This window comes from Delphinapterus leucas, chromosome 18 (assembly GCF_059928025.1).
Source record: "Delphinapterus leucas isolate spDelLeu-1000000601 "Yukka" chromosome 18, BTC_Dleu_Yukka2, whole genome shotgun sequence".
Lineage (NCBI taxonomy): Eukaryota > Metazoa > Chordata > Mammalia > Artiodactyla > Monodontidae > Delphinapterus > Delphinapterus leucas.
In genome coordinates, this window is record NC_143146.1 from 15,482,724 (window position 1) to 15,771,081 (window position 288,358).

Here is a 288,358-nt window from a genome sequence, read left to right on the forward strand (position 1 = left end):
TCGGTGTTTCCAAGAAGAAAAAGGAAAAATGGCTGATATAAAAGGTAGTGAAAGTAACCTTACTGAACAAATAAACTGGCAAGTGTATTTAATAATTGCCTGGGTTCAGCATTTTTCTGCAATAAATGAGTAAACTTTAAATGTATCTCTGAGATGCACCATCACAGGCATTGCCATGGGCAAGTTTTATCCAATGATGAAACAGCAAGGCCTAGTGAGATAAAGATGATAGAAGGGTGCTATCAGGTGGCAGCTGGGTAATTACAACTCTCTATTTGGGCTCTGCAGTGATGCTGCATGTGATAAGTGGAGAATAATGAAGAAAAGGGAGTAGTGATAATGCAGGAGCTAAATGGTAGAAAATAGTCTATCAGAGCCCACAGCCCTCTGAGTGCCTATGGGGACTTTGAACTGTCTTCTTCAGTTTCCATCCACAGAAAAAATACTCTCTTTCTTCTTCCTTTGCTAAATTTATGTCTGGTGGGACAAAAGACAAAACTGAAAGGAAATCAAGGGTATGTGAAGAGAATATGACCTTTGCAAATAACTCTGGAGGTCACTATGTAATTATTCTAAAATAAAAGTATCCTGTAATCTTGCCTGTACTCACAAAAGACGCAAGAGCATTTTAAAAATGTGATTCGGCACAATTTCGTTGGGGATGGTGGCTTATAAAAGGTCAAGTAAATTATTTCTAATTATAGCCTGTCAAGTGGAGCCTCAGAACACTTGAGCCATTTGTTACTATTGAGTTGAACTTTGATTACAGCCAAAGACAGGCTGAGGACAATCCATTATGTGTAAGGGGAAAGGCTGCTTCTGGCTGATACCTTAGGTCCAGAGTTTAAGACAAAATAGCCTGTGTAAAAGTTGAGGTGTTTTAACCTTGGTTCTTTTGTCATCTAAAGCAGGGCGAGTCTGGCCTTCCATACGGCCTGAACTGGGATTAATTTGTTTTTGTTTCACTAGGAATCATCCTAAACCTCGCAATGATGACGAATGAAATCAAGGGGGGGAAAGTGTGCGTGTGTGTGTACATGTGTATGTACGTACATTTGTGTGTGTTTGTGTGGATGGACACATGCATGTGTAGCTAAGGCCTTTTTAAAAGTTTTAAAAAATGTGACAGGGACTTCCCTGGTGGGGCAGTGGTTAACAATCCACCTGCCAATGCAGGGGACGTGGGTTCGATCCCTGGTCCCGGAAGATCCCACATGCTGTGGAGCAACTAAGCCCCCGTGCCATAACTACTGAGCCTGCACTCTAGAGCCCACGAGCCACAACTACTGAAGCCCGCATGCCTTAGAGCCTGCATGCTGCAACTACTGAGCCCACCTGCTGTAACTACTGAAGCCCGCGTGCTTAGAGCCCGTGCTCCGCAACAAGAGAAGCCACCGCAATGAGAAGCCCGTGCACTGCAACGAAGATCCAACACAGCCAAAAATAAAAAATTTTTACAAAATACTCATAACAAAATTTGTCATCTTAAGTGTACAGAAATGTTAAGTACATTCACACTGCCGTGTAGCTAATCTCCAGAACTCTTTTCATCTTGCAGAACTGAAACCCTATATTCATTAAACAGCAATTCCCCCTTCCCTCCTTCTCCCTTGCCCCTGGTAACTACCATTCTACTTTCAATTTTTATGAATTCGACTACTCTTGGTATCGTGTATAAGTGGACTCATACGTATCTGCACTTCTGTGACTGGCTCATTTCACTCAGCATAACGTCCTCAAGGTTCGTCCATGTTGTAGCATGTGTCAGAATTTCCTTCCTTTTTCTGGCTGAATAATATTCCATTGTGTTCATACACCATATTTTGTGTATCCATTCATCTGTCAGTGGGCACTTGGGATGCTCCTATCTTTTTACTATTATAAATAACACTGCTATGAACAGGATTGTACAAATATGTCTTCGAGACCCTGCTTTCAGTTCTTTTGGGTATATCCCCCAAAGTAGTATTGCTGGATCAAATGGTAATTCTATTTTCAATTCTTCTGAGCAACCACCATACCATTTTCCACAGCAGCTACAGCGCTTTCCATTCTCACTAGGAAGGTATATGAGCTCCTCCTTCTACACTCGCTTTCCAACACTGGTTATTCTGCTTTTTTTAAATAGCCATCCTAGTGGGTGTGAAGCAATATCTCACTGTAGTTTGATTTCCTTAATGAATAATGATGTTAACCATTTTTCATGTGTTTATTGGCCATTCTTCTTTGGAGAAATATCTATTCAAATCTTTTGCCTATTTCTTAATTGGGTTGTCTTTTTATTGTTGTGCTGTATGAGTTCTTTATGTATTCTGGATACTAGACACTTAGATATAAGATTTGCAAATATTTTCTTCCATTCTGTGGGCTGTTGTTTCACTTTCTTGATAGCATCCTTTGATGCACAAAAGTTTTCAATTTTGATGAAGTGCAATTTATATATATATATATTTTGGTTGCTCGTGCTTTAGGTGTTATATCTAATCCAAGGTCACAAAGATTTACACCTAAGTTTTCTTCTAGGAGTTTTTTTTTTTGTGGTACGCGGGCCTCTCACTGCTGTGGCCTCTCCCGTTGCGGAGCACAGGCTCCGGACGCGCAGGCTCAGTGGCCATGGCTCACGGGCCCAGCCACTCCACGGCATGTGGGATCTTCCCAGACCGGGGCACGAGCCCGTGTCCCCTGCATCGGCAGGCGGACTCTCAACCACTGCGCCACCAGGGAAGCCCCACTTCTAGGAGTTTTATAGTTTTTAAAATTCATTTTTTAAAGAATGCAATTAAAAATTTTTTGAACTGGCCCCCAAATAACTATATCTAAAACTTGGACTGCACATTGAAATCCACATAGACAGCAATTCCCGTAGCTAAACAGACACAAGTAGTAAGTTGCGCTGCCATAGCAGCAGGTATGACTGGGCTCTTGGGGTACAGAGGGAACTACGACAAATAAAGTCTCATTATTCTCCAGACACACCAAATTTCTTTAAATGCATCATAAAATTTATCTTCCATCAAATTTATCTTTCCCTAGCTAACTCTTGCACATCTTTCATTACTTGGTCCACCTGTCCTGGGAACCCCTTTCTCTCCCCTTTTCCCTTCCCACTATCTTCTTGCACCAGGTGCTCAGCTCCACGGTCTGGGTGCTTCTCCTCTGAGTTCCATTAGTGTGCTGTGTGTATTTCTCTCACAGTACTTATGATAAGGTATTTTCATTGTTGACTTATCTGTCTTCTCTCCAACTAGGCTGGGAATTACTGAGGATAGAAACAACATGTACATAAACTATTTGTCACTCTGTAGACTGGCTGATAGATAACCTAGAAATATAGAAACATGGAAAATGGATATTTCCATCCAAAAAATCTCATTGAATTGGATATACATATATTTAGAGAGCCTAGAATCAAAACCTATAAACTGTCAACAGAGTAGATTTTTGCCAAATTATCCTTCTTATAAGGTGGTTGGTTTCCATAGAATGAAAATGTTCTGTCTCAGCGTAGTGATAGGAGAGGCACAAATAAAGAGAGCTTTTCACTTCTTTTTGGAGCATTATCTTCCACCTTGTTCCAAAAGCTGATATAATTTACCCTCTAACTCGGCTAGAGCTATTTTCACCAAGCTCCAATAATTCAATTGGCTTAAATCCTTAACAGTTTAAATAAAGCTATAGATCAACTAGTACTGACAAAGGAGCTAAGAATCCTGTTCTTAAGAAACTTCAAGATCATCAGCACAACCATTGTTCCTCACAGGTTCCAATAAAGCTATAATAATAGCCAGCCATCATAATAATAACAATAATCAAGAGTAATAATCATAATACTCTGTATTTGTCTCATGTCTTTCATCAATGGATCTGAAAGCCCCCTTTATAATCATTCCTTTGAGTTGAGTATTCAGTGTCCAGAATATGGACTGAATCACTGTAGACAATGACAATCATTCCAACAGGTTTAAGATAGAATGGCACGAAAGGGTAAATGACAAACTCTAGCTCTCCTGACAAATTCTCACTATGAACTCTGTTTTCCACTACATCAAATGTCCTGTGATGTCCAGGATACTAAAATTGACAGAAACAAGGGCTGGCAGTTCTACGGGATTCAGGAATTGTGTTAGGTGTGATTGCTGAAGAAATTCTGATTATATGAGTTTCCCATAAAAAAAAGGTCTGCTGGGGAAATGAAACTTTGTCTTTATTGACCCAAATTCAACTTGTACGTACCCTGAACTTTTAAAACCGTAAAAATTTGGCCCTGAAAAATAATTTGTGATGCTGGTTTGACTTAAACGAAAAATTGAATTGGGTGTGTTTGTTTGTTTTCAGTTTGCACTTGGGATGAACAGAACACTTCTATTTTCAGAATGAAGTCTTAGGAATCTTTAATGAAAGAGTTTTGTGTGGTTCATCAAATGCTTAACTGAATGGATGGGTTAGAAACTGTCAGGGAAGGAGCAGAAAAGTACGTGGGTGATCAATTTCATATGATGCTACTTCCAAATATAAAACACGTAAAAAAACAAAACCCAACAAAATCAAAATGAAAACAAACCAGAAATGAGAGCAGAATGGAGAATATTGGTGTAATCAAAAGGGAAATATTTATTCACCCAATCAATCTTTTTTGAGCATCTACCAAAGCAAAGGCATTTTGAAAGTTCTATATGTGTGTGTTTGTGCATAGAAGATTATAAAAGTTATCCCATTTCATTTTACTAAATGCGTTCATCTTGTTCCATTCTCACTATTTTTAAACAGAGATTTTTGTTTAGGTCAGATGCTTTGGTACAAAATATTAATGCATTAATCTGTTTCCTTAAGAATGATATTTTTACTCGTATGTCAGTTTCTTCTAATGTAGGACATCAAAAGGATATGATACACCCTTTGGATCTGCATGTACAACAATGAATGGAATATCATCAAGTTAACTGATAGAATTAATTTGATGTATATGCTGAGGCTTTCATGAAACCTCATCTTAAATCCTTAATTCTGCTTAGAATGAAGTACATATTCACCCATACACTTTGGTCTGACTCCTACCCCTATCACTGTGCATCCTGTAGCAACTTTATCATTCTCGGTCTCTTCATTTGCCTGGAAGGGCTATTTTGGCATATGCAGGTATTTTATACATCATTGCTCAGTAATTTCATGGAACAGAAGAGAAAACTAGAATTGTGGAGACGGGAGTTTTACTGAAGGCCGCAGACTCGCTGATGAGAATTTGGACTAGAAATCAGAACTTCAGGTCACCGTCCTCTGCTCTTTCTGCTCTACTGAATGAAAATCATAGCTGACTACCCAGCCCTCAGTCTGGAAATTAGGTTCTTTTTAGCCAAATTTTGACAACCACCCTTTCCATGGTTGAAGTGTAAAGAACTGGATGAACCAATTAATAAAAAGCAACACAGCCAAAAAGCCCCCATAGCCAATCTGTGTTACTTTGACAAATTATACTTGTCTTCAATTAATCCCTATTGTCCAAGAGAGAAAAAGTCCAGGTTACCTTCAATTTCCAGGCTCATTAACCAGGAAACTAGTCTTGGTAAATATGTACTAATCAAGATTTTAAGTTCAGAGATGATTTTACACTTTCTTGTTTTTCAACATATTTCTTGAGTATTTCATTTTCAGCTCATTCTCCCCCTTTATTGAATGAACTGTTATGAACACTAGAAATTCTCACTTCCCTGAGCATCAAATCTATGTTTCTAGCTTATCCTTTTAATCCCATTACTTACAGAAATATGTCATTTTATTCCTTTATTTTCTTTTCCACTTACATCAACATTTCTTGACAAGCATCATAGCCATGTAGCTAATGGATGTACATGTGAAGTGAATTTTCTTTTCACAGAGTTTCAATTTTTCATTAATTTAACCATCTGGAAAGTTCTGTGTAAAACATCTTTTCATTCAATTGTAACTTTATGAAATTAACAGTCGATTGGAAGATTCCACATAAACTTCTGTAAGAAGGTTTATGCATGGATTTCCAAGAGCTCCTGTAATAAACTGCCACAAATTGGATGAGTTAAAATGATCGAAATCTATTGGCTCACAGCTCTGGAGGATGGAAGTCTGAAATCAAGGTTTTGGCAGGACTCTGTCTCCCCTGTAGGTTCTAGAGAAGAATCTTTCTTTGCCTCCTCCTAACTTCTGGTGGTTACTGGCAACCCTTGGTGTAACTTGTCTTATAGCTACATCACTCAAATCCCTGCCTCTGTCATCACATGGCCATCTTTTGTCTGTATCTGAATCTCCTTCTTCTTTCTCTTGTAAAGACACCAGTCATAGGGCCCAATTTAAACCAGTATGCCCTCATCTTAACCGATTATATCTGCAAAGATCCTATTGCCAATTAAAGGTTACATTCTGAGGTACCGGGTGGACATGAATTGGGGGAGGGAGCACTGTTCAACCCAGTACAGTTTGCTTCTTCCATTCCATTTCTTTTTTTCATTCCATTTTATAATTCTCCTGAGGCCTTTCAGATGCACTGTGTCCAACACGGCCATTCCAATCTTCTCAGGAAAAGAGCCAGTCAGCTTGGGAGGTGAAGCACCACAGAACGTAAAGGGTTCACAAGGCTAGGATTGGATCGCACCTCCACCTCTTCCTGGCTTTGCCCAGTCATCTAATTTCACTGGGCCTCACGTGCCTCATATTCTAATTGCAGTAACATCTATATCATAACGGCCACAGTGAGGATCAAATGGGACTGTAAAACCAAAGATCTTACAATACTTTTAGCATATAGTGGTGCTCAGTGACTTTTAACACACTATGTTCTTTCAAGAATTGGTGAGCAGGTAATATAATGGAGAAAGCAGCAACAAGAGCCCTTTCAGGTACCCCACCTAGGAGCGAGGCATGTTCTGGAAAGAGGAGGCGTACACACAGCACGCCTGAGAAAATGGATGTTCGCCATTTTTTTTTTTTAAGGTGACTAGAGGGCTTCCCTGGTGGCGCAGTGGTTGAGAGTCCGCCTGCCGATGCAGGGGACGCGGGTTCGTGCCCCGGTCCGGGAGGATCCCACATGCCGCGGAGCGGCTGGGCCCGTGAGCCATGGCCGCTGAGCCTGCGCGTCCGGGGCCTGTGCTCCGCAGCGGGAGAGGCCACGACAGCGAGAGGCCCGCGTACCACAAAAAAAAAAAAAAAAAAAAAAAACAGAATAGCAAGAGGAGATGTGGGTATCTGTATCATGCATGTGGTTGTCAATGAATATGTGGCCTAATGAAGATTTAGGAAGGAAAAGTATAAAACTGAACATGACAGGTGCAGCCAGAGCTGGGCTGACCAGGGACTCACAGCCGCTGGGGATGTATTGGGGGCCGTGAGGAGGCCCCACTGCTTCCCCTCATCCAAAGTCTAAGAGAGCCCAACGGACTTGATCCAGGGGACCAAGAACAAGTCACCACCACTTGCTCAGAGTTCAAGGTTCCTCTGAGCCACCAATAGAAAGAGCAGAAGATTTTCCATGCCAGGTGTTGATCAAAGAGATTGTGACTGGATTTGGGGAAAACTTACATGAGGATGAAAGTCAGAGAACAAAGTAAGAAGCCTAAGGACATTGAGCTGGTCATGGTGATTTCTCCAATTTCTTATCACATGTGTCACATATAAGGGTTCATTCTAGAGTCACCATCCTCCACAAAGACATCAAGACATCTATATACAGAGCCCACAGGTAGACTTTGAGATTACTGTATATAAAAACTTGTGAGCCTGACCAGAATTTCAGTGGCTCATCCACTTACCACATTCTTTCCTGACTTTATGTGCCAAGGAGATATTCTTCTCCCTCCTTTCCCCCACCCCCGGCCCCAAAAGACTTAAGATCTGCCGGACGACAGGAAGAGAAGGGGGAGGTGGGGGGAGAGTTTTAGCCAAGTGGAGCTGGGTTATCACTTGACAGTAAATGAATAAGGTATGGACCCGGAAATGAAGATGATGTTCATGTGTTCTTGGAGGTAAGGTTGTTAATCTATCATATGGACCCGGAAATGAAGATGATGTTCATGTGTTCTTGGAGGTAAGGTTGTTAATCTATCATATGGACCCGGAAATGAAGATGATGTTCATGTGTTCTTGGAGGTAAGGTTGTTAATCTATCAGTGTCCACATTTGGAAAATCAACATTGGCATGAGGGATTATCAGGTAAACTGTCTAGGTGCTAGTCTGCACAGCCTTAGATGGAATTCTCTCGAGGAAAATCTTCTGAGGAAGTGAGAAATGAGAAAGCTCATGTTCATATCGTGTTTGAAACACACTAAAATCAGAGAGTGTTGGGTAGATCAAAACATCCTAGACCAGTGGTTGCCAAAGTGGTCCCAGGATGGGCATCACCTCGGAACTTGTTAGAAATACAAACTCAGTCCCATCCCAGACCTACTGAGTCAGAAACTCTGGGGATGGGGCCTAGAATATATGTCTTATTGAGCTCTTCAGTGACTCTAATGCACATGACTGTTTGAGAACCCCTTTGAGATCTTCTCTTCCAATAAATTCCCTAATTTTAGATGAGGATATCAAGGCCAAAAGTAAAAAAATGGCTTTCCCACTATCACCCAGCTGAATGTGAGAGCTAGAACAAAAGATGAAAATTTGGAAGTGTTACATCTTTCCCAAAGATTAAAAGAGAATTGGTGCTTCCAGTTCGAAACCTGCTTTTTGATTCATCAAATGTGACTTTAATACGACCAATTCTGAGTAAAATCCCATCAGAATCCCCACGTTCACTACTGACGTGTCCTCAGCACCTATAACAGGTCTGGCAAATAATAGACACTCAATAAATATTAGTTATAATATGAATCAGTTCACACAGAGACCTTTATCCATTTCTCTACGATTACTGGGCCTCTGTCCAACTTGTAGAAACTCGCCCAAGGTGTAGAGATACCCAAACATCATATTCTTGCAGGGAATAATTTTGACAAGCAGCTCACTTTCTCCCCATCTCCACCCAAATGCTTCCAAAAGTAGGCTGAAGAGGAGAAATCTATTGTGTAACTGAAGAGCTAAAGAAGTCTCTGAAATGCTGTCCATGTAAAAATTTCCCCTAACATTTAATTGAAAATGCAGACTTAGCATCTGTGAAAGCTTTTCTTTTTATAGAAGGGAGAAAAGATTGAAGCTAGGGTGAAAGAATATTGTAGGGTGAGAGAATTTAAGAAACAAAACAAATTTTTAAAAAAAGAACTCAAAAATTAAAAACACCTATATAACATGAATGACATCAAAATTAAACAATTATAAATAATATATTTGTCTATCTTTTTTTTCTCTATAGCAAGTTCTTGACTTCTTCACTTGCAATGTTTTAATTCATAACTGTTTCTTATTTTTTCTCTGAATTATTTGTCCTATAGTAAGAATATTATTTAAGTAAGTTTTATTTTAAAATTTTTTCTTAAAATCATTTTTCCTTAAAAAAAAGTAACATCTGTACTAGGAGACATTAGGGGCATGTGTTATAGGTCCAGTAATAGTTATATTTGATGGTTAAAGCCTTTGGCATCACCACATACTCAAGGCTTACATTAATAATTTATATCAAGCTCTTTATATGGTACATTGAATTTACTGACTAATTCTGGACCACATAAACATTTTAGGAGACCAAGAAAAAAAACTGTGTCTGTTGTTCATACTATATCTGTACCTCAATTAACAGAATAAGCCTTTTGGGATAGGGACACTCAGAAGGAAAAGTGTGTATCTAGGAAACCAGCTAGGCTGAAAGGTAAATTTTCTCAGGGGTCAATTTTTTCTACCAAGGAATTCTATCTTTGTTGAGAGCAGGGATTCTTCCAACCTTAAAGGGACAATGATTTCTCTAATGTGCCAATCAAAACAGACAGTTCACTTTTTGGAAAAAAGAAAAAAATTATCAACACTCTCTCATCAACAATGCAGCAAATTCTCCAGCCAGGCCACAGAGATACAGGTTGCCCAATCCTCGTTGCCCCTGGCATTCAGGGATCTAGAGCTACTGCTATTTGCAAAGCTCAATTAATGAAACAACGTTCTCTGAGCTTTCATAGTAAAAAACAAAGGTGGTCCAGAGACACCACAAAAGTCGTAAATAAATCAGGGAGAATGGTCTTAAGTAGAGAAAGCCCAACCTCGTGAGTGGCAGCTCTAAAACTAGTCTTACCACTGACCTTGTCATTCTTTAAGAGACTTCCTGATTTCCACCTTCATGAAATGGGGCTAATTAAACATCCCTGTAATCAACTCAATTCTTCTCTGACCTGCATATTTTCATAGTACGTTTTTGAGCCTTGGGCAAAACTCTTGTAGCCATCTTTGAATGCTGTGGTCTTGAGAGAAGCATGAAATCCCACGTACTATAAAAAAATGTGAAGAGTGTTTTCGTGGAGTTGCAAATGTACTTATATTACTTAGATATGAAAGAAACTCATCTCTTCTTTCTCCCCCCGCTATAATTCATCTGCTCTTCGTTATTGGCAGTACAATTAAACTCAGCCTGACCCACTAACTTAAGCATATGTTTAGGGTAAGTTAATCTCTTTTGGATAAATGTTCACTTTTTCAGATTTCCTGGCCCTCCCTATGCTCCTGTCCCAGATGGCAGCTTGGTGTGGTCATCAAGGTGACAGGGAAAAGTGGGGACTTGGGTCTATCAGTGCAGGTCTTTCCTGAGTCAGTGTCTGTTGTTGGCATGGGGGCTTGGGTGGCTCAGCATGGGCCAGCACTCCTGCCTGCCTGTACCTTTTTCCCCCAGCCAACATCCCCTGCCCACATTCTCCTCCTGCCCTTGGCAATACCTACCTTTTTCTCCCCTTTGGAGCTATAATGGTGAAACTTGACCTACACGGAATTGAATATATTGAATGAATATCTTTAAAATCCTGATGACAATATGAATTTCCCATACTAAGGATCCTAAATATCTCTGGAAGTGTACCTTCCTTCCCTCCCCACTGCTTCCAAACTTATATCCTTCCCATCCATCCCCAAGGCCAGTGGTTTCCATCTGATTATCAGCATCAACAAGGAGAGTTATAAAAATACAGGCTCCTACATATATACAGTGGAATATTACTCAGCCATTAAAAAGAATGAAATAATGCCATTTGCAGCAACGTGGATGGGTCTGGAGATTATCATACTAAGTGAGTTAAGTCAGACAGAGAAAGACAGATATCATATGATATCGCTTATATGCAGAATTTTTAAAAATGATACAAATGAACTCATTTACAAAACAGAAACAGACTCACATGCTTAGAGAATGAACTTATGGTTACCAGAGGGGAAGGATGGGAGGGAGGGATAGATTGGGAGTCTGCGATTGACATGTACACACTGCTGTAATTTAAATAAAATGCCTTTCCATGAAAATAAAAATTAAAAATAAATAAATAAGTAAATAAATAAACAAATAAATAAAATACAGATTCCTGAGCTTACCCCTTCCAAATGAGATTTAAAAACAAGCAAAAAACAAACCAAGATAAGCAAGGTGAGGAATAGTGACTATCAGTTTCTGCCTTTGGGCTAAAAAAAGGAAGGAAATAAGAATTCATATTCATTTTTGCTTGTATTTGTTTAAATACTGGAGAGAAACATAAAGGTAAGTGGAAATAACCTTTTTTATTAAAGTATAATTGACATACTGTATTATATTAGTTTCAAGTGTACAACACACTGATTCCAAGTCTATATACATTTGGAGATAACCTTTTTATGTTAGTGAGGGTGTGAAGGAGAAAGGAGATAATTTATCTTTTCATAAGCTTTTGATTTTAGTGTTTTAACATTTAACTTTTTGAAAAGAAGTAAAATAAGTGTGTTTTGCTTTTGTTTTGTGTTTTTTAGTCGTTCTGATGAATCAGATCTGGGCGGTCTTGAGCAGAATTATCTGAGAGACCATTCTAGCCTTAAATCTGACTACATCACAGCACTGAAACCCTCCAGTGACGTCCGGTCATCTTTAGGATAAAATCTAACCTAGTTAGCATGAACCATGAGCCCAGTTTTGATCGAAGCTCTGCCTTTCTCCCCCGCCTCTGCCCACCCTCACCAGGCGCTCCAGCCACCCCTCCGTTTCTTTGCACCCTCCTCCTTCCTTCCCACTCCCCACAACTTCACACTACTTGCTCTGCATGGGGCAGTCTGACATCGCCATTTCTACACCTGCCCTCCCCAGAATCCACCGGAATAAATAAGAGTCTCTTCCGATGTCACACTACACAACAATTTTTTTGTAGGTATCTTTCTCCCCTCTCGTCTCCAGGCCAGAACAATGGCGTTCTCAGTGGTGTGGTGTTTGTTGAATGAATGAATAAATGATTTTCAGTGTTAATGAAAAGGTTTACAAAATAATAAAATACACACAGAAGAAAACTGACTCGATCACTTAAATCTGTGATTTTTTAAAAGGTGTGTGTGTGTATTTTAGTAAGCAAACATAACAAAATTATGATCAGGATAATGGGCCCTAAGTGCAAGAGGACTGCTAAGTCTGTTAATAGGTAGATAAGAATCATTTGTAATTGGCATATGCTTTGTATGCCAACAATGCCACTAACTGGTTTCTCAGGCCCTAGACAAGGTTAGGCCTCACTCTTGAGTAAAGAAAGTGTTTCCCTTGTTTACACAATGAATTTGCTTAAGAAGCTCTGTTTTCATGGGCAAAACAATGGTGGTTCTAATTCTCTTCACACCCAAATTAGCACAAGTTAGAAATGAATCTAAATGAAGTCATACAGTGTTCATAAACATGATATGAATTCATCTCATGGTGAAATGTTACTTTGTGATCTACACGATAGGAAAATAGTTTACCACTTCCTATATGAAAAAAAAACCTCGGTAAAAATTTGTCACTTCTTTATCTGTCTTGCCTTTCAGATAAATGGAAAGCACACAATTCTGCAATGATTGAAGAACAGTGGCTCTTGTGGAACTTTTATTTTGTATTTTTAAAAAGAAATTTTCAGCTATGAAAATATGAATGGGTCATCTAGCTTTTTTTTTCTTTTTTTTGGCCGTGCCGCGCAGCATGTGGGATCTCAGTTCCCCGACCGGGGATCTAACCTGTGTCCCCTGCAGTGGAAGCACAGAGTCTTAACCACTGGACCGCCAGGGAAGTCCTCATCTAACTTTTAGGTAAGATCATCATGTTAACAACTTAGGTAGCTTTTTTTTTTTGCAGTACGCGGGCCTCTCACTGTCGCGGCCCCTCCCGTTGCGGAGCACAGGCTCGGGACGCACAGGCTCAGCGGCCATGGCTCACGGGCCCAGCTGCTCCGCGGCATGTGGGATCTTCCCGGACCGGGGCACGAACCTGTGTCCCCTGCATCGGCAGACAGACTCTCAACCACTGCGCCACCAGGGAGGCCCTCAGGTAGCTTTTGAAATATACTTATCTAGCTAATTTCCTGCTTCCTGAAGAAGAAATAAACTGTTACTTTTGAACCAGGAAAATGCTAAGCCTGATGGGAGATCAAAAAACAAACAAACTAAAGAACATACATTATTCACCATCTAGCCATCACCTATAAGACATATGCCCCATCTTTGCAGTCTGTTAATTCTCATATACTAGGTGTGATGTTGATCCACCAAAGTGTGGGAAAAAAAAAGTACCAAGAATTGATTTAGCTTGTTGCCATGGATTAAATATGGCTCTAATGAGAGAATTAATTTTGTTTTTTTGCAAGTTACAAACCCCTTGAAATTGGAATCTAGACAATTATAGTATGCGGGAGACACTTTCTTTCCTAATTAAGTGGCAAGCATTGTCTTCTCTCCCCAGCTAGTTTCTTAGAATCTGAAGTTGGCCTTCCATATAAATATGAGTTCATTTCATGGGAAGTAAACTCTCCCACACCACATGCCTAAGCTTCTTTAGGTGTAAATGGCCTGGTCACGAAGGCCTGACTTCCCAATTGGAATGTGAAACCAGCCTTTCCAAATGGCTTAGTATTTAACTATTAACTATGAAGACCAACAACTGCCGAAAGTAAAAGTCCTTGGCATAATAACCATTTTCACAGAGCTAATTCCCCCACATAGGCATGTCCTAATGGACCAGTAAAACCTGCCTTGTCATGTCTGAATGCAGCATTACCGCCATTTAGAGTTGGCTAGAATTGGTAATCGCTGCTCAGTGAGAGTGGGAGGTAGGGAGGCTTTTATTATAATACTGGGCTTCCACAGGGCCTTTCCTCTGAAGACCTCAAAGCACCTGACAAACACTAAGTAATACTCATGACACCCCAGTGAGAGGTAAGTATCCTTATCCCCATTTTACAGAGGAGGAAACAGTGAGGTTAAGTCGGGTAACCTGGTGAGTCAGGGGCAGAATGAAGAGTTCCTAATTCTTAGTCTTGTGCTCACACAAGCATTCCAAGGGGCTGCCATTGGAAAGATAAAAGGAAAAGCACCTCATTTTCAAATACCCCAAGGTGAAAGCTTCAATTATAAATGGGATCACAAGTAAGTCATTTGATTTTAACAACGGGAATACCATCTTGTAATCTTCAAACTTTATTTCAAAATATCAATATATTATTGCAAGTAGTTTCTTAGACTCTGAAGTAGAGAATAAAGATGATTCTATCATAGGAGAAACAATTGTAGAAATTGATGTTAAGTAATTTGATGAAGTGGACCAAAAGCATGTTTTATGTTTTAGGATAGTGGGCCAGATTCTTGCAACAGCTCTTTTAAAGTTTATCCCTGGGGGGCAGAGATCCATCTTTTTAGCTTTTGTATCCTCATAAGGAGTACTACTGGGCCCATTGTTCAATAAAACTTAGTTAAACCAATGAAACCCACTAAGTGACAAGGGCTAGGGGACTTGTGAAGCTGAATAGGTTGGAATCTCACCCTCGAAGGGGCTGGAGATTAAATGTGAGACATAGAATACAGTAGGTAATTAAGAAATAAGGGGTAGGGACTTCCCTGGCGGTCCAGTGGTTAAGACTTCGCCTTCTAATGCAGGGGTTGCTGGTTCGATCTCTGGTCAGGGAGTTAAGATCCCACATGCCTCGCGGCCAAAGAGCCAAAAGATAAAACAGAAGCAATGTTGTAACAAATTCGATAAAGACCTTAAAAATGGTCCACATCAAAAAAAAAAAAGAGGGGAGAGAAGATGGAATGGGCCAAGTGTTCCATATGAAAACACCAAGCTTTAAATTCAAATTGGAATATTAAGGTTTTGATGAATTCCCAGATAATAAGGCCATCATTTCTGGAATCTGCATTACAGCTTACAAACCACTATGGCAGCTTTCTTCAGTTAAAGCCAGTTGGTTTTTAAACGGCCCATTGGTTTTCTTATCTCATTATTTAGAATGCTGCCTATTATAATAAATACTGTCTGGTCCAAGAAATTGCTTTTGAGATGAGCAGAGAGCCAGCCATACTGGCCTTCTTTCGGTTTCTCCAAAGTCTCTCTGCCTCAGGGCCTTTGCAGGTGATACTTGGTCTACCTGGAATGCCTTTCCCACCTTCCATCCCTACCTCCTACCCCTAGCTAACTCCCACTTAGCCTTAGAATTTCTGCTCCAACATCATTTTCTGACTCTTTGGACTAGATTAGCACTGTGGTTACACCTTCTGAAAACTCTTTGCACTCTTCCTTCATAATAGCTATCACAGCTTGTAATTAAACATCTGGGTTTTTTCAATTAAATTTTTAAATGAATGTAAATTCCTGTTTCCCTCTCTCTTCTACCCACTGTGGATCTAATTTTCAAGATTCCATGTCTGCTTTGACCGCTATCATACCCCAGCATGTAAGAGATCCTCAATAAACCTTAGTTGAATAAATAAACATACACATGTTGCTAATTACTGAGAAACAGTGAAGGAGTAGCATTTTGGGAGAGCTCAGGCTAAGAAAGAGAATAGCAGTCCCGTTGGGGAGCAAGCCTGGTGCTGTCAGGTAGGCCTTCGTGTTGCTATAAGCCGGCCTGGCTGTGAGGCTGCGGCCTTCTCTTGCTGAACGTGATTTCACAGGACACCAATGTCATTCAAGGCCACCCTGTGACCATGAGAGGTTAAGACTAAGATGAGCCCACTCCATGGTCATGACTGGTCTCAGTCAAACAAGAATATCGACCAGGGCTTCCCTGGTGGCGCAGTGGTTGAGAGTCCGCCTGCCGATGCAGGGGACGCGGGTCCGTGCCCCGGTCAGGGAAGATCCCACATGCCGCGGAGCGGCTGGTCCCGTGAGCCATGGCCGCTGAGCCTGCGCGTCCGGAGCCTGTGCTCCGCAACGGGAGAGGCCACAACAGTGAGAGGCCCGCGTACCGCAAAAAAAAAAAAAAATTTCTGATTCCATCAACTCCCGGATGCTGTTATGCTTCCCAGGAGTCCTGCACAACGACTTTAGATCCTAGCGTCCTGGGTACCTTCCAGTTGGTACATCACAAATCCCCCTTCCCTTATACCTGGTATTATCCACCTCTTTAGAATAGTGCTTTTGGTCAAACTTGGTGTCACACCTAAATTAACTGCCCATTGTTTCAATTCCATTAAATAATCTGTATTTCCTGTTGCCCTGTAGATCTAAGAAGAACCTTTGCCAGAACATCCTGGAAACATCCCTCCCATGGGTCTCCCAGGCTTCTCTCCAGCTCTGGTCTAACATCTCAGTTCTTTCACCCCCATACTCAATTCTCTTGCCCATCTTGCTACCTCCTTTCTTTATTCATTTATATACTGCATCTCAAGCTCAGCTTGTTTGAAATCAGACTCATCACCTGTCCTCTCCTACCTCCAAACTAATTCCTCATACCCTGCCTCCTTAAATGCAGGTCTTTTTGCTTATTTCCTTCCCATATTTCCCTTGTCCCTAGCATCAAAGCAATTTTCAAACCCCATCCATGTTTCTTTCACAGTCTCTCCTGTTTCCATTCCTTCCTTTCTGTTCCTTTGGACCACTCCCAGCGTTCATGTTCATGTTCAGAGAGGTGCTTATGTAAACCAGTGCGACAGCCTCCAAGCCTCTCTGCTGTCCCTCTTCTCTCTGTTCCACCTGCCAGATTACCACCAAATTAATCTTCACCAAATCTTATTTCGATCATGTCATGCCCCTGTTAAAAATTTTTTTTAAATAAAGAGACACCTACCAAATTTAGTTCAGACTCTTTCTTTTGGAGTCCAGGGGGGCTATGAGCTGAGCCTTGACTAGAAAGGAGGAAGTGCCTCACTCCCAACCCCCAGGGAGTAAAAGAAATGACAGTTTTTTAGAGAAAGAAACAAGATTCCAAAGCAAATTTTTCTGACTCCACATCTTCTACGCTTAACCACAAGGCTAAGGTATCTCCTTGCTAAATTTCTTCCAATATGTTTACTTCATCTGTAAAATTGGACACCCCACCCTCCTGCCATGCTGGAACGGCTACGCAATGAATGTGCTAATAAACAGCCCACATGAAAAAGGACCACTTCTTGATATCCTCTGTCAGTGCTCTCCTTCTCCAGTTTTGCTGACAATGCAAAAACCTGACAAGAAAAGGACAGATATGAAATCACAAACTATCCCAGCACCGTGTCGGGCTGCCCGTCAATAATGGCACCCGTCATGGGCACGGATGAAGTTCAGGAACTGTGTGTTAGATGAATGCATCTTCTGAGCTCCTCTTCACAAACCCTCCAGAATGGTTGCCATGGCGTCCCCTGCTACTGTGGCAAAACAGCATCTTAGCTTGGCTGCCAGAACCATCAGTTAAGTACATCCTGAAATCCTCATCCTACGTGTGCCCTGTGTGTAAAGACCGAAAGAGTGAAGGCTACGGTCCTTCTGTTAATTTAGGGGTGACTTTTAAAATTCATTAGAAAGAACGGGCTTTTCTGTTAACATTTCTTTTTTTTTTTTTTTTTTTTTTGCGGTACGCGGGCCTCTCACTGTTGTGGCCTCTCCCATTGTGGAGCACAGGCTCCGGACGCACAGGCTCAGCGGCCATGGCTCACGGGCCCAGCTGCTCCGCGGGACGTGGGATCTTCCCGGACCGGGGCACGAACCCGTGTCCCCTGCATCGGCAGGCGGACTCTCAACCAGTGCGCCACCAGGGAAGCCCTGTTAACATTTCTTAAGAACAAATACAAACATGATTATTTTGAAGAGTTTAAAATGACACATGAAAATGCTCATAAAATTATCTAAGTGTTAAATGCAAAATACAAGATTGTTTCACAGTGTGATCTCAACTTTGTAAGTATATACACAGATATTTATGGAGAACTGCATGGAAAAAGATGGGAAGGAAATATGCCAGAATGTTTACAGTGATTGTCTCTAGAGAGGGAATTATGAAGGATTGTTTTTACATTTCTGTCTTTTTGTTTACTCTTACAGTGTTCTATAATGAGTAGGCGTTACTCTTAGAATTATAAAAAGTAATATAGAAATTTTACTTGTTGCCTTTTGTTTAAAAAAGTAGTACATTCATATGGTTTAGAAGTTAAAATACTTTAACGGGTACATGTTCCCTCTATTTCTGTCCTGATCTTCCCACTCTATGAAAACTACTCATAGCCTCCTTTCTGAGTTTCTTTATGAAGATGTAAGCATACATGATGTATGCTGTTATTTTCTCCCCTTTCTTACACAAAATGTAACATTACATTTACTGCTTTGCCCTTTGCTTTTTTTCCACTTAATTTATCTCGGTGCTATTTCCACAAGAGTACATAAACACCCATTTGTTTTCATAGTTGCATAGTACTCCATTGCATGATGTTTCATCTTTTATTCAACCAGTTCCCTGTGGATGGATATTTGGATTGTTTCCTGATTTTTACTATTATAAAAAGGAATACTGAACAATAAGGTATTACTGTATAGCACAGAGAACTATATTCAATATCCTATAATAAACCATAATGGAAAAGAATATGTAAAAAAATGTCAATATATGTATAGCTGAATCACTTTGCTATACAGCAGCAATTAACACAACGTCGTAAACCAACTATACTTCAAAAAAAAAAGAAATACATATGTCACATCAAGTATAATCTAAACTATGAAATAAAAATTCACATTGTGGGGCTTCCCTGGTGGCACAGTAGTTAAGAATCCACCTGCGACACAGCTTCAAGCCCTGGTCTGGGAAGATCCCACATGCTGTGGAGCATCTAAGCCCGTGCACCACAACTACTGAGCCTGCCCTCCAGAGCCCGCGAGCCACAACTACTGAAACACGAGCGCCTAGAGCCTCTGCTCTGCAACAAGAGAAGCTGCCGCAATGAGAAGCGTGCGCACTGCAACGAAGAGTAGCCCCTGCTCGCCGCAAGAAAGCACGTGCACGGCAACGCAGACCCAACGCAGCCAAAAATAAATAAATTAATTAATTTTAAAAAAATTCACATTGTGAGGCAAAAAAAGGAATGCTGCAATGAATAATCTTGTACGTGCCTCATTTTTTAAGTTTGCAGATGTCTCTGTAGGGTAAATACACAGAAATGGGATTTCTAGGTCAAAGGCTAAGTGATGCATTTGTCTTTTCTTTTAGCAAGTTTTTGAAAATTGAGGTATAATTAACATATAACATTATATTAGTTTCAGGTGTACAACATAACGATTCAATATTTATATACACTGAGAAAGGATCACCACAATAGCTCTAGTTAATGTCCACCATCATACATAGTTACAAAATTTCTTTTTCTTGTGAAGAGAACTTCACCCATTTCTCCCTTCACCCATTTCTCCTCTGACCCCTCCCTCTGGCAACCACCAATCTGTTCTCTGTATCTATGAGCTTGGTTTTTTGGGGTTTTTTGTTGTTTGTTTTTGATTTCACATATGAGTGAGACTATACGGTATTTGTCTTTCTCTGTCTGACTTGCATTTGTTGTTTTGATAGATTTTGTCAAATTAACCCCAGTAGTAGTTGTACTATTTTGAACTTCCACCAGTAATGTTTGTGAGATTCTGTTTCTCTCCTTGGCCAACATGTATATTGTCCAACTTTTGTATTTAATTTAATCTAATAAATTAAAAATGGTATTTAAGCATAGCTTTAATCTATATTTTTCTTATTATGGGGGTGGATGGTATCTCTTCACATATTTAAGGACCATTTGTATTTATCTGTTTGGCCCCTTTGTTCATTTTTCTAATGGATCACTGGGTTTTCTCTTTTCTTTAAAGTAGGGGGATTAGCCCTTTGTTTTTCACTTTTTTTCATATAATCTTTTTTTTTTTTTCGGTACGCGGGCCTCTCACTGTTGTGGCCTCTCCCGTTGCGGAGCACAGGCTCCAGACGCGCAGGCTCAGCAGCCATGGCTCACGGGCCCAGCCACTCCACAGCATGTGGGATCTTCCCGGACCGGGGCACGAACCCGCGTCCCCTGCATCAGCAGGCGGACTCTCAACCACTGCGCCACCAGGGAAGCCCCATGCTTCTCTTTGAAAGTATATATGAATTTTAGAAAATTGACATCTTTATTGGAGTATAATTGCTTTACAATGTTGTGTTAGTTTCTGCTATATAACAAAGTGAACCCGCTATATGTATACATATATACCCATATCTCTTCCTTCTTGCTTGACTTCCGGTTTTGAAGATTTTTTTTTAAGTGCAAAACCATTCAGAAGCACACAGCTTTTTTTAAAGCCCAGATTTCTGCTTTGCTATATCTGAGAATAAGCTGAAAACATGAATTTCTCTTAGGAAACCAAGCCCCTAAATGCTATGACCAAGCAACTGGACAAATGGTTTGGGAACCAGCCTGAGCATTTTGCAATACTGTTAAGTGCATAATTTCAAAATGTAAGAATATACAGGAGAACTATTTGTGCAGCTCTGTAAAGAATATGCCTTTCTAGAATGTAAGATTGAGTCCAGATGATAACCCTGCCACTAAGGCGGTGTAAACAGCCATTTAACAGCCATTCATCAACTTCCTTTTTATCAGAAACAGAGGGAAGATGGCTCCATTTTCCTCCTTTAACCTGGAAGGCACCAGCTAAGTGTGCTCTTGGGGCAATAGGGAATTTTAATGCCAAGACCACTCCTGGCATGGTTAGGAAGAGGGAACTACTATCTTGGTGACCCTGCTGTTAAAGGAAGAAAATCTCTACTCCCCAGGGAATAGCAGGGTAGCCATGGTTCACCAGAATGGCCAGATGCCATCTCCTCCCTTCCATGGAGAAATCCTAGACCACATCTCCTTTCATAATGGTAAAGAAAAGCGTTCTTTAGCAGAGTAAGGCAGATACTTTTCTCTGTTGACGAAGTAGACCATAGGTTTAGGAAACCGTGCAATGGATTCACTCTTTGTGATCATTTGTGGAGTGTACAAGATGGTAAGTTACTATACGGCACCTTCATCACCTGAAAAGGCTGAAGCATTTCTTCATCCTTCAAACCAAGACAGCTTTGTGACACTAAAAAATTAATTCTCAACTAATTAGTACACAATAAGATCTTAGTAACAATCTTAATAATAAGAATAGCTCTAATTTTTTATGCACTTTCAAGTGTATCAGGCCTACACAAAATGTTTTTACTCATGTTATCCCACTTATCGATATCCATTTTATGGATAAAAAGCTAATAATCTGAGAGGTTGAAACCTTCTCCAATTGTCTTATTCCAAAACTTTTTGCTCTGGTCTACCACAGTGCACTTCCTCCAGTTTGAATTGCTGTACCACAGTGCACTTCCTCCAGCTTGAATTTATGGTTTCTGGGATAATTGTATCAACTATTGCTTGAAGGGTGCAATTGGCTGGGACTTGCTTTTTCAATTCAGATTTTCTGGTATGACCTTTGTTGCAATGATATTGATGCCCCATTTCAACTCATTGCCTTGGACCCAGCCCTCTACACAGTCAACATATGCACATTTTCAGGGAACATGTAAATTGGGCCCAATATTGGTTATATATTTTATCCTCTACATGGAAGGTTATGAAATAATTCTAAAATTTAAATGACTATAAAATACTTTGCAAATATAAAAATTAATTTGTAGCACACACTGAAAGCAAAAAGTGTTCTATAAATGCTAAATAATAATATTGTAAAGCACCTGTACTTTGTGATAATGGGCACTGTATAAATGCTAAGTAGAATAAAACAGAAAATGTAGTGTTTTGCATTGGCTCCTGAATGTTATCAGGCTTCTTGTGTCCCATACACACAAAAAAATTATAACTAGGCCTTGCAGCAAAAATGCAAAAGCAAATACTTATCTTTTTAAAAAAAATTTATAGCTGTGCTAGTCATTATAATACTGCAATTCTCTAAATCATGGTGTATCTAGGAAGAAGGGACCTTTTCCAGTTACCTATTATTGGGTAACAAATCATCCCAAACCTTGGTGGCTTAAATCACCAAGCATTTAATTACTCTCATGATTCTATGGGTTGCCTGGGCTCAGTTAGGCAATTCTTCTGGTGCACGTGGTTCAAATAGGACTGTAGTCATTTGGAGGCTCAGCAGGGCTGGAATACCCAAGATGGCCCACCCGCACATCTGCTGGTTTGTGTAAGCTGTTGACTGGTTACTCAGCTAAGGGTCAACTGAAGTGCCTCAGTTCTCCTTCACTGGCCTCTCTATGGGGCTGGGCTTCTTAGACCATGGTGACTGGGAGTACTCCAAGCAGACAAGCCCCAATGTACAAGCAGCTTACTGAACCTCTGCGCACACTATGCTTGCTAAAGTCCCATTGGCCGATGCAAGTCGTCAGGCCAAGCCTAGAGTCAATGTGGGAAAGGTGTACGCATGGCATGAATACCTAATAGAGTGGTTAAGTGGGAGCTGCCATTGTAATAGTCCACCACAGAGCTATAACCAGCTTTGCAAATATTCTCATATCCCAGAATGGCACACAAACAGATGACACCCTTGCTACTACCACCGACGCCATCATGGCAAAGAACTAGAATAGAAACTTGCAGAGTTTAAAACAACAATTAGCCAGGTACAAGGGATCTCAGTGACGGCCTGTGTTAAATGACAATATAGGACTAGATGAGGTGTCAGTGGCTGAAGAATGATAGGACCCTTGCAACCGTAGCACTCTACAACCCTCCTATATTACTTAGGAATACATTCAGCTGCAAGAAGCATAAAAGACAATTTCAGGGACTTAAAAAATAGGCATTTCTTTTTCTTACATAATAGGAAGTCCAAAAATTGATGATTACTCAAATTGATTCTACAATTCAATAATGCAATTTGGGATCTTTCCTGCATGGTCACAAGATTGCTGCCCCTGCTCCAGGCATTACATCTAAGATCAAAGCAGAAAGGAGAGGGGCTTCCCTGGTGGCGCAGTGGTTGAGAGTCCGCCTGCCGATGCAGGGTACACGGGTTCGTGCCCCGGCCTGGGAGGATCCCATGTGCCGCGGAGCGGCTGGGCACGTGAGCCATGGCCGCTGGGCCTGCGCGTCCGGAGCCTGTGCTCCGCAACGGGCGAGGCCACGACAGTGAGAGGCCCACGTACCACAAAAAAAAAAAAAAAAAAAAAAGCACAAAGGAGAGAGAGAAGAGCCAGCAGCTGGCTTTCTTTTACGTCTCATTGACCAGAATTGGTTACTCTAGCTGCAAAGGAGGCAGAGAAGGGGCGTAGTTAGCTGGGCACTTTGCTGCCCAGTATACCAGCATTTTGTTAACAAGGAAGTTGGGGGAGTTATACTGGTTGAAAAACAGTGTCTCTCACAACCTTGGTTTTTAAAAATGACCCCAGAAAAGAGGGGAACCCTGAAGTGTCTGAGATGAAGCATTACAATCGTAACAGAACAGGGTCTTGAAATCTAAATTAAGTTATTCTAAAGAAAAACAAAGTTACATGCAGCTACTATGATTAAATAATGCCTTTAAAGGGTTAGTCCCTGGCACATAGCAAGTAAATATTAGCTGTTGTGGTAAAGATGGTGTATTAGTGGCAGAGATGAAGATATTAATTATTATTACAACTGGCATGAGATAAATTAAGGTTTACCCATTCATCCAACAAAAACTTATTGAGCTTTTCCTTTAAACAAGAACTTTTCCAATTCAAATTCCAGGAAACAAAGAGTTTAATGGGTGATTCATATGGTCAGGGAAAAACACAAGCATTTATTTTGGATACGGCATTGAGAAAAAAGGATAAGTACTTTGGAAAGACAGCCCTAATAATTCAGAACGCAATTTATTCTCTTCAGGAATAAAACTATGGGCATGGAAAACATCATGACCTCAATAGAAAGACATTTTTGCTGCATTAATAATTTCAGTAAAAATAATGGTAACCTTTTGATTGGAGCAGGGAAATACAGATGCAAAATAGAATTGAGGCAAGTGAGACTATTACTGTTTAAAAACTTGTCAGTTTTGAGTTGTTTTGTGGTTTTGTTTGATTTGGTTTGGCTTTTAGAGTCAGCAAAAGATTAAAGTTGATACAGAAAACCACACACACACAAATTCCTTTGCCAGAATGTCTTCGCTGTGGGACTGTGTCTGCTGTTTGTAATAAAAAAGGACACAGGTTTGCTGTTAAGCTCAGGCAGTTCTGCTGGGCCAACTCTAAGGGCCCGGAATGAAAATGAAAACCAAAACAGGTAACGGAAGCCCAAAGAAGTGCGTGGAAATTCCCTGGGTGTAAGAGAAGGAAACAGGTTGAAGAGAATGGGGCTGGAGGGTGGGGAAGGTTAATATATTTTATATTTGATTTCTCGAAGGGACATGGGAGAAAATGAAACACAAATGATCGTATGGAAACTAGTCAGGGAAACAACAGATAGAAGGTACCTAAGTGTTACTGAGAACAAGATACAAACTACTTCCTTAGATGGGAGAGCTTTGTCTGAAGTCTCCCAAAAGAGAAACGGAAGGAAGGAAAAGGAAGAGAAGCAAAGGTGGGGGAGGGGGTAGGGGGAGGGTAGAGGAAGCCATCAATAAAGGGAAAGCCTGCAGACCATGAGAAGCAAGTCTAACAGTCTGAGTCCCAGAAGGAGGAGAAATACAGGAAATAGCACACTGCTAGGCGGGGAGAAGAGATGTGATGCCCAAGCTAATTTTAAGAAGAGGAAGGCAAAAAGAAATTTGGAGAGCTCTCTGAAATCACAAACCACGGTAAAAGAATGTTTTAATAATAAGTAAAGATGCAGCCCATCTTAATGTTAATATTTTGTAAATATTCTGTCTAAAAGTCTGCCATCCTAGAAGAGAAACAATGTAAGCTTTGGTACAGGGAATGAAGGGAATGCAGTTGTTCAAATGTAGTTGCTCAAAATACATAAAATGAGGTAAAGAGGATATAGGATCATTAATAAGAACTGGGGAAGATGAAAGAATCCGATTTCAAATTCAACAACTTTCACTGAAGCACCTGCTATAACTCAGGTCTGTACAAGGACAAACATACACACGGAAAGGAATTGCAGGTATGTCTGGGAAAATGATAACAGAGTTGGAAGTAACCTAAAAGTAACCTGTGGAGCATGAAATATTTAGAGTCAATCTGAAAGAGAATGGAATTAGATACATATATTAATAGTCCAGAACACAAGTATAGAAAAGTGGGCCTGCAGAAGTAGTAAAATGTGTTGACAAATAGTAATTAAGGTTGAAAAAATGGGACTTACACTACTTTTTCTAATTATATCATTCATTGATTGTTTATTCATTCTTCTAGTTGTTCAAGCATCAAATAGGTATTTAAGGTTGACTCTGTACCAAGCCCTGGGCCGGGTGCTGGAGTTTCAAAGTCAGGTAACAAAGAGTCTCTGCCAATGAGACTATGGTCTCATGGGGAGAAATAGATGCATCTTAACATAGGAAAGGTAGGAAGGAAACTCACATTTTGGGTATGTCTGCTATGTGACAAGGACTGTGCAGTGTGTTAAGTACTGGCACATATGACTTCATACATCATAACAGCTAAAGCCAGTTTCTTAAAAAGTGGAAAATTTGTCAGGGGCCCAGAAAATTGTTCACTCTCAATATAATAACTAGACAAAAAATTTAAAATTTAACATTGTTGAAAAATTGTCAAAACTTTATTTCTAATGACAAAGCTAACTTTCAAGGTATCCAGTCTCACCATGCAGAAGGAAAAGGAGAGGAAAGGGGAAAAAGGGCTGGTGGACTTGAGAGAAAAAAGTGTCGCATAAGATGATGTCTGAAGTGAACCGGGCACATTCAACTTTACCAATAATTAAAGATAGCATTTTGGGGCTTCCCTGGTGGCGCTAGTGGTTAAGAATCCACCTGCCAATGCAGGGGATATGGGTTCAAGCCCTGGTCTGGGAAGATCCCACATGCCGCGGAGCAACTAGGCCCGTGCGCCACAACTACTGAGCCTGCGCTCTAGAGCCCGCGTGCCACAACTACTGAAGTCCACGCCCCTAGAGCCCGTGCTCTGCAACAAGAGAAGCCACCGCAATGAGAAGCCCGCGCACCTCAACGAAGAGTAGCTACCACTCGCCACAACTAGAGAAAGCCCACGCACAGCAACAAAGACCCAACGCAGCCAAAAATAAATAAATTTTTTAAAAAAGATAGCATTTTGCCTATGAAATTAGTTTAAAATGTTTACAGTTATAACGTCAGTGTTGTCAAGGAAATAGGAAAAAGAGCATTCCTGTCAAAGTCAGTAGAATCGGCATGATATTTTGGAGGTAATATAGCAATATATATAGATATGCTGAAAGATAACAAAAAATATTCTTTGACTTGCTAATCCTCTTAGCAATCTGTTCTAAGAATTCAATTACAAGTGCTTCCAAATTTTTATATAAAAGGTCATTCAACATATTTTTAACGTAGCATTATTTTTAATAGAAAAAAATGGAAATTAAATGAATCACGGTCTGGAAATTACGGCCCACTCCTATGCAGATATGAAGAGTTGTGGTTTTTGAAGAATATTTTAAGATATAGGGAGATACACTTGCCCTAATGTTTATTGTGGGGAAGAAGGAACCCTATAATCAATGTGATCCTAATTTTTAAATTGCCAAACTTCAAGAGATTGGTTGTTATCTACCACTGATTTCCCCCTTGCACATTAAAGACATTCAATAATCTTTACTGAATTTCAAGAATATATGTGCAAGAAAAGGGAGTAAAATTAAACACAGAATACCAACATTAGTTTATTTTAGGTGACAGGATTACAGGTGATTCTTATTTTCTTCTGTATAATTTATTTTCAAGTTCTCTACAGAGAAGTTTTATAACTATTATGAGTGAAGAAAGTAATTTTATTGACTTGAGTTACAAAAGATGTTCACAGAATATTTTAAAGGAGCCAAGAGAGAATTTTTGGTGGTTGTATGAATTTTTAAGAGGCAACTTTGTTAGACAAATCAGAATATTGTCTTTAAGATCATACAAGAAGATGACTCTCTGGGATGATGTGTTATAATGTGTCCTCGTGTCGGCAGCAACTTTACATTTGGTGAGTGGATGGGCAACAAAAATGGGGACAGGGAAGCAAGGTGAGTCTGTCCGTTGTATTAAAGGCAACTTGAAACTGACCTATGAATCCATCCTGGGTCTTTATTTTCTCTTGACCCTTGACTAAGAAATAAAGAGAAATTGAGTGTAAAAACTGAGCATGCGGTTGAAGGTAAAGATGAGAGCCTTGTGTAGCCTGATCCCAGTTCTGGGTTATGCAGGCCATGTCACCCTGGCAATGACGTAATAGGGGCCATTATTTGGTATTTGTAAATAGTACACCAGAGAAAACGGAGACAGAATCAAGAGGAACATGTGTTGCGCATGCTGTGTACAGTATGCGTTTATCAAGCCTGATTGTCCTACAATATTATGACCTCCCCGGGGGCAGAAAGGTTTTCTTCCTTTTTATCTTCATCTACTTTATCACAGGGAATAGCATGTAGTGAAGGAAGCCAGGTGCAAAAAGCCACATATTGCATGACTCCATTTATGTGAAGTGTCCAGGACAGGCAAATCCAGACACAGAACGAGGATTTGTGGTGGCCAGGGCTGGGAGTTGAAGGAAATGGAGAGTGACCATTAACAGGTAAGGGTTTCTTTCTGGCGTGAAGAAAGTGTTCTGCAATTAGATAGTGATGATGGCTGCGCAGCTCTGTGAATATACAAAACTCACTGAATTGCAGGCTTGAAAGTGGTGAATTTGATGGTACGTGAATTATACCTAGATTATTTTTTTAAATCATCTTTGAATGGAGTATGAGATCAGAAAGACCTATATGGAAGAGGTTTCACCGGGCAAAGGGGAGAAGCGATCTGGCAGGATCTACCCAGTCTAACCATTCTTTAGTGACAAAACCTGGAGGAGTATTTTAACCTTGAAATTATGGAAACAACAGAAGGAATCATCCACAGCAAATGACTCAAACTACAATGTATGTTGTAAGGACAAAGGATATTTTATTACATATATAATATTGTCATATCTATATGTGTACTTAGTATATAAAAATATATCTTAGTATCTAAAACTTACAGAACTGGTTCTGATGTTCTCCTTCAGTTTCTCTTCACTGAAAGGCTGATGGGGAGATTGAGGAGGGCTGCTTAGAGAGAAGTTTCTGTTATAAAACACTCTGGATTTGTCTTCTCTCTATTCTTGTCCATCCTCTCCTATGTGTCACACTGTTTGTGTCTGCATGACATCTGCTCTGCAATCATTATGTCTACATCCTACCCATTATTTTCTACATTTTAATGAGCGTGTTACACAAATCAAAGACATCTTTGCACCACTATTGATTGCCAACATTTGATCACAAACATTTATCTCTTCCTAAAGAACTAAATACCAGAATGAACTTAAAATGGATATGCTCATCAAAGCAAATGATTAAAAATATTGTGTCATTACAAGCACTTTTAGACACAATTTAATGGACTACAAAAGCAAAACAATAAAATTTTTCAGGTTTTTTTCGGATGCAAATAAATATTAAGGCAACTATAATTCATACTTCACTAAAGAATAATGAACAGCAGGAAGTTCACCAAACTGTGACATGGTTATTGAACCATGTCAAAACCCATATCTTTTTTTTCTCCTCTTGTGATTTTTATTTCTTCTGCATGTTAGTAGCAAGGAAGTGAGGGGAAAGAAATAAGTTACTTTAAAGAAATGAAAATTATATAACAATTTTTCACTCCAGTGCTTATTAAAGCTTTTAAACTGGTTAAAAATTCCATATGTGGAAACTGCAAGTTAAATGTTTCTGTTAACTATGAGTGAAGTTTAAAATTCAGAACCAAGCAACAAGGATATATTGTACAGCACAGAGAAATATAGCCATTATTTTGTAATAACTTTAAATGGAGTATAATTGATAAAAATATTGAATCACTGTGTTGTACATCTGAAACTAATATAATATTGCAAATCAACTATACTTCAATACAAAATAAATAAATAAAAATGAAATTCAGAACCAGTAGGCAAAAAAAAGAATCAAGGTCACATAGATGTGATTTTTTTTAAAGCATCAATGAAATAAATTGTATATAAAAATAAAATTTAAATAAAAATATAAATAAATGAAACAGATCACTTGCAAGACTGTAGTAATTGGCAATTGGTCCTATTAAATTCTAGTTTGTTCTGGAATGTACGCATGCATATATCTTTTCCCCGCCTCAGGAACAAGGCATTTATAAAAAGTCTTGACATAGACATCTTTTAATGGTGACTGAAGGTTTAAGCATGAAGTCAATTCTAGAGATGCCTGCCAACCATGGTGGGGGGATAAATCCTGCAAATAGTGCTTGGTACTCCCTAGCACCCAGTTTTCATGGGCTGTTATATTCTGAAGTCCTTACTACTTGGTGATGTATGTAGTCTAGTGTAACACCATTCCAGACTTGGTTCCTCTGCTTATGTAACTGATCGGTGGGCTGAAGTCCGCTAGTCCTCTATTCAGTTTGGTAAACAAGGGCTTGCCTGTCACCCTTCATTGTGCTTCTTTAAAGAACGGTTGCCACTTTATCTGGTAACAGCTTTCTTTATGAGTGCTATTCAGGTGAAATACACCAAGGCCGCTATTTCCTTAGCACAAGAAGAGACATTTATCTTGCCACTAATGGATAATTAATTTTAAAAATGTATATTATGACACAATTAGAAAAAAAGAAAAAAAGGCAAGCTGGACAATGGGACTAAATGTCCCTTCTTCAAATTGACTCCTATTTAGCTCTTCCAATGTCATCCCAAACACAGATAAGTTTTCTTTCATGAATTGTTCTCCTGAATGATTTATATGTGTCGTGTTATCTGAGGCTCTCTCCAGTCCCCCAGTGGATTTAGCCAGCCATCAGCTGCATAATTGTTAATTTTAACACTATAAAAGGTTCTGATGCAGAAGAGATAAGGTGTTGGTGGAAGAATTAATTGAAATGTATCTCCCAATCACACTAGTCTCCCACTACTGGTTTCCCACACACAAAAATTATACTTTAGATTTAAGGTTAAAATAAATTTACATCTTTGTTACTCATAAAGCTTGGGGTCTAGTTGTAAATGGAAATGTTAATTGTTTCTAACACTCATGAAGGTTTTTCACCCTGAGAACAGTTCCAGGGACTATACAGGCCACGGTCCAATGCACATTTTCATAGGTAGGGAAGCTCCTGCAGGCAAAAGCAGACAAGAGATAGGGTGGGAAGGGAGGGTTATGGGACAGGAAATGAGGGAGAGAGGAGAAATGAGGAAGACTGAGAAGAAATCAAATAATATGGGTGATTTATGACTAAATGTGCAAACCTCTTTTTTATACCTCTCAATACTCATTATAATTTTCCAGACTTTCGATGCAGCCAAGGAAAGCAGTATAAGCTAATTATACAGGAAACATTTTGATCCCTACACTTCCTTTCTAAGAATGTAAGTGTACCTAAGGGATGATCTAAAAGGCCTTTGCAACAATTATACTTGGATATTTGAAGTCATAGAAAAAAAAAGCATGTTAAATGTAAGTTATTAGTCACTTTTAGTTTCCAGTCTACAAATCTGAATGCTTGTGGATGCTTCTCTCAAGTCAATCAAGCAACAAACCTCTGAGTATTTGTGATGTGCTAGGCACAGTGAAGGGTTTGGTCCATGGAGCTCATAGACTGGAGTCTAAGAATATTTCAAGAGAAGCTCGTTATATTCATTCCTTCACTCAACAAACATTTCATGAACACCTACTAAGTGCCAGGCACTGAGCCAACCACTGTGACTGGGCTACTTATATAAACTGGATCCTTGCCCCGAAGGAGCTCATAGAATAACTGGGCAGAGGGACAGTAAGGAAACTATCACAGGGAGTAAGAAGCCCTGGCTACTATGGGAAGCCCAGGCGAGGGACACCAGGAATATTTTAAACTCTTACTCTCGTTGTTTTCAAATAAAAATGACACTGGATTTTGTAAATCAGGCCAATCTCTAGGCATATTTTCCTACATACCCAAACTTTCACCAGTGCCCACTTCTGCCCAGCTTGCAGTTCTAAACTGGCATATTCGGGTATGCCAATTTAGAACCCCAAAACTGTAAGGAAGCGCTTTCAAAGCCCCCTTACAGGAAGCGCTTTCAAAGCCCCCTTACCTTTAGCTGGACTTAACCAGTCCCTCTAGTCTGTTTTTCTTAAACATGCAAGCCAGAAACTGTTCAGTGGTGAAGGGTATTATCACTTGAATGACATTTTATTGCTTAGTAAAATATTAACAGTTTGCTTTCTTATTGCATATTGAGTCTTCAGCAAACAAAAAGGGCATGCTCAACTTTTTGTTTTTTTTTGGCCACACAGCAGATTCATGGATTATGTGCCTATAATTTTAGGACACAAAGGCTCAGCTTCTTGAAGCCCAAAGAAATGCCAACTGATCTGTGAACATACTTTTATATATTATGTGTTGTGTTAAGACATAAGCGTATCATCCTAGTCTTTCTATAACGAGGCTCAAAGATGGCCTATCTGGGGTCAGGAATGGGGAAACTTTACTCATTACTGTTGGTAGAATATAATTCTTCCTTCACGGCAATCTGTGTCTTTAATTGCATTTTCTTTTTAAAGCTCAATGTAGGTAGGTAGATCTATAGACAGAATTACAATACAGCAATTGAGAACCAATGATTTTCTAAGCCAGAGATATTAGGTATTTAATTTTGCTTTTTAAATCCACGCTATGATGGGCTCTTATGAATACAATAGAGAAGGAGTTATGCCCTAATCAGTTTATAAGATGGTATGGAGAAAATGGACGATAGACCAACCAGATGTATAAATACAATAACACAAAGAAACCTAATCTACTGCAAACCTATAATTTAATCCTTCTATAACACAAGAGTATTGAAAACTGGCTTATGAATAGCTCAAGAATGCATAAACTGAACTTTATGGCCTTGGCTATGTTAAAAATGTTCAATTCTAACTTACAGTTTATACAAATAATTAGTTAATTTTTACGTAAAGAAGAAATCATGGATTATACCTAAAGAAGAGATTATTTATAAATAGTAACCTAAATATTTAAAAATAGTGCAAGGCCAAGTTCTTAATGTCAGCAAGGTTGAAAATGATTTGCCCATGCATCAGGATCTGTGTGCATATGTATGTTTGTCTAACAAAAGGTAAAAATGAATGAATATAATGTGAAATAGCAAAACGTCACCTTTTAATATGTTGCTTTATTACTTGATGTGAATAACAATAGTAAAAGATAGGCAGGTTACCTTTATAAAATAATATCTGCAAAAGAAGGTAACCTTGTAACCAATGCAAATACTACTTGACTTTTTTCTTTTTAAGAATAATGAAAAGCTGAGCTAGTGAACACAATGCGACTTTAAAATATGATAATAAAATAAAGAGAAGTCTGTTTACGATTTAGAAAAGATTATCTTCTAATCAAACCCAATATTTGCGATTTATGCAAACTTTTGTTAGTGAGCTTTTGAGTTCCTCTTTCTAAAGTTCGGCTCCACACTAACAGTATTTTCCTCGTGTTTCTTGTCTCCATTGGTTTTCTCATTATTTACCCACAGTCTCTTGACCCTCCTCTTCTTTTTAGCCTTCCATTATTCTCTTTCATCCTTTAACGCCCCTGCCACCCCATAACTGAATGAAGTTGTAACAAATGTCATCTCATCAGCTTTCAGCAGCACTGCCCTTCCTAGTGTACAGGTTAAATCTCTTTGTCCTAACATACTGGAAACACAAGAAGAGTAGATAAGGAGGAGAGTGCAGAAGAGAAAGATGCTTCTGAATTGCACCTCCTGGCTTTTCCACGATCTCTTTCTCAACTCCCTATAAATAAGGAAGTTCAGATATATTTTAAGTGTATATTGCCAGTAGCATATATATAGTATATACATTATAGTTATTTGATCAATAATGATATACCTAATGGAAGCCAATCGGGTGAAAGTAAAACATCTCAGCTGTTGTGTTGGCTTCCTTACTTTACTGGATAATATAACAGAAGGAAAAGTTCAGGGTCCGAAAACTTCTCAAATGGAATAAAAACATAGGTGCTAACTGCATCAGAGATAGATCCTGGCTATAAAAGTGGGAGTAAACACATACAGTACACATTGGAAGGAAACGGTCACGTGTTTGTGATGGTGATGAAGGAAGCACTAAATAAGGGTTTTGGTCTCTACAGATCATGGTCATGTTTTGTGTTCAGTATATAAGTGACTCCTGACAATTTTTTAATCTCTCCATATCAAATCCAAATGTATCATCAGTTTAGCAGGAGTTCCATTTGAAATCTCTACACATGTATGTGTTTCAGAGACCATCTGCCTTGCAGTCTTATTTGCTTATAATATTTTTCTGAACAATCTGAAGAGGGACTTCAATGTCATCAAATTAAGAAAATATAACACAGTGACCACTGATATACTAAAATGGTTTGGTGGAATTTGGATCAATAAAGGATAGCATGGTTAAACACTATTATTTGTGGGGGGTTTTTGTTAAATCCGAATACCCTCAGGGGAATTGAACAAAAGTGGGGTTATAAAGATGTGGCAATGTACCTAAATCACTTTACCAAAACTTTTTTGCAGAACGTAAAAAGTACCTTTCAAGCAGCTGTAACTGGGTCTCAAAAATAATACAACAATACTAACTGAAGTCTAATTCAAGTGGCTATCTGATGGCAAAGTGCATAATATTTGGGATGTGAATAGGCAAAATAAATTTTTTAACAGACATTTAAAGATTTAAAATTAAAAATGGAAAAAGAACGTGCTTATTTCAGCAGGTTGTTCGGCTCTCATTTCCAGTCCCACTTCCTCTCCAAACAAACTAACCAAGAAATAAGCAGCGTGAAAAAATAAATAAACAAGTAACACGAAAACAAGAGGGAAGGAAACTAGATTGAAAGATACTAAAGAGAAGCAATCACATGTAACACGCGAGGCTTGTTGGGATTCTGATTTGAGTAAATCCGCAACTAAAAAAAAATTTTTTTAGAGAAAATGGGTATAGACTGAGTATTAGATTACACTGAACAATTATTGCAAATTTTGTTGAATGTGCTAAGATATTGTGGTTCTGCTGAGAAAAAATAAAAGTATGTATCTTTTGGAGACACATCCTGAAGTATTATTACTTGAGAGATTACATGATCTCTTGGATTTGCTTTAAAATACTATAGAAAAAAAATGTGGGATAACTAGATTAAAAAGATGGCAGAATGTTGATAACTTTTTTTTTTTTTTTTTTTTGCGGTACGCGGGCCTCTCACTTTTGTGGCCTCTCCCGTTGCGGAGCACAGGCTCCGGACGCGCAGGCTCAGCGGCCATGGCTCACGGGCCCAGCCGCTCCGCGGCATGTGGGATCTTCCCAGACCGGGGCACGAACCCGTATCCCCTGCATCGGCAGGCGGACTCGCAACCACTGCGCCACCAGGGAAGCCCGATGTTGATAATTATTGAAGCTGATGATAGGCTTGTCGTACTATTTTCTCTGCTTTTGTTTCTGTTTGACGATTTTTGTAACACAAGAATGAAAAATAAACAGTGGCTAAAACTCTTGACAATCTTCCAGGCCAGCACTAGAATCCCCACGGTGCTGGCAGGAAAGGTAGGACGGTGATGATTTCCAGGTCAATTGTTAGGGGACAGAAGCACAAGGGTCACGTGGCTGCCATTCCTCAAGCCAGTTCTCAGCTTCTTCCTTTACTGGTACCATCACGGGGCACATTTCTAGCACTGCATCAGTTTCAGGACCGTGCAACTTAGCTTCCAAGCAACCAAAACTTTCCCCAGACATCTTGTTGGTAATGGATTAAACACACACTAGCTGTGGGGTTAAAGGTTAACACCTTCAATAGGTGTTCACGCCTGCAGCTCTCTCACATGCATGCGTGCACACCTAGGGACTGTTAGACCATCCTGAATCCTTGTGGATAGAACGTGAAATTATCTGTTCTATGGCTACTAGTCCTCACTCCAGGCTTCCATTCCCTTCCTTACAACAGTTTAACCTCTAAGTCCATACGTATGGTGTTTCTGTCTTTAAAAGTGTCTCAGCATTCAGTGTGTATCATTGCTCTTCAAAGACAGGTCTGACTGCCAGTCTTCCCAGGGTGGAAGCTGTGGGTTGTACTGAAGAACGCTGTGATGTTCACCACATGATGCTGAATACAAACGCCCCTACCTTTCCTCCCTGAGATCCTGTACGCACTCACTGTGAAGTGTCATGGTTTTCCTGTCAAATGCCTGGATTCACTTTCCCTGCAACGCCTCTGTACTGAGGAAGGAAAGTTTCCCCACTGACCATCTGGTTTGTGCCCCGACAGTTTGTTTGCCTGTCTGGCCACACCCTGGTCAATAGTTCTGTCAAAGGAGTCAGCAAAGAATAATGACTGTAGCTCATTATCTAATTGTCAAGGCTTTAGTAGATGGGTGACCTTAGAGCTAACCTATGTAAACAGTATGAGCTGTGCTTTTCCTCTTGTCTTTTAGAATTTTTACCTAAATTCTCAGAGTCTGGGTCTCCTTATCTGCAAAATGAAAAAAAAAAAAAAAGTACAAAGAAGTACATACTTCCTAAAGTAGTTACGAGTATTAAATGAGCTCATTTGAGTACAACTTTTAGCACAGATTTCAACATGTATTTCTCAATAATATAGAAGAAAGAGGAGGAGAAGAAGCATGATACATGCCCTAAAATAAGTAGAAATAAATGATAACATCTGGTTGGCCATTAATAAGTGAAATTATCTTCTTCTTGCAAAAATATACTCATTATCTGAGTCAAAATAGCAGCCCTGGTACCAGGGAAAATGTTGAGTTTCGATCCACGAGAAAAATTCTTAAGAATCACAAAAATCTGTAGATATCCATTGCCAGAAATCTGACAGTGGGATGGTCATAAGAAGTTATCTTGGGGAACTAAACTTTAGGAAGCCTATCTGAGTATCTTTTAAATTCTTCTCTCTCCTCACCCTTATCTGTCTTCAATGCAATAAAAAGAAAGCCCTTTGCGTTCATGACTTTAATTGAATCTTTGATGAATTCCCCTTGCTGATTGGTATATGGTAGTGTATTTCTACATATGGTTGTTATAAGAGAATACCTAGACTGGATGGCTTAAACAAAAGACATTTACTTTTGGGACTTCCCTGGCAGTCCAGTGGTTAAGCTTCTGCTTCCACTGTTCAACCTAATTACCTACCAGAAGCCCCACCTCCAGATACTACCACACTGGGGATTAAGACTCCAACGCAGGGATTTGGGGAGGACATAAACACTTAGTCCATAGCAGGTAGCTATTATTATTGTTGTTGTTGTAAAGACTGCTGAGAACTGGAAGTGAGAGAAGAACCAAAAACAAAAAAAAGAAAGAATGAAGTGGCTTTTAACGTTTGCCTAGGAGTAGAATTCATTCTAGACTCTGGAACTGACCTGAACCTACCGGTAGGGGGTTAAGTGGCCTAAGCTTCAAGTTAAAGGAATGGAAGGAGAGGAAGCCAGGTGGGCCCTTATGGGTGCTAGCACCAGTCATTCATGTTTTTGAGTAGAGAGGCATCTGGACGTTTGTCCAAACTTTTAGTATTTAACATTCTAAGAAGCAGAAAACTGTCTAGAAAATACAAGAAAGACAATTGGTTCAGACATCACAATTATCATAACAAAACTTAAGATATATGGCAACAGGATTTTTTACTGTAATTTTCAGAGAAGTGAAAAGCTTTCAAGCCACTCGCATCAGTAGCCAGCTGTGCCGTCACATTCTAATCAAGCACAAGACCAAGCTCTTTCTGCGCAGGGAACAGTGTGAATGCTCTCCACACCAGATACCCTTTCCTGTACCCAGTCACCATGGAAATACTGTTGCACATCCGTGCCAGTCACGTGACACAATGCTTTCCTATAAGCCACATGAGTGTAACAGAATGAACTTTAAAAAAAATGCTCCCCAATAGCCAAACACTCCCCAAATCACACATTGATTATGGATAGTTCATTATGGATATGGATTATATATGGATTATGGATAGATCATTCTCTTTTTCTGATTTTCTCTATGTTGTATTACATGTACAATTTTAGACGGCATGATGATACAGATGATTAGGACAAAGCCCAAGTTTTACTATTTTTCTCTGAGCCAACTCAGACCCTTTTAGCTGAGCAGAGCTTACCTAAAGAACATTTCTCTGTTCCTGGCTTAGCCCTGAACTATTTGCCGTACCTACTCCACGCTCTACGCCCCTCAACCTGCTCTGTCCTTCTTTGCAATCATCCACAGTAAATGTTATTATCCATTAGAACCAGAGCCTGAATCATTAACATCCGAAAGACTAGTTCTTCTTTCTAGGACAGATCTCCCAGGAGGTGAGGGTAAATGTTTGCATTCTATCCTCCTTACACAAAGAAGAAAAATAAAAACAAAGATGTTGCCCTCTATAATAAAGCAGAGCAGACAACGAGGGCCACAGTCACAATTCTCACTGTGCTGGCCATGTTAGCAATTGCCCTCACTGACGCCCAAAGCTTATTTCCAGGAACCTGTGGATATGTTACCTTACATGGCAAAAGGGCCTTTGCAGACGTGATTACGTTTATGTCTTTGAGATACGAGGGTTATTCTGGATTACCTGGGTGGGCCCAACGTAATCGCAACAGTCCTTCTAAGACGGAAGCGGGAGAGTCAGCGTCAGAGAAGGAGATGTGACCATGGACGCAGAAGTTGGAGGGATGCAGCGACAAGTGTCAAGAAGTGCAGGTGGCCTCTAGAAACTGGAAAAAGCAAGGAAACAGACACTTTCCTAGGGATTTAAGAGACTTTGAAAAGCCAGTGGCAGAAAGGAGTCACCTCAGGTTGGGAGAGAGGACGGGCTGCATGTAAGAGAAGAACCCATGAGTCCTGGAGCAGCAAGGCTGCTAGGTCCCCTAGTAAGCCTGTTATTTACCTAATGATCTCAGCTCTGAATCACCCTTATAGTTTTCTACCTATGATACAGGAACTGGGATTCTGCAAATTTCATTTCCCAGACTCCTTTGTCATCTGGCATCCTTGCTACGTTCTGCCATAGGAGGCTCTGAGGGCAGATTGAAAGATCGAAGGAGGGGGGGATAATCTCCCCCGTCTTGTTTTGATCTTGTCAACATGACCCCAGCAACAGCAGTTGGCCTCAGCTTTCATCTTCTTTTGATGCTACCAACACCACCTTCATCATTCCATGTGGTACCTCCCACTCAGAAGTCTGTGAATAGACTCTGCTGGACCCCTTCCAGGCTCCTAGATCCTGGCACCCCCATTTCCCTTTTATTTTTCTAGTGCTAGGGGTAGTAGTGGCTTCCTATAGTAAGTATGTCTGTTTTCTCAGTGATCCCTGTTTGCTCTTTCAGTCTTTCATCACTTGTGAAACAAATTCCATATCAAGTCTCTTCTATTTGAACAACCTAGTGTGGCTTCTGCTTTCCTGATGAGACCTGACTGATATCCAAGTCCCATACTTGACTCAGACCCCTGAGTCCCAGACACAGCATGGAAGTCACAGAGGGATCTGAGGAGTTGAATGGCACTGCATACAATCCAAGAATTTGATGAGACCCCCAGAACAACCGATGTTCACATTCTGCCACCCTGGCTGTCCTCAAAGCCGAGATCAAATTCATTCATGGAAAATAAAGAGAAGCAGCAGTTCCTTCACACCTGAGCATGCACACTGAGGTGAAAAACAGCTATACTATTATTAAAAACCATCTCCTCAGGCAAATACATTTTCTTGCCTCTCAGTTCTTGAGATAAGCATAAATATGCCCAAATTTCCCACATTTGGTATTCATTTTTTTAAAAAAAATAGAAGTTTAGGGCTTTTATTTCAAGAACTAATCTTCCAGGCTGGCACACTTTGTATTCTTATTTTTCCTTGTCCTCATTTTAGAAACCATGTAAACATATATTGTCTGGCTAAGTCGTAAGCATCTTTATAAGGTGTGTTAAATGATTTTAGGCATGAAGTAAAGTTTTAATTTATTAGTTATTAATTAGCTTCCCCATTCATTCTATTAGCAAATATTATCCACTTAATTTTCTGTATATCTTTCAAATCATTCACTTCATTCCATCCTCACACACACCCAGTGCAGACCATCTAGATACTCCATAGACTTCCAGTTTACCCTCTGCTCCACAGACAGTGTCATCGTTTTAAAGACAAATTCAATTCAGCTTAGATAGCCTGCTATTGTCTGTAGGTGAAGTAACCATCTCTTTAAGCAGCTGACGTAAGGCTCTCTGTGGTCTCCCTCCCTCCCGTCCAACCTCATTTCTATTCACTTTTGGCCTTGAATTCTGGCCATGTTGGACTTTCATAAGTTCCTCAAACCCCTTAGGCTATCTCTTGTCCCTGGGCTTCCAACAAGTTTTTACCACTTTCTAGAACTTTCTTCCCGTACCACCCCCTTTTAAACTGTCTCTTTTCAGTTAACTCCTACTCATCCTTCAAGCTGTAGCATTGAGTTCACTTCCTCAGGAAAATCTTCTTTGAAAGATCCCCTATTCCACCAGGGTTGATTAGAAAATTCTGATTTATATCCCTACAGCAGTCTATGCTTTCTCTTTCATGAAAGCCATCACTCTTTTTATTATTTGTTTAAATGTATGATACTTTCATGAAGGCAGGAATTATGTCTACCAGGTTCACTGTTTCTAAAACAATGCTTCACACCTAGTAGATAATCAAGAAATATTTGCTGAATTAATGAAGAAATGATCACTTCAACTATGTCATTTAAAATCTTGGGATTTTAGGGCAGGAAAAATATCCTTAGAGATGACCAAATCCAATCCTTTCATTTTATGAATAAGAAGTTAAATAGTATGTCTAAGAAAAGTCATATAGTTCCTTATAGTTACAAAGTGTTTTAAGTATAATGAAAAAAAAATTGAGTGAAGAAATAATGGCAGAGGCAGATCTAGAATTTACCTCTAAATTTGAAATATTATTCTTGGAGATTCCATATAATTCCATGGACATTGATAAATTACACCAGCACTAAGAAAATTATTGCATCTACTAATAATTTGAGTTCTTGTAGTTTTTTATAAACTGTATGTCAGCTTTTCACAGACGAATACTCCTTCTTAAGTTAATTCTCAATGCATTCAATCATAATATTTTTAACCTTTAAGCAGAATTTCCTGTCTCATATAATAACATCTGTATTTCCTCTCTGCATTCTTTCATGCCAGAGGAATAGTGCTCTCTCTTATTTATTATTTATCTAATAATGTCTCCCTTTGTGTTGATAAAAATGCCTGAATAATTCACATAATAGTGGTGATAGATTTATACATATACCCTCTCTTAGCCCCATCCCAATAGGCAATTAATTTAAGGAATTAAAATGCTAAACTAGAAATATTCACATAGTGCAAAAGAAAGTAGTTAAGAAAGAATAGAGGAACAAAAGGGCATGAGACATATAGAAAATAAAAAGTAATTTGACAGACATAAATTCAAGTATATCAATAATAACATTAAGTTCTAATTGGTTAAATGATCTAATCAAAAGGCAGAGATTGTCAGACTGGATTAAAAAAAAAAGACCCAAGTATATGATGTATTTAGGCAATACATGTCAGATCCAAAGATTCGAACAGGTAAAAAGTTAAAAGGATTGAAAAAGATACATTCTGCAAATAGCAACCATAAGAAAACTAGAGTGGATATATTAATATCAGACAAAATATACTTTAAAAAATTTTGATAGAAATATAAATAGAGTTATTATATAATGATAAAAGAGTCAATAAATCAGGAAGATATAGCAATTATAAATATGTATGTACCTAACAACAAAGCCCAAAAACATAAAGCAAAAACTGACAGAATTGAAGGTAAAGATAAACAATTCAACAATGATACTTGGAGACTTTAATACCCCACTTTCCATAATAGATAGAACAACTAAAAGATTAAGAAATATAAAACTTGAACAACACTATAAACTAACTAGACCAGATAGACATCTATAGAACACCCCACTCAGTAACAGCAGAGTATACATTCTTCTCAAGTGCAAATGGAATATTCTCCAGGATACCATATGATAGGTCATGAAACAATCCAAAATAAATTTTAAAGTTTTGAAATTATACAAAGTATGCAAATCAAATCAAAATTACAATGACAAACTATTTCACACTAACTAGGATCACTGTAATCAAAAACACAGATAATAAGTTGACCAGAATGTGGAAAACTTGGAACCCTCATACACTGCTAATAGGAATTTACAATGATGCAATTGCTTTGGAAAATAGACAGCTAAGACAGTTATTATTATTTTCACTTTGTGGATGAGGAGTTCATCGAAAGGTTAAACACAGAGTTACCATATGACCAGCAAGTTCACTCCTAGGCATATATACAAGAAAAATTAAAATGTATGTCCATGCAAAAACTTCTACATAAATGTTCATAGCAACACTCTTCATAATAGCCAAATTATAGAAACAACCTAAATGTCTATCAAGTGACTAACTGATAAATAAAATATGGTATACTTATACAATGGAATATATTTAACAATAAAACTGAATAAACCGTTGCTACATGCTACAACATGCTGCAACCATGAAAACACTGTGCTAAGTGAAAGAAGCCTCTCACAAAACCCCACTTATTAAGTTACTATATTTATATGATATGTCCAGAATAGGCAAATCTATAGTGACAGAAAAGAGATTAGTGGTTGCCTAGGGCTGAGTGGAGGTGAGGCAGCTAGGGAATAATGGGAGTGATTCCTAATAAATATATGTTTTCTTTTTGTAGTGATAAAAATGTTCTAAAATTGATTGTTGTAATGATTGCACAACTCTGTGACTATGCTAAAACCCATTGACGTGTACACCTCAACTGGGTGAATTTAGGCTTGTAGATTATATCTTAATAAAGAAGTTATTATATCAAAATGGATTAAAGACCGAAATGGAAGACTGGATACTGTAAAACTGCTAGAGGAAAACGTAGGCAGAACACTCTTTGACATGAATCGCAGCAATATTTTTTTGGATCCATCTCCTAACGTAAAGGAAATAACTGCAAAAATAAACAAATGGGACCTAATTAAAGGATACAGCAAAGGCAACCATGGACAAAACAAAAAGACAACCTACCGAACAGGGGAAGATATTTGCAAATGATTGACTGATAAGAGATTAATATCCAACATATATAAACAGCTTATACAAGTCAACATCAAAAACAAACAACCCAATTAAAAAATGGGCAGAAGACTTAAATAGATATTTCTCCAAAGAAGACATACAGGTGGCCAATAGGCACATGAAAAGATGCTCAACATCACTAATTATTAGAGAAATGCAAATCAAAACCACAATGCAAATCAAAACCTCATACCAGTCAGAATGGCCATCATTAAAAAGTTTACAAATGACAAATGCTGTAGAGAGTGTGGAGAAAAGGGAACCCTCCTACATACACTCTCAGTGGGAATGTAAATTGGTGCAGCCGCTATGGAAAACAGTATGGAGGTTCCTCAAAAAACTAAAAATAGAGTTGCCATACAATGCAGCAATCCCACTCCTTGGCATATATCCACAGAAAACTCTAATTCGAAAAGGTACATGCAACCCTATGTTCACAGCAGTGTTATTTACAATAGCCAAGACATGGAAACAGCCTAAATGTCCAAAGACAGATGAATGAGTAAAGAAGATGTGGTATATATACGCAATGGAATACTACTCAGCCATAAAAAAAGAATGAAACAACGTCATTTGCAGCAACATGGACGGACATAAAGATTATCATACTGAGCGAAGTAAGTCAGGAGGAGAACAACAAATACCATATGATAGGGGCTTTCCTGGTGGCACAATGGTTAGGAATCTGCCTGCCAATGCAGGGGATGGGTTTGAGCCCTGGTCCGGGAGGATCCCACATGCTGTGGAGCAACTAGGCCATGTGCCACAACTACTGAGCCTGCACTCTAGAGCCCGCGAGCCACAACTACTGAAGCCCGTGCACCTAGAGACCATGCTCTGCAATAAGAGAAGCCACTGCAATGAGAAGCCCGGGCACTGCAACAAAGAGTAGCCCCCGCTCACCACAACTAGAGAAAGCCCGCGTGCAGCAATGAAGGCCCAACACAGCCAAAAATAAATAAATAAAATTTAAAAAAATACCATATGATATCACTTATAGGTGGAATCTAAAATATGACACAAATGAACTTATTTATGAAACAGAAACAGACTCACAGACATAGAAAACAAACTTATGGTTACCAATTTTTCCAAAGAGGAAATGCAGATGGCCAACGGGCACATTGAAAAGATTCTCAACATTGCTAATCATCAGGGAAATGCAAATCAAAACCACAATGAGATGACACCTCACACCTCTCTGTCATCAAAAAGAACACAAATAACAAATGTTGGTGAGGATGTGAAGAAAAGGGAACACCCATACACTGTTAGTGGGAATGTAAATTGGTGCAATCACTGTGGGAAACGTTATGGAGGTTTCTCAAAAAACTAAGAATAGAACTACCATATGACCCAGCAATTCCACTCCAAGCTATATATTAGAAAAAAACACTAATTCAAAAAGATACATGCATTCAGTGTTCACAGCAGCATTATTTACAATTGTCAAGATGTGGGAGCAACCTAAGTGTCTATCAACAAATGAATGGATACAGAAGCTGTGAGATATATATACACACACACACATATATGTATACATATATATCTATCATTAAATATATATACACAATAGGATACTACTCAACCATAGAAAAACAAAATTTTGTCATTTGCAGCAACATGTATGGATTTGGAGGGCATTATGCTAAGTGAAATAAGTCAGAGAAAGACAAATACTGCATGATATCACTTATATGTGAAATTTTAAAAATGCAGCAAACTAGTGAATATAACAGAAAAGAAGCAGACTCACAGATACAGAGAACAAACTAGTGGTTACCAGTGGGGAGAGGGAAGGGTGAAGGAAAATAGAGGGGTAGGGAAGTAAAAGGTATAAACTATGAGCTATAAAATAAGCTACAAAGATATATTGTACAACATGGGAAATATAGCCAATACTTTATAATAACTATAAATGGAGTTTAACCTTTAAAAATTGTGAATAACTATATTATACACCTGTCACATATAATATTGTACAGCAACCGTACTTCAATTTTTTAAAGTTATTATAAAAAAAACCATCCTCCTCATATGACATGATAATTCACTTTGATAGATGACTGAGTTCTGGAGCTAGGGAAAGAGAAGGGTGTTGAGAATCAGTGATTGTGGAGGAGATAGAGTAAACAAGCCTTATAATGTGCCTTAAAGTAAAAACAAACATCCTGTGGGAAAAAGTAGCACGAACAGTTCTAGCCAACTCAACCTCAAGAGATTTCTCCTTATCAAGCTTCTTCCTTTACTCTCCCAGTTCAGGCAGATACACCTCTGATTCTACTCTTGGTTTGGCTAGGTAAGAGATATTTTACCTGAAAAAAATAACACTTTACTATTTATTTGCATTGCCTCATTTCATTCTAATCTTCACAACAACCTTATGAGTTAGCTAAGGCAGGTATTACTATTTTCATTTTACAGACGAAGAGACGGAGGCTCCAAATGTTAAGCTAGCAATGAGTACAAAGCCAATGTGGAACTCAAACAGGAACGCTGGATTCCCAGTTCAGTGTTCCTTATATTGTGCTGCTCCTACCTGCCTTTTAAACACATATTGTTTATCCTGTATGATAGTGTCCTATTCAGAGTGTTTATAATTAAAAACTCATTAACTGCAGTATGTATTTTAATTGATGGACTCCACTGATGTCAGAAACCACAAAACCACTGATTCATCAGATTGAGTAGGAGTTCAGTCAGCTATGGAATTTATTAAACCATCTCTGCAGACATTACTAATATTTTCCTTAAGCAACATATCCTCGAAAAGAGATGAAAGCAAAAGATCATGGCTAAAGCAAAGGGAGTGGAACCCCACCAAAGAAATATCATTGAAATGTATTGTTACATGTTAATTTTTTGGTAAAGCTTTTGTGTCCTCTAGCGATGTTTCCTGCTTCTATTTAAAAATATGTATATATAGGGGCTTCCCTGGTGGTGCAGTGGTTGAGAGTCCGCCTGCCGATGCAGCGGATACGGGTTCATGCCCCGGTCCGGGAAGATCCCACATGCCGCGGAGCGGCTGGTCCCGTGAGCCATGGCCGCTGAGCCTGCACGTCCAGAGCCTGTGCTCCGCAACGGGAGAGGCCACAACAGTGAGAGGCCCGCGTACAGCAAAAAAAAAAAAAAAAGTATATATCATTGTTAGATGTGTAATTGGCTCTCATGAAATATTATTTTCTCAGTCCAATGAAGAGAATTTATTCACATATATTTCAAAATAATAAAATTAGAAATTAAGAGCTTGAAAAGAAGAAGAAATGTAATCCTGAATATAACCTCTAAAACTGGAGCTATGTTTAGAGACTCTAGAATCTTCCTGACACTAGAATAATATTACCAAGGAATATACAATATTTGAAGTCTGTGTGTTCATCTTTTTAATTTAGATATTCTAATACTCTAGATTTGGAGCATTGATTTTTTTAAAGGATTTCCTGTCAACTATAATCATACAGGTGAAAAGTGACATGTGGGTCATAGAAAGTTGGTCTCTCTCCTTGTGGGAAGCAAAGGGTTTATGCCTGACTGGCTAATCCCAGAAAATCTGGAAGAGAATACTTAATTTGATCTAGGCAGTGACTGACAAAAGGCTAATTTATTTTATTTTCAGGATTAAAAATTAAGGTCCATTATTGGGAACCAGAAGAGATTACAACAGAGAGACCCCAGCTATGCATAGAGGATCCTAGGTTCTCCCTCTTCCTCCCCCCAAAACTGCCTTTAATTTCATCAGGGTGGGGGCATGGGCTGCCAACTACAGAATTTCTCCAGCTGTTGAGCCATTTCCCTTGCACCAAGAAAAAGTCTTCTCCTGCAGGCTTCCTCCTTTGATTGTTATTGATTTATTAAATCTGGCTTCTCTGGGTTAAAGGGAACTAAGAAATATTCAGCAGAATCAACTTGTAAAGTAGCAAATTGGTTTGTTTTGTTAATTATGTTCCTCTGGACTTTGATGTCCAGGTGAAGGTTGTCCCAGTTATCCACTGCTGCATACAAGCTATCCCAAAACTTAGTGGCTTAATATAAGCATTTTATTATAAATCATGATATTGTACAATAGGTCAGATATTTGGGCAGGGCTCAGCTGGGTGATTCTTCTGTCCCACATGGTATGGCATAGGTTGTTTGGTGGTATTCCGCTGGTGGATGAGCTGCTCTGGAGGATCCAAGAGTGTCCAGAAGGTTTGAATTGACAGGTACTGACTATCACAGAATATCTCTAAACAGGTGGTCTCAGACCAATGGGAATTTTCGCATGGCAGCTCAGGGCTCCCAGAGACCAAGCGACCCAGGTGGAAGCTGCAAGGCTTCTTACAACCAAGACTCAGAAGTCCCAGAATGACACTTTTGCTGTTTCCTATTGACCAAGCAAGTTGCTAAGGTAAGCCTAGGTTCATAGGGTAAGTTATCAGACTTCACTTCTTAATGAAGGAGTAACAAAGAATTTGCCTCAATTTTTAATCTATCATAAAGTCTGTAGCCATTGAGCAAAGGTTGCTGGAAGCAGTCAATTAAGTTTCTATGGTAACACAAAAATAAAGATTCACACACTTACGCCTAAGTCTGTCATCTCAACTCCATGTAGACTTAATTGCAATAATTCTTGAAAAGTAGTGCAGTGTGAATGAATGCTCATAGTAGCTTTCTTCACCCACCCCCATACAAACAAATTTTGCCTCTCTGATCATTACCTTAAGCATTGCAGAGTCACCCAAACACAGTCCTGCCTCAAGGACTCTACCTGTACTCCTAGATAGAGCCCCTCAGTCCCAGCTCAGAATCCCAGAACTCTACTTATCTAAGAAAAAAGATCAGAAACATGACCAGGGTCTTCCCTGGTGGCGCAATGTTTAAGAATCCACCTGCCAATGCAGGCGACATGGGTTTGAGCCCTGGTCCGGGAAGATCCCACATGCCATGGAGCAACTAAGCCCGTGCGCCACAACTACTGAGCCTGCACTCTAGAGCCTGCAAGCCACAACTATTGAGTCCACGTGCCACAACTACTGAAGCCCACGCGCCATGCTCCGCAATGAGAGGCCACCACAATGAGAAGCCCGTGCACCACAACAAAGAGTAGCCCCTGCTCACGCAACTAAAGAAAGCCTGGGCAGAGCAATGAAGACCCAACGCAGCCAAAAATAAATAAATTTATTAAAAAAAACAAACAAACATGACTAATTCTCAGTTTATATCACTAAACTATTCTGTACTTATCAATGGAACCAGCATAATTTGAGGATAATGAAGGACATTTTCTACCCCAGAATGAAAACATTAATTTCTGGGGTGGGGAGAAGTTGTCAGTGGGTGGGAGTTTCATTTATTTTGTGTGTGTGTGACAAAAATAATACAAAAATAAATTTTTGATGTAAAATATCAAACACTACAGAAGCATATATATAGAACCTAAGTTGGCTCAGGTTGCCATAACAAAATACCTCAGACTGGGTGGCTTAAACAACAGAATTTTTTTTTTTCTACAGTTCTGGAGGCTGGGAAATCTAAGATCAAAGTTCCATCAGGCAAAAAAAAAAAAAAGTTCCATCAGGGTTCTCTCCTCCTGGCCTGCAGACAGCCACTTTGTCCTCACATGGCCTTTCTTCGTTCAAAGTTCACTCAGAGAGAGTAAGGAAGCTCTCTGGTGTCTCTTCGTACAAGGACACTAATCCTATGGGCTCAGGGCCCCACCTTTATGAGCATATTTAATTTTAATTACTTCCTTAGAGGCCCCATCTCCAAATACAGCCATTCTGGGGGTTCGGGCTTCAACATATGAATTTTAGGAGGATATGGCTCAATTCAGTCCATAGCAGAAGTTCAGAGCAAAATCTTTGTCACCCTTCACCTGCCCTCTTCCCAAGCCCCTGTTTTGTGACTCAAATGTGGTGTTGGAAAGGGGCTGCTCTTGGCACACCTGAGAGTCTGACATACTTAAGAGCTCCTTGAGGATTCATTGCCCCAGATCCAAATGCATTAAAAAAAATTTCTTTTAGCAAATCCAGTGTATTACATCAAATGCAAATCACCAGTCCTTTAAGTATTCCATTCATTTTATAAAAATACAAGAGTGTATGTTGATTTAATTCAACTGTAAATTTTCATTTTTATAGTCAAGGAACTTTAAAAACCAGAGGTGAAACAACTTCTACAGTCAAAATTTAAAAGCTGTTGCCTTTGTTACAGACATGTCCTCAATAGCAATTTAAGATTAAGGACTTAAATAATGACCAAATTATTTGTGGGTGGGACAGAGTAGATTATACTTGAAATATCCTGATGATAGAGGGTAAGTATGTGGGAGTTTCACGAGGGGTATCAAAAACATTACTTAAGTCCTCTCACTTCCAGCACTACTCTAGTCTTCATTAAGATTAATTAATTAATTAATTAAGATTAGCTAATAATCCTGTACCTGAATCATGCAGTTAAATCCTCAACCTCTCCTTGGCTGTGCACACACAGACTTAGAGCATGTGGCTGATTCATTCATTCAACAATTTACTGAGCACCTATTCAATACCAGGAGCCTCTCTATGTACTAAGGTATCAAGATCAAATAAGATATGGTCTTTGCCCTTAGTATGTTTAAATTTAGGTGAGATAACACATAATGAGTTAATAGTTGCAACCAAGAAGTACTGACACTAGAATAATAGTTGGTTCAGGGTATGGAGAAGCGTAAAGCTGGGTGTAGTCAATCAGCTTCTTGGAGGCACATTTATAGAAAAATCAACTTCAAATTATTATTAATGAATCAATCAGATAATATTTTCTTGTCAGGCTCTTGCCAGCCTCTTAACTCACTCCCATATGCCCCAATAATAGAGGCAGAGTTTTATTAAAAAGCAAGCCCTGTGACACAGTGAAAGCCCCCTTTGCCTCAAGTAAATAAACAAAGACAAATTTTTATCAAACACAGAGCTTTGTTTGACAGCAATGGATTTATTTGCTAGCAGACAATGTACAGGCATAAACGTCAAATACTGTTTTCAAAGTGCATTGAAAAGCGGCGCTGCAGGCATGCCTGTGACCGTAGGGCCTGGCCACTCCTGGCTACGGCCTGGAATGTGAAATTGGAGGCTGATAGTGAACAAAAGGACACGTCAACTAGGAAGTTAGTGCATAGAAACACTTTAGTGCACAAACAAAGCATTAAAATACAATTCGGCTCTACAAATACCAGAGGGGGCGATAAGTCCACTGAGGTCATGAGTCAACTTTTCAGGCAGCTGGAATGATTGGATGCCGATTGCTATCAGACAAACCACCATCCTTTAACGTTTCTGATTCCTACCTTGTGCCCTCTTACCACATTCAAGTCTCACAAATTAGAAGGCATTATCGCATTTGCTTGCCTCTGGGATATTTTACCCTGTCTCTAGGGAAAGGGAACATTATGCTGCTGAGTAAAGCAAACGTCCCCGTTTAGGAACGGACTATGTGGAGGGATGGGGGGGCGTGGCCTCTCCTAGACACACTGAGAGCTAAGGCTGGACCAGGCAGTCACCCTCCCCGTAGGTGGCACAAAAATCTAGGGGACATTGGTCCCACAACCCAGCGCCTAGTGGTGCAGGTACAGAGGCTGCAGTTTTCCTAATGCAAGGAATGCAAAATAGCACAGTGGCATAAAAACAAGTTGAGGCAAGTAGTCTAGCACGGCAATCCGGCAGGTGGTAAGCAACTATACTTGGCAAAAACCTCTGCTTGTCTGATAAAGGAATAGAGGGTGGAGAAGTTTATACCAATGGAGTTATTCCTCTAGTATGCAGGGTTCATGGACCCAAGCACATGGAGATCTTGTTCTAGAGAAAGACTGGATGGTTTGATTGGTCAAGTAACTGTCCAAACTAAGAAAAGCATAACCAAGTAGAATTCCAGGAAAATGTGTAGATGTGTGTGATTGGGTGGCAGTGTGACTAGCACTGAACTAGATCATTAAAAGACCCAAGCTCTGGGACTTCCCTGGTGGCACAGTGGTTAAGACTCCGTGCTCCCATTGCAGTGGGCCCGGGTTCAATCCCTGGTCAGGGAACTAGATCCCACATGCATGTCACAACTAAGGAGCCTGCCAGCCACAACTAAGGAGCACATGTGCTGCAACTAAAGGAGCCAGCGAGCTGCAACTAAAGAGCCCGCCTGCTGCAACTAAGACCTGGCTCAACCAAATAAACTTAAAAACTAAATAATATAAGATAAATATTTAAAAAAAAAATCAAATTCTTAAAAAAGAAGCCCCAAACTCTCTGAAAAGAGTTTGGAGACCCTCCCTCCCACTATGCCATACATTTGTCAGGAAAAAGATAAGAACACCTACTAGTATAACTTATCGTTCAACAATGAACCGAAGAGTCTAGACAGTGCAGAAAGGTAAGAAAAAGAAATAGTATGTATAAGAATTGGAAAGGAAGAAAGAAAACTCTCAATATTCACAGATGATATGATTTTGTATGTATAAAATCCAAAGTAAACTACAAATAAGTTACTTGAATTAAAAATGGCTTCACAAGGTTGCCACTTGCAAAGTCAATACACAAAAATCAATTGTATTCTGTACACCAGCAACAAACAGAAAATAAAATTATTTTTTAAAAAGAAAATTATTTAAAAGATATTATCTTCTTATAACCTTAAAAACACACTATCTATATAGTATCAGAAGATAATTTTTAAAACCTAGGAATAATAGATGAGTAAAAATTCTACCAGAAAATTGTAAGATGTTACTCAGAGAAATTAAAGAATAACAAAATTAACTGAAGGATACTAGGCTCATCGGTTAGAAGTGCTAAATTTGTAAAGATGTCAGTTCTCCCTAAATCAACCTAGAGATTCGTAACAATCTTAATTAAAAGGCTTTTAAAAAATATTTGGCTTTTAGGGGCTTCCCTGGTGGCGCAGTGGTTGAGAGTCCGCCTGCCGATGCAGGGGACGCGGGTTTGTGCCCTGGTCCGGGAAGATCCCACATGCCGCAGAGCGGCTGGGCCCGTGAGCCATGGCCGCTGAGCCTGCGCGTCCGGAGCCTGTGCTCCGCAACGGGAGAGGCCGCAACAGTGAGAGGCCCGCGTACCACAAAACAAACAAACAAACAAAAAATATTTGGCTTTTAGTAAATCTTAAAAGTTCTCATCACAAGAACAAACATTTTAGAACTATATTCTGTGACGAATGTTAACTTGACTTATTATAGTGATCGTTCCACAATATATACAAGTATCAAATCATTATGTTTTCATCTGAAAAGAGTTTGGAGACCCTCCCTCCCATTATAATACAATGTTATATGTCAATTATACCTCAATTTAAATTTTTCAATAAAAAATTAAAAATATTTGGGTTTTTAAAGAATATTTAGAACCTGACAATCTTTTCTACAGTTTATATGGAAATGCAAAGGCCAAGAATAGCCACGATGCTTTTGAATTAGAAGAAAATGAAAGTACTTGCTCTGCCAGAATTAGGATAGTGCAAAAATTGAAAAATATGAAGCAAAGTAGAGAGCTCAGAAACCCAACTCACATCATATGGCAAAGGGAGCACTAGTGAGCAGTATAAAAAAGCAGTCTTTACAATGAATGGTTCTAGAAAATTGAGTGTCCATATGGAAAGAAATCAACTTTTATACTACACACAGAAATCAATTTCAGATGGATTCTGGAAATGGAGAAACAGCTCCTATATGACCAATCTTCCCTTAGATAAGAACCATAAACTTTGGACAAATATTTCTTTAAGAAACCTCTCTGAATGCCTGCAGAAAAACCAAAAGCAAACAGAAACACAAGGGAACACACTTGGGAAAAGGGTACAGTACTAAGTGAGTTTCCCATTTTTATAGTTTTTTGCTTGTAAAATATCTTGCCTGTATACAACAGTAGACATGAACAAGAATGCCTATGGCAGCAAGTACACATCGTTAAAAACTGGAAACAACCCACATGCTCATCAGCAGGAGCGTATAAGCAAATACACTGTGGCATATTTGCAACAATTAAATATTACACAGCAGGTGAATAAACTCAGTGACATGCAGTAACACTGAATCCAAACAACATAATTAAACGAAAAAAGTTAATCAACAAAGATTACATACAAAAGTTTAACTTACAATAACATTTAAAGTTAAAACAAAATGAAAAACATACATTTAAAGGATACACATAGATGAGAAAAGTTATATAGCTAAATTTAAAGATCAAGGGAATGAAAATTGTTACATTGGGTTAGGGAAGGCAAGTGTAGAGTTTTCTGGGGAGAGGATTTGATTTAATATAGGTTTACCAGCAGATTTTATTTTGGATGGTAGATTCATAGGTATTTATTACATGATGAAAGAAAGAAAGAGAGGGAGGGAGGGAGGAAGGAAGGAAGGAAGTCACTGATGGAGCAGTTATGAGAGTGTATCATGCACCAGGAATTGTGATTAAAACAATTCTGTGTACTTGGATCTTACAAAAGAAAGGTAGAAAGAGAGGGATGAGGGAGGGAAGGAAAGAGGGAAGGAGAGAGGGTGGGTTGGACAACCAGGGTTAGGGGAACATACAGACTGAGATTAGATATCATTGTCATAAGGTTCCCTTTTAGCAGCCCTTGGCTATCAGAAAAAAGGTAGAGATTGGGTTCTGCTTGGCACCGGCAATTGTTCAGTGTTTGCAGTGGGAAGCCGGGGAGTGAGGGATAGTGAGTTACAGCTGAGACCAAACCTGTGCTGACAACCACAGGGGCCAGGGGGAGCCTGGCTGCCAGACACCAGAACTGGACGTAGGGGTGCTGTTGTTACGGGCTTGGAATGCATTAGTGAAGAGATGACCATTGCGCACTCCTCGCAGAGGCAGCGCAGCACTGAGTGAGTCACAGAAGGCTTGAGGAAGTAGGTGGAACTGAGAATCTGAGCCAGGAAGGAGCTGAGCCTTCAACTGGGACTCAGAGTGGTGGTGGTGAAGAGCATCAGCTTAGTTCAGACCCATTTCTTCCACTTATGGTTGTGTGACTTTGGGTGAGTTGCTTATTCACCAGCTCTAAGGCTCTCTTCCCCAATTGCAAACTGAGGTAACTCTTACCTCCTAGGATTTTCCTAAAAATTAAATAAGATAGTATATGTAAAAGGCATAGTAACTCAGGAACTCAATAAATGATAGTTATCAAACTGCTCAACCAAGCAGACTCATCCTTAGATAGGAAACTGAATCTGGGAGGGAGTAGCACACAGGCCAGAGCAATCTGGAAGCTGGAAAGGACAGCCAGACCTCCTCATTCATTTCTGGTTTTGTTCACGGATAGCTCTCTCCCACTTACAAAAAGCACTTATCCTAGAGAAAAGTCAATCCCTCCATTGCTTTCATAGGATTCTCAGGATCTGAAATCAGTACTTTGTGAAGCTGTCTGTCTTGGATTATTTGTATTGTCTTTTTTCCCTTAGGTGTTTAATTTGGGGGTGGGGGTGAGGTGGGGAGGGAAGGATGGGGTGAAAGGGAGCTGTTTTTTATTTTGTATTTCTTGCTCTGTCATCTAGGTAAAGCTCTTTTAGAAAATGCCAGCCTGAGTGAGTACTGCTAAGGAGGAATGAAGAAAGGCATTCTCATAATTACTCTGTATAGACCCAGCTTCCCAGTATGGCAGGAGCAGTGAGAATAAAGGGACAGGAATCTCACAAGGATGAAAATTTAGCAGTAACCAGTCAAGGGCCACTCTTGCAGCCATTCACTCTAACCAGAACTGCCTGACCTAATTCCTCATCTCTCGGGCTTTATGTGGACCACGTGTTTGGGATCTTTTCCCCTTATGGAGGCTGATGGAGGTGGGGCTGATAGGAGTACAACTAGGGAACTAGTTGTAGGAACTAATCCTACTAGGAGTAGGATTAGTAGGAACTGTGACAAAAGCCTGAGACTGGCTTTTGTCAGTTTGCTCATTTCCTCCTTAACAGGACAAACAGGCTGTATTACTTTTCTAGGCAGGTTTGAAAGCTTACAAATTCTTTCGTGCACTCGCTTAAGACCAGGAGCCCGAAGCTCTCTAACTGCAGCTGTCTGTTCCCAGTGCTTCAGGTGCCACGACTTGGCCCCTGCACTTTGAAGGCATCACCTCTCCCACCCTGTCACTTCCACTTGGTCACTTCTCAGTACCCCACTGGTTTCCTTTCTTTGCTGTGGTTTCACCTCCATGGTTCTAGAAACATGTGACAATGAGCCATCTGGGTGAAGATCCAGCGAGAAAACGGAGATGGAATGGATGGAGCAAAATGATTTAGTTCACTCTGATCCCTTGTCTTCTGTTGGGATCCAAATATTCTCCCCTCTTTTATGGAAGAGAAAGAGAAAGAAGAAGAAAGCCGGTCAGTCTGGTGTTGCCAAGGTATTTTTTTAAATTCCCCCAACAGCCTCATTGCTGCCTCCTAGTGAAAGTTTTAGAATTGAAAAAAGACCATTTACAGGGAGGGCCTAAGGGGAAAAGAAGAAACTGACTTTACACAGACCCCCAAACTTTTTCTGAGCGAGTGTCTGCCTCTCTGTTTCTGATTAGATGTATTTGTGATCACGGGTATTCCTTGGCCACAAGGCAAATACAGAGCCCGCACAGACTCCACCGATCGAGGTCCACTGTTCTTTGGGTACTCACAATTGAGTTGGGAATATAAAGCCCATAGAACTTCTAATTCTCTTTCAATTTATTTTTCCTTCACTCTTCACTCACACAGACTACTCTCTCTCCTAAATCTTGGTATTTTTTCACTTTTAGATCAAAATGTACAAGAACAAATAGATAACATTCTATCAATTCAAACATAAGGTCTGTGGACACTAAAATTGAACTGTCATTTCAGTATATAAGAAAGAGAACGGCGAGGAAACTTACTTGGTGAAAGGCTCAACCAGATTTGGGCAAGAGGTGCGAAGGTTGGTTAATAACAGCCATGCTTTGCTGCCTTCCCTTCACGCAGGGCTCAGTGTGAAGGTCTCTCCCTGGACGGGAAGGCTGTAGGCCAAGAATACGGATCCCCCAAAAACCAAAATTAAAAACCAAATCTCTTCTATTTTGAAGTTCCTTTGGTGAAGAACCAACAAGCACGCAAACAGCCGTTTTCTTCATAGGTATGGGAACACATTTTCCCCCCCACAGTTCAACATTCATGGACTTATGACCTTTCAGATTTGGTTCATTTAATAACACTAAACAGGCGATACTGCACAATTTATGAAACTATAACCCAGGAAGCTTACGCACTTTATTTTTATAAGATATTGCACATGCAAGCATACATTTCAATCACATATGCAAACATTTCTTTTCATGGTAATAATTTATTGCAACTGATTTTTAAACTTAAATTTGAAAAGAATGCGTAATAATTTAACTCACCAATATAAAAGTTTTTCTCAATCCTTATCCTTTTGTATATATCAAAATAATTTTGGGGATTAGACTCAACTTTATTCACAATGTTTTTAATGAATAACAGTTTTCATAACTTGCATCCTTATACACACGTTCTTTGTATGACAGTGTGTAATATTTTTGTGTCAAACCCATCATACAAGTTAGTAGGTTAAAAGCTCAGGGATGATACTTTTCTAGTTTATCATCACAAAACAGTATATTTAATATTCTAGTCTACGTGATTGCACCTGCTAGGGTTTTAACGTTGCTCCACCCAGAGTCTGTGAGCAGCAGAGTGTTTTTACAGAGCCTGTAAAGGAATATGGTTCTAAAGAAATCAGTCCAATTGTTTTAGCAATACAAGCGCTGATACAAAGTAAACATTTGCAGTGTGGTATCTTAAGAAAGATAGGCACTCCCATACATTTCACTGCTGATTTGCATTTCTATATGTCCTCACAGCAGCTAAAAAAAAAACCAGCAACAATCACTATTCTTTTATTAAAATGAGCAATAAAACGAACCTAACTTTAAAATTGATGGCCTAAAAACTTTTTATTTAAGTTCAATCAGTACTTTGTGTCTGCATATGTGTCTGTGTATGAATTGAACATGAATTGCTGGGAAGACTTAAAGAGTTAACTGATTATAGAACTTCCTACTTGTACACACCACATGGCTAGGTCAAATCCAAACTGCCAAAGAAAGAAGGCAAGCAAGTTCTCCCTGAAGGGCAGGCCAACTGGTGAATGAAATCTCCAGACTGATCATGTTATAAGTGAGCTGCAGCATACCAAGAAGTCCGGAAAATATGCAAACAAAATCATGCTGCTTGATTTTTGCATTATGTCAAATATAAAGTTAAAAAGCTGCTCTTACTAAAGAAAATTGTGCTTAACAGCATAAAAATATTCCAATGTAGAGTGATTAGTATGTTTCCCTTTTGTCTTTCAGAGAAACGTTTTATACTTCTTACTGATTTTGAACACCTCACCTTATCCGTGCATTTAAGTGAGATACTGTGAGTTAACTGTACCTTAAAGAGATCAGCATATGGATGACTGACGACTAGAATAGAAACAAAACAAACCCCCAGAATTTTAAAAGATCGGAATAGTCGGCCAAGGATGCCTGGGCTAGGTCCTTTTCGAAAGGGTTGCCAAGAGCACGCTCGGTCCCTCCTCAGTTATTTTTCACTCCACTACCTCTGACTGGATGCATCACCAGTGCAAGAAAATTCGGGAAGCATCTGCGGCAAGCAACCTCTGGACCTCCAAGGGAAAGGAGCCCTTTCTTGCTAGGGAAAGTCTCCAGCGTTTTTTAGGGTGGGTCCCCTCTTCCTCCGAAGCTCGTGAGGCTCCCCTCCCTGTGCGCGCCTCCTTCCTCCTGGCAGAGGCTCCCACAGCTGCTCCGGCCGGCCAGGGTAGCCGGAATGACGCTAGGGGGTTGCCAACGCCAAACAGTGCGCAAACTCGGCGGCGCGCTCCGGACTCTCCACTCGCCTAAACCTGCTCTCAAGCGAAAAGGGGTGGGAGGAGGAGTGTGAGAGGGGCGGAGGGGATCCTGTTTAATTCGCGGTCCTGGGGGTGTGGGAGCGGAAGGAGGCTCCGCGGGGCCCTCCTCCCTCCTAGAGTCCTGGGCTCCACCTCCTCCTCGTGGCCCCAGATATACACACACTCAGCCGGGGCTGGACATGCACACCCAGCGCCGGCTCCGGGCGCGTGCACACGCAGGTAGCGACACTCACCTAAGCCCGTACACAGGGCTCCTGTCGCCTCGGGAGCGGCGGACTGGCGGCCTGGGCCGCGGAGGGGCCCCCTGTGCTGCGGGACTGCGGGAATCGGGAGCAGCCCCAGCGCGGACCTGCGAACTGAGGTGATGGCGCGTCTTCCTTAAATCCCTCCCCCACCCCGCACCTCCGCCCTCTAGGCTCTCGCCGGGGAAGCCAGGAGAGAGGGGCCCCGGGCGCGGAGCACGCGCGGGCGCACGCTCCGAGGCGAGCGCGCCGAGAGGGGCGCCGCGGCGCCGGCGCAGGAAACTTGAGCGAAGTTAGTTGCAAGTCCCGGGTGGAGGCCCAGAAGACCGAGGAGGGGACGCGGCCGGTGCTGGGCCCGCCGCGCTGCCCGGAAGCCGGGCCGCGCTCCACGCCCGGTGCGCTCCGGGAGCCCGAGTCGGCCGGAGAGCCAGGAGGGGCTTGGAGCGAGCGGAGCCGGCATGGCTCGAGGGACAGCGAGACGCGGCGCTTCGGCGAGCCACGAGGATTTCCTTTGAGGCCCGGAGATCCTAGGCTCGCTCAAGCCTCATCCAACCTCCTTCCCCGACCGGCAGCCGGAGAGGAAGACCCACGAGGCAGGTCCCCCCGCAAAACCCCAGCTCATTAGGGGTGTTCCCGTCAGCGCGCCCTGCCTGCCCCGAGTGAGGAAGACCGGCTGGTGCTGCAGTATTTGTATTTATATCCATTGCTGCGCTCTGCGTTCCCTTGGTGCGCCCGGACCCTCCTCCGTCTCCCCCCTCCTCTTCCTCCTCCGGGGCCACCTCCCCTCCTCCCCCCACCCCCATCTGCTACTGTCAAATGAGAAAGTCACCGAGGAGAACCCAAACACTCCTGCCGCCGAGAGCCCCCTTTGGCACTTGGCAGCGCGCGGCGGCTGACTCCTCTGCTCAACCTGGTGGAGCCTCCGCGACGCAAGTTTCCCGGCTGCTGTGCCTTTAACAGAGAAAAGACCGAGGACGGGGAGAGCGCTGCCCGGTGGCGGCTACCTGAGGGGAGTTCGCGAGCGAACGCAACTGGAGAGGAAGGACAAAAAGAAAGCGAAGGGCAGACTGCCCCCGTGGGGTGAGGACACCGCCGAGAAGTTATCGCGCCCCGGAGAGGATTTTCCCGAGCGCCTGGCCGGAGAGAGCAGGGCGGCCAGGGGAGCGGCGCGGCCCGGGGCTGGTCCCCCGGCCCCCTCCTCCCGGGCGGGAGCGACGCCGGGGTGCGAAGTGGGGCGCGGCGAGCGCGGCGGGCCGATAGGGTCCCCGCGGACGGCCAACATTGATTTCCTCCGGGCCGACAGCGACGGCGCGGGCGGCGGCGGCGGCGGCGGGCTGCAGCCGCGGCACGGCGAGAGCATGTCCAAGCCGGTGGACCACGTCAAGCGGCCCATGAATGCCTTCATGGTCTGGTCGCGGGCTCAGCGGCGCAAGATGGCCCAGGAGAACCCCAAGATGCACAACTCGGAGATCAGCAAGCGCCTGGGCGCCGAGTGGAAGCTGCTCACCGAATCGGAGAAGCGGCCGTTCATCGACGAGGCGAAGCGCCTGCGCGCCATGCACATGAAGGAGCACCCAGACTACAAGTACCGGCCGAGGCGCAAGCCCAAGACGCTGCTCAAGAAGGACAAGTTCGCCTTCCCTGTGCCCTACGGCCTGGGCGGCGTGACCGACGCCGAGCACCCGGCACTCAAGGCGGGCGCCGGGCTGCACGCAGGCGCGGGTGGCGGCCTGGTGCCCGAGTCGCTGCTCGCCAACCCCGAGAAGGCGGCCGCCGCCGCTGCCGCGGCTGCCGCCCGCGTCTTCTTCCCGCAGTCGGCCGCCGCCGCCGCCGCAGCCGCCGCCGCCGCAGCCGCCGGCAGCCCCTACTCGCTGCTCGACCTGGGCTCCAAGATGGCAGAGATCTCGTCCTCCTCGTCCGGCCTCCCGTACGCGTCGTCGCTGGGCTACCCGACCGCGGGCGCGGGCGCCTTCCACGGCGCGGCGGCGGCGGCTGCAGCAGCGGCCGCGGCCGCCGGGGGGCACACGCACTCGCACCCCAGCCCGGGCAACCCGGGCTATATGATCCCGTGCAACTGCAGCGCGTGGCCCAGCCCCGGGTTGCAGCCGCCGCTCGCCTACATCCTACTGCCCGGCATGGGCAAGCCTCAACTGGACCCCTACCCCGCGGCCTACGCCGCCGCGCTATGACCCCGCGGGGCCGCCTCGCGAGGACCGGTGTGCACACGTGTACATATGTATAGGTACGAGCTCTGCGGCCTCCCCGAGCGGCCTCCCCGAGCGCCCTCCCGCGACGGGGGCCCCGGTTTGTATGTACATAAGATGTATAGGTGCCAGGCGGAGGCAGAGGCGCCAGTCGGGGCGCGAGTGGCCGAGCGCGCGAGTGCGCGGGCGAGTGTGCGTGTGAATTCACAGGGTCATTTCAGACCTGCACCCCGGCAGACAACTTTAAAGAGGGCAGTTGTATCTCGCAGCAGTTGATGTTTGCTTTGCACTTCGGAACCTGTTGCGTTATGGCCCACAGAGGTGGAGGAGTAACTTTTTGATATGTTGGGCTTTCCAGCTTTCTTTGTTGGAAGTTTATTGTCGGTTTTGTTTTTGTTTCCCATTATCTTTCTTTTATTGTTATTCTTTTCTCCTGGTCGCTGTTGCATGCACTCTGTTCAAATGTTGGGTCTGAAATGGTTGGCACAAGGGAAAAGCTGATCTGTGTCATTAGTTTCTCGGAGCGGGATGGCTCTGAACAGCCTTGCTCCCTATTTGTACCATTTGAACTTTGCAAAATCTCTGTTCTCTCAAGCAGAACCCCCAGGCCGGATCCATTCTTGACCAGTGACCGGCTCGAATCTGGCCTTTTGTGTGTGAGATGATCACGGTTTCTTTTGTTTATCATAGCATATGCAAATCAGAGCAAGAGCTCTTTCTCAAGAGCAAGGACGGCAAACAAGAAATATGTGTGAGATGAAAAGTTGTCAATTGGATTTTCTCCCTTAAAAAACAAACAAACAAAAAACCGCTAGAAGTCTCCCTGAGTCCACTTGCTTGGATTTTTGACACAGTTTACACAGAAAGAGAAAAGGCATTATTCCTATTTTCCCCTTATGACTTGAGTTTCACTTTAAGATTGTAAATGTGTATATGTCCTTGAAAACATTAAGTCTGAAAATGTGTTATTTGCGTTGCCCTAAATCTGAGTCGGTTTTAGACTCTAAAACATTTTGAACAAATGTCAAAGTTAACTTTTAAAAATTGCGGGACTATTTCAGAACCGCAATTTTATCTAAGATTAAATCAGACTTTTTTTGTCTGAGTGGTAATTATATATTTATTATTTAGCAAAACAAAACAAAAACCAGAATTGTTTTGACAGATGCCTCTCTGTTTCAGCTAGCATTTCTCCAACTCAAACCGTTTAAATGTGTTTTGGAGTTCCCTCCCTAACTAGCTTATTTTTTAGATCACCTGCAATTCATTTGCAAATTATGATAAAACACATTTTAGAGAAAAGAACCTCAATTGTAGCTTTTTTTCTTTTTAAATGTATATATTTTGACTAATGTTTGTGAATGAAGTTGGCTAACATGTATTTAGTTTCATTTTGGCTTTATGTAATATAAAGTTTTAAAAAGTTTAAGTATTGGTTTTAACCTTTATGTGTAAATGGTTTTCTTGTGTGATCTTCTAATTTAATATTAGACGTCTAAGCTATATCTGTAAATTAGAATCCGACTATCACTCTGTTCATTTTTTTTGAACAAAGAGTTTAAATAAAGCCTGAACCAGGGAAAAGAGAAAATCCTTTATTTCTTGTTGAGTTCCTAACAAGATTTTTATCTGAATTGCCCTTACGTGCCTGGTCCAGGTGAAGTGTAAGGTATCCTCCAAAGGCAGCCTTTGTTTCACTTTTGAATAGATTTACTAGGAAATCTAAATCAAGCCATTGTTATTCAGAGCCAAAAACCTGATTTATCACATTTTTAATCGTGAATAGGAAAGAAGATAAAAAAAAAAACAAAACCAAGTAGTTGTATTATCTTGGGGGGGGCGGGGGGCAGGGAAGGCATTCATGAACCAGTAGAACAGAGCCCATTGAAAACATCCAGACCGTTTAAAGCATTTCACTAGTTTCCAGTAACATTTTAAGAGGAGAAAGTTGCCTGACCACTTTATCCTGTTAGTTGGAGAGCTCCACCGCTGAATCAGTGTAATTTGTTCGTGTATCTTTGGCATATTCCTTATTTACACCTTAAGATTTTAGTTGTAAGGATAATCACTGCTAACGACATTTTACAACTTTGGGCCTCTTTAAGGCTTTATTCTGTCATGCTAGTGGCATTAAAATAGAAATATAACAAATTCTAATGGAGAGGGTTGAATTTCCAAGGCTGGACAAGTTTCCACTGGAGAAAGGTTTGAAATCGTAAAGGATTTTAATATTAGAAAAGAAATTATAGGGCACCAGGAAGAATATCAGAGAAAAAAAATTAACTGTAGGGACATCTTTATTTTCGCCCCACCAAGATAGAAATTCTCAAGATACAAGACTCAACTAGTCCTAAACTAGTTTCTCTACCGACAGAGACCGTCTCTGGAGCTCCACGTCTTTATAAGCGATCCAACTCTTTAAAGTCATTGTTTTTCCCCAACGGAATAATATTTTAAGAACCATGAAAAGTTTTGGAAATGTGAAAAATAGGCTCTGCTGGTTTGACCCTGATTCACTAATTAAAACGATCCCTCTCCTGTTATTCCCCGAGCTCTTTGCAATATTATAAGTTAATTCATATGGTTCTGAGCGATTATGCAAAACTAATTTGGACTGTCCAGGGGTAATTATCCCTGACACGGTTAATTAAATCCTTTCAAGGCTTCGTCTTTCCCTTTTGTAGCAGCCCATCACTTCTCAACACGGAACTTCCTGCGGCTCGCTGGAAATCACCCCAGTCCTAAATCTTAGTCACCTCCCAGAGCCTTCCAGCTCGGCCCCGCCGGCCGAAGATTCCCCGCCCCCTCCCGTCCCCTCCCCTTTCCCTAATGATCGGCGTTTTCTGGGAGCAACGCTCCGGAGTGTTGATGAACGAGAACAGGACTAGAAAGACGGGTGAGGGAGGGGGAAGGATGCCGCGGGGGAGCGCACGGGGTCACACAGCCAACAGATTGCGCGGCTGTCTGAGTAGTCCACAGGCCTACCGGGGGGACCGGTTTATCCCCACCCCGACCCCAGTGGTCTTGCTAACAAGTTGCGCCTGGAGAAAGTCTCCCTCCGAGTTAGACTGTGCAGAAGTAAGGGGGTGCGACTCGGGGGCAAGAGAGCGTGGAGAAAGGGCCGGGTGTGTCTGTGAGGGTCAGAAAGTGACCCGTAAATACAGCCCTCGGACTAGGCAAAGAGCTGCTGCGTGCTCAAGATCTGTCTCTCTCTATCCATCTCTCTTTCCCCTCTTCTCTCCTCTCCTTCTTTCCTTCCTTCCCTTCCTTCTTTTTGCTCTTCTACATTTTCGTTCCTCTTTAAGATTTAAAAAAGCTACGACATTCCTTAGGTAGTCTCTCGGTTGCCTAACGGCTTTAAACAACCCTCACACCCGAGGGGCCAGGAGTGTTGTGTTGCCCTCGGGCTTTGAGCAAACAGGTGGAATTGTTCTGTTGCAGCCGTAAGGACCAGAGCTGGGGGACGCTGCCGTGCGAGGGATGGCTTCCAGGGAGCAGTGGGGCTGGCTGCCGTTGTCACTTCATTTGACAATTTCCTCCTCCTCTTCTCCCCCCCACCCCCCGAAGAAAGTAGAACGAAACAGCATGGATCTCTCTCTCCTCCCCGCCTCTGGGTAGCCTAGGCGAGGGGCGCAGAAGATGGAGAGAAGATTCGACCATCTTCCCTGAGCAGAGAGGGACCCGCGCGCCAGCCAATCAGAGCGCGGCTCTGCCGCTCCCCGCCGCCGCCGCACACTCGGGAAGAGTGAAGTTCCCGCAACTGGCCCGCCCGAAGGATCCGTGTCTTTCTTGTGCTCACAGCCCAGCGGAGGCAGAGAGAGCGCCAACCAAACTTTATTAATCTCTCCCCGTTCTTTCTCTCTCAGCCCAGTGCATCTCAAAGGTCAGCCCTCTTCTTTTAAAAGACTGATATCATTAATTCACTGACAATCCCTCCACCACCACCCCCCATTCTTTTTTTTCTCTCTTGCAGGAAAAAGAAACGGGGGGGGGAATAGTGAAAAGAGGTTTTTTTTTATCCTTTTTTTTTTTTTTTTTTTGTCCTTCAGTGGGAGCGTTTAGACAGTCGAGGAGGTTTTGTCCAGGAACAAAACGCAGGGTTGGGAGGTTTTGTGAGAGCGTTGTTTGTTGAAGTGGAGCTAAGAAAAAGCGGCGGCTTTCTCCTCATTGTGAAGAAACCAATCAGTGGTATTTGGAAAACTGTTAGCATTGTGCACTTCTTCTGTGTCCATTGTGAGGCGTTTCTTTTCACAAGGTTTTTTTTTCAGCCGATCCAGCTGGCCGGAATGAATAGCGGTGCAATGTGTACACGCTTTGTCCCTCCGGCCTTCAAGTAGCCCCCATTGAATAGACTAAGTTGACACTGCGTGACAGTGAAACAACATAATAAAAAATACATGAGCCCCTGAATAGGAGCAGGCGCATAAATAAATAAAATGGGTGACCAAAACTGGATAAACTGAATGACAAAACGGTGAAAGGGGAACAAAAAGATATTTAACACGCTACATTAGCATTAGAATGCGATCTACAAGGCAGAACAATTGATGAATAGGTTTACCGGCCAAGAAAGAAATGGACTAAATGCCCTTTGAATAGATATGCTTTTTGCAAGGGCTTTGAATAGATATGCTTTTTTTTTTTTTTTTTTTTTTTTGCAAGGACTGAATGGGAAAAGGTAAAGAAGAAGCTATGCAAATGAGCGGGGGAACTTTTTATATATATTCTTTAAACACACACACACACACTGTGGGAGGAGAGCGCTGCCTCGGGGTGTTTACAGAAGCAATAGTTGCCATTATTAGCATTGTCTGCAACAGATAGAAATTGAACAGGTTGGGATAATATAGGGTAGCAGTAATTATTCTTCTAATTAATGGTCCTTTGCTTCTTTAAAAAAGAAAAAAGGAAAGAAGTAAAAGTTATGCACAAGTTATGTTTCCTGTGTCCCTTCGCCCAGCGTTGGAATCCGTGGAGCGGCAAGTCTGGCCATTCCAAGATGCATTCTGATTTTAGAACATTCCAGGGAGCCAATCCTTAGACTCAGGGTTTGGGGCCTGCTTTCCATTTATACTGCGTTTTTGAGAGTCTCATACAGTGTCTGGTACATGGTAGGTGCTGAATGAATAGTTGCGGAATGAGTGAACGCATTTAAGTTTGATGGAGGAACCCTGGCCTCCTATGGATGTCGGGGAGGAGTAATACCAAGGATGGCTTTCGCATTTCACCGCCCCTAACCTCCACCTTATCTAGGGGAGCGGTCCAAATCCTGAGGGGTTTTGTCTTCAGCCTACCTGGGTCGCTGCACAAGATGTGAAGACCAAACAAGTGACGAGCAACTACTGCCCCCCATTCCTCACTCAGTCCTCACCCCCAAATCTGCCCCAAAGCTTGTGAGGAGTCCCATCTGGCTGCGTAGAACATTGGACACACCCCCTTAAAGAATTAGAATACACTTAAAGCTTAGCTCTCTCTCGCGGGCTTCTCCCCTTGGCTCCTACCCCCCTTTCCCCTCCTGGCTTGTAAGCCTTTGACTGAACCCCACGCAACAGGGAACCTCCTGCCTGAATTGCAGGCGGAGGCAGGGCGCGAACCCGCGGAGATCTGCGCTGTCCTCAGGCTCCCTTCGCTGCCCCGGAGGCGGGCGTCGGTAACCTTGTCAGTTGTTTTATGTTCAATGGTTAACCGCCAAGCCTGCCTGGATGCTGGGCCACCCAGCCGTCGAACTTTCCAGCGGCTTTCAGGGCTGCGCAAACTTAAATGAATAATGCAAATTGTAGACGGCCCAACTGACACGTCCCTGCGAACGCGCGTAGGTTCAGAGGGCGCTCTGAATAGCAGCTCTCCCGACCTCCCCGACGGCCGGCGGGAAGCTGGGTTCTGAGAAGCAGTGACAACTGCTTCTGAGTTGTTGAGACAAAAGGGGGGGGGGTGTCCCGAACTTTAAAAGCAGTGTTCTCCCCCCCCTTCTTCTTTTTAAAGAAGCAGTTGAGCCTTACCAAGTCACGGGGGTCGCGCGGAAGCCTCGCATATTTTAAAGTGTAACCCGAGCCTTCGCGGTTTCGGCTCTACTTAAAACATGCAAGTTCCTAGAAACCGACAAATCTGAAAAACTTGCGAAGGGTTCTATCCGGATAAACCCGTTGGGAGTCACTTTGAGGAGATAAAAAGCACAGAGATTGGGGTGATGGGCAGTTGTGGGAGGCAGTGTCCTGTTGTTCCAGGTTCCAGGTGGCCACTGGGCCTTTGGAAACCGCCTCAGCGCAGAGCAGGGAAGTGGTACCCACTAGGCAACGACTTCAACGCCTCCGTTTTTGTGACCGCCCCCCGCCCCCGCACTCTCCCCAGCCCCTCACTGCACGCTTTGTCAGGTAGACTCCATCACCCTTGCCGCGGCTGCCCCATCATTCACACTTGACTGGAGGAAATAAAATCGGCTTTGGTTTTTAAATTCCTTTTGAAGATTTCTCTACCTGATTTCTACCTCCTTTGGGCTCCTTGCTTGATTGGGGGGGGGTTATTTAGGTACTTTTTGACAAACAGAAGAAGTTTAGGTACTAATTGTAAACACCCCGTTGCTCTCCTTGAATGTATTTATTGTCATATTAGCCGAAGACTTGGAGACACATGGCCTATTACTCATTTCAAGGCTCTAGGCAAAGAATTCTCCTACTGAGATCGACCAGTAAAACCAGATTTCTTAAGGGAAATTACGAGGACGTCTTCAGTCTTTCTGCAAAAAATGACATTAATGGATATTTCATTTGAGCACCCTCCTCTCTACCCACCTCACCCCAGCATTTTATTTTGGGATCACCCCAAGGTAATTAGCCACTCGCAGAAAGCTTGAAATCCTGAAAGGAGAGGCACAGCCGAGGATAACAGAGACCAAGTGAGGCTTTTCAGATCGGTTGCTCCACGGGGGCCATCTTTTCATAAGGTCAGGAGTGGAGAGAAGTATGTTTGCAGAAGACGGAGTACCTTTAAAAGGGCTCTCAGGGGGTGGGGGGTAAGCTTTTTGCTTCCTACAATGTCGCCACGGTGACATCCGCAGGGGACCCAGCCTGTCCTCCATGGAGTCCCCCGCAGGTACTGCCACTGAGCTCAGGGGACTCTTTAGCTCCTTTCCTATTTGCCCTGTGGGTATTTCATGTCCAAAGCTCATGCACGCGCACGTGCTAAGAAAACACACACACACACACACACACACACACACACACCTGGTTTGGAGCGGACCCCGGTTTATGTATCACCAGATGGTAAGCCCCGAGCTTGGGAGTAGTCTCCGAGATTCCGGCAGACATAGAAGGTCTATGCGGACATCAGGAGTCGGAGGAAACTGTGTGGGATTAGAACAGCGCTCAAACACACACGAATTCTTTTTATTATTATTAATATTTTTAAAGTTAACTGTATTTCTAGAACACACGCAAATTCTGCCCAACAATCGTTTGCGCATCCGCTCTCCCTCACTCTCTCCCACTTGGCCGAAGTTTTGGTAATGGTGTTTGTTTTGAACTGGATCATCTAAATGGCCTAGACGGCCTCCCTCTGCCTGCACAGACCGGCTCAGTGACTGGGAGTGCGACAACGCACGTAGAACCTGGGAGGGGACATGGAGAACTACTTCAGGGAAGCATAGGAAAAGCGGGTGCCGGGCGAAACGGAAGGAAGGAAGGAAGGGAGGATAAAAGAACAAATCAGGACGAGAAAAAGAACTGCCTTACTACTGACACTCCCTCTTGCCCTCAGGTTCAACACCTGGGGAAGGTGCTGCCAGGGCTGATGAGCGACGGGACACGCCGAACGGCAGGAGGAGGTGAAGGACCGCGGACCTCAGCCGCCCCCGACACTACCTCCTCCGCCAAGCCCCTGCTGGTTCAGCCCCAACTGGGAAAAGAGACTGCCCCCTCGGGGAGGGAAGGCACCGGGAGGCGATGATCACGCGGGCCCTGGAAGCTTCCGCGTGGCACGGGGGGATTTGGAAGCAGGGGAGGGTCCTGAAAGTGCCCTCACCCAGACTCGGTGACCCCTCCTACAGATGGAGGGAGTCACGTTAGAAAGACGAATCTCTAAAATTGGGGCCAGCCTCTCCCCCACGATATTAACTCCCGCGAGCCCACAGTGGGAAACAGACTCTGTGCAGCCTGAAACTTACTTAAGAAAATTAAATCACAATTACGAGGCGACTTTAGAAGAGGGGTCGGTGCCAGCGAGGGACTGTGAAACTCAAGCTCCTTTTCCTTCCCGGGAAATCTGCCCCCGATAGACCCTCAGGACTACCAAGGAGCTCGTTCCCAGCTCCATCGGTGAGACAAGAGCCAGCGGCAGAAGAGGCCCTTAGCTAATGGGCCCACCGGCTCCTCAGCCACCGCCCCGCCTCCGGCTGCTCGCCGCGGGGGCCGGGGGGGACACAGGCGCCCACAGCTTTGCCCCAGACCGAGGCTTCTTTGCGCTTCTGGATGCCCACTTGCTATTCCTCCTTTTCAGGGGCTCGTTTTTCTCCTGCAAACCTAGCCCTGAGTAAGTAGTTAGAGCGGCTGATAAATATGTATTCAAACGGGCTGTTTAAGGCGGCGTGAATAAACATGAGCCCGCGGCGGCGGCGCCCAGCCGCTCGCGCTTGCCTCTTCGGACGCAGAGAGCTGGAACAGGCGAGGCTCGCGTTCATGATCCGGCAGGGACAGAGGTCGCCCGAGCCAGCCCGTCATTCTGCGTCCCCACGCCCGGGACACGCCCCCCACCTGGGTGCCCGATGCACGGCGGACAGCACAGACCGGCGCGCACCCACTCCTCGGGGGCTTGGGATACCGTTTCCTCTCTTTCTAGAAAGCTGCCTCGACCTCTGTTACAGAGGTGCTTACTTTGAGAACCTGGAGGTGGGGGACGCGAAGGGTGCTCGCCTCACCCCTCAAGTTTTGAGCCAGGGTAACCCAACGCGAGTCTCTGCGCAAAACTGGGGGGGCCCTGAACGTGCCCTCGGGTGCGCAGAACGGAGGTCGTGACCCACTGCGGGAAGGAAGACGTCGAGCTGCGGATTCGAGGGAGGGGAACTCTCGCAGAAGATGGTGGATTTCTGATGTTCGCGAACGGATGCGCGGCCGCGGAGAGTAATCACCCACCCAGTGCACTTCCAAAGCCCCCGCCATCTCCCGCTCGGAAAAGTCGCCCTTGGGCCTCTTTGTTTCCCCGGAGCCGGGGCATCTTGCCCTGGCCAGCTGTGAGAAGTGCCGGAGCTGAGTGCGCAAGTAGGCCTCGCAGCCCACGGCCCCAGGTCCGTCTCCTCGCCTGCACACACTGGGCCGCAGGTCTGGGCCGGGCCTGAATCGGCGCCCGCGGCCCAGAGCAGCCCCGCGGCTCAGGAGGAGGAGGCTGGGCGTGCCTCTGGCCCAGGCCCCGGGGATTTAGCCGGATCCAGGCCTCGGTGGGCCTTAGGCCTTCCTCCAGCCTCAGACTCACGCAGCTGCGGAAACGCCAGCGCCCCACGTTGCACCCAGGCTGCCACCTTCGCCCCGACCCCGAGTGTGAGCAAAGCAAAGTCAACTTCCGCACCCCCCAGGGCCACGCGCTCCGGGCGCTGTCCCTGCGGGGCTCAAAGAAGCGCCGGAGGGTGAGAGGCGCCCTTCGCACGACAAGGACACGCAGGTGGTTTCCGTGGGTGGGGTGCGCTCCCGCCCACAGCGAGCGCGCTCGCTGGTTTTTTTTTTCCCCTAGAGCTTGTCCGAGGTCAAGAGAATGAGGCCCATAAGAGCAGGGTTTGCCTTCCTGCTAAAGCTTGAGGAGATCAAGCCCCAGTCCCTACCCCATCACACGGCCCGCGGCTTTCTCGAAAAGTGTTCCCTGAAAATGACTTGTCCGCTGCTACCGGCTTGGGGCATCTATTTACCACTCGCCCCAGCCTAGGTCCTGGGCCAACTTCACCAGCGAAGTGAATGTAAAGGACACTCTAGTCCGCGACTGGAAGCTCTTTTTCTGCAGGAAGAACAGGGTCTAGCAGCTCTGGGAGGTACAGCAAGACTTGGAGGAGGTCTGGAGGATTCTGGATGGTTCTGTCGGCTAAGGAGCGCTCCCTGCTGGGAAAGCTCTCTTAGGAGAGGGTCTGGAGTGGGTGAGAAGTAGGCACGTGGGGTCCTGGACTAAAAGATGGGGAGCAGAGCCGGACAGAATGCATGTGGGAGAAATTTCGTCTATATAAGAGCGAGGCAGAGAGCCCTAAGTCATCGGGGATGGGAATGAGCCCCCAGTAACAACTGCTGTTCCAGAGCTCCTGTTTTGTGCCAGTGAACCTCTCAGATGTCCAAGGTCAGGAAGCACCATCTTCGTGTGAATGGCGCCCCCTGGAAGCCATTTCCCCTGTTTCTCTCTAAAACCTTCCAGTACTTCCTATTTACAGATGGAAAGCCAGGGGGGCGGGGTGGAGTTTTCCCAAGGTAAATAGTGGAGCTGGGGTTCTAGACCGTATTTGGCGGCCCCAGAGCCTAAACGCTTTTATTCACCTTGCTGCCTCCCAGTATAGAGCTAAGGAAGAAACCTTCCATATTCTTAGCAACAATAAGATTTCCTCCCTTGACAGCCTTGAAAATCAAAACCGAGGCCCTTGATAATTTGCTGTTTCCAGTGTACCCCAGTCTCCAAGTTGAAATCCACTCTTTCATGACTGCCAGCAGATCGGTCTGGGGATGCTGTTAGTGAAGATAAAATGTTTGCCTCACTTTTCTGCTTTAACAAAACAAAACATCAAAAAGCCTTTCCCCTCGAACCACAAATGTTCAATGGCAAAAAGGCTTCTGGCTTAATATGACTTTTGAAAATGGGAGAAACGCATGCCTGAAAACCCAGCTGGGGAGTGGATCGCTCAGATGATGCCTCACCTTTTCTTCTCTCCCCATCTCCTCTGTGTTTCCTTCTCGTGCTCATAGTTCCTTGTGGGTTTTCTGACATTTTTCTGAGTTCAGGTAAGTAAAACTCTTAGCAAATCCTGGTGTGATGCTTTAAATGCTTCGTTGTTAAGGATGTGAGAGGGTAGAGAGCTGTGCTGTGCTGGATTTAGAATCCTTCTGGCTCTGCTGAAGGATAGATACAACAGAGGAACAAAGGAAAATGAGCCCTGATTCCTCATGTTATCTCCTGCCATTTTCCAAGGTGCTCAGTGCTAATGAGCAAATACTTTCGCCTCCACCCTCACAGTTACCTACTTACGAGCTTCTGTGTGCCTTCAAATGCTTCCTTCTCTCCTGTGACAATGGATGAACAATCCTTGCTCCCGGTGAGGGCTGGCTTCTCTACTTGGGCACAAATCTCATCCCCTCTCTGGTAGGCGGCCTTTCAAATGCCCCCAGTGATCCCCACATCCTGGAATTCATGCCTCTGTGTAAACCTCACCCTTTGAGTGTAGCCTAGAGCTAGTGAATGGCTCCTAACAAATAAAATAAGGCAAAGTGATGGGATGGCACTTCCTGGTTAAGTTACAAAACAATGACTTCCCCTTCTTTCTTTCTCTTAGCTCTTGTTCTGAGGGAAGCCAGCTGCCATTGCGTGAGCTGCTCCATGGAGAGGCCCTTGTGTCTCTGGCCAAAGGCCAGCAAGAACCTGAAATCTGTCACCAGTAGACTTGAGTGACATGGAAATGGCTTCTCATTTGATTGAGCCTTGAGATGATAGCAGCCACGGCTGACACCTTGATTGTAGCCTGGGGAGAGACACTGAGCCAGAGGCCCTCAACAGGTGCTCCTGGAACCCTAACCCACAGAAATCATGAGATAATCAACGTGTGTTGTTTTAAGCCATTAGGTTTGGGGATGGTTTGTTATGCAGCATGAGAGAACTAATACACCACGTGACATACTAGATATGGCTCCAGAAAATCTCTCCCCTTTCCTCTTGCAATGTCAAAAATTTCCCTCTACTAAATCATTCTTGTCAGTATATATACCTAAAAAAAAAAAAATTGCTATCCTCTCATTAAAAAACAAACAAAAAACCTCTCATAACCCCATTTTCCCCTCTAGCTACCACTTCTCTGCTCCCCTTTACAGTGAGTTGATTAAAAAACAAAAGATAACTATATTCCCTATCTATAATTCCCTGTTTCCTCTTTTCTCTTAAACTCTCTCTAGTTGGGGTTTGTCCCCCTCCTCCAACACCACTCCACCAAAATCTGCTCTCATCCAGGTCACCAGTGACTTCCTAAATCAAACGGTCAGTTCTCATCTACCTTGATCTACAGCATTTGACAGAGTTGGTCACTCTCTCCTCCTAAAAGCTACTTGGCTGCATGGGCACCACACTCACCTGGTTTTTCTACTTCCTTGCTGGATACTCTGCCATTTTTCCTTCCTGGTTCTACTTCTCTCCAACCTCTTATCAAGTTTTATCAGGAAAGATAGGAACTCTTTCAGTATTCTCTGCTATAGACCGAATGTTTCTTTCCCTCCCAAGTTCATAGGTTAAATCCTGATGCCCAGTGGGGAGTGATTAGCTCATGACGGTGGAGCCCTCATGAATGGGATTAGGGCCAAGAGATCCCAGAGAGCTCCCTTGCCCCTTCTGCTATGTGAGGACACAGCCAGAAGACGGCTCTCTGTGAACCAGAAAGTGGACCCTTACCAGATGCTGAATCCGCTGGCATCTTAATCTTGGACTTCCCAGCCTCCAGATCTGTGAGAAATTTCTGTTATTTATAAGCCGCTCAGTGTATGATATTTTGTTATAGCAGCTGGAACTGATTAAAACATTCTTCAATCTGCCAACAAACTGCAGGTGTATTTTTTTTTGAATTTTATTTATTTTTTTATACAGCAGATTATTATTAGTCATCAGTTTTATACACATCAGTGTATACATGTCAATCCCAATCGCCCAATTCATCACGCCCCCACCCCCACCCCCTCGCCGCTTTCCCCCCTTGGTGTCCATACGTTGTTTTCTCTACATCTGTGTCTCAATTTCTACCCTGAAAACCGGTTTATCTGTACCATTTTTCTACATTTCACATATATGCGTTAATATACGATATTTGTTTTTCTCTTTCTGACTTACTTCACTCTGTATGACAGTCTCTAGATCCATCCACGTCTCAACAAATGACCCAATTTTGCTCCTTTTTATGGCCGAGTAATATTCCATTGTATATATGTACCACAGCTTCTTTATCCATTCATCTGTTGATGGGCATTTAGGTTGCTTCCATGACCTAGCTATTGTAAACAGTGCTGCAATGAACATTGGGGTGCATGTGTCATTTTGAATTATGGTTTTCTCTGGGTATATGCCCAGTAGTGGGATTGCTGGGTCATACGGTAATTCTATTTTTAGTTTTTTAAGGAACCTCCATACTGTTCTCCATAGTGGCTGTATCAATTGACATTCCCACCAACAGTGCAAGAGGGTTGCCTTTTCTCCACACCCTCTCCAGCGTTTGTTGTTTGAAGATTTTCTGATGATGGCCATTCTAACTGGTGTGAGGTGATACCTAATTGTAGTTTTGATTTGCAGTTCTCTAATAATTAGTGATGTTGAGCAGCTTTTCATATGCTTCTTGGCCATCTATATGTCTTCTTTGGAGAAATGTCTATTTAGGTCTTCTGCCCATTTTTGGATTGGATTGTCTGTTTCTTTAGTATTGAGCTGCATGAGCTGTTTATATATTTTGGAGATTAATCCTTTGTCCGTTGATTTGTTTGCAAATATCTTCTCCCATTCTGAGGGTTGTCTTTTCGTTTTGTTTATGGTTTCCTTTGCTATGCAAAAGCTTTTAAGTTTCATTAGGTCCCATTTGTTTATTTTTGTTTTTATTTCCATTACTCTAGGAGGTGGATCAAAAAAGACCTTGCTGTGATTTATGTCAAAGAGTGTTCTTCCTATGTTTTCCTCTAAGAGTTTTATAGTGTCTGGTCTTACATTTAGGTCATGAATCCATTTTGAGTTTATTTTTGTGTATGGTGTTAGGGAGTGTTCTAATTTCATTCTTTTACATGTAGCTGTCCAGTTTTCCCAGCACCACTTATTGAAGAGACTGTCTTCTCCATTGTATATCCTTGCCTCCTTTGTCATAGATTAGTTGACTGTAGGTGTGTGGATTTATCTCTGGGCTTTCTATCTTGTTCCATTGATCTATGTTTCTGCTTTTGTGCCAGTACCATGCTGTCTTGATTACTGTAGCTTTGTAGTATAGTCTGAAGTCAGGGAGTCTTATTCCTCCCGCTCCGTTTTTTTCCCTCAAGACTGCTTTGGCTATTCAGGGTCTTTTGTGTCTCCATACAAATTTTAAGATTATATGTTGTAGTTCCGTAAAAAATGCCGTTGGTAGTTTGATAGGGATTGCACTGAATCTGTAGATTGCTTTGGGTAGTATAGTCATTTTCGCAATGTTGATTCTTCCAATCCAAGAAAATGGTATATCTCTCCATCTGTTGGTATCATCTTTAATTTCTTTCATCAGTGTCTTATAGTTTTCTGCATACAGGTCTTTTGTCTCCCTAGGTAGGTTTATTCCTAGGTATTTTATTCTTTTTGTTGCAGTGGTAAATGGGAGTGTTTCCTTAATCTCTCTTTCAGATTTCTCATCATTAGTGTACAGGAATGCAAGAGATTTCTGTGCATTAATTTTGTATCCTGCAACTGTACCAAATTCATTGATTAGCGCTAGTAGTTTTCTGGTGGCATCTTTAGGATTCTCTGTGTATAGAGAATGCATCATGTCATATGCAAACAGTGACAGTTTTACTTCTTCTTTTCCAACTTGTATTCCTTTTATTTCTTTTTCTTTTCTGATTGCCGTGGTTAGGACTTCCAAAACTATGTTGAATAATAGTGGTGAGAGTGTTCATCCTTGTCTTGTTCCTGATCTTAGAGGAAATGCTTTCAGTTTTTCACCATTGAGAATGATGTTTGCTGTGGGTTTGTCATATATGGCCTTTATTATGTTGAGGTAGTTTCCCTCTATGCCCAATTTCTGGAGAGTTTTTATCATAAATGAGTGTTGAATTTTGGCAAAAGCTTTTTCTGCATCTGTTGAGATGATCATATGGTTTTTATTCTTCAATTGGTATTCTTCAATTGGTATACACCATATTCTTAATATGGTGTATCACATTGATTGATTTGAGTATATTGAAGAATCCTTGCATCCCTGGGATAAATCCCACTTGATCATGGTGTGTGATCCTTTTAATGTGTTGATGGATTCTGTTTGCTACTGTTTTGTTGAGGATTTTTGCATGTGCATTCATCAGTGATATTGGTCTGTAATTTTCTTTTTTTGTAGTATCTTTGTCTGGTTTTGGTATCAGGGTGATGGTGGCCTCATAGAATGAGTTTGGGAGTGTTCCTTCCTCTGCAATTTTTTGGAAGAGTTGGAGAAGGATGGGTGTTAGCTCTTCTCTAAATGTTTGATAGAATTCACCTGTGAAGCCATCTGGTCCTGGACTTTTGTTTGTTGGAAGATTTTTAATCACAATTTCAATTTCATTACTTGTAATTGGTCTGTTTATATTTTCTATTTCTTCCTGGTTCAGTCTTGGAAGGTTATACCTTTCTAAGAGTTTGTCCATCTCTTCCAGGTTGTCCATTTTATTGGCATAGAGTTGCTTGTAGTAGTCTCTTAGGATGCTTTGTATTTCTGTGGTGTCCGTTGTAACTTCTCCTTTTTCGTTTCTAATTTTATTGATTTGAGTCCTCTCCCTCTTTTTCTTGATGAGTCTGCCTAATGGTTTATCAATTTTGTTTATCTTCTCAAAGAAACAGCTTTTATTTTTATTGATCTTTGCTATTGCTTTCTTTGTTTCTATTTCATTTATTTCTGCTCTGATCTTTATGATTTCTTTCCTTCTACTAACGTTGGGTTTTGTTTGCTCTTCTTTCTCTAGTTCCTTTAGGTGTAAAGTTAGATTGTTTATTTGAGATTTTTTGTGTTTCTTGCAGTAGAATTGTATTGCTATAAACTTCCCTCTTAGAACTGCTTTTGCTGCATCCCAGTGGTTTTGGATCGTCGTTTGTTCATTGTCATTTGTCTCTGGGTACTTTTTGATTTCCTGTTTGATTTCTTCAGTGATCTCTTGGTTATTTAGTAACGTATTGTTTAGCTTCCATGTGTTTGTGTTTTTTTCCCTGTAATTGATTTCTAATCTCATAGTGTTGTGGTCGGAAAAGCTGCTTCATATGATTTCAATTTTCGTAAATTTACTGCAGCTTGATTTGTGACCCAAGATGCGATCTATCCTGGAGAATGTTCCGTGTGCACTTGAGAAGAAAGTGTGATCTGCTGTTTTTGGATGGAATGTCCTATAAATATCAGTTAAATCTATCTGGTCTAATGTGTCATTTAAAGCTTGTGTTTCCTTATTAATTTTCTTTCTGGATGATCTGTCCATTGGTGTAAGTGAGGTGTTAAAGTCCCCCATTATTATTGTGTTACTGTTGATTTCCTCTTTTGTAGCTGTTAGCAGTTGCCTTATGTATTGAAGTGCTCCTAAGTTGGGTGCATATATATTTATAATTGTTATATCTTCTTCTTGGATTGATCCCTTTATCATTACGTAGTGTCCTTCCTTGTCTCTTGTAACATTCTTTATTTTAAAGTCTATTTTATCTGATATGAGTATTGCTCCTGCAGCTTTCTTTTGATTTCCATTTGCATGGAATATTGCTTTCCATCCCCTCACTTTCAGTCTGTATGTGTCCCTAGGTCTGAAGTGGGTCTCTTGTAGACAGCATATATATGGGTCTTGTTTTTGTATCCATTCAGTGATCCTGTGTCTTTTGGTTGGAGCATTTAATCCATTCACATTTAAGGTAATTATCGATATGTTTGTTCCTATTACCATTTCTTAATTGTTATGGGTTTGTTTTTGTAGGTCGTTTTCTTCTCCTGTGCTTCCCACTTAGAGAAGTTCCTTTAGCATTTGTTGTAGAGCTGGTTTGATGGTGCTGAATTCTCTTAGCTTTTGCTTGTCTGTAAAGCTTTTGATTTCTCCATCGAATCTGAATGAAATCCTTGCCGGGTAGAGTAATCTTGGTTGTAGGTTCTTCCCTTTCCTCACTTTAAATATATCGTGCCACTCTCTTCTGTCTTTTAGAGTTTCTGCTGAGAAATCAGCTGTTACCCTTATGGGAGTTCCCTTGTATGTTATTTGTCATTTTTCCCTTGTTGCTTTCAATAATTTTTCTTTGTCTTTGATTTTTGTCAGTTTGATTACTATGTGTCTCAGCGTGTTTCTCCTTGGGTTTATCCTGCCTGGGACTCTCTGTGCTTCCTGGACTTGGGTGGCTATTTCCTTTCCCATGTTAGGGAAGTTTTCAACTATAATCTCTTCCAATATTTTCTCGGGTCCTTTCTCTCTCTCTTCTCCTTCTGGGACCTCTATAATGTGAATGTTGGTGCATTTAATGTTTTCCCAGAGGTCTCTTAGGCTGTCTTCATTTCTTTTCATTCTTTTTTCTTTATTCTGTTCCGTAGCAGTGAATTCCACCATTCTGTCTTCCAGGTCACTTATCCGTTCTTCTGCTTCAGTTATTCTGCTACTGATTCCTTCTAGTGTATTTTTCATTTCAGTTATTGTATTGTTCATCTCTGTTTATTTGTTCTTTAATTCTTCTAAGTCTTTGTTAAACATTTCTTGCATCTTCTCTGTCTTTGCCTCCGTTATTTTTCTGAGGTCCTGAATCATCTTCACAGTCATTATTCTGAATTCTTTTTCTGGAAGGTTGCCTATCTCCACTTCATTTCGTTGTTTATCCAGGGTTTTATCTTGTTCCTTCATCTGGTACATAGTCCTCTGCCTTTTCATTTTTTCTATCTTTCTGTGAATGTGGTTTTCCTTCCACAGGCTGCAGAGCTATCGTTCTTCTTGCTTCTGCTGTCTGCCCTCTGGTGGATGAGGCTATCTAAGAGGCTTGTGCAAGCATCCTGATGGGAGGGACTGGTGGTGGGTAGAGCTGGGTCTTGCTCTGGTGGCCAGAGCTCAGTAAAATTTTAATCCGCTTGTCTGCTGATGGGTGGGGCTGGGTTCCCTCCCTGTTGGTTGTTTGGCCTGAGGCGACCCAGCACTGGAGCCTAACCAGCTCTTTGGTGGGGATAATGGCAGACTCTGGGAGGGCTCACACCAAGGAGTACTTCCCAGAACTTCTGCTGCCAGTGTCCTTGTCCCCACGGTGAGCCAGAGACACCCCTCGCCTCTGCAGGAAACCCTTCAACACTAGCAGGTAGGTCTGGTTCAGTCTCCTATGGGGTCCCTGGGTCCCAATGCGCACACTACCTCTTTGTGTGTGCCCTCAAAGAGTGGAGTCTCTGTTTCTCCCAGTCCTGTCGAAGTCCTGCAATCAAATCCCATTAGCCTTCAAAGTCTGATTCTCTAGGAATTCCTCCTCCCGTTGCCGGACCCCCAGCTTGGGAACCTGATGTGTGGCTCAGAACCTTCATTCCAGTGCGTGGACTTCTGTGGTATAAGTGTTTTCCAGTTTGTGAGTCACCCACCCAGCCGTTATGGGATTTGATTTTATTGTGATTGCGCCCCTCCTACCATCTCACTGCGGCTTCTCCTTTGTCTTTGGACGTGGGGTATCTTTTCTGGTGAGTTCCAGTGTCTTCCTGTTGATGATTGTTCAGCAGTTAGTTGTGATCCCAGTGCTCTCGCCTGTAGTAAACTTTTATGAATTTGTCTTGGCAAATAAACAGAACACAAGTGTCCTGCCTCTCAATTCAAGTTAATTTAAAAAAATGTTCAAAAACTATATGGATGGGCTTCCCTGGTGGCACAGTGGTTGAGAGTCCGCCTGCTGATGCAGGGGACACGGGTTCGTGACCCAGTCCAGGAAGATCCCACATGCCGTGGGGTGGCTGGGCCCGTGAGCCATGGCTGCTGAGCCTGTGCGTCCGGAGCATGTGCTCCACAACGGGAGAGGCCACAACAGTGAGAGGCCCGTGTACCGCAAAAAAAAAAAGCAACTATATGGATGAAGACAACATGGTATGAATGGAAGAGAACAAAACTAGAAGCCAGAGATCTGGTTCTACAAATTTCCATTTATGTTACCTTGGGCAAGTCACTTGCCCTCTCAGAGTTTTTGTTTTCTTATCTATAAAATGTTGACCTTTCTTGACCTTGACCTTTCACTGATCCTCAGAATAGACTAGTATTCTCTCCCCTCCCAGAAACACTTTCTTCAATTTGCCTCCAGGACTCTGCTGTCTCTTGGCTTTCCTCCTGTCCACTCCTTTCTGTATCATTTTTTTTTTTCCTGGCTTTTCCTCTTTTTGCTAGCTTTAAACATTACAGTGACCCAGGGCTCAAGTCTTGAGCCTCTCTTGGTCTCTGTCTACACTCACTGCCTTGGTGATTATACTAGTTTTTTTAAATTACAGCATAATAAACTACCACAAACTAAATGGCTTACAAGGACACACATTTCCAGCTCAGAAGTCCAGGTATGGTGTGGCTGTGTCCTCTGCTCAAGTCTCAAAAACTGAAGTCAAGGGGTTGGTTGCTCTGAGTTCTCATCCAGAGGCTCCAGAGAAGAATATGCTTCCAAGCTCAGTCAGGTTGTTGGCAGGATTCAGTTGCATGAGACTGTGGGACTGAGGCCTGGTTCTCCTGCAAGCTGTCAGAGGGGAGCTGCTTTCAGCTCCTAGAGGCTGCTCATATTTCTTGCCACATGGCTCCGTCCTCCAACTTCAAAGCTGGCAATGGAGAATTTCTTATGCATGCAATCCCTCTTACTTCAGATTTCTCTCTTCTTCTGTCTCTGCCCTCTAGAGCCAGATTCAAAGGACTTATGGGATTAGGTCAAGCCCATTTGATTATCTCCCTTGATTTAACTAAAAGTCAACTGATTAGTAACTGTTATTGACTGAATGTTTGTGCCCCACCCCTTCATATGTTGAATCCCTAACCTCTAATGTGATGGTGTTTGAAGATGGGGCTTTTGGGAGGTAATTAGGGTTAGAGGAAGTCATGAGGATGGGGCCCTCATGATGGTATTAGTGCCCTTATAGAAAGAGATGCTAGAGATCTTTCTCTCTCACAACCCCTCCACCTCTGTCACTGCCATGTAAGGACACAGGGGGAAGGTGGCCATCTATAAGCCAGGAAGGAGCTCTTCCCATGTCGGCACTCTGATCTCAGACTTATTTCCTCCAGGGCTTTGATAAAATTGATGAGAAAATAAATTTCTTTTGTTTAAGCCACCCAGTCCATGGTATTTTGTTATGGCAACCCAAGCAGACTAATAAAGTAACATTAATTACATTTACAAGATCTGTTTTGACATACACCATAACATAAGCACAGGAGTGAAGTCTCATTTCACAGCTTCCGTCCACAGTCAAGAGGAGGAGACTTTAAAAGGGCTATAGCATTGGGGTGATGTTAGAATTCCATTTACCACAGTAATCTCATCTAGTCTTATGGCTTTAAAAATCAGCTACATGCTCATGATTCTCAAATTTATTTCTCCAATCTAGACCTGTCCAATACTTAGACTAATCTATCTAACTACCTCCTAGACATTTCCACTTGGATGTTTACAGGCCCCTCAAACTTCACATAGATGCAACCAAACTCTCCATCCTCCCACCCAGACTTGCCCCTCCCACAATCTTTCTCATCTCAGTTAATGGCAACTCCATCCTTCCAGCTGTGCAGGCCCAAACCCTTGGAATCATCCTTGATTCCTCCCTTTCTCTAATGCCCTACGTGTCACCCATCAGGAAATCCTCTGGGATCTAGCTTCAGAAGTCCAAACCATCATCACATCTCATGTAAATTACTGCAACAACTCCTGCCTTAATTTTCTAGTGCTGCCCTAACAAATCACCCCAATGTATCAACTTAAGACAACATGCATTTATTATCTCATAGTTGCATAGGTCAGAGGCCTCAGGGTTTGGCTGGGTTCTCTGCTCAGGGCCCCCCAAGGCTGAAATCAAGATGTCAACTGACTTGGACTCTCATCTTCCAACTCCCTTAAGATTGTTGCAGGATTCAGTTGCTTCTCATGGTTTCCCATCAACAACAGATGATCAAGTCCATCTCATGTGCTGTATCTCCTTGACTTCTCTTTCTGCCACATTTCTCTGACTCCCACTGAAGAAAACTGCTTTTAAGGGCTCATGTGTTTAGATGGGGCCCATCTGGACAGTTCAGGACAATTTCCCTATTTTAAAGTCCATAACCTCGGGACTTCCCTGGTGGTCCAGTGGGTAAGGCTCCGACCTCCCAATGCAGGGTGCCTGGGTTTGATCCCTGGCCAGGGAACTAGATCCCACATGCATGCCACAACTAAAGATCCTGCATGCCTCAACGAAGATCCCATGTATCACAACTAAGATCCAGCACAGCCAAAATAAATAAATACTAAAAAAATAAAAGTTCACAACCTTAATTGCATCTGCCAAGTTCCTTTGGCCATGTAATATATATAACATATTCCCACTTTCCAGGGATTAGGGGGTGAACATGGCGGGATCCTTCTACCTGTCCTGGCTCCTAAACTTCCTGCTCATACCCTTGTTCCCTTACAGCCTGTTCTCCAGACAGTGGACAGACCTGTAATGACGTCCCATCTCACGCAGAGCAAATCCACGTCTTCATAATGCCTCATCTGCCCTACACAGTTTGGCTCCCCATTACCTTTCTGACCTCATCTCCCTCACACCTAGCATGCTCCGCCTTCTGGGCATTTGCCCCGGGCCTTCCTCAACTGCACATTCTCTTTCCCTCAGTATCTGCATGGCTCACCCTTCATCTCCTCAAAGTTAGTGCCAAGATTCAAACTTAGTGAGGTCCTTCCTGACCACCTATTTAAAACGGCAACCTCCAAATTCCCCAGGACTCTCTTATTCCCTTTCCAAGCTTTATTTTTCTTCATAGCACTTTTCACTTTTGAATGTAGTATTTTATCTATATTTGTTTATTGTAAGCACCAAAGCAAGCCCCATAAAATAGAGATTTTTTTGTCCATTTTGTTCACTGCTTTATCTCCAATGCCTAAAACAGTGCCTGACACACAGAAGTCACCCAGTAAAATTTGCCAGTTGATTGAATACAGGAGTATAAAATGAGGATAGTAGCCTGCCCTGCATAGAGGGTTGGGGACTAGGGGAAAGGGGTTGGACCTTACATGTTATGGTGTGCCCTCTGTCAGACAAAACTGTAAGCTCCATGAGGACCATGCTGGTGTCACATCTGAGGACCTGGCGCAAAGCAGATTCTCAGTAAATGTTTGCTGAATAATGTTGATGTCACTATGCTAGATTCTGCAAGTACATTATCTCAAATGACCCGCACTCCTGTGGATTATTATTAATTTCATTTTACCACTTTAACCATCTTCATAGAGTGAGCCAAATGAGACAGTGTGAGAGTATGTTGTGAGGGGTCAAAGTATCTGGGTCATCCAGTCCACCTCTGCATCACAGGCAGGCTTCCCCTCCACAAATGTGCACATTTTTGAAAGCATTAACTGTTGAGAAGACAGCATGGCATGGTAGCAGGACTGTGGAGCCAGCCAGGGAAAGGTCTGACCATTGCCTCAGCCATTGACCACCTGTGTGAACTTTGGGGTGGTTACATAACCTTGCTAGGCCTCCATTTCCACTTCTTTAAGTAGTGCTAATCATTGTACCTTGTAGGGATACTGTGAGGATTAAATGAGGTAACACAGGTGAAATACCCAGCAGAATGCCTGCTATTAAGCAGGTACACAACAACGTGAGTTTTCTTCCTTCCTTTACGAGCCCAAATCCACCTCTCTGTAACGTTTACCCTCTGACGCGAGCGCTGCCCTTGGGAGCAGTGGAGAATGAAACGGCTCTCTTCCAAATGGCTTTTGAAGGCAGTTATCATGTTCTTCCTCCATCTTCTCTTTCTAAAGGTGAAAATACTCAGTTCATTCAACCATTCCTTCTGAAAACTGGTTTTGACTTCTAAATGTGCACTAGTTTGACAACACAGCTTCTAAAATGTCCTAGGAAAGTCTAGGGAAGACTTACGTTAGAATCTAAGTTCCATGGAGGCAGGACTTTTTTTGCCTGTTTAGCTCCTGATGTACCCCCAGCACCGGGAAAAGTGCCTGGCACACAGTAGGCCCTCAATAAATATTCATTTATTTAAATGATGGACCTCCAGAGGTGGTCTCTATGGCCCTGTTCTGGGCGTCATTCTGCTTTTAATGCCAGCTGTGCTTCTCAAGTCTCAGTGGGTTCTAAGTAAGTGGGAATCCACTTCAAACTAGTTTTTTAAAGATAATTTCTTGGACAACACCCTCAAGGTTTATCAGTTAGAAAACGTGAAGTTTGTACCACATGATTCTCAGGGACCCTACTAATTCTAGGTTTTGGTGGTGGCCTCTTTTTTAAAAATTGAAATATAATTCCCATAACATAGGATTCACCATTTAAAGTGTACAATTCAGTGGTATTTAGTATATTCAAGGAGTTGTGCAACCATCACCACTATCTAATTCCAGAACATTTCCATCACCTCAAAAAGAAACCCTGTACCTATGAGCAGTCGGTCTCAGTTACCTCGTCCTTCCAACCCCTGGGCACCACTAATCTATTTTCTGTTTCTCTGGATTTGCTTATTATGTCCATTTTATATAAATGAAATCATGCAATACATGGCCTTTTGTGCCTGGCTTATTTCATCTAGCATAATGCTTTCAAGGTTCATCCCTGTCACATGTTTTCCTTTTTATGGCTCAATAATATTCCATTGTATGTATATATCATATTTTGTTTATCCACTCATCTGTTGATGGACATTTGGGTTGTTTCCACTTTGGGGCTTTATTAATAGTGCTTTTATGAACATTTATGTACAAATTTTTGTGTGGATTTATGCTTTCAATTTTCTTGGGTATCTCGGAATGGCACTGATGAGTGATAAGGTAACTAACTGTATGTTTAACCTTTTGAGGAACTGTCAAACTGTTTTCCACAGTGACTGCACCATTTTGAATTCCCACCAGCAATATATGAAGGTTCCAATTTCTCCACAGCTTTGTCAACACTTGTTATTTTCAGTTTCTTTGATTTTAGCTATCCTAGTGAGTGTGAAATGGTATCTCACTGTGACATTTGATTTGGTTGTCTCTTCTAAGTCAGAAAGTTTAAAGATGCTCCCTCCAGGGGCTTTCCTGGTGGCTCAGTGGTTAAGAATCCGCCTGCCAATGCAGGGAAGACAGGTTCAAACCCTGGTCTGGGAAGATCCCACATGCCTTGGAGCAGCTAAGCCCGTGCGCCACAACTCCTGAGCCGGCACCCTGGAGCCCGCGAGCCACCACTACTGAGCCCGCGTGCCTAGAGCCTGTGCTCCGCAACAAGACAGGCCACCGCAGTGAGAAGCCCACATACCACAATGAAGAGTAGCCCCTGCTCGCCTCAACTGGAGAAGCCCTCGCACAGCAACGAAGACCCAACACAGCCAAAAATTAATTAATTAATTAATTTAAAAAATAGATTCTGATTTCAAACTCCACATGATAAAAAAAAAAAGATGTTCCCTCCAAATGTCCATATTATCCTCTTTGCCTTAATAGTAGTCACACATTTGTTCAGCAATTCTTAAAGTTAATTTATGTCTTCAACCTGCACCACTTCTTAGAGTAACAAGTTTGTTAAATGTATTCTCTGCCTAAAATAATGATTGCTTTTGTCACTAAAAAAAAAAAAGAATTAGTTCAACTTTCACCAGTTATGCCTTAGTCCTAATCATACATTAGTTGAGGGTTTTATACTCAACACCTCCTTACTCGTCAAGGTTCTGGGGATATGATGTGTCCCTCTAGGGTTTGTCTACCAAGAGCTCTGAGTTTTTCAGTGCACTGTGAGCTCTGGCTGCAGGGAGAGGTTCTAGGTCAAAACTGAGATGAGAAGAGGGCAAAGAGGTGCCATTCATCCCTACATAACTTCTTTTTGTTTGTTCGTTTGTTTGTTTTTTTAACATGTTTATTGGGGTATAATTGCTTTACAATGGTGTGTTAGTTTCTGCTTTATAACAAAGTGAATCAGTTATACATATACATATGTTCCCATATTTCTTTCCTCTTGCATCTCCCCCTACATAACTTCTTGTTGAGATAAAAGCCAAGCCTCAGCCAAATAATCCTGGACCACAAATTCACAGCAGGGAAAGAGCAACCAAAGACCACACACAATTAGCGTGACACAGTGGCTTTCAATTGGGACAACTTTGCCCCCCCCCCCCCCCCCCCCGGGGAGCATTTGGCAATGTCTAGAGACATTTTTGGTTGTCTACTGGCATCTAGTGGGTAGAAGACAGGGATGTCGCTAAACATCCTGCAACGCACAAGTCAGCTTCGGACAACCAAGAGCTACCTGGCCCCAAAGGTCAACAGGGTAAGGTTGAGAAACCCTGGTGTAATTAATAGGATATCAAAGAGGACTTCTCCTAGCTTTGATTTTCAGCGTATTTCGCAGGCTTTGGTTGACCTATTTGGTTCAGCCTCTCTAGTTGAGGCCCCAGGTGATAGTGGAAAACAGATTTTTATACTCTTATTAACAAGCAGTACTCAAAATCCTGTCAGTAAAATTAAAAGAAAAGAAGAAAAAGAAATCCCACCAGTGACTGCAGTGAGCTCCGGCCATCTATGAAATACATATTGATAGGCTCTACAGGGTAAGTAGAGAGGTTTACTTGTGTGTGTGTGTGCACACGCTATGTAAAAATCACTATCATGTAAAGAAGTGTATCTAGACAAAAAAAGAAGGAAAAATATTATAGAGGTGCACCTGGCATTTAATTAATAAAAATGTTATTTTTCTGTATTTTGTTGTGCGTGGGATTTGTCAGACTTTTAAATTTATAACTTATTTTATGATTTCTCATTCTAAATAGATATTTACATTCACACCTACTTCGTATTAACTCTGCATGATTTTTCTTGAAAAGAGCCCCCAGTGGTAGAGTCCTCAGGTCCCACAGGGATCTTCACCACCACAACGTTCTGCCTTTCCCCACCCACCAGCCACTGACTTGCTTATCATTAAACGCGATCCTCCCCTGCCTGAGCTCACTGCACACCAGCTGTCCTCCCCACTCCACAGATGCTGCTCCAAGGATTACCAACAACCTCAACCTGGCACCTCCAAGCGATGGTCAGCTGTCCTCGTGCTGCCCAACCCTCTGTGGTATATGGTACACGTTGCCTGCTCCCTCCTTCTCGACCCTCTCCTCTTGGCTTTCAGACACCTCACCCTGCTGGTTTCCTTCCTCCCTCTCCATCAGCCTTGGAGGCTGCGTCTCCTCCCTCACACCTCTACTGCATCCTCTTATCGCCTCCCTCTGCCATCCCTGTCCAGATGGTGTCATCCAGTCCCATGGCTGCAGGAATCCACACAGATTCCTGCAGTCCTCAAGTCACCAGCCCTGACGTGTCCCCAGAACTTAGACTTGTTTATCCAGTGCTCTGCCCGACATTTCTCTCTCTCTGCACAGCTCATAGGTGTCTCAAGCATCATGTCCAAACCGAACCTTTGATCCCCTCTCCCACCTCGACCTGCACTTCCCTCCAGTCTTCCTCATCACAGTAAAAGAAACTACCATCTACAAGTACCTGGCTGCTCAAGCCCCAAATCCTAGGGTTCTCCCTTTCTTTTACTCTCTAGATCCAAATCCCTTAACAACTTCTCCTGACTCTTCTTCCCAAACATATCCAGGATCTACCCACTTTTCTCCGGCTTCTCTCTCCTCTTACCTGGGTCACTGCTGCAGTCTCCGGACTAGTCTCTCTGCTTCCACTCTTCCACGCCCTGCCGCGATCCACTCTCCACACGGCACAGTCAGTGTAAATCAGATCATGGTTTCCATCATACTCAGAGTCCAATGCCCTGATCTGCCAGACACTAGCACCCCCATCTGAGGCCCAGCTTCCGCATCTGCTTGCCCACGTGCTCCAGGCGCATTGGCCCTTCTCTAAGTGCGACACACCAAACTCATTCTGCTGTAGAGTCTGTACTTGCCGTTCCCTGTGCCTGGAAAGCTCCTTCCCATGATCTTCTCATGGCTGACTTCTTCTCACTCTGGTCATCTCTTCAGAGACGCCTTTGCCAAGCAGCCATTTGACACTCTGCCACATAAACCTATTTTAATTCTCTTCAATGCACCTATTACTATCTGATACATCGTTATTTATTTATTTATTTATTTGCCTTTCTCCCTACTATAATGCAAACTCCATGAGAGCAGAGACTTTGTATGTTTTATTCACCCTGTGCCTAGAACATTCAATAAACATTTGAAAAAACCAATGAATGGGACTTCCCTGGCGATGCGGTGGTTAAGAATCCTCCTGCCAATGCAGGGGACAGGGGTTCAAACCCTGGTCTGGGAAGATCCCACATGCCGTGGAGCAACTAAGCCCGTGCGCCACAACTACTGAGTCTGCACTCTGGAGCCTGCGAGCCACAACTACTGAAGCCCGCGTGCCTAGAGCCCGTGCTCCGCAACAAGAGAAGCCACGCAATGAGAAGCCCTCACACTGCAATGAAGAGTAAACCCCACTCTCCGCAACTTGAGAAAGCCTGCGTGCAGCCACGAAGACCCAACACAGCCAAAAATAAATAAATAAAATAAATTTATTAAAAAAAGAAAAGTGAATGAATGAATGAATGAATCCCTGTTTTACAGATGGGAAAACTGAGGCACAGGGTTAAGTCCCAAGGTAATGGTACCACGACTATAGGTGATAGAGCCAGGGTTAGAACCCAGGCAGTCAGTCGTCAGAGTCCATGATCTTAACCACTAGAACATCCTGCTTTTCACCACCCACTAGGCTCAGACCTGGTTATAGAGACCAGGAGGGCAGGAGGACACAGGGTGGGTCTTCTGTCTTGGAACCAAGGGAGACATTTCCTGGAACACAAGGAGATGAAACAACCTAGTGGGGTCTCTTCTTAAATACTAGGAAGTGGAATATGAGTGAATTTACAGAGCCATATGCAATCCACTCCTGTCCTGCTAGAACCGTAAAGCCTGCGGCTGACTTTGACAAACCTGCTCATCAAGGCTTCCCAGGGATTCCAAGCAGACATGAAAGTCACCCTCATCTTCATCAAACTCAAAGCAATATAAAGTCCGCTTCACAGCAGCAGTATAAAGTCGCCTTCGGGAGCCAGCTGGGCCTGCCTAGAGGCTGCCAGTTTGGGATTTATAAGGTCCCCTCCCAAGGTGAGTGTGAGGGAGCTGGGAAGCCAGGGGCCCGTTCCTTGCTACACCGTCTGCGCCATCGTTCCCTGAGAAAGGAATTTCCTTCCCCTTCAAGCAGCACACACTTTCAGAAAGTGGTCTTAGGGTTCCTGAGTCTGAGGTAATTTGTTTTTGCTGTATTTGATGAAATATTGTGGCCTATTCTTCCCAGTGCCTAAGTCACTTCCTGAAGTTAAATTTGCCCACGGAGCAGCTTTCTCATAGAGTTAATGTATAGAGGCACCACTGGGGAATTAACTTTTGTTAATTTAAGTACTTAACAGTATCTTCATCCCACTCCACCTCCAATGTCCCCCCCCCCACCCGCCCCCTGCCTGCCGGTAACTAGTTGGTTGGGGTTTTTTTTTCCTTTTTTTTTGCTGATACCTAGTAAAGTAGAATGCTTTTCATGCGTTGTAGACATTCTCCTTGTGTTTTCTGCTCAGCGTTTGACAATAGTAAGGAAGAATGAAAGGGTTATATAGATCCTTGGAATTGAGTATTTTCAAGCTCACGGCTTGGAGAAATTACTAATCATTTTAGCAAAGGTCATGTATTTGGAATCTTTTGATTTAAAGACATTCCTCCCTTTCAGATGTAATTTCTGTGAAATGATAATAATTCAGCAGTTAGTAGAAAGAGCAGTAAAGCCATATATCAAGATCACATTCCAGCCCTCTATGATTCCTATTTCTGACATACAATAAAGGGCAACATATTAATAAAAGAAATTCAGAATTTATTTTCAACCGAGAACTACTGAAAAAAGGTTATTTTTTGACCTTTGTCTTTTTTTTTTTTTTTCTTTTGCTGAAGGAGAACTAAGACCAAACTATCAACCTTGGTAAACTTGAATGTCTTCTATATGTTGCTTAGGAATGATTATTAGAAAGCTAAAACATATACAGGTGTATGTACTTTAACACTGGAATTTAAAAGTCATTATTTAAATATGGAGAAAGTTAAATCTTAGGCATATCAGAAAATTTGGGATCAACTGAGTTAAATTTAAATTAAATGTGTGTGTGTGCAAGTTTCCCCTATTTTTTGAAGTTTGGAGCATCCAGCATACATTTACTGATAAGGGCTTCCGAAAATCAAGGGCTGAGGTCATTACTGGGAAGGTCAGAGGCAGTGTTTCAGTTGAGTAGAGAGACCCACGGAATAGTGCACAATGTGTAACTATATTCCTCTCAGTCAAAAGACAACATGAGATTTCAGACTTGGAAGGGCCCTTAAAAGTCATCTAATCTCACCACCTTGTATTCAAAAAAAGGCTCTACTGATAATGTGTTATCTTATGAGGGTGGAGGAAGGAGTGCCTCCCGAGCTGATCCAGTCTGGCTGGCTTGTGTGGTAAACTTCTTGATTACTTAATATTATCTGTTATCTGCCAGCGAAAAGGTCTGATCACAAATAAAGCAGAATTCCTAGATGGGATCCTTTGTTAATTGCTTCAATTTAATGCATAGAATTGAGAATTTGAGTGTTTGCTACATTCAGATGCTTCTTGAGTAAGGAGGGGTAGGGGGTGGGCAGATGGTGCGGCCATAGAGATCTCAATGTTCCCTTCCAAGTTTCCCGTGGGTCTTGGGCAGCTGAGCTCAGTTAAAAGCTCACATTGTCACTTCCCTAGTCCAACTAGAAATGACTCAAAATGCTGACAGTCTCCTGGAGCATCTGTGGAGTGTACCTCCGCACGAGGGCAGGTACAAGCTCTGCAGTGGAATCAACAGAAGTGGACAGGAGTTCAAGCTCTTTGTGGCCAGATAATAACCAGATATGGTGGTCATAACTCCCCTGATATACAAGGATCCTGCTCGTGAGATGCCCTCACATTAAAAACACCACGGGGCTCCTAAATTCACAGATGGCAGCAGACACTTCAAATCCCCCCTTGTTAAGTCTCATGCAAGTCTCATGCAAGCCCTACTCAAATAAATGCATTTGTGAATTAAGAGGAATCATTCTTCTGGACTTGGAAGCCAACTGTTTACCAGTTATCAGGTTAAAAAAATGTTTTTCCCTTGATTTTCAGTTAGTGGCTGATTTGATTGACTTGTTCAGTCCCTTGAATTTCATAGCAGAACTCAAACGATGACCATCAACGTCTGAATTGTGTGGGGAGGATTTTGGCAGCTGAGTCCACACACCCAAGAGTGAAGTCCAAAGCTGTTTTATTTCCGCACTGGTCACATTTTTATCCATAACGTCCTACTTTTTAAAGGAAAGGGCCAGTTGGCATTTAGTCTGGTGGAACTCCAGGTGGCCACGTGCCACTGGTTATGTAGCACACATTAAAGGACGTGTGTGTCTCCTCTTTCTGATTCCTTTTGCCAGAAGGATGCACTTTCCTGATAAATGAAATTTGGGGACCTCTCTTCCCTCTAATTTGCATGAGGGAATTAGGCAAAGGGCCTACAAGGATCATGAGGGCTCTTGTGCCATTCACCTGGAGTCACAGAGCAGCTACAGAGCTCCACGCAGATAGCGCAATCGCCACCACGTTCGACACGGAAATTACTCTGTAATTGAACTCTATTAGACACTAAGGCTGAGCCTCCCTGAAGGAAGAAATTTGAACATTTGGGAATATTATCTGGGAAATTTAGCTTTAAAAAATATTCATTTGAAATATTGGAGTGATTTATTTAAAAGTACTTTCCCAGAAGTTTAAAATATTCAAAGGATGACCTGGATTCTTCCTTCCTGTTGATACGTAGGGACACATCTTATAATACACGCATTCTATCCTAATTGCTTAGTCATTGAATTTCAGTTCTCTCTGGAGAAAGAAGTCAGCCTGCATCATAAAAGAGGAAGGTCTAGGTTCCTAGCCTGGCTGCTCTCCAGAGCCTCAGTGTTGCATCTCCACCTGCCTGCTGGACATTTGAACTTGGACGCCCTGTAGATATCGCAAGGCTTGGCTGACTCAGAGCCCCAACCTCCGCTCTGCTCCCAAATGGCTCCCCCTCCCAATTCAGGGCTCACTGCCACCTTCCTTCCTTTTGTCCTGAAGAGCCATGAGCCCCCAAGGCTCACTGGGCATTCCCTTGCACTATCTCTCACACTCCACCCTTCCTTTCAATTCCCATCGCCCGCACAGCCCTGCTGCTTCAAGCCTGGATGATTGTAACAGCCTCCTAACTAATCGCTTACTTGTTTCTGCCCCTCCAATCCACGGCTGCCACAGTAATCTCCCTAAAACACCACTTAATCACGCCAAACCCTTAATTAAAAATCTTCATTATCTCTTCATTACCACCAGGATAAAGTCCAAGCGCCTTAGTTTCCTTCCACTATCTGGCCTCAATCCACATTTCCAGTTTGTTGCCCACTCTTTCCCCACAGTCTTCGTAGACTCAGCTAAAACCTGTCTAGTCACACCATTCATCCACCTGGAATGGTTTCTCCAGCCTGTCGTTGAGATTTGTGTTCATTCTTTGAGGCCCATGTCAAGTTCTCCTGCCTTTTTTGTGAGGTTTCTTCCCTGGGCGACTGTGTCCTCCTAAGAGTTCCTAGAACACTCAATGTCCCAAGTCAGAGCCTACTATGTGTCATTATTTAGTTCTACTTTGACTATATGTGTCTTAAAATCAGGAATAGTTCCAGATACATATTTACATCTCCCTCTCATTAGAATCACCACCACCACTTACTGCCTGCCATCCCCAATAAATACCGATTATGGTGTGATCTGGGTATAAGATATTTGTAGTTTGATGGCCAAAGGAAACAACTGTTGTAGTGTGTCCATTGTGGTCCTTTATATTTGCGACAGCCCATATGGGTGACTGGCATGCCAGATTATAAAAGGAATTTATTTGGTGTGGACGGGGGCTCAGTTAAATTCAACCAATCCCAAAGAGATACAGTAAAGAAGGAAAAACGCTGGGGAAATCATTTTCAGGGAAAGATTGCACTCCTCTCTACCTATAAGGACTAAAGAATACAATGGGGGAGGCCCTCATGCACAGCTGTAGAATGGGAGAGGCTGAAGGGAAAGCAGGCGCTCTGCCTGTCCTTGCATTTGTGCTACAGGCTCACCGGAGGAAGGCACAGTACAGCAGGCACGGAGAAGCATCAGGTGATTCTCCGGGTTCTCTTCTGCATTCTAGTTCTGATTACAATATAGATACCTTGTCCTGAAGAGGCTTTAGTGGCTTTTTAAAGAAACAACCATATCATGTCTTCCCTGCTCTGTGCAGCCAGGAGTGCATTTCATCTCAAGGGCCTTTCCCTCTTATGCTTCACCTCAACTCACTGTACCCCTGCAGGAGTGAAGTGCTCTCCTTGTCTCCGTGGAGTCCTGAGAATGGGCACTCAAAATCTCACATGCCAGCATCACAGGAGTGAAAATTTTCCTTAGAGTCATTTGAATAGAGAATGCCTCCTTCCTGTCTTTCCTCACTTCCCTCCCACTTTTCACAGGGAAGAACCATGGGGAAAAAAACCCCAAAAAAACCAAAATAAAACTTCACAAGGAAAGCAACACCAGATAGTTGAGGATGTTGGATCTTCTTTTTTCTTTTCTTTTTCTATCTCCACCCCCAGCCTTTCTTCTCTTTAAACACATTTCACTGGGGAAAAGGAATCTGGGTGACTTGGGCATTAGCATTGTTTCTGGAAGCCAGAGGCGCAAATGATCACCTCTACAATTGGCATGATCCTGTGGGCACTAGCCAGAAGCTTTCCCATGTCATCTGTGTCCCTATGGACAGCTGTCACTCAAAGGGGCCCCCAAGGATGAGTTGATGCCCTCTGATCCACTTGTCCCATGTTTCCCAAAGGGTCTTAGAACAGGCTTTGTTTCTCCTAATAAAACATCAAAAATGGTATTTCAGTCAATGAGATCTGAGGTCACATTATGTGTGCAAGAGACCCAGAAGACATCATTTTCAAGAGCTTGAAATCATTCCAAGCAAGTGAACTGACACTCTCATGACTTGTCCCCAGGTTAAGGTGACTATAAACACTTTTACAAATTACAAATACAATAAAGTATGTGGCTTATGGAAGTAACCTGTGTTAGAAGGTGTCTTAAAAGAGGTAAGTTTGAGTGAGATTTTGATGTAGATGAGAGAAAGTGGAAGAGAGTGGTGTATGAAAAGATAATGTGGTTGAGTCAGAGTAATTCCTATAAGGATGACGAGAGTTCGATTAAGACGAAATTCTGGATGAAAGTTCACTTTCTCATCAGGCTTGAAACACAGATTTAGTCGAATCTATCTTTACATCCATGGTGACCAGCACAGTGCCAGGCACAATAAATGGGCAGCAAATGTCTGGTAAATTAATGTATGAAAAATTAATTGTTGCAGGATCAAATACATGCAGTAAAAAGTTAACTAGAATATTTCTAACTTTCTTCTTTCTTGGTATAAGTTTTTTTTTCCTTCCCCTATTGCCTGCTGCTGAACTTTTTGACTTTATGACGGGGTTGAGTGGCAAACAGAAATGCCCAGATTACTATTATAAGCACATCCATAATGTTCTACTTGACTCATGGAGGGTGTGTAACCAGAATGCATAATGCACTTCGATCCCTTCATAGTAGAGAGGCTATGTTAATGCTTAAGAGAGATAATAACACCACTAAAGCATGTTTAAAAGCTTTCTGTTATTGGACGGACATTAATGTCCTCAGAGACCTTCCAGGCATCTTCCAGATCATTTATGTTCTATAGGGAACTTCTCCGTAAAAATTCAACTTAGGGACTTCCCTGGTGGCTCAGTGGATAAGAATCCGCCTGCCAATGCAGGGGACACGGGTTCGAGCTCTGGTCCGGGAAGATCCCACATGCCGCAGAACAACTAAGCCCGTGCACCACAACTATTGAGCCTGCGCTCTAGAGCCTATGAGCCACAACTCCTTAAGCCTGTGTGCCTAGAGTCCGTGTTCCGCAACAAGAAAAGCCACGCGGTGAGAATCCCGCACACCGCAACGAAGAGTAGCCCCCACTCGCTGCACTAGAGAAAGCCTGCGCGCAGCAATGAAGACCCAAAGCAGCCGAAAATAAATAAATTTTTAAAAAATTTTAAAAAAAAATTCACCTTACCCAGGGTTTTTTCCCAGGTCAAAGTAACAGTTGTCATGACCCTTTCTTGTCTGGGTACAAACTTTATATAACGTAACCTCCCAGTCTAAAGAGAAAACTACAACAATTTCACTCCACTTGGAAGGTCATGCATAGGGTGCAGAAGAAGTATGAATAGAACAATCATTAATTAGAGGGGAGACAATATGGAGGCCTTTCCCTCTGTGTGACCTTGCAGGTCTCCACAGTAACTGTGTGCTAATTGGCAAACTGCATCTGCAGGTGAGGGGCGGCTGCCCCCTGACCTCCAGGAACACGAGCGCCACCTAGTGAGGAAATCCCACTTCAAAACTTTCAATCCTAACTTTATTCACTTCCCCTTGAAAATGATTACTAAGTTCACACAGACAGGTATATAACTTTAAATATTTTTAACAAAGAATCCTAACTCCGGAGTCAAAAGACTGAGAGTCAGGAAATTTAAAAATCCAACGCAACACTTTGTATCACTATTTAAGATTTCTTTTCACCCATGTATACTTTCAAAAGTGCTGATATGCTGTTTTTCAAATCTAAAGAACACTTTCAAAACTCTGGAAGAAAACAAAAGAGGCATGGATGAGTGGGTGATAATAGGGCGCTGGGTGGCAGAAACGAGGCCTTTTACTATAGACTATGTTGTTTGTTTTCAAACCACATGAATGTATTGCTAATCAACAAATTAGGTTTATAAAGAGCAGTCAGTGTATACTCATGTTACAAGCAGCTGTGTAGTTTCAGCAAAAACAGTATTACTTAGTTACATTAAATTTATTTGCTAATTTGCAAAGAAAAATAATGCCTCCTCCAAAAATAAAATAATAATAATGCCTCCTCATGTGGTTAAAGAATTTTCTCCATGTAAAAGTACTTGCCTGCTATATGTAGGAGGTACTCATAGAAACTTCACCTCAATCACACACACACACACACACACACACACACACACACATACACACACACCTCCTCAGAGTTTCTTACATCTTACATAGGCACACATCTCAGCTACTGATTTTTTAAAAAACACTTGTGTCAATGGTACTCAACTTTCTTGAACAAGCTCTACCAAGTACTTTACCTAACTTGATCCTTGGACATACTAACTAAAAAAGTAAATGGATGTTAAAAGTTATAAAGCAAGGCTTCCCTGGTGGCGCAGTGGTTGAGAGTCCGCCTGCCGATGCAGGGGACACGGGTTCGAGCCCTGGTCTGGGAAGATCCCACATGCCGCAGAGCAACTGGGCCCGTGAGCCACAACTACTGAGCCTGCGCGGCTGGAGCTTGTGCTCCGCAACAAGAGAGGCCGTGACAGTAAGAGGCCCTCGCACCGCGACCAAGAGTGGCCCCCACTCGCCGCAACTAGAGAAAGCCCTCGCACAGAAACGAAGACCCAGCACAGCCAAAAATAAATAAATTAATTAATTAAAAAAAAAAAAAGTTACAAAGCAAAGTTCAAAGGACATGTCCTTCAGGTGGCCACAATGGCTGAAAGAAGACTTCCATTTATCTCCTGCAACTTGGAGAGAAAAGACGCATAGCATCCCGAGCCAAAAGCGGCTTATTGTCATGACAAAGACGGGAACCCAGAAACATCAGGCTGGCCTTGTCAATGTTCCTGTGATACCAGGCCACCATCAGTGTGTTCAGGATGGCAGACCACTGTAATGTCTTCCATCATGCCTCTAAAAGAATGACAGCTTACTCTGAGGTTATTTTATAAAAACCAGAACTGTCTGGTTAAAAAAATGTGAAAAATATCACATAGTCCTGAAGATTTTTTGTGTCTATTTGTGATTTAATTTTTTTTGTCTACAGACCACTTTATGATTAGGTAAAAGACCCTGGAGACTCCACAATTGTTTCCACAAAATTAAAACAAAGCAATATACAAGCAAACTCAACAGCTTCTGCTACGCAACTGGGTGCAATTTTTTCAAGTTCATTTTGGAATTCTGAACCAGATATTTAGCGAATAAAAACCACAGAACCACTATATGTTAGTGTATTTTGCATTTGAGATGAATATTTGGGAAAAATGTATTTCTGTCCTATTTAAAGCATAATAATAGAAAATAAAAATACAGGCTTGGGATTTTGCATATTTTAACTATATGGACCACATATTGTGGCCTAAACATAATCTAATCTTGTTTTCTTAAATTAATTTTTATTGGAGTATAGGTGATTTACAATGTTGTGCTAGTTTCTGCTGTACAGCAAAGTGAATCAGTTCATAATCCAATCTTAATAGCATTTGTTGGTGTACCTAATACCAAGTTTAAGTACTATCTTTATATACATATATATAAACTATAGAAAATATTAATTAGCTTCAGCAATTATTATGTGATATATGTTCACAATTTTTCCTTACTCATATTTCCTTCAGGAGTTACACTGAATAGAGGCTGATAGCTACAAAAAAAAAGTTAAAGTACAGGTGTTTGGAGATTTTAGATACACGCATTTCTGTCTTTTACTGTATAAGGTAGTGATTTTAGCAAAAACTATAAAATGGGTAGAATCGGTGATGAGGCCATTATCTTGTAAAAATGGACTAAAATGAGAGATTTTTTATTTAACTGAAAGTTATGGCATTATTTTAAAAAAGGAAAATATGTACAATGGCAGCTGTTGAATGATATCCAATTTACAGCCCTAGTCACACGGCTACAAAGCTAAAAAGAAGTGAAATTGAACCATCTTCCAATGAATTAAACTCATGCCAATATCCCATGGCAACTGCTGGCCCAGCCATTCTCTTCATTCCATCTGGGTTGATCCAGCCCTAAACCTGTCTGTTCTAAAATTGTTCTTACAGCAAGAACCGCAATCCAATATTCGGTAACGAGTCATTAAGAAGGGAAAAAACCTCACAAAACAGTCAGAACTTTTATTGGATTCTCAATTAGAAAATATTCGTGTTCTACACAGATCTACTAGAGCATGGACCTGAGGACAATGGGGAGGGGGAAGGGTAAGCTGGGACGAAGTGAGAGAGTGGCATGGACATATATACATTACCAAATGTAAAACAGATAGCTAGTGGGAAGCAGCCGCATAGCATAGGGAGATCAGCTTGGTGCTGTGTGACCACCTAGAGGGATGGGATAGGGAGGGTGGGAGGGAGACGCGAGAGGGAGGGGGTATGAGGATATATGTATACGCATAGTTGATTCACTTTGTTATACAGCAGAAACTAACACACCATTGTAAAGCAATTATACTCCAATAAAGATGTAAAAAAAAAAAAAAGAACATATTCGTCTTCTAGAGCTATTGGCAATATGGGAAAATTTATGCTATTTTTGTATATATGTGATTTTGAAGCTATTTCTCTAAAAGTGCAAGCCATTTTGGTTACTTAGCTCTTACAGCTGAGGAGAACCTAACATTCTCCATGAAACATTACACCTAGTTTCTTTTAAAAAATTACTGTATAAGACATATTTTACCACTTAGTAGATGGGTTTACATGTCCAACTGAACGAACCATTTGCAGCTCACTCTCCAATTAATGGATAGGAATGGTGATTGTTTCAATTTGACCATTTTAACAACTGGATTGGAGCTAATAACCTTTCTATTCAGAATTTTGCCTTAAACAAACAGCAGAGCTATTACCAAGATTATCTGAATGAGATAAATCTCTGGTTCATATATAATTCTTTGAACGTCTACTTTCTAACATGTAATTACATACTATGGGATCTGAGATACTTCAACACTACTCTCAACATATTCTGTGAAAATTCCATTAACTTCCTAAAGAATCTCATTTTTCTCTGTAAACTTGTTTAAACGGTGACATTTAAATCAGCTGAAGGATGAACCTGAAGCAGCCAGGTGATGAGTGAGGTGGGATTGGCTTTTAATAAGCAACAGGTAATTTTTTAATATAAGTTTGCAATACTTGGAACACTCTTCAACTAAGAAAGTATTTGTTGTTTCTCTGAAATATGAATTTAACTGGGCATCCTGTATTTTATCTGGCAATGCCAGGTGGGCACCTGAGCACAAAGCGGGTGGGAAGGCTGCCACCACTTAACAGGAAGTGAGGTGGCTGACATGAGGTGATGGAAGGGACAGAGGGTGAGTTGAGATGGGAGAGCCAGGAGCCCAAGTACTCTGTATGACCTATAGGTATCATTCTGTCATGCCTTCTATTCTGCCTAAAGCAAAGTTTTACAGCACACTAACCACAGGCTAATTTCAATTTAATATAACTTTTCAATTAATAGAAAAACCTGAGAAACATTCTCAGGAAATATATGTGCTGTAAACTCCAGAAAGATTTGCTTATTCTCTTGAAAGAAAGGTTAAATGAGGCTTCAGTGGATAAAGCATGTATATGTTCAATCTCGGCTTTCCACTTGGCTATTTCATCCTGAACTGGCCAAGTCTGTCATGGTACGTGCAGGGGGTCCTGAATGATGCTGTCTGGGGAAACCTTTTGTACTGGTGGGCTGAGGTGTCCTGCAGAGGCATAGGATTCAACTCTTGTCTATTAAATGCTGTCCATTTCTGCCCCCTTAGGTATTCTCACATAAACCTCTCTTAGTAGCACATGTAATTTGGCCTTCTCAGATCTCTGAGTCAAGTAAATAAGTTAGCTTCTGTTTTACAATTTCTACCTGGTGTTAGAAATTATATCATTATGTAACCTCCCCTGCCATCTTCCCCCATCCCCTCAAAAGTGTGTACAAGTGTCAAAAAGTTTGTTTATCATATATTCTAAATTCATTAACATTTAGCTGGTAGCTTTTTGTCAATATACAATTAAATAATATAACAAAGTCTTTTGCCCCAACCCTGAAATAGTCTAGAAAATAATAGAAAACTCTGCAAAGAACGAAACTGTCTCTACTCTGCAAAGAACCAAAATACAATGATGTTAGCACTAGCTGCTACAAGGTCTCCTGGCTTGTCATATGTGTGCATGCGCGCCTCTTCCGTAATTCATTCACTCAACACAGATAAAGCTCTCATGTGCTACACAAAGTATTTTCTGGCACTTTCAAAAGGAAGGTCAAATAGAGCCTTATTAAATTTACTAAATAACTCAGGCATTTTTGAGAGTCTATCAAGTTAAAAACTAAGCACAATGACAAATTCTAGGGATACTTATTGAATCACATTTAGAAAGAAAGATGAAATAATACTGGAAATTCAAAGAGTCCCTGAAGAATAGGGTTTAAATAGTTGTAAACTAAGGGTTACAAATCTCATTTCCTCTTAAGATCACCAAGGGTGCCTTTCTCCAAATACATTTAAGACCTGTAACCTCAAAACTGCCTTCAGCAAAAGAAAAAAACAAACACACATGAAGTAACCCACAAAAAGAAATCTGCATTTCATATTCCTTTTGGGAGGTATGTTAGCTTTCTAAGGCTGCTGTAACAGAGTACCACAGACCGGGTGACTCAAACAATAGAAATACATTGTCTCACGGTCTGGAGGCCAGAAGCCTGAGATCAAGGTGCTGGCAGGTTTGGTTCCTTCTGAGGCTGTGAGGGAGAATCTGTTCCAGGCCTCTCTCCTGGCTTCTAGTGGTTTGCTGGCCATCGTTGGCTTTCCTTGGCTTGTAGATGTGTCACTCCAATCCTCTGTCCTAACCTGGCATCCTTCTTGTGTCCTCACATCCTCTTCCTGCCCAAATTTCCCCCTTTTATAAGGACACAGTCATACTGGAATAAGGCCCACACTAATGACCTCATCATAACTTGATTATCTGCAAAGAACCTATTTCCAGATAAGGTCACATTCACAGATACTGGGTATTAGGCCTTCAGCACCTTTGCAGGGAACACAATTCAACTCAGAATAAGGGGTATTGGACAACAATCCAAATACCTCTGGGTTTAAAAAAAGGAAACCATGCTAAGCTAGTATGATTTGCTTAGCCTCAATTTTGATTCATGAACAGTTGATGTTTGGGTTCAAGAGCGTCTTAATCTAGACAGTCACAGGAGGGCAAGTGGCACACCACAAGACACAACACAAGATGCTATTAGATCAGACAGCCATACGGGACATGATTACAACTTATTTTCCTGACCCAGTGACCAAAAATAAATTATCAAAAGCTTCAAAAAGATTGATTTAAAAAGCTACTAGTAAGGTCTGATTTTGACAAGTCAAGATTCCTTATAAAGACATTGCCTAGTTATGTGGTGAAAAGGGACACAGGACAAAGTAAGAGGCAGAGTTCTGCTTTCCAGTCATGGTTTCCTCAGATAGCTGGTAGCTTTAGGCAGATAATTACATTGGCCCTTGTATTCGTGGGTTCCGCATTCTTGGATTCAACCAACCATGAATAGAAAACACTCAGGAAAAAAAATTCCAGAAAGTTCCAAAAAGCAAAACTTGAATTTGCCGCTTACCAGTAACTATTTACATAGTATTTATATTGTATTAGGTATTATAAGTAATCTAGAGATGATTTAAAGTATATGGGAGGATGTGCATAGGTTATATGTAAACACTATACCATTTTCTATAAGGGACTTGGGCATCCACAGATTTTGGTATCTGCGGAGGGTGGGGTATGGGAGGATGGAACCAATCCCCCTTGGATACGGAAGGATGACTGTAGCTTTTATTAGTCTCAGCATCCTCATGAGGGGGTTGGACAAGTGATCCCTAAATTCCTTCACTGACTTTTGTATCCATCACCACTGCACACTGAACGACCTGATGAGATACACCCATGCATCCCTGAGATGGGGCAAGAAGTAGCCCTTTCCAGCGCTCCAAGGTGAGATCCTCAGGCCCTAATCCATGCTGTGTGCACACTGTGTGCTCCACTGATTTAACTTTGACCTGCCAATAAATGCTATTTTCACTCCCACACACAGTGAAAGGATGGGGTGATGGAATTATCAAGGCCTTGATCACATGAAATGAAAAACATAGAGCAACTCTTACTAGGCAGCATGTCCAGGTGTTCCTCTCATCTCATAATAACTAACTTCCTCTCCACTCGCTCACCAGCACTGGGGAGTCACTCTGTGAACAGTCCTACCAGGGAAATGGGAGCTAAGGCCTTTGCCTTTGATAGCTTGGTTGACTTATGTAGAAGGTTCAACCAGCAAAGGCATCCTTGAACTAAAAGGATCATGAACACATTAAAAAGTGTCCACGTAAGTACAGAGGAAGAGCCATTCTACAGAGCGGTGAGGTCCGGGGACACTGGCCACTTTCACCAGGATGATTCAGAGATGCCTGACGGCGAGGTTGAGAGGCTGACTTTTGTCTTTTCAGAACAACAATCCTGCAGAGCAGTTGGTAGCACATGCATGTTTTTGTGACTGTGAACACACTGATGGCGGTCATTAGCCGAATGACTGCTTTAATCGGTTTTCACAAGGATTCCAGTTCCTATCGACTGGAAAGTGTCTTGAAAGCCTCAGAAAACTACCCCAAATCTGGCTTCCCTTTGAATCCTTGAACACCTCCTCAAAACACACAGAATAGAACTGGACCCATGGACACCTATGGATGAAGACTTGGCAAGACCCTCTCCTTTCCAACATCTTGGCGAGGCCAGCTCTAGGATTTTTGTACAATGGTCTGGAAAACTGTGTCTTTTCACTTTTATATTCCTGAACATCATTTGCCAAGGAAGGGTAAATCAGGCTTCTTTTGTCAATTACTCCAGAGAGGTGGAACCAAGTTAGGTTAGGTTTGGTTTGGTGAATTTCTCTGAATTTCCAGAGGGGTGATATAAGAGCCCTCTCATATCAGAAGTAGCATTTGCTGTTGTCCTATCCAGTACCACGTGTGAAGGGGTAAAGAACCTATTTCCAGATAGGAAGCTTCATAACGCTTCCAGCATTCCATGCAGGGAAATGATTCTTCTTTGCCTGGAAGTTTAGACTGACTCCTTGGTTATGAGGATGGAACAGAGATTTTTCTCCGAGAACAAGTTGTTGGTTCCTGCTGGGTGAGAACATTGGAATGGAATGTCACTACTCAAAGCAGTAAGGCTGAGATTGTCAAGTGATTTGTCCCCTGTCACTGAGATAGCACACTGATGCCTCTGTCAGGACTTTTCTGGCATATGGCACATTGGAGAAATCAGAGTGGTGAGCATATGTGTATTTTTACAAAGGCACATACCATACTGTTGATAGAAAGGCACACGTTGTGGGAAAAAAAATCTGCTGGGGGGACTCAGTGCAGTTTCTACTCATTGAAAATCTTGATCAGATGCTGAGCAATCCTGTGTCAGGCGTGATTTTGGATTTACAATGCAGCTCTAGGCTTCATGGGCAGAAAACAGCCACACCAATACACACAGGAGTCCTTTATGAATCTCTGCGAATACAAATCCCTAGTCCTTTACTCCCACCAAGCTGGTGATGTGCTTCCTTCTTCAGTTGTCGTAAATGACTCTCAGCTACACGTGTGTGCAAGTTACCACCTGCACCTCCTCATTCCCTCAGCTTTTACCACAGCAGCGTCAGCCCCTGATTGCAAATGCAACTTAGGGGGTGTTTTGTACCTAGAGAGAGCAGCGCCCCAAATGTTGCTTTAGGGAGAAAGAATTCATGATCACTAATGGCAAGGGTAATAACACTGGGTATAAAGAAAAGCTGGGGTGAGGGAGGAAATAGTCCTTTATTGCCAGCTGATCTGCCCCGTCAGAGATAAGGGGATCCTTTGGGCTGGACAGTTGCATCAGTTGTCATCTTGGTCGCAGCTCACCCCTTGCCTGGTCCCATTTATCTTTCCCCTGATATTGTCCATGACTCAAAGACTCCCATCCACAATAGAGACTTCAGATAGGTGGGGAGGAGAATTAGGGGCTTGTAGACACCTGGTGATAGGCGACTTGGATTTAGGCTTAGACGTTATAGGATCTCCATTTTAAAACATCCAAATGTTCATTTTGTGCAGTTTGAAATGTGACTTTCAAAGATGACCCTAATCTCTGGGGAGTAGATAGTCCGTCCAACCGATGTGAATTTCGCTAGACAGCCCGTTTTTGCTTCCCCGTGAGGAATTAAAGTAGATATGCTAAAAGGTTGTACCTCTTTCAAAGCCGATTCTCCCTGTAAGAAAGTGCTAAACCTCAGAAGGCGATGGAAATGGCCGATAAGGTGTCTGGTCGGTGCCACCGCCTCCGTGGGTGGCTGCTCTTTTGACACATCTGAATTCGGAGCAAGAGGCTGTTGGTAACAAAGTCTTATATACAAAATATCCACTGTCGGAAAGGTTTGCAGTATAATGAACACCCTTATCATCACTCGAATCTTTACAACAGCTTGGATGACTTTCTAATTGTGGTTTAATATAGTTAATTATGGCAACCCTTCCCCATTTTCCAGGATGATGCATTAATATTACAGATCATTAACGTTACTAAATTGGCATAATGATACAGTAGATTTAACGTCCTAGTTACGTTAAGACCTGCTTTATAATTTGGCTCCTTTGTTATTTGCCTTACATAGGAAAAGTATGCAAGCAAGCCTCTTAACAGTAGGCTGCATGTAACTACTTGTGTCATTTTCCCTAATAAATTATTGATATAGAAAACCCCAAATGGAAGACTTCTTCATCTTCAGACTGTATGGGAAGCCAACATTTTCTTTCTAATATCCACTTCATCGGTATAAAAGTTAGAAAGCTGCAGCTCTTGAGCCAGGTTTTGTAATTAGACAAGACTGTATTTTACATCTGCAAAATACTCATGCTTAGTGGGGAAAAAAATGAGAAACGCGATATGTTCCATTCTGTTGCAATGGTTATACCATTTTAATCTCTTAAGTTCAATATATATCCTCTAGCAGGCTAGACTTCTAGGATTTCATTTTTAGATCCTTAAGGCTGCATATATCTGTCAAACCAACATAATGAATTTAAAGTGCTAATGCCTAGAAGACCAGAAAAACATTGAAATATATCCTTGGTTGATTAAATTACCACCTCCAGCTACTTTACATCCTTATGTCCAAATAGATTTTCTTTTTACTTACCAAGTGCTGGATCTGGAAGATGTGGAAGATGTAATTTTATGGTAAAAACATGCACATGTCTTTAGACAAGAGCATTTTATTTAAGCATCTTTTTAAAGTCTGTAGAGTATTTCTGTGATAGGGCTTGCAATTTGATTACGGGGCCTTTCAATTATGCTCAACCTGCAGGTTAACCAGTAACTTTCAAGTGTATTCTTGGAATGGAATTTATGTTAAACATATGAAGTACTAATATTCAAATGTTCATGATAACAATATCTAAAATAATGCGAACTTGTTTTGCAAAAATATACAGCAACCGTGAATACTAATCTTTATGTTAAAAAAGTTGTGTCTTCAGGAACTGCTTCGATTGACAGACTGACAACTCGAGATAGCAAAAATGACTCAGAGACATTCCCTTCTCCTAAACAGGGTGGCTTGGTCGTTTAAGTAGTCTGTCACTTAAAAAGATGAGACCGGGTGCAAAATCTTATTCCTCCTCGTAAAATGGGCCGTCAAAATAACCCTAGAAGTAAAAATGCTGTGGACCTGAGTGGGGAGAAAATATTTGTTTTCCACTCAACTTTTACTGCTGGAATTTAAAGTAGAATCAAATCTGAAAGATTAGTCACGTCTTTCTATACGCCTGTATTCAAAGACTTAACACTACACTGCCTTAACCTGTACACACTTACCACGTGGTCTGGTTCAAACACATATACGAACACACACATACACACCCAGTTACACAATCACAGAACTCAAATATACGCATATTTCAGTAATCGCCCTCACACAAAAGAAAAGTGCAGCAAATGTAGCTGCAGGATGTGGGGCTCACGTTCTAGCGGAAGATGGCTCATTACAAGCATCCACTGTTGGACACCTTGTCCTGGCCACCAGGCTCTGGAAGGACCAATTCTGACCATACGTTCACTGTTCACACCCCTCCAAACCTGACCAAGTGGGTGAGAGAATGGTCCTGCCATTCCAAGGGGAAGTTTCTAGAACCTTGCAGTACTAACACATGGTGTAAAGACAGTGGGTATCATCAGTGGTTAGACGTTGGGGTGCTGTGATGTCGGGGGGTGAAACTAAAGACCGAAATGAATGCAAAATAAAATGACAAGTATCAGAGGAAACAGGGGCAGGGACCAAAGGCAAGAGAGCAGATTTGTAGTGCTTTGAAATGAAACGTTATAATCCCTCCGACAATCCTGTTGACTATGAGCTATAGCACTAGGAGTACAACACAGGGAAAAAGATACATTGTGGGATAAACAGCTTCTTATAAGGTAAAACTGAATGGCCAAAATAGATGAATAAGGACACACAATGGAGAGGAAAAAAAAAAATGAGTCAGTGGCAATACGAGAAAAAGGCAAAAGTGAACAGAGGACAGAAAGGCAGAAGAGAAAAAAAATGTAAATGAGTGAGACAAAAAAGCCAAAAGACAAAAAAGAAAAAGAGAACAAGAAGGGGAAAGAAGTAATATTTTCCTTGATAAAAATGCACAAAAGGGAAGATGAACTTTGTTCTTTTTCTCTTTCTACTCTCCTCTCTTTTTCTGCTTTTCGCCTCGCAGCACGCCAGCCTAAGCTGAGAGCTGTAATGTCATTAAATTGCAAATGCTTTTTCATTTCCGACACACACTGTTTACTTATCTGGCAAAAACATATGTTGGAAGGAATCCGTTAAATTCTGCCCATTGCCTTGGGTAAAAGTGCAATGGAAACGGACCCACTGAGCGTCCTCTTTCTTCTTCTTTAGCACTCCCCTTATCTACAAGACGGCTTCGCAGAAAACTGGCTAGTTCAATGAAAAATGAAGATACAGCGGGAGATTAGGGAAGAACACTGAGCACAAAATTCCTGGAGAGAGGGTCACTCCATTGCAAATGATTTCACTCCTCTAGATCTGCATAAATTACTATTTTTAAGGCATCTCCAAAGTCTGTATATTTTTCTCACTCTGTCAAACATTTAATTTCACGCCCCGTGTTCTGAATATGCTAAAATGCATATCTCTGATGCACCTTTAAGCCAGAAAAACGAATGCAAAATTGAAGATAAAATGATGTGATTTGCACTACAAGCCTATTACTTGAGGTATTTACATATAGTTTACCTCTGCAGTTCTGAGGATGATTTATTAAAAAAAAATCTGGATTAAGCTCATATAAATATGTATAAATCTTTGTTTAGAAAATAGATTTTGCAGCTGTTGTGTCGAAAAAGTTCTTTAAGATTCTGTGAAGAATTTTCCTTTTAGCATGCTTTGAGAGGGAAAAAAAGGGGGACAGAATCTGACATTCGGCTTTGGTTGGGGGGAGAAAAGCGTATTCCACCATCCGGCAGTTATAAAGACTCCTTTATTGCCCTTCCTGGCCCAAAGCAGGTTGGCCCCTCCTCGGTCTTTTATTATACTTATTTAATTTTCTTTTTTTCCCCCTTTTTTGCTTGGGCCCAAATAATAGTGCCCTGGATTACTAAACTCAAATGAAATATCGGTGTTTAATGACTGAAACAATCGTGAGCCTTTAGGATCTGCCCCCTCACGCAACCTCGGCCCCTTCTCGCGCCTTTTGTTAATACGCTCTCTTCCAATGCATCCTCACTGACACCAAGCCCGGGACCTGCCGGGAGCGACTTCCAGCTACCGATTTGAAAATGATTATTAACACACTGCAAGCAAGATCTCTTATCCGATGGGAAAGCAACTGTAAAAATACGATGATTGCTCTAAACAATCCCCACGTGTGTGTTTTTGCCCCTCTTCCTCTCTCTTTCTCCCCCTCCCCGCCAATCTCGAGTTTTGCCTCTTTGTCTGAAAAATGCTTTATTTAGTCCGGGCTCTCCCATACCCCTCTGATCCCTGTCCCTCTGTAATCGTTGTGGGGGAATTACTCTTTACTATTTTCTTGTGAGGCTTTGGGTTTAGGAGAATTTAGATAACAAAGTTGACTAATTCAGAGCTGAACACACATTGGACTCTGCAAATATACCTCCTGCCACATGATAAGGGCAGGGCCAGCTTCTGGGCTGCACCTGCCGAGATGCTGTGGGAACAGCTGCTTCTGGTACTGGGTACAGGGAACAGCTATTTCTTCAAAGCCTGCATTAATCCTTTCGCAATTAAACAAGAAAGGGATGTTTACAGGCATTTGATCGCTTTCAGGGGGGAGATACGAGTTTGCTTACAAAGACTGAATTCCAGTTCTGGTGTGCGGCGCCGCTTAAAGTTGACTAATGACAATTTAAAAGAGCGAAACTGCAGTCATTTTCAAAAGTTAAGAGTCATTCTTTTTGCACAAAATGGCTGAACAATCCCCCCTAGTGGTCTGTTTCCTGTTACTGTGATTTATGAACACTCTCCTTTCCAAAACTGCCCACTTGGTTTGTTTATAGGTTCATAGCAAAGAAATTGGAAGAAAATAAACAACAACCAAAGTCAGACTATTTAGAATTGAGATGAGCTTTCACTGAATCCGTCCTTTCGACACCCAGACAGAGTCTAATTTCCCACAAAGTGATGGGGCTAAACCCTACTGTAAAGCCAGCTTTCTAGCTCAAGGGTTTTCTCAAAACTGACAAATCACCTCAGAGCCCTGGTGTTCACCACACTCCCCTCACTGAAATCAAGGAATAGACCAGGGGTGTGATGCCCTCAAAGTGCTGGGCTTGGGTTTCTGAAGGGAAAAGGAGTAAATCGTGGAAATGGCCTGTGCCTCTCTTTCTAGAAGGTTTGGCCCCAACTGGATTATTTCAATCCTTTAGGACAGAATTACCTTTAAATGATTAAAGAACCCTGTTTCTCAAGTGTAACTGCTAAGAAAGTGCCTGGTCATTGATGCCATCCATTGTCCCATCCTTCTGTTGACTCTGTGCACGAAGGTGGGAAATCCTGCTTCCGTCAGTGTCTGCAGGCGAGATGAACTGCCTAACATCCTCTAATGCTTCCCTCTAGGCCCCCCAACACACGAGGCCAGCTCTCACTGGGTTGAGGTCACCCAAGCATTTCAAGCTCTGAACACTGAGATGAGGAGACATCCCATTCCCCTGAGCGCTGGCCTCCTTTCCGTCGGCCATGTTCCCAGTCACGCTCCTTTTCCAGACCAGATAGAAATGGAATCTAGTACATCCACTGATCATGGAAGAGACTATATAGCATTGCCCCTGGACAGCTCAGATGGGGAGAGTATCAAGATTTCTTATATTACTGGACATCTTAGTCTGTTCAGGATGCTACAACAAAATACCCCAGACGGGGTGCCTTATAAAGAGCAGAAATTTACTGCCCACGGTTCTAGGGGCTCAACATCCATCATGGTCGGGTTCTGGTGAAGGTCCTCTTCAGACTGCTGACTTCTCACTCATGGTGGAAGGGGGAGGGCTCTCTCTGGAGTCTCTGTAAGAATACTAATCCCATTCATGAGGGCAGAGCCAGTCACCTCCCAAAGGCCCCCCCTCCTAATACAATCACTTTGAGAGTTAGGATTTCAGCATATGAATTTGTCGGGGGGTGGGGAGGACACACATCCAGAGCATAGCAGTGGAACATGGGAGAAGAAGAATATTAAATATTTACTAAATATTCATCTACCAAAAACAGTGCAAAATAATCCTAAAACCCTAAGCCCTGACTCCCAAGAAGCTTATGACATAAGAAAAAAGTAACATCAAAAAACAAATCCATTGCCAACCTCCTTGCACTTCAGCCTTAAAGCTTGCAGACTTTTAAGTCTGGTATTCTCCCAAATGTCTAGACTATTTTTTTCAATAACACTTGGACTTGGCTTCATTTCCTTCCTTTCAGTTTCTTCAGTCTCTGTCCTGGTCTACAAAATCATCATTTCTTGCTAGAAACATCTCTGGGAGCCCCAAGGCGTCTTTTTATTTATTTATTAATTCATCTTAACCCCAGTTGCAAGAAAAGATCTACCTAACCATGTAACTTTCCTTCTCAGAAGTGTGCTCCAGTTCCCAACTACATCATCGTGAAACTTAATCTCCTTAGCTTTGAGGCCCCCTTAAAAGGACTGTGGCCTTTTCAATCAACCATTTAGTAACAAAACTGTCACCTTCCTCTATACGTTAGATCATAATTGGATAAACCTGTTTGCTCTTCCTTGAACCACGACTTAGATTTTTACATGTACACATACCCCTCCTGTGGAGACAAATTCACCGTCAGTCTAATGAAGCTTAGGCCTCAGGGCCTATCACCTCGGTCATTTCTAAGAACTTATACCTAATTTTGCCTTTGTTTCTTAAAGAGGATCCTTCCCCACCAAATTACATAACTTTCAGGCTCCACAAAATTGGTACCTGCCCCAGCCCCTCATCATTGCACCTGGATGTGAGCATTCACTCAGTCCAGAAGCTTCTTAAGACCTACACACATGCCAGCTCATCCTCTCTCTGAGTTACATGTCTCACTTGTGCATATTATCAGTTTTAGAAGGTTGAGGGCTTTTCCCTATGATTATGTTACCTTTTCCATAAGATGATCTAGTGAACGACTCCACAGTAGAGACTATCTTTTTTTTACATTCTGTACCAGAATATCAAAGTGTTGGTTTACTATGTGTAATGTACTGAACAAACATTTGGCTGACTGTTTCTGAGGAAGTTGGAAATTGTTTATTTATAGGTATCAATATTAAAGATTGCTAGAGGCTAAAATTGTAACTTCCCAATCCCAAGGTCATTCAAATAAAAATCAAAATAAGCAGACATTTCTGGAGCATGTTCGTTGCTGCATCTTTAAACTTTGAATGGGTGGGTAATGAATACTTCTTGAATAAGTCATACGTAAGTCAGGACAGGGGCGAAGGGTAAAGACTGTTACCCATTGGCTTATCACTAAAGAAGCCAGGGGAATTTAACTGGCTTCTGGCATGGGCTAGACCCAGACATCAACCTCTTCCATCATTGGTTCCCCTGTCTTCTGTGTTGGAGTCACTCTCAGGCAGGTCTAACTCATGCACTAGCACGACCTTCAGAACCTCTAAGCATATATCCCATTAGCACAGAAGCCCCAGAGTAAAACAAAACAAAACAAACAAACAACAACAAAACTCCTTTTCCCCAAAAATTTCCAACAAAAATTGTGTCACTGGGCCAACTTGAGGCACAACCTGAGTCACCTGTCCCTCCTGACCTGTGCCTGGGGAATGGGCCAGGCCTGGGCCACATGTGTGTCTGGGTAGTGGGATGGGGGCCAATCCCCCATTGTTTTTTTCATTATGATTGAAAAAACAGCAGGAGGTGGTTTCCTAACAGAAAATTGAGGCGGCCACTTTCATTTCTTTATAGAAAAGCATGAAGAATAATTACGAAGTGACAGAAATCTTTATAAACTGGTGGTTGAAGTATACGTTGGCAGAACTGCTGTAAAATATAGTTTGGGATTGTCTTGTGAAGTTGAATATGTGTGTTGTCCCTGACCCAGCAGTCCTGCTGGGTCAGGGTGTGTCCCAGAGAAGTGTGTCCAGAGAAGTGCTTCCGCACACGCACAGGAACATCCACGGCAGCAGTACCCAGGTTATCCCTGAGTTGTCTGGAGTTGCTAAGTGATGGCAGTCCACCACCCCTCATTTATGAGCCAGAATACTTGTAGAAAGAGAAACGTCCCCTCATCTACTGGTACAGTTTACATAGGTAAGACAGGGTAAACATTTGATTTTTTTCCCTTTTATCAATTTTCAAAATCAAGATTCAGTTTCTTTCAACTTTTTGGTATCCTTATGAACTCACGTGTTTAACTGTATTTGATGCATTTTAACCCATTGCAGTTTCTGTTCTTAATAATATCAAACTGTTCCATCTTTGGCTGCTGGAAACCTTTTCAAGTTGGCTCCAAAGTCCATTAGATAAGATCCTGGTAATCTTTAATAGTTTCCTTTCTTTCTGGCTTAACAAGATGCTCTGACATCATCTTAGACATTCCCTGCCCCAAAGCAGCAAATTCTGCAAGAAGCCCTAGCTCCTTTGAGTGAGAAATGATATATGCAGATGGCACTAGAGGTGCTCATTGCTGCTGGGTTCACCATCGTTTCTGGGTTTTTCCAGTGGACAGTACTAGGCGTGAATATATACTAAAGATAAACTATACCAAGAGTTCATAGTGATAGTTCTAATTTAAATTCAGGCTGCAGGGTTTTACTTAACCCCTTCTATATTACATTGTATCTCTCTTCTACATTGAGAATGCTGGTTCTCAAAGCACTTAATATTTGATCAAAAAAACTTGCTTTTAGTAGTTGATCATTTTTACTAATTGGACAATTTAATTGACAATAATGTTTCAATTGTTCTTACAGTTTTAATAGTTTACTCAAAGAAAATTATCTTAAAGATATCATTATTTTCCTACAGAAAAATTTAAATTGCAATATTTTACATTTTAACTAGTTCAAAACATTATGGGGGGCTTCCCTGGTTGCGCAGTGATTGGGAGTCCACCTGCCGATGCAGGGGACACGGGTTTGTGCCCCGGTCCGGGAAGATGCCACATGCCGTGGAGCGGCTGGGCCCGTGAGCCATGGCCGCTGAGCCTGCGCGTCCGGAGCCTGTGCTCCGCAACGGGAGAGGCCACAACAGTGAGAGGCCGGCGTACCGCAAAAAAAAAAAACAAAACATTATGGGATATCCCACTTCTCTTCTAGTAATGTTAGTGATATGTAATGTTGGCAGTGTTAGTATTTTCCTGTTTGGGGCTTGAAATTCAAAAAACATGACTTTTGACTTTTAGTCAAATTTAGTCAGATAAGTCTTCTGTTCACACATTCCACATGTCTTTCTGTGTAAAACATGTGATACTAAATTAGAGCAATGATTATTTAGTTTTGTATTAAAGAATGTCTTGTGAGAGAGCCTGGAAATGGCTTACAATGGCGTCAACACATAAAAAGATAGGCCCAAACTTTCAGTTCCTCGCTGGAACAATAAAAATTTTATCAACCCTCCCGAGCAGGTTAGTGGGGAGGTAGGCTTAAATGCCAGTCTACGATTAAATGCCTGAAGGGTGGGTTCCTTCCTAAGCAGGCCCCTCTCCCTTCCTTCAGGAAAGTTAAGAATTTAAATGTATACAGAGTTATATCACTAAGTGATGGCAATGGAATGATCCTTGAGCTATAAGAGGCCAATGTCCACACATGTTCTTTCCACTAAGATAAACTGCTATGATTTTTAAATACGTGAACTGGGACTTCCCTGGTGGCCCAGTGGTTAAGAATCTGCCTTCCAATGCAGGGGACGCAGGTTTGAACCCTGGTTGGGGAACTAAGATCCCACATGCCGCGGGGCGACTAAGCCCACGCACCACAACTACTGAGCCCACGCGCCCTGGAGCCTGCACCACAACTAGAGAGAAGCCTGTGCGCCGCGAAGAGCCAGTGCGCCGCTATGAAAGATCCCACATGCTGCAACTAAGACCTGGCGCAGCCAAATAAATAAATATTTTTTTAAGTAAAAAATAAAATAAAATATGTGAACTATCCACATGCCTAGCTCTCTACATACTCACATTGTATCTTGTATATATTTGCATATATATGTACACATGTGTATATGGCTATAAACTCATATATACACATATGTGAACATGTACATATATTATACATACATATATTCATATATAAATAAGATAAAGGAAAAGTATGTAGGAAGTCAGGCATTTCTGTAATTCATAGATATATCCAATACATATATATGGCTGACACAGCCTCTTCAGGTAATGAGTTTTTTATATTAACTACGTGTTTTAACAGCTTGTCTTTAAAGTATATGCTTATTTTAGATCATAAATCCAAGCACCAAGTTTACCTTCCAGTCTTGAACCCTGTTTAAATCTCAGCTTGTGCTCAAGAAATATTAAATTGTTACCATAATGTTACAGGAAACAGAGTGAACAATTCAAAATCAAAGGTCATACCAAGGAAAAAATTAAACTGGTCATTTATGGAAAAGCAAGAGTCATTGTGATCTTACCTTTTCTAACCAAGATAGACTATTAAAAAAAAGAGCAATGTTCCAAGTAGATTACACACGAAAGGAAGTGTACTGATTTCTGAAATCCTTACTTATGTAGATGTTTAATAGTGCAAAATCTGGCCCCTGAGGCAGGGTGGGGCAACTTAATTTTAGCATTTCAACCATAACTTTAAATTTCTCACAATTCAAAAATCAATCAGGCAAAAACAAATGTTATTAAATTTTGTGTCACTTGGTGGATGTAAGGAGAGTGAACTAAACTGTATACTTCCAACACACAATTCCACAAATGTGGAATCCAATGAGTGAATACATAATAAAATGAAATGAGACATATCTGAAAAGTAGCTGCTGTACTTATGTGCTAATCACACCTCAAAGCATAACATTGTTTGTTTTTTTTAAATAACAGAAGCAATAAAATCCTATTACGGATTAATCTTGTGCCAAATTTTGTTTTTTAATCAAATCTATTCTGAGCTAAAGAAAATTCAAAAATGCAAATGAAGGGCCTGATCCTTCAGATCTTGTGAATATGTAAAGGCTGATACACTTCAAAGATTTTTTTTTTAACTCAAAAATTAAAGTCATCATGAGACAGAGCAAAACATACTTATTTGTAAACATTTTAATTTTATATTCCATGTGAAATTTCACCCTAATAAAAGTCTTCAGGAGGGAGGGTTTAAAAATCCTGAAGTTAGATGTTTACTGAATAAATACTGCTCTAGTCTGATTTCTCACATATGTACCACACTTTTAGACTGCAAGTGAGAATTCTATTGTTTCACATGGCAAACCAAACCAAACAAGAAGAAAACCACGTTCGAAAAGAGTCAGTGCTCTCAAATGTGCAGCCCCGTCCTCTCCGGATACACACACCACTTGAACACAAAGGGTGGGTGAGTTCACGGAAGGGTTGTTAGTGCGGCAGTCCCCTGTGTGTTCCCTCCACCATAGATGAAATATTCATTAGTAGACCTAAACAAACTCTTCAGAACATTTTTATCTCAAAGTGAGAAAATGCTATTCACACAGGCTGTTAATGAAGCCATCCACCATCTTGTTTGATGTTGTTCTTGTAGTTAAAAGGAGCTCTGAAAGGCCTCAGGCAGTGCCTACTCTCAGTTGGCAGCTGTTTTATCCTTTGTGGGGCAACTGTGTAGCTGTAACACAGACTCTTCCCATAAAATGCCAACCCACATGCTGCAAATGCAAAATACAACAGTATTCATGGACACCAACTATATAATATCAGGTATCACATAAACTACATTTTACTGCATGAGATCACAGTCTGTAGAAGGACATAATAACATATCATTATAAGGATGCTTCTTCTTAGAATTCAAAGCATAAGAAAGAATGTGTTTTGGTTTCTGTCCTAAAGCCAGAGAACCCAGAAAACATTAGGAAATAAATGTATACTGTTGGTGTAATACATTAAACATGTGGTTTGTGCATCCATTTTTCATAAGAATATCTCACACTACCTAGAAGCAAATATATCATGGGAAAGAACTTCACGTTATTTTGAGATACGTGTATATACACATATGCACAAAACTATAAGTAAAATGTATAAGATTGAAAATTTACATCAAGGTTGTAATGACACAGTCAAAGAAATTTTAAGATGCTCTTATCATTCACGCAACTACTACTTCTGTCCCACTGGATGGGTACAGTTATTCAGAAGATGATTTTGCAGTATTTGTAATGGAGTGGAATGGTTGCCAAAGTCCATGGGGACTGTGGGGAAAGTCACCAAACACAGTATTCTACACCCAGGTGGCACACAGGCATTTCAAACTCAATGCCTCAAATATTAGACTCAATATTTAACCCCAATAAAATTGCCCATCTTCATGTATTTTCTATTTCAATTCATGACACATTACCTGTGCTGGGCAGAATCCTAAGGTGAACCCCAATGACCCACACTCTTGAGTGTGGACAGGACCCTTGAGTATGGTGGGATAGCACTCACACTCACTGTGTGTCAAAGGTGAAGGGAGTTTGCAGATGTAGTTAAAGCCCCTAACTGGCTGACTTTGAGTTAATCAAAAGGAAGATGAAACTGAATGGGCCTGATTTAATGAGGTGAGCCCTTTAAAAGAGGATCTAGAAGTCAGAGAGATTCTCCTGCTGGTTCTGAAGAAGGAAGCTACTTCAGATGTAATACATGGGGAGAGGACCACATGTGGATGGCCTCTAGGAGATGAGAGTGACCCCTGGCTGACAGCCAGCAAGAGAATAGGAACCTCAGTCTTAACAGGTGCAAGCGACTGAATCTTGCCAGCAACCGCATGAGCTTAGGAGAAGACCTTGGGCTCCAGGAAGGAAGATGGCCCGGCTGCTACCATAACTGTACCTTTATAAGACTCTAGGCAGAGGACCCAGCTAAGCCATGCCTGGTCTCCCAACCCATGGAAACTGACATAATAAATGTATGTTGTTTTAGGCCACTAAGTTTGTGATAATTTGAAAATTGGAAAACTCGATACAGTATATACTAAGGCAAGAACCTGTAAGCAGAAGCATAAGGGGGGAACATCTAACATAGCCTGGGAGAAGGGTGAGCCAGAGAGGCTTCCCAGAGGAGTTAACACTTAAGATGAGCCCCAAAGATCAAAAGTCAGGGGATTCTTATTAGTAAAAAAATCATTAACAAACACCTTCCTTTATTCTGTAGTTCATGAGAACCGAAATGAATGAGGGTGTGTACTGACTTAGGGGTTTCCTTTAACTGATCCCAGGTATCCTGGGTTCACCAGATCAGGGCCGTGAGGGGCTCTCAAATGTCCAGTAGTTCTTCATGCGCTTGCAGGCAGAACTACCAACACTGAACTTTTAAGGCTCCAGTGTCTAACCTTTGGCCGGTGCAAACATGTTCAATCACTAAATTCTTTCTAAAAGTCTAAACTAAATTGCTCTTACTATAGTTTTGAATTATTGCATATAATTGTCATCTGTGAAATATAAATCCTCCCTCGACTCTTTTATTCACATTGTTTATTTGTTTTTTAAGAAGCCCCTCTGCCATTTCTTGAATCTGTAACTGTCACTCATTTACATTTTCTCATAGAAACAACTACCCATTGCTTTGTTTTCTACACTCTTCAATATATCCATAGTCCTCTCAAAATACTAAAATCCAATTGAACTGGTTTCAGTAACAAAATAATGCATTTCCAGCTCTTCCATGTAATGTTTCTAAACATTTAGTACATCCAGGCTTTGTAGAGTAAAATATACTCCATTGTTTAGTAATATTCAACAGTAGTCCAATATGAATTTTTCTTTTATACCCTGTGCATACTTTTTTTTTAAATTTAATTAAAAAAATTTTTGGCTGTGTTGGGTCTTCGTTGCTGCGTGCAGGTTTTCTCTAGCTGCGGTGAGCGGGGGCTACTCTTCATTGCGGTGCACAGGCTTCTCATTGCAGTGGCTTCTTTGTTGCAGAGCACAGGCTCTAGGTGTGCAGGCTTCAGTAGTTGTGGCTCGCAGGCTCTATAGCACAGGCTCAGTAGTTGTGGCTCACAGGCTTAGTTGCTCCGCGGCATGTAGGATCTTCCTGGACCAGGGCTCAAACCTGTGTCTCCTGTATTGGCAGGTGGATTCTTAACCACTGCGCCACCAGGGAAGCCCCTACCCTGTGTTACTTAGTTATACCCCCATTTTATGTGAAACAACTTTGTTAGCTACATTCATAGCTATGAATACAATGGCATCTTTTAAAAATATTTTTTAGGTAAAATTTATATAGAGTAGAATGCATGGATCTTAAGTGTACAATTTGGTGAATTTTGATGTGTGTACATCCATGTAACAAACATCCAATCAAGATAAGAATATGTCTAGTACGCCATAAAGTTCTCTTTGTCCCCTTCTAATCATTTCTCACTGTTCATGTTTCTATCACCACAGATTAGTTTTGCTTGCTCTAAAACTTCATATGAATGTGAGCATACTCCTTCATGTATGGCTTTTTCTTTTTCTTTTTGCGGTACGCGGGCCTCTCACTGTTGTGGCCTCTCCCGTTGCGGAGCACAGGCTCCGGACGCGCAGGCTCAGCGGCCATGGCTCACGGGCCCAGCCGCTCCGCGGCATGTGGGATCTTCCCGGACCGGGGCAGGAACCCGTGTCCCCTGCATCGGCAGGCGGACTCTCAACCACTGCGCCACCAGGGAAGCCCGGTTAGGATTCTGTGCTTTCACTGCCGAGGGCACAGGTTCAATCCCTGGTTGGGGAACTGAGATCCCACAAGCCGCGTTGTGTGGCCAAAATAAATAAATAAATAAGAAACTGCCAATAAATTTTCCAATGTGGGTGTACCAGTTTACACTCCCAACAGCAATGTATATGAGTTTGAGCTGCTCCACAGTCTTACTATTTAGAAACAGCCTTATTAATTTCAGCCATTCTGCTGGGTGTGAAGTGGTATTCGGCTTTGATTTGTATTTCTCTGATGATAATGATGTTGAACATATGTCCATGTGCTTATTAATCATTCATATATCTTTTTTGTGTTCAAGATTTTTGCCCATTTTTACAAATTAGGTTGTGCTTTTCTTATTTGATTATAGGGCTTCTTTAGTCTGGATAAAGTCCTTTTTTGGATATATGCATTGTGAATATTTTCTACCAGTCTGTGTCTTACCATTCATATTTTCATGATATCTTTTGAAAAGCAAAAGTTTTGATTTTGATGAAGATACTCTCAACTTTCTCTAAGCTTCACAAAAAGCTTACTGCTTTTTGTGTCTGAAGAAATTTTTTGCCAACCTGAAAGTCACAAAGTTTTCTTCTAGAGGTTTTGTAATTTTAGTTTTTATATCTTAGTCCTATTATTCCTCTCAAATTAATTTTTTGGGTGTGGTATGAGGTAGGTGGTTCAAGGTTCATTAGTTCATTATTATTTACATACATCTATCCAGTCATTTCAGTACCATCTGTTGCAAAGACTTTCCTTTCCTCATTTAATTGCCTTGACATGTTTGTTGTAAAGCATTTGATTATGTAAGTGTGGGTCCGCTCTGGACTCTATATTCTGTTCCACTGATCTGTCTGTCTTTACACCAAAACCATATCATCTTGATTATTGTAACTTTATAGTAGGTCTTAAAATCAACTCATGTGAATCCAATTTTGTTCTCATTTTTCAAGAATATTTTGATTACCTCTTTAAAATTATATACTGTTTAATACTAATAAATATAATTTTTGAAAAAAAGTCAGTTTTTTTAAATAAAACATTTCAAAATGGATCTTTTGGCCAACAAAACAATAGCCAACACAGTCCCTCTTTGCCGTGAGGGTCTTGACAAGTCTGTTTAAATAGATTAGCAATCTTATATCTTATGTTGACATGTGTACATAAAATCATTCAAGGAGAGATTTCTGCACTCCCATGTTCACAGCAGCATTATTTACAATAGCCAAGACCAGAAACAACCTGAGTGTTCATCAATAGATGAATGGAGATTTCATGTATATATACTTAGAGTATTCAGCCATAAAAAAGAAGGAAATCCTGCTATTCGCAAAACCATGGATGGACCTTGAGGGCATTATGCTAAGTGAAATAAGTCAGACAAAGACAAATACTGTATGATTTCATTTATATGTGGAATCTAAAGCAACAACATGACAACAAAACCAAACTCATAGAAAAAGAGATCAGCTTTGTGGTTACCAGAGGCAGAGGGTGGGGAGAGGCGGAATTGGATATCAAGAGGTACAAACTTCCAGTTTTAAGATACATAAGTACTGAGGGTGTAATGTACAACATGATGACCATTGTTAGCACTGCTATGTGCTATATTTGAAAATTGTTAAGAGAGTACCTCCTATGAGTTCCCATCACAAGGAAAAAATAATTTTTTTCTTTTCATTTTCTTTATTTCTTTTTTGTATCTATATGAGATGATGCATGTTAACTAAACTTACTACGGTAACAGTAATCATTTAACAATATATGTAAGTCAAATTATTATGCTGTATACCTTAAACTCATACAGTGCTATATGTCAATTATACCTCATAAACCTGGAAAAAAATCATTCAGGAATGTGTGTGAACAGAACAAACTTTGACTCAAATTTTAGAATTTCATTAAAAAATTTTTTTAAAGAAAATGTTGCGATGACAGAGCGACATGTAAATGCTACATACTGTTCCTGAAGAAAGCATTTTACAGCTCTTACCAATGACATGCCTATTTTTGAGGCCATGCTTAATACATTTTTTATGGAATGTATTTGCAAAGGGATGAAAACATGCTTAAAAATTACAATTGTTAATAATGAGATGAGTAAATACACTACTTAAAACATAATAACAAAATAAAATAAAAGATTCTTATTTTCTTTAACACACCTCAAAAAAGCATAATAGTTAATAAAAATGAGCAATAATCTGGTTGATGAGAAAGATGCTATGCTACTAATAAAAATCAGCCTATCTGGCTGATTGACCTAGGAGATTCGAATGCTTTTCTTTCCCCTCCCCACAAGTACAGCACAACAGCATCAGTGAAGGACTCCTCCGAACAAATTCCCTTCCTATTCTTCTCCTGGCTGGGGCTATGAATGTTTTGGCAAGTCTGTGAAAGTATCTTCTGCAAACGTGAGAGACCCAGGATGTCCATCTTCTATGCAGTATAAAACACTTCACTTGAAGTTTGCTTTAATCAAAAGAAGGGAGTATCATGTGGCAGCTAATAAGCTTTAGAGCTTGACACACTCTCAGTTCTGTCACTTAACTGTGTAACATTGGGTAAATTACTTAATCTATTTGAATGCATTACCTCTCAAGGTTGTTGAGAGGATTACATTATAGAAAGTACTTGGCCAATGCCCTGAACTCTGTAAGTGATAAGTCACCACTGCTGGTTTCTCTTTTAGATTTTCCCCAGAGTAGATGAAGCAAACACTTACAAAACAAATATGTCCAAATAAGCATATGATTTACAAATTCAGTGCATTTAAAATTACTTAAAAACCACAATCATCATATCCCTGAATACTGGGAATGTGTAACAGTGGGAAGTGCATATTAGACTGGGAACCTGGGCCTAGATTCCAGTCCTGAGTCTGCCTCTATGTGACCATGTGACCTTGAGCAAATTATTTACACCCCCTCGCCCCTGCCCAGAGCCTCTAGATTCCTTATCTGCACAATGAGGGGATTGTTTTAAGAGAATCTCTAAGACTCCTTTTCAAATCTGTGATTGTAAGATTTGACTAATTAATATAATTGCCACTCTGTTCAGAGTCAAACTAGTCAAATATTTATGATAAAACGTTTCAAATCCCCTCACTCCCCTCTAGCACTTAGGGAAGATGTCAAAGCTATGGCAAAGAGGGAGCCTGAGTCATTTAACTAATTAGAAAGCTTTTGCAGAAGAACGCTTACTAGCAATAAGACTTTACACTTAATATGGCAGAAACAAATGTCTCCAGTGTCACTTCGATTGGTAGGAAGACGTGGCCTCTGATCCTTCTCAGGTTGACCTCCCACAATAATACCTTTATCACTTGGACTAGTACAGCTCTTAACAAATTATCATACAAATCCTTTCTTCACTAATCTCAGTTATAACTTCTACAAATTAGTTGTCCTCATGGTATAGAACATTTGAATATTAAAGTTTAAATCCTGGATGTATTGGAAAAGAAAGTCTCCTCATCTTTCTGTATTCTCATTTGAAGAGAAAAATGCCTGTGTTTCGATTCTAAGATGCATCTATGTTTCAAATTTTAAGATCTTGAAATTGAATGCATCTAATAGTCGATGTGTTTGGAAAGCATTGTGTCATAATTTGGTTAGCAGTAATTTGTTTCTTAGTAAAATTAACGGTAAATCTTAAAAACAATGGAATCTTAGATTCAATTACATACAGTAAAATCTCGCCAACTGAATACAGGAACTTGTGTAAGGCGCCAATGTAATAAATGGTCTTCAAAAAGTCTCGTCAATTGTCAACATAAACAATAGGGGCCTACTGTATAGCACAGGGAACTACATTCAATATCGTGTGATAAACTGTAATGGAAAAGAATCTGAAAAACTGAATCACTTTGCTGTACACCTGAAGCTAACACAACATTGTAAATCAACTACACTTCAATTAAAACAATTTTTTAAAATTGTCAATATATGATTTCCTCATTGGCCAAAGAAATCAGATGCTGAACTCTACAGATTCTTTTTATCAGTCTTCCCCAAACTGTATTTTATTCTCAGAGATAAGCTGATGTTAAAAAGTAAATATTTTGGGGTTTTCCTGGTGGCTCAGTGGTTAAGAATCTGCCTGCCAATGCAGGGAACACAGGTTCGAGCCCTGGTCCAGGAAGATCCCACATGCTGCGGAGCAACTAAGCCCGTGCGCCACAGCTACTGAGCCTGCGTGCCACACCTACTCAGCCTGCATGCTGCAACTACTGAAGCCCACACGCCTAGAGCCCATGCTCCGCAACAAGAGAAGCCATCACAATGAGAAGCCCATGCACCGCAATAAAGAGTAGTCCCTGCTCACCACAACTAGAGAAAGCCTGCACGCAGCAATGAAGACCAAATGCAGCCAAAAATAAATTAAATAAATAAATTTTAAAAAAGCAAACATTTCATAAACTTAAAATCAGTTATAATTTAAATCAATGTCTATAAAATAAACATGTATTTGTTTATAAAAATATAAGCAGCAAACAGTAAAACTCATGCATGCAAGTGCAATGTCCTCATCTTACAAGCCACCTTCCCATGTCACAGACCTAATCTAATGAAAATTGTCACAGTTGAAACATTTCTCCTATTATTCTACGTACTGTTTAAAAAATAATTAAGACTAGAAATTAATCTTTTAAAAAATCTTTTAAAAAATTAAATAAGACTAGAAATTAATCTTTTTAATTTTTCTTATTATAAAGGGTAATACATGCTCCTTGTAGAGAATTTGGAAAATGCAGAAAAGAATAAATTAAATAATTTGAATTCCACCACTCTGAGATAATCATCACTAAGATTTGAATGTATTTTTTCAGCCTTTTGTATAGTTCTATATACATTAGTGTAAAGTTGGATTCAGAGGGTATTGGTATATATGCCACACATGTGTAAAGTTTATGTCAATTTTTTTCACTTACGCTTATTTTATCATGACCATTTTCACATTAGTAAATATTCTTCAAAAACATCTTGGTAAGGTGGATTGGAACAATTTGGAAAAACAAAACATTGGATTCATACCTGACTCTTTAAACAGTGATTGTTGACTCTGTTTGCACACCGTCAATCACCTGCAGAAATTCTAAGAAAAATACAACGTCCAGACCCCACCCTCAGAAAGTCTAAATGAATTAATTAGTCTGGGATGGCATCTAGACACACAAATTTTTTTCTCATGTAATTCTAATGCGTAGCCCTGGATGAGAACTATTGTTTTACATCTAGATAAACTCCAAGTAAATTAAAAAATTGTGAAAAAAAAGAAACCATGGAATTAGTGAATAAAAATGTAACTGTATATATAATCTTAGGGTACTAAAGAACTCTAAAGGCAGAAACATCAAAGGAAAATATTCATATATTTAGCTGCGTGAAAACTTTACATTTCTGAATGCCAAAAAAATCACAAACAAAACGGAAAAGCAAACCACAAACTAGTAAAAATATTTCCAATATGCATTATAGGTAAAGATCTTAGGAAGTATAAAGGAAAAGATGAAGAACTAAATAGAAAAGGTCAGGTATAGGTAAATCACCCAAGAAAAAAAAAGTCACTACATATATGGAGATAAAAAAGCATTTCCTCTTTAAGTGAAAAAAAAGCTGATCTTCACTTCAGACTATATTCCTCCTTTCCTGACTCCTCGCCTGCCACTCATAACTCAGGGGCTATACAGTAGCGTTTACATTTATACCCTGAAGCTTTACCTCATTAAAGAAAACCAAACTCTAAGCAAATATATTAAAACTAAAATACGAATACATAAAGAGGAGAGTCACACTGACACATAAAGGTCTCATAAAATCAGATGCAAAGGAACATAACACCGCTTTATTACTGAGTCCAGCTCTGCACAGGTTCAACTCTCAATCAAAGGAAGTCTTTTCAATCTGCTGCAGTGCCTTTACTCTTATTAGAATGCATACTCATTAGTTTCTGATTGCTCCTCTACATAGAACATGCCATTTTTGTACCTCGGTTTCCACATCTCTTGTACAGTATTCATATTTTATCTCTAAAGATTGTAATAAATCACTTCAAATACAATAACCCATTTAAGAATGGATTTTATAGGCTGAAAGGCACACCTTTGGTGATGTGATCGCAATCATCAGATGCTCTGATTCTCCTCAAGCCCGTGTTATACGGTGTGTACATAAACGAAGCAGCAAGGATAGGAGAGGTGATTACAGGCGAATGAGTCAACTCAACCCAAAGTGTACTTCCTGGTTTCAGGGTGTATCCATAGAAACCCTTTGAAATGTTTTGTTTTATTAATTTGGCTCCTTTCTATTTTTCACTTGTGCCAACACTTTCAAGATAATGCGGTTTAGACATGTCATAGCTGTTGAAAGTCATAGCGTGAGCTTGAGCTGACAGTGGTGTATCATCAAGAACTAGAAACAGCAAAATAACATTATGGTAAAGAGTATGAGAAAAAAGAAGACAAAGGGCAGGAAATATTGCCTTACCGACTTAAAGCAGAGCCCTGGGGGAAGACACCTGGTTCGGAGCGCAGTGATTCTTTCAACACTGTGAAGGGGTCCTACTGGATAGAGTGAGAGAGATGGGTTCCCGGAAGCTGAAGAGCAGGCGGTGGAATGTTGCTCTCTGGAAAGGAATTTATATTTAAAAAGGTGAGAGATCTATGACCTTGAAATCTAGATATGAGCCATAATTTGTGATTTTTGATATTGTTCTTAAAGCCCGACTTTACTACATTTAGAATGCTTTCCATCTAGAATTCTCAAATTAAGCTTATGAACCACTCTATATGATTTTAGGAACAATCAAAGATAGAATTTACAGGGGCTTAAAAGGATTGTTAGTTTGGAAATAGTAAACTTTAATAACTATTGAATGCCATTTATTTCTACAGACCCTGATATCTTTACAAAAGGAAGAAAAGAATATTTTAGTTTACTAATCTGATAAGGAACTTTGGTCATAGAAATTGGTGTATCTGAGAAGAAACCACTTTCTACTTTAACAACCCCTCCCCCAAAAAATTCTTTTACAAACACTCTAACTTCTGGATAAGTCTTAAAAGCTAATCTTCTGAAAGATCTATGAGGCTCACAGGCTAGGCAAGAGATTTTAAAGTTTATTTTGTGTGGGTGTATGTTGGAATGTAGTCACGTGTGAATTAGATAGAATCTTGAATATATTCCAGTCACACCTACTTTCTGTTCTAACCACATATGTACAATTATTTAAAACAAACACTTTCATCTCATGGACATTTAAATATTATCTCTATGAATGAATAGATTAGGAAGAACCTCAGGTTCGCTGAAAGTTTTGCACACAACCTTCAGGTCTATAAATAAAGAACATCGCACTGAGTAGGCACAAGCACCATCCATAATCTTTACAACAATCCTATGAGTTAGTAATATTAGAACCCATCTCTCACTTTTGGACACTCCTTACTCTATTCAGTAAGACCCCTTCTCCATGCTAAAGGAATCACTGTTTGTTCCAAAACCAGATTACACATGAGAAAATGACTGAAAAATGGCAGAGCCAGGATTGAAATCAGTCTGCCTTGTTAAAAAGTCCCTGTTCCTTCTAGTAGGTAATACTACCTTCTAAATATGAAAGATTTTGGCACCTTTTACAACTAACCAGCTATACTCTAAAGCATCTAGTGGCAAAAACCCTGAAATATAAGTGACGCATATAGCAAAAATTCAAAATAATACAACTGATTTTAAATGCACTTTTCAGAACACATGACTCTTGTCTTTCAAAGACACTTACAATAGCCAGGACATGGAAGCAACCTAAGTGTCCATCAACAGATGAATGGATAAAGAAGATGTGGCACATATATACGATGGAATATTACTCAGCCATAAAAAGAAACGAAACTGAGTTATTTGTAGTGAGGTGGATGGACCTAGAGTCTGTCATACAGAGTGAAGTAAGCCAGAAAGAGAACAAATACCATATGCTAGCACATATATATGGAACCTAAAAAAAAAAAAAACGGTTCTGAAGAACCTAGGGGCAGGACAGGAATAAAGACGCAGATGTAGAGAATGGACTTGAGGACACGGGGAGGGGGAAGGGTAAGCTGGGACGAAGTGAGAGAGTGTCATGGACATATATACATTACCAAATGTAAAATAGATAGCTAGTGGGAAGCAGCCACATAGCACAGGGAGATCAGCTCGGTGCTTTGTGACCACCTGGAGGGGTGGGTTAGGGAGGATGGGAGGGAGACGCAAGAAGGAGGAGATATGGGGATATATGTATACGTATAGCTGATTCACTTTGTTATACAGCAGAAACTAACACACTATTGTAAAGCAATTATACTCCAATAAAGATGTTTAAAAAAATAAGAAAAGACATTCTCAAAGAATGAGAACCTGAATGTTTTCATTCTCTAAACTGCTAAAGTTTATACCCTATTAACTATCCTAGTTTTTAAAAATCTCATTAGTTTGGGATGGTAAGACTTTCGAAAATATATGGTTCTTCATCAGGAAATCTGATACTACTACTCACTAGTTAATAGAACAATAGAGAAAAATCCTATCATCATATTCTTGGATGCTGAAAGGCATTAGACAACATCCAACATCCATTTTTAAAAACTTATTTTATTCTCTAAATTATGACACAAAATTGATTTTTTTAGTGTGCAGCTTTTTGACTTTCGACACACGCATAGATTGATGTAGCCACAACAAGTCAAGATACAGAAAAGTTCCAACACCTCCAAAATCTCCTTGGTGTTACCCCTTCATAGTCTTACCCTTCTCCCACCTGTAATTCCTGGCAAATACTGATCTTTTCTCCATGACTATAGTTTTTGTTTATTTGAAAATGCCATCTAAATGGAATCATGTAGTATATAATCTTTTAAGACTGACTTTTTTATTCAGCATAATGCCTTTGAGACTCATCCAAGTTTTGTGAATTAAGTTTGTTTCTTTTTATTACTGACACTATTCCTTTGCATGGATATATCATACTTTATAAATTCAGGACATGTGGGTTGTTTCCAGTTTTTTATGATTGTGAATAGAGCTGCTATAAACATTTGTGTACAGATTTTTGTGTGAACATAAGTTTTCACTCCTCTAGGGTTATGACCCAGAGGTAGGATTGCTGTGTCATATGGTAATTTATTTAACATTATAAGCAACTGCAAAACAGTTTTTCTGGAGTGGCTGTGCCATTTTGCATTCCCACCAGCAACGTAGGAGAGTTCCAGACGCTCCACACCCCTGGTAGGACTTGGTGTTTTCAGTACTTTTATTTTAGCGTTCTAATAGGGGGTATCTCACCATGATTTTAATTAACATTTCCCTAATGGCTAATTATGTTGAACATCTTTTCATGTGTTAATTTGTCATCTATATATGTTCTCTTGGTGAAGTGCCTGTTCAAGATTTTGGTCCTTTTTTTTGGTCCTTTTTTTTTTTTTTTTTTTTGGCTGCATGTGCAGCTTGTGTAATCTTAGTTCCCCAACCATCAGACCTGGGCCCTCTGCAGAGAAAGTGCTGAGTCCTAACCACTGGACCACCAGGGAATTCCCTGGTCCATTTTTTAATTGGGTTGTCTTCACACTGTAGGGTTTTAAGAGCTCTTTACACATTTTTTAATATAGAGCACTTTATTGCATAAGTGATTTAAAATATTTTCTCCCAGACTGTAACTTGTCTATTCATTCTCTTAACTGTGTCTTTTGCAGAACAAAAGTTTTCAATTCTAATGAAGTCAAATTTATCAATATTTTCTTTTGTAGATTGTGCTTTTGGTATGTCAGAACTCTTTGACTAACTTTAAGTCACAAAGATTTCATCCTATGTATTCTATAAAAGTTTTAGTTTTGTAGTTTTACATTTAAATCAATGATTCATTTTGAGTTCATTTTTGTATAAGGTGTGGGGTTTATGTTGAGGTTCATTTATTTTGCATATGGATGTCCGATAGTTCCAACACTGTTTGTTGGAAAGACATTCATTTCTCCACTGAATTGCCTTGGCATCTTTCTCTCTTTCCTCTTATATTTCTCTGGAAGGGACTGTATAGAATGTGGTATTATTTCTTCTTTAAATGCATGGTAGAATTTACTAGTAAAACCATCTGGGCCTTGAGATTTCTATTTCAGAAGGCTTTTAAACCTTTTAAACAAGAATTCCTTAGTCGTTATAGGACAATTTTGGATATTTAGTTCATCTTGAGTAGGTTTTGGTGGTTTGTGGTATTGGAAGATGTAATCCATCATGAGCTCAGTGAATCCCTGCATATGCCTTTGCTGGGTATGTCAAGAATGCAAGGCTCCAAACACTCTGTCTGGGTCTTTTTCAGGATTGTTTGCAGTGAGAAAGGTGAGGTAACTTCTCCCTCTCAACACAAAGCCAGTTACAAATGAGAGAAATTCCCCAAGTTCAGAGTTCCTTGGGGGCTACACAAATCCACTGCATGTGTAACATCCATCTAGTCTTACCAGTATTGCCCCCATGGACTTAGAGGTATGTGTAACCAATGCAAAACAGCCTGAAGCTCATGGTGCTTACTGTGTTCTGAGTAATAAAGTCCTTTGTCTCTGACCTAGGAGTCTGATGTGTTCTGCAGCCTCCATGAAGCAGTAACAGGTTAACTAGTTAGGTAGTACGTAGGGTAAAATCTCAGACCCTTCATAGTTCTTTACATATGGTTTTCAGGAAATGATTATTTAAACTAAATTGTCATAGTAATGTTAGCAGAGGTTTTGTTTTTGGTTTTGTTTTGCAGTATTTCCTCGTTAGTCTGTAAATGTCTGCCGAGTCTGATATCTCCTCTTTTTTTCCTGATAACAGTAATTTGTGTCTCTTCATATTTTCTTTGTCAATTTTATTAGCAGTTTATCAATTTTACTGATTTTTTTCAAAGAAGCAGTTTTGGTTTTATTGATTTTCTTCATGGTTTTTTGGTTTTCAAGTTCATTGGTATCTGTTATCATATTATTTCCTTCCTTTTGATAGCTTTGGGGTTATTTTTCACTTCTTTATTTTCTTCAGTTGGAAGCTGAGATTATTAAGACTTTTCTTCTTTTCTATACAAGCATTATTTTTTAAGTTTTCTTTATGTCTTTTCATGCTTGATAGCTCATTTCTTTCTTTTTAAAATTTTTATTTAATTTTATTTATTTACTTTTATTATTTATGTTGGTTGCGCTGGGTCTTAGTTGTGGCAGGTGGGCTCCTTAGTCGCAGCTCACAGGCTCCTTAGTTGTGGCTCACCGGCTCCTTAGTTGTGGCATATGTGCTCCTTAGTTGTGGCATGTGAACTCTTAGTCGTGGCATGCATGTGGGATCTAGTTCCCTGACCAGGGATTGAACCCACGTCCCCTGCACTGGAAGGCGGATTCTTAACCACTGTGCCACCAGGGAAGTCCCTATACAAGCATTTGGTGCTATAAACTTCCTTCTAAGAAATACTTTTGCTTCCTCCCACAAATTTTCATATGCTCTATTTTCATTTTCTGCCAATTCAAAATATATTTGGTAAGCCATGGTTCATTTAAAAAGTGTTTGGTTTTCAAGTGTTTGTAGATTTCCCAGTTATCTTTCTGCTCCTGATTATGATCAGAGAGCATATTTTGTATAAATTCAATTCTTTTAGATTTGTTATGGTTTATGACCCAGGATATAGTCTATCTTAATGAATGGTCCATGTGCCCCTGAAAAGAATGTATATTTTTCTGCTGTTGGGTTGAGTGATCTGTAAATATCAACTAGATCTGGTTGATTGTTCGTGGTGTTCAATTCTATATTCTAGCTGATTTTTTACTAGTTCTGTTGATCACTGAGAGAAGAGTACTCAGGTCTCCAACTATAATTATGAGCTTGTCTATTTCTTCTTTCAGTTCTGTCACTTTTTGATGTATGTATTTTGAAGATCTATTGTTTGATGTATACATTTAGGATTGCAATGTTGTCTTAGTGAATTGTCCCTTTTATCTTTTAATCCTTTCTTTATCCATGGTAATTTTCATTACTCTGAAGTCTATTTTGATCTTAATATAGTCATTCCAGCTTTTAGTTGATTATTGTCTGCATGTGTATATCTTTCCCATTATTTTATTTCAACTTACTTATATCATTATATTTGAAGTGAGCTTCTTACAGATAGCATATAGTTGGGACATTCAAAAAAATCTGTTCTGACAATCTCTGTCTTTTAACTGGTGATTTAGAACACTTACAGTTAATGTAATTATTGATGTGTCTGGATATAGGTCTATCATTTTGTTGTTTTCTGCTTTTCTATTTTTATCTGTTTTTAATTCCTTCGTTTCCCCTTTCCTCTTTTTTTTCTTTTTGAACATTTTTTATTATTCCATTTTAATTTTCCGTTGCATTTTCGAAAAAAATGTATAGTTTGTTTTTTTCTTAGTTCTTATTCTAGGGATTACACTATAAATATTTAACTTTTCAAAGTCTACTTGGAACCACTTCATGTAGAATGTAGAACTCTTACCACCATGTTACCAAAGCTAATTAACCTTGTTCTGGAGATACTAGCAATAAGGAGTAAAAATGAGAGGTATAAAAGGGAAGAAGAGAAGTTAAATGATCGTTATTTGCAGATGACATGACTGTTTATCTAGAAAGTACAAAAGAACCAACTAGAAAGTTATTACAACTGTTAGGAGATTTCAGTTGGGTGATTGAAAGCAAAACTAAAATACAGAAACCAACAGTCTTCATATGTAAAACAATAGCCATATACAACACATAATGAAAGAAAACATTAAAATATCTAGGCATTATCAAGAAGTGTATAAGTTCTATATAAAGAAGTCTTTAAAAAGTGATTGACAAACACACACTCATATTAAAAAAATAGAAAGGTATTTCATACCAGTTTCATGAATCACTATGGAAGCAACCACAGTTCAGACAGTTGATGACATGCTTGGCTAAGGAGCCAAGAGGACAAGCTACCATCTGTGAAATTAACATCCAACATGTTAAGTTAAGAAGTCAAATCCCTAAGTTGATATGGAAATTTAATACATTCCACTAAAAACAGTAAACAGGATTTGTTTTTCTTTTTAAAAAAATCAGAAAAAAAAGGATTCTAAAGCTCATATGAAAAAATTGGCAAGAATAATTTTAAAAATTATGAAAAAGGAGAGTATTAACAGGAAATTATCCCTATCAGACAGTAAGGCATATTTTAAAGCTATAATAATTAAAAGTGTGGTATTAGACCATGAATCAACAGTTTATTGAAAAGGCTTAAAAGTCCCCAAATAGATTAGCTACAAATCAATAAATAAAAGGTGGATTATACAATATATGATGTTGCAATAAGGGGGCAACCATCTCAAAAAAATTAAGTTGTATCCCTAGTTCACATTTTACAGCAAAGCTAATTCCAAGTGGATCAAAACTTTAAACATATTTAAAAAAAAAGACTGTTAGAAGAAAATATGAGGGGTTTAAACATAATCTCCAAGAGGTAAGGTTTTTCTACCTATGACACAGGTAAAACACAGTGGCCATTAAAAAAAAAAAAACTTTTAATTCTACCTGTATTTTAAAAATCTATAAGCTCAACTGAGCTTCAGTGTGCAGAGTCTTTGTTGGGGTTTCACTACATGGGCATGATAGAGTCTCTCACTGACCACAGGGTTGAACTTAATCCCCCTCCCCAGAGGTCAGGCTGATATCACTGTGATTCAAAGCCCCAACCCTCTAATCATATGTTTGGTCTTTCTGGTGTGGTCAGCTTTCATACTGAGTCATCTCATTAGCATAAACTATCAGTTTCCACCATGAATAACAAAGACACTTCTAGCACTCTGAAAATTCCAATGATTTAGATCCTAGAAAGTGGGACTGGGGGGGTGGCGAGCAGGACAGTCTGGGAGTAGGGGAAGAGGGCCAGACAAATTTTTTATTCCAAGAGTTAAGAGGCTACCTGTAATAGCAAAAGGCTGGAAACCAAGTCTAGTAACAGAGGAATGATTAAAAAAATTAAGATTCATTCATATAATGGAATTCTAAGCAATCGATGAAAAGATGGGGCAACTCAGTAGTTAGGGATACAAAATAAACTGCTGAATGTGCAAAACAACCTGTATGGGATGCTCCGATCTGTGTTTCACATATGTTTATATATACATGGGGCCATCTCTAGAAAAATATACAAGAAACTGGTAACAGAGGTTGAATCCAGGGGAGGGAAATAAGTGGCTGCAAGGACTTACTTTTTTACCCTTTTCAACCTTCTAATTTTTGTACGATCAATGACATATATTACCAATTTAACAAGAATAAAACATTAACAATGTATTTGAACATTTCTATGAGGATACTGAACATAATTTAATCTTTGAATACTAAGGGCTATTGTCATGAGCTATATTGAACAATAAAGCTCTAAGTGTCTATCGAGGCACACAGGGCTGTTTTCACCCACACTAAATGACCCCAGGCTGCTGTGATTTGAGTGTTAGGGTCATTTTTAGTTTTTCTTTCTCCCAGCTGCTTCTGACTACTGTCAACATTCCTTCCTCTAGCTAACTTAAACGTCTTTTAAATAGGTGCTTTTAGTGCGGTAGGCTAAAATGCCAGTCACATGGTCCCAGTACAGTCTATTTAAAACAAAGGGAAACTGGCTCTTTGACAACTTGAGGAATCCTCTTAAAATTGATGAGTTTTAGAGGTTAGACTTTATTTAACAACTACTTGACCACTCAAGATTTTTACACATTCTCAGTTCCATGTAACTTAATAAAGAACAGCAAGGCATTATTGAAGTCACTATATAGGAGGTATTGCTAAATACATGTCTGAAACTTTTCCAGAATTGCTTTTATCCATTCATTCAAAAGTATTTTTGAGCATCTAGTGTGCACCAGAGAATGTTCTAGGTGCTAGGGATACAGCAATGAACAATACAGACCATGGCCAAACTCCCTCAGAATTTACATTCTAGTTGGGGAAAGAGGCAAGAGGCAAAGATAAAGCGGTACTTTACAGAGAAAAGAAAATACTGTAATAGAGTGATTAGGATGGGGTGCAGCATTAGACAGGATGGTGTATCTGTAGGGTCTGTTCAGAAAAGGAAAACCACTAGGCACTCTCTCCCTCTCCCTCTCTCTCTCACACACACACACACACACACTCCATTTTTAATATATAAAATAAGGCATTTATTATAGGGATTCTAGGGGGCTATTCCTTTTGTGTCTGGCAAGTGAGAGGGAAGATGAATGTGAAGTGGGGAAAGCAAAGATGCACTGGGACCTGCCAGGATGAGCAAAACCCATGGGAATTGGGTGGAACTCATGAGAATGGACTGCAAGTCTCCAACCTCGATAGTGGGGTTGTCCTGCACAACCTAGCACCCTTTGTCATAGAGTAATACACACATCTGGCCCAGGAGTCAGAGAAGCTGAAGGAGGTGACCCAGTAGGAGCTGGTGTTCTGTGGACCTGGCTGCTGGCCCACACACCAAGAAGATGAACCAGCAGATAAGCAATAACCTGGGTGAGCAGCAACAGTGCGTGCCTTGCTTGGACCTTTCAGTTTTAAAAACAATCTGGATCTGGCTACTTTACTTCAGCCCACTAAATCTTACTCCAAACATCTCTTTGACCCATGCTATTCTGGAATTATGCAGAGGTAATTCTGAGAAACATATCTCCAGCTTAGCTACATTGGCCTCATATAAATCCACCACCGATGGTCAGAGGTCTCCGAAAGATATCTGAGCTGACAACTTGAAGGATGAGGATTCAACCATACAACCACATCAAGATTTGGAAGAGAATATTCCTGGCAGAAGACATAGCTAGTGCAAAGGCTCTGAGGCAGTGATATAAATGAGGTATTTTTGGATGATGAGACTGGGGCATAGTGAGAGGGACAGTGGTATGAAATAAGATCAGAGATAGAGGGAGGGACCAGATAACGTGGGGCCTTGTAGAACATGGTAATGAGCATGAGTCACTCTTTTCTAAGTGCAACGAGAAGCAAGTGGAGAGTTTTTAATAAGACAGCAGTAGTTTGATCTGATTTACATTTCTAAACTATTTTAAAATAATTTCAAATATAAAAGGCATCAGGTTAGCACAAAGAACTCCATCATCCAGGTGATTTCCCTTTGCTTTGTGGAGACTGGGCTGTAGTGGGCAGGACCACCCCTTCCACAACTCCAAGTTTCTTGCTCTTCTATGTAACTGTCACTCCTAGAGCACAATGTGCGTGATGCCCTTGGAGTTGTGCAGAGAAGGCACCCAAGTGTGGAAGCAGCAATATTACAGAACTACTGCACAAGTTCAGTTTTCAGATCTCATTGGAAAACCAATCTCATTATTTTAGTCTCAATTCATAAATACATGTTGGAACAAAAATTGCTATTACCTCTTCAGATCTAGTCTCAAATTTATTGGCTATATCAAATCACTTCTCAAAAACAAAGAACCTTAAAGATTTGACACCACTGAAGCTATTTAAAGTGAACGTGTCACAAATAATTCCAGATTTCCAAAGAATTTCCAGAGAATATGCACAACTGCCTAAAGGAAACATGGTGAAGGGGCCAATGTTTATGCTGATGTATAGATTCTAGTCTCCTTATGTTAGAATTGGTCTTAGACTTGTATATCTCCCATTTTCATCAGACATGGCTTATTTTCCTCGAGATCATGAAAATTTTTCCTAAAGCAAGCTCTTCTGCCTGGATTATCTCTCCCTGCTAGCAATACTGTCTGGCTGAAAGCCAAGTGTTCAAATATTGAGGGTACAGATATTCAAGCTCATTTCTGATTTTCAGCACAATTCCAGGTTTAATGTTAAAAACCAACAGCTAAAATTAACTATGGATAGCCATTCATTCTCACTAAAATTTAACACAACATCTAATAGGTGCTAATTAAATCATGAGGGTAAAGTAGAAAAGTGAAGGAAAGTCAGGTGACTATGGGGAATCATTTATCCTCTCTTGTATACTCAGTTAAAGGGGAGTGTGGTTACAGCACTAGAGCTTAGGGATGAGTGTGAAGGGCCTGATGCACAGTAAGCACTCAATTAAATAGGGGCTAATATTATTATACATGTCAATAAAAATAAACACCACTATATATATACCTTCCTAAAAGAAGAAACACGATGCTTCTGGAAAAAAAAAAAAAAAGGCTCTAGAGAGACCACTCACCCTCTTTAAGAAAAAATGTAAAAATAGCAATATATTTAAAAAAAAGCATTATCTGACAGAGAAAGAAAAGTAGAAAACTTTTGATCTTTAATTAGCGCTTGCAGTATACACTTATCTTTCTGTAATCTGTGGTGACAAATCTCCATGTAAACATTCAGAAAGAGAAAAAGAGGGGACACTGTGTCATGACTTATGAACTATGAATTTTGAGCTCGGATTACTAACCTTTATTCACAACTGCCTTATATATTTACTAACTGTTTTTCTTCATTTAACAGTGGCTCTTAAATAACAAAATAAATTATCAGCAAGTTCAACCATAACTTAAAGAATAGAGTAAAAAAACCCCTGTTCAAGCCTCATAAATGCAAGCACAGCAATATATTTCATATATGTTGATTACAGTTTCCATGTTCTTTGTGTAAATAACACAAAGATTATTCTCTTCCCACTGTTGCAAGTTCACAAAATTTATGAAAAGGCTTCACTCTTTTTCCCTAGCTCAGTTAACTGTACTTCAGTTGAACACAACAGACAATAACTGGGGTTATTAGTGAGATGTGGTAAAAGAAAAGGTCATGACCACTCAGAACAACACGTAAACCTAAGATATACCTCAGATTTTCTAGTCTCAACCTGTAGCTCTCATTTATTAAATAATTTACAAAGAACTGTTGAGGATTTAATGAGCAGGCTGAACTCTGTCATTCTGCCATTTTGCTAGTCATGAACACACGTATTTTCCCTTTAAAATGAAGCAGAATACTATTCATTTCCAATAAGACTAGATGTAAGGGAAAAACAGACAAAATCATAGAGATTTTTAAGTTGTGCTATGTTGCTTTAACTGTTTAATTTTAAAACGGTTAATTACCAGATCAGTGCACCATCTCTTGCTTAAAAACATAATACCTTTGCAAGTAGATAAAAAAATATCTTTAAAATAAGCCAGAGGTAAAAATGTAAAGGCCTGAATGACTTGAAAAACAGAAACAGAATAATTTCTGATCAGTGACTATTAATGGGCATAGTCATTTTATACAGCAAGTAACAACAACAATTTAGCAGTTTTTTAAACAGGCACTTGATAGAGTGTATACTCAATACTGGGGCATCATACGCAAAAATATGGCTTTATTACAAAGGATTCAATATGGCAACTACTTAGAATCCAGTGCCAACACGGATTATAACAAATCCAGTGAGTATTTTGTTTTTCAATTATTCATAGAAAATTTAATCCTGATTAAGTATCCTTGGGCAGGAATTCATGGGTAGTTGATGACTGAAACCAGCATTTATATGAAATGCTTCTGTTAATTTAATCTGTGTATACAGCTTAATTATGATTGGGGATTCAGTGTAGGAGAAATGAATTATATCAGGATTAAAACTTTAGTACCATATCACAGAGTACTTTCTCCTTCTTTCTTTTTCAACATGTAAATCAGCTTGTCCCTTCACCTAAGTGCTCAGATTTTAAAACCCTTTGTAAAACCAATGCAATGTATCTAAGTTTTTCATAAACTATCTGTCAAAAACGCTTTGCTAATCAAGCTAAAACCTAGCTAGAGCTAAAATAGAAGAAAATGGAGAATAACCCCACCCACAAATAAACAAAAGCTTATTCACTTAACTATGAATATATTTTATACTGATTTTCTGAAGTAACTTCATTTTCAATTTCTTTAACTCCAATACAAAATGCATTTTCCTTAAAGCATAAAAAGAAGCAGTTTTTAACCAGTGAATTACACTGATTTCATAACTGGACTTGGTTTAGACATGTATAAGCAAGTAATCATTTAACTGATTACTTTTTATAAGACTATCAAACCTGAGTTAATTATTGATAGAAGATGAGGCATTATAAGTGGTGAATCTCTTACCAAAATATCATATAATTCTTTTCATCTTTATTTCCATATGGAAATTGCATAAATGACCTTATAACAACACTCTTTCTTGAAAGTTTATTAAGTATATTTCAAAACATTTATTACCTTTTTTTCAGTTTGGTACTGCTTAAATGCAGTTGTATAAATAACATGCTCTGCTTTCTCTGTTCAATTTTTCATACCAAAAGTATGAAAAGAAAAGTCACTGTATTTGAATCCTTATTGCACTCTGGTAAATAAATTTACTTTTCCTCTAAAGAAAATCAAGTATCAGAAGTGAGGCCGACTTTTGTGTCCAGATGATATGGTCAGTGGCAGTGTTACTGAGGAAAGTGAAGAAACTTCCCAGTATAGACTATGGGATAGAAAGAGTCTGTAGAGAATCACCATGGAAACAGACTGGCAAAGGATAACGCCTACTGTAATGACCTGAAAAGAAAAGAAAGAGAATGCTTTACTGCATGCAAAAACAGAAATTATATTCATTTTATCATGGACCTATAAATACTTTATACATATATAAACTTATATATATGTTATATAAATATATATAAATAAAAAACTGTATCTGTCCCATCTTTACTGTGGGTACATTTTGTAAAAGAAATTTTCAATAGGAAAATGAGACTAATGTTCAACTATAATTGTTCAAAAGTAAAATTCCTTTAACAGTTAGTTTATAGATGTCAAAATAAGACACAAAAGAATAATTTGCTAAACCATCTTCTCAGGGTGCATGCACTAAAGAAAGTAATAGGAAAAATCAGACTCCTGGCTAATCTAGTAATAGGAATAAAGCATGCCCCTACCTGAATCCTGGAGAGTGCTCTAAAAGCCCTTTCCGAAATTCTCAAGTCACTTCTCTATTTTTGTAGACTACCTTCCTATCTATTTACCCTTTGTAAATACCTCAGGTTCAAGAAACATTTGTGTGTTCAACCGCACACTGCATTGCTTGTAAAGGGCTCCTGGCAGAACTCCACTTCGAAATGATGGAGTAATTCACCTAAGAAGGTAGGTATCAATACAACCAAAATGTGGCATACTTGAGCATGGCATTCCAGTCTGCAGGCTGTTAAAGCAACTAGACTGACTTTTAGAAAGCTGTCTTGATTTTTAACATTATGTAGCAAAAAATTTTAATCATTTTTTCTTAACTACAAAGATGAGTTATAAATTTTATAATTTAATTTATAAAACAGTATTATGAAATTGGCTAAAATAAGAATAACAAAAGCTATTTTCTATCATTCTGCTTATAAACTAAATTTAAATACTCACTGGTTCAATATTTTGTTTCAAAGTTTTATTTTAAAGAATCCAAGAAACCGCTGAATGGATAAACAGGCCTTTCCTACTTTAATAATTTCCCAATAAAGACTACAAAAAACTATTTTGATCATGTATATTATTTACCTTATCTCTTTGGTAGTCATTAAAAATGATAGAAATGCATGCAAGACCTGGATGGCACAAAAACCACAAGATACAGCCCTGGAACAAATGAAAAATAAGTCAAGTAAGCGCAGCTATGCTTTGTTTTCAGAATGTACCAGATAAATAACATTACTAGCATATTTAGGAGGTCTTGATTGATCTCAATTGGCCTGTACAGTAGAACTTGCAATAAAATGTGGAAATATATTTGCTATTGTTGTGACAATGATATTCTGTTTCTAATCAAACGGGTGTTTTTGGAGTATTTAAAATCTTACATCTTCCTCATACATATATTTTGAGGTTTTGATATATAAGTAACAAATCTGAGAAAAACAAGGTACAAATGTGTAATATTTCTATAAAAAACAAATAAGAATATACATTCATATTTGCATATAGATACACAAAGAAATTCTGTAAGAATACACAAAGACCTGATTAGCAGTGGTTACCTGTTTGAGATTTAGTATAAAAGACACAGAATTAGGCGAGTAGGAATGGGAAACTTTTTAACACTATACTTTTCAAATATATATGTTCTATTTTTCCTAGAACATGGCAACTTATCCTTTTCCAAAATTAAATTTGAAATAAAATAATAAGTTAATACTAGTAGCTGTTGAAATGCTTGGTATATTGAGGTTATAAGAAAAAAAAACAAGATATAGAAAAATGTGTTCACAATGCTACTATTTGTATAAAAGTGAAGGGAAATATATATATATATTTTTTGAATTTTTGAATTTTATTTATTTTTTTATACAGCAGGTTCTTATTAGTTATCCATTTATACATATTAGTGTATATAGTAATATATTTTAAATTCTCTAAAAAATAAATTAGGAATTAATAGCAGTGATTATATGAGGAGGTGATAACTGCATAGATGGGAGAAAAGAAACACGTTTGCTGCTTTTTAAATACTTTTGGATGTTTGAACCTATTCAAATAGTTATATTAAAACATACAAAAATTAAAGTTTAAGAAAACATTTTTGTACTGTTTTAAACATAGAAGAAAAGAAGAAATTTAGTTTTTAAATACCTGAAGTATATACTAACTTTTGAAACAATAAGCACTACTGTCTCTGGGAAGAATTCCAAAGTGAAATGGCATATCCTTGCCTGTTTGGTACTCAGAGGCCTGACATGGGTTCCTAGGGCTGCAGCAGCAGCTTTAAAATGCTCCACATCTGGAATAAAGAAGGGATTTGGCCCTCCGTCTGGAATAAACAAGGAATTTGGCCCTCCTCCATCTCAGCCTCGTTCTACTGAGACTGTCAACTAGGGTGGGCTGACCAAAGAGCTTATCAGAATGATGCTTTGAGTTGCCAAGATGATGGGTTACGGATTCTCTCAATCTGACCAAAAAAATATAACTTTCTAGGAAGGGAGGCTTCTGTAACGTTACTGACTCAACCTGTCTCCTGATCTTTTCCTTTATTAAATGGGTACAGAAAAAAAACCCATTTGCCTTTAGATCTCACTAGCATAAGAAGGACACAACAAGGGGGAATGAAGTAAACATGATCTCATACGGATGACATGAAATGGCTGAAACATAGTATGTACTCAGCCTCCTGGCTCCCTCTGCTTATGCTGAAGGACGGCTCTTCATAGTTTGTTATAAAACATTGCATAATTCTGGGAGTAAGAGTTCATAGTCCATTAATGACTGTTTTTTGAGACATGCAAACCGTATCCTAATTTTTTTATTAAAAAAATTCTGATACTACAGAAAAAATGTAAAATCCCTATTGATAAAGAAATTATAATACAGGCAAAACGGACCTGCCAAAGATTACATGGAAACTACTGTTTCATGAGTTCTGCAAAATGGGGATAATATCATCTATATCTCATAAGTTGTGAAGATTAAATGATTTGAAGCACATAGAGTACCTGGCACGTAATAAAACCTTACTAAATATTAGCATATGGTTGCTCCTTAACTTCCCAAGTAAAGCAAAATGAAGTTGATAATGTGAAGAAGTCACTTTCTAACCAAACCCATACTTTGGCAAAAGTGATATAGAACTCCCTCTTGAGTGTACTTCTTTCCACTGTGATGATCTGGTAGAGTCCACAGCCTAATGACAACGCTAGGCAAATTCTTAAAACAATTAGAAGGATCCCTGCTAAGTTGTGGTGTGAATGGTGGCTGTGAGGACTGGTATCTTCAAACTGTTCCCAAAGTAGCAAAATACTCTGTAAAAAACAATATTTAGAGAAAAAAGTCATGTCTACTTACAATAAGGTACTTTTTTCAACTCTTTTCTATATCCCCATAACCAGTATATAAACATTCCTAAGAGGCTCTAAGATTTATCAGACTATATAAGGTGTTGATTAATAAAGCACAAGCAGTTTTTCCTTCACTGATACCCTCAGCTGGAGAAAAGGGATTGTAATCAAATGAGACCACATGCAAGAGATAAAAAATGCTACTGTTACCAGGATTCAAGTAAGACAGCTCTAATGATGAAAGTAAGTCGAAAAGATGAAGAGAATAAACATAAAACTTTCTTCTAAATCTCTTTCTTACTTCAACACCTTATTAGGAATCAAACCGTTCTGCATTCAAGCCCATTATCTCAGGATAAACTTTCAAATATCTCAGTAGCCTTTGTAATCCAGAAATTAACAAGTCAGAATTGTTGATTTCAGACCTCATTCTTTTCCCACGGTAACTTCCCTTCAATGTCCAACATAGCATCCAGGGCACAGTTACTTATCCTTATTTGTCTGTTCACCTTTTTTACCATATTGTTACTATCCCAGTGTAAAGCTCGCAAGTTCTTCATTAAGCTGTTCTGTTTACTGCTATTCAGTAGAAATCAGTGCCCATATTCCCTCCACCTTTACCAAACAGCAATCACTGCAATTACGATAATTTTCACCATCACACATGTCAGGAGCCCTCTGTGCTCCCTTCATTTGCCAACTCAGCCTTCAGAACTGGGTCTTCAGTGGCTTCCAAAGAATTTAGGTCGAAACTCCATTATTAAATCCAATTTTAGGCTTTATGGGGTTTACCAGCAACCACTTCCTTTCCTCATTCTCAAATCTTCCACCCTAATTTTACTCCAGCTACCATTCTTGCTAGGTGAACTCTTTTCTCATCTTGCACACATAAATTTCCTTCTTGAAACAAAAATTAGATCTTTATTACAGAAATTCATTCCTCTACGCCAAATTATACCCGTCTGATTCCTTAACTTGCATTTCTAAACGTAACTCTTTACAACAAAGAAGTGCTATTATAGAACTATCATTTCCTGCTATGTGAGGTCATGGATATGTTAACTGGCTTGACTGTGGTGAACATTTCATAATGTATAAATATATCAAAACATCAAGTTATATACCTTAAATCTATACAATTTCTATTTTTCAATTATAACCCAATAAAGCAAAAAAACCCCACAAACTACTATTTCCCATGATTCACATTTTTACATATTCATACTCCCATATTTTCACATACGTATGCTAATGCAGGACCTGTGGAATACACTGTACACATTTACGTGATCTCTTGTTGCCTGTCTCGTCCACCTAGTCTGGCTGCTGTTGAGTCAGGGCCGTGTCTAATACATTCTTCACAAATGCTCACATAAACTCTAGGGTAGTGTTATAATCTCAATTTGTATTTGTTTATGATAATGAATTTAAATTGCAATGAAATAATGAAAATTCAATTTTTAAAACAGTTATTGAGAAATGAGAATTTAACTTGATATTAACACTACTCTCCATAAATCCTGGATCAAAAACATTAAGTTGGCAGAACTTACCCTTATTTTAATCACCTCTAATTCAGTTCTTTCTCACTAGCCCTCCCTTCCTGGCATTATCTCCTTTTTAAATATCAATATCTGTGATATGGTCTCTTTCTAAATCAATCATGTAAATTCAATAAACCTTCACTCAGCACCTAAGGTACTAAAATAAGTACTAGAGGTAGATGGGCACAGGCCTTACCCTTCACTAGTAAGTTTTTCAATTTATTTAATGCATTAAAACTTAGATTATGATTCCTTTACAGAGCCCAGATGTATATTTCATTTTCATCTATAGCTGATGGTCACAAACTCAATACAAATTTTTATGTTTATATCTTTCTTCTTAATTTTTATAAATCCATTGTACATAGGCATATGGAGATCCTAGAATAATGTCTATAGGTCACTATAGAGAAAAACAAAAAAAAGGCATAGAGGACTCTTCTAAAAGACCAAGTTTGTTTTTACATTTGTTTTCAAAAACAAGATCCTATTCTTTTTTATTCTACGTTTTGTTTTTTCTTTAATCTGATGTTCACTTGAATTCTTTCATGTATAAAGTAGATTCTGGCCAATGAATGAATCTCAAATTCATTAACTGACTCATTTAATATTGAATACTTACTAAGTGTTAGAAAATATGAAAGAAAGCTCTTAATTAGGAAATGAGAATCTAACTGAATATTAAATATACTGCACTGAAATAATCTGATAGGAAGCTCAGATTCAGGTAAATTACAATGAAATTCTACAATATACATATATCAGCACTCAGAAAATTAACAGGTTATTTATCTATCACTCTTTTTTATTTATCTATCACTCTTTTTTTTCCCATTTTTTAAAAATTGAAGTATAGGTGATTTACAATGTTGTGTTAGTTTCTGATGTACAATAAAGTAATTCAGTTACACATATATATATATATATTCTTTTTCAGATTCTTTTCCATTATGGTTTATTACAGGATATTGAATATAGTTCCCAGTGCTATACAGTAGGACCCTGTTTATCTATTTTATATATAGTAGTGTGCATCTGCTAATCCCAAACTCCTAATTTATCCCTCCCTGTCCCTCTTTCCCCTTTGGTAACCATAAATTTGTTTTCTATGTCTGACAGTCTGTTTCTGTTTTGTAGATAAATTCATTTGTGTCATATTTTAGATTCTACATAAAACTGACATCATATGGTATTTGTCTTTCTCTTTCCCACTTACTTCATATATGATCTATCACTCTTTAAATTCATAGTTTAAAATGACACAAATTCCTCATGGGTCCCAGGTTTCTTGACATGAGATATGTTCAAATTTGCATTTCTCAATATTGCAAAGCAGAAACATTTAGTATCACTACTAACCTGTGTTATGACAATGAATACAGCAATGCCAGTGGACGCAGGAGTAGAATCCCACTGGAGAGGTCTGCTCTGAGACTTCTTCATTCTGACTATTGTCCAACCCATGCATAGACTCAGAAGTAAGTATAACATTTGAATTTGGGAAGCGATGTCAAAAACTAATGGGAAATGAAAAGCAAAGTCAACTGAGTTTTCACAATACAAAGAATTTTATCCTTTTTTTTTTGGTCACACTGCGCAGCTTGCGGGATCTTATTAGTTCCCTGACCAGGGATTGAACCTGCGTCCTCAGCAGTAAAAGCATGGAGTCCTAACCACTGAACCACCATGGAATTCCCAAATTTTATCCTTTTTGCATTGAGAATATAATTATTTTATTAACCACAAAAGACAGGCATTTTAAAAAAGAAACTGATGAAATTCAGTAAGAGATATTCATGTATAATAATTCTAAAGAATTAAAATTTTGCCATTAAATTTGTAAACTTTCTGAAAATAGTTAAAACAATGGCAATACTCCTATTTTTAAAAATATATATGTGTCCATATCATATCTTTATTAAGGCCAACTTTAAATCTCTTTGTGTTTCTTATGCTTCTTAGTTTTTCTAATTACAATCTATAACTCACTGCTTATGAAAAGAAACAAATTTTAAATATAACTTCTGCAATGTGGAGAATACTTCTGGGTTGTTAATTTTTTTTGGTGGCTGACCTATAATATGAAGAGTATTTTCTAAACCTATTAATAAGAAATAGCATGACAATAAAACGCAGAGCTGCTGTAACATCCAATTATGTTGGCTCTAGTGTCAAGAGTCCTGAAGACGAATGAAGCGCTCCATGCATTAGTGTGATGTGCCACCCGGTGGCCATCGCTTACACTGCAGGGGAAGCTGGCTGCGGTAGAAAAGATGCAATGAAACCGCCTGCACCCAGTTCAGTGCGACAAGAAAATAACAAGCAATAATACTTCAACTGCCATGTGTATTCATTTTAGAAGTTCTATTTACTGATTTTTAAAAAAATTATTACTTTTTCATCAGGGTGTATTTTGATGTGGATTTTGGAATAAACATGTGATCACAATTCAACAAAATAAAACTTTCTTCAAATTGCCATTTATAACTTTGATGTCTATGACTTTTATTTCTTTTATATAAAGATATTCTTAGAGAAACAGATAAAACTAGCTGTAGTATCAAACTTATATTAAAAGTTACAAGCCAAAAACTTATTAATAATAGACCTTTTCAGCTTTATTTTGCTATATTTTTCTCCAGCTCTGCCACCCAAATTAAAACCGGATACTTTACATTTATGCTTATATACTTGTAATAGCGAATTCTAATACTGAACTGTCACTACACTTTAATGATATAAAGTGTCATGGCCTTTCAGAACAAGCAACAATTTTCTTACACCATAGATTTTAAATGACTGTGATGCTAATTATTTTTATTAAACATTTCACAAATACATATTCAGTTATTTAAAGAAGTTAGCCAAAGGAATATCCCTACATAAGTTGCTAATTAGCAAAAACAAATACTGGGGAGGAGGGAACACTGATTTTCTGGCTCATTTCTTTACACACTAAGTAATGCACATATTGATATAATACCATAACTGTGAGGGTAGGTAGACACTGCTTATCTGTTCTTGAAAAATAACTAATGTAGAGAAAATACACAGATGACACAAAAACCCCATTCTGTGGAATTTGATTAAAAATCTTCATTAACCAAACCTGTTGTCAGAACTACCAAAAATGATCAACATTGATTTATTGCAGTTTTTTTAAAAAGACTTTTGCTTTTAACTTACCATGAAGATGCCAGACAGCCTAAAACACTGTTTTGAATACAGTAGACACTCACAAAACTTCAAAAGTCCTTGATTTTAGTAACAGCTTTGCTACTGATGGGCCTCTGTGTGCTTTGCCTCTTTGGACCACAATTTCTTCATCTAAAATGCATAAGCTAAATTATTTCTATGCTCTGTCCAGCTTTAAAACTCTAGGATTCTCTTAAACATCCTGAGTCATCTAAGAGAAAACAGGGGTTGAAACCAGGGTTCTAGTAATGTCAAAAAAGGAGAAGCAACTCTTGTTCATGCCCAAGAGGTAAACAGTATCCATCCTCTTCACAAGGAAAAGGAAAGGTTCTAGAAGTTTTAGAATCTTAAAATAGGCAGCAAGATCAGGATAAGTGGGTCCTGAGATGATTATAGAGATTACCATAAGATACCCTATTAAAGAGTGAGGAGACTAGAAGAGAAATATGGAAATATAAGGAAAGTAAATCCTAGAATGTCTTCGTATTCAGAATCTGCTTTTTTAGAGCAAATCTTAACTTGTTTTTCAGGATTGAGAATGGCATATGACCTGATGTCCCTCTAAAGTTCCCTTTAAAAAGTCATGATTATAGGAACTTTTAGTTTTTCACCATCATATTTAATTGAAAAACTACTTCACAAAAGTTCCTCTTATAAATTAAAGAACAAAGCTGAGAGGTCAGCTCAATTATAGGTATACTCTATGGCTCTGGGTTAGAAATAGAGACAAAAGAGTCACAAAAGGGATGAAAAAGGGAAAAAAAAACTTTAGCTTTGTGGTCAGAAAATTTGGGTCTAAATCTTGGCTCTACCATTCACTAGCTGACTGACATTTGGGAATGTACTTTCTGTCACTGAGCCCAGATTCTTTATCTGCAAAATAGGGATAAGCATATCTACTTCACTGAGTTTTTATTGAGGATAAAAATGAGAGAATGTGGGAATCTCCTGGTGGTCCAGTGATTAAGACTTGGCCTTCCAATGCAGGGGGTGCGGGTTTGATCCCTGGTCGGGGACCTAGGATCCCGCATGCTTTGCAGCCAAAAAACCAAAACATAAAACAGAAGCAATATCGTGACAAATTCAATAAAGACTTTAAAAATGGTCCACATGAAAAAAAAACCGAGAGAATGCATATAAATATGCTCTAAAGACAATGAAGAGCTCTACACATTACCTATGACTAAGAAGAAACTAAATACGATATGTGGAAACTAAATGTATAATCTTGTTTCCAGTTGAGCTGAATCTGACCAACCTTGGATAAAAAAACTGTATTATGACAAAAAATAATTGACAAAAAAGGAAAACATACAAGAAGCAGACAGCAAGTTTATGTTTTAAAAAAATGCTCAGTAAGATACTCACATTCTGCCAAACTTCCCATAAAAGGTACCCCTATTCCATCTTTGGAGTAACTGAAGAATTGAAGAGGAGAATATTAGCATCAATCACAAATGTGAAAAAAATCATTCATAATCAAAGCAAGCACAATTTTGGTGGACTAATTAGGATTAATTAGACGTAATGATGAACACAGTTTTAATGGTTTTGAGTTACCTGGAGAAATGAATGTAATTAGCGAAAGCTGAACCAGCTTGTAACAGCAATGCAGTTGTCAGAACCTTTAAAACCACGTGCATGGGTCCTCCTTTCTTAATAGCCTGCCACAATGACTGTGCATAAATGCAAGCAATCACAAAGTACACTAGGACTAGGAGGAAAAAGAACTCATGTAACCCTGTGAAGAGAAGAAAGGAACAAGCCAATTATAGTGTTGGGTTTTATAGTGTTGTTTTTTAACTGAAGTCATAGCATTTACTTTTGTAAAAGAAAAAAAGGAAGACTGTTGAAACAAATAATTTTCTACTTTAGGATACAGTCTTAACTATAAGAACACAGATTAAACTGAAGTCAATCTATAAGAAATCATATTGGTCAGGGAATAAGCCCAAAGACTAACAACAAGATCATAGTTTTGGTCGAAACAGTAAATTAAAACAATGATTTCAGCATTCAGTTAGATATGCTTTTTTACCCCCCAAAGTGGATTTCTTTTATAAGACGTTTAAAAATAGATTTAGTCAGTCAATAAGAGTTTTATATACCCTGACAATGATTCTCAAAGTGTGAGCCCTGTGCCAGCAGCACCATCAGCAGGGAAGTAGTTAGAAAGGCAGATTCTTGGGACTCAACCCATATCTACTGAATCAGAGATTCTGGGAGTGGGACCCAGCATTCTGGTTTTAATAAGTCCTTCAGTGATTCTGATACAGCTAAAGCCTAAGAACCAAGCTCTGGAATGTATTGTAACCTTAAATTCCCATTTGGACAAAGCGTCAAAATACCTGTCACGACCAGGCCTCCTTCTGAAGTAAATGGCATTCAGCTCTGTCAAAGAGGAAAACCTATGGAGACCATGGGACTCCACTCCACAGGTGACTGAAACTGAAACACCTGACCAAGTGGCTACCAATCCAAAGACTAGTCACTGGCCAGCAGCATCACTTGGTTCTCAAAGATACGAAGCCAGTCATGTTCTCTTGGGACATCAAACCACAAAACATAGAAAGGATGAGGCAAGAGAAACTGGAGTTGAAAAGAGTTGATGACGGAGCAGGCCAAAGGAGTCAAACCAGGCCATGATGAAATCAAAATTCTGGGCAAGCAGAAATTTTGAATGAGCAGAGGGAGCTGGTTGGTAGAGACAAGAACAGAGCATAGGAATGTGCAGATTTTATATTAAAAATGGCCCCAGTCATTAAGCAGCCTCCAGTTTCTACCAGCAGCTTTTCAGTAGTCTTCACACATCCTCAAGATAAACACCCCTTTTCCTGTGTTACCTGGAATCTTTTGACTGTGTCTTCATTTTTCGGAAATTTCAGAAAATATTATAACGAACCAGGAGCCAGCTTTGAATTTAATGGCTTACATTTACTTGGTTACATCTAAACCTAGTCCCTAATATTAGGGCTTTCATACTCTATCTAAGTAACACTGGATATCGTGACAGTGGCTATAGCTGTCTCCATTGAATCTGTGGATAAATGTCTAAACTGCACTCACTTCCATTCCAACTGTGACCCCTGACCTGCTCTGGCTTCCCATGTGGGATAAACTCCAAACAACAGGCAGAGAAGGGAATATTTACACTGTATGGAAAATAATTTTAGAAAAGTAATCCAGAAGATGCAAACAGTAGGAAAAATACTCAATAAACAGTTCAATCTCAATCGTGTTTTTGGCGTTGTTACAAGAAAAAGAGAGAGAGAAAGAAGTATTTCAGCCACTGGGTGTCTCTCTTGCTCTACGTACATAAATGTTGATGGTCCACTTCTCTAGTCTAGGTGAGAAAGTATGTTGACTTCAGGAAGAGAATATCAAATAACAGAATGGGCATATTTTCTTTTAATATTCCCGATATAGAGATGTATTCTAGCTTTAGAAATAATGGGACAGTAAACCTGGGATTGTTATAGTAATGGAACAAGGCAGAAAATAAGCTAAACATATTATAACTGTGTGTCAGTAAAAGTATGCTATCCTGTGTTCTGAATCTGTTTTTACCTTTTCTTCTTAGTATAAAGAATTAAATATGGCATTCTATTTAAATTTTTATTTATTTATAATACCTTACAAAATATTCATTACAAGATAAGGTTTCAGACTCTATTAGCTTAGAAATGCACCATGAAAAGAAAATCCCAGACTATTGAGAACTAGAATAATACAGGAGGAAGAGACTTTTGAAAATAAGACACATGTCACTAGCAAAAAATGTTTTAGGATTATTCAAGATTAAATGTATCTTCCATAAAAAGCTAACACGGTAACCAAAAACTTATTTCATTGAGATAATATATTAAATAACTTGAACTAGGACATTTGTCCTACGCTTTGCTCATTGCATTTTGCATAAATTATTCCCTTGACCCTGATACTTTAAAGATAAAACTCTGGGTCTGCACTCAAGTGTTCTTTTAAATAAACCACCTCTAGGGAAAAAAGTCTGTTTTTTTTTTTTCTCTTCAATCAACTTTTACTTTTGTTCTGCCACCATCCTTCACAGGAAAGTAATCTACGTTCACCTTGAAATTGAAATTAAAATCTAATTTTAAAACAGGTGGAGGGCTTCCCTAGTGGCGCAGTGGTTGAGAGTCCGCCTGCCAATGCAGGGGACACGGGTTCGCGCCCTGGTCTGGGAAGATCCCACATGCCACGGAGCAGCTGGGCCTGTGAGCCACGGCCGCTGAGCCTGCGCGTCCAGAGCCTGTGCTCCGCAACGGGAGAGGCCACAGCAGTGAGAGGCCTGCGTATCGCAAAAAAAAAAAACAAACCAGGTGGATACTAGATATTAAAACTTACCTATACACAAAAGAAGAAAAACACTCTTAAATGAGCATGCAATAGGTGACAAACACTTATGTTATAAGGGAATGAGCAGATTTTAAGGCAAACTTAACCGGAAGCACTGGCAAAATTCAGTAGGAAGAAAACTTCCAGGACAGCTTTAAAAAAATTCAGTTCCGGCTAAATGATGGGAGATGGGAGAAAATAGATTAAGAAAAGGAGAGAGTCAATGGGTCATGGGGCAGCCCCTGGAACACTCTCGCCTATCTGTGCTGCTTGCTGTCTCAGAACCCCAATGTCCATCCCACCCTCAAGGGTTTCAAGATAAATCCTGATTAGTCTAAACCAATTAGAGAAATTCCAATATTCCCCTTTCCCAAAGAGGTAAACCTAACCCTTTACTTCGACATGTTGGTTTACCCTTATCACCTTTCTGATACCTTCACTTAAATTTCTCTTATGATGTTAGACAACAAGGTCACATGTCGAGTTCTGGCCAATGAAATAAGGGAGCTTCTGGGAAAGGTTTCCTTGCTCTTAAAAAAGAGACATTGAATTTTGCAATTGCCTAGATGTACGGCCCAGACTGCTGCAGTTAACTTTGAATATGAGGGAGCTGACAAAGCTGACAGTCAGAGGATAACAGGGTAGGATAATGTTAAATAAACTACCCTGAAGAAGCCTCAGAAAGTATTGTTATGTAAGAGAATTAATTTCCTTATTGTCTATACCACTTGCATTAGAGTTTTCTGTTACTTTAAGTTACAGAGCCAAAGGTTAAGATCCAACCCATTATCTTTCAGGATAACGGAGGAGAAAAGGGAACAAGAGAAAATAATAAACATATCTGGAATCTTCAGAACAGTGAGATGGCAGGTGTGACAGAGCCTGTAATACCATTCCAATGAAAACCAGTCTACTTCAGACAATAATGCTTTAATTCTCAGGATTCTGAGTACTTCTTCTTTTGGTCTCTACCAATCACAAATACCGTTAACAAGGATTCTAATTTTTTAAGAGGTAGTTTTATTTTATTCTACCTTGAAGCATGATATTCCTATGTAGTATTTTGTCCAGTAGCATCAAACTTGCCTTAGTCTACATTCAAAAAAACCCACCAAAACAAAACAAAAAAACCTAAGTCTGTAAAATACAGGACTAACTAAAGTCTCGTAGATATAAAATACATAGTTGGTTTGAAAGAAAACAAACTGTAAGATTTAACCAGAGTAGCATATAACATTAATTGTAGCTTTCTGCACCAGGTTATTCTAATTCAAACCTCTAAGATACATGCTTTAGCAGTCAATTCTCAGTAAAAAGCATAGCAAATCAATTTTCTCTACTTAGGGCAGAAAATTAGTCAAATGAGGAAAAGTTTCTAAAATGAACTAACTGGGAATTATTCCCTGGAAACAAATTCTATACCTGAGGCTACAGAATAGGAAGAATCCCTCTTAAGGCTCTACATTGAAACCAACACATTACCAAAACAATGTGGAATATGGACTTTTAGCTAAGTGGTTCTGCACATTAGAATCAACTTCAGAGCTTTGACCAACTACAAGTGCCTGGCTTCCACTCCAAAACCAAGTCTATCTCTCAGTCTCTGGGGGTGGACATCTGTATTTTTTCCAAAGCTCTCCATATGCATACACAGTGACAGGTTGAGAACCACCGATTTAGACTTCAATGTAGAATTAATCATATTTTAAGGCATTTAAATAATAAAATGATGTGATCCTTGGAAATTATGCCAGACATCTAGCAATGAATACTTTTGAGTACTTATGGCACTTTTTAATAATCAATTCCTACAGATTAGCCTTGCACAGAATCCCATGCTTAATGAAAATCCATGTTATAGTGAAATTTTTTCCCTCATTTAAATACTCTTGGTGACATGACCAAAGTAACACTCCCCATTCTAGTATAAGAAAGACAGATTTTAGACATACTATAAGTATCAAATCAAAATCAGTCACAGGAGAAGACAGGTCAAAAGGAGTCAGGACTAAGAACTGAGTCTGAATGGTTAGTGGGAACCCTAAAGAAAAAGCTAGCCATAATTCAGGGTGTTGAAAAAAACACTAGAAGATATGGGCAAGGTTCAGGATGAGCCAGGGTAAGGATGACTGACATTCAGTAGTCCAAGCACCACACAGGGCACAAATGTCATTGCTTTATGGCCTATGGTCAAAGTTCAGATATCAAACTGGGAATGAGGAAAGAGTCCAGAAATGAGAGCCTAGATAAGGAGGCAAGAAAAAGAATATCAGGATCCAGCGAGTCTCATGGATCCATACAATAAATAAAACAACCTGGAGCCTCCACCCTCCTGCCTGAAGGCAGGAGGGAGAAGGGCTACCAGATGTGGACTCCACTAGAGGCAGTAGGGTTTGCATGTACAGTGACTACAGACGAGCATTACTTCCTGCTGAAGCCTGACCAGTCCTAGAGATAAGTGTCATATGAAATAATAAAGCCTTATGGTTAAAAGAAACCTTAAAAGCAAGTTAATCCAACCACCCATCCAATGCTATCACTAGACCTGGGTTTCATCAATGCCTTTCCAAACTATGTAAAATAAATGTCAATATCTCTTACTAAGATAAAAGAAATGGTAGGACAGAATTAACTTTCAATAATGATCTACATTGATCCAAAATAGTATCAAGTGAAATTTAACCTTTACATTCATTTGCACTCAAAAACAATTATGTCATTTCCTTCACAGTAAAGACTTTTAGAATGAATTATTTTTAAATGTTTAGGACCCCATTCTGTCACTATGTAAGTATTTTCTCAAACTAAAGGACATTTTTAAAAAAGTTTCTTTCTTCATACATTAAGTTACTTGTGACTTATCGTTTATAACACAAGCTCCTTGAGTTGCTTTTCTAGCTGTGGCAATTTACACTTTGAGGTTAACAACTGGTTTAGTCTAATGTGGCCTCAACTCCTGGCCTACCTCCACCCACTCACCTTGATGGCAAATGTAATGCAATGGGATTGAACTTTTCTCTAAGCAGACTGACTCTTCCAAGTGGGTAATGAACTCATGAAGAGGTAAACACCTAACCCTTTTCTTTGACAGATGGCCTAGAGATTTTAGTTTTCATTCTGACATGTTAATTTACAAATCCATAATATTTTATAGCATGTCCACCATTAATCACAAGAAGTCATTCATTTCTGTTTGGGCTAGGAATTCACTTCAGTAGGGCAGAACATAAAATTTTGTCAACCTAAAATTTTGATGAAATATTTTATGGGAGTAGATTTAATTTTGGAAAGTTTTATCAATTTTGATCATTTCAAAAATGGTTGCAATCTCCAATAAAGGCAACACCTAAATATGTTCAAACCTAGTAAAGGACAGCTATACAAAGTAGTGGAGTTTCTATCTCACTTAATCATTGGGTTACTAATTTAGACTGCTCAGTTTCTTAACATTTTTCTGTTTATAAAAATAAAGCTGGCTTATCATAAAAACAAAAAGATTTAGAATGTAGAAACTGAAAATTATCCATAATTCTACCACCCAAAATATGGAAACAATCTGTTACTATTCTTGTACTTCTGTTTATTCTCCGCATTTTTTAACACACTTGAAACCATACAATACAAAATTTCCAGTTCTGCTTTAAACTTAATAGTACAGCTGTTACAATTCTGTAAGATTTATTTAACCATTTGTCTACTGTTGGACACAAGTTGTTTTTAATTTTCAGTATTCTAAAAACACAACATGAAGATACTTGTGCATAAATCTTTTTCTGTATTTAGGACATATATTTAAATACATATTCTTACCAGATTCTCCAGCACTGAAATGATCAAATGGATTCCCTTCAGCATCCGGGTTTAGTAACATCATTTCAAATGGGATATCTTCCACCTGAGAATTCTCATCGTCCTCTTTGCACGTATACTTGTCTGCATAGAACACGTGCCACATTTGTGGATATGGAATCTGAGACACTGTCAGATTATGTTCAGTCTGATTCATGGCTACTTTAAAGAGAAAAAAAATAGCACTTTCAAAGCAAAATTCTCAAATGTATTCATTGTTTTAGTCACATAATCAATTTGAAATGAGAATTCTTTTGTTTAGTTCTTATTGTCTCAGTAGTCCAAGCCCTGATGTAGTATTAGAATAAGTTCTGTAAGTCATAAAGCAGGTAAAAATAATGTATTTTAACCAACCAAAGGAATCACTATAAAAGTTCTATGAGATACCACAAATGACTAGAATAGTTTCACTGAAACTCTGAATTTCAATTTTAAGTATTTTCAAAGTTTTCAAGTGAGTTAGCAACACTAAAAATTTTTTTGTTGTGGTGGTAAAATGTACACAATAAAAAGTTACCATTTTAACCATTTTTAAGTGTACAGTTCTGTATTAAGTATATGCACAGTGCTGTGTAGCCATCACAGTAACATTTCCAAAAATTACTTGAGTTAAATTTAAAATGGAGCATTCAACTTTGGAAATTATTATATCTAAAAACTGTGACTGACAAACACCTTCAAAAGATTTCCCAAAATCTCTTCCTGATTGGTTATTCTTTAAAAAGGTACTAAAAGTCGAAAAATAGAAGTTACAGGAATATGAGTTGTTATAATGGGTCACATCTATATAGTGTGTTGGGCTGGGGTGGGAACTCATGAATGTTGGCCTCACACAGACCTGTGCTTGCATCCTGGCTCCAATACTTACCTTCTATATGATTTGGGGCAAGTTACATAAGCAATGACACTCACTTTCTTCATCTGTAAAATGAAGATAATACAGCAAAGAGCTGATGCAAGGACTAAGTTATATGAGTCACTTAACATGGTATCTGTCATATAGTAGTTGCTGAATAAAGGTTAATTGTCCTTTTCCTTTCTTTAAAATATGGTGATTATACCAATAAGTGGTTCTCAATCCAGGGTAATGCTACTCCTCTGCAGGGCATTTGAAAATGTGTAGGGACAGTTCTGTTGTCACAGCAATTGCTCTCAACTTCAAGATACTTGAAGCAGGGCTGTGCTAAACCTCATACAATCCAAGCTTACGTGACAAAGACCCGTTCTGCCCAAAATGCCAGTAGCACCCCCTTTGAGAAACACTAAATGATGTCTAAGATCCCTTCTCGATCTAAAACTATGATTCTGACCTAAGAGAGACTCACTACTACCCTGATGTTGTAGGAAAGTGGCGTCTCAAACACTATGTGTAATAAAGACAATGGAAGAGTTAGAGAAGCAAGTCTTACGAATCATATTCATTACTTAACCTCTCTAAATTTCTTTCTTCAGTAGTAAACTTAAGATACTTGCCCTATCTGACTCAGAGTTCTTGTGAGGAGCAAATGAGACAGTATATGAAAGTCCTGTGTGGAGAGTCTGATTCTCTATAAAGTAGAGTATTCTTAAAATATATGATTATGTTGGGTGCAATTCCCAAGTCTAGATTGCCCCCACTGCATGCCAGTCAGTCTTGATCTTTTCCTCAACTGAAAAAATGAAAGTTTTTAATAAATAAAATACATTTCTTGAGATAACTGTGGAAATTTGTATATGGAAGAGATTTTAGAGGTTACTATGAAATTATTCATTTTCTTAGATGCAGTAATGGTATTGTTATGGTAATGGTAATGGTTATGGAGAAGAATGTCCTTACTCATAAGATGTATGCTGAAATACGTTGAACTGCTCAAGGCACCCACAGCTTACTTTCATTTCAGTTAAAAACAAAAATCACACACATACAAACATAAAGCAAATGTAACAAAATATTGATAAAATTATTAAATCTAAGCCAAGGATATACAAATATTGGTTGTACTATGCTTTCAACTTGTATGTATAATTGAAAATTTTCCTAATAAAAGGCTGGAGAAATATTATTTATACGTTGTCTTTATAAATGAGATACAGATTTATCTTGTCAGAATTCAAATTTTGAGGACTTAAACTTTACATTTGGGAATTTCATTAATAGTAGTTAAACTGGACAAGATGATTTTAAGAATACCACAACATTTTTTTTTGGATAGCTTAATTTAGCTGACATTTATACTGTTTTTCTTACTGCACAGCTTCTAGAAAAAAGTAGCAAAGACTCTAGTTCCTCTAGTTTCTGTTAAATTGATGACCTTTAATAAGAATTCAATATATGATCAATAGCAGCTCAGAAATAAGGCTTTTGAAATGTGCAGCTCGAAATTCTGTAATCTGGACTTCATTATATAAAGGCTTTGCTGTGTTGAGGTTTTATCACTTGCACTTTTTCTCTTAGATAAAACAATGTAAAAATTTAACCATTACATTTTCACCAATACACTTTTTGATGTTTCATTTTTAATTAAGTAGATCTACATCAGATAAAAACAAAAGTGTGCTTCATAAAGTGATACTGGCCTTAGTTTTTGTCTTGCTGCCTTTTTCAGTATGCCTAGGAAATAAGCCTCTTGACAAAACTGCATGTTCATTGTTTTTGAAACAAAAGGCTACAGCACAGCACGCTTATTGTATGCTGATGTAATGAGTACCTCAAATATTAACAAAACTTGAATTGCAGAGAATGGTGTTGAAAGGCTAATCGCCCAATATTATTAAAGAGGAAATGAATACTGTTAACAAAATTACCCAGAATAAAAAAATACTACACCTTTAAGCGATTTATACAATATACCAAATGTACAAGAGGAAATATATGCATATGATGTAAAAAGATAATACTGAAAATGTTTTATATACAAAGTTACATTTAATTCTTATAATTTGACAGCAAATTTTTTTGCATATAAACTCATCATTTTCTGTGCATTTAAATATCTTCTTTGTTTGCTTTAAAAACCTACAAAATAGTTTTTATCATTTAAAAAAATCTGATGTTTTATGAATTACTGAAAGAGAAAAAAGCAAAAAGTAAGACTGAAAAATAATTTCTCAAACATTGATTTGGGAGAATGTATAATCACAAGCAACATTCAACACTGAGATTTTTCAAATCTACTAATCTTTTCATAGTTTACAGCAGCAATAAGGTTTTACATAGGAGTTAGGCATAGTTAATGGGCTCATCACCAAGTAGGTGAAAGGCTATTAATTCTTAAAAGTCTCATTAATGGTCAGGAAATGAGAATTATTTCTATAAGGGATTATTTTCAAATACGTGATACTACTACACTGTCATGAATTTAAGGATATGCTTTTTGTTTCAATGCATCGAAGCTTCTAAATAACAATATACTATAAATATGAAAATAATATATAAAAGTTGGAGAATACAGATTTTGTTAAGACTTGGCTTTTGTTAAGGGAAAAAGAACTGATTACATATGTAGAAAGTGATATATATGTCATTAGTACTCAATTTATTTCAGACCTCCAAATTTAACAAAAAATCTTCATTCCTCAAAAATTCCAGTTTCCTGAGATCTTCCGTTCCAACAATTCCAAAGAATACCCTTGCACTTAAGAGTAGGGAAGAGGAAGGGAAAACAGAAAAAGAAACGACAGCAAGAGGTTTTATAAATTATAGCTCTCTACATATGCAACTCCACCTAAAGAGTCATAATTAGAATCACAGCATTTTAGGACTTTTAGGAAGCTTAGAGAAAACTAGTCCAACTTCCTTGTTATACAGATAGGTGAAGTGCAGCTCAAAGATAACAAGATCTTATTACAAGTTACTAGCAGTGATTCTCAAGTTTAGCTGTCGTTGCAATGCAGCAAGTCTCTCTATATACGTAAGTTCTGTGACTGAAGGTATTTGACTGATAAAAAAAATTATGCTTTTGCAAGTGTATATAGTATATGGTATAATACTGATCAGGTAATATAAGAAAACAAATCGATTCCTATAGCTCAAAGCTTTCAACTGTCTGATAAGTTACTATTTCATTTAATTTCACTTTATTTTATTTGGCTGCGCCGGGTCTTAGTTGCGGCACTTGGGATCTTCCTTGACACATGTGGGATCTTTAGTTGCTGTGTGCAGGCTTCTATCTAGTTGTGGCCTGTGGGTTTTCTTTCTCTAGTTGTGGTGCGCAGCCTCAAGAGAACGTGGGCTCTGTAGTTGAGGCACGCGAGCCTCTAGTTGAGGTGCTCGGGCTTGGTAGTTGTGGCGTGCGGGCTTAGTTGCCCCGCAGCATGTGGGATCTTAGTTCCCTGACCAGGGATCGAACCCACGTCCCCTGCATTGGAAGGTGGATTCTTTACCACTGGACCACCAGGGAAGTCCCTGATAAGTTTTTAATAGAGAAAGAAAAAGACTTTGAGGTGCGAAGTACAAAGCAAATGACCTACTAACCAAAAACCCCTCAATCACTAAGTTCCATGACAATTCATCCTACAAATACTTAGTCAATGCTTAACTGAGCACTAGTGTATCATAAATTCTCACTCATAGTACCATGTAACTAACATTCATAGTCCTTATCACAATAGCAGTTTCACATTTATTCACAGTGAACTTATTTATACCCTCAGCAGCCTTAAGGACTGTGAGAGTGTCAGTATTTTGGTTCCTTGATGTATCTCTAGTGCCTAGCATAGTACTGGAAGTGCTGTGAATGAATGAATGAATGAATGAATAGACCAAAAGAGCCCTGCTGCTCTCACTGATTGATTTTATAACAAATAAATAAAATGTAAACTTGTAACTAAAATAAATGCTGTGGAGGAGAACAACAGGTTCTAAAAACTACAGTGTTAACTTAGTGGATGGACGAGCCAAAGAGGGGAAGGAAGAAAAAGCGGAGGAAAAGCCTGTGCAAAGGCCCAGGGTGGCACTGAAAGAACACCTGCACTACAAATAAAATGAGGCCCAACGGGGCAGTGCTGTGAGATGAAGCTGGGGTCGGGGGTAAGCAACAGCCAGACTCGGATGGCTCTGCTGATCAGATTAAGGAGGGCCGCCTTTGTCCCAGAGCTGTAGGAACCCACTGAAGTACTGAAGGGCGTGGTGAGGATGCCAATGTGACATGATCAAACCTGTCATTCAGAAAAATCACTCTGATTCCAGAGGGGGACCAGCATAGCTGCAGTGGCCAGGTAGGAGCTACTGCAATAGTACAGGCGAGAGATTACGGCAGCCTGGAATAACATGGTGGGGTTAGAGATGAAGAAAAGTAGATGAATTCAAGAGATACTGAGAGGTAACTTACGAAACAAGAAGGGGATAACTGGGAACAGAAGGCCAGAACATTTTATACATATGTGGAACACCTAGATGATTAAATTGGTGTAGAAAGGAAAAGAGAATTGATAATGAGCATTTGTATGAATTTCCCAGATAAGTTCTAAAATTCAGAGTTGAGGTAAATAACTTTATGTAACTGTCTCTTTGATATCTGAATCCAGTCATTCAGGCTTCTTCAGCATACTGTCAATGTCATCTCACAAACCTAGACAAAAGATCCCCACAATGGGTGGCAATGACTGGGGACTTGTACTCTTATCCCTATTCAGGTTATGAGGGAACCAGACAGCTGCTAAGACTAAGAAGACTGGATGTTTAGAAATGGCAGTGCTTTACTGACTAGACTGAAAGAAGAGTCAGAGACTCATCATTATGCAGAACATGGTAGGGGAAATACAGGGGGGAAAGGGGAGAGGGATAATTCCTATTTTTTTCTCATGGATGTCTCATATTCCTAATTAACAACCAGTTAACTTCCAAGGGGTAAAATGGGTAGCATGGCATATGCTCTTCATTTCTATATTAAAAAGATCTGCACTCACTCTGGATGGCAAACACCCTAATGCATGGGACAGCGTTGATGAGAATGGAACAGCTCAAGAATTCAGGCAACTAGAATAATAAAAGTAGAGCCTCTCCAGAGGCAAACCTAGAGGTTTACAAATGATGTGGGGCTGCTATAGTCTAAAATGACACATTGTGTCACCATATGACTTGGTCCTGAGTCCCAATAACATGTTGCAAAACAGCATCACTTGGGCTAAATTATACAATTAACTGAGATAATGCAAGCTTAGTGTTTAGCTCAGTGCTACCAGATAATAAGCATTCAACAAATGTTATCATTCACTCCATGCTGTCACTTGGTCAAAATATATCTGCCATATTGGTATGAATTATGTGACCTGTGAGAAGTCTGAATGTAGGAACGTACACCTTTATAAATTATCTGGATATTTTTTCAAATATTTTGAATAAGAGGGGAAAAAGGCATTCTATCTTTTGATCAAGGAAAAGATTAGTTTCCTTAAACTTTAGCTTAAAATGTACTCAACAGAGTGTGATATGTGCTGTGCCATGAAACATCTAGATATGTAAATACTATACTCCCCACATTAAGGAAGAAAAAAATATACATAACGATCAAAGAAAAAAGGATATACTCACTTGTCAACTGAGCTTTGGATAATTTTTCGCTACAACTATAACCGTGACCGCTTTCCTGCAGCTTTAGCCATTCCTGGGCTTGGAACAGGTAGAGTTTAGCTTCCTTTCCAATGGCTACTGCTATGTCATTGATTCTGACACAGAGAAGAGCATGGTCACCTGGACATTAGAACAAAAATTATCAACTAGTTTGGTCTTGTATGGAACTGAGACGGTAGGACAATTCAATCCTCTAGGTATCAAAATGGGAATTAAAAGAGCACAGTTTTTCTTAAATCTCATTTTAGCTAGGTAGGTCACATTAGAATGACCATCCCATTCAGATGCAAGTCAAGAGATTATTCACATTAATTATTCAAAACAATGTGTGGTGTTTCCTTATACTTCAGCTGATAACGCATGGTTTTTCACTGAATAAACAGCCACTTCTGTATGTAGACATTCACTGTGATAGAATTTTGCCTCATTTTACAACCACTCCACATCTTTAACACTTGCCTATAAACTATCCATAGAAATTTCCTGCCAAAGTTTCTTTTGTTTTTTAAACATAACATGTATGTTAATATTTAATTATTTTTTTAATATAAAAAACAAAAACATCTTATAGCAAGAAAGGTTAAATAAATGAGTTTTGGGGTAGACGTGATACAAAATTTGACATCTGTGACTTTTACAAAGGAATTTTCAGAACGATATACGTGTAAGACAACTATAGAATGAGCCTTGTTGCTCACAGCAACTACATTTAAGGCCCAGGAGAGAAACAGCAAAAAGTAGTTGCCTCTAGGGAAAGGGACTCTGGGTGAGGAGAAGGGAAACAGAGCTGTTTTTTCATCTGAAGATCTTTTTATTCTCCTGTTTCTGTTGTTTTTACTATTATCACTTTGACTAAACATTTTAAATAAATTTAAAGTTATAGTATGTATCAAAAACTGTCTAAGTCTCTGATATAAACTAATTACGTTATAAATTATCAACAGCCTTAAAAGTGACTCTAAGGCCCTATTAACATCTTAAATCACATTCTGAATTAGAGTTCATATTTCAGTACTGTGTGGTCTTAGTATTATTATTTTCCTGAATTCGAATTCACTGAAAATTGGTAATAGTAAAATACACACACACACAAAAGATAGAAAGTGTGTATGTTAATATACTTGGAACACTCTATTCCTCAATCTTACCTGAGAAATCTGGATTTACTACATGTTTCTCCTCTATGTTTATCAGGTAATCACCATGAAATATCAGGGTTGTCTAAACCTGTCTGGGAGTCACGAGTAACAAGCCGCGTCACAGCTTCCATACATGCCAGATTTTCTGTAAGTGTCCAGACTGTACCATTTATTGTAGTGACATTACCATCACTGTCAATAGTCAAAGTATAGTTACAGCCAGTTGATTAAGTAACTGAAAATGTTACCTAAAAAAATAATAAAACCCTCAAGTTTCTTCTTCATTCACCCAAGGTATACTCCACAATAGATTTTGTTAAATGGATTGCATCTCCTTTTCTGTTATTTTTAAAACTTCAGATTAAAAATAATAAAGTTTCCCTTCCCTTCACATCAATAATTCTGTAATTCAATACTTTCAATTTCTTTCCCAACCAATTAGCTTCCTGTTTTTATTATCTTCTTGTAAGAATCCTCTCTAGGACAGTATTGTGATCTTGCATCTTTTAATGCTAAAGACTCTATGAATCAAGGATCCTAACCTCATCAAAGCAAATAATTATTTGAGATATAGTAGTAGTCAAATTAAGTAGTATATACCAAGAAAAACATTCAAATTTTGAGAGTGCAAATAAATAAGGCAAAAATTAGAAGGAATGCAGATTCATTCATTGAAGAATTATGGATTTTTGAGGGAGACCAGAAGGGAAGAATCGAATGCAATCTCATTTCAGAAGGGCCACAGAGGATACAAATTATGAAGCTTCCAGGATACACTTGCACACATTTCTGTAAAGTTAATTCTAGCCCTCGTGGTCCACAGTAAAGCTACTCCTTTCGTAGGGAGGTAACCAAACTGTCCCAGCAATTGTGACAACTAGATTATCAGGTGCTTTTGGGGGAGGGGTCGGTGATTCCAAAACCTCTCTGCTGCAAGTAGGTTTTAGCAAACTGATCTTAAGACAAAAAGAACAAAACCCAGGAAATCTAAGTTCTGGGACTTCACGAATTACGGTGCCTTAGTGTATACAATCAGGCTGAGAACGGAGCGAGCAAAGGATGCTTCTTTAAGCGAAGGATCTCGAAACTGGCAGCAAGAGAGTCATCAGCACATTCGTTAGGACGGGGAGGATTCGGGAAACGGTCTTTTAGGTGCAGAATACAGCCACTAACCGGGGGAGGTACAAGGATTTGGGGAGCAGCAACACAGGGGCTGGCCATAAACGCATCCCACGATTCCGGGAAGCTGTGATGGGGGCGGCTGCCGGCCACGCGGTAAGCGCAGGTGAGCTGGGTGAAGTCCCCAGCCTTGCCGCCGCCGGCTCCCGGCTCCCCACGCAAGGCGGGGAGGGAGGGGCCGCCGGACGGGCCCACGAGCCTTCATCCCTCTCCCCGCCCCCACACCTACCGTGGAACTCGAAGTGCCCGATGCTCTGGCCCTGAGCGTCTCGGGCCGCGGCGCTGCTGAAGCTGCCTCGCAGCGTCTTACCCTGGCTGCCGGGTGGCCACCAGCAGCAAGTGAAGGCCACCGCCAGCAGCCGCAGCCCCCCCATCCCCGCCTCCTGCTCGGCACTCACACCCCTGCCCCTAACCGCCTGTGACCGCGGCCCCACGTCTACAGCTTGAGATGGGGAGGTGAGGGGAGAGGGACCGGCGTCGCGGGCCCGCCCCCGAGGGTCTAACAGCCAATGAGGGGGCCCCTCCACCACGAGCCAAGGATACTCACCAATCAGAGGCTGAAATGGGCGGGACTTCAGGTCTGCAAGTCCCATCACTCCCCGGCCTTTTGGCTAGTTCCCGCCTTTTTTATGGAGACTCAGGAGGATGTTGCTTCAGGTTACGGAAAAATTATTGCCCTCCTCTCCTCCGCGCGCGTGGTGCCATTGCGCATGCGCGGGCGCGCGGAACGGGCCCGAAAGGTTTCCGGGGAAGTGTGGGATACGAAAAGGACTAAGAAACACACAACAGCAACGTTTCTGGTGAGGCGAGGAATACTCCAGCAAAGAAAGCCCTACGTGCCCATGTAACGTACTGGACGTTTCCAATTTAATGTCTCAAAAGCACCTAACTGCCCCTGTCCATTTAACGCCTGGCCTCTCGGCACCTTCAACCGACTTTTACCTCCTAGGTTTCCTGTCTTCTTGAGCTATGCCATCATCCAACAGGCCAGACAGCTGAAAATTATAGCGACACCGCCCCCCCCCCTTACCACCACCCCTCATACCTCTACATGCAATCAATTCAATGAAACAAGTTTGTTAGTGCCTCTTCTGGACGGTTAGGTTAGGAAGTGCCAGCCACTATTCTATGCAGGCCACCATCTTACCATTATTTACTTGGCCTATGGCAACTAACCTGGCAACAGTCTATTTTCTCGAAGTGGTTACACACAGTCTATCTCTAGCCTAGTACCACAGAAAGCGTTGGGAAGCGCAGTATGACTGTATCGCTTTCCTTCAAAGTCTCTCAGTTGCCTTAGGACATAACCCAAACTCTTCAGAATATGACTTTCAAGTCTCTCGAATTTGCATCTTTCAACAGTTGATGTCCATCCTTACTGAGCCACTGTCAGTTTGCTAAACACACTCCAAGTTCTCCCTTCTGGGCCTATAGCACTTGCAGATTCCTCCTGCTGGAATACTTCACACATTCTACCATTCAGCCTCCACTTCATCTCCTTTTCCTACTTTACTTTCCCAAGGCACGGTAAGAAGCCTTTCTCAAACCCTCACATCTGTGTTAGATACCCCTGGTACCAGAATCCCTTACTGCCCTACCAGGGCAGTTACCACACTATTTTGTAAATGTCTATTGATTTATCTGAATCCCTTACTATATGGTAAGTGCCAGCTGGTCAGTGACTATGTCTGTCTTGATGAGAGTAGAAGCTCAAAAATCATTTCATGAATAAATGTATATAAATTATTTTCACTTGACAACAAGCTTTTATTACATATAATCAAGTTCTCACAACAGACCTCATCATTTAGAAAAAGAAATCTTGAGGGAACATTTCATATATACCCAGCGTTTTCTATATCTCTGGATGACCAGGAATAAACTGGAGATATTAATATATGAGATTTTTATTTATTAAAATATTTATTAAAATATTTTATTTATTCTTAATTATAAAAGTAATTATGCAGCTTAGAAAAAAATTCAGTCAGAAAAGTACGGGGGAAAAAAAGTATGAAGTAAAAATTGAAGTCCTCATTTCCTTCTTTCCCTGCTCATACGGATACCCAAAGGTAACTCCTTGTTAATAGTTTAGGGTGGATCCTTTAAGATGTGCATTTACAAATTATGTGGTGTTTGCAAACCAGGACAGGAATAAAATTGGTCCTGAAAAAAGTCTGAACATTGGCCTTGAATACTGTGAATATTTCTTCTTCTCTTTCTTCTCTTCATAATCAACTTTGTTTTTCTCTCTCACTGAAGACAGGCTTCTTCTCTTTTTTTTTTTTTTTTTTTTTTTTTGGTACGCGGGCCTCTCACTGTTGTGGCCTCTCCCGCTGCGAAGCACAGGCTCCGGACACGCAGGCCCAGCGGCCGTGGCGCACGGGCCCAGTTGCTCCGCGGCATGTGGGATCTTCCCGGACCGGGGCACGAACCCGTGTCCCCTGCATCGGCAGGCGGACTCTCAACCACTGCGCCACCAGGGGAGCCCCCAAAACAGGCTTCTTGATTCGTTTCATTTGAATGAGTATAGCTACCAACAAGTTGCAAGTTTTTATAGGTCCTCAGATTTCAAGAGCAACCGCACTATGCTAAAACCTCAGTCCAATTCCAAATCCCAGGAAGAGGATTCAGCTAGCCTATGGTGAGTCAGATGCACATCCTGTGGTCTGCCTGGGTGGGTCAACTTGGGGAGATGATAAAGGGTAGGGAAGTCTGGTCAGATAGAACAGTAAGTATTCACTACAATATATTTTGGTCCTCATTCCATGTTGGTACATTATTTTTTTTTATTTATTTTTTTTGGTACATTATTTTTAAAGGCTATATATCAGCCCATTGCATTGAAGAAGTGAGACAATACTAGTAGGCATTTAGATTGTATCCAGTTTTTCATTATAGCCATGAACATACTTATGTTTTTCTGCAATTATCTATATTATACATCATGAAATTTGGGGATCATAGAGTGGTGTGTACATCTGAACTTTTCATTATGTTACCACTTGGCCCCCCAAAATGGTTGTAACAAATGACACATCCACATATACTGGGTATTCCCATTCTTCTTAGACTTCACCAGCACATTATGTGGAAAACAAAAACAAAAAACCAAGATATTTATTCATCTGAATAAACAGTATTTACTGATGGTTTATTCTGTACCTGGCCTGGTCCTGAAGCCTTGGGATTATAGCAGGAAACAAAACAAAGGCCCTACCTTCATGGAACAGTAACAATGAGCAATTCAACATAAATGTTGAAGATGGCTATGGAGAAAAATAAAGAAGGGTAAAGTGGCTCGGCAGGGCTCAGGTACAGCTTGCTATTTTAACTGGAGTGATGATCAAGGAGGGACTCTCCACTAGGGTGGCATTCAAGCTGATACCTGAAAACTAGGAAGACATCTGAGGAAAGTGCACCCAAGCCCAAGAGAAGAAGCATGCCTGGGAAATGCAAGGAAGACCAAAGGAGGGCAGGGAGGCTGAGGCAGGGTGGGCAGTAGGGAGAGAACAGTAGGAAAGGATCTAAGGATAGGATCTAGGGAACATCTTTACCACGACTGCAAGCGGCCTGCACTGTCTGTAAATGGTGCCGACGAGAAAGTAAAAGGCCATTGTGGGGCTTCCCTGGTGGCGCAGTGGTTGAGAGTCTGCCTGCCGATGCAGGGGACACGGGTTCGTGCCCCGGTCCGGGAAGATCCCACATGCCGCGGAGCGGCTGGGCCCGTGAGCCATGGCCGCTGAGCCTGCGCGTCCGGAGCCTGTGCTCCGCAGCGGGAGGGGCCGCGACGGTGAGAGGCCCGCGTACCGCAAAAAAATCAATCAATCAATCAATGCAAAGAAAATCTAAGAGTAAAACAGAAAAAAAAAAAAAAGGCCATTGTGCAATTCCAACCTCCCATCTCCACAGTTTGCAAGAAGAGAACTAAGAGAACTGGAGTTCTCAGCTCAACCGGTGAGTAATCTGTGGAGATCGCTGTAGTTCAAGAATGAAAAGAAGGTAATCATTCCTAACGCCGACCACATGTGTAGCTAAGTAAAGCCTAATCCACGGTGGTGTCATTTGCCCCGGAACCTTTAAGACCCTACTTTCCCAGCTACCCCAGTCACTCCAATCCTCCGAGGTGTTGGCAGAGAAGAGCTGCGCCTGCGCAGTGGCGCTGCGCGGACCGCACACCCGGAGGCCCCGCCCAGCCGTCAGTGGGCGGGGACAAGTCAGCCCGAGCCCCGGAAGCGACTGCTGCCTGCCCCGTTAACGTGTCGGGGGAGGGAGACGCGTCGCAAAAAGTCGTAGTGGAACTTCCTTACGATCTACAAACGTGGCGTTTTACGGTTCCAGTCCTTGCTGAGCTGGGAGATGTCGGCTGCGGGACGGTCCGAGCCCTTGCGTCCTCCCAACGGCTTTGCGAAGCGGGTCCTGGTGACCGGGGGTGCTGGTTTCATGTAGGTAACGGCGCCGCTGGCAGAGTAGTGGCTCCCCAGAAACCCCAACCTTTCCCTGCGCCTCTGTTTGCCCTTGGCAATTTGGGATCAGCTTCGGGGATCTGATTGACGGGGGAGGGTCTTAACGCACGACTAGGATCATCCCACTTTCTCTCCACTTCCCGGCCTGCGAAGACGTGCGTGGCTCCTTTGAAACGACTTCTTTTAAACGCCTCCCAAACTAAGCAAAAGTGCTGTGGTACTGTCCACGTTTCTACCTGGCCCGAGAGGTACCTGTCACTCTTTTGAGTGCGCCCCCTTTGCAGTAAGCTTCTCACCAACTGCCCCAACCCGAGCCAAGGGCCCACGATACACAGGCCTTGGACGTATAGGCTCCATGAACCGGTTTTGGGATTATGATAAGGGTTTCATTTATTTAGCAGACTTAAAAAAATCCTCTGTCGGTGTTTTGACCTGTACTAGTCGTTTGAAGCCTCTTTCCCTCTCACACCCATATTTAATCAGCAAGTCTGCTCTCCTTCCAAAGAGACCACTTCTTATCCTCCTCCCTTGTTCTACCCTAGCCCCTGTTAATGTCTGCTTTTGCCTAGACTGCTACTGTAGCCTCCTGATTGGTCACACTGCTTCTACTCTTGTTCCCTTAAAGCCTGTTCTCACGCACAAGTCAGTGTTTATTAAGTAAATAAGTGCGTAATTTCACTCCAAAGATTCCTGTCGGACTTAGAATAAAATGTAAACTCTTTACCATATCTGGAAGACTCTCAGGTGTCAAAGCTCAAACCGGATCCCTTATCCTTCCACCTCTTGCTTTTCTGGGCCTCTTGCAGTTCCTGGCACCCAGGAGGCTAGTTTCCCCTATTTTGAGGCCTTTGAAATTGCTTCCTCTTTGCTTAGGCTATTTGCATCACTCAGTTCAGATGTTTACGCAGAGGTCACTTCCCCCCGGCCTTAGCTGAGCACCCTATCTAAAATAGCCCCTCTCCCAACTAACACACTTATCACTACCTGAAACTATATTGCATATTTGTGTTTACTTGCTTATTGCCTGCATCCCAACCCTAGGATGTAAACCGAGTGAGGGCAGAGACTGTGGTTCCCTCAACACCTGGAAGAATGCTTCCCCCCCACCATTAGTATACTAGATCACCTCTTCCAATCTAACAGTGGTTTGGAGGAGGGTACCAGGCAAGTTTCATTTAATGAAAAGGGGAGCATGGGCATAAAAGGGTGGAACAGTGCTGGTCCAGGAAAGGTACGTCCTAGAAAGTTCTGTGAAAGGGCTGTCAAGTTCAAACTCTGAATTTATAATTTGTTCCTAGGAGCCCAACGTTTTGGTGTATATGATAAAAATCTGGTGGATCATCTCACTGAGAGATGCCTCTGGCTCCATTTCAGGGTCCTCTAAAACCCACTGTGCCACTAACTTCAGGATGGTTTCAGCAGTTCTTAGCCTTGGAAACCTAGGTTTACCACTTTACACCACCAAATTCTTATACTAAGAAATAGCAATTGCAATAGGCTACTGTGAACATGGACAACTCCTATGCTCATAACAGCTTAATTTTTACATAGTTTATACCTGCAGTCTCTGAAAAGGCACATTGTTGTTTAAGTCCATCTGCAGTGAACACCAGCCACTGTATTTATGATACTGCTTCATTTGGTTAATTATTTTCTTATACCCAGGACCAGTAAATTCTCTCTTCACCATAGTGTAAAGGGAGTGTAAGACTTTGTATATCAGTACTGTTGAGAAGATTAATGAAAAGTGTGGATGTGTATATATTCAGCATAGTTATATCATTTCTGTTATCTTGCAACAATTTGAAGGTATCTTTGAATAGATTCCTAATATTCAACAACTTAGGATAACGTTTGAGAATTTAAGGAAAAGGTTAAATTTTCTGCTAACAAGATATGCTTTTCTCTATAGTGCATCACATGTGATTGTCTCCTTAGTAGAAGATTATCCAAACTATATGATCATAAATCTAGACAAGGTAAGTTTTATAAAAATGAGCTCTGTGTTTAAAAAAAAAAGAGCCCTGTGTGCTGGAACTTATTTATATTTTTAAAAAGTATTAGAGTCCTGTCCTGCTGATATCTTAGTTTTTTATTTAGTCATTTTAGCAGCTTAGGAGCCTATATAGTCATGTGTTCATACAGTTTGCAATCTTACATAAAGTCTTGAAACTTTTAAATTTGTTATGATAGCCCATAACGTAAAGGTTTTAAGTGCAGTATTTTTACTAAAAGAAAATCTTCACTCTGAATTCAGTATTTAGTGTAATCTTGTGATTATTAACATTTTTTGGCATTGAGGTATTCTGATTATTTTATTATATGATTTTATAACTGCCACCTCCTGAAAATTATATATTTTAAAAACTAAAGTGCACGTAAATTAGTTTAGTTTTGAGAATTTTTCTGTAATAATTGGAAGTTCCCTGGAGATTCTGAAAGCCATGATTGGTAATCACTGTGTTGTTGACTTTAAACACAAGATACAATTAGTTACCTTAATTTTATAAAACATAATAGTAAAAAATATAGAGAGAGAGACAAAAAGTAATCTGTAAGTCTTAATAATTTTTGCCTGCCATAATATCATGGACAGTAATTTTTTCCTCCATCTGTATACACGGATTTACCAACAGTTAACTCAGGAAAAAGCATAATGAGTTACAATATGTGTAACACAGGTGTAATTGTATTCAATCACTAATTCCTTTTCAGTAAGGAATGGTGAACTCTTACAGCCTCCAGTGGCTGAGGGCAAATCTGGGCAGGAAAATTTTTTAAAGGAGAGGCTTATAAAAATTAATTTTTTTGTATTTTGAAAAGGTAACAAAATTACATATTTTTGTTTGGTTTTTACTTTTAAGATATCAGAAACTTCTAAAAACACTGAGAACAAACACTTTAAGAAGACACGTTTTTGTGTTATGATCAGAAATCTATAGTATTTTAAATAAATTGATATTTTATAGGAAAAGCTGTTATCATTTTTTGTGTTGTTTTTCCCCCATCCTTACTTATTTTAAGCTGGATTACTGTGCAAGCCTGAAGAATCTTGAAACCATTTCTAATAAACAAAATTACAAATTTATACAGGTATGGAAGTATTCTTATAGTTATATAATTATTTTATACTGTGCCTCTTTAGTCATTTAGACATTATATCTTTCTACTTTGTAAACTTGTGGAATATGGGCTTGGAAGCATGCTTATTAAAGACCTTTTTAATTTCCAGAAGTACCATGTGCTATAGAGAATATTACTTGTAGATTGATACTACATATAAAGCTACATGTTATTTTTAGTGCCTTGGCAGATCTATGAGTAGCTGACTGAAATTCCATGGTGTGTGATTTTTGGGTCCTCACTAGCCTTCTTCATAAGGCCTTGCTGGTATTTAAAGAGATTGGTATAAAGTAGGGTATTACTCGGGCCAGTCAGTAGTCAAAAACCCCACCATACAAGCCCATGGTAGTCCAAAGTATAAACCAAGCAGCCAGGTCGCGGTACGCGGGCCTCTCACTGTTGTGGCCTCCCCCGTTGCGGAGCACAGGCTCAGCGGCCATGGCTCACGGGCCCAGCTGCTCCGCGGCATGTGGGATCTTCCCGGACCAGGGCACAAACCTGTGTCCCCTGCATCGGCAGGCGGACTCTCAACCACTGCGCCACCAGGGAAGCCCTGATTTATGTTTTTTAAAGTGATTCTATAAACTCTCTTTTTAACCACAAATCTTAAAGAATATACTAAGCAAACATTTCATAATTTTTTTCTTCTATCTCAAAGTGTCTCCTTTAGTCACTGAAGAATTGTTGAGAATACGTATTTTTAGAACTAACGTACATGTAACATTAAAAATACTCATAAGTTTACTTAGTTGTGGTGAAATCCATCATTCCGGTCGTTATACTTACTTTGAATATATTTCAATAGTGGTTATCTCAAACTTTTAAAAGTATGTTTAAATTTTTTCCTGTTAACATAGTTACCTTAGGTTGGCAAGAATGTTAAGAAAAAAAGCTGGCACAGTCCACAGAAGTAGTTGGTGCTCAGAAAAATACCGTTTTAGACACTTATTTGCAAAAACATATTTTGAATTGAATATCTGGTATCCTAGGATGCTGAAGAAATACCTCATTACTGTATTTGACCCCTCAGTTGAATTTTCAAGATATTCTCTTTTATCCCTGGGGGAGGGGATTAATTTTTTTTCTTATCATGTTTTTGTTCATGAAGTAAAATGGGTAGTATGGTTGGGAGTGCTCAATGAAACTTAGTTTTTCATGTTTGTTTTTTTATATAGGGTGACATATGTGATTCTCACTTCGTGAAACTACTTTTTGAAACAGAGAAAATAGACATAGTACTACATTTTGCTGCACAAACACATGTAGGTAAGCATTGTTTAATGATGGGCAGATGTTTTTTTCCAGTGGCTAACTAGCCAAAATCAAGGTCCAATAACGGGGTTGAACAAGTAGGTACTTAATGTATGTGAAAGAACATATACCATGTTTTACCAGAAAAGCCCGTAGTCACTCTGTCATCTAGATACTTGGTGCTATTCAGATCCCTTGTGTTAGCGTAGGGTAAAATGTAACCTTGAATGTTATCTTAAAACTGAGTTTAGCCAAATCCAGAATTAGTGATTACTTCTGGGGAAATGGGTCTTCAGCTATATTTTTATGTTGTTTTTCTTAAGGTGGGGGGTAGATACACAGTTGAACATTATATTGTTATCTGTACTGTTTTGTCCTAAGATATCTTCTAATAATTTGTCTAACATTGTATATTGTGAAATGTAATATATATTCAGAAGAATTTAGAAGTAAGGTTAAATGAATAATGATAATGTGAATACTCATGTAGCCATCACCTAAACAAAAGAATGTTGCTTAACCCTCTTTAGTAGTAGTATTACCACTGCCTTGTTACCTGATTTTTAAGTTATAACTTCCCTTGGTGTTCCCTGCAGTTTTACTGTCTCTGTATTTATCTCTAAACAGTATAGGTTAGTTTTGCCTGTTTTTAGATTTTATAAAGATGCATATATAAAATAACATGAAGGGTTTTTGGTCTTGCTTTTTCATCCTTGGAGATTCATCCATGCAGTTGGGTGTAGGTATAATTCGTTCCTTGTCAGTGACATACAATATTCCATTCTAAGTATACACCACAATTCCTGTGTCTGTTTTACTCTTGATGGACATTTGGATTGTTTGCACATTGGAGCAATTTTGAACCATACTACCATGAGCATTCTTACACATGCATCTTGGTACACATAGATACACATTTCTCTCAATATATAACTGGAATTGTAAGATCTGCACACTTCAACATGGAGATAATTTCCAACTGTATTCCAAAGCAGTTATACCAGTTTCTTCTCCTGCAGGAGTATATGAGGCCTTCTGTTATTCTAGATCTCACCAAAGCTTAGTTGTGTCAGTCTTTTCCATTTTTGTCAATCTGAGTAGTGTGTAGAGTGGCATCTGATTGTGCTTTTAATTTGTATTTCCCTGATTACTGATGAAGCTGTGTACTTTTTATATGTTTATTAATAATTTCAGTTTCTTCTTTTGTGAAATGCTGTTGAAATCTTTTGCCCATTTAAAAAATTTTAAATCAGTTCTCATTGATTTGTTGGAATATATATATATGTGTGTATATATATATATGTGTGTGTGTGTGTGTGTGTATATACACACACACACACACACATTGGATACTAGTCCTTTGTTATGTGTATTATATATATATCTTCTCCCACTCTGTGGCTTATTTTTTCATCATTTTGCTAGTGTGTTTTGATGAACAGATGTTCTTATATAAATTCTCAGTGAATTTATATATCTTTTATGGTATGGTGAATGCTTTTTGGGTCTTAAGAAATTCTCTTTTACCCCAAGGTCATGAAGATATTCTTCTGTGTTATCTTTGAAAAGCTTTATAGTTTTGCCTTTCACATTTAGATTTGTAATCCATCTGAAACTCATTTTTATATGCAGTATTAGATAAGAATCCAATTTCATTTTTTTCTATTTGGATGCCAGTTGGACCTCTACCACTTATGGGAAAGTTCACCAGTTTCCACTGCGCTGTCATGTATCAAGCATCTATATGAGTATCTGTTTCTCAACTCCCCGTTTGTCTTATCTGTCTGTGCCTGTGCTGATCACACAGTATATTGACTAATGTAGTGTTTTCATATCTGGTAGAACAAATCCTTTTACTTGGTTAACGATAAAGTGGTTTTCCTTCCAACAGTTTATGAGATGCTTACCAGTACTTCCTGTTGTCAATCTTTGGTGGTTTTATTATATTTTTCCCTGATTATGAATGATGTTAAAAACCTTTGCATTTGTTTACTGGATTATCCTCCTCCCTTTGCTATTTGTATATCTCTTTAGAAGGTTTCTGTGTAAGTCTGTTTACCATTTTCAAGTGGGTTGTCAGTTTTTTCCTTACAGATTTTTATAAGTCCTTTATATATTCTGAATTCAAACCTTTTCCACTACCTTTTTTCCAATCTGTGATTTGCCTTTTCACTTCCTTTCTATTTTATTTTATCTCATCTCACCTCACCCCACCTCAACTCACATCACCTCACCTCACCTCACCTCAGCTGCGTTGTGCGATCTGAGTTCCCCAACCAGGGATTGAACCCAGGCCTTTGGCAGTGAGAGTGCTAAGTCCTAACAAGCAGACTGCCAGGAATTTCCCTGCCTTTTCACTTTCTTAATGATATCTTTTGATGATTTGAAATTCTTCATTTCAGTGTAGTCCAGTTTATGAGCCTTTTCCTTTATGGTCAGTGCTCTTTGCGTTCTGTGTAAGAACTCTTTTCCTACCTCCAAGGTCATGCAGATATTCTCTTATATTCTCTTCATAAAAGTTATTGTTTTGCCTTCTACATTCACATATTTTCCCCATATGAATATTAGTTTGACCCAGCACCATTTATTGAAAGAATCAACCTTTCCCCATTGCCACCTTTGTTGGAGATCAAGTACCCATATATGCATGGTTCTGTTTCTGGGCTCCTGTTCTGTTCCATTGGTCTTTGTCTATCCTTATGCCATGACCACACTGTAATTACTGTAACTTTATAATAATTCTTGATACCAGCAAAGCAAACCCTCCTACCTTTTAGTTCCAAAATTTTTTAAAATTTAAAAGCATTTTAAATTTTAGATGTATCATTTCTTTTTTGAATTAAAAAAAAGTGTTTCCTGCAATATAGCACTGATAGTTTTCTGGGTTCTAAGAATTCACATGTACTACGTAATTTGGGTTTAAAGAAATCATAAGTAGCAATGCACCTTATGTTATTTTTGACACCATTGCAGTTGTGGTGAATGAAGAAAAGTGAATAGAGCTTTCCTTAAGCCTGAGTCTACTGTTTAATATTTGCTTTGTCCCTTGAGTGGAATTCTTCTAGCTTTTTCTTCTTTTTTTTTAGATCTTTCATTTGTCCGTGCCTTTGAGTTTACGTATGTTAATGTTTATGGCACTCACGTTTTGCTAAGTGCTGCTTATGAAGCCAGAGTGGAGAAATTTATTTATGTCAGCACAGATGAGGTCTATGGAGGCAGTCTTGATAAGGTGAGCTTAGAAAATGACTGTTTCGGACTTCCCTGGTGGCGCAGTGGTTAGGAGTCCGCCTGCCAATGTAGGGGACATGGGTTCGAGCCCTGGTCCGGCAAGATCCCACATGCCGCAGAGCAGCTAAGCCCGTGTGCCACAACTACTGAGCCCATGCGCCACAACTACTTTTTTTTTTTAAAATAATTTTTAATATTTATTTATTTATGGCTGCATTGGGTCTTTGTTGCTGCACACAGACTTTCTCTAGTTGTGGCGAGCGGGGGCTACTCTTCATTGCGGTGCGCAGGCTTCTCATTGCAGTGGCTTCTCTTGTTGCAGAGCACGGGCTCTAGGCGCGTGGGCGTCAGTAGTTGCAGCACGTGGGCTCAGTAGTTGTGGCTTACGGGCTCTAGAGCACAGGCTCAGTAACTGCAGAGCATGGACTTAGTTGCTCCGCAGCATATGGGATCTTCCCAGACCAGGGCTCGAACCCATGTCCCCTGCATTGGCAGGATTCTTAACCACTGAGCCACTAGGGAAGCCCTGTGCCACAACTACTGAAGCCTGCGCACCTAGAGCCCTTGCTCCGCAACAAGAGAAGCCACCGCAATGAGATGCCTGCGCACCGCAATGAAGAGTAGACCCCGCTCACCGCAACTAGAGAAAGCCCGCGCGCAGCAACAAAGACCCAACGCAGCCAAAAATAAATAAAATAAATAAAACAGATATTATAAAAAGAAAATGACTGTTTCACCTACTTGCCCCATACCACCACACAAACCTGTCTTATGAAAACCTACTCTGGACTTTTTTCATCTTCTGATTATACACTTACGGGATTCCCCAGAATATTATTCCGTTGTGTCTTCTGTTCAAATCAAATAGTACCACCCCAAATGGGGAACGACAGCCTAGTCTGGTACAGATTTATATATGTAATTTGACCGACATATTTTGCAAGCGAACAGCAGCTTTTCCCTGATCACCCAGTCTTACATCATGAATGTCATTCCCATGGGCCAAAGCATGTGTAAGTTACGCTGCAGCATAAGGCCTGTCTCCCTTCTCTTCCACTCAGCAAAGCATATTGTACTGTCAAGGAGTGAGTGTGAAATTGTTGTAGAAACTGGAATCTGTTCTCCTTTGTTAATCATTTGTAAACATTATACTTTTTATGCAAAGAGAGGCTCCATTCTCCAGTCTGTATTTTTCATAGTCAGTGTTTACAATGACCTCATTTTGTTTTGTTTTATTTTTTAAATGCATTTATTTACCAAAACACGTACATAGTGGGAAAAAAACCAAGTAGTTTGAAAAGACTTATAATGAGTAAAAGCAGACCCTGACCACTTCTCCTCAGTGCCCAATCCCACTTCTGAGGAACAACCATTTGCAAACTCTCTTTGCAGTTTTTATCAGGTAAGCTTGTACTCCTGTCAGCCTACATCAGATCTGACACAGTAGCCAGAATGCTTTTTAAAATATAAGTCAGATCATGATATTACTGTCATCAAAACCCATCAGTGTTTTGACAGTGGCCTTCAGGGTTCCACATGCTCTGGCCTCTGGCTTTCAGACCTCATCTCACATTTCTCTTCCCTCACACTAGCCTCCTTGTAGTTCCATTGGACACAGTCTGTCTCAGGGCCTTTGCACTTGCTGTTCTGTCTGCCTGCCTTACAGGGTTGTTATGAACTTTAAAGAAGTTACTGCATGTAAAGTGCTTAGAAAAATGCCAGGCACATAGTTGGGTTTCAATAAATTTTTTTTTTTTTTTTTGGCTGCGTTGGGTCTTTGTTGCTCTGCGGGCTTTCTCTAGTTGCGGCGAGTGGGGGCTACTCTTCCTTGCGGTACGTGGGCTTCTCAGTGCGATGGCTTCTCTTGTTGCGGAGCGTGGGCTCTAGGTGCGCAGGCCTCAGTAGTTGCAGCGCGTGGGCTCAGCAGTTGTGGCTCGCGGGATCTAGAGCGCAGGCTCAGTAGTCATGGCGCACTGGCTTAGTTGCTCCACGACATGTGGGATCTTCCTGGACCAGGGATCGAACCCGTATCCCCTGCATTGGCAGGATTCTTAACCACTGCACCACCAGGGACGTCCTCAATAAATGTTTTTTAAATGTACTGATTTACATTTCAAGTTTGTAATATGTTCTCCGATTTTTCTACTTAGAAAGTATACCTTATACTTATTTTTTAATATGTCTTTTTAAAATTAGGAATTTGATGAATCTTCTCCCAAACAACCTACAAATCCTTATGCATCATCTAAAGCAGCTGCTGAGTGTTTTGTACAGTCTTACTGGGAACGATACAGGGTAAGAACTGACCTCAGAAACTCCAGAATCATTTTTCTTTGGACTTAGGTGTTAAAACGCCAAGTTAGCATTAGCAACATTTCATTTTTAGGATGGCAGACATAGATTAAGAAAAGTTATATATTAAGGAATTTTAAAAACTGATTTCCAATATTGTGTGGACAAAGCAGGGACCTGCTTCTTATCCAGTTCATCATTTAAAGGAATAATTTATGTATATATTTTTTTCTGCTTCACTAATAGGTAGAGTGTTACAGCTAGAGTGAAAAGCCCTGTTGGAATGTCCTGATTCCCAGGAGTCCTCTGAGTGAAGGAAGACAGTGGGAGGGCAGATTCCCTTACCAGCCACTGCTCCTCTTGGCCCCTCATGAAAAGGAGATAGATTTACCCCAGTGGCTGTGTCAGTGTCCGTGCAGGAGCCTTGCCCACTATGAATCATCAGCTGGAACCCCTGCACTTGGCTTCCCACTGATCTTCCCGAATTATTAGGGACTGGGTCAGAAAGGCGAACCAAGGGATTGCTTCAGCTTCTCTAGCCTTTTGTGTTCCAGTAGCACTGGTCTTTTCCCTCCACGGATGCTCTTTTTATTTGTAAGGGTTGGTCCAACAGAGAAAGCCAACTTGAAGTTTAACATCTCAGGTGGTCTCTGAAAGAATCAGGTAGAAATGTCCTTAATTTCCTGCTATCAGACCTACAAACCCGCCTCCATCTGTATTCATCCTTCCCTTGTCTCAGTGAAGACACTATTCCTCCTCTTCCTTTTGGAACCTCTGCCTTTATCTGAATCCCGTCCTCTCCTGTCTTTTCAGGAACCTTACATTAGAAAAAAAATCCCTTTGCTTCTGTCCTTAAGGTGTGTGGAATTATTCAGTCAAAAGTGCCCATATGTTAAAACTGCTTATCTTTAGATAATCATTATTATTGGACCCTTCCATTACCTTAATGTCGAACTCTCTTTAAGTTTCCAGTTGTCATCACACGAAGCAGTAATGTTTATGGACCACATCAATATCCAGAAAAGGTACATTTTACTTTTGAATTCCTGATGTGTTTTAGTGATTGTAACTTCTCATTATTTAAAATAATCCCTCTTCAGTTATTTGTCCAAAGAATTTATGTTGCAATTAACCGTAATTATAAATACTTTATAGGCCACATACAAATCTCATCATGTTTAGAGTTTGAAAACTTGAGTTTAAGTCTCAACTTGATACTCACCAGCTGGGATGACCTTAGGTCCTTTGAGCATTGTCTTTAAATCGACGGGTAATGATAATACTTAGGAAGGATTTTGAAGAGTCCAGTGAGATGATGTATGTGAAATGCCTTGTACTTTGCAGGATTCTAAAACACTATAGAGTACTCCCATCACTGCTGTCACACCAGTGAAGACTCCTTCCTAGTATGCAGTCAGACCATATGTCAGGCTGTACAGAAACGTAGACACTAGTTAGAGAGTGATGCAGAAGCTTGTACATAAACTTGTCTTAAAGGCAGCCGATTAGCTGTTCCCCAACTCCTCTGTACTGTTGCAGGCCTGAATGTCATCCAGAAAGTAGTTTAGCAAATAAAGAAATGTAGTTAAAAGGCGGAAAATGTGTGTGGTTGATTCTGTATCATTAAGCCCGATGTTAAGTAACTACTAGTCTCACTGCCTAAATTTACTTATTTATTTATTTATTAAAATTTGTATCGGCGTATAGTTGATTTACAACGTTGTGTTAGGTTCAGGTGTACAGCAGAGTGAATCAGTTATACATATATCTCACTGCCTAAATTTAGAGCTGGGTTTTCTCACTTCTTAGCCGCTGGTTGCCTTGATCTGTCTGCCCAAAGGAAAGGGCCAGATCATGATCTGCTGATATTAATATATATTTGGCTTAATTTTTTAACACTTAATATAAATTTAATAATTTCTTATCACCGTGTTTGACACAAATTTTCTTTGAATCCAGTGGCACTGGAATTACTTTTTATTAATTTCACAAGCACTTATTGAATAAGTACTGTATGTAAAGTAAAAAGTATATGATTCCTGCTCGTATGAAATCAACACAAAAGTGAGCTTGCAGTGAGAGAAAACTGTTCAGGAAGATTTCTTCTGAACTTTTTCACTATTTATATCATTTTATCTTCATTTTTATCTAGCAAATAACTCGTATTTGTGAAATAGGAAATGATCTTACAGTTCTTTTACTTATCAAAATTATAATAAGTGTTTCTTGAACTCCTGATAAGAATTAGAATTTGCCCATAAGTGTATTTCTTAGCAATAATAATCTTTTAATCTTACGATGAGTTCAGGTTTATATTAATGAATGAATTTCCAAAGTCTGAAATGATAATTTAAATATTCTTTTAGGTTATTCCAAAATTTATATCTTTACTTCAACACAACAGGAAATGGTATGTTATTTACCTTTGTACCCATGTTTTTCTGGTATGCTAGAGTATTTAGTGTCAGTGTTTCTTGAAAATCATAAAGTGTTAGAGTTGGAGGCCTTAGGATTTAATGTCCCAACAAATTTAAGAATTCCTTCTACAGTCAGTGTAATAGTTTAAACAATAATTGTAAAGTATAATTCATCTTTATAATTTAATTACTAAGATAATTTTAATTCTTAAATAATCCATCCTAAAACTTTGAGTTATAGCGTTAAAATTTGTCATCTATCTTTACATAATTTTACTTTTTCAAAAGATTTAACTGAACTGTAGATAGTCTTCAAAGTGACCTTAAGGTATAAAATTGATGAATAAATATTTCTGCAGGGGTCACTTACATGTTTGCCGCTTTCCTAGTGAGCACCCACAGTGGGTTTGGAGGTCAGTTAAGAATTATGGATAAAATCTGGAAGTCATGAGAATTTGTATTTTCAGTAAGAGATGTCTAGGATCTTCATGGGAATTGCCTTCTCTGGAATTGTACCCAATCATTGCCTTACCCTGGTTTGGGAGAGCTTACTTTTTTTTTTACACTTTATGATTCCCTTTCATTTCACCTTTTTAGCTGCATTCATGGATCAGGGCTTCAAACAAGAAACTTCCTTTATGCTACTGATGTAGTAGAAGCATTTCTCACTGTCCTCAAAAAGGGAAAACCCGGTGAAATTTATAACATTGGAACCAATTTTGAAATGTCAGTTCTCCAGCTTGCCAAAGAACTAATACAACTGGTATGTATATATTATAAAAGGGTAGTATTTTCAAAATGGTCACTAAATTAGTGGCAGTAATCACTAATTTTGTCAAAATCAACAATTTACACCTTTGAAAAGTGAACCGGTAAAAAAAAGAACTTCATAATTCCATATGTATGCAGAGATGTGTCATTATTTGAAACTGCATCACTCATTTAGTCGCAGTTTTTCAGGAAAACAGTTCCACAACGTTAAATGTGCATACCCATTGTAAGACATATTCAGTTTCAGAAAATCGAATGTTAAATTGTGTGTCCTAGAATCAAGGAACACTGATATATAGATTAATAGTTATGAGTGTTTTTATGTACTAGTGAGCATCGATTATAAATCTCAGGATTCAGTAAAAAGAGCGACTGAACGAATGGAAAACTTGTTTTCCTTTACACTACTCACAGAACACTCTGTCCTCCAAACGTGTGAGTTTTCCACGCCCAGCAATTCTCAGACACCAGCTCGGTGTCCTACTATTTAACTCAGTTCTGACATTATCTATCTGGAGATGGTGTCAGATCCCACAGGTTAAGGGCTCAGTCTCACAAGACTGCCCTCACTTCACATGTCAACCCCAAGACCTGGCTGTCACCTGTGCTTTTGATCAACGAGGTATAAGTCTGACGTAATTTGCAACAGGGCCTCACAGAATTTAGGAAAACAGTTTACCCACTAGATTACCAGTTTATTACAAAGGATGGAGGAGATGCATAGGGCAAGACGTGAGGGAAAGGGTGTGGAGCTTCCTGCCCTCTCCGGGTGTGCCACCTTCCCAGCACCTCCGTGTGTTCAGCAGCCTGGAAGCTCTCCTCTTGGGTTTTTATGGAGGCTTCATTAAGTAGGCATGATTGATTGAGTCATGGCCACTGACGATTAGTTCCACTTCTGGTCCCCTTCCCCTCCCTGGAGGTGGGGGCAGGGAGGCTGAGTTCCGTCTCTCCAATCACATGGTTGGTTCCCTTGGCAAGCAGTCTTCATCCTTAGGTACTTTCCAAAAATCACGTATTAACCTGAACTCTGGTGTGGTTGAAAGGAACTTATGAACAGCAAAAGACACCTTTATCTCTCATCACCAGGAAGTTCCAAAGGTTTTAGGAACTCTGTGCCAGGAGCAGGGATGAACACCAAATATATATTTCTTATTTTAAATCGCAATATCACACTGAGTAATAACCAAAAGCCAAAAAAATTCATTTTCTCCTATAGTTTATATAATGTGTATTCTCTCTGAGCTTCAGATGGAATTCAGGTTATAAAGTATGGAAAGTGTTAATAAAATGCTATTCGTCTTAGCTGTCTTACCCACTTGGAGGAGGTTGTTTTTCTTGTCTTTTGAATCAGTTGTTGAATACCATTTTCTGGTCTCACTTTATAATTTGACTGGAAGGTCTTCTCCATTTTGACAGATCAAAGAGACCAATTCAGAGTCTGAAATGGAAAACTGGGTTGATTATGTTAATGATAGGTGAGTAACAAGTTAAAATATCGGGGAAAGGTTGTGAAATCTTAGGTACTTATAAGATTTTAAAATGTATGGACTTAGCCAGAAAAGTTTACCTTTTTTGAGTTTTCTGCTAGAATGTTTTTTCCTGATAATAAATGTCATAACAATAAACTGTAGCATTATTATTAGCTGTGTGACTTAAAGAAAGTTATTTACCCTTTCCAAGTCTGAGATTTCCTTGAGTGTGAAATAGGGATAATAATATCTTGCCTATGGAAGTATTTTAAAATTTATAATGTATATAAACTACCAGACCCAGGGCATGGAACATGAGTCCTAACAAGTTTATGTGTATTTATTCATTCATTCATCAAACATTTAGGTATGACACATTGCATTCATACCTAGATTGTGGTTGAAATGAGAAAAGGGTAAGCCACAGAGAGGGTTAGGCTTCTGGGTTATAGAGGATTTTTAACATATACTTTATTTTACAAATATATAAGTGTGTCAGCAGGGAGAATTTTTTGAGAGAAAATTTGAATTATGGACACACATTATTTCTCTCAATATTTAAGTTTGTAAATAGGGAATTTCCTGGTGGTCCAGTGGTTAGGACTCCACGCTTTCACTGCCGAGGGCCTGAGTTCAATCCCTAGTCTGGGAACGAAGATCCCTCAAGCCATGCAGCAGGGCCAAAAATAAATACATTTGTAAATTTATATCCACAGTATCATTTTAAATCTGTTTTGTTTTCCAAGACCTACCAATGACATGAGATATCCAATGAAATCAGAAAAAATACATGGCTTAGGATGGAGACCTAAAGTGCCTTGGAAAGAAGGAATAAAGAAAACAAGTATGTTATGAATTGATCATTTGCGGGGAGGGGGAGAATCAGAAAAATTTTAAGGCACTAATTTATTTTAGGACGCTACAGACAGTGTTGTGGTGAATCACTTTCACTTTTCAAATTTTTACATTTAATGTATTTCTGACGTTAGTGGTTAAGTATCCTGAATTATAGACTAACTTCCGATTAGGTGTCCTTTGTCTTGCTAGCATTTATCAGATGCCTATTTCGTTGGATGCTCATTTTCTCACATCCTTGAGAGGTATGTGTTTTACAATTGCTAGTGTCTTATAATTATCATTTCACCTTTTTTTCTTTCTTACTAATATGTAAAGTAATGGTCCATCTTAAGAGCAGGCATCTGAGATTTGGTGAAATAGAGACAGTTGCCGTCTTTGAGCGTCTTGAGTCTTTTTATACTGAAACAAATAGGAAGCAAATTTAGTATGTGCAGAAATAGCTATTAAAATAAGTGTATATATAGTCTGTGCATATATGTTAAATTCTGTTTAGAAATGTACTCAAGAGAAAAGATACCCAAGTGTAGGAAAAAGTCTCAGTTCAGAGCTTGACATACAAAATATTTGTGTTGAATTTGAAAAAGCAAATTCAGGGACTTCCCTGGTGGTCCAGTGGTTAGGACTCCGTGCTTTCACTGCTGTGGGCCCCGGTCAGGAAACTAAGATTTTGTAAGCTGCGCACACAGCGCAGCCAAAAAAATAAAAGCAAATTCAAAGATAATTTATTATTTTTCAACTAAAAAAACTTTAATAGGATAGCAACATAAAATAATTTTACATATTAACAAAAGGAAGTTGACATCATCTCACTGTGCCTATCATGCAGTATTGTGATGTTTACATGAACAAAATACTACACTTTTTTTCCTATGACTTTAAACTCAGTACCAGTGACTTATCTCCCTTTCCCCCTGAATTCCCTAAAATTCGAATGTTTTAATACTTGTACCAGCAAATTCAGTATTGAAGGACTTTTGAAGTTAAAAAGAAAAAAATTGTTGATTTTTAAATCTACGTTTTCAGGTGATGAAATAGCTTCTGATTAACATCATTGGTTAGTTCAAAATCAAATTGTTTTCGTCATTAGGCAATACTTGCCTACACGTTAGCTGACGGGCAAGGCTTTTCTTACTTAGCAGGGACTCAGTAAATATTGGTTAACTGATGTTTAGTTTTTTATTTTTGTCTTTTTATCAGTTGAGTGGTACAGAGAGAATTTTCACAACTGGAAGAATGCAGAAAAGGCATTAGAACCCTTTCCAGTATAACCACCGTGTGTATAGTTGGGACAGTTTTCAGAGAAAGAAGAAACTTATCCTACCTCAACAAATGATATGAAATCAAGCGACCAAATGAAGTGTCCTCTTTTCATTTGGAATTAGATTATGACTTTTTGTATAAAATTCAAATGTAAAATGCCTCAGTCTTTAGAAGAGGTTCAGTATTAGCATAGGATTTAAATATCAAAATTCTCTCAGAAACCTTTTCTCCTAAAAAGTAGGAACCAGTAAGCATAGAAAGACTCTTCTGTAGGTGTGGCCAGGAAGGAGGAATCTCCTGGTTCTGAGAACAAGGACAGGTAATAGCTCTGGGCAGATGACAGCCTTCGCTGGCACTGAACTCAGCTTCCCATCCTTTCCCACTGCCTAGACAGTCTCTGAAGTTTTTTAGGCAGTATAGGATGAGCCTTTTGCCCTAATTTATCTTTTTAAGGTCTGATGTGCTACAATTGCTTTAAAAATGGAACAAATGGAAGCATATCTAGCACTTTTTATTTGATAATTTTGTACAATTAAGTTAAATATTTTTTAAAAGAAGGATGTCGTTTTTATATTTTCAAAATTGGTCATTGAACTATGTAAGTAATCTTGTATCAGAGAAATTTTATCATGTATTTACTGTTTAAAATGATTTTATTTATAAAATTATCAACACTTTATTAATGTATTATGTGGCTTTTTTAAAAGTAATGTATGTTTTTGTTTTGCTGTAAAAAATTTTTTTAAATATTTGATTATCATGTATTTTTAGTTCCTCTCTTCCCTAAAGACTTTAAGATGATTTGAAAAGGTAACTGATTGGATATTACATTCAGAAAAGGGAAAGGGTCAAAGACTATGCCCAGCTTTCTGGCCTCAGTGTGTGACTGGTGCCTTGTTTTCTCTGTGGAGTAGGAAGCAAGGTTATTAACTCAGAGGTGGTTGAAGGAGGGCGATAGGAGTGGCATAAGGGCCTGGGGCATGTGGAGACTGGGAAAAGTGTAGTAAGCAGATTGAAAATTAGTAAGGGGATTTGCCAAACAGGAGTGAAACACAAACTGAGGCCGAACACTGTAATTGCAGAATTCTGCTATGTGTCGAAATAGATTGAGCCAGAGCTGGGCTCAGTGTGAGGCCCAGGGACTAGAGTTGAGTGACATTGACTGAAATGATGGTCCCTGGTCTTAGGTGTGTAGGGAAGAAATGCTTCTTGGAGGTAGTCTGTAGCTCTAGAGAAAATGGAGAGGGGAGAGGGCCGAAGGGAGTGGGGGTACGATCTCAGGGAGGCAACTGTAGGAAGTTACAGGCAGAAAATGGGACCAACTGAGAGCAAATAGTCTTTGGTGAAGTTTGGTCATTGAGGGTAGCTGACAAAATAAAAACACTTGTTCTGTGTCATTTGTTCTTGCACATATTTTTGTGATCCTTCAGGCAGTGAAAATACTCTATATGATAATATGATGATGTCCATATGTCAATTTACATTTATCCAAACCCACAGAATGTATATATAACACCAAGAGTGAACCCTAAGATAAACTGTGTCCTTGGGGTGATTATGGTATGTCAATTTGGATTCATCCTTGGTTAAAAAAAAAAAAGCACCATTCTGGTGAATGATGTTGATAATGAGGGAGACTATGCATATGTAGGGACAAGGGAGTACATGAGAAATCTCTGTACCTCCCTCTCAATTTTGTGATAAACCTAAAACTCTAAAAAAATTGTCTTAAAATTAAAAAAAAAGAAAAGAACAACCTTAGAAAAGAAATCAGCTAAGTTGAAAGCTTTTGGTCTCCAAGAGCCCTCTGAAAGCTGCCCTTTCCTCCCTGCTCTATACTCAACTTGCCGCCATCTGCTTCCATTCCGCCTCCGCTGCAAGAGTTATCCCTGTAGTCGCCAGCCTCAGAAACCCTCCTGAGAAATGTCATCTACTCTCATCGCTTTAATTACCATCTTTTTTTTTTTTTCTTTTTCCAATTTCAATTCCTTATCTCTATGCCAGGATCTCTTTTCTGAGCTTCTGATCTCCAGTTTGAAATCAGTTTGATAGGGCCTCAAAAATTTAAACATAGAATTACCATATGATCCAGCAATTCTCCTCCTAGGTATATATCCCAAAGAATTGAAAGCCGTATCTCAAACAGGTATACTTGTACACCAATGTTCACTGCAGCATTATTCACAATAGCCAGGTGGAAAGTACCCGTATGTACATCTACAGATGAATGGATAAATAAGATGTGGTCCATACAAACAGTGGAATAGTATGATTCCACTTGTATGAAGAACCTAGAGTAGGCAAATTCATAGACACAGGAAGGATAATAGAGGTTTACCAGGGCCTGCGGGAGAGGGGGAAAGTGGGGAGTTATTGTTTAATGGGTACAGACTTTCTGTTTGGGATGATGAAAAAGTTCTGAAAGTGGATAATGGTGATGGTTGCACAACACTGAATGCACTTACTGCCACAGAATTGTACACTTAAAAATAGTTAACATGGTACATTTTTAATGTATATTTTAGCATAATAATTTTAAAAAATGTGTACCTAGACCAACAGCATTTTTATCAGTTGCTAGAGCTGCAAGTTCCTGGACTCCATCCCAGACTTACAGAATCAGAAACTTTGGGGAGAGGGCCCAGTGATTCTGATGCACACTAATGTTTGAGAACCCTGCTCTATAATATGGGGAGATGAAGCCAGAGAGAAATGTGGTGGCCCAGTCATGGATGGCCTTGTCTGCCATGAAAAAAGTGCTTGGACCTCATTCTGCCAGCAAAGAGTTATTTTGGGATCTTAAGGAAGAAATCGGACATCGTTAGATTTGTGAGATTTATCTAATTCCTATCTTCAAAACTAATAACGTGCTCATTACAGAACACTTGGAAAATTAAATCAATAAAAAACGCACACCAGCCGTTGTCTACCACTGGAGGATAACCCCTGCTAGTGTTCAGATGTATGTTCTTCATTTCATTTCTTGGAACATATATATACATTTTAAAAAACCAAAATGGGATCTTAATGGACGTACTGTTTGGGAGCCTGCTCTTTTTCACTAAGCAGTGTATCAGGAACATTTTTACATATTATGAGATCTTTTGCCATTTTTTTTGACTGCAGAATTTTACGTGTTTGATAGCTCATTCTGGCAACAGTATGAAAGATAAATTTAAAGGAAGGCAAGATTGAACTGCAGGGATCCAAGTTATGAAGTTATTGCAGTAAATCAGGCTGGTGATGATAAGGCCGGAAGCACAGCACTGCAAACAGGTAGCATCGGCGACAGACGTGGGAACTCTTCAGATTAAAAAAACTCGTTGATTGATGATACGTGGGAGGTGCACTTTCTTGGGGGGTATTTTAAGGTTTTGAATATCGAATTGGAAAGAGTGGAGAATGGTAAATCACATCTGGGAGATGGTGAGCTTTAGGGATCTGTGGGATATCCAAATGGAAGTATTTAGCAAACAAACTCATGAATCTGATGTTCAAATTGGTGGGCAGGGTTTGAGATCTACAGATACATATTTGGGAGTTAAATGGCAATTAAAACCCTAAGAGGGGTTTAAATCACCCGAAAGAGAACATACAAAATGACAAAGTTGATGGTGGGCGGCATGATTCATAGGCAAGCCATGAGAAATACCAAGGTTTTAATTGCAGGCAAGGAAGCCAGGGAGAAGATTAAGAGGAAATCGTTTTTAAAAAATAAATAAAAATAGAGGAGTAGAAGAGAACAGGAGGAAATAACACCACAGAAGCCAGTGGGACAGACATATAATAACAAGCAGGTGTCCAGTTGAAGTTCAGTAAGGCAAAGACTTGAAAAGCACCCACTTGCTCCAGCCACGCTGCAGGCAAATTTTCTAGGGTCGTTTTAGTGGAGTGTGGGGTGAGGGAGAGGGAGAGCATCTGGGTAATAAAGAATTGAGTAGTGATTAGGATGGAGGAATGGAGAAATGGAATTCAGACCAGTCTCTGCCGTCTCTCTATTTGCTTAAAAGCAGGACATAAAGTTGTAAAGATGTCCCCCCTTCCCTCCCTACCAGGAAGTTAACAGAAGTTAATCCCCAGAGACAACTGTACACCCTGATCAGCCCACAAATGGCACCAGAGAAATCTACGTAACAAACTTTACTAACCAGTTTTTTAAAATTTATTTTTGGCTGTGTTGGGTCTTCGTTGCTGCACGTGGGCTTTCTCTAGTTGCTGTGAGTGGGGGCTACTCTTCATTGCAGTGCAACGGGCCTCTTGTTGCGGAGCATGGGCCCTAGGCACGCAGGCTTCAGTAGTTGCGGCACGCGGACTCAGTAGTTGTGGCTCACGGGCTCTAGAGCACACGCTCAGTAGTTGTGGCACACGGGCTTAGTTGCTCCGCAGCATGTGGGATCTTCCCAGACCAGGGCTCAAACCTGTGTCCCCTGCACTGGCAGGCAGATTCTTAACCACTGCGCCACCGGGGAGGTCCACTAACCCGTCTTATCTATTAAGATAAGTTCCCCTTATCCATTAGTTTCCCTATCTATATATTTACCTTCCCACAATTTGCTACCCTAGAAACTTGGTGTTTTTCTTTTGTCTTGTTACTTCTCTACAAATTTATTGTTCTTTTGTAAGATATAAGCCCCAGTTCCAACCACCTTTTTGAGTTACTCATCACTGGGTACTTCCATGAGTATATGCAATGCACAGGTTAATAAACTTCTGTTTGCTTTTCTCTTGTTAATCTGTCTTTTGTTAGAATAATTTTCCATCCAGGAAACCTAAAATAATGGGTAAAGGGAAAACAGATTTTTTTCCCCTCTACATCCCCAAAATTCTCTTTATAGGTTGTTTTTTCTTTGTTTTGTTTTGTTTTGTTTTCCCTGTACCAGGCTCCAATAAAGGTCCACACATTACTTTTGGTTATGTCTTTTTAGTCTCTTAAATATAGGGCTCTATCTCCATCTTTTTGATTTTGTTTTTCATAACATTGGTATGTTAAAGACAGCAGGTCAGATGTCTTAGAGAATGTCTCATACTCTAGATTTGTCTAGTTATTTTTTCATGGTGTCATCTAACTTATTTCACCATTTTCTGAATTTCTTATAAACTGGAAGTTAGGTCTACCTAGAAGCCTGAGTAGTTTCAGGGCAAACAGTTTTTGGCAAGAAGCCTTCGTAGGTGATTCTACGCACGTTGTTATTATAGGACTAGGAGGCCCATAAAAACTGGCTGCAGGAGTTCTATTTACACTGACGTATAAATGATTCCTAGCAGGCCCTTTTCTGAACCCAGAGTTTTATCAGGAGACAGTGAATTGAAAGCAATTAGGCCTCAAGATTCTCAGAGTAACATTGGCATAAGATTTCTTCCTGTGCTGGGGGAATGGGCCAGGTTAGTGTAAGTAGCAAGATTCCGCACTAAGGTCAAGAAGACCATTTGCCTCAAAACCCAACATCCCCAAAGTGCATGTGGACCATAGATTTAAAAGAACTGCCGTATTTCAATAAAGCTGGTCGAATATAGGGACAAGCATGGTGCATTGTGACAGCCCTGGCCTGGGGGCTCAGAACAGGGCTCTGGTCCCACCTCTGTCACCAAATGACTGTGTGACACTGGGAATCATTAGCCTCTCTGGGCTTTTATCGACTCACACATAGGATAGAGGCTGCTGTCCCAGGTGATCAAAATGAGGTCATTTTGTAACTATTACATAAGCACCGATGTGATTGCATGGCAGTGTTTATTTCTCGTGGAGACAAGAAAAAAACACTTTGACTTGACTTCTCACATTCCTTACGGGGCAAGCAGGGGAGACTCAGTCACTCCCAAGTCAAAGCATTCTTCTTTTTCCAATCATCCAATCATTATTAAAGGGCAATAGATTAACAGTCTGAACAGGACGCTTCTGTGTGTGGTGCGGTGGGTTCCTTCCCGTCCCTCAGGGAAGCTCTGGACACCGGACCATCTATGTGAGAACACATGGAGCTTCAGCGCCTTCTGAATCCTATGCAACCTTGTGTCGTTGGGGAAAACTGGGTGTAGTCAATTTTCCAATTGCTAATTATGGAAAGGGGCTGGATAGTTGAGTGGGAGAATCTGGGGTTAGGGCCCTGCTTACTGTCCCTGTAACCTAGGAGAGCCCTGGAGACGTGCCCTGACAGCTCCACCTGCAGGACAGAGGAGACATGTCCCAGGAGGCCTCCCACTGGGGGATCCTGAGCACAGGAAGCAGCAAAACTCAGCTCTCCCTCTCACTGCATCCCTCCTGCCCACAAACGTCCTCCAGAGAAACTCCGGCCTGTGTGTGCAAGGAAGACAGGGGAGAAGGGTAGAGAAGAGCTGACTTGTCGCCAAGCGTCCCGAGTAAGGTGCGTCAGGAAGTGGCCAATGCTGGGACACGGAGTTGGGGGTGTAAGGATACAACAAACAGGACTAGAGAAGTGGATGGAAGCAGGGGAGAGTCAAGAGTGCGAGGCACCTGGGAGGTTGGAGGGCCACAGGACCAAATAGCACAGGTGCCTCTGTGGCCTCCTTTTCTGTGGCCTCCTTTTCTGGTCACTTAACACCACCTTGGGCATCTTCAGTGGGGCAGAGGGAGAGACTGATGTACTTCTTGGTTCTGGCTTTTTTTTTAAATTAACAAGGGATTTAGGAAAGTCCTGACTTAAGTGTATTCTGCCTTATTTCTTTGGGTTAATAACCAGGCCTTACCCCTTAATCACTGGATAGGGGTTGGGGGGGGAAGATGGAGCAGGGATGCAGTTGGGAGGCTGGCCCAGTTCATCCGAAACGAGAGACAGGGCTTCCCTGGTGGCGCAGTGGTTGAGAGTCCTCCTGCCAATGCAGGGGACACGGGTTCGTGCCCCGGTCCGGGAAAATCCCACATGCCGCAGAGCGGCTGGGCCCGTGAACCATGGCCGCTGAGCCTGCGCGTCCGGAGCCTGTGCTCCGCAACGGGAGAGGCCACAACAGTGAGAGGCCTGCGTACCGCAAAACAAACAAACAAACAAAAAAAACAAAACAAAAAAAAACGAGAGACAAGCAATTAAGCCGACAGGTATTTAAAGAACGCCCAAACCTCTGAAACTCAAGCTCTAGAGTCCAAGTTTCCTGGCCTTTAGGGCATTGTTGAAAATCCACATGGTTAGTTAGGCGTTTGCTTGATGGATGTGGGAGGATTGGATTAACACATAGGAAAAGCTCTGTAGGTTGTTCTTGAGTATAATTTACTTAATTGTTTCTGGCCTTGTAAGTATACCCGGAGGCTTAATATTGATGTCTGTGATTCAGCAAAAACAAAAACCAATAAGGTCATTATCGACTTGTGGTTTAATGGCTTTAAATAAATTAACTTCTTTTGGATCAATTCTGTATTCGGATGATATTTACAATCTATTACCTTTTTTACACTTCTCCCCTAAGTTATAACTTTAATATATATGTTTTGGAGAAATCACTTTCTATCCATCAAGATAGAAATTATTTCTACACGCAGAGAACTTCAAAAGGCATAAACATGCCCATAAAAAAGCATGTATAGTATAGGTCTTCCCTGGTGGCGCAGTGGTTGAGAGTCTGCCTGCCGATGCAGGGGATACGCGTTCGTGCCCCGGTCCGGGAAGATCCCACGTGCTGCGGAGCAGCTGGGCCCGTGAGCCATGGCCGCTGAGCCTGCGCGTCCGGAGCCTGTGCTCCGCAACGGGAGAGGCCACAACCGTGAGAGGCCCGCGTACCGCAAAAAAAAAAAAGGGGACCTCCCAAGCACACCTACTGAAGGCCAACACGTGCACAGCCTCATAACTCACAAGAATGAATGAGCTCATAATTGGTGGATTAAGTAAAACGTTTCCATTATTAAGACATGTTTCTATTTGTTTGGACCGTTTGTTTTCTTTATATCTCTCAGAACACAAAACCTTTATTTAGCTCTTAATCTGTTACATCTGGAAGGTTTTCTAAAACCTGTTTATCTAGAAAGTTATGTAAATCTTCCACTTAAGAATAGCAGTCAGAACATCTTAAGGGACTTGAAAGATGAAGAGAATGTTATTGTTGTTGTTAAGACATTTATTGACTGTCAACCATGTAATGTGTGACTGTGATCCCAGCTCATGGGTTTATGACCTGCATTAATGCGGGTTAGTGCCCTGGCGGATCCTGGTCCCAAAATGCTTCAACTTGTCTCCGTTAGGCTAAGACAACCCCGTTCTCTTTCTGGAGCACTCACTCAGAGGTCCAGCTTCCTGCTCTCCTATGTTGAAGGAGGTTTACAGCCCTTTTTTCCGTCCTTTTTTAAATAATGCCAGAGGAAAAAAAATTTTAAAACATGAACAGAAAAGAAAACACTAAAAATCATCCAGAATTTTAAATTAACTACAAACTCTTTTTAGTCCTTCTGAAAGAGTTGCTTATTGACAAATCAATAGATGTCAAGAAGCATTTCTTGAGAACCCAAAACGTTTCTGGCACAGGGCTGGATGATATAAGGCATAGAAAAGGAACAGGAATCTCAGTCCAGACCCTCAAAATAGTTCATTCTCTTGTTAGCGAACATAATAAAAAGTATAGTCAGAGGCTATGACAGTGGTGATGAGTCACCACTGAGAGGATGAAAAGGGAGGTGTATTATCATTCATTGGATAAACATGCATTGAGCACCTACTGTGGGCTCTCTGCTTTGCACATGGGTAGTTTTCTTTTTTTAATTGGGGTATAGTTGCTTTACAATATTGTGTTAGTTTCTGCTGTACAGTGGAGTGAATCAGCTCTATGTATACATAGAATGGATGGAGACCTTAAGGAGGTGACAGCAGCCAGTCGGGAAATATAGATGGATAAACAGATAAGGTGCGGGAAGTACCAAGTGGAAAGAACATGGAAGATTTCCTAGGGAGCCAGGAAAAGCTGATGCTTGAACCCATTCCTGAAGGAAGAGAGCGGCCCGCAGGGGGCGCTAACTGAGCACGAAGTCTATGCCTTGTGCCACAGGCTGAGCACTGTACGTGGATCACCTCATTTAATTCTCACAAGAGCCCTATAATAGAAGTAATTTTTTACCGCCGTCTATTTTACAGACGGGGAAGCTGAAACCTCAGGGTTCTAGAACCTATGAACGTTACACAGCCAACAGATGGAGTCGGAGCTCAGGCCCAGGCAGCCTGCCTGCAGGGGCTGTGCTCTTGGCCACCGCCACGCCACGTGCGTACACAGAGCAGCGGCCCGCGCCGCGGTTTCAGCCTTCTTCTCCGCCTCCTGCTGGACCACGTTCCTCCTCTACACCCACAGCAGAGGAAAAAGCACATGGCTTTGGTGCACCATCCGTCTGCTTTTACAATGTGAGAGTTCAAGGCTATAAACCAGAAACTGTTGCAGTGACTCTCAATTCAGATCCTTCAGCCGGGTTGGTTGAGGGTGACGGGCGCTCCACTGCTACCACGAACACGATGGAGAAGTCAGATTTAAAAGGATAAAGCTGCATTCAGGCCCTCCTGACGTTTCTCTCGAGGTCTGGGATAAAAGCCGTCTTCTTAGGATTCCCCGCCTTCAGGGTCGAGATCAACTGTCCCAGCTTCCCGTCCGCCCTCCGCCGTCACTCCCACTGCCACTGGGGGGAGGATTTGACATCCCCTACTCCAGCCTGCCTGGTCTTCTCTGTCTTTGCCCTCTTCCTTTTGTTCGGCGAGCCCAGCACTCCTACACCCTGTCCGGGAATCAATTCACATCCCTCCAGCCATTCCCGGTCGCATGACTTCTTTCAGAGCCCACTCCTCGATAATACTCACATGTTCCCGCTGGAACATGGAGACTCTGAAGTATCTCTTCCTGACGTCCAAACCACCTTTTCTGAGGAGGTGGCATTGTGCCATAAGGAAACGAGCACACGTTCCAAACAGGTAATGAAAGATGGGACAGAATCCCATGCCCAGTGAGTGCAGAGTGCACTGGGCGGTCAAAATGGGGAGATCAACAGTAACTCAGTCTGCGGGGAAAGGTTTCAAGAGGGGGCAAAGCTTGAGAGAGAACTCGAAAGATGGCCATGAACTGAGGAGACACTAACAAAATAAGATGTGGAATAAACAGGCACCTGATATTTTTCTCCGAGCAATTTACCAACTTGACCTAAGAAAACGCTTACAAGGGAGATGTTTCTATGCTGTGCGTACCCGTACTTCGTTCTTGCCTACTCAACAGCTGAAACTACTCAACAAATCAGGCCTTCATTTTGTAAAAGGAACAAAACCAAATTTTTCTGTTAATATTTGTTCCTAGCATAAGAGATCAGACCATTCAAATCCAGATACAGTTTATGGATTTAATATTCAAATCCCTTAGAGTTCGACTCAACTAGGGAATGTAAACATCACTGCTATTGGGTGAGATTATCTGGAATACTTTATAGGATATTAAATATGGTTTGAAAGTTCAGCTCAGCTTTACAGTCGTTTGAGGAAAAAAGAAAAAGAAGAAGGGAAAGTGTGGTGTTATGTGAAAAGGAGAAGTAATGTGCATCTTTAGAAAACAGCTTTACAGTTGTGTGCATAATGATACTGTTGGTGTAAAATGAGATACAGACATACGTGCTTGTATATACAAAAATTATTTACTGAAGGATACACTAGAAGCTACTAATAGTGGCCTCTGCAGAGGGGACTAGGCACAGAGCTAAACCCGAGATGTACTTTTCATTGTGTACCTCCTTTTTTCTTTCAATTCCTCACCACTGACTTCAACAATCGATTCTTTAAAAAAACTAAATTTTTAAAAACATTTTCTCAAATTCCCAACTTTTAAATATGAGAATAGACTCTCTGAGTTGGGAGAGAGATTGAAAAAGAAGATAAGATGGGAAAGAAAAAAGGAAGAAGTTGTAGAATAGATGTGCTGTGCTCCGGAAGGGAAGGGAAGCAGAAAGAGAACAAACTTTTGTTCACGTTGTCCTCGTGTCTGAAAGACATTTTTCTTGGGACTGGGCTCCCCAGTTAGGAGACCACTAGAAAAGTGGAGTCAACGATATGTAGACTTTATGAAGATAAGAAAGACTATGGGAGGATAGGTTTTGAAGAACCACACGCATGTGAAGAGAATGGGGCTCTGCCCTGTCTGCACTCTGGAAGGGATGCCAGAGGCAGATCTCTGGACTTTAGAAAATCACCAACCTCATCATTTACCTTCACACAAGTAAATGTGTGTAACTATATATTCATCTCCTAGATAATTAACATGGCGGACTACTGCTTACCTATCAAATTTCCCTCCAGGCAGTCATGAAAGAGACTGGCAGGATACAGGCCCCCCACCCCCTCTTTAACAGGGCACCTCAAGGTCATTTAAGTGTGTGCCTTACTATGTAAGCACTTGACACAATAAGACAGGTCTTCACAATGACCACGAATTCTTGGGCACTCCAGCTTTACATTGTCCTGTTCCCTTTATTCAAAGCCATCAAGAATGGGATGGCAATTTTCTTTTCTGAACGCTCACCTCTTACACTTTCGTGCTTCTTGCATTCACCTCCCCATGTTTCGATTTGCCTGAAACTCTACTGAGTTGTTTTTATTTTCTGTTCTAACATTGTTCTGAGAAAAGCATTTAGAGGAAAAGAAAATTAGTTTACTTGCTAAGAAGTTAAATAAGGAAATCCAAGTTTTTAAAAGACAAGCTTAAAAAGAAAACAGAAACAAACAAGAAACTCTGAAATAAACCCAAAAAACATCAAAACACACCCACATCTATATACAAGATGAGCAGTGTTACCAAGTTTATAGTTAGTCTGTTCATAGTGGGAAAACAGTGATTTTGTCAGAGTATTTTATCTACAGAGGTCACCACATACCTTCAGACATCAATACTGAGATTGTCATGGATAAAATTATCTTTGATGCGAGTCAATAACTTTCAGGAAAGGCTCATGGTTTCATTTATTATGAAGACTCTAAACAGACGGTAATTCTCTGGGGGGCTGTCTACCGCAGGATGCAAAGTACTTTTTAAAATTTTGAGGCGGGGACAGGTATTTCTTCTAGACATACTTAGGGTTAAGAGATACGAGCCATCCCATTGAGGCCACCACACTTTTTATCGTCTCTGCCAGCAATGTCCACACCTCATTCCACTCCACCCTCTTCCTTCCTGAACTCAGCAGCAACAATAACAACAAAGAAACCACATCTCAGGAGATTCCTTTTTTAGGAGATTTTTTTTGAAATGCCTGAAGGATAGCAGAATATGCCACCCCAAATATGCCACTTTGGTAAAAGGATTATTTCGAGCTAAAGGCAATTGAGAAGAAGCAGATACAAGAAAAGTTCTCTGCCCTCCTCCCTATTTGCCTAAAAGCAGGATATAAATTTGTAAAGATGTCCCTCCTTCCCCCTCTACCAGGAAGGCCAGAAGTTAATCCTCAGAGACAACTGTACACCCTGATCAGCCCACAACTGGCACCCAAAGAACCTATGTAACAAACTTTACTAACTAGTTTTATTTACCGTTAGTTTCCCCGTATATTTACCTTCCTGCAGTTTGCCACCCTGGAAACTTAGCCTTCTTCCTTCATCTTTTACTTCTCTACAAATTCATTGTTCTTTTGTAAGATGCCATATACGCCCAAGTTCTAGCCACTCTTTTGAGTTACTCATCACTGGGTACTTCCACATGTATGCGCAATACACATGTTAATAATCTGTTTGTTTTTCTCTTGTAAATCTTTTTTCAATCTTATATACAGGTCCCCAGCCCAGAACCTAGGAGGGTAGTGGGGAAAAGTTTTTTTCCTCCCCTACATCCCAAGACTTGGCTAGTAGTCCTCTTAAACGCTGACAAATCTATTCAACAGCAGTTCTCTAGGTTAACCAATCTTGGTCAGACAATTTTCTATCACAAAACTAGATCAAGTATCTTATCACAATTCCTTTTATCTAACAGAAATCTCTCCCACCTTCATCTAAACCCATTTCTTCTTCCGGCATCTCCCTGGAAATTATATATTCTGGAAGAACAATGATGTGAAGACAGTAATCAAGTTACCCTCAGCTTTTCTATCTTGGCAAATCTAATTCATATCCTTTTATTGTCGCTTTTGAAAGAAATCTCCTCTTCCTTAATCATGTTTTTGTTCTTTGTTAACTCTTTCCTCTTAAACTGAGTTAATCAAAACGGAACAAAATGCTCTAACACAGATCTCAGTAACACAATGTATAAACGAACTACTCTTTTATTATGGCTCACGTTCCATTTTAATACATCTCAGAATTATGCTGGCTTTTCAAACTGCGCTACTATGTAATTTCTAAAAAAATTCACATTCAACTATGCCTCCTACCCGGAAGAGTTATTGACAAGTTTGGTGGGATTATGTATAAAGTGTGCTCATCCAGAATGCCTGGCACATAGACAGCACTCCAGAAATGGCAACTCTGGTCATTCTTTATACTCTGGACTAGAGAGTCAGTGAAGTATGTAGGGGCAGGGGTTGCCCCAAATGTACTGTAGAATATATTTAGGTAGTGAATGGTCAAATATTTGCACAGCCTGCTTTAAGACAACCCATTATATGAAGTTTTCAACTTATGGAACTCATATGAGACCTGGATGTCTGTTATGAAGAGCCTTACCCCTCAGCAAACTGCCCTGCTTCATTTCCCAGGCTGCATGCTGACCCTCTCTCAAACATTACACTCCAAAAGCTAGGGACTGCAAACAACCCTCCAAGAGTTCCAGTTAGATAAGTGAGCTACGCTTAAACAAAGTATTCCTTTCCGACATCACCTATTAAGGATGACTGTGCAGGATTCATATATTCCTGGAATTGGAGGTAAATCCAGCAGGAGTTATATTTCTGACCAACATCAGATAAGTCTGAGATGTGACAAATAATATAACATGAAACTAAACAACTATAAACCACTATACATGTGAACAAGTAGAAATATGACCTAAGACTAATAAAATGGGCATTAATGAACATACACATTGATTATACAAAAGGCCCCAATAAATTATGAAATGCTCATCTAGTATTATATTGTATATAACAATTGTAACAGCTTCATTATATCCTAGGTCTGACCTAAAATGAATACAGTATCCGGAATAATTAAGAGATAAACAGGCATTTAGCAATATGCTTGCATGTCACCTTAGAAATTTGTCAGATGAGCCAGAGGTCCCAGGTTTCTTTCCAAAGGCTCACCAAGGAGACTTGAGCAGATGCCTTCCCCCTGCCACTCAGGATAAATGGCTGGAAGTAAGAGGAGATATTCACAACCTTTCGTAGGGAGCTGGGTTGAGCATTAACTCTTATCAATGTTTAATGCTGATAGTGTTCTTTCCACTGAAAGCATTTCTTTTCTAAAGTAAAGGCTGACTCCACACTTTACTCTTCACCCTTTATACCCCTCTTGGTTATAAAGAGCTAAACACCCCATCTAAATTATAAAGAGCCGTCCTGGAGCTGCCCGCATCAGAGGGTTCCTAGGAGACAATGCACGTTCAGTCTTTCTCAGCCTTCACTCCTGGAGACTGACAGCATTTGACATCCATCAGAGCATGTCACAAGTCAGTGATAGGCAATAAACATGATCAGATTACACCTTTAGACTTTACATCTTAAGGTTAAAAAATTACATATATATGTACATGTGTAATTATTTTTTAAATAAAATATATGTGTATATCTAATTATTTTCTTAAATAAAATATATATATTTTTTAAATGCTGCGTACCTTCTTCCTAATCATTCCTCCCACCCACATAGTCAGCAAAACCCTTTACGAACACAGGTCCAGTGGAGGTCTGCCCAAACTATCCCCTTCCTCTTCCCCTTGCTACGAAAGAGATACCAGGCCCAAAATGGAGTCACTTGTGCTAGGCCCCCCATCACCTGAGACTTAATACCTAACCTAATTGCAGCTTCAGTCTCTCCCAGGAACGTAATCTTCCAATCAGTCTGCCATTACTTGGCCAGCAATAGTGAGGTGCTGGGGCCCAGGGCAGGCCACCCCAAAATATGCCTCAATGGCATATTGATTATTTTGAAGTTACTTTAGAAATAGCTGATGCTAGAGGGACTCTGACCGTCCTAAATCTCCCTGAAGCAGGAAAAAAAATATCTCTCCTGTAAAAGGTGCCCTCCCTGCATCTGGAAGTAGAAGGACACCCTTATCACCAGAGAGAGGGAATTTGACCAAGAAGCCTATATGAACAAATCTTGTTACTTCTTTAATTTACTACCCCAAGCCCAAACTCCGCTTAGGTTCTTCTCTAATTAAGTGCCCAAAGCCTCAGTTTCTTTGTCCTGTCAATTCCTCACAAATGTATTGTGTCTTTGTCTAAAAAATATAAAAGTCACCTGCTTTGGCCACTTCTTAGGTCCCGTTTCTATGGGACCTCTATGAGCATGTATTAAAACTTGTTTCTTTTTCTCCTGTTAATGTGTCTTGTGCCAATCTTACTATTAGTCCAGCCACAAGAACTCAATGGGGGTAGGGGAGAAATTCCCACCCCCCGCAACAAAGGTAATTCTCCTGATAGACCCCTCTTGCCCCCCAAAGGAAGGTGGCCTTGCCTGAAACAGTCAGCTCTCTGCTAGAATCAGGGGTCCCCAACCCCCAGGCTGCAGACTGTTACCGGTCCACAACCAGTTAGGGACCGGGCTGACAGCAGGAGGTGAGCGGCTTCATCTGCCACTCCCCATCACTCACATTACCACCTGAAACGTCCCCCGCTCCCCTCCCCGTCCGTGGAAAAAGTGTCTTCCAGGAAACTGATCCCTGGTGCCAAAAAGGTTGCGGAGCGCTGGCTGGAATAACTTCCTTGTCTTGCCTCCTTCTGCCTCTAAGTCTTTTGCACAGCCCCTCAGAGCCCCTTTATATTTCCTAGATGGGATGCCACTTGATTCCTGAATCTCTGAAGAAAACCAATACAATCTTTAACATTTACTCAGTTAAAATTTGTTTTTTAACACCTCTTCAGACATCTAACCAGGTGTGTGCCTCTAGCCTCCCCGCATACAAATGTCCCTATTCCTATAGCAAATACGTGGTCTTGTTGTGTCCGCCCACGGGGTAGTCAGGCCTCAGGCTGCCTGATGAACAGTCACTCTCACTGCCGGCACCCACACCATTCCCCTCCCATTTAAACACGTGGATGGGGCTTCCCTGGGGGCGCAGTGGTTAAGAATCCGCCTGCTGATGCAGGGCACATGGGTTCGAGCCCTGGTCGGGGAAGATCCCACATGCCACCGAGCAACTAAGCCCACATGCCACAACTACTGAGCCTGCGCTCTAGGGCCCGTGAGGCACAACTACCAAGCCTACGTGCTGCAACTACTGAAGCCCGCGCACCCAGAGCCTGTGCGCTGCAACAAGAGAAGCCACCACAATGAGAAGCCCGCACACCGCAATGAAGAGTAGCCCCCGCTCGCCGCAACTAGAGAAAGCCTGCGTGCAACGAAAACCCAACGCAGCCAAAAATAAATAAATTAATTGAAAAAAAAACCCAAAACACGTGGATGGCTGGTTGCACTCCAGTTTGGTTTTTCCCTTGCCAAGAAATCTTCCTCAGAGGGCCCAATCAAGACCTTCTTGCCCATAGAGCCTTTTCTGATTCACCAGCAAAAGCTTTTATTTCCTCCTAAAACTATTCTCATTTTTATGCACACAAACATCCCAATAACTATTAACTTTTCATAACATTTAGGACGGGGCAGAAGTTAGATGCCTGACATATGTTTAAATACTTGCGTTCCTACAAGGACTATTATGTGTAAAATGAAGATGCTAATAATAGGTAACTTCATAGGGTAGTTACAAAGATCACATAATGCCTGGCACATAGCAGGAGGCACATAACTGAGGTCTAATTGACGAGTGAATTAATACGCTGAGGGCACACGAGACTTCATAAATGTGAGCGGCCTTCCCTTTCAAACCAACAGAAGCAGAATATATGCAAGATTTAATGCATAAATCCCACAAGTGACTGTCTCTCATGTGCTGACCAGCAACTCATCGCCTCACTAAACTAAATCTTCCCTTTTCTAGTGACTCCAAAATAGACTGAAATTTCTTCCTTCTTTAATTCAATTCAATTCAATTTAAATTTAATTTAATCCTTCAATTTCTACCTCTGGGTCGTGGCTCAGCTCCCAGGAGCCAACACAATACATAATCAGGCCCCTGGGCTCCATTTTCTTTACTCCACAGCGCCTAGGTTAGCCTTGGGGTGGGTCCTACAGATAGCTACCAGAGTCGATGCCCCAGCACATCCCACCACCAACACACACACTCACCATGAAAGCAAAAATTTTCAGAAAAATTAATTCCGAGCACGTGCCAAAGTTTTATTTCAGACTTGCAGGACAAAAGACTGCACAAGGTAAAAGCTTGTTCACAAAAAAGGTCTTAGGAAAGGGCTCTTTTAAACATTGAAAGGAATATCTATAGATAAGTGGCTCTCAAACTTTGACTGCTTCAGAAACCCCTGAAGACTTGTTAGAACACCTAAGGCTGGGCCCACCCCAGAGTTTCCCATTCAGTAGGTGTGAAGCACGGGCGGGAATTTGCATTTCCAAGTAGTTCCCAGGTGAAGCCGTGACTGCTGGTGGTCCTGGGACCACACTTTGCGAACCACTGATCTAGACTCTAATTAAAGTTGTTGCGATGCAAGACTAATTTTACAGAGCTGTAAAGGTGCCATGCCTTTACCCACTGTCTAAGTAACCCTGGCTATGCCACCCCCGGGGCCGCGCTTCGGGCGCTTCTAACCAAAACTACCTAGTTGCCCGGTTCCCTCCTCGGGCAAGGCCAGAGGGGGACCATTTGATTAAACAGCAGGGTTTTGCTTTTCAAATTGGGATGCTTTGGGAATGAGATTTGGGACGAAGTTTTGTTTCTCGCCCTCCGACACAGACCTTATTCCTTTGGCACCAGCGCGCTGCCCCCTCTCACCACCGGCCGTGAGCCCGGTACCCCGCACTTCCGGATCTCCAGCAGGGCGTCTCTGGCCCCGCCCCCCCACGCTTCCCACTGCGCACGCGCAGCAGCGCCTCCGACGTAGGCGCCTCGGAAGTAGCCGTGAGTAGCGGCTACATTTCCCAGGGGTGACTGAGAACGGCTGTTTCCACTTCTCGCTCGCCCTTCAAGTCCCAGTTTTCACCTGGGGTGGAATTAATGAGCCAGGTTACTCTAAACGGGTGATCCTACGAGAAATTCCAATCGAAAAAGAAAGACTCTGCCGAAACCCGGGATCGAACCAGGGACCTTTAGATCTTCAGTCTAACGCTCTCCCAACTGAGCTATTTCGGCGCCTGTTTTGTTGTGTTTGGAGTAAGCTATCACTGAACTCTTCGCGTCCGCCCCTTCCGTCTTTTCCTAGTAATCACTTACAGCGTTTCTTCCTTGTCCTATTAAATGGTTATATGTTAAAAAGAAAAGAAAAAAACATTTAAATGGTTATCCGTATCAACATTCTTCTGCCTGCTTTTTACAAGCCATGACTAAGTGCACTGTACGTTACTTACGTTTTTCAGTATAATCCAAACCTTTGGTTTAATCATCGACAGCAGGCGTCGTGAACGACCCGGTGTCCCCGCTGCGGGATTGAGGGGGCAGGGGTTCGGCCGGCCCGCAGCCCGGCGGAGCGGAGTCAAACGCAGCGACGGCGGCAGCGCGTCGGGGCGACGCCTGCGCGCCCCTAGCTCACCACTCCCTGCCCCCAGGGCTCCGCGGCTCCTCAGGGCGTGGATTCGTCTTGCCCTAGCTGGTCCCCGCGAGCCCCGTGCAGGGTGGTCCCTTTGGCTTGCCCTCTGCCCATGGAGTCGGCCCTTCCCGCTCTGACCTCTCACTTTTCACGATTAAGGTGGACAAGAAGTGGACCAGGGCATGGAGGCAGGACTGCAGTCTCCCTGTGTTCGTGGGTCCTCGAAATGCTCCCTTTCCCACCACCACTTCGCACAGAGCCAGATAGGCACACCGTAAAAGCTTGGCGAGCTCACTGAGGACGATCATCCAATGTCAATACTACTTCCTACACCAGTTGACGAATGTTTCTGAAGCACCAACTACCTGCCAAGCACAGACATTCTGCAATGTCCGAACATCCTATTGTCTGTTGTTGTTGTTGTTTTTCCCTCTCCAATTAAGTCGTAATTCTCTGAAGGCAGGGGTGTTAATCTCACCTACCTTTCACCCAAGTAAGTGGAAGTTTCACAGCCAGTTTTGAGGGATGGATGCATGCATGCGTACGAATATGAAAGAAAAAGAAAAAAGTTTTGAACATGGGAAGTGTTTGCAATCTCTAAGGTGTAGAGTCACTTTCTGAATTCCTTTGTTGCGTCATAACCAAACAGAAGAGCTTGAGATTTAAAAGAAGTCATTGGTTAAGGAAGGAAAAGGGACCAAAGAGAGCTTGGGGATGAACAAAGTTCTGTGTAGGCTTGGGGGCAGGGGGGTTGGAGTGGAAGAAGAAGAAACTTGGAGCAGCTGCCTTGTGCGGGTCAAACATAAAGAGATGGGGAAAGAGGGGGCTTTTACAGCCTTTCTTGTGTGTCGTGAATGTAACTACCTTTCACATTCTCAAAATACCGCAGGCAAGGCTTGAACCTGGATGACTAGGAAAGTTAAGTTTTGATGGGATTTGGGGTACGGGTAGGGGTGAGGAAAAGGTCCAGGGTCTGAAGGGAAATGGAAGGAAGAGGACTGGAGAGATAAGAGAAGGAAGAGCACAACCAATAAACTTCTTTTATCAGAATTTAATGTAAGATCCTTCAGCAAATTACAAGATAAGAGAAACTACATTGTAATAGTGACCATTCATTGACTAAAAGTGGATTTCAGAATATAAGTGTTATGACGTATGTCATGAATTAACTGGGTGGTCACACAGCCCGGTTTGCCCAGGACAGTCCCTGTTTACCTCCTAGAATCCTGTCATGGTAGCACCCCTTTCACTCTTAAAATTATCCTGCAATGAGGGGAAAATCAATGATGTGATCACCCAACTTATAAACTATGAAAAAGAGTCACAGCTTGGGGCTACATAATGAACTCTACCAGTTTCACTACAAGAGAAAAGATTTTTAACAACTCAATATTTGTCATTGGCGTTTTACAAAGGGGACTGAAAGTTTTCAGGACTTAGGGTCATAGTTTCTGTTCTGTGCAGGAAAGCAACCTGGGACGCTGCAGTGGCTTCACAGGGGTGCAGAATATTTTAGATTTTTGAGGGAAACGCAGTGATACTGGACATCTGTGGGACACTGCACAAACGGCTAGGTAGTTCATAGTTTCAGCAATAGATCACTCTACAGTTCTTTCAGTGATGTCATCTCTTTGCAAAGCTAGGTTTTCAGCAGTTGTGATAAAAAGCAAGTGCACGTGAAAATAAATGTGTAACAGGAAATGAGAGTAGTGGTGTCCAATCTGCTTCCAAGGCTGGAGAAACTGTGCACTCCCCAACAGGTACACACAGCCCATTGGTAAGTAATGTTGGTTGTTTAAGAATGAAATAAAAATATACCTTTCTTTTCTTTTATGTGTATAAGTTTTTCCAAACAAAGTCATTGGACATGAATACTTAATAAATTGTTTGGGCCTGAGTACTTCATAAAAGGAACTGTTCGGTATTTCTTTTGGCCTGGGAGCATTGGAAAAACTTACTGAGACACTGAGAGCATTATGAACAGAGAAGGTTTGGAAACCTCTAGCTTAGCACCTTAGTGTTGACAGCAGGAATGAAAATTATTACTGAGTTTGGGAGAAAATCTTCTTTGTTCAGCAAGATTACAGAGGCAAGAAGAGCCATCAGAACTTCCACAGAGACCAAATGCCAAGGGCTAAAGTGAAGTGAAAAATCTATGAACACACTCACAGTCGGAACGAACAGATGATAAAGAAATTGGCATTCAAATCAGGGAAAGGATGTTGAAGAAGGACTCCATGTTGAAAAGAAGCTTTGGCTGTAGTCCTGTCTTCCAAATTAGTCCAAGGATTCTGGCCAACTCCAGTCTAATTACCTATGATAACCACGGAGACTAATTATGAGAACTAACTAGAAGATCTAAGAATAACAAAACTGAAGAGAATATGTTGTATGTAGTTGTAGTAACTAATAGATTTTTGAACATCTATCAATTGATTATCTATCCTGAACTTTGCTCCTGAGACCCCACAGTCCAAAAAAGTAGCACTTATTTTTATTTGCCTCTGATTTCAATCAGTATTTCTCAGAAGTGTTAAAAAGATGGGAATATATCAAAAAGACATAGAAGCCAGTTTAAAGGGGCTCTTACTGGCCAAATCTAGGATAATCCCAGTATCAAAATGAATAAGAAAAGTAATAGATTATTTACCCCTTGAATAAAATAAAAATCCATGAGTACAGTAATGGGGAGAGAATGAGATTGAGGGTTCTGGCTTACAGGTGGTAACTGTCAACAACTGATAAATGTGGAAGGAGTGGTTGCATTGGAAATAGCCATTTTCCAAGCATCATAGTAAAGGCTGGTTCGGTCAAGACTCATCAATGGATGCTAAGTATGAGGGGAAGGTTGTATAATGAGGAGGATCATTGCATGGTCTCAAAGTATCTCTCCACAGATTGCTCAATAGTTTCAAGGGGGAAATTGAAACTATACAGTGGGGAAACTGGACAAATCCTTGATCTGGTCACCAAGATGAACCTCACCAATGAAGGACACTGAGACATCATGGGCCTCCTAATGTCTGGGCCTCCTAACAGTCTGGAAGGAAATCATCTTGTCCTGGTATAAAGGGGGAGGGGTGAGCTCATTTTGCTGAATTTAAATCCACAGATGGATTCCAACCCCCTTTTTTCCCTCCCTCTCCGCTTCTCCCAAAGTGGTTTCCAGCTTTTGTATACACATCCATATGCATTAGAGTTGGGTCCATGAATGGTTAGTGTTAACAAGTGACTTTGATTTGGGCTTTGGGGAAATGAAAAATGATTTTAAAAAATGAAGTTTTTAGAACATTTTCTGAAAACTAAAATAATTTGAGGTCATTTCTGCCTAGTCAAAGGGGTGGGAAAATTTACAAAAGAGGAAGGAGTAGGCTATCATACGTGTTTGCAGCAAAGCTTAGGGGGTTCAACTGGGGGTGTAAATACAGAAGAAGGAACATATCCCTCCCCCGTGAGGCCAGGGCAAATACGTGTCTGCTCACAATGGGGCTGCTTAGAAATGGCCTAGTTGTAAAACCTCAGATAGGGGCCTGGCCAGGGGGATATGACGATGGAACACTTAACAGAGGGGCCATTGTTTTGCTTCCTCAAGGAATGGGTCAACCCCTGTAGAAGCTGTGATACATTCAGTTTGAAGTTGGAAAGCTAAAAGTTGGAAAGCTAAGGTCCTCCACCCCTGGCCATGTGGTCGCTGGCGGTTGCACTTGAGGGGCAAATAGAGTTCATGGAGAAGATCTTTTATCTCCTCTCCACTCCCTCCACAGCACAAAAAGTGTGTCCTAGGCTGTGGACCATTCACACACCCCTCGCCGTGGGACAGGTTGACGCTCACTGCAGCTCAGCTGTCTGAGGAAAAACAGGGACTCTGTTCAGAAGGTCTGAATTTGAGTCCCAGCTCTGCTGGTAACTGCGTGGGGACATAATCTTTGCTAAGATGCCTGATTTCTTTGGGCTCATCTATAAAATGGAAAACAATGCCTGCCACCCAGGATTGTTGTGAGCTGCAGATAAAATCGCTCCTGTTCAAATGAAATCATGTGTGTCAACACACCCTGCCAGAGAGAAAGCTCCTCTGTATGGGTGATTGTTGGTACTATGTGTTATGATGCTTTTATTTAGCACTGAATTTACAATTACTCTATCAAGGAATAATAGCAACGGGTAAGCAAAATGTAGTATATCCATGCAAGAGAATATTATTCAGCCATAAAAAGAAATGAAATCCTTATATATGCTATAGCATGAATGAACTTTGATAACATGCTAAGTGAAAGCAGTCATTCACAGAAAGACTAGATATTACAGTAAGTCCCCTATATACGGACCTTCGAGTTGTGAACTTTCAAAGATGCAAACGTGGAGCTTACTAATGAAGACCTGATGGAATTGGAGGCCTAGAGAAAGGACGAAGAGAAACAAGAAGAAGAAGAACAATTAACTGAAGAACTGAGGAGACTCACGATGCAGGAAATGGCAAGGGGACTTTCTTTATTTGAGGAGGCACTGTTAGTCTTTGAGGCACAGGACCGGAACATAGGACGGTACACGAAGGTTGCAGCAGCCATTCAGAATGCGATCCAGTGCTACTGTATCATCTATGATAAGAAAAAAAAGAGCTACTACCCAGACATCACTGGATCCTTTTTTCAAGAGGGTAGATAGAATTGAATCCAGCAAGGAGCCAGCACCTGTGCCATCAGCGTCAGGTGTGAGCGACATTGCAGCTTGCCCTCTGTCTCCTATTCCTGACGATCCTTCAGCTCTACCATCTCCCACCTCCTCTCCCGCCTCCAGTCAGTAACTCTTCTTGCCTGTTCCCTCGATGCCAGCCCCTGGATGCCAGCTGTTGTACTGGACTACCGTACTTTTCAAGGTACTGTACTGTAAGATTAAAAATGTTTTCTTTATTTTTTGTGTTTATTTTTTATGTAGTATTTGTGTGAAAAGTATTATAAACCTATTGCAGTACAGTACTATATAGCCGATTGTTAGTTGGGTACCCAGGCTAACTTTGTTGGACTTACGAACAGATTGGACTTACGAACTCGATCTCGGAATGGAACTCGTTCGTACGTAGGGGACTTACTGTATATGATTCAATTCATATGACATATTCAAAATAGGCAAGTCTATAGAGACAGAAAGTAGATTAGTGGTTTCTTAAGGCTAGGAGGAAAGGACGAATTGGGGAGTGATAGCCAATGGCTATGGGGGTTTGTATAGTAAAGAAAATGTCCTAAAGTTGATTGTGGTGATGGTTGCACAGCTCTGTGAATGTGCTTAAAAACCATGGAAATGGACACTTTCAGTGGGTTCATTGAATGGCATGTGAATTATGTCTCAATAAAGCTGTTACCTGAAAAACAAACAGCAGCAGTTGGAATCACCCAAGGGTTCTGAACATGAAACAGTATCTTTCTCTTTATGTACTCATTAAAGGTATCTGGGTTCCTCTACCAACAATAGTAGCAGCTAACCTTGATAAGCACTGTGAAGTGCCAGGCTCTCTGTTTCATCCTCACAACACAAGTTTTGGTCCCCAGTTTAGAAATATGTAACAAAAGCTCAGAGAGGTGAAGCAGCTTGCCCTAGATCACACAGCTAGTGGGTCACCATGCTGGGGTTTGAAAGCAGGCAGATGGACTCCACTGCCTCCATCCTGCCCCTCACCTCCTCATATCTTCATTGAGAGCATATGTTGAAAGGTTTGGGACTCCATGAACTTTCCACTAAACTTAGATGGTTTGGGCTAGTCCTATTTAAATATTTACCATGTAATTTGCCATCTGGGAGGAAAAAAAAGCAGAGTCTAACTCTTTCGGGGAATAGTTATTCTAGAAAGGCATAAACTCAGTACCAGTGACTCCATCTGACTTTACTGCCGGGCATATATTTGATCTTGAGATCATGCCAGGAAGGTGTGTGTTTGTTTCTCAGCCTTTTCTTCCACCTTCCTAGAAAGCCAGAGCTTCAGATATTATTAAAAGCCTGTGTATGTATCTGTTTTCAGAGAAAAAAAAAAAAGCGCGGGGTGGGGGGTTAGGTCAATTAACTGGGGAATCGTTTAACATTTTGGTAAGATTTGGGGGCCCAATATGGTTTTGTGATCTACCCTGTCGTGAACCCGGAAGGCTATTGGCGAGGCGTCTGCCATTCCCCACATGCTCCAGATGACTTTCCCCTTTGACGCAGGGTCGGAGGCTATTTCCCAGCACTGTGGCAGCCCTTGCCACTAGAATAGATTAATTTTGTCATTACCCTTTCTCAATTTCTGCCTTTGACCAGAAAAAAAGAGGTTAATTGTGTGCCATTTCTCAGGAGAATGAGGTATCAGCATTTCAATTCCTGATATGTTGTGAATTGTGGGTAGCTAATTAAAACTTAAAGATTAGAGGAGCTATTTTGGCTGAGGCCTTTTGCAGGACTGTGAAATGGAGAGAACAAAGGGTTGTCTTTTCTTTTTATTCGGACAGCTTAAATGAAACTTCAGGCTGGAATAGAGCCTTGAATTGTTTTACCAACTGAGTATTCATTGTATTGATTCTAATTTTAATTTGCAGCCAGTGGTGTGGTATCTGAAAGCTGTTGAGGGGTGAACGCTGAGATTATTGGGAATGTGAAACAGCAGGATTTGTGTTTGGAGGCTCCGTCTGATCCTTCTTGACTTCTGAGAGACATCTTAAAGTCAGATAGGAACCACTTACAGATTCTATTAGATGTCCTTAATTGCCGTCTCAGAACTCAATAGGAATTTAGATCTCTTCTGTTGTGCCTCACAGTTAACTGTTTGAGTTGCTCCATGGTTGATTAATGGATCTGCCACAAGCATTGGAGTTTTATTGGTTCCTTTACTCCCTGGTTGGCTTCCAGGCTATTCCATTTGTTTGGATACCACCAACATCACCGAAAACCTACATCTCTGGCGTGTGAATCAAGGAAGCCCCCAGCCCCTGCCCTGTTTTGTGCAAATTAGGAAGGGTACATCTTCAGCTGATGCAGTCCCCGCAGACACGTAGCTTGGAAAGTCAAGTGTGGCTGGATTTTAGCTCCTACCCACCTCCTGACTATGTTCCCTTGAGCTGGGCAGAACGCACACAACAGATGACAGTGGCCATGAGTCAAAGGACTCTTTCCGTCTTAAATTTCTTAGCCATGTGTCTCAATATGCTTCTTGATGTAAAAGAATTTCTTCTCTTTGAAATGAGATTAGGTTAGATGAGATTGAACAGGTGTGTCCAGATGCGGACTCCTTAGATGCAAAACCAGGCTGTGCTCATTTTTCATATCCCCGACCTTCTAGTTTTTTCCTTCTATCCAAATTGAATAAGCAGCTACTAGGGCCAAGAAATAACCAGATAGGGGGAGGGAGTGACGATGGGGCAAAGGAGAAAGGACTTTCCGTCCAATCAGAAGAGTGTGAGCAAAGATTCTGAAGCTGGAAGGAATTTGGTGCCTTCTAGGAATTGAAATAAGACCAGCAAAATTGAAGCTTGGAGATCAGGGAGAAGCACGAGGCAAGAAGAAACTGCAGGGAGGGGAAGAGGACAAATCATGGGGGGGCTTTGAGTCCATGCTAAAGATTTGGGACTTGTATCCTATGAGGAACTGGAATCTATCCAGATACTCAGTTTTAAGCACAGACATAAGCTGGTCAAACTTGTCTTTTAAACAATAACTCTGGTCATGAAAAAGGAACCACCTGGAAGGGAGCAGGGAGATCTGTGCAGAGGTCATGACCCCAGGTCAGGCAACAGACCCTGGTGAGTTGAACGTGGCACTGGTGGAAAGTAGGGGAAAGGGAACAGTTTTAAGAAACCTTGAGAAATTAAAATCAACACGATTTGGTGATGGATTGACCAAGAGCACTAGAGGAGAAAAGCGCCAAGGGTGACCCCCCTGGTTTCAGCATGGGTGACTGGACAGTATTAGTGCCACATCTTGAACTGTGGAACCCTGAGAAGTAGGTTTGGAGAGTGAGATCCTGAGATGGGTTTTGGATGCGTTGGATTTAAAGTCCCTGTGTGTCCTCCAGGTTGAGCTGGCAGCTAAATACATACGCTCTGGCACGTGACTGAGGGTAGGTAGTGTGGAAGGCCTGATTGAGGCTCACACCAACAATTTTTGGTGGCATCAGTCTGCCTGGTTGAATCATCGTTTAACAGTTGCTCAGGTGCTGGCGCGGAGATGGCCAATGGTTAGGTTGATCTAGGGTGGAGAGTAAGTCAGCTGGTTATGGAAAGGGAATTATGAGCATCTGTATTGTTGTAATGATGGAAAATGGAATTTAGGATGGATGAAGAGGGAAGAGAAGACAAAAAGGAAAGTGAAGAGGGAGGGAGAAGGCCAGTGAGCCAAGGGTCTGGCAGTCCCATAGACTAATGTATCATCGGGTGACAAATAAATGTTAACAAACATAAGTAAGATGACGTCTATGCGTTCCAGGGCTTAGAACCTGTTATCTTTGGGGGGCATTACTCAGCATACTACAGAGTACTTGAGCAAGGAAGCAGGAAAGATGGGAGGTTGTGATCACAGGATTGGGTATTTACATGTTTTCAGGACTTCACCTCCAAAATTACACAGAGTTGTCATTTTTGGAAGTGACACCGTTTCAAGTGATACTAAAGGCAAGAACAGGACCATGAGGGTGGTGTCTAAGCTAGAGGAAAGGAGGAATATTGGAGATGAGGTCAAGGAGATGAGAGCCCGGATACCAGATGGGCATTCACACAGACCGTGAAGTCACATTGGACGATGGCAGAAATGGCAGTGGTCAATTGTCAAGGTCCTCAGAGAATGAGGAAACGCTATTATAAGTCAGAAGAAGACAGAAAAGGAGGAGATGTTGGCAGGTGGAATAAAGCTAAAAGAGCAGAAGAGAAATTGTCTGGAAGCTATTTCCAACCTATATCATTCCCCTCAATCCCCTATTTCACCACTTATCCTCTTGTGATTTAGCAAATGATCACATTTTGGGGGGAAACTTTAGAAACTATGTAATTAGCATGCCTTGACATTTATTTGTAACAGCAAATCTTTGTATAAACTTTGCTTTTTTGGACACACTTTTGATATTGGTTTATTTTGTCTTTCTTTGAATGAGCTCATAAATTACTTGGTATTAACATGGATCTCTTCTAAAGATTTATTCTTTTGAAAAGTTTTTTGTTCCCTCCACTGCAAATGACACAAACCATGAAATCTTGAGCACAAAGAAGCATTGCTTAGTTCCCTTAGCTTGAATCATGTGGTTTTCATCAGACATGTTTCTCTTCTGGGCAGCAGTTTTAGGAGGGTTTAGATTTAATGTAGAAAATAGTCGACCCAGCTTGTACCTCAAGCCCTAACTCTGCCAGTTTTCCTCTTCACCCACCCACACTTGACCATCATCTCTTCCTCCTTTGAGCTAAGCCAGGCTCACGGTACCTGGCAGGAATGCTAAATCAGCACATCCCTTCCCATACACAGACCTGGTTAATAGGAGGCTTGGGAGCTACTGGGACCAATGGAATCTGGTTCCTGAGTCCTGCTGTGTGAGATGAAGGTGCTCCTGTGGTTAGGGTGGGTGGACGGCATCCGAGAGCTTGGGTCGCTGCGTATCACTGCCTTGTATTCCAGCCACTGTGGTTGTTGCCCTGTTTCTCATTTTCCTCTCTACAGTCTCTCTCGGAAAGGTCACTTTTCAGCCCTACAACTCTCAAATCTGTCCTTTAGTTCAGAGCTTGTTCTTGTGGTCTGGATGCATAGACCAAACATCCCACCAGGAGACCACACAGCACACACCAACTCAACTTTTCCTTCCTCAGCCAAGCTCCCAGATGAGCACCTACTACCACATGCTCTGGCTGTGCAGCTGCGGGCCACTTCCTGGGCATGACCTGCACCGGTGCTGCAAGCTGAGGCCCAGGCTCTCCCGAAGTTCTTTAATCCATTTTGAGTTTATTTTTGTGTATGGTGTTAGGAACTGTTCTAATTTCATACTTTTACATGTAGCTGTCCAGTTTTCCCAGCACCACTTATTGAAGAGGCTGTCTTTTCTCCATTGTATATTCTTGCCTCCTTTATCAAAGATAAGGTAACCATATGTGTGTGGGGTTATCTCTGGGCTTTCTATCCTGTTCCATTGGTCTACATTTCTGTTTTTGTGCTAGTACCATACTGTCTTGATTACTGTAGCTTTGTAATATAGTCTGAAGTCAGGGAGCCTGATTCCTCCAGCTCCGTTTTTCTTTCTCAAGATTGCATTGGCTATTCGGGGTCTTTTGTGTTTCCATACAAATTGTGAAATTTTTTGTTCTAGTTCTGTGAAAAATGCCATTTGTAGCTTGATAGGGATTGCATTGAATCTGTAGATTGCTTTGGGTAGTAACATTGGGTAATCAACATTTTCACCATGTTGATTCTTCCAATCCAAGAACATGATATATCTCTCCGTCTGTTTGCATCATCTTTAATTTCTTTCATCAGTGGTTCTGACAATTTTTGAATCTTCCCCAGTGGAGAAAGAAGGAGATGGGAAGAGAGAGATGGGGAGGGGGGAGAGCGAGCGAGCGAGCGAGAGAGAGAGAGAGAGAGAGAGAGAGACCGAAATTTAAAGGAATTGGTTTACATCATCATGGAGGCTGACAAGTGTAAAGTTTGCAGGGTGGGCCAGCAGGCTGGAGACCCAGGGAAGAGGTGATGTTGAAGTTCAAGTCCGAAGGCCATCTGCTGGCAGAATTCCTTCTTGCTCATGGGAGACCAGTCTTTGTTCTGTTACGGTCTCCAACTGATTGAATGAGGTCCATTCACACTATGGAGGATAATCTACTTTGCTCCAAGATTTAAATGTTAGTCTCATCCAAAAAACACCTTCACAGAAATACATGGAATAACTTTTGATTGAATATCAGGGCACCCAGCCGAGTTGACACAAAAAATTAACCATCACAGCAAGTTTTCCAGGGACCAGACTGAAGAGCATTTATTAACTGGTCCCACACTTTGTGTGTTCCTGTGCGTCTCGAAGGAGGCCCAGGACTTGGCTGTCTTCTTCAGCTCACGGGGCTGACTTTCACAGAACTTGCAGAAGCCCTTTGATCCGTCTTGCTCTGAAGCCCTGACATCCAGAAGTGCACTGAAGCCTGCAATTTTTTTTTGTTTTCCCACAGTGAGCATGCAGGCTGGCCTTTTCTACCCGCATGATGGGCTGATCTGCTTCTGAGGCTCACCTGTGTGTTCGTGAAACGCAAGGCTTCACAGGGCAGGAGCTGCCATAGAAAGGACAGGATATTGTCTGAAGGAAGATGCATTTGCCTCAAGCTCCTGCAGGGAAGCCAACTGATAATCTCACCAAATTGAAGGAATTGTAGACATAGAAGGTGATCCTCAGTCCTAGGGGTTAAATATTTTCATGAGATAACCCAAAGATTGCCGATTTCACGGTGGAAAAAATGATGGATAATCTCAATATCATAAAATAAAAGACTATAAATGCCACCTCGGCCTGCTCTGAGAAAACAATGTGTACATAGTAACAGAATGCCTAATGTATGGGGGAGCTAAATGTATCATGGCAAAGAGAAATGCATTATTTGTCAAAGACTTTGAGAACTAGATGCTTCACAAGACTGGGATATTGTCTGCAAAACTACTGGTACATTATATGATAGTCTTAGAAATTTCCCACACGCTGTTCATCAAAAGCCAAGTCCTTAGTCTTTTGCAGAAGAACACATCGTACTTCGTATGGGTATAGCTCAAGGGATTCTGTCACTTGGGTGAGGAAAGGCAAAATACGGGCATAGCTCAGAGATACTGCAGGTTTGGTTCCAGACCACAGCAATAGAGTGAATACTGCAATAAAGCCAATCACACAATTTTTTTGGTTTCCCAGTGCATGTGAAAGTTGTTTCCACTATACTGTAGTCTGTTAAGTGTGCAATACCATTATGCCCCCCCCAAAAAATGTAGCTCCTTAATTAAAAATACTTTTTGCTGTTGCACAGCAAAGGAAACCACTGACAAAATGAAAAGAATGGGAGAAAATATTTGCAAATGATATGACCTGTAAGGGGTTAATATCCAAAATCTATAAACAACTCAATATCAAGAAAAAAAAATTTTTTAAATGGCAGAAGACCTGAATAGACATTTTTCCAAAGAGGATATACAGATGGCCAAGAGGCACCTGAAAATAAGTTCAACATCGATAATCATCAGAGGAATGCAAATCAAAGCCACAATGAGATATCACCTCACACCTGTCAGAATGGCTATTGTCAAAAAGACCACAAATAAGAAATGTTGAGGATTTGGAGAAAAGGGAACCTTCGTACACTGTTGGTGGGAATCTAAATTGATGCAGCCACTATGGAGAACAGTATGGAGCTTCCTCAAAAAACTGAAAATAGAGCCACCATATCATCCAGCAATTCCTGGATATATATATATCCGAAGGGGAAAAAAACCCCCACTAATTTGAAAAGACACATGCACCCAATGTTCATAGCAGCGTTATTAGCCGAGATATGAAAGCAACCTAATTGTCCATCAACAGATGAATGGATAAAAGAAAATATGGGGTGTGTGTGTGTGTGTGTGTGTGTGTGTGTGCGCGCGTGTATATGTGTGTGTATATATATATATATATAAAATAGAATGTTACTTATAAAAAAGTATGAAATTTGCAGCAACATGGATGGGCCTACAGGGTATTATGTTTAGTGAAATACTATGTGTTTTCATTTATATATGGAATCTAAAAAATAAAACAGACGAATGAATATAACAAAACAGAAGCAGACTCACAGATACAGAGAACAAACTAGTGGTTACCAGCAGAGCGAGGGAAGGGGGCAGGGGCAAGATAGGGATAGGGAATTAAGAGGTACAAACTACTATGTACCAATATATAGTAAATAAGCTACAAGGGTATATTGTACAGCCAATGAATATAGCCATAGTTTATAATAAAAATACTTTATTGCTAAAAAATGCTAACCATCATCTGACAAGCAAGGTTGTCACAAACCTTAAATCTGTAAAACACAATATCTGTGAAGTGCACTAAAACAAAGTGTGCCTGGGAAGAAATTTGTAAATGATACTTTAATTCTAAATTTAGCCTAAGATGTCTGCTTGCAATGGGGGTAAAATAAGCATTTTTCCCTGAATTAACCTGATTCAATATTCACTTCTGATTGGCTATTTCAAACAAACCTTAATGCCATGAATCTCAGGCAGAGACACGAGGGGATAAATAGCAAAACATGGGCCGTTGTTCCCCCTCCTCTGGGCTCCCATAGCCCTTCTCATGTGCTTCTACTTGAGGGTCTTGCCATCTCACTTTTGTACTGTTATGTGTTTTTCTCTCTTATCAGACCCATCACGGTGCCTGGCACATACCAGACTCTCTGTATGTGTTAGTTGACTGAATAAATGAGTGAATAGCCAGTATATTATGGTCTGCTGATTCTCTTTAAACATCACCAAGGGAGAAGATGGGTATAGTCAGGAGAAAATTACTCAGGAAACATTTTATTAGAAAGGTATTGAGAAGGAAACAGTTGAACGAAAGAAAAAGGCAGGCAATGTGCAAGTCCAGCTGGCTCCGTTCCTGAGATCCTTCTCATTCTGAATGATTTTCTTGGGGGCTGGCCTGGCTCTGGTCTTTTCTTCTCTCTTCATCAGATCTTCTAACACCTCTGCAAGGTGGACTACTTCCAAGGAAGCTTGGGAATTTTTCTTTGTAAAATTTGGGGATCTAGCTCTAACTATAATCTGAAGGGTCCACCTATGTTTTGGCAAACAGCATGCCAACATTTGGCACGGTGGTTTTGGAGCCTGGCTGGCTGGCCCAGGGCCCTCGGTATCATGGTGATCTGGGATTGTTGGGAAACCATCCTGAGATAGTTTGGCTGGTATACAAGCAGTCATTCTACTGAATTGATGACCCTTGGAAATCTCTGAGCAATTGTAGGGAGCAGTATGTTCTATTTTTTTTTTTTTTTTTTTGCGGTACGCGGGCCTCTCACTGTTGTGGCCTCTCCCGTTGCGGAGCACAGGCTCCGGACGCGCAGGCTCAGCGGCCATGGCTCACGAGCCCAGCCGCTCCGCAGCATGTGAGATCTTGCCGGACCGGGGCATGAACCTGTGTCCCCTGCATCGGCAGGCGTACTCTCAACCACTGCGCCACCAGGGAAGCCCAGTAGGTTCTATTTCGATCATTGAAAGCCAACCTGATTTCACACAACGTTGTAATCTTAGTGCTTTAGCAGGTAAAAGGGATGCTCAGCGTATCAAAATATAACACACAAAATATTTTTTCTCCTTCACATCTATGCCTTAGCACATCCAAATTCTGTATTTTACCACCAGTCCATACTTGAAGAAGATCAACAAGGTCTGTTCCTGCCATTGTAAGGTCTCTGAGATGAGTGGAAATGTTGATGACACGCCAGAATCCGTTCCAAAGACAGCTCGTATAGAATACACCTCTTAAGTTCCAAGGTGATTCATCTGGGTTGCACTTTGTAGGGTTCAGAAGGTCAGAAGATAGGGTTGGGTAACAGCAACGTGTCATTGAAGATAAGTGAATGTTGACGACAGAGTGAATGGGGGGATGAGAAAGGAAGAGGAGAGTCAGTTGGCAAAATGCTCCGAGGCAGGCAGTACGTTGTTCCTTTCTGAGAAGTGCCTGCCATCTGGCTTCTTTTATACAACAGACTTACCATGCAGTGTCACTACGCCTTACAGAGTAATCTTTGCATGAATTCTGAGTAGGTGCCATAGTAAATTATGTATAACCAGATTTAAAAGAAATTCCTCATAATTGAAATATGGGATCATGTTAAACCGCTTATTACTCCAAAAAGGCTTATACAGTTAAACCACATTTCTCTCTCTTTTGAGATGCTGTCCTATCCTCTCTCCTCCACAATTGTGGAGTGATTCATATAGTTAGAGAATGGGTAACTGTGAACGTTTAAGAGAAGTATTATAATATGAGTGTTGCGACATATTCGATGAAGGTCTCACGTTATATTCTTATTTTCTCTTCGAATTTTTGCATCTTGCATTTTGACACACAGTCCCCAATCCATTAAAATGTAAACTGTAATGACGTGTGTAATACATTTTTTTCTGCAAGTTTTGGCCTTAAAGATGAATTTATTTCTTGGGCACTTGCATGCTATGCTTTTGGGAGTGGAGATGCTGCAGTCTTTCTGGAAGGCAGTTTGGGAACGTGTAAAAAAAGCATTAAAATAAACTTGTACTTTGACACAACAGTCCTACTTCTAGGAATTTAATCCATGGAAATGATCAGAGATGAGTACAAAGATTAAACAAGGATGTTTGTTGCAGAATTCTTAATACAGGTGAAAAACTGTAAACAACTCTAGATGTCCAAAAATAGGGAAATCGATTACACCAATTATGATAACATCATAATTATTTATGATGCAGTGAGTTATTATGTACCTTTAAAAATCATGAGAAAATTTTGAATAATATATTGCTAAATGGAAAAATTATAATATAGAATGTGATATCACAATTTTGTTTAAATTTATGTGTATGTACCAAAAACAGATTGAAAATATAAATGTCAAATAGTAAGCCATGGCTATCTCTGAGTAAAGGACTTATCCATGAATGACTTTCTTCTTTGGTCTCTTTAATAGTTTAGAAACTTTCTATAATGAAATGGATCATTCCTTCATAAGAGGATAAATGCTAGGATAATGCTAGGGAAGACCCCCAAGAAGCCAGACAGCAAAGGGTTAAACAAGATTTCACACATAGTTGCTTTACTTTTGCCACACAGGGTAGAGTACATGAGTGATGGCGGAAGGAACCAAAGATCAATGAATAGTATCAATTAGGCATTCTGGCATAGGACCCAGCCTAGGAACTCTCCAAAGACAAAGAGGAAGAATTAGTCTCAGGTAACCCCCAGTGAAATGAGTGAGCCGAACTGCACCTAAAAGAGACTTACAGAACCCAAACAAAAGGATAGAGACTGAGGAAGAAGTGACAAAGGAATAAGAAGAGATCTCTAAGGAAATATTTCCTGGGGCCTGCCAGGAGCCAGGATCCTGAGAGGCCATCCACCCCCAGAAGGCAGGTGTCACCAACCGTGAGACCTAGGGGGGGCAGGTGGACAGTGTATGTGGAGCCAGAAGAACTGGCCGGGAGAGTTTGGGGTGTTGGGGGTGGGTTTAATGGAGAGTTGCTGGAGCTTCTAGTCTTTCAGAGTAAGCTTGAACTTCTAAGTGGGATCTCCTAATTTTATAAATGCTGGCACATTAAAATTTTAAAAAATTTAATAGGCTTTATATTTTTAGGGCAGTTGTAAGTTTATAGAAAAGTTGAGCAGAAAGTAGAGTTCCCATATACCCTCTTACCCCTGCCCCCCAGTGTCCCCTATTATTAACATCTTGCCTTAGTGCAATACATTTATTACAATTGATGAGCCAGTATTGATACATTATTATTAACTAAAGCCCACAGTTTACATTATGGTTCACTTTTGGTGTTATACATTCTATGGGTGTTGACAAATGTGTAATAATGTGTATCCACCATTACAGTATCGTACAGAATAGTTTCACTGCCCTAAAAATACTCTGTGCTCCACCTGTTCATTCCTCCCTCTCTCTCCCTGAACCCTGATCTTTTTACTGTCTCCACAGTTTTGCCTTTTCCAGAACGTCATGTAGTTGTAATCATATAGGATGTCGCCTTTTCAATTGGTTTTGTTCACTTAGCTGTATGCATTGAGATCCCTACATGTCTTTTCATGGCTTGATAGATTATTTGTTTTTATTGATGAATACTATTCCATTTTATGTATGTACTACAGTTTGCTTACCCATATACCTATTGAAGGGCATCTTGGTTTCTTCTGGTACCTTTTTTTTTAAAGACAGCTTTATGGAGGTATAATTGACATATAATAACCTGCACATATTTCAAGTCGACAATTTGATGAGTTTTCGCACACCTATATATCAGTGAAACCACTGCCAAAATCAAGATAATGAATGTGTCTATCATCCCCAAAGGTTTCCTTATGCCCCCTTTGTAATCCCTCCCTCATACCCCTACCTGCCACCCTGTCTCCAGGCAAACACTCATCTTTCTGTCATTTGAGATTAGTTTGCATCTTCTAAACTTTATATAAATGAAATCATGCAGTGTCTTTTTGTCTTGCTTCTTTCACTCAGCACAAGTGAGGGCAGGTATTTCCCCTGGATTCTGTAGAAGTCTAAATTTCAAGAAGCTGGCATGTCTCCTGAGGATGGTAACTAAGAAGATGCAGCCAGAGATTTGCCCTAGTGTCAAATGTCCCCTCCATGCAATATCTCCTTATACACTATATTAGTTATGAAAATAGCCCAAACTGTTCTTTCCTTCAGAGTCATGTTGCAAAACAGTCTCCACTCTCGTGAGTCCACACACGCAGCATTGTCACGATCTCATGCAGTGAGCCGTCCAAGCACAACGCCCTGCCCTCCCCCCATACTGCCACTCCCTGTGACTGATGTCTTTTGATAGGACTGACCTGGTTTTGATGGAGTGAAGCTTTCAGCCTTCCTTCGCTCTCTGTTTTAACAACTGCAAATTATGGAGAACCGTTTTTGACATATAATTACATGGAGGATAAAAGTAGATTATAAAAATATGTATTCTATAATTCTAGTTCGATTAAAAAAAGACTATTGAAGGAATGACTCATTACATCCCTCTGGAATGATAAACAGCAAAAAAGTAATCAGAATTACTTCTGGATGGTGAGATTATGAGTGATTTAAATTTTCTTCTCCGTACTTTTCCATGTTTTTCAAATTTTCTGAAATGAATGTGTGTATTGTTATCAGAAATAGTGTGAAAAAAATTTATATTAAACCCCAAATTTGGGCTTTTGATTTGCAAGAAATTACCAAGTTATTTGGAGTAAGTTCCCACGCCCAACTAACTTGAGCCCTAATGTTAGGGGAACTACTGACTGAAACTGCCCACCTTGGCCAGGCACCAGAGTAACCATTTGTATGAGTTATTTTATGACAGGAGATCCTGGTAAGGAACACAGAACTAACAAGCCACCACCAACCGGAAAAATTCAGGCAAGGTCAAAAGGAGACCCCAGTCTGTATGTCCTACCAACCTCTCAGAATCATTCTCACTGGAATCCATCTTGGCTGAGTGATGCATGTGACACCAGGAAGGACCCTGAGTCAGAATGATTGGCCAGAGACAATCCGGAAACTAACCCCATCACCATAAAACCTGAGACTTCGAGCCACGTGGCAGAGAAGTTCTCCTGGGTTCCCTTACCCTTCTACTCTCCACCCACTTCCCAATAAAGTCTCTTGCTTTGTCAGCACATGTGTCTCCTGGGACAATTCATTTCCAAGTGTTAGACAAGAGCGCACTCTTGGGCCCTGGAAGGGGTCCCCCTTCCTGCAACACTAAGGTGGCAATAGTCACTGTTTATCATTCATTCACTTACTCCTCCAGCAAACATTTATTACTCAGCTATTACGTGTTAGGCTCTGTGTTAGATATTGGATACAAAGATGAGCACAATAGTAATCCCCTTCCATTGGAAAGATCCCTCTTCAGCTGATTAGTTATTCAGGTCAGCGTACTGATTTCAAGAGGTCGGTCAAGTTGGAGGTTGGGAGGCGGGCGGTGGTTAAGAATTCAACTAGGAAGTTGGTTTTGAAAGAGAAGGAGGAGTGTATCGCTTTTGGTACTCAAGACTGTGGAATCCATTCCAATGACAAATGTCATTCAGCATGATTGTATTAGCGCCTCCATCAGTGAACTGGAAGGGTCATTAAATGCTTGAGTGTAGTAGCAACTGCGGTTCTACCAATGTGTTTTCTGACTCCATTATTCTAGAGATTTTTTTAAAGTTAACTTCTTACTTTGCAATAATTGTAGACTCATGTACAGTCGTAAGAAATAGTACAAAGAGATTCCATGTGCCCTTTACCCAATTTCCCTCAATGGTAACATCTTGCAAAACTATATTATAATATCACACATTCTCAGGATTTTAATACCTAGGAAAATGAAGAAGAGACCGGTCTGGCTCCTTACCAAACTTCATATATAGCTGGTACCTCTGCCATTCCTGGCAGGATTCTGCAACATTGGCTTTTTCTCTTACACTATAGTAAAGGCCTCCCTGAAGATAGATTTTTTCTTTATATCTTAAAATATTCAAGTATTTCCTTAAAGGGTTACATTCAAGTATCTCCTTAAATTAGATTATTTTCTTGAATGAAGTTAGTATATAAATGTGAAGGAACAGCTTTTAGTCATAAGGTTATGGGGACCCTGTGAACAGAAAACTTAACCTATGAACAGTAAAGATGTTTGTAGCCATGGGCGGAAGACTGATGGAAAGATTGTTCCCAAAGGAGACTATTGAGCAGTGCACAGCCTCAAAGGGGCCTTCACAGGGGCACCTGGAAGTGAATGTAATCTCCAGCCACAGTGCCATATACAAGGAAGCTTCTATTGCTTCTACAAGAAGAGGAACAGCCGTGTTCAGAGATTCGAAAGACTTAAGTTCAAGGGAAAAATCTGAGAGGGGAAGAGATGGAAAGTTTTCCCAGGAGGAGCCCAACCCACCTCCCAACTCAGAAGGAAAAAAAGGAGCTCCCTGGACCTTTCCATAGAGATGGAGGGGCCGGTAAGTCAGGAGACCATCTGGATGTTCAGCTGACGAGTTTATCCTTTAAGGCACAGTGCTTCCCTGTTCTCATTCATGAATTTAATAAATATTACTGAGCACTTTTTATCTGTCCATCCCTAACTGTTGAGTTGGCAGAAAGATGAGAATTGAGTGACATTTTTGGGGTTTTTTTTAGGGTATTGCATTTAAAAAATTTTTTTTATTTATTTTGGCCGCTCTGGGTCTTAGTTGTGGCATGCGGAATCTTCATTGAGGCATGAAGGATCTTTTAGTTGTGGCATGCGGGATCTTTTTACTTGTGGCATGTGGACTTTTAGTTGCGGCACGCATGTGGGATCTAGTTCCCTGACCAGGGATCAAACCCGCACCTCCTGCATTGGGAGTGCAGAGTCTTACCCACTGGATCACCAGGAAAGTCCCAAGAGTGACTGTTAAATAAAAGATACTTGAGACAAAGATGAGAGGGAAAAAAGTGTCCGTATCAGGAAAGAGATATCTTATATTTTACTCATCCTGGTTGCCTAGCGTCAGGAAAGAGCAGTGTACTATGAGTCAGGAGGCTGAGGCTCTGTCACTAACTAGCTCTGTGATCTTGGGTAAGTTATTTTTGACTCTGTGTGGGCATTGGTTTTCTCAGATGATTGGTCCAAACAATTTTTAAACTTCTCATCAGCTGAATAATTTATGAGGTAGTATGGCTCAAAGAGATCATGTATAGGACTAACTGTAGAATAATAAGAGTGGTACTGCCCGACAAATGCTAACCTTTAAAGAAGTAGGCTGCCAACACCCAGTTCGGAATTTCCAATGAGATTAAGCAGAATTCTTCTCGTCACTAGAAAGCAGCTAAGCAGCTAAGGCTTAAAATGGTGTCTCCCCAACATCTCTTCAGTGTCTCTCTCCCACCCACGTGACCCACACCAACCCTCCTTCAAAAGCCAAAAGGTGAATGGTTGAGGGTGACCTGGTTGTGAAAAGATATTGAGTTTATGAGTTTTGATGTCCAGTTTCACCATTTACCATCTGCTATGAGTTGAACTGTGTTCCCTCTGTTTCCCCACCAAATTTATGTGTTGAAGTCCTAACCCCAGTACCTCAGAATGTGACCCTATTTGGAAATAAGATTGTTGCAGATCTAATCAGATGTAAGATGAGGTCATGCTGGATTAGGGGGGACCTCTGGACTTGTGTGGACTTAGGGTGGACTTGTGTCCTTATAAAATGGGAAATTTGGACACAGAGGCACACACACGGGGAGAACACCATGTGAAAACTGGAGTTAGGCTGCCACAAGCCAAGGAACTACCAGAAGCTGGGATACAGTCTGCAAAACATCCTTGCCTCTTGCTTTCAGAGGGAGCATGGCCCTGCCGACACCCTGATCTCGGACTTCAAGTCTCCAGAACTGTGAGATAATACATTTCTACCATTCAGTTTGTGGTACTTTGTGTTTAAAGTAACCAAACAAGGAGGCCATTGGTCTGAGGTGGCTCTAATGTTTTGGTCGTCAACGCAAGCAAATCAGAACCTAAGCCAGAGTGAATTCCTGTAAAAGCCTCAAGGTTAACAACAACCCAATCACAAACAGCCAACTAGGCTTTCCCCCAAAATGCAACCACTTAAGCTATAGCCAATCAAATAATTTCCTTGCTTTGCTGCTGCACCTTCTCTGTAAAAACCTTGCCCCTAGCTCTTGCTGGTGAAGCACTCCTAACAACTTCCGGTTTGGGGCTACCCAATTCAAATCACTGTTTGCTCAAATAAACCCTTAAAAAATTGAATATGCTTTAGCTTATCTTTTCACAGTTCCTTATGACAATGATAGCAAGCTAATATACTATCTGTGTGATCTTGGGCAACTCAGACAAATTCTGTGAGGTCCAATTTCTTCAGTGGAAATTGAAGACATAGAGAGAGGTTTATTTTTTTAATTTTTATTTATTTTATTTTATTTTTTTGCGGTACGTGGGCCTTTCACTGTTGTGGCCTCTCCCGTTGCGGAGCACAGGCTCCGGACACGCAGGCTCAGCAGCCATGGCTCACGGGCCCAGCTGCTCCGCAGCATTTGGGATCTTCCCGGACCGGGGCACGAACCATGTCCCCTGCATCGGCAGGTGGACTCTCAACCACTGCGCCACCAGGGAAGCCCAGGTTTATTTCTTTTTAATGTAGGTAAGTTTTTTTTTTTTTTTAACAGAGAGAATTTAATATAGAGAACTGTTAACACGATAGAAACTTGTGAAATAGGTACTTGAAAGGGTAAAAGCACAACCCTAAGGTATCATGGAAGCAGTATCGGTAGCAAAAGGAATAAGTTAAGATTATTAAAATTAGGAGCCTAGAGGTGGGCTCTACGGAAATGAAACTCAAAGTTCTGCGGAGGAGGTGCCACTCAGCTGGTGCAAGTGTCTGGAGGGCACCTGAAGAGGCTGATCCTGTGACTGCTGGAAAACTGCCAACTGCATTCAGCTGCTGCTTCAGGAAGGCATTTTTAAGTGTATTTTACTCCTTAATGCTTCACCCTCCGTAGTTCCCAGTCCCCATGTGCACCATGACTTTGCTTCTTCACTTACAGCTTTGTGTTTCCTTGAGTCTTCAGGGAGGAAAAACATGTTTCCACCAAGAAGGCTGCTCACCCCTCCATCATTTCTGAGTTCTGACTTGGGCTTCGAATAATCCTGCTAAGATGAAATCCATTTCTGTGGCATAAATGGACAGTTGGTGTTCATAAATTTCAATTGATTTTTGTGACTATAAAATATTATGTCATTATAAGCACCTCTTATAATTGAAGTAAACCAAAATCTCCAATAAATTATCTTGTTTTGCACACTTTTCAGTCTGTTCTTCTTATATTAGAACACTTTAAAAAAGAAGAATTCATAACAACAAAATTTAAATTTAGTAGGTTGCTGTGTGCCGTGATTTGTAAGAACGTATTTCTTTTTTGTAGCTTATAAAATGAACTGGAAGTTTAGAGTTATTCTTTTGGGCTATGTATGTGTGTTCGTGTGTGTGTGTGTGTGTGTGCACTTGGCCTATTAAAAGTAACTAAATTAATTTAGATGAGATTAAATAAGAAGAAATCTTTTCCAAAGACAGTGTCAGGCACCATGGTTAGATGCTTTTGGACAGCAGTGATAAAATAATGAGCTTGGTATAAAGTATCAGATTCAGGTCAAGTATTTTTTGAAGATTTATTTTATTTTATTTTTTTTATTTTTAATGATAGAATTCATCTTTGTCAGCTCTTGAAATTAATGAGTTGCCTCAAATCTGGTTTACCCGGTCTCTGTGGCTTATTTAAGATTTGTCCACACATATATTTGTTATAATTAATGATGGAGATTCCTAAGTTCTAAGGCTAAGAGAATAGCATACCTGTAAACATAGCACATCATCATTTAATTAATTCAGCAGAATCTAGGAAAGAACAGTTCCCTTCATTTCTGGGTAGTAATATTGCATAATAGATAAGAATATTTTCCATGTGCTGAAGTTAGAAGTATTGATTTAGTTTCCAGAGGAAACATATTATGAAAAGGACTTCTAATTAGATTCTTGGATTAGATGTTTGTATGTGTGTAAGTGTGAATGTGATTTATAGATGAGGAAACTGAGGCTGAGAGAGGATAACTACTTTGTGCAAGGCCATTGAATTCATAAGTAGCAGGACCAAGACGGAGAAAACAAATCTGTGATGTGCCAAAGCCATATTGTTTCTACTACTTACAGGAGGTTCCTTTATATAGTGTCATCCTCACAAGTACCCATCATTCTAAATTTTTTAACTTAAATTTTAAAATTTATGATTAAAAAGTAAGTACTACATGTGAGTGGTTCAATATTCAAAATGTACAAAAATATAGAATGAAAACGAATCTCCTTTTCTCTCTGGTTCCCCAGCTCTTTAGGCCCCCTTCCCAGAGAAAGCCACTCCACCAGTTTCTTGTGTATATTCTACATATTTACACACACACACATACACATACACTCCCTCACTGTGTTAGCATAGTGAATTCACAGTTATGTATCTTATGATTTTCTCTTGACATTATATTTTGGTGATCCTTGCAGATCCCAAACTGTCTTAATTGTACATTTATAGACTATGGTGGATCTGTTAGTACTAAAATTGTGTAAAAAATTTACATTTTCAGGCCATACAACCTGTTACAAATGTATAGGTGGTATTTGCTGGGTTTGATCAGAAGTGGGCAGAAAGGGGAGTGAATCTCTCCCTTCCACAGATCTATATTTTGAAGGGGGAGTAGCTATATTACTTACCCAAGTCAGTCATTAAATTATAGAGGTGCACATAAAAAAATCCATATTGAATACCCATTACCAGGATGAAGGATAAAAGCCAAAATGATAAAATAAAGATTAGAAGGCACAAGTGTGCATAACAAGGAACTGAGACAGATATAAAGATGAGTGATGCAAAATCTGAAATTAAAAAACCTGTTTGATGTATAAACACAGCCTTAAGAATAGACTATCAAAAAATACATGCAAGAAGGAAAAAATGCATCCAACTGAAATAACCAGAAACCACACAGCCCGTTCCTAACCCTTGATTCCTCTGAAGAACAATTCACACCATGAAGAAAAGAAAAGCTTTTAGATGTAGAAAGCAAAACCCTTATCAGGACAGATGCCCAGCATTTACGAAACAATTTGGACACAGGGGAAAAAAATAATCTCTTTTCCCCATGATGTGGCTGCAGAAAATAGATCAAAAAGCATCAGACAGAGGAGTCCAGCAGGGCTAAAACAAGGAGGATTTTCACATTCAGGGGCGTGGAAAAGGAGCAGGCAACTCGCTGACAAGCAGAAGAAAGAGGCAGGTGATTGATTTCTCTGTATTAATCTTAGCTATGGCTCTAAAATGTTTACCACCCCATTTGATTGCTTACCAGGCTCTGAGCCGTCTCTTCCTCCTTTGAATGTAGCGAAGGCATGGTTTGCATCCTACCTCCAAGGTTTTGCATGTCCACCCTGCATTGTCCACACATTCTCTAAAGAATCGCGCATTGAGTCCTTTTTATGTGCAAGATGGTACTAGATGCTGAGATGCAAAATCAAAGTGTGCAGAACATCAATTTTCATTCAGATTCTTGCCTCAACTGTAAAAGAAAAGGGTAAAATATATTGCTTTCTGATAAGGCACTTTTCTACTCAGATTATTTCCCTCCGTGATATACAGCTGCCTCTCTTTGTTGGCTTTCAGAACATTCCATAGAATAGTCTTTGATTTTATGGCTTCCGGTGACAACAAACGGTCTCAATGCGCCGAGGAGGTATTTCCTCCTGGATTCTGCTCTTCGGTTTCTAGCAAAGACTTTCCTTTTTGTAAATAAGGCAATGTTTAATTACAACCATACGCATGATCTGAGATCTTCTAGGCTTATGTCCTTAGATGTCTGATTACTTACACCAGCTTCTCAGGAATTCTTTTTGCATTCTTCTCTAAGCCTCGGCTTGCTTACAAACAACTTGGCTGGGAGTTTATTACTGTTGGACTTACACAGAAATGTATGTGTGCATCTATACATCTCTCCGCCTCCTTTTTCAAGGGACTTGAGATAGACTGGAGAAATACATAAATTTACAAAAGGATAAAATAAGAATTTCCATATCTAGGAACATATGGGAAAGCAAATATCAAACAAAACACTGTGTGAGTCAGTTGCTAGACATGGGGCTATGAATTTGGTTCTAAGCGTCATAAATGGTCAAGGCAAAGAAAGAGACGCTATCTTAAGATTCATAGGATCTAAAAGTTCAGGACAAGCTAGTTGCTATGGGGAAGCACCGTTTTTCTGGAAATTGAACCCTGAGAGAAATCTCTCCCATTGATCCTCATAAAAATGACATTGTGACGTATATGAGATGATAGAAAAACGCCTAACAATTTTCACACGGTATTTTGCGATGACATGCCTTAATGTAGGCTTATGGCTTGATACTAAAAGATAACTCAGTTAATGTAATGGGAGGAGGGACCCCAAATTATTACTTTAGCTAGGCTCCTGTATCAAGATGAGGATTTCTTAACTCTATTCTGACCTGCTTAGGGCTTCCATCTAGGGTAGCAATATTAAAGCACAGAGAGGAGGAGGTCACGTCCTATGGCAGAGATTAGAATGATGTGGCCTCAAACCAAGGAAGCTGAGGAAGGGCAGCAGCCACTGGAAACTGGAAGAGGCAAAAAGCATTCTCCCCTAGAGCCTTCAGAGGGTGCGCAGTCCTACCGACACGCTGAGTTTGGACTTCTGGTCTTCAAAACTGTGCGAGAATACGTTTCTGCTACTTCAAGCCACTCCGTTAGTAGAAATTTATTAAGGCAGCCCGAGGAAATGAACACACATGGAATATTTCAGTTGACTTGATTCCAACATTTCCTTTGGAGCCTTGCTTTATTCTGACCCAGTGACTCTCACCTCAGACTGCACATTAGAATGGCTTAGAGAACTTAGAAAAAATGCTGACGTCTGGGCCACACGCTCAGAGATTTCACTTACATGGGCTTGGGCTACAAACTGGCAACGGTGTACAGTCAGAGTTGAGAACATACATTTCTGTGTAAGTCCAACATTTAATTAGTCACAGCAACTTAATATCATAGGGGTGACACAGAAGTACATGGGGTGGGAACAGCTATATAAAAATTTTTTTAACTTAGGCATTTGCTTTGGGACATAACATTCTGTATCTTCATGCCCAAACAGAAAGCATTCTTAGACACTGTCTGAAGCAGTTTTGCATCAGCTGTCTGCACAGACCCTTATGGCACTAAGAGAGTCCTGTTTCTACCATGAGGAGGGAGTATGGATGCTCTCACAGGTGGCCACCGCTGCCCATCTGGACGCTCCCCTCACTGCCCCTGGAAGCACTGCAGAGGCGTTGCCTTCTAGACTGAAGCTGGACAATGCTTAACTTTAACATAAATCAAAAGACATCATTTGTAAGCCCTTGCTCCAAATTGTCCCACTGCCTCTTGACAATTAGACAATGACAATTTTAAATATCTGGTGGCATGGTACTTTGTGTAATTAAAAAAAAAATCTGCTGCAGAGACGTGCTGAATAGGACAATAGTACCTTATTATTTGGAGGGAAGAGGGTCCTTCATTGTGAATTGTGGAACAAAGCAATTCCTTGTTCGTCAGCCCTCAATAAATGTTTCTTTATTTGTGAAGTTGTGTGATGGCCTGTAGTGGTCTTTCGCGCACATCAGGGAGCAGTCAGGAGTGAGCTGCAGTTAGCAGTGGGGTTGGTCTATGAAGGGCCTTTGACGCCGAGCTCACTGCATCTATTGACTCCCCAGGAAGTCTGAGGTCACAAGCTTGGCTGGAGCACATGAGCCCAGATAATGAAGATGGTTTGGCCTTCTTGAAACAAAGCCAGAAACTTTATCTACTTCATTGTGCACTTTGGGTCATGTGCTAACGATGAGGATTTGTCTAATACTAATCCCCCTAATGAAGGCTTCTCCCAGCCCTTACACAAACCCCACAAGGCCCCGTGATTTGGCAAGCCAGGCAGAATAAAGGCGAAACGGCGTTTGGCTTTTGAACTGAGTTCAAGGCAATTAAAGCCACGGACTAAGGAGGAAAGGAGGGGGTTTAGAAATACCAGTATAATAAGTAGTAAGACTGGAGCGCTCCGTCAATTAACTCAAAGAGACAAAGCCTGATTTCACGGGGGAAGGCGGTGAGAAGCGCTACCCTCATTAAATCTGGCCATTAGAGGTGCTTCTAATGGAATTAACTTTGTTTTAGTGCTGAGTCCTATAAAGTAGTCTGTGCATGTGCACGTACACACGTGCACACAGGCAGGTTCTGTAATTTTTGTGGGTCTTTTTTTCAAGAGGAGAGGAATAGAACGCGAAACAAAAATACACCCCCCAAACCGCAAATCCCCAAAGAACAAAAATCAAAAACGGGGTGGATGCTCCAGTGCTCAAGAGTGGAAGACAAGAGGAAAGCAGGACAGAGGCGAGTAGTGGAAGGTGCGAGAGAGTCCTCCCGGTTATAAAGCCATGAGCCCCCTTCGATGGGGGCTTTTGCTCGGCTGCCTGGGCTGTGCGCTCCCGCCGCGGGTGCGGGCGCAGTTCCCCCGGGTCTGCATGACGGTGGGCAGCCTGCAGGCCAAGGAGTGCTGCCCGCCGCTGGGCGCCGACACGGCCGACGTCTGCGGCTCTCGGGAGGGCCGGGGCCAGTGCGCGGAGGTGCAGATCGACACCAGGCCCTGGAGCGGTCCTTACGTCCTGCGCAACCAGGACGACCGAGAGCGGTGGCCACGGAAGTTCTTCGACCGGACCTGCAGGTGCACAGGTGAGGAAGGCGGGCAGACGTGCTCATGAGCCCAGCTGGGTGGGGCAGGCCCGCTGGGAAAAGAGCCCCTTCCAAGGAAGAGATGGGACTCTTGAGATACTTAGACTAGGCTTTGAAAAGCAAACCAAGTTGGTCCATCGTAGGCAGGGAATTGAGTAAGGCTGATGTCTCGGTATACTCTTCACACCCTTTGTATATCTAGCTATGAACACTAAATAAATATTCCGTGGGCCAAGCTTGGTTATATGAACGCGTGCCGACACACCACGGGCTTCTCTGTTGGAGGGGGTAGCTAAAGGGCTCAAGAGTCAGCTTTGAAACTCAGAGCAAAAGTCCTTTCAAGATGGATTCAGTGCCCTCTCCTTCTGAAATGGGTTTGCACTTGTTGAAGAGGGTGGTGGGTGAGGCTTGGCATCTGGAAGACAGACGTCGAGGGTAGGTGTTCTGTAGTCCGAGTCTCAGCGTTCCTAATGATTTGAACAGGTCTCAAGCAGGATACGTCTTGCTCGTGAAGGTTATGATTGGGTTGTAATTTTGCCAGCATCGGAGAGATGTGGCATGACAGAGCTTTCTCCGCGAGCTGAAGAAGAGAGGCTGGTTAGGAGATAAAAATGGCTTTTTTCCCTCTTACCTGGGTTTGATGTGAGCGTTTCAAAATTTGCTCAGTGTCTCTCTTTTAGACCTTGGTCTCTCTTATTACCTGTTTCTTTGAAATCTCTGTGCACTTCTTAATCCTCCGTCTCTTCTGAGCCATCTCAAATCCTCTTTAGTGGGCCTCCCCTCCAGTGTTCAGCAAACATGCACAGCAGTGATAAACACTCAAAGGCTGGCAGGGCATGTGGAATACAAAACACATAAGCCATAACTTTAGCAAAGCCCTTGGAAACTGTTCTACAGTGTCTAGCCACACAAGAGTTTTTTCCTTTTGAAATTATGTTTTTATTGATGTTCTTATATGATGCTGGCACATAGGAAAATACAGATAATTGAGCTACCTAAGGACATAAAAAGGTAAACTAAGGGAATGTACAAAGGGCTGTGATGTTGATGTAGGAATGATATCAGATGTTTTTAACTTAAACAAATTCTGAAACTATTTTGTATACAGTGGATAAACAGGATCCTATTGTATAGCACAGGGAACTATATTCAATATTCTGTAGTAAACCATAATGGAAAAGAAAAAAATTCTGGCTTTATAATCATTTTGTAGTCATATTGTTAATTCTGTGATTCAAAGGAACTATTTTGTCTTGGGGTATTATTGTGACAAAAAGTTTTTAATAGCATGTTGAATATATGCTGTTCATTTTTTCTAAGCTAGTTGAGCATTTGCTTCTGTAGACATTATCTTGTAGATTCTCATGGTTTTTCAGTCTAATGAGAGGCAGCAGGTTTCATATTACTTGTGGTATTGGAAACCACACTACACAGTGACTTCTTTGTCTATGACTCAAAAATTCATCTAGAAAACTTATTTCCAGGTCAATTAATGATAGAGTACCACAAGTTACAAAGGTTGGGAATCTCCATTTTATAGAATCCTGGGGGCAGAAGACATTAGGAACTCAGATATAACTGTTAACTCTCCTTATCACCATCTACTCTATGTTTCTGACCTGAATAGCAAGTTTTTTAAAAAGTGGAGATGGAAGGAATCAAGGATGGCAGAATAGAAGAGATAATTGCAGTCTCCCTGTCCTGAGGGAATGGTTATAAATATTCCTCTAGAAGTGGCAGTAAATTAGGGTCACAGCGACCTAAGTTGTCTCCCTCCTCCAGGATTTGATCTGTCTAGACTCATGCAGGACCATAGCTCTTTCCATCCCAACTTTGGATGGCTCTACTCATGTTGGCTAGACGGTCTTTGTCTTCGAGCCTCAGCGTACCAGGCTAGGTCCTTAGTGACTGAGCCGAACAGGTATTTGGTATACATAATCACCGTGATGTGTCATATGCCTCAAAGCAAGACACATGTCTTTCAGTTTATTCTCCCTAAAGAGTGAGTTGCTTGCTTTCTGAGAGTAATTTCTTCATGATTTAGAAGGCAGTCTTCAGAAGTTAAACCTGATCTCTGGTAGCCTCAAAATTCTTTTGCAAATAGAATCACTGGGATTCTTCTGGTGTCACCCAAAATTTATTAATGAAGAAATGTATATTAGTAACCAGACTGTTGATGACCTTGAGCTTTGTTAATACAGTGGAAAGATAAACACACCATTCCTCTCTTGATGGACATTTAGGTTGTTTCCATATCTTGGCCATTTGGAATAATGCAGTAATGAACCTGCAGATGCCAATATCTTTTTGAGATCCTGATTGAAATTCTTCTGGTTAAATACTCAGATATGGGATTGCTGGATTATATGATAGTTTTATTTTTAATTTTTTGAAGAACCTCCATACTGTTTTCCATAGCAGCTGCACTAATAGTGTGCGAGGGTTCCAATTTCTCTGCATCCTCGCCAAGTGGTATGTATTTGCAACTTAATACCGTTCAGCCCTACAAAAGAAGGAAATCTTGCAGTATGCAACAACATGAATGAAACCGGAGGACATTATACTCAGGAAATAAGTCAGTCACAGAAAGATAACTACTGAAAAATCCCACTTATATGGGGCATCTAAAATAGTCAAATTCATAGAATCAAAGAACGGAATGGTGGTTACCAGGAGCTGGGAGGAAGAGGAAGTAGAGGGTTACTAATCAATAGGCATAAAGTTTCAGTTAAGCAACATGAATAAGTCCTAGAGTTCTGTACAACGGAACTGTACAACATTCTACCTAGAGTCAACAATAATGTATTGTACCCTTAAATATGTGTTAAGAGGATAGATCTCATGTTAGCTATTCTTATCACAATTAAAAAAAAACACACACAAAAACCCATAGTCTCCTCGATCTTGAAGTTGGTAAAAGATTTTAGCTCAATAAAAAGAAATAAATGCAAACTCTGAGGGGGAAAAAAACCCTAAATTATGTGCTCAAATTCTCTAGAGAGAACTTCTCTATTCTCTGTGGGGATAAATTGAACCCCCCAAATTACTGAACTTAATTGTCAAGAAGTGGTCAATTTCAGGAGACTTTGGCATTAGCCATTCACCTTCCAAGTCTCACCTGCCAGTTGGCATTCCTGAGCATAGACCAGCTGCAGCTGGGTCTTTGGATTTTTGAAAAATATGTGCACCAAATGGTTTATGAACAATTATCTGAGAACTTCTTGTTTGTACAAGTGACTAAGTGCCTCCATTTTCCAATCTCTGAAATGGGGATAATGAAGAAACCACATTTGTAAAATCCTTTTGAATTCTGTAAATGAAAGGCCTCATGTGAGTATAAAGTATTGTTATTAATATAATAGAATCTCTAATTAAAAGGAATAGGCTATTTAGAGCTCCTTGTAAATTCACTAATCGGTGGTCTTTAAGCTTAATTAATCTAATAGCCTTTGGAGGTTGAGCTGATGCAGTTCATGTAGGAATGTGCATTGTTTGGTTGTTCTCATTCTCTTTCCATTTTTTCCCCAGTCCTAAGTAGGTATAAGACTTTGTCTTTTTAAATTTAATTTTTACTCAAGGACATACTCAGTGATAGACTGGTATCTAGGGATTCTTTCTTTTTTCTCTCTCCATTTCCCAGTGAGATAACGCAATCCTTTCTAAAAGGGCCCCGTTCATTTATATACCTCTATATCTATATCTATATCTATATCTTGGCTGCTGTTATTGGTGGATTAATGGAAAATTTTAACTCATTAAGTTGATGTTAGGAAATACTAGGAAATCTAAATTAAAGAAACAAACACTTTGTGTGCTAGGCTTTTATGTTATTGCACTTTTCAGTTGTCTTCAGCATTTTAACAAATTCTTTAAATCAGGGTTAGAAGCTCAAATATGAAAGGGGTCTGACTGCAGAGCTGTGGGGTATATTTTCTCTGAGACATGCTGGAAAAGGGATTTTTTTATCAAATACATTTACGGGTCATAGGTGAGCTCAAATCCACACAAATACTTTCTTATTAGCATTTCTACATTGCTTTTCAGGGGCAACTCTGGCTTCATGAGATGTCTTTGTTCAACATAATTGTGAAGCCTCTCTGGTCTTCTGAGTCAGAAACAACCATTTTGTCTTTTGTCATTCATGGTGTTTGGTTAATTCTTATTTTCACTTTTCCCACAGTTAGACTTGCGTTGATATTTCGTTCCGCCCATGTTCCTTGTCCCACTAGATGAACGCACTGTGCCTTATATTTGTATCCTGTAGGGCTTAATGCCTTTTATTTAGTTATTCATGACTCCTTCATCAGCCAGCCAACCAATGTTTATTTAGCACCAATTACATTAGGCCCTTCAGGTACAAAGGGGAAGAAACCCCAATATAATTTTTGATGTGTCCACAGCGTAGTGGATGAGTAAGACAGGTACGAAAACAAATACTTAAACCATACGACTTGATAAGTGGTATCTGGTAAAACTAGTAATGGTAACACTTCATACAGAACTTACTATGTACCAATACTACTCTATATTAACATGATTGCTTTCCATAAGAACCTGATGAAGTAGAACTCTTATTCCAATAGGACAGGCTTTGAGAGGAAAAGTCCAAAGTTACCACGTGTGGCAATTGCATGAATGTACATAAAGCTGTGGGTGCACAGAGCAGGGCATGATTAGTTTTGACCTCCTTTTAGGTATTAGGCGTTAATAAATTATTTGTTGAATAAATGAATGAGGGAGATAATTAGTTATTGGTAATTTTGTTTCTAGCAACCAAAAAGAATCATGGTAGAGAAAATGCAAAGATCTTAAAACTCATGGCCTAAGTTATGAATTATTTAATTTTAATAATGAGACCCCAAAATTCAAAGTCAAGTTTTATGTCTTTAAATCTAGAAATGTATCGAATTTACTATTTTGAAATTTGTGTGTGCTATTTCTTAGCATTTTGGAGGAAGGAATTGCTCTCCTATTGTAGAGCTATGACTACACATTCACCTCCAATCACCTGGATGTAGGTAAACAGCTGGAAGTTTAGGTATTTAGTATTCTTCACATGCATTTTGTTCAATCGCTTCTCAAAAAATACTCTGTTCCTATAGAAGCTGCCAAAGTAGGGGATACATTTTAATCAAAGATGGTTTAAAAATAGATATTATACAATTTTAGTAGGTACCCCAAGGGAAAATAAATAGACACCAAGCTCCGTGAAGCCTGAAGTGCCTTGCATAGCATTTGATACTGTAGTAGCTATTGAATAAATATTTGTTAAATAATTTATATTTAATAGCTTCACTCCAGTGATCAACATAAGTTTTAATGTTTAATGCAGACTATTCAAGAACTTGATTTTCAGCCTTGGGACTAGTAGAATTTTCCCTTTTAAGTATTTTTTTTAAACTTATGTTCTCATTTGGCGTTGAAACAGGAAAATACAAGTAAGCTGTGTAAGAGTAGGTAGAATATTTTGTATGTTACAAAGAGCATAGAACCCAAATTTTTAAAAAAATTCTTCTTATTTATGATATTTTTAAGGACATTTTCTTTAACCATCAAAAAATCCATTGGGTTAATAGAGGAGGCCTGTGCATTTTCTTCACGTAGGACACATGCTAATCGTTTTGTTTTCATGTTATTGGAAAATTTTCTTTCCCTTTAGAGATCCAAATAACCCTCTCTTTACTATGGTCATAGTATGTTTTACTTGCATCTATTTTGGTACTTGTAGTTTATCAAAATTATTTGCAGGGCCTGCTTTTCCTTCTAATTCACAAGGGAGAGAAAGGAAGAAGAAAACTGAGGCTCATTGAATCATCTACTACGTGCTTTATACTCCTTTTTTTTTATTAAAAAACTTAAATTTCAGCTTTATTGACATATAACTGACAAATAAAATAGTAAGATATTTAAAGTGTCCATCGTGGTGATTTGGCTTTATGCTTCTTTCATTCGTTAAAGAAATATTCATTTGTACAAGGCCAAGCATAGGCCTAGGCAGCGGGATAACTGCCTTCCAGTTGTCTGTGGCTGAGGCCAGTAGATGTCTACAGTTGACACGATTAATTCAATGAAAAAGGAAATATGAGGTGTCATAGCAGCACAGCATGAGATCATCACCCCGATGTGTGGGATCAGGGATGACCTTGCAGAGAGCCCATCGTGACGCTTAAAGGTGGAATAGGTAACACATGCAAAGAGGAATGTAGGGAGACCGTGAGGGAAAAGTGTTCTAGACAGAAGGAAGAGCAAGTAAAAAGATCTGGGAGGGGCTTCCCTGGTGGCGCAGTGGTTGAGAGTCCGCCTGCTGATGCAGGGGACGCGGGTTCGTGCCCCGGTCCGGGAAGATCCCACATGCCGCGGAGCGGCTGGGCCCGTGAACCATGTATCAAAAAAAAAAAAGATCTGGGAGGAGGGATAGGAAGAGAAGGAAGGGAGATTGTCACTCACGTTAAATGCTTTACATAACCCCTCTCACCCCCTAGGAGATAAGAGTTATTATCCCTTTTTGTTTCAACATTTCATGCCAGTAATATTTAAATGTTTATTCTAACTTATTACCACCTAAGGAATGAGGTGCTGGTCATACCAAAAGCAATAATCAAGGCTAAAAACGGAAAAGTCAAGCTAAGATAATTTAAACTTTAGATGCTAATCAGAAAGATGCCTAGAGCTTGGTATGACTAGTCCTCAGTCCCTGGGGTGATAACAAACAAAGCAGAGCCGTTTGTTTGCGCTTCCTGACACCACGGCAGCTAATTCACCTGCCAGCCTCCACTGATTTTGTCTTAACTCTGTCTCCTTTGTGAAATAAACCAGCTTTTTAAATGTTGGATTCCATCTTAATTCCTGGAAGTCAGCTTAGTTATTTTGGTTCCACCTTTAGCTTGGTGTATATTCTCTTCCTTCTCTAAATCAATGACCTATTTTGCAGCAGCCCTTCCGTATGTGCTGCAGGGGAGGGGGGCCCAGCAGTGATGACATCCGAGGCTGCAGCTCAACCCCAGGAAGGGACACCCGGCCTGACCCGTGAGAGGAAGGGAACGTGGAAGGCAGCAGTGTTTTAGTTTGCTAGGGCTTCCATAACAAAGGACCATGGACTGGGTGACACACAGGAACTTATTTCCTCACAGTTCTGGAGGCCTGAAGTCCCAGAACAAGGTGTCGGCAGCTGGGATTCTTCTGAGGCCTCTCTTGCTGGCTTGTTGATGGTGTCTTCTCCCTGTCTTCACATCATCTTCCCTCGGTAACTGTGTCCAAATTTCCTTTTCTTATGAGGACACCAGTCATGTTGGATTAGCTAATGATCATTCCCCCCAATGACTTCATTTTAACTTACTTTTTAAAAGACACTATCTCCAAAGATAGTCGTATACTGAGGTACTGGGGGTTAGGACTTCAGCATATGAATTTTGTGGGGACTCAGTTCAGCTCATAACAGCATGGAATTCATTTCCTGTCCTATTTCTTTGCTGGGAATATTTCTAGGAACTCTCCAGTGTTCAGTCCACTTGGAGAGACAAACATTTCAAGAGGAGAGTAAGGAAAAGCAATTGATCTTCTCTTCTGTTCTACCCCAGAAATGTCTTCCAAACTACATAAGCTGCCTCTTCCATCTTTCCCTCAATTTTTATTATTTATTTATTTATTTTTACATATGATACATATATTTATTATACCTACTAGGTGTGTTCTCTTTGGGAAATACGAATCTCTTTGAGACATAGGTTGTTCATTTTTTTTGTTTTCCCACAAATACTGGGACCTTTTGAGCAGGAAGGTCTATATTTTACTAACATCTAGAACCAGCAGCTAACACGGTGTCTAAGATGTAGTCAATACATATGAAATACGTAAATGAACGCAATTTTAAGGAGGGCCAGGACGTGAACGAATAGAAATTTTTCCTTTTCAGTCACAAAGCAAAAACAGACATAAAAATGATACAGACAACAAGTGCTATGGTCATTCAAAGAAAGCATAGAATAGATACAACAAGGATCTCCTCTATGGCACAGGGAACTATACTCAATATTTCGTAATAACTTGTATCCCCTAATTTTTAAAATGCACTAGGAAACTTCGCCGGCTATAACTGTGGAGACTGCAAGTTTGGCTGGACTGGCCCCAACTGCGAGCAGAAGAAACCCCTGGTTGTCCGGCAGAATATCCACTCCTTGACCCCTCAGGAGCGTGAGCAATTCTTGGGATCCTTAGACCTCGCGAAGAACACGCCGCATCCCGACTACGTGATCACCACGCAACACTGGCTAGGCCTGCTCGGGACCAACGGGACCCAGCCACAGATCGCCAACTGCAGCATTTATGATTTCTTTGTGTGGCTCCATTATTATTCCGTTAGAGATACATTATTAGGTGAGTCTTTTTTTTCCTCTGAGTTTAAGGTATTTTATTATAGGTTTGGGATTGGGGGTGGGTGGGTGGGTGGGAAGTACTTTCAGGCAAGGTAACTGACAAGAGAAAAACCTCTCAAGGAATCAAAGAGGAATTAGGTTTATGAAAGTCCTTGAATTATCGGATGCCGCCCAACGTTAGAATGCGGCGGTTTCTCCCTGGATGTTGGCTGCGGACATTTGAAAATGTTCTCTCCTATAGTTTGTGCTTTTGGTTCAGGGTCTAAACTCTTCTCTCCGAAGCTATTCATCCTCAAAGGCAAGAGTTGATGAAGTGGAGGTAAATTCCTTTTGATTCCAGAAGAAAACATTTCTAAATCAGACCATGGAAGATTTCTCTGACCTGTTCTAAAAGCACGTGAAGCTTCTTTGTGCAGAATTAGAGTATTGGTATTGGAAGTGTGTATCACACTAAACTCACATGTATTAGTTGTGAGACTTTCAGGTCATCACTCGTGGTGCCCATGCACTGCTGTAATTCCCAGGGTTTTTGGACTTGAATTGTCAAGGAAAAGGATGAGCTGAGCCACAGCAATGTAGCTTGGCTTAGCCCTTTGAACCACAGTTAGGCTGGATGCTTGAGAAAATGGCACCCTGCTCTCCCAGATTCTAAAACCTGGGGCCTGGGATGGGAGCTGTCTGTTAGGAACGTCATTAATCTGGTACATCAAATTTTATCCTCTGTTATTTTCAGTCAGGGGAAAGCCATGGCCACCAGTTAGCTCCAGGAGGGCTGGAGTCCAGTCCAGATTCTGCTCCGTGCGGTCCTGAACTTTGGCTCTATTTGCAATTATCCCCTCTTCTGGGGCTTCTCTTTGGGGTCAGGGTGAATGAAGATACAGAGCTCACTTTGAATAGTAAGATTCTCATTTGAAATCATCTGTCCTTGTGTTTATCGCTCACTCCCCCTAGCTTGATGCCCCCTCATCATTTTGTTTTGAGAACTTTAAACTCTGTTTTGCATTAAAACATTTACAAAGGGCTGCGTAGCCAACATCAGTGACAGCAGTTTTTTCCCCTCAGTGTCTTTTAAAAACTTGCCTCATAGGTAAGCGTCTGTCTTTCTTTATCGGTAGATACGGAGGCTCTTCTGGCTATAAACATTTATTGTTTTCCTGTCATCACTCTGAGGAATTTTTGCTTTATGAGAGGGTAGTCTCTCAAGAGGAAAAGAAAACTATAGTTTCTGGTTGCATCTAGGAATTAAATTTATATTCATTTCTGTTCATCTCTCTGAAGTTATCATGGGTACTTTGAAAAAGAACTAACGTTAGCTAAAGTTTCTACATAACCATCAAAAGCTGTTATGAGAGGGAGAAGAAGGATGGAACAGGCAGTAAGGAGGTCATTAAATCTCCCAAAGCTTTTCACTAAAATTGGCAGTTCCAGAGGCCAGCCAAATTGGTTGGAATGTATTTTTCTCTCTTCTGGGCTCGGCAACCATGCCTGTCAGCTAATAGTTGTAACTGATTGATGGCTGAGGCAGAATCCGTGGAAGTGCCTTTCGGTTACATAAATGCTGAATTTGGACTAAGTGCAGTTGAAGTTGCTTTATTATTCATTAATCCCTCCCTATAAATACATGCTTTTGTGAGGAATAGGTTAGAAAATGTCTTTTAGAAATATATTTCATTTAGGTCTTGATCTCTTTTGGAGGATACTCATTCTATCTTCACGAAACATTGCTTAAAAATTAAATTTATAACAGGAGCTCTTAAGATGACCTGAATTTCTCTGCTGTCAATCAAACTTTCAAGAGATGAAGGAGAACTTATTCTAAAACTGCTAGTTGCTGCTGAGATTGTTTTGTTGTTGTTGCTTTCAGAGAGATGAATGACAAAAACAGTTGTTTTCCCTTATGGTTACCAAAGGGGAAAGGGGGGGATAAATTAGGAATTTGGGATTAACAGATACACACTACTATATATAAAATAGATAAAGGGCTTCCCTGGTGGTGCAGTGGTTAAGAATCCGCCTGCCGATGCAGGGGACACAGGATTGAACCCTGGTCCGGGAAGATCCCACATGCCACGGAGCCACTAAGCCCATGCGCCACAACTACTGTGGCCCACACGCCTAAAGCCAGTGATCTGCAACAAGAGAAGCCACTGCAATGAAGCCACTGCAAAGCTCACATACTGCAACGAAGAGTAGCCCCTGCTCGCTGCAACTAGAGAGAGCCTGCGTGCAACAACGAAGACTCAATGCAGCCAAAAATAAATTAATTAATTAATTTAAAAAAATAGATAAAGAGCAAGGGCCTACTGTATAACACAGGCAACTTTATTCAGTATCCTGGAATAAACCATAATGGAAAAGAATCTGAAAAAGAATATATATATATGTGTATATATATATATAAACTGAATCCCTTTGCTGTACACCTGAAACATTATAAATCAACTATACTTCAATAAAAAAATAATTAATTAATTTTAAAAAGTTGTTTTCCGACTAAAACATCACGGACTTATTGGCTCTGCAGCACCTCCCAGGTAACATTTAACATTTAAAAAAAATCTATTGTGTGACCTCTAACGTGTTTCCCAATTGTTTTAGGACCAGGGCGCCCATACAAGGCCATAGATTTCTCACACCAAGGCCCCGCCTTCGTTACCTGGCACCGCTACCACTTGTTGTGGCTGGAAAGAGATCTCCAGGTTGGTCCAAACATTAGTTTCTTTTAATTTTGTTTTGTATTTGGTCGAGACCCATATCAGTCTTTGCTTTATACATTTTCTTGTTGTATCTGATGACATGAATTAAATGACTGGTCATGCCCTTTGCTTTTAGCGCCTCACTGGCAATGAGTCCTTTGCTTTGCCCTACTGGAACTTTGCCACCGGGAGGAACGAGTGTGACGTGTGTACAGACCAGCTGCTTGGGGCTGCAAGAAAAGATGATCCGACTCTGATTAGTCAAAACTCCAGATTCTCCAGCTGGGAAATTGTCTGTGATAGGTAATCGCGTGTGTACCTGCGGCAGAAATCCAGAGATTGTATTTTCTGATGTCTGAGAGATGGAGAATAACTTTACAATTCTCTTTCTAATGCATGTTGGATTCTGTTTACATGTTTCTGAACAGTATTTTCCTGAGGGAGGTGGGATTTTAAAAAACCCTGAGCCCTTTAATAAAAAGAAAGTAGAGGTATGGAAATCACACCTGTGAATTGAGTATGCTTGGCCATCACTTTGAGATCAACTGTCTTAAAATGAGAAGTATTTCCTGTATTCAGCCAACATGTCTTAAGCACTGATCATATTCTAAACAGTTTAATAGTGCTGGGAATACAAGGATGAATAAAATATAGCTTCCCTTTGGAATATCATTTTATACTTACGAAGGTAGAAGGCTGGTAAACAAATTACAATATAACGTGAGAAGTATTTTAATAGGTGTATGTCCAAAGCCAAGAAGAGAATCAGCGAAAGTCTTTAAGAGGTGGAGACACGAGTATCCTGAGACTTCAAGGAGGCACAGATCTCTCAACCAGAGGCAGGGGAGGGTAGTGTGTCCTAGACGGAGGGAACATCATGTATGTAGTTAGAAAAGTCCCTAGAAGCAGTCTGATATGGCTGGGCCATAGGGTGCTGGGGAGTTGAGGGGAACAGGAAATGGGGTGGTGAGACGAATCTCTAAAGTACTAAAATCGGGTCATGTGCATCTGGTGTAGAAACTTTTTTCTACCGTAACCGACACCAGCAAATGTTTGTTATTTGCAAAAAAAAAAGAAAGTACCAAAGAACACACAAGCAGCCCATACCCCACAAAGAATTCTGTCCTCAGGGATTCCTTGAATTTGTTTCTCTTTCCTGGCACACATCTCAGGAAAAGATTCCCCAAGAAGCTCTTCCGTCTTCCTGTATTCATTTGTTTCCTCCACAATCCTCCTGTTTTGAACTCCACTATACTAGTGCCCTTGTCCTTTGTCTTTCGACCGCTCCATGGCACAGAGCTTTGTTGTCCACGCCCCAGGCTGGGCATGCGCGTGTTTTCGGGGGTCTAGGTCTAGCTCACCGTGATCCCATCTTCTACATCCTAAGCTTTTCCTACAGCCCTCCAGGCAGTGCTCATAGGGATGTAGTAAGTGCTTTGTACATGACTTAACGTCGTTCCATAAGGGCACCATTTCTCATAGTGCCTTGGGCTATTAATAGGTGGTATGTGAAAAGAGACTCCTCTGATCAAATAAATTTAGAGAATGCTGAGTTAAAAGGGTTTTAAAAATTTTAGAATGTCTCAGAGCCTTTCATAAGTAACCGCGTTCTTATTTTTCAAGAGGGGCTTAAACTTATCTGACCCTGACACCCTTATTTCACAGACCATCTCACTGGAACACACTTGGGAAAGGGTGCTTTGGAGGCTGTTTTCTGTCTAGTTTTTAGGTACTGGCATCTTTCATCCTCATGTGCACTGATTCTGTTCTCACACACCCAGTATGATCCCCTCACCCATTAAAATGCACACCGAAACATCTTGAAAATTTGATCTCTACCAAATGGAATACTGTTCTGATGGTGGAACTCCAGGCCCCAACAGGCATGTAGGATATAATCTTATGGGCACGGGACCTTCCCAGCATCCACGTTTACCAATTAACCATCCCTTCTGCCTTAGAACATTTTCTAATACAGCGTTTCTCCTAATACTTCTCCTCTATATAGTTTCACGTGTTTTCACTCTGACCGCCTTCATTTGCCTTCAGTTTGCCTGAAATGCTTTCCTAGCTTTACTTCTGCCCAAACTGGCTTAGCTCAATATTAATAGAGTCTAGCCTGGTCTCTCCTCAGTTATTCAAGATTCAGATGGACATAACAGGAGTCACCGTCTTGCCTAGTAAACCCTCTTACTGTCTTTCCAACGGAATGGTAATTTTTCTTCACTATTTATGTGTTGATTCATATTTCATGCATCTATGTTTTTTGAAAATCCTTAATCCATAATTGCTTTTGAAAGCAGTACTTTTACCACATATTTTTGACCCTTGTAAGGTAACTGTAGTAAAATTTTACCATGACTATAACCTTGATTGGTTTGCTGGGCTCAAAGTTACGATACTATCCATATTATTTCTAATCTCCTTACACATCTTAGCTTGGATGACTACAACCGCCGGGTCACCCTGTGTAATGGAACCTATGAAGGTTTGTTGAGAAGAAATCAAGTGGGAAGAAACAGTGAGAAATTGCCAACTTTAAAAGACATCCAAGATTGCCTGTCTCTCAAGAAGTTTGACAATCCTCCTTTCTTCCAGAACTCTACCTTTAGCTTCAGGTTGGTGCTCTGAGCTCTGCGACCCTGGCATTTTACAAATACTTTTAGATTTTCACGCCTGTGGTTGTAATGAACTGGAAGGAAATCCAGGTGTTGGGAGACATCAAAGCTCAGTAATAGGGAAGCACTTGGTAAAAGAGGGTAACAAGGCATCAGTGTCAAGAAAGTCATCATCCACCTACTATCATTAATAGCGTAGTTTGAATATTTTCTAGCTCAACCATTCAAAACCACCTTTTGTATTTCTAATTCCTGTACACATATAAGTACAGTCTTCAGAACCAAGGCACCTCACTAAATAGAGTATTTTTGAAATATTTGCTCATGATTTTTCTTTTCTCCCTTAAAAAAATGTCAACCATAGACCTTAATATTGGAGTCTGAGATCTCAGAGGAGCGTTACAGATTAAATGCAACTCAGATTACAGCACAGCAATGACATTGCAATACTTGAAATTTAAAGGCCAACTAATAATTTTCTCCCTCTACAAAGACAGTAAGCATGATGAGAAATATGTATGGCTATAAATAAGATTTTAAACAAACATCTTTGAAGCTCCTAAAAAGAATGGCAGATAGACTCATGGTCTTCTCCTAAACTGAATTCTCTCTCTCAACCGTGTGTAAATTATACAATCGGTGTGTTATTTGGGGCCAGGGGCAAGGTAGGCTGAACTTACTGCAGAGGTCGTGTCAAGGGTAGCAGAGCCCAGAGTCTGTGCTGGGGTTGGACACATCCCTCAGAATAGTGTCAAAGGTGAGGTGAAGGATGACCTTTACCTTGAAAAGGAGCATGCATTAGTTTTTCATTGTGATACAAGTGCAGTTGACACAGATTGTATTCCATATAGATTTTAGTTAAGCGAGTGGTTTTCAAAGTGTGGTGCCCAGACCATCATAATTGACATCACCTGGGAGTTAGGTAGAAAGAACCACAGATTGTTAGGACCCAGCCTGTACCTACTGAATCAGAAACTCTGAAAGTGGGGCATGAAATGTGTATTTTTATTTTCCAGTGATTCTGATGTATGCTTAAATTTGAGGATCACTGAGTTAGGGTACGGACAATTAAAATTTCCTGAAAATGAGGAGGGGATAAAAGAGAAAGATAAGGGGAATTTGGGGATATCTTTAGAATGCTGAATGTATTACAGTCAAACAGCAGATCTATTTAGTGGAGAAATAGGAATATAAGATTATATGTGAATTCAAAAAAAATTTATTGATCTCAGACCACGTGCTGGGCATGGTACTGAGACCTGGAAATACAAATTTGAAGAAACCACAGTCTCTGTCCTCTAGAAGTTCATATCTAGCACGGGAGACAGATATGACAGTAAATAATTGTCATACAGTACACAAAAGATATAGACTCCAACTGAGAAGGTGTGAAAGTAGCATGGATTAGGAGTTCCCTTCTCTTTAGAAGATCTCATTAAAGGTTGTCGCTAATTCTTAGCTATTTAGCTACAACAGAGCTTCCCACTTCCCGACACCATCTCAAAATAGAAGGCTATTATCTAGGCTGGAAACAATACAAAGGGACCTTTATCAGTTCATGACTCTTGTCGCTGACATACTGATTTCTCTCAGGAATGCCCTGGAAGGATTTGATAAAGCAGACGGGACCCTGGACTCTCAAGTGATGAACCTTCATAATTTGGTTCATTCCTTCCTGAACGGGACAAACGCTTTGCCTCATTCTGCTGCCAATGATCCTGTTTTTGTGGTATGTTCAAAGACTCAGAAGAGATGAAAACTTTTCTAGATAATGTGTTGGATTTATGTGCTTTACAACAAGATTAAGGTTTGGCGTGTGTTTTATCCTCTCTGTGAATGGGATGTATGCATATGTAAGTTAATTTAAATCTACGGCATAGGGGTGGTTAGATAGCATTTGAAGTTCCCTAATCAGAAACCTATACTTTAGAGATGGTTAGCTTTGGAATGACCCTAGATGGGAGTTTACAGTCCAGAGGTGGATTCAAAAGTTAGCATAATAATATTATAAATTATACCATAATTTAGCATAACATATCGTACATTAGCATAATGATGAGTGATTTTTCATTGGTGGGATGAGTGGTGTTGAAGGTAAGTGATGGGCTGGAAGTACTGTGCAGGTACTGTGACCCTTGCATGATGCCCAGGTACCTGAGGTCCAAAGCTCTGTTTGGTGTTTGGTCCTGGCTTCCCTCACTTCACAAAGGATTCTGGCTAAAAATGAGCTGCTTTTGCCACCAGAATATCAGAAATGTGGACTACTGGTCCCAACTTCTTACAAGGTGGGGGCTTGTCTGTGAGTCCTCCAGTGCCATCTTTGTTCTTCTGTAGGATGGTCCTTGTTCCCTGGCTCTAACTTGATATCTCACATCACTTTTCAGGCTATCATTTCAGCCATCAGATTATGCCAAGCATTTTGATGTCTACCTTCTCTGCTATCTATCTACACATCTATTGACACCATATGTCTCTAAATAAGTTTTTATTAAAACACATATTTTGAATTATAAAATTTGTACATACAACTCATATTCATAAGAAAATATGTCACTCCTACCCGGTACTCCAAAATATTGAGTAGAACAGCAGAATCCTCTGACGAATTGAGGATTAAACCAAGACCTTTCACTCCTACCAAAGGTGATAATGGTGATGCTAGTAATTTTTTTTGTTTTAAACATCTTTATTGGGGTATAATTGCTTTACAATGGTGTGTTAGTTTCTACTTTATAACAAAGTGAATCAGCTATGCATATACATATATCCCTGTATCTCCTCCCTCTTGCGTTTCCCTCCCACCCTCCCTATCCCACCCCTCTAGGCGGTCACAAAGCACCGAGCTGATCTCCCTGTGCTATGGAGCTGCTTCCCACTAGCTCTCTATTTTACATTTGGTAGTGTACATATGTCCATGCCACACTCTCACTTCGTCCCAGCTTACCCTTCCCCCTCCCCGTGTCCTCAAGTCCATTCTCTACGTCTGCATCTTTATTCCTGTCCTGCCCCTAGGTTCTTCAGAACCACTTTGTTTTTTTTTAGATTCCATATATATGTGTTAGCATACGGTATTTGTTCTTCTCTTTCTGACTTACTTCACTCTGTATGACAGACTCTAGGTCCATCCACCTCACTACAAATAACTCAATTTTGTTTCTTTTTATGGCTGAGTAGTATTCCATTGTATATATGTGCCACATCTTCTTTATCCATTCATCTGCTGATGGACACTTAGGTTGCTTCCATGTCCTGACTATTGTAAATAGTGCTGCGATGAACATTGTGGTACATGACTCTTTTTGAATTATGGTTTTCTCTGGGTATATGCCCGGTTGTGGGATTGCTGGGTCGTATGGTAGTTCTATTTGTAGTTTTTTAAGGAACCTCCATACTGTCCTCCATAGTGGCTATATCAATTTACATCCCCACCAACAGTGCAGGAGGGTTCCCTTTTCTCCACACCCTCTCCAGCATTTATTGTTTGTAGATTTTTTGATGATGGCCATTCTGACTGGTGTGAGGTGATACCTCATTGTAGTTTTGATTTGCATTTCTGTAGTTGCTAGTAATTTGATTTTCAATCCTAAGTCTCAAGGATTGCCAAATCTTATGTCCTTATTTTGAGGAAACCCCCTAAGTGTGCAGGGCTTGACAACATTTTTCTGTCAATGGCCAGACAGCACGTGTTTTAGGCTTTGCGGGCCAGATGATCTCTGTTGTAGCTATGCAACCCTGCCACTGTAACATGAAAGCAGCCATAGACAATACATGAACAAGTGAGTGTATTACCCAAAGACTGGGTTCAGTCTCTTGGCAGACATTGAGCCAAAAGACACAACCAAGCCAAAGATTGATCCGAAGAAGGAAGGATTTATTGCTTGCAGCAAGTAAGGGGAACACTGGGGATATTTCCCAAAGCAGTGTCTCTGGGAACAGCAAAACTGGGGAAGTTTTAAGCTAAGGGTATATGAATATTCATGAAGGGGCTTGTGCAGAGGAGATTCAGCATAGAACTGGGGCAGAGGTCGACGGAGTCCAATCTTTAGTTGATTGAAGTCACAAGTCAGAAAAGGTTAACAGCATCATCTCCTAGGTTCCACTGATCAGGTGGTTGATCGCTAGAGGGGGGTTTAGATTCTTCAGAACAGCTCAAGAAAGTGCTTCAGGCCAATCTTTACCATTGAAAAGGAACTGAGAGTTCCGTTTCAAAGACAGCTAACTTGTTGTCTTTGCTATAGTTACTTCTCTTGCCTGATAACAGTCAGTTTGTTCCTTTGTTTCCTTAAAATTGTTATTACTGAGGCCTGTTCAAGGGCAAGCATTGAGGACAGGCTTAGATCACAAAACGGCTTAGGCTTAAAATGGCCTCTCTTATGTCGAAAAGCTGTATCTGGTTCTTTCCCACCAGGGATTCCCCCTCCCCTATCTGCCTACAAGTGTGGTGTTCTAATAAAACTTTATTGACAAGAACAGGCTGCGAGCCCTATTTACCCAGCAGGCTTTAGTTTGCCAACCCCAGCTTGAAGGGATCAGTGTCTTCTCTGCCGTACAGATGTCTCTTTAGTCATCTTTCTCTTCCTGCTCTAGTTGGAAGCCCACATTATGACTTTATGGACGAGGAATTCTGTGACTTACGTGTAGTTCAAAGACACTAGATGTTTAATCGTCCTTGTCTTCATTACTTTTAATACCTTTAATATTTAAAATTTTGTTTTCTTTGGTATAAGTTATGTATATATAAATAGACAAAAAGCCACAGCCCTTCTTTGAAGGCACAGAAGGAGTAATGTTTTGGCACCAGCTCCAGAGCTCACAGTTACTTTAGGCTGTTTACAAAGAGTTTCATGTTGAAGCCAATTCAGCTTCAACAGTATTGAAAGCCAGGTTAAAGCACTTAAGTTAACAGAGCTATAACGTCCGGAATTTCAAATTCATGAGTCAATTTATGCAAAAATATTGCATATAACATTTATTAAATTTATTTTTCTGAAATCTCTTCAAGCAAGAGAAATACAAAGTTGTATGTGATCGCAATAATGAGTATAAGAAGGTATAATGCTAAAATGCAGGAAAAGCTCTGAACTGATCTCTGAAATTCTAATTTTAAGGTAATTGAAGGAAATGCACACATTTATCATGGAAAATAATGTTAGGCCACAGGAATGCTAAGTAGTTCTGTTTTCAATATTAAATGTAGGTATAACCTAGAAAAGAAAAAAAAGAGGGAAACCAATACACTATAAAGTTAAATAGTTAACTGCCACAAAAGAAACTATGTTAGAGACTAGTAACTTTCTTCCCAATTCCTAAAGATAATATTCTTAAAGTGTATTCGGATATTGTCCTCCTAGAAAGTTACATTTGGCAAGTTGTAATTCTTTCAATTCCACAGTAGCTAGGAGACTCATGGGTTGCACGGTTAGTACTCACTGAATAGCTCATGTGTCTGTTCCTCACCTTGTATGCTGAAATTCTAAATGGAATTAAGACATACAAGCAGCCTTATTACCATTTGTATTTCTGTCTTTCTTTTTTTATTGAGCTATAGTCAGTTTATTTACATATAATATTGTGTATATTATATATGCAACTGAATCACTTTACACCTGAAACTAACACAGTATTGTATGTATATGTATTCTTTTTCAGATTCTTTTCCGTTATAGTTATTATAGGTTATTAGATTAGTACATGTTGAATATAGTTCCCTGTGGTATACAGTAAAACCTTGTTGTTTATTTGTATTTCTTAACAATGACAATCATTTGGATAAGAAAGGAATTTAAGAACATAAACCAAGAAAAGAGAAAATGAGTCTCTAAAAACAAAGATCTAATGGATTACACTAAGTTAAGCCTGTAAGACCTTATCGGACTCTACTTTTCTAGGCTGCAATAAAATTACTAAAATTAATAGGTCATAGTAGCAAATATAGAATACTTCTGAGTTAGTATGAGTTTAGTTGAAATTTTACAAAAGAAGTATATAGGACATTGCTTTTCTCCCATCAAGAGCAAAACACTTAAAAATGGGCCTATTATATTTATCTTTCTTAAAAAGTCATAGAGTAATATCTTGAGTAATTAAAATAACATTGTTTTATGTCAATTTTAAATGTATTAATGGTTTAATGATTTATAATTGCAGAAATATTGGCAAAAAAGTTTTTAGATGTCCATAATTTCATTTCAATATTTCTGCTTATTTTGTTTCATATTCTTATATGTTTATACAGTTGCCAATATAATGCACACATTTTTAGGTTGTTACATAGTTTCCTAAATTTTTTAATTAAAAAAATTTATAACATTATAAGAGGTTCAAATGTAAAAGGCACAAAATGAAGTCCCTGTATCAATACCACCTCCCAGCTATCCACTCCCATTTTTCCCTATTCTTCCAGATATATTTTATACATATACAAGCACATATATTTATGTATAATATTTCTCTTTTTTATACAAATGGCAGCATACTAGAGAGACTTTTGAGACTTTGTTTTACTCTTTAGTTTGTTTGTTTTTTTACCTATTCTAAACACTTTTTTTTTTAAAGGCCGCATGGTATCCTGTAGCACGAATTTTTCCTGAAATTGGTCTCCTACTGATGGATGTTTAGGTGGTTTCTAATCTTTTGCTTTACAAACAATACAGCAATAAATGAACATGTAAGATAAGTCAAGAGGATAGAATCACGGGCTGAGAAGTTAAATAAACGCATTTGAAATTTTGATAGATGTTGCCAAATTGCCCTCTGGGAGGTTGAATGATTTTTTTCTCCGACCAGCTATGTAGCAGAGGGACAATTCCCCAACTCTTTCTCATTAATATAGTATGTTATTACACTTTTTCATCTTTGCCAATGTGATAAGTGAAAATATTTCAGTGAATTTAATTTTCATTTCTTTTCTTCTAAGTGAAGTTCAGCATCTTTTCACATATTTAAAGAACCATTTGCATTTCCTTCTCTGTGATCTGCATGTTCATGTAGGATAATGACTTCTGGGAAGAGCAAAAAAAACTAAACGTTCTTAAGAGAATTAGTTAAATGATTTATTCTCTATGTAAGTTAGTAACAAATACAACATCCTCTTTTGATATTTTATTTTTCTTGGAAACCTAATACTCTGTTCATATAAAGATGTATTTTCTAGATTTCACTAGCTTAAGGGAAGCTAATGTGATCATTGATACAATATCCAATCTCCGGAAGAGTGGTTAGGTTCTTTAGTGGTTAGTACTTAGTTGATGTGCAATAAATTATTGAGCATCTATTAATGTGTCCGTACACTAGATGCCATGCAAACATAGTCCTTTACGTTCACAAACTGTGTCTGGTAAGCAACTCTCCTCATTTGAAATATGGGGAAAATAAAGTTCAGAGAGGCTAAGAGTTGAGTACAACATCAGATGAACTAGTAAGTGGCTGAGCAGAGATTATAAGAAAAGTTTTCTCCTCAAAAATTTCCCCACGTGGAGTCTTCCAGCTACAATTTTGCCTTTTGTCAGTTTAGACAATTCTAATTTGATCACTCCACAGTTGCTTTCATTATAGCTGAGGACACATTGTCCTGTTAGATCATGTTGATAGGAATTAACACTAATTGGTGAGGCAGGTCTGAATAATTTCCCTCGACTTTTTTTTGCGGTACGCGGGCCTCTCACTGTTGTGGCCTCTCCCGTTGCAGAGCACAGGCTCCGGATGCGCAGGCTCAGCGGCCACGGCTCACGGGCCCAGCCGCTCCGCGGCATGTGGGATCTTCCCGGACCGGAGCACAAACCCATGTCCCCTGCATTGGCAGGCGGACTCTCAACCACTGCGCCACCAGGGAAGCCCTCCCTTGACATTTGAAAAGATAGGGCATTGGTTTTGTCATGAGTAAGGATTCATGACTTTAAAATGCCACATTTACTTATTTAATATATGTATTTTTAAATAACTGAGATAGATAGCCACTGATTCCTAAGTAGCATAACATCTTGGTGAATTTTACAAGAGCTGAGGTGCCAGAAAGGGTGGCTGGCCACCTGCTTGGGCAGGAGCTCCCAGGGTGGCAGGGTTTCTATAGGCTCAGTCTGGGTGGTTTTATTTTATTTCATTTTATTTTTAATAATTAAAAAGCTCTAATAATATTTAATTAGGTACAAGAAATACTCTTGACTGAAGTGTGTACCACATTCTATTGTGATATACTCTTACTCTTTTTTTATTGAGGTATAGTTGATGTACAATATTACATAAGTTACAGGTGTACAATATAGTGATTCACAATTTTTAAAGGTTATATTTCGTTTATAGTTATTTTAAAACATTGGCTATATTCCCTGTGCTGTACAATATATCCTTGTGGCTGATTTTATACACAATAATTTGTAGGGATAGTTTGATTTTTAACTTGCACATGCTAAATGGCTAAATGGAGCTGAAGGGGTTCTTTTCAACTCTAGACTTTACAAGGATAAACACATACTGTACTGAGAAGAACTAAACCTGTAACTAAGAGATGAACTATATACACTTCATTATTGATGAATTAAGTAGTATAACAGCAAACCGTAATTTATATACAAATCTAAGATGGTTCTAGCATTCATTTGAGTTCCTCTCTCCTAGAGCTTTGGTGGTCCCTTAGCCTTGAATGGCCTGGGAGTATCTCAGTTCTTCTCTAGAATCTCTTCTAACATCACCCTGGTCCTCTCTTTTCAACCTGTATTGTCTGCCTATGATGTATGCAGTTCAGCATACCTCGCATCTTTTAAATTGACATACTAATAGCAGAACTCTCCTGTGTTCTCTGTTTGCATTTGTTCAAAATTTAATGCTTAAACTACAAGCTTTCTTCCTCAAGGGTATAGCAACTGAGTTCCTAATGCTCTTGATATTTCTTCTTATATGCATGCTATCATATCTTATATACAGTGTATACTGTATAATTTTATGTATACATATGTATATTTTGTATCCAATGCTATTATACAAATCTTTTGTGCAGAAAGGGTGCTTTCCCTATGTAACTCCTCCAAAATGCCTATTCTGTTTGCTCAGGATGCAGTGAGAGAGTGGGTAGAAAAGGATAGGGAGAGAAAATTATAGCAAAACAGGAAACACACACCATCCCGGCTGAGCCCAGAAGACTATTATTCAAATGCCCATTTTCTCTGGTTGTTTCTTCTCTCTCACTGAATGTGCCGTCTATGGAGTGCTCACGTCCCTGTGGGAGAGCTTAGTCAACTAAGTAGAAGTTGGGTGTTGTGTAACTATTTCATGCCTATTTCATATGGCTTATTTAGGTATGTAAAACCAACATCTTGACTATACACTGCTTCAAATCCTTGACAGAACAAGGCAAGAATAAATAAATATTATTGATACCATAAAATAACAAGCATGGTTAGCTATGCTTTTTGGGAGTTACCATTAGGAATTCTCTCATTTAGAAATTCGGACCCAACTTTTTACTTGTGACTTCTAACTTAAGTTTTAAATTAGAGCTTCTCATATGGAACTGTGTGTCTATCATGTGACTTTTAAATGCTCAGATATGAATTCTTAGAGGACCAGAGCATCATCATGTTACCACAATAAGATCCACTCTGATTATGAATGACATCTTCTGGATAGTAATACATGAACTCAAGTGGTGAAAACCACAGTGAGCTGGTCTTTGATAAAGTACAGATGTGTTTTCAGTCAGCCTAAGGTTTTGATAGTAATGTTCCTCCAGGCACAAATACTCTTCTCTTGTCATCACGAGATTCCATGTGGCCGGAATCTGAATTTGCAGCCATTTAAATGAAGGTTAAGTTTGGTAGTAACTTTATCCTCCAATGATCTTGAGAAAGGTATGCATGCTTTCCCTGTACTTTATTAAGTTTCTTTATGCCTGTAAGCACAACATTTGTTGATCAGTTGCTTTCTTCTGCAAGGGTTACATTTAAAAATTTTTTACCTCGAAAGCCCATGTAATCACATTTTCTTCAATACTGCCTCGCAAGTTGAAATTTAGTGCGTTTTTTTTTTTCTTCCTGTACTTATCCACACTTTGTTGGAACAAGATAGAATAAGTTTTATACTGAAATTTGTAACCTCATTTCTGAAGCACTCAATTATTAATGCCAAAATGTAACTATGAATCTCTATAGCAGATATAAGTCAAAAACAGTTCACTTTTACTTTGTTTTGTTTTTATTTATTATCGTCAAATTACATTTGGCCTTTTCAGAGATATTAACTTAGCTTATTTTCAACCTGTGTCCAACAAACATATCATTAGTTTCTCAGGAGCAATTCAGGGTATTTTGTTGAGGAACAATGTTCACAACTTCATCAAAAATACCTAGTCTCCAGGTTGCACTACTTCTCTTTCTAGCCTCTGGATACATTGTTGCTCACAGCATTTTGTCTGTTGCCTTTTTTGCATCTTCTTGGCACACACTGGCCTTTTTTTTTTTTTTTTTTTTACTACATTCTATAAATTGGGTACTCTGTGTGTAGTTCCTACTAGAGCTTTTATTGTATAATGTTTAACAACCCTTCTGAGACCTATAATCTCTCCTTCTTACTCTTCCCCTGTTATCTCTCCAAATTATGAATTGTTTTAGAGTGTTGTCCCCTCCTTAATTATTTACACTTTGTGCTGGGTTAATTCTAGTGCTTTCACCCAGTTATTTACCTCTTACAGCGTTAAATCTGCATCTTTCTATGCCCTGAGAGTCTCTTATTTCTTTTCGTAGATCACAATTTGATCTCTCACTTGAACTCAGACAGTATCTAAAAGTTCAAGAGATGCTGTGTGGCCTTCCTTGGAAAATACATTCTGGTACGCCCCTTTTTCTGTGTATCACTTAGCATTTGGTTCAGCTGCTTATAACAGAAAACCAAACTTACAGAAGCCTAAAGAAAAAAGAGGTTTATTTTTCTCTTTGTGTAAAAGACCTCTAGTGGCAGGTGGTCCAGGGCTGATATAGTAGCTCCATAGTCATCATGAACACCTTCTGTCTTTCTGTTTTACCATCCTTAGTGAGTGGCTTCTTTTCTTAACTTTGCTTGCTAGCTGCTAAGATGGCTGCTGCAGCTTCAGCCATCACATCCATGTACCAGGAAGCAGCAAGCAGAGATGGAAAAGGAAAAGGGGACACTTTTAAGCGAGACAACCACCTTTAACGAGATGTCCTAGAAGTCCTATCCAATGACTTGCAGTTAAATCTCATGGATAACTTGACACATTGTTTCACCCCAAACACAAAGGAAGTTACTGTGGAAAAAGCAGAGAAAGGCTATTGGGTAAGCAACCCACCGTGCTTGCTACACTTAGACACTGTACATCTATTGCCTGGTCTCCACGCTTGAGGCAAAACTTCTGTTTGAGGCTGGCAGGCTCCCGAGGCTACACCTGGAGAAGGAAGCACAATCGCCCTCTCTGGGAACCTCTTAACCTTACGTGGAGTTTCCAGCATTTAGAGCATGTGATATTGTTTTCAGGGACCCACACCAACAACTAACACTTAGCTCCTTTTCCAGGGCTGAGGCCCCTTCTCAAAGATGAACTGTTTCTGAACTCTTCTTGTGGGAAACATTGGTCACTAGCACTATCATGTGTTCTTCTCAAGTTGTTGCTCATGCGATAAACTCTATGCCTTTATTCCTCCGGGGTTTAAATTTTGTTACTCAAAGCCAAGATTTCAGAACTCAGAAAATCCTTTCTCTCTGTGAAAGCCCAGGTCTTACAATTTGATGTTTTGGTTTTTAACATGATTGTCTCTGCCATGAACTTTAAAAGTCCATTCAGGAAAAAAAATCCCCTCAGTAAATCACTTGATTCTTTTTACTATCCTGAACGTGGAAAGCTCTCACTGTTGCCTGAACGGGTAGACTAACTACAAGAAACTTCGGGTAAGATTTGAAACTATTATCTGCTGAATAAACAACAGCAATACAAGCCAGAAGGGCAAGGCAATTAAAAGGGTTAAGAAGTGCAAAGCACTGAGAAGTCAGACTGGGCTTCCCTGGTGGCTCAGTGGTTGAGAGTCCGCCTGCCGACGCAGGGGACGCGGGTTCGTGCCCCGGTCCGGGAGGATCCCACATGCCGCGGAGCGGCTGGGCCCGTGAGCCATGGCCGCTGAGCCTGCGCGTCCGGAGCCTGTGCTCCGCAACGGGAGAGGCCACAACAGTGAGAGGCCTGCATACCGCAAAAAAAAAAAAGAAGAACCAACCCCATTTCATTTTAGAGAAAGTTCCAATCAGATTGGTCTGATTGGAACAGACCTATCCATGTTGACACCGTGTTCAACTGTCTTGCAGGTCCTTCATTCCTTTACTGATGCCGTTTTTGACGAGTGGATGAAAAGATTCAATCCCCCTGCGGATGCCTGGCCTCAGGAGCTGGCACCCATTGGTCACAATCGGATGTATAACATGGTTCCTTTCTTCCCTCCGGTGACTAATGAGGAACTCTTTTTAACTGCAGACCAGCTTGGCTATAGCTATGCCATTGATCTGCCAGGTAACTAATGCAACTTCTAAATGCGTGATTCGTCCATCTTCTAAAGAAGCTTTCTTTCCTTTTTCCTTTCTTTTTAGTGTAAACCACGACCTTAAATTGAAGTTCTCAGGTCTAGTTAAGTTTATTGGCAATTTTATAGCGTATCTTTATTTACCAAAATGAGCCTTTAAACTACCAATTAAACATCAGAAAAGGGACTGGTTCGATGACTCTTGTTTTAGAAAATTGAAAGTTGTTAAGAGAACTTATTTCACAGGGAAAGTATCTACACCCGATTTGACAATTCTACTTGCATTAATTGAAAACTGGCCGTGGTTTGAAATGCCTAAGCGATAAAATCAAAATGCACTAGCCACCTATGGATGGGTACTAGCAGGACATAAAGGTAAGGCTGGGCTTATGGTGAGGCAGACGCAGCACGTGCCTCAGGCACAAAGTTCAAGGGCAGGCCAAAAACTCAGTAATTGAGCTAAGGAGTAATATTCTCAAAAACCCAAATTCATGCAAAAAAATCTATGATGAATATACACTACCAAAATTTTAAAGACAGGCTGTCGTTGTTTGTTTGTTTTATACCCCTGCATCAGTTTGTAAGTAGACCAATTTTTTTCCCCCCCAGTTAGCCAGTACCACACCTGCTGAATGGGTTTATGAAGATGACAATGGCCTGCCAATAGATTGGGCTGCACGGGGCTTCATGTGTACATTTTTTTTTTTTAATGAAATTTTTGATGTCATGTTTTTAAGTTGTAGGTTTTTTATTAGCTTTTCCACCTGGTTCAAAATATGGGAGGATGTTTTGATAAGTGTATGTCGGGGCATTATATTTTTTTATTTGCCCAGGCCCCAGTATAGCGCCATGTGCCATTTAAAGAATCTTAGGACAGGTTGAGAAAGGAAGATAAAACAATTTTTTAAATCTCTAAATTTTTCAAGAAGCTGAAAATCATATGGCCTATCTGCTGGTGGCATTTCCCCATTGGTGCAAAGTAATCAAGATGATTTCTGAGGTCACGTGTCTCTCTCTCTCTCTGTCTCTCTAACTTTCAAAGCCTTTCAGACCCTGGACCCTGTCCTTTCTTTTTCCTTCCAGTTCTACATCTACTGCAGCTTACTGATTTGAAGTTTCCGTTCTTTGGTCAGCTAAGGATATCTCTTTGAAACTTTTCTCTTTTCTCTGGGATTGAACATAATAATAATCAGAAAGTTTGGAATGTGCATTTTGACCATGCTTCCATGTCTTCTGGCATCAGCCAATTAACAGGTACAGACCAAGAGTCTAAATATGCCCAGAATGCACTAACTCAATAGAAGATACAAATTACATTCATTTATTGGTTTAACAAAGAAATTTACAATCCTGCCTGGGGAGACATAACTATAACAAAAGGTTGGAGAAGGGAGAGAGGGATTTGGGAAAGGAGCTGGGTCTTGAACTAGATTAAAGAGGCGGTAGGTCTTAGGTAGGTGAGGGGGAAAGAAGGGAGCATTTTAGATTGAAGAAGGGCAGGGAACAGGGCTGTGAAAGACACATGTAGTCTATTTAGAGGACCATGAGACGAAGGTCTGGTTGTAGTGGAGGGCTTGGGTAGATAACTGTGAATTAAAGTTGGATTTGAGAGAAGGGCCTGGTTACTGAGCGCTTTAAAAGCTGGGCAAAAACCACGAGATGCCACTCTACACCCAGAAAGCAGAAAGTAACAAGTGTTGATGAGTGTGGAGAAAATGGAATCCTCGTGCACTGCTGGTGGGAATGTTAGGGTAGTCTCTGTGGAAAATAATATGGCAGCTCCTCAAAAAATTAAATGTAGAATTACCATACGATCCAGCAATTCTGCTTCTGGGCATATATATACCCTCAAAGAATTGAAGGCAAGTAATGAGATATTTGTACACCTCTGGTCATAGCAGTGTTATTCACAACAAAGGTGGAAGCCGCCCAAGTGCCCAATGACAGATGAATGGATAAAAAAATGTGGGCGATACATACAATGGGATATTATTCAGTCTTAAAAAGGAAGGAAATCCCATCACATGCTGTAACATGGGTGAACCTTGAAGACCTTATGCTAAGTTAAATAAACCAGTCACAAAAGGACAAAAACTAGGATTCCACTTCTATGAGGCACCTAGAGTAGTCAAATTCATAGAGACAGAAAGTAGGATGGTTGTTACCAGGGGCTGGGAGGGAATGGAGAATTGGGGAATTACTATTCCAGTTTTACAAGAGAAAAAATTTCTGTGGATTGATGGTGGTGATGACTGCACAAAAATGAATGTATTTAATGTCACGGAACTTAATTTAAAAATGGTTACGGTGGTAAAATATATGTAATGTGTGTTTTCCCACAATTAAAAAATAATAAGTAACTAAAGAAAAGCTAAGCAGAGGAGTTTGGACAATAACAAAGGCAATCGTTTTTGGCTCCTGAACCAAGAAATGACAGAATAAAAATCTGTGTTTTAAGAAGATGAAGATGGCAATAGATCCTGCCAGATTGCTGCAGGAGGAGACAAATTAAAATCCTCTTGGAGAAACACCATTGTGATGAGTCAGGGTCCTCTGTGGGATTGGAGAGAAATAACTAGGACAATCTTACATTTAGAGAAGTGTAGAGTATAGAACAAGAACCCAGTTCAGAGAAACTGAATTTAAGAACAGCTGGCCAAGGATATGATAATTTTTAAGGAAACAACAAAAAATGAAATCCATTAATTTTGTGGAAAAGTGCTTATAAAATATATTTGAATAGAGGATTGGATTTATCATGTGATGATTCAGATTTCATTCACAACTATTTAAATGGGTCCAAATTCCTTCTGCTCTTGCTATTGATTCTCTCCTGTTATAATAGCCAATCTCATTTGTCTTACTCATTTATCACCCCATAAAAAAGGTAGAGACAATAGAAGAATTTCTAGACCTGAAGGTTGTATATTTTGCAGTTCCCCAGATACCATTTTAGCATGCATTTTTTTTACAAATGAGTTTCTAACTCACAAAAGTAGTTATATACTTCCTTGGAGGGTTTATCCTGTATAAGTATTTATCGTAAGAAATTTTTAAAATGCAATAATCTACATTCAAATAATGGAACGCCATTTCCCACTTCCTCCAGAAAAACAATTGTGGATATGATAAATAGTCGGTAAGGAAGGAGAAGATAAATTTTATTCCGGCCAGTGTAGTTTTGCTTTATCAACAAAAGGGCATGTGAAAGGCTAATAGGTTTATTCTTCCCTTGTCTAAGAGTATTCAGCCGATGAAAATCCCAGTCATAGACCCTTCTCTTCTGCTTTAATTTCAGTTGAAGAAACTTCAGATTGGACCACAACCCTCTCAGTGCTTATGGGGATGCTGGTGGTTTTGGTTGGTCTTTTTGCACTGCTGCTTCTCCTTCAATATAGAAGAGTCCGAAAAGGATATACACCCTTAATGGAGACACAATTAAGCAAGAAGAGATACACAGAAGAAGCCTAGATGCTCACGCCTTACCCTAGAGAAGAGGCTGGCCAAGGCTTAGTTCTGACCCTGACAGTGAGCAAACGAATCCTCACTGTTTTTCCTTTCATTGAAGATCTTTGGCATAGCTCCTCCTGTTGTGGTGATCCCAAATACGCAAGATGCTCAGCTGTAGTTTCTGGTTTGCTTTGTTTATCTAACGAACAAGCTAAAGTGCCTGAGGGTGTCTCTACCACCAAACAAAGGTAGAGCTGATGGTGATCGGTGGTACTTGTTAATAATTCCTCATATTGATTAAGCCTCCTCGTGTTCCGAGAGCACCCCAAAAAATCGATAGAGTGGATTCATTGAAATGTGCGGGTCAGTGTAATTTGAGAGCTGGACAAGATCACGGTTAAATCTTTCTCAGCCCACACATCTTCATTTGCAAAGGGATGGGGGCGGGAAGGTGCAGGTGCTACATGAGCCTCCGAGGTCTCTTAGGTGTAAACATGTGTGATGTTAGGTGGCTTCCTGCTCATCTTTCCGCGGCTTCTTTTTCTTCTTCTCTCTCGTTCTCTCCAGCCTTTAAAATGGCCTTGAAGATGAAAATAGGCCTTATTTTCCATACAGGATGGAGAACGAATGAATGAATGATCAATTTATTTCTCTTTTAGAAATTAGACTTTACAGAGTTTATAAAGAGTCTGCAGTTCTTAACAGCGGAGCTATCACCAGAGTCCATATTCCTTTGCTAGGGAGCCTCAGATGAAAACTTATTCATGCATTTGGCTTATTTTTAAGAGTTGACTTTAAATTCATTAATGCTGCCCTGTACTGACGTTACTTACAAATGCTAATTGCGTCTTATCATTTAAAAGCAAACCATCCATACAAAATACGACAATTCAGAATTAAATGGCTATGACCCACTAAGTAATTATCAGATTATGAGAGATGAGAATGAGGCAGTCTTTACGACAATGTTTAGACTTATCAAGATGATCCCTACTTCTGACGAGTTAACATTTTTTGAGCTCTTAAGACAGTTTCATCTGTTCGTGTCTGGTATCCATGCAGTAGGGGTGAAGCCACCGAGGTGGCCCTTCTGTCCACTCACTTCAGCTCCTCTCTACTGGAATGGATGTGTGTGAAGAATGGGACTTAAGAGAACCCTGGAGCCTTCTCCATATGGGGGGGCTAGAGGGTGCAAGATTTACCAATACCCAGTGTTATTCCCCGGAATAAGACTGCAGAAGCCAGAGAAATGGACAGAGCTCAATCTGAACTGAATTTGAGTGAGTCTCATAAAGTATATCTGAGAGTAGGCTCAGCAGAGGAGAATCAGGACAGCCCAGAGTCCTTCATGGGGTGAAGCCCTGCTTGGATCTCTAACCAGCGCCACATGCATAGATCTCAATGCCTGCCTTTAATAGAATTCATGGCAAATTCAGCAATGTGTTATTCACATGGTCCACTCTGGCAGGTTTATTTTCTGAATTCAAGGTTGTTGGGGAACACATTTTTACATCCTGTTTTTAAACCAAAAGAGAAATATCTTAAGATGAAGATATAAGTGCGTGTGGTAGGTATGTTCCTGAAAAGTTGTGTATAAATCAATTATACATTAAAAGCACCAGGGGAAATTACTTTTTATGGATGAACTATTATGAATAATTCTATAAAGCACATAACCACCTCTAGCTTATCCTTCGAGTATATCAGAATTTTCATACATCATATTCTCATAAGATTTGTTTAAAAGCAAGATCTATCTGCGGCAGAAATAAAGACTAACCATTTACACTTAGCTCCTTTTAACTATAGTATGTGCAACTTTTCATAAATATTATGTTTTATGATGCCTTCCTAAGAGAAATAGTTTCCTAATTTTGTAGCTCATATTAGAGTAATAAAATTTTCTAGAATTTTCTAACATTACAATAAATCAATGACGACTGCCTTTCAGCAAATCTAAAGGTAGAATAAACCTGTAGAGTAAAAAGTTGGTATTTACTCACAGTGAATACTATGCAGATAAACTCAGAAAATATCACCAAGCATTGTACAGCCATACGTCTCAATGATGGGGGGAAATATTCAACCTTGAAGAAAATGAACAGATTGCTTTATATGCTTCTATCTGTAGTATTAGAAAAATTGTGTGTATATGAAGTATGATTTTAAAAGAAACGCTTCTTAAAAGCTAACATTCAAAAGTGAAATGAAATCCAATACCATCTTTCCTTTGTGAATTAAATTCTCTTCTAATTCTAAAATTCTTTGACATAAATTTGTGTCTTGCTTAGGATTTAACATTGTTAATTATAATAATCCTAATGAATAATTCTAATCTCACATTAACGAGAAGTAGAAAACTTACTCAAGAGGAAAATAAAAATATTGTTTTGCAGATTACTGTTTGTCTCTTGGGGGCTATTGTTTTTTAATTTGTGAACGTCAATTCCCATCTTTTTGGCACTCGACATATACATGAAATTTTATGTATATACATAAAATACATAATAACTACTTCACTTTTGAAAATAAGTCCTTAAACTTGGATGGCATTATGCTAAGTGAAATAAGTCAGACAGAGAAAGACAGATACTGTATGATATCACTTATACTTTGAATATAAAACATACAATAAAGTAGTGAATGAAACAAAAAAGAAGCAGACTCACAGATATAGAGAACAAACTAGTGGTTACCAATGGGGAGAGGGAAGGGAGGAAGGGCAAGACAGAAGTAGGGGATTAAGAAGTACAAATTGTCAGGTATGAAATAAGCTACAAGGATATATTGTACCACACGGGGAATACAGCCAATATTTTATAATAACTCTAAATAGAGTATAACCTTGAAAAATTCGGAATCACTATACTGTATACCTGTAAATTGTGTAATATTTTATATCAATTATACTTCAATTAAATAAAAACGAAGTCCTTAAATATGCTGGTGTTTCTACTTTCTATTGAGTTTCTAAGCAACTGCTACTTCCTAGCTCTCTATGATATAGGCAGGAAGAGGAGATACTACCCCTTTTCCCAGGTAAAGAGTCATCTCTGATGTCCCTACAGTCTAAAGACTGAAATTGGAGTGGGGGGTGAGTAGGGAAGCCACTTGAAGTCACTGTCCAGGGAGGCAGGCTCCTCCTAGAGGAGCCTTCCAGCTCAGTCAGCTTGTTGGAGACGCCCCGAAGAAGGAAATTAGAGCCAATAGAGGTAATGGTTACATGGCGTTTGCTTCCACTTCTAGACTTGAAGCTTCTAGAGGTCAGGTTGTACAGCTCTCTGTACAGCTCCAATGCCATTGTATCAAAGCACTTTAAATAAATAGCTAGAAAACGGTGGTGGTTAATTGATACAGGCACATAAAAGAGCGAATTCACCTCCCCTCCCCTACCCCCTGCCCCCTCAGTGGGAGATAGCTACTCTCTTCAATGCAGTGGCAAAACCCAACTCTTCCTATTTCTCCAGGGCCTTGTTCATCCTGATTACTCTGTAAATATTTTTTGAATGCATAAACTAATCTCAAAGTAGAACTTTTTTTTTTTTTAATTTTGTTTTTTCAAAGTAGAACTTTTCATTCAGGGCTTCTGGCATGTGTTTTGACATGTACTGGATAAAACATAAGATGATGGGGTTTTGTATTGCTGCCATGAAATGAATAGCAGCCTATCTTTCAGATTCTGAGTTGTGCCTATGCTAGATAGAATTTTACTCCATACAACCTAATACGAGGGGCTACTTCTCAGCCATATTTTCTTCTTGGGTGTATCTTTTCCCCACCATTGGTAGGCCCTAATTCTACCATTCATACGGACAAGAGTAGAAAGTTAAGACCTCACAGTATCATTATAGGGCCTTCCACCATCTGATGTCTTAAAAGCCTTGTTTCCATGGAAGGAGTTATTGGGCAAATGATTTAGCCAGGCAAAATCAGTGCCTTTCTTACATGGATGGACCCACTGGTGAAACTAAAGAAATTCTCAAAGATAACATGATACTTTACTTATAATGGCAGTTCAAGATGAAAATAATTCCTGTGAATTTAATTATACTTGTGTAGGTAGTTTAATGAAATCTTGAAAGCAACACACAAAATTGTGAGCAATAGGATAAAATTTTTGAAAGCGAAACAAGACAAACAAACACACAAGCTTCCTATTCAAGGCCTGAATGCTCTGTATATTATCACCAACAGTATTTTTATTTGGCAGAAACCATTAACCCACTTATGTTATTTGCCACGTTGATTCAAGCCCAAATTCTTGGATGTAACATGACGGAATTTGGTCCTTTCTTCTAGCCATTCTCTGCTCCTTTGCTGGTTTATAACAAAGCTAAAACTATCACAGTGTCTCCCAAACATAACTGAGAGAAGCTTAAACTTGTCCCTTTTTATTAAAATACTAGAGATTTCACTGCCAGAGTAGACACTCTGATTACTCATTCACTTTGTATGTTATTGGGTGTTTCTGAATTTGTAATGAGCACAAATGACCATTTTGAGTGAGAGGAATTAGGCTCACAGTAAAGCAAAACCTGCCCTCTTGTGTTGTATTAGAAAATTGCACAATTTTGGTAAAGTTCTTAGAGCTATTTTCCTCTACCGTTGTTAATTGCCTGGGGTCAGAGAAAAAAACAAATGCCAGAAGGTTTGCCATCAATTCAAAAATCAGAACAGATAAAGCACAATATTTAGAAGGAAACGATTTCCTGTGAAGGCAAGGTAATCATATAATTAAAGCTCTTAGACTTTCCTTTCCAATGTACTTTGAATGTTAAATGTTCCCCTGCAAGCCATAAAACTCTGGGTGAACATTTCAGGCCACTGGGCAAAACTCTTTTATGCTTGTCAGATACACATAGGGTATAATTTAGTCAAATATTATTTATATGATCATACTGCAGCTGGAGATAGGGACTACTTCTTTTTCAACTAAAAACAGTTATTGAGGGTTTCCCTGGTGGCACAGTGGTTAAGAATCCACCTGCCAATGCAGGGGACACAGGTTTGAGCCCTGGTCCGGGAAGATCCCACATGCCGCAGACAACTAAGCCCACGTGCCACAACTACTGAGCCTGCGCTCTAGAGCCCACGAGCCACAACTACTGAGCCCACGTGCAGCAACTACTAAAGTCCGCGTGCCTAGAGCCCGTGCTCCGCAACAAGAGAAGCCACAGCAATAGCCCCCACTAGCCACAACTAGAGAAAGCCTGTGTGCAACAGTGAAGACCCAACGCAGCCAAAAACAATAAATAAATAAATAAAATTAAATTAAAAAAATCTGTTACTGAGAAGGTGGTAAATTTCAGTAAAGTTTTTAGAAAAAATACTGGATCAGTGAATTGAAACCAGATATAAATATCTGAATTTGGGTGTAGGTGTGAGCAGTGTCAGAAAATGTCCTTTACTGTGGAAAATTCACTTTTCAGGACTGGACTATTGGCATGGTGGTACCAAAAGCAAATGTTTACTTGGGTGCCCACAGTGGCTTATCTTATATTAGGTGATTGCAAAGATAAAGAATCTCAAATAATAAAGAAAACATGGTCTCTATCTAGTTTTTGTGAAGCTCTTTCTTCTAGTATGTACACCCAGGTAAAGATTAGAGGGGGGAAACAGGCAAGGCATTTGTTTGCTTATTCTGAGAAGTTTTGTTTAAGTGAAAAAATTGGGGCTCAAATTCTCCAGCTGGCTCTATCTGTTATTCTCTTTCTCTGGTGATTCTCTCTGAATGGGGACTCCAGACACGGTGACAGTAGCTGTTTTTATGGCGAGTAGGGAAAAGGAAAAAAAAAAAAATCCTCAAAGCAGAAATGGGGAAGTCAGATTCAAGACACTTAGAATGCTGCAGTCTTCCCTGGAGGAGAATCATTCATTTACTCCCTATTGATAAATATGTTATTATGTGGCACACTTTCCTGAAAACTTAATTTCCAAAGCAGCGAGTTTATTATTTATATTTCTACTTAAAGTCTCATTTCTAATATTTCTGCTTCTTTAAAAAAGCAAGTTTTGGGGACTTGCATGTGGTTCCCCACAGCTGTACGTCCCAAATTACGATTCTTTGCTACTTGAATAAACCTTGTTTTTCTGGCTTAAAAAAAAAGCGGGGGGTGGGAGTTTTGCCTTGACTATTGCTACTAGTCAGCTTTTTCCTTCTTAAAACAATATCTGTATTTCAAAAACCTTGCATTACACACCAAGGAGTGATGCTCAGCTAAGCCACACATGTGTCGATGCTTTGCCTCACAAGGAACTCAAGCGACCGATCAGCCTTGAAAACAGAAATGTAATCTCAGTCATAATCCGAGCAGTACTGTACCACTTTCTCCTCTTCAGCTGTGGCCAACACATAACTTCCAACCTTTTCAGCTCTGAAACTCTGACGTGAGCTGCACATTTCCTTTTCCTTTCAGGCATTTTACAATTCTGAGGCTTGTTAACATTTTATAGGCTCGAGGTCGTTTTTCTTCCTTTCCGTGCATTTCTCTTTCCAGCCAGGTGCTCTTATCAAGATGCTGGCGTCTTTGTGTTTTTAACACTTTTCCTTGAGACAGTCCCAACTCTTTGATCCTGTGCTGAGTCGGAATCGTTTGCTGTCAGCCGTGCCCAGCGGAGATCTGATGCGTCCTGGTGCTGCTGTCTGCCAGTGCCTGACAGCCTCGTCGGGCCTCTCCGACAGTCAAGGAGCTCTTCCAACCCGGTGACATGAAAATTTGCTCCTTTTCTGCTGTAGTTTGTCACAGTCCACATTTTCCACCTTAGCTGCACAAAGGCAGGCAGGATAAAATCGTTCTGGGGTTGATGCTGGCCGCAATGTATGTGAATTCATTGTTTTTAAACAACAGCTACTCGGAACATCAAATTACTGGGAGCTCACCTTGCAGCTAGGTGGCAGGAAAACTACCTGCTTTTCTGTTTGCTGGAGAGAGGATGCCACCGAGTGGCTTTTATCACAGGGCAACCTGCTCACCTGTGTTGTAGCTGTCAGAGGATAAGAACTACGTGCCTCTGGAAGTTTTGCTGAGACTTCTGGGTATGTACCTGACTACACAGAGTCACAGGAGAATAGAAAGACTCTGCAGCTCATTTCCTGTTTATATCTGTCAGCTTAGCCCCACTAGAACTTATTCCCTTCCTCTGTACACTAAAAAGGTCATGAAAAAAAAGTTACCTAAAAAGCCCACTATTTTTTCCCCTATTCAAACCACCAGTAAGTGATTTGACCTTAATTATCTCCCTGTGTGAAACCTCTGGCAGTTGAAGATAAGGGTTCTCAGCTCCCGTGAATAGCACCGTGTTTCCTGAGCCCGGTCACAAGTCCGTGTTCTGTACAATCCGAACATAATTCTCTGTTGACACTTGGCAGGTACATTTTCTTGCTCTTGGCACTGGTTCAGTGGTTAGGGAGGGCTCCCAAGGGCTATTTTCAATGGCAAAAGGGCACTTTGGGGATGAAACACGAACTGGCCTTGGCTGGCATGAAAGTGAAACATATTAAGAAAGCTATTTTTTTTTAAAATTAATTTTTGTGACAAAACATATATAACATAAAATTTTCCATTTTAACCATTTTTAAGTGTACGATACAGTGGCATTAAGTACACTCACAGTGTTGTACGACCATCACCCCCATCTGTTTCCAGAATTTTTCATCATCCCAAACAACAACTCTGTATGTACCCACTAAACAATAACTCCCCAATCCTTCCTTTCCCTAACCCCTGGAAACTTTAACAAGACTTTGGGAAGTCTCCACCGTCTCTCTCCTGGTACCCTCAGCTCTGTGATTTTGGTGGAAACCTAATGGTCTTAAACCAATTACTCTTTTCCATAACCTTGGCTGCAGCGTTTCAGCCGTGAATGCAAAACTGATAGCCGAAACATCAGGAAGGGACTTTTACTGAGGATTCTAGGAAATAAGGCCTAAAGTCACGGTCTCGTCCCTGAATGATATGGTGGGAAGATGTGAGGTCTGTAATCACAGCAGCCATTTTGTCTCCTTGAGGGAGTGTTTGAAGTAGTCAGGGAGTACCCCACTTTTTTTCTTAATTTAGGCCAGTTTAAATTGGTTTTTCTCTTACAATATGAAAAATCCTGACTGATAAACTCATCTTCAGGGAATTTAAAATTAAAGTGAGGACATAGAGGAGTTCATTTATTTAATATTTATTTCCAGATACCGTAATCCATGCCTTCAGTTGAGTAAAAAGAAATTCTTCTTTGTTCTTTCAAGATTGCAAGAGAAACATATCAACGCCTAAGGAAGGGCTCCTCTGAGTGTAAAGGGACAGTAGAGTGCAGTCATTCAGTATGTGGCATTTCAATTCCAGCTCAGTCACTTATTTGCCACCTAACCTTTTTTGACTTTTTAATTTTTAACTGCTCTGGGCTTTAGTTTCCTTGTCTGCGAAAGGATATTAATAATGTTCCTCCTGTTCTGTACACACATAGCTTGTTTTAAGAATGAACTGAGTTCATATATTTATTCTTGAGAATACTGCCTGTGTATTAGACTAGGGGCTCAAACAACAGAAATTTATTTTTTCACATTTCTGGAGGCTAGAAGTCCAAGATCAAGTGCTGGCGGGGGTGCAGACAACCACCATCTTGCTGTCTCTTCAACGTGGTCTTTCCTCTGTGTACCTGTACCCCTGGTGTCCCTTTGTGTGTCCAAATTTCCTCTTCTTATAAGAACACCAATCAGATTAGATTGGGGCCCACCCTACTGGCCTCATTTGAACTTACCCCTTTAAAGACCTGATCTCCAAATATGATTACATTCTGAGGTTCTGGGGGTTGAAATTTCAACATATGAATTTGGGGGGATATAATTCAGCCCATAACAGCCTGGAACGAAGAAGTCACTCAATAAATGTTGATATTTTTTGTCAAATCCCTTTGGAATGCCTGGCGTGTGGAAGCAACGCTGCAGGTTTCAATTTCATCGATCAAGACACGAAACGGTGGCTCCAAACTCAAAAGAAGGCTCTGTAGGGTAGGCAAAGATAGCTGAAAACTAAGCAGCGCTCTGCAGAAGGATCACTGCCCTTTTATTCATGACGGAAGGAGCTGTGCGATTTCCTGGTGCTCAGGTGACGGGTGGGAGGGTCACTGAGCCACAGATGGTTTCCATTGGCATGAAGACCTCTGGAGAGGAAGAAAGGGAAGGAGGGAGAGACACAGAGAGAGGGGCACTTCAAGCAGAGCTAGCCATCCTGTTAAGCCCCAGAGGACACGCTACCTTTTTCACTTGTTGGAGAAAGAACCGGACTGTAAATGGGGTGTGAAACGTTAAACGTGAGTGAACTTTAAGCAATTGACATGATGTTTCTGCTTCATTACCGATTTCATTTTTTCTGCTCCTGAAGCCATAGAAAATGTTCCCAGCTACCAGTTCTTTCTAAGAGATAAAGAACTTTAAGAATGGACTCAGGTTAGATTTCCCACAGATATTCTTTGGACGCTGCCCTTTCCTTGGTTTTCATCCCTTGGTTTGGCTTTGAAGTGAGAGTGAATCAGAGTCAGGAGGGAAAGGGCTGACTCCCCGCCTTAGGCTGGAGGGTGAGCTGTTTCCTGCCTCACAGGCAGGAGAAATGAACAGATTCCCCGCCTGCTCAGCCCCATGAGCCCCACCCCCTTGCTTAGCGCTTGCCTGGATCCTTGAAGGTTTCAATTTGTCATTTTAACCTTTCCAGAGGTCACTTTTTCGTCTTTGCGTATTTTGTTTGTTTTTCACATACTTGGCCGTTGTAGAACATATTCTTCCCAAAATTATGCGTGGATACTCTTAGCCTGCCTTACAAATTGCGCTTTGGATTTGCATAGATCAGCGAACCGATGAAGATTGTGAGCTGTTCCACCCTGGCGGTTCCCTGCCAGGCGATGGCTCAGTTCAAGAATTGTTCGCTTTTTCTCCCTACAGTACTGGTGCGCCTTTCTGAGTATTTAATTTCATGTTTACTCCTTACTATTTTAGAAAAGTGTGTTACAAAAATGAAGCAAAAGAAAGATTAATGATAAGTTTCACAAGTTTAGTACATTGGGGATCAAGATGGAGATCTAGTGAGGGTCGATGTAGCCTCGACGGAATGTAAGCTGGTCATCTATGGGTTTAATTGTGCAGGAAAAGAACGGAAAGAAAAATAAAAATTCTGAAAAATACATCATTAAGATTGTGTGGAAACGGTGAGGTGTAATTAAAAATCTGAGAATGTTTTTTCTCTCTGGGAATCTTATATCTGTTGTTGGATTTTCAACTTCAACGTCTCTGGATACTGACTATCATTGGAATTAGAATCAGCTGTTTTCAGGTTAATAGCACTTGGCTGAGGGTAATTTTAATTTACAACCCCAGACTATTCTTTTTCATTAGACCATTAACAAGGTCAAAATAATGTCTATTTATGTAAAATGTTAAACCTAAGCGAGATGAACTCTACACCCACCCCCCCCATGACCCCCAACCCTGGAGATTGTATATTTACTGAACAAAATTTAAGGGAACAAAGGCAAATATACTTTGGCCCTTTTATCACTCATCACTGTTCCCAATTCAACTAATCAATAGAAATTTGTATTCTTAATCCTAATTAAAACGTCCTTTCCCAAAAGTAAGAGGCACGACTGAGGTCACAACCTTGGGGTCCAGATATGACCATGTCTCTTTTGTTTCAGGTTAAATGACATCTGACCCACTAGCAAGAAATGTGGGATTCCCATCTCAGGGCTTCCCCCTTCTTGAATGACTCAGCACTGCTGGGGCTCATGCAGTCTTCAGTCTGACTTAATTATTCTTGTGGTAACTTCTCATGATTCCCCCCCGTATGCATTTTGAAAACTGTTTGTAAACAGTCCCCCCCTAGCTAAAGGATCCGTGCACTGTTGTCCACTGCTGTCCCTTTCCCTTTAAGACGGGGCCCCCTCAGGCTGCTGAGGTGAGCGCAGCTCTTCTGGTGCCACACGCAGGTATCTCCCAGGGTACCGGTTGCCCCAGGAACACGGGGTTTGGCATCCGGCCAGTCTTGTTTCTGAACTCACTGTCCCCTTTCTTTGCAGAGGGAAGGGATTATCTCCCCTCCAAACCTGGCAGCTTTTCCTTTGCAAACCTTGGAACTCTGCAATATGACTCTAGAGGTCAGGAAGATGGGAGGGTTAAACTGCAGGAGGGCGGTAAAGAAAGAGCACCTGGAGATCCGCAGTTGTGGGCCGGGAGACAGGAGACAGATCTAGCCCCAAGTTTTCCATTTACCGGCAGAGTGATTTTGGATAACCAACCTGACCTCTCCGAGGTTCCTTTTGCCATTTTGTAAAGTTGGTGGGGGGCAAGGGGGTGTGGATTAAAGGATCTTTAAGACTCCGCTAAACTAAAGAGGAGAAACTATAGGATATAACAGAAAGAACACTGAACTGAGAAACAGAAAGCTGGCTCTAAATTCTCTTTCTAACATTTGCTGGTTCTAGATGTTGGACAAACTATACATGTTCTCTGACCCTCAAGTTTCTTTCACAGAAGGATGATACTGCCTCCTTCATAGGTTGGTTGCAAGGACTGAGTTAGGTAACACAGGTGAAGACACTAAAAGTGGTGCTCGCACATAGATGTTCAGCAATCATGCATAGAATATCAACTAATGAATCTGAAGTTCATGCTTTGTGATTATAAAAAGGACTGGAGGACCGTTTCATTGCCGTGGGATTTTTGCCTTACTTATCTTCAGAAACTTTGGCTGACAAAGGCAAATAAAATGTAAAATGGAGGAAAATTAAAAAGATCAAAAGGATAAAATGAAGCAAAAGGAGAGAGGAACTAATAACATCTTTCTGGACATAATTTAATTACAGCGTGGGATACCAAATTTAGCGTGGAGTTTCTTAGCTAAATAAAATCTAGGAATACATTGGCTTTTATAATTAGCAGTTGAACCTTCAAGGAAACACGCACACTCGCGTGTAGTGTTTGGTTTGTAACATATAGTTGATTAGGCCAGTCCTTACGTCATTACAGAGGGAGCACAGATAACCTTGGGCAGCGTCTTCATCTATGGTTTGATAATTTATTGCGAACTAAAAAACTCAAAGATGGAGTGAAGATTTTTGTTCCTTTGTTTTCTTTTGTTTTGGGGTTCAGAGAGTGGGAAAATAAGATTGGTTTCAAAATAGAATGATAATAAACTGGCATTCGTGTCAGGAATTTGGATAAAAGAATGGACATGGATTGTGTAATGTCAGTGATTTCTGCCAGAGTCAGATACACTTATATTTTCATTTAAAAGTGTCAGTGCACAATATAAAAATGACCAGTACAATGTATGCTGTAGTTTCATTTTTTACAACATTAAATAGTGAATTGAAAAACACCATGACAAGCTGGGAGAGCGATCATGGAAGAAAGGGAAAAGGTTTCTATTTTATACGTGTAACTGCACTTTTCTCCTGCACAAGGCACCCGACATTTTCATTTTATGATGGGCCTGGTAGATTATGTGGCTCTTTCTGCTGGAGGTACTGACTGAGGTGAAAGAGGGATTCCCTCTACCCTATAAATGCATATGGGCATCAGTGGAGTCCCCAGCCCAGCAAAAGTCTGGAAGAAGGCTTCCAAACATTCCTTACAATAGCTCATCTTAGCCTCTCTTATACTTTGGAGCAGAGTTAGAGGCAGGCCACCACATTGATTTTCTCAGCCCTCTGGTTGTGGGAAGGGCCAAAGCTGGCCAGGGCGCTTCTGGGCTCAAGTAGCTACATCTGTTGACATCAGAATAACACATATATGGAGGGGAAGGTTGGGAAACAGGGCCTTAATGAGGTCCAGCTGTGGCTGAAATCAAAAGACTCGGGCCTTTCACTGTTGTGGCCTCTCCCGTTGCGGAGCACAGGCTCCGGACGCGCAGGCTCAGCGGCCATGGCTCACGGGCCTAGCCGCTCCGCGGCATGTGGGAGCTTTCCGGGACCGGGGCACGAACACGCGTCCCCTGCATTGGCAAGCGGACTCTCAACCACTGCGCCACCAGGGAAGCCCCAAAAGACTTTTTAAAAATCTGTACTCAGGATGCTGCAAGTAGAGACCAAAAACAACACCTCCTTGAAAATGGATTTGATTTACCCTCAAGACCACTGCAAATATTACCAGTTTGGTTAGAGCCAGCTGAGTCGGGAAGAACATAAAGGTAAACAATTTTGTTTATACAGTTGATTCTCGTTATTGACGGTAGTTATGTCCCATAAAGTCACAGCAAACCCTGAATTAGCGAATACTGAATCATTGCTTCTGGGGGAAATACTGGGTTAGGTTCCTATGACCCTCTGACATTTTCATCAACCCATCTACACAGAACTTTGTTTTATGTATGTTTTTGTTTAAAGGCTTCTTATTTAATGTAAATTGTCACTTCATTAACATTGAACTCACAGCCCAGAACATTACATGCCTGAACGAAGCTTATCTAACACATGCATTTTGTCTGTAAGACACATCACAGACTCCTTGAGTTTAGGAATGCTAGACAGTGGGGGCCATTAAACAGCAAAATCACCAACGAAAAGCACAAAAATGCGAACAGCATGGCACTAACGAGACTGCACCAAGGACGGTCATTTATAGTCGGAGAGCTGAAATGAGAGAGCAGAGCATCATCCTGTTTGACCTCAGCTGGGATGTGTGCATCAAGGGACTCACAGTTTTCACTTCTCTGTGCATATGCATGTCTGTGGACAACTGTAGAAATGCCTGAGTATTGATTTGGGGCTTTCAAATAAATTTTAGCAAGTAGACAAATTTGCAAATATGGAATCTTTGAATCATGAGGATTGATTGTGCTGAGGAGGGAGTACAAAAACACCAGTTAGGTAGTTAACTCTAGTATTTAATGTAAAGTTTCAAACCAAAAGATTTTGGTCTCTTCCGGGAATAAAACATCAAATGAAAGTGAAAAGAAAAACAATACGAAGTGTGTTGGTGGCATGGTGGACTTATTCCATCCAATTCTTATGAGAATGAAAATCACAGTTATAATGGCAGAGCAGATAGAGGGTTTTTGGTTTGTGTTGCTATTGTAGCTATTGTTAACAAGTCATTCCGTAAAATTAGGTCACCTAAGGCATGAGTAAATTTTTCACGGAGGTGAGAAGTGTAAAAGACTGTTCCAGAGTGAATTACTAATGTTAATCTCAGAGTTGAATAAACATAGCAGGAACCACTACTGGGTCATGGCCTGAAGAGACAGCAAGTTTGCGTTGCAGCGCTTCTCTGGGGAGCTCCAGATTTGCTGGTAAGGAGTGTGTGTAAGGGGTTCTGAGTCCTAGTTTCAAAATAGGGACTAGAAAGTAGGTTTAAGGATTTGGGTGCTCACCTTTTTGAAGATTTTAAAGAGGGGCGTTGCAAACTGGTTTTGAAACCGCACAACTCAGATTGGGAATTGAATCCACGGTCCTTTAACTGAGATCACACACCTGGTCTCAGGACTTAATGAAGCTCAGGTTCTTTATGTCTCATCAAAGAAAGAATTCAGTGAAAGATATAGTGATAGGTTAGAAGTGGATTTATTTAGAGAGACGCAGATTCCGTAGATAGAATGCAGTCGTCTCAAAAGGTGAGAACAGCCTTGGGAAGAACACACTCCACAGACAAAGCGTGGGCCATCTCAGAAGGTAAGAGGCCCCGAAATATGGGATGGTTAGTTTTTATGGGCTGGGTAATTTCATAGGCTAATGAGGGAAGGATTATTCTAACTATTTCAGGGAAGGGGTGGAGATTTCCAGGAATTGGGAAGAAAAGATTTCTTTATAATAGCAATAAGGCACATTCAGAGGGAAATTAGACGCCTAAGGATCTAGAGGTACTTAACACTTTTCCTTTTTTCATGCTTTACAACTGTGATTAACTCAGTGCAGACCACCCTGCACCATTTCTTATTGCTTAATTAAGAAACATCTTAGAATTTTCTCCCTATTAGTTTCAGGCAGATTAGAAGGAAAAAAAATATTTTAACAGATGCTAAAGTGTCTTTCCAACGATTTGAAGATTAGGAGAATGCCTTTTATAGAGCTTCCAAAGTGTTCCCTGGCTGCTTCTTCCAGAGTTGAAAAGAATTTAGTGGCCGAGTACTTAATGAAAAGCCAAGAACGCTCTGGCAAAGAACTCCTGGGCAACTATTACTCTGGCTCCAAAGAGTTATTGCAAATTAAATTTTATCCTTGTCCTGTATGATCTGTATCAGGCAGTAGGTGTAACAACATGACTGAAATATTCTTGTCTTACACTGTTAATAAAAGCACACGTTCACTAATATATGTGTACCGGCGGGAAATATGAAACGGTGCGCTCCAGTTGGAAAGCTGAATAGTGTATTGGCAACTTGGTAGGCAAAAGACAGGGTAAATACCCTTCAAGTTTGGGAACAGGGTAATTACTGTTACCATCTGGTAACACAGTCTTTATCTGAACTCAAACCTCTTATGTATTTTAAACACTTATGAGGCATCTTGCTAGGCAACCAAATACAGGATTACTTTTTAAGTGTTACCTTGAAACCTCTTCAAGATTGCTTTTGTCTAAAAACACAATGTCACGTCTGGCACGATCGCCATCACCATAAAGCCGAGTTTTTTAAATAGTATTTATTAAGCATTTTGCAAAGATGTATAATCACCAGCATGAGTTGGTGTTCATAGAGAGTCATTAGTCAGCTCCAGCTTCAATATTTGTGGAACAGTCAGACTCAGCAAGAAACACATAATGAATGGAAAGCAAATACCAAACACGACATCCCTGCAGCCTACTCGTTCCCCTGATGGACGGGAACACTGTATTTCACAGTGGAGCTGCCTGGCGATTTCTGAGCACTGTCTCTCAAATATTTGGCATGAAATATCATGAGCTAAATAAGCACAAGGAACACAGCAGCTAACGGGAGCCTTACGGGGAGAAATGGCATTTACTGTAATGACCGCAGCTTAGGAAATTGCCACATTCCACACTGGGTTAATAAAGGCTTAGGGCGAAGTGGAGAGTGACTGGGAGCGTGGAAGAAATGTCAAGCACCTTCTTCTAGCTGTCAGTGGACATCAGAACTCTCCTCTCCCCTCTTCTCCTGATTCTCTCCCCATGGCCAGAACAGGGCTGGGGTAGAAAAGAACTATGATTAGGCTAATTCAGCCGCTGGGATGGGATTTTCTGCACTCTAGAGGATGGGATGCTGCACACATAGGAGAGTAAATAGGAAAGTATGATGAGAAAGCTGTAATTCAGTCAAGAGGTTAGAGAGTCTCTTAAGTAGCACAAAGCCACCGTGGCTTATCTCGATGTCATCAAGACCCCATAAGCTTGAATAGGAACTTTGCTAGTCAATATTTTGCCTCATTTGTTTCTTTGGAGTATGTGGAGTTGGGAAGAAAAAAAACATCCAGGTCTCCTTTTGATCAATTATTCTAGCCCGTATATATTTATGTGCCTATACATATGGCTTAATGTATATCCTTCCAGAACTACGCATTCTCCCCATACCCCAGGGTATGTACAGGAAACACAATCTGAAAAATCCTGACAGAGTAAAAGCATATGTGGAAATGAGATGATCACTGACTATTTTTCATGTACTTTGCCTGCAGTGGAGTCCACACTAGATCATTTCCACAGGTAGGCTCCCTCCTTCCTTCATGCTGCTGCACAGCAGGCAGAACTTGACCTCTGTTCTGTCGGAGCTGTGTACCTCTTCAAGTAACCACACTGTGTTTCCAGCTCTGGTGATTTCAGCATTTTTCTTTTTCTCCACCTTTTACTGAGATATAATTGACATATAACATTGTGTAAGTTTAGGTGTACAAGGTGTTGATGTGATACACTTAATATATTGCAAAGTGATTACCACCATAGCCTTAGCTAACGCCTCCATTGTCACATAATAACCAATTTTTTGTATGTTGAGAATATTTAAGATCTACTCTCTTTGCAACTTTCTAGTATAAATACATTATTTTTAAAATTATTTTTTAAATTTATTTTTTAATTTATTTTTAATTTTTTTAATATCTTTATTAAGTACATTATTATAAACTATAATCACCATGCTGTACACTAGATGCCCAGAAATTATTCATCTTATAACTGAAGTTTGACCAACATCTCCCCATTTGCCGCATCCCTAGCCCCCGCTAACCACCATTCTGCTGAGTTCAACTTTTTTAGATTCCACATATGTGATCTCATACATTGTTTGTCTTTTTCCATCTGACATTTCACTTAGCAAAATGACCTCAGAGTCCATTCATGCTATTGCAAATGGCAGGATTTCCTTCTTTCTCAAGGATGAATAACATTTCATTGTGTATATATACCACATTTTCTTTATCCATTCATCCACTGATGGACACTTACGTTATTTCCAAATATTGTCTATTGTGAATAATGATTTCAGCATTTTTCTATATCTTCTAAATTCTAGCTATGTGTGACATTGGGAGAGTTATTTAGCTTGTCAGTGCCTCAGTTTCCTCATCTGTCTAATTAGGACAATAAGGGTACCTACTATTTTAAAAAAATATTTTATTTTTAGAGTAAGATGGATTACTATATGGGAAGGGCTTAGAGGAAATTTAGGCATTGTCTTTATTGGTGTTTCTGCTGTTGTTCTTTTTTAGTAGGTGTGGTTGTTTGGTCCTTGAGAGGGAATATGTACTGATCAATTATATATCTTCCCAAACATATAGTATAAATATATGAATTGAATTTAGATCACTGGCTAGATCTTGCAAGTCTTATATAATATTATTTGTATCATATTTTTAATTCTACTAGGAGCCTTCATATTCTATAGACAATGCAAATCTACACATTTATGTCCAACTGATCCTTAAAGAATATCTTTAGAAATAAATAAGCCTATAAAACAAAAGCTGAATTAGCCTTTGAAGTGCTGACTGATTTAATCAAAAGTAAGTTCCTTTCTTCCAGGGACCTTCAATCCAAGGGGTATCTTTTTATATGTTGGGTGTCAGCAGGTGGCACTTTTTATACCACGCTTTGTTCTCTTTGGAACACATCCTCCCAGATGTTAAGGGAACAGTGCACAGTTTTATAAATCCAAGGTAGGAATCAATTGGAGAGTGCTGCAAGTACTTAGAAATAATAATTGAATGAGCAAAATTCGTGAGTTAGGGTGAATTCCTCATTAACTCTATGATAACTTCATACCCATTGCTTCCTTGCATTCTGATATGCTCATTTGAGCGGGAGAGAAAGGTGGGGGGTACATTGAATGCATAGGAAGTTATTGGTGCCACCTGATGTGAACATCATGTGTCATGTGTGCTGGGGCAGGAGGTAGATTGAGAGCTATAGGTTGAGAGTTATTCATCAAAATATTGATCATGCATGTGACTCAAGAAACAGAAGGAAATGATTGTACTTGTTTTGGGACTGCTAAGATCGCAAATGGAGAAAGCATGCTTCCAACTGCCTCCTTCCAGCAGCAGCAAATGGAACCAGAATACAACTTCTGGGGCTGCACCAACTGTCAGAGGTTTTGTTCACTGACATACCCAGCAAAATTACTGAAAAGCAGGAGGGGTCATTCACCTGGGATCAAGTTCCAAGTATGGCCCATTTTGAGATGTTTAGAGGTGGGCATTTGTGAGCTGGGATTATATAGTGTACTTGATGATGTCAGAATTATTTTTGGATTCTTGATTATAATTCCAGATGTTTTTCAATAGAAGTAGGCAGGATGAATTTAAATAGGAAGCTTAGTTGTCAGTAATATTACCCAGTACGTCTTCAGCTGGGTGGCTATTTTGGAAAACTCTAAGGTGTCATGCACATTTGAGTGCAAATTGATCTTGTGAATAGCCATTATTCATACCGAGGGTGACCGTGTAATTTATCATTCAAACAAGGGATACTCTCCAGAGAGTGAAAGGGTGCTATTAATAATTATATTGGGACAACAGATATAACTGGGACTGTCTCAGACAATTTGGGACATAGAGACTTCTTATTTATACCTTGTGAGTGGAGAAGAGTATTTAATCATTCAATGTACCACAGTTCCTCTGAGGTTTACTTGTGTTGTCTTTTTTTTTTTTTTGGCGGTACGCGGGCCTCTCACTGTTGTGGCCCCTCACGTTGCGGAGCATAGGCTCTGGACGCGCAGGCTCAGCGGCCGTGGCTCAAGGGCCCAGCCGCTCCGCGGCATGTGGTATCTTCCTGGACCGGGGCACGAACCCGTGTCCCCTGCATCAGCAGGCGGACTCTTAACCACTGCGCCACCAGGGAAGCCCTTGTGTCGTCTTTTTTAAACCAGTTTTCTTTCCACAGCACCCCTTTGCCTTCCTCTTTACTCTATAGTGCATGGTGAAAGCCTGTATTTATTGCAGCAATTATACAGTCAGCTGTTCATGAGTTTGCTCTCTATTCCCACGCTTACATTAGACCCTGGACTTCTTGGAAACAGGGCACATGCATTCTTATCTATCTGTCTATCTGTCTGTCATCTATCTATCTATCACCTATTTATCATCTATCTATTTATTTATTTATTTATATTGTGGTGAAACCCACATAACATAAAGTTTACCATCTTAATAATTTCTAAGTGTATAGTACAGTCTATGTGTCTTCTTGTGCAATAGATCTCTAGAAATTTTTCATCTTTGTAAAACTTAACTCACTGACCAGCAACTCCCCTTCCGCTTGGCACCTCAACCCCCGCCCACCCCTTAGCAACCACCATTCTTAAGTTCCTCCCGTTTCATCCATCTGTAGCATATGAAAGGATTTCCTTCTTTCTTAAGGCTGACTAGTATTCCATCGCATGCATCCACCACGTTTTCTTCATCCATCCATGCACTGATGGACGTGTAGGTTGTGTCTGCCTCTTGGCTACTGTGAATAGTACCGCAGTGAACATGCGAGCGCTAATCTCCCTTCACGATCCTGTTTTCTATTTCCTTGGGTATATACCTGAAAGGGTGGTATTGCTGAATATGTTTTTTTTTTTCCTATGTTTAGTTTCTAAAGGAAGCTTCATACCGTATTCCACAGTCCTTGCACCATTTTACATTCCCAGCAATAGTGCACAAGGGTTCCAATTTCTCTGCATCCTCACCAACACGTGTGACTTTCTATTTATTTATTTATTTGATGGTGGCCATCCTACCTGGCACACGGTGTTAGCTCATTGTCATTTGATTTGCATTTCCCTGATGATTAGCGATGTTGAGCACCTTTTCATATGCTTGTTGGCATTTCTCTGTGATTTCTTTTTAAGTTTTTCATTAACTGCCATTATTTTATATTGTCTGTAGGGAGTCTTCCCTTTGAGAGGAGACTTTCACAGTGAAGGTTCAGAATTGATCAAAATAACATAGACAACACCACGTGTTTCATTGTGTGTGTGTGTGTGTGTGTGTGTGTTTTGTTTTGGGCCACACCTCGTGGCATGCGGAACTTCCCTGACTAGGGATTGAACCCGCACCCCTTGCAGGGGAAGCGTGTAGTCTTAACCGCTGGACCACCAGGGAAATCCTCATATGTTTCAAATGGCACTGGATTTCTATTCTGTTCTCTTGCTTCATTTTACCTCCTTCGTGCCATCCTACATCACTCTCCCTGCTCGTGAGGCCCCATGAGGCGAAAGGTCATAGGATTTCTCCAGTGGAAGAAAGATTTTGGATGCAGGGGAAGTCTTTTTTATTTCTTTCCTGGAGAAATTCATTTTGCCTTCACGTTTCTCATGGTTCGTGCTGTATGTCTACTAATACGCTGCTCAATGTAAACTTCTCTCTTTTCAATTAAACATAAAAGGCCCTCAAGCTTAAAAACAAACACATGCACAGAATCTGGGCTTATCTTTGGCTGTAGGAATATAGACTTAACATGCTAATTCATATGCAACGGTTCAAACAAACAAGTAGTGAAATCATTATGGTGTTATCAACAAGCTTTTTGATAAAGCTCTTTGGGTGAAATTTCTTTGGCTTGATATAATTTGGGGACATCTAATTTTTCACACACAAGAATTCAGTATATGTTGATTCACAGTATGTGATTCAGGACCAGAGATGAATTAGAAGACTCTTTGGGGTATCATTCCACTAAGACTCCGCTTGGAGGATTTGTTTACTGGGTTTCTGTGGCTGAGCTACTGGGGGCTGGTTCTATAAATTAGTGAGAGGTTGATAGGAGCCAGAATGATTCACATTAAAGTCCTTAAGATTTGGGTAGATTAGGGGTGAGGGAGAGAAAAAGAAGCAGAAAGGGAGAGAATGAACAGACTGAGAAGACCGTGGCTCCACCAGGAAGTGTCTCTGATCTGGAAAATAAGGATGATAATTCCTGCCTACTTCATGGAGGTGTGGTGAAAATTATAAAAGAAAATGAATTTGAAAGCTCCCTTGGGTGAAATGCTTTATGTAAATACAAGGCATTTGATACCATGAAAGAGTAGGAAATAGAGTTTTGCGAACCAACCTTCCTCTAACTAGATATTCACCTACATTTATGAAAGGTCCAAAGAGTACCTTCTAAAGTGGGATAAAACCCGTAATCAGCAACCTCAATCCTCTCAGGTAAGGAGGGCAACGACATGAGGTGGAATCCAACAATAAAAGGAGCTCTAACTCCCTGAAGAAGACAGACACATGGTACTCCACGATCTGGTCCTTGTTTTAACTGAGAAAACCGTCGCAAGGACTTCGATTCAGCTGGGTCTCAATGTCATACTTTCAAGATGCAGTCAAGTTAGTCAACAAAGCAGCCAGACCAGTTGTCTGTTTGCATTGACTAACAGCTGCATAGTTTTTTAAAAATTAAAAAAATTTGTATTTTGATTCTTTACTCTTTTTTAAAAAATTAATTAATTAATTTTTGGCTGCTTTGGGTCTTCGTTGTTGCGAGTGGGCTTTCTCTAGTTGCAGAGGGCGGGGGCTACTCTTCGTTGTGGCGCGCGGGCTTCTCATTGTGGTGGCTTCTCTTGTTGCAGAGCGCCGGTTCTAGACATGCGGGCTTCAGTAGTTGTGGCACGTGGGCTCTAGAGCGCAGGCTCAGTAGTTGTGGCGCACGGGCTTAGTTGCTCCGCGGCATGTGGGATCTTCCCCGAACAGGGCTCGAACCCGTGTCCTCTGCATTGGCAGGTGGATTCTTAACCACTGCGCCACCAGGGAAGCCCTTTGTTGGATAGTTTTGATTTATATTTTGGGTCCACTTGACTGTCTGAACGGACAATAAATTATAGACAAGGCTAATGTATAAGAAGAACCCCTGAGAGTCGGGCTAAGCCTGACTTGCTTTCTGTGGATGATTTGCTTTCTGTGAATATGATGTTTAAGCCAACTTGACAAACAAGAGAAAAGCAGATTTGGTACGTATGTTCCTGTCCTAGGCATCAAACTTTGGTTCACAATGGCTTTAAGTTCAATGCTATGCAAAAATCCCAGAATCAGTCGTATGTCTACTTAGGATTTTAATTTTGAAAAGAATTGAAAACAGAGAGCAACCAAATGGCACTACATCTTGGAATAAAGTTTTAATATATATCCTCTGTGCAAGTAAACATCTGTGAATGCCTGTTCATATACTTGTTGCCAATTCTCAGAACACCCTCGGAAAATTCAATTGTGTGTGGAATAAAAAACCAAAATTATCCTTATATACTGCCGCTTTTCTGCCTACTTGTTACAGATCTCAGTTCCTATCATGGCCTCGCCTGTGTGGCTCGGCAAGTTCATTAATCTCACTGTGTTTCATTTTATTCAGTATAAAACGAGCATTATTATTCCTACATCATAGAGATCCTATAAAGATTAGGTATATACATAAAGACCTTAGCATACTTCTTTGCTAAAATGTGCTTTAAAATACTAATAAGTGCCCCCAGCAGGGCTGCTGTGTAGGGATGGGTCCTTCTAGGGCTCTGGCTTTACCAGGTGGTAAAAGACCAGGGTTTTTAAGCATGCCTTCCCCTGTTTAACTTTCCATCCGTCTCCCACTACCCAACAACTCACTTACTAGTCCTCATTTCCGTACATCCTTACATTTGCTTTTACTCTGCCTGGAAGTCTCTGTCCCCATGTCTGCACATGGCATCTTCTTCCCGTGATTAGGTCACAGCCTGAGTATCACCCAGGCAGCCTCTTCTGGACCACTGGTCTCAAGGGGCATCTCCTCCTTAGTCACTACCCCATTTTGTCTCAGTTCTTCATGGTGTCTTGCTCTGGTACCCAGAACTGTGTCTGGCACGTGATATAGAGCTCATCACATTCTTTTTTAAAAGAATAGATGACCGTTACTGCCTAAGCCAATTTTTTCTTTTATTTAAGAACTCTACAGACATTAGTTCCTATGGAAGGGCAGATGGCTTTATTCAAGGTAAATACTCTTCTGCTTCCCTTGAATCCAGTTTGTGTGTCTTCTTTCTGCTTCTCTCCAAACTTGAACACTCACTGGGTAAAATTTCTGTTTTCTTGCTCTGCTTTCTATTTCAACATGTGCAAGAACATGAGCTCCTTAAGTGAGCTACAAAGGCAGGCAGCTAATTCCTCCTGCTTCACTGTGTGCTCCATTCATGAGCCGACCAAATATGTTTGGCCACAAGTTTATATCAGCAAATGAATGTGTCTGTGGAATGGAGATGTATCGGCACTAAATTGGGAATGTCTGTTTGAACAGACAGAATTGTGGCTACATCTTTCTAGCTATTTCACAAGTTAGTATTTGAAAAATCAATGTCATTTTTCATACTTGTGTGTATATTTTGACTATAGTCCATTTATCCAAAGAGCGAATTAAAATTAATATTGTTGATAAGAGTGGCGGTGGTTTTATTATTTTTTTCTCAAAACCCATTTGGAAGTTTTTCTTTTCGATGACATTGGTTCCAGTTTATTTCCAAATAGCATTTGTTAGATTCTGCTTTTTACATGGAATTATCCTAAAGTTCTTTAACTGTTTTGTAGAAATCACTTTGCTTAATAGAAATCATCATAGTAGTAATGTGAGCTAAAGTATAATGTTGCTTACAGTTAAATGTTATATTTGTGATAACTTTATTTACATAGGTTCCTTTATTTAAAAGAGCATTTTTGAAATAAGTGATGTATTTGTAATAATCATGGTTAACTGTAGTAAAGAATGAATACTTTCGGGCTTCCCTGGTGGTGCGGTGGTTGAGAGTCTGCCTGCCGATGCAGGGGACGCGGGTTCGTGCCCCGGTCCGGGAAGATCCCACATGCCGTGGAGCGGCTGGGCCCTTGAGCCATAGCCGCTGAGCCTGCGCGTCCGGAGCCTGTGCTCCGCAACGGGAGAGGCCACAACAGTGAGAGGCCTGCGTACCGCCAAAAAAAAAAAATAAGAATGAATAATTCCCAGCTGGTGATTTTGACAACCCCAGACTGGCACCTAGACAAGGTTTAGCGTTGAGCAGGTGTTTAATAAAAGTATCTGCTGAGTGAATCTTTAGCATGCTATACAGTATTTAGCATTCCTGAGAGCATGGAAATTTCAGAAGTAAAAAAGCAGTGCAATTTGCTAAATTTGGAAATTGTTAGTCCTTTTACACATTATCTTAGTTTTTGACCTCATTTATAAAGTACTGACATCAGTCAAGCTACTAATTTATTTTAGAGAAGAAACCAGCACAAAAGAAGAGAGGTATAGTATCTTCCATACATGTTTGGAAAGCTCTAAATGTTCTAAAGTTCTAAAGGCCAAGTGTACTTAGGTGAGTGGTGCTGATTTAAATCTATGGTTCTTTTTCTTCTCTTTTTTTAAAAAAATATTGCAGCTTCTAAGAAGTTCTCAAACAAAAAAAATTCAAAAGCTCTGAAATTTAGACTATGACAATAATTAAGAAAATGCAGAGAGGGCACTGGTAGATTTTTAAAAACTATTTTAATACAAGATTAATAGCAATTTTCTATCCAAATCAGAAATGAAAAAAACTTAACCCAAATAATATTCATTTGACAGTCACATAAAATTTTAGGTTTGATTGGTGCACACATTTGTCCTGCATATATGTTATGCATATGCACACAGAGACCTCACTACTACGCCATCTTGAGGTGTCTTTTCACAGAAGTACCTCATTACAAGGCAATGTCAAAGATTCCAGTACTTTTCAACTTTCACTGAGGCTCAAAGAGCCCCATGCTAGGCTGAGTCCTGTGCTGTAGCAAACTGTGTTATATAGCAAGGCTCCAGAATGCATACAGATCAATACTCTCTTTGTAGAACTTGGCCTAAAACTAAACACTGGCTAATGTCTCCACCGAGGAGGAACACATTGCAAATTTGTAAGTTATGGTCTCCTTACTCTTCTGTTGGCAAAGCTAAAGTGCCCCTCCCCTCCCTTTTTTTTTTTTTTAAGTTAGAAATCAGATTTGTTAGTGACTGTAAGTAAATGAAAATGAGTTTGAATTTCTGCAAGTTTTGGATAAGTCAAAACTTGCATTTGCTAACCCTTCCACCTTTAATCAAACCACCTGATAATTAGCCTTGCGAAGAGAAGTAGTAAAAGAATCACAACTCAGGAGTTGCTCAGGTTTTATTCCTCCTTGGGGACTTTAGTTGGTGTTCAGTGTGTAGCCAAAACACATACGTAATGGCTAAAGAATTAAAGTAGGCTAATGTCTGCAGCAGGGAATATAAATTAAATATCAGGCTTCTGCGTCCAATAATATTTTCAGTGTGTCTGATTTATAGAACGCTACTTTTATAATTCCTACTGCTCATCAATGAATAGTCGTGTTTTTCAGTGTAGACAAAGTAGTATTATCTATCCCTTACAACTAAAGCAGGGGACACAAGATATCGATCTGGGTAAGTCACTGTGAGGGAGTCAGATTGCTAGTGCTAATGTTCTGTGATGGCTCTAATCAAAGTCCCGACTTGACCTTCATTCAAACGAGAGAAGGCTGTCGTGGCTGTCGCTCAATTACAGAACCATAAGTGGAGCTCAAACTCGTGAATTTGCAATCTATTCTTCTCTGCTAAAGACTTTAGCCTCTGTTTAGCTTTCGTTATAACGTATACAAAGTATAATATACACCAATTACAGACGTGTATTTCTGTTAGAAAAATACATATTATAACTAAAGAACATGTAAATAGAGGCACTTCAATAAGCTAAGTGTTTGCAGTTATAAGCACCACCCAACAGTTCCTAGCATCCAGTTTCAGTGAGCCCATCCCTCTCTACTCATAACAGAGGTTGTGATGTGATTACAGAAATTTAGGGGACATCAAAGCAAATGAGGACAGGTCAGGAAAAATAATGGAGCATCACTGCATCCCCTATCACTATGCTAAAACGAGAGAAATTAACTTGGTGAGGGGAGGGGGAGATTCCAAAATACTTACTGAAATGGGTTAACTAGATTAAACTAGTTCCCTTAGGGCACAAAAAATTCCCATGTGAAATTAGTCTGAAAATCATATGACATAGTACGATGATGATAAAAACCAGGAAGTACAATTTCAATAATATTTTGACCACATCCATGCAGGTGACTAATACTGTGGCATCACTAACTGACCGTGATTTCAGTTCTCTGCCTGGCTCATATAGATCACTATAGCTCACCAATATGAATAGTATTGATAACGAAGGTGTGGAAACAAAGGAAACAGGCGTTTATATATTGTCGGTGTGGTTAGTGTTTATAGAACACGGGTTCACATTCATTAATATAATGTGTATTCACATACATGCACAAAACCCTTTGGGGGTGAAAGTACAGGGAAAACAAGGCATTCTGATCTATTTCACAGAAAACAATGCAGATCTATTTTTAAAAGGAAAGACTTGGAGCTTAAAGCTATGAAAACAAGTTATGACTCAAATGTTTTGGAAAATCAAGATTGATTTAATTTGTATTGCACCTTAATTACTGGAGAAAGACAATACTGATTTCTGAACATACAACACAATGAGCAACATAAATGACTGGTCCTTCATGGAGATGTTTTATGTGTCATTGGTGATAGGAAGCCAAAGTCTGGCGGTGAAATGAATGGTTTGCTAGAAGTATGTAATGCTGAATTAGATTGTATCAATTTCATAAAGATTTAAGTGAAAAGATGCCACAAAATCTCTCAGAATCCTACGTTCCGTATTTCGTTAGGCATACAATAACAATAGATGCTTCTAAATACTTTGTTTTGCAAAAGTGCTCAAGTACACTTAATACTATTGTACCGCATGTGTTCTACCTAAATGTGACGACTAAACCAATAACTAATCATAATTTTGATGAGTACGGAGATCGAAAAATACCATTGATGTGTCATGACTGCCAGTGGGTTAATTAACGTGTGACTAGCATACTACGGTGTCTTGAAACATTACTTTTCCCAACCCCAGATACATCATAAAAACCAAAAAACACATGGATAGCCAATGGTATTCATAAAGCCCCAGGTTAGTTTGTTTTGCTTCTCTCTGTCAGGAGGAGCATAACGCCTGGCTTTGGCACACCTGGCGGGCCAGTGAGGCTCCAAATCAGCCTCTTGAATTCGAATATTTCTCCAAGTGCCAAGCAGGAATCCTAGGCTGAAGGCGTTGTACCGAAAGCAATGGTTTTGTGTGAATCACATTCCTTGCGCGTACGGTTTCCATGACCGGTAAAGTTCTGCACACCCACGGCTCTGCCCATGCGTTCGATACAGTCTGGAGCACCCAGGACAAAACACGCTCATGTGAGAAGGGTGTGCCCTGGCAAACTTTTAATAAATGGACGGCTAGATATGTAAAAAGTTCTCTTTCTTGATTCTTGGTGCTCACAGATCATTGAGGAATCCCTTCTCTGAGCAGCACAAAACAAGAAGAGCTGGTTGACAAAACATTTTCGTTACAAAGGTGTGTCAACCCTGAGCTTGGAATTAAGAAGTTAAAATCTGTGATTTATATATATATATAGATATAAAAATAGATGATCATACTAAGACTAAAAAAGTGAAAGAAATCTCCATGTCAATACTATATATATATTTTTTTGTCTTGACTTTTTTGTTGTTGTGAGTTATTTTGTAAGAGAATGCCCTTGTGATGCAGAAACCAACTGACACAAAGCAAATAGTTAAAAATGAAAACTCACTTATGGATCTAATTATTTATCGGTTCATTAAAGGAACTCTTCTTTTGGGAGGGTAATGAGCACAGGGCAGAAACATCTAATTCACGTCAAGCCTGTGGCTAAAGCAAAGCAATTGTATGGTTGAAGATTATTTTCATTTCAGACCCTTGAGGAAGATGAATTCATGAGGGCGTCCACTAGTGACTGGAGATGAAGGGAAAAATCCGTGCCAATTGGATACAGTGGTCAGACGTTAAGAGAATTACTGAAACTGAAATCGGGCAGGGTGAGATAGAGGAGCTGAGTTGTAGCACATTTTACTCTCCGATTAAAGATGGAATTCTAAATTTCCTATCAGTACCTCTGAATCAGCTTGGCGTTGTATGGTTAGCGCGCAAGACCTCCAAGACAACAGTGTATTTTCACTACATTAAAAAAAATTTCAAACCTCCGCATGAGCATTTTGTAAACCTGATTTGTCACAGAAAAGCTTACACTGGGAGTTGGCTGGCAATGCCGAACTTACAGCGTTACAGCTCTTTTATTTTTCTCGTTTGCTTCTTTGTTGAAAATGCAGTTGTCTTGGGGTTTGGCCTGATTTTGCAAGGAAAATTATTTTCTTCCTATTATTTTTTAAATGGGGAAAAAAATAAAAAACTGACAACGTGAGATTCCTTCACTTCCGCAGCATAAAAGCAAATGAAGGTAAGAAAATCTCCTGGTACGAAAGATTTGAGTAAGAATTCTCTAGAATAAA

General features: G+C 40.4%; 4 protein-coding genes, 1 long non-coding RNA gene and 1 other non-coding gene across 18 annotated transcripts; 3 read left to right on the top strand and 3 right to left on the bottom strand.

Annotated features, from left to right (window-relative positions):
• Window positions 1-58,119: 58,119 nt before the first annotated feature.
• Window positions 58,120-82,017, top strand: SOX21 (SRY-box transcription factor 21). 2 transcript variants are annotated; one of them, XR_016388650.1, is made up of 3 exons: window positions 58,120-60,024; window positions 63,554-63,869; window positions 67,739-82,017. XR_016388650.1 is itself a non-coding variant. In XM_022576933.3 (1 exon), the coding sequence occupies exon 1, from the start codon at window positions 59,141-59,143 to the stop codon at window positions 59,969-59,971; it is 831 nt and encodes a 276-aa protein (XP_022432641.1). In that variant the 5' UTR covers window positions 58,120-59,140; the 3' UTR covers window positions 59,972-60,732. The 2 variants fall into 2 exon arrangements, 1 of the variants encoding a protein (XP_022432641.1); XM_022576933.3 differs by lacking the exons at window positions 63,554-63,869; window positions 67,739-82,017 and having other exon boundaries at window positions 58,120-60,732.
• Window positions 82,018-85,191: 3,174 nt separating this feature from the next.
• Window positions 85,192-162,449, bottom strand: GPR180 (G protein-coupled receptor 180). Of its 5 annotated transcripts, none has more exons than XR_002645041.2 (10): window positions 162,258-162,447; window positions 159,672-159,830; window positions 153,122-153,322; window positions 146,516-146,696; window positions 146,324-146,373; window positions 143,120-143,277; window positions 139,989-140,180; window positions 137,950-138,027; window positions 136,639-136,962; window positions 85,193-124,072 (listed from the first exon to the last, which is right to left on the bottom strand). XR_002645041.2 is itself a non-coding variant. In XM_022576935.3 (10 exons), the coding sequence occupies exons 1-9, from the start codon at window positions 162,400-162,402 to the stop codon at window positions 137,450-137,452; spliced, it is 1,254 nt and encodes a 417-aa protein (XP_022432643.1). In that variant the 5' UTR covers window positions 162,403-162,449; the 3' UTR covers window positions 136,855-136,962; window positions 137,443-137,449. The 5 variants fall into 5 exon arrangements, 3 of the variants coding, with proteins under 3 accessions (XP_089755546.1, XP_022432642.1, XP_022432643.1); XR_016388649.1 differs by having other exon boundaries at window positions 130,328-136,962; XM_022576935.3 differs by lacking the exon at window positions 85,193-124,072 and adding an exon at window positions 137,443-137,539 and having other exon boundaries at window positions 136,855-136,962; window positions 162,258-162,449.
• Window positions 162,450-166,232: 3,783 nt separating this feature from the next.
• TGDS (TDP-glucose 4,6-dehydratase) lies at window positions 166,233-183,912 on the top strand. 7 transcript variants are annotated; one of them, XM_022576936.3, is made up of 13 exons: window positions 166,246-166,473; window positions 168,407-168,473; window positions 169,519-169,587; window positions 170,793-170,883; window positions 173,955-174,097; window positions 176,293-176,391; window positions 177,354-177,413; window positions 178,755-178,798; window positions 179,403-179,568; window positions 180,993-181,051; window positions 181,792-181,889; window positions 182,074-182,145; window positions 183,101-183,912. In XM_022576936.3, exons 1-13 carry the CDS (start codon window positions 166,388-166,390, stop codon window positions 183,169-183,171), a joined length of 1,125 nt encoding a protein of 374 aa, XP_022432644.1. In that variant the 5' UTR covers window positions 166,246-166,387; the 3' UTR covers window positions 183,172-183,912. The 7 variants fall into 7 exon arrangements, with proteins under 7 accessions (XP_022432651.1, XP_022432650.1, XP_022432645.1 ...); XM_022576941.3 differs by having other exon boundaries at window positions 166,249-166,473; window positions 182,093-182,145; XM_022576942.3 differs by lacking the exon at window positions 173,955-174,097 and having other exon boundaries at window positions 166,237-166,473; window positions 170,793-170,879.
• Window positions 170,844-203,256, bottom strand: LOC111176460 (uncharacterized). Of its 2 annotated transcripts, XR_002645043.3 has the most exons (3): window positions 180,889-202,426; window positions 177,611-177,819; window positions 170,844-177,038 (listed from the first exon to the last, which is right to left on the bottom strand). It is a non-coding gene; the product is annotated as an uncharacterized LOC111176460 (long non-coding RNA). The 2 variants fall into 2 exon arrangements; XR_016388651.1 differs by having other exon boundaries at window positions 177,611-203,256.
• Window positions 201,385-201,457, bottom strand: TRNAF-GAA (transfer RNA phenylalanine (anticodon GAA)). The gene has a single exon. It is a non-coding gene; the product is annotated as a tRNA-Phe (tRNA).
• Window positions 203,257-229,372: 26,116 nt separating the features above from the next.
• On the top strand, window positions 229,373-263,613 carry DCT (dopachrome tautomerase). Its single transcript, XM_022576665.2, has 8 exons — window positions 229,373-229,885; window positions 237,959-238,258; window positions 240,856-240,956; window positions 241,090-241,256; window positions 243,392-243,571; window positions 245,165-245,300; window positions 255,872-256,073; window positions 259,382-263,613. Exons 1-8 carry the CDS (start codon window positions 229,591-229,593, stop codon window positions 259,552-259,554), a joined length of 1,554 nt encoding a protein of 517 aa, XP_022432373.1. The 5' UTR covers window positions 229,373-229,590; the 3' UTR covers window positions 259,555-263,613.
• Window positions 263,614-288,358: the final 24,745 nt, after the last annotated feature.

What these genes read in the sequence shown, in the direction of transcription:
- DCT (XM_022576665.2), top strand. Translation starts at nt 229,591, where the DNA reads ATGAGCCCCCTTCGATGGGGGCTTTTGCTCGGCTGCCTGGGCTGTGCG. An exon ending in CCAATGATCCTGTTTTTGTG is followed by an intron (nt 245,301 to 255,871) that starts GTATGTTCAAAG and finishes ACTGTCTTGCAG; the next exon opens with GTCCTTCATTCCTTTACTGA. An exon ending in CTATGCCATTGATCTGCCAG is followed by an intron (nt 256,074 to 259,381) that starts GTAACTAATGCA and finishes CTTTAATTTCAG; the next exon opens with TTGAAGAAACTTCAGATTGG.
- TGDS (XM_022576936.3), top strand. Translation starts at nt 166,388, where the DNA reads ATGTCGGCTGCGGGACGGTCCGAGCCCTTGCGTCCTCCCAACGGCTTT. An exon ending in CTTACTGGGAACGATACAGG is followed by an intron (nt 176,392 to 177,353) that starts GTAAGAACTGAC and finishes ACTCTCTTTAAG; the next exon opens with TTTCCAGTTGTCATCACACG. An exon ending in GTTGATTATGTTAATGATAG is followed by an intron (nt 181,052 to 181,791) that starts GTGAGTAACAAG and finishes TTGTTTTCCAAG; the next exon opens with ACCTACCAATGACATGAGAT.
- GPR180 (XM_022576934.2), bottom strand. Translation starts at nt 162,402, where the DNA reads ATGGGGGGGCTGCGGCTGCTGGCGGTGGCCTTCACTTGCTGCTGGTGG. An exon ending in TATGGGAAGTTTGGCAGAAT is followed by an intron (nt 143,278 to 146,323) that starts GTGAGTATCTTA and finishes ATTTCCCATTAG; the next exon opens with TTTTTGACATCGCTTCCCAA. An exon ending in ATGACTACCAAAGAGATAAG is followed by an intron (nt 136,963 to 137,949) that starts GTAAATAATATA and finishes TTTTCTTTTCAG; the next exon opens with GTCATTACAGTAGGCGTTAT.
- SOX21 (XM_022576933.3), top strand. Translation starts at nt 59,141, where the DNA reads ATGTCCAAGCCGGTGGACCACGTCAAGCGGCCCATGAATGCCTTCATG.